The 266,638-nt window shown below is 39.4% G+C and overlaps 1 protein-coding gene, 1 long non-coding RNA gene and 1 pseudogene across 3 annotated transcripts; 2 read left to right on the forward strand and 1 right to left on the reverse strand.

Moving 5' to 3' along the window:
- The first annotated feature begins 1,144 nt into the window (after positions 1-1,144).
- Positions 1,145-64,498, forward strand: LOC133084486 (uncharacterized). The gene is made up of 3 exons (XR_009699447.1): positions 1,145-1,195; positions 3,939-4,026; positions 64,265-64,498. It is a non-coding gene; the product is annotated as an uncharacterized LOC133084486 (long non-coding RNA).
- Positions 32,255-221,258, reverse strand: RPS6KA5 (ribosomal protein S6 kinase A5). Of its 2 annotated transcripts, XM_061181169.1 has the most exons (17): positions 220,937-221,258; positions 157,773-157,844; positions 140,365-140,583; positions 111,325-111,440; positions 108,198-108,305; positions 76,179-76,262; positions 73,442-73,545; positions 56,098-56,248; positions 52,730-52,891; positions 50,909-51,034; positions 50,395-50,528; positions 49,634-49,727; positions 45,643-45,813; positions 42,077-42,268; positions 36,745-36,904; positions 35,196-35,359; positions 32,255-33,571 (listed from the first exon to the last, which is right to left on the reverse strand). In XM_061181169.1, exons 1-17 carry the CDS (start codon positions 221,040-221,042, stop codon positions 33,332-33,334), a joined length of 2,403 nt encoding a protein of 800 aa, XP_061037152.1. In that variant the 5' UTR covers positions 221,043-221,258; the 3' UTR covers positions 32,255-33,331. The 2 variants fall into 2 exon arrangements, with proteins under 2 accessions (XP_061037152.1, XP_061037153.1); XM_061181170.1 differs by lacking the exon at positions 157,773-157,844.
- Positions 88,556-88,962, forward strand: LOC133084485 (protein FAM136A-like; annotated as a pseudogene).
- Positions 221,259-266,638: the final 45,380 nt, after the last annotated feature.

Raw genomic sequence — 266,638 nt, forward strand, 5'->3', positions numbered from 1 at the left:
TGCCGCAGACAGACAGTTCCTTCCAGCTTCCTGAGTGTGGCCCCTGGGACAAAGCTGGATGCTGGTGACATGCAGTGGGGAGCTGACAACTTAATGGGGAAGAGACACATTCATTCGATGGGTATGTGGTCATTTACTCATAACTGCTAGTTATATTAGGAAGGTGTGTGGGATGCTGAACTGGGCTCTTCAACCTAGCGAGGCGTCCGAGAAGGATCTGTGAAGGCGGCTAGTGATCTGAAGGCCCTGGGCTGAGGGCGGGGAGAAGCAGCCGGGCAGATGAAGGGCAGTGAAAGTCTGTCAGGAAGGGCTTGGGGAGTGCTAGGGAGAGAGCAGGAAGGCAGGGAGCACAGCGGGCCAGGGCCTGGTCTGCTGTGTGGTGGAGAGGGGGGCAGCGCCCCATGGAGCTCTGGGGCGTCTTCCAGGGAGCAGTTGGGAGACACAGACGAATTTCACTGGGAATGTGACATGATCAGATTGGAATTTTCAGATGGTCGTTGAGGGGACGTCCTCCTCTAAAATCTCTGACCGTGGACCCCACTGGAGCCCAGGCCCTCACCCAGGAGCTGACACCACCCAGGAGGACCTCTGGGGAGGCTGGCCGGCCACCCCCTCCACAAGCAGATCCGTGTCCCTGGTGTAGAAACCAAAGCTCAGGCTTCTCTCATTCGCTTAAGAGGGGTAACACTTAAGCCTACTCTTCCTACTCCTTGAGCTTCAGGGAGTTTCCTCAGCTCCCAGAGACACCCTGGTCTGGCTGGAGACCCAAGACACCAGAGCACACGGGGGCATTTCTGGGCTGGCTGGCCCCTCACTTGTGCCTGGGAGGCAGAAGTACCATTTTCTCTCAGGCCTTCTTTCCACCTGTCCGAAATCTCAGGAAAGCTACAGAGCCACCTTCTGACAAGGGTGGAGCACTCCAGCCAGCGTGATCCAGCCGCAAGGGCAGAAGGATGCTGTTTAACAGACAAAATCAGCTCTGGGACCCGTCCCTTTGTCAAGAAGCTGGGTCCTAAATCACCCACGCTCCTCCTCTGTGGCCTATTCATTTGGGGTATCTGTATCCAAGTCTGGGAATGATGTCTGTCTGTCTTTCTCTCTCTCTCTCAGGAAAATTTCTAAACAAACAAACAAAACAAACAAACATGATTTCCAGGGTGGAGCTATCTCTGAGGGTCTTTCTACCAGACTATGGGTAAGTCAATTAATCTTTCTGAGCCTCACTTTTCTTGTAAATATTTCTTGACCCCAAAGTATCTCAGAGCAGGAGTGTCTGGACGCCCCATCCTGGTCAGCAGCCAATTGTACAGAGTCCAGAAACTCAACTGCATTGAGGCCCTGGGCCTCCCAGGTCATCCAGTAGGTTTCACCGGGAGGGTTTCCCTTGCATGCAGAGGAATGGGCCCTGAGCTTCAGAGGGGGCTGTCCGTCTCCGTGACGTCACAGAGCAGCTCAGAGCCCAGCCTGAAACCTCAGGAAACATTCATGTATCAAAGGACAGTCATCAGGGAATAGGGTATTGTTTGCTTGTTTGAAGTCTTTTTTCAAAGTGCCTTTGGAAAGAAAACTATAAAACTGCGTGACACCTCAGGAGTTTGCCAGTTATTCGTTCATGCTCCTGGCAATAGTCTGAGTCTGATCTTTAGCTATTTAACACGTAAGAAGCAGACGGTGTTTGTAAGTCCAAACAGTGGTCTTGAGAGAAAGGAGGAAAGCTTGTTATTTCACACGTGGCCCGTGATGCGCAGATCAGCTCGCTCCCTTGAGGGCTGGGTCGCCCCGATGAAGATTCCTCAGGGAGAATGTATGGCCCCTAATTACAGTGGCTACACAATCACTTCTCCAAAAGGAAGGTGCGCTACGGTCGGGAGAACGGATGCAACCTTTGACTGAGACAGTGAGTCATATTCTTTCAAGCTGGGAAGGGAAAGACCGTGGGCTCGAGCGTCAATAGACTGATGAATCAACACAACTTTGCTGCAGTTTGCATTCCTTTCTTTCTCAAGGATGGAAATTAATATCTGGCATCCGTTGAGCCTTTTTTTCAAACTTTATCTCAGAATAAAACCCTCATTGTTGGATGCAGTGTCTTGACAGTAAATGGCAAAATTATTCCATTATTCTGCACCACCATAGATAATCGCCCCACCCGGGGCAGGAGGTGAAGGTGCGGGGAATGAAAAGGAGCTTCCGGGATCAAGTGGCCTTAAAAGCACAAAGCCAGTTTGATATGCTTAATCCTTGCCACTTTCCCTCAGAGTACAAAAATGTTTTGAACTGCCAGAAGGCACTTTGCAAGGATCTGCATTTCCATTTTTCTTCTTGATTTTATTGAATTCAAGTCCATGAGTAGTTATTAAGCAGCTGCTGAGTATTCAGGATGCTGCTGAATCCCTTCGCTCCCTCCGCCCTGCTTTTCACCCCACCTCCTACACATTAGTAAAGGATGCCCCGCACGGTGGGGCTCACTGATGGATTCAGTTCCACAGGTCACTCGTTCTGCAGGTCCACGAACCCCAAAGGCCTGATGGCTTGCATGAGTGAGCGCACACAGCTCCTTGAACTGAACTTTGTACTGTATACTCACTCACCCTCGGGATCATCTGGCTTAAAATTTTAATCCCTGGGTGGCCTCCTCTCACCATCCATTGTGCTCAGGGCGGACTGTCTCCCATACCAGCTGTTCAGGGAATGTTTTGAAACTAGTTCTAACAAGGTACTGGCGTGCCAGTCTGCTGCGCGTGGCGCTCCCTCTTGCTGCAGCTCTGTTCCTCTCTGCCGGGTTTTGTCATCAAGAACAGACTGCTGGGAGGGATAAATTGGGAGATTGGGATTGACATATACACACTACTGTATATCAAATAGATAACTAATAAGGACCTACTGTATAGCACAAGGAACTCAGTTCTCTGTAATGACCTACATGGGAAAAGAATCTAAAAAAGAGTGGGTATATGTATACATATAACTGATCCACTTTGCTGCACAGCAGAAACTAATACAACACTTTAAATCAATTATACTCCAATGAAAATTAAAAACAAACAAACAAAAAGCAAATAAGATGCAGGCAACTCTGCAGTACAGATGTATCTTTGGGAAAGCAAAGGCCACTCAGAATAAAATTTACAGCCTGTCATTAGAGCCAAAAAAAAAATGCACTGCTCTTTGCTGGTGGGACGAGGCCTACATTTTCCTTTAAAAAGTCATGAGGAAGTATTTCTGATATGCAGAAAGGCGTAGGAAATGCTATAGTTAACACCTGTGTGCTGCCACTAAGCTCAAGAAAGAAAACATCAGAAATACAACCGCAGCCTCCTGCTTAAAGAGCCCCAAACACTAAAGTAGAGCTTGGCAACTTGCTCATATGCTTGGGATCAACAGCAATTCATTGGGCCACAGTGAAACATAGCTTCTGTGTCTGATCTGGTAAGACACTGCAGAGTCGTTATGGGCCTAGGAAATTGCTAACAATTATTATCCCTATCATTGCATCTTTCTGCATCCAAAATGGGTCCCCAGTTGCAAGATCAACGTGGGCAGGCCAGTGTGTGGAGTTGGAATTTTGACTTCAGCCCACTGAGCCCCCTTCTCATCCTAATGATAACCACACTGTCAAGGTGAGGGGTGTTGTCAGGCCCAAATTATGAAGTAATGCCCAGGCCCACGACCTTCCCCTGTGCCCAGACCTCCTGCAGGGCCACTGTGCCCAACTTCTTCAGGTCGTGCTGGCTCTTCCTACTGTAGGTGCCCTCTTCAAGCTGCGTGGTATATTACTGACCTTAGACCCTCCCTCAATATTTGTGATTAATCAATAACTACTAAAATTTTTGAGCATCCCAAATGTATCAGACATTTTATATAGGTATTACAGCATAAAGAATTACCGCAGTCTTCTGTGATGAAAGGATAACAATAACGTTATACCTATTTTGCAGGTGAGGAAACTGAGGCCCAGATGGGTTGGATCCTCCAGTGGATGAAACACAGGCAGTACCGAAGGGTTGTACCAAACTTGCTGAGAAGGTAGGATTTTGAGGCATAGGTCTTCCCCAGACCTTCCACCACAGGCTGACTCTGTTTTCTTGCTAGGCTGGTCTATCCATTTATTTGGTTGTCTTTTAGCCACTCGTGGTCACACCACATTGTTCAGTGGAGGGACCCAGCATGGCCTTCATCTGGGTTTCCTGTGAGTTCCACTTCAGCACCAGCTGCAGCCTCAAACTACCACAAGGTGCAGTCTGGAAGAACTGACTACTGCTTTTGCTGAGCTGTATCACCTGCGACTATGAAAGTCTGGTAGAATAAACACATAATATTTACTAGAAACATCCATGGATGCTTTGCATATATTATTATCTTACAAACATGAGATTCTTGACTCAGTCCATGCATGTGGCTCAGCATCATTTGCAGCTGAACCTTCTGGAAAGTAAGCATGCAGACAGGGGCAGCAGCAAGCCAGAGCCACCATCTGGGTCATCAGGTGGCCCAAGGTTATCCCCTTCACCCCACACCTCTGCCTGGAGGCTTAGTCCCCAGCCTTTGGCGTCACCTGGGGATTACTTCTTCTTTGTCTTATAAATAGTCAAACACATGCCTAGGTTAGCTATTAATCCCGGGGGCTTGCTCTGAGATTTCAGAATCATATCTTCCTCAGACTGAGGGCACAGCACACAAAGCAGAGCTGACCAGAGTTAAAGGAAAAAAAAAAAAAAACCCACAGAATGCCAAGCACAAGTCCAGTTTTGAGAGTGTGGCTGGATTTGAGAATTGATCAAAGAGGGAAGTGTGCTAAGAACAGCCCTCACCACGCAATCCTGTTTACATTATCCCATATAATAGAAACCTGTTTATATTACCCCTCCTGCCGTGGAAGACTCCACCACTCTCTGCTCTCTAGTAATTCTTTGTGGCGAAAGGAAACTTCTTCCATCTGGTCAGGAGGTTTCAGGGCCCAGAGAAAGGGAGGAGAAGGGGATAGGAATAGAGAACAAGGGATCCAGGGCAGGAGGATGGGCTATAATTTATTTCCAAGAAATAAAAAAGGATTAAGAGTACAGAAAGAGCTGTGCCACAGAGTCGGGAACACTGACGAACAGCCTTCCTTCTCAGCAAATTAAATTTCTATTGCTCTTTTTTATTTTTTATGCATCCAGTTTAAAACAAAGGCTTAGAAAAAAATGTCCTGCAGTTTTCAACTTGATGCAAAATATAAACAAACACTGTACTGGACACAGCCCAGCTGCAGGGAATCCAAAAGGCAACCACCAACAAATGAAGCTTTACTCTTGGGCCTAATAAGGACCCAAGCTTCTAAGTTGAGGACACATTTATTTCACTCGCAAATTTTGGTTTTAGCTTGTTGAGCTCAAGAGCAAAATGTCTTGAGAAAAGCCCTCAGGGGCATTGATCCCAAGCAGGGCCACTCCTGGAGGTTGGTGGGAACAGGGAGAGCTTTGCTCGTTTCTGGGAGCTCTGCACTGTTTTGTCCCTGGTTTTTAAAAAGAGTCTCCTATGTGTTGTGTTCATTGGTGCAAAGTAAAGCTTGTCTCACCCAAGGTAAGTAAAAAATACATCCGCCCCCAACCCAGATGCTATGCACCACCAAGGAGGAAGAAAGCAAGTGCTGGGAGAGTATGTGCTCAGTAGGGAGACCAAGCAGTGGGGTCATGGCCAAACGCATGGTGGCTAGAGGTGGGCATGGGGTGTATGTTTCCTATTGCTGCTGTAATAGCTATCATGGGCGTAGTGGCTTAAAACAACACAAGTTTAATTTTTATTGGTTCTTTTTAAAAACAGATTTATCGAGATATAATTCACACACTATACAATTCACCCCTTGAAGGCATACAATTCAGACGTTTTCAGTATATTCACAGATATGGACAACCATCACCATAGCCAGTTATAGAACATTGTCATTGCCTCAAAAAGAAACCCAGTACCCTTTAGCTTTCACTCCCTTATACCCCTAAACCGCCTGGTCCTAGGCAACCACGAATCTAGTTTCTGTCTGGGGCTGGGGACAATGGCGTGCTTCCCTCTAAGTGATGCCCCTGCTTTAGAGCTGAGCGTTTGGTGGGGCTGGGGGTGGGCAGTAGCCTCAGGTCTCCTAGGCTTGCCTCTCTCAGCATGGAACTCTGCCGCAGGAGTCCGGCAAGGCAATCAGGCCCTGATGCTCTCGATGCACCATGCCAGGGGTAGAGCCCCCATCCCACAGGTGTGGGCCAGGCAGAGGAACGAGGCCCCAGCTCCCATCTGCATGTCCCCCCAGAACTTGGCCTTGGCAACAGGAAGCTGGGGCAGGTTTAGAAATGCTGACATCTTGCCTCTCCTGGGAAGACAGCCCTCCGTCCAGGAGCTGGGGGAGAGGGAGCCCTGTGTTCTTGACTTCACCATTCTGGAGTGGAGTTTCCATCATGCTGAGCTGGAGGTCCAAAGTCCAAAATCAGTCTCACTGGTCTAAGTCAAAGTGTCAGCAGGGTCAGCACTTCTTGGAGGCTCTTGGGAGAATCCATTTCCTTGCCATTTTAGATACCACCTATATCCTTAGGCTTGTGGGCCCTTTCTCCATCTTCAAAGCCTGCAGCGTAGCATCTTCTCTGCTCTCTGACCTCCTGCCTCTCTTATAAGGAACCTTGTGTTACATCGGGCCCACCTGATAATCCAGGTTAATCTCCATCTCAAGACCAGGAAGTTGAGATTGGTTCAAGATGGAGGAGTAGAAGGATATGTGCTCACTCCTTCATGCGAGAACACCGGAATCACAACTAACTGCTGAACAATCATCGACCGGAAGACACTGGAACTCACCAAAAAAGATACCCCACATCCAAAGACAAAGGAGAAGCCTCAATGAGATGGTAGGAGGGGGTGCAATCACAATAAAATCAAATCTCATAACCGCTGGGTGGGTGACTCACAAACTGGAGAACAATTATACCACAGAAGTCCACACACTGTAGTGAAGGTTCTGAGTCCCACATCAGGCTTCCCAACCTGGGGGTCTGGCAATGGGAGGGGGAATTCCCAGAGAATCAGACTTTGAAGGCTAGCAGGATTTGATTGCAGGACTTTGACAGGACTGGGGGAAACAGAGACTGAACTCTTGGAGGGCACACACAAAGTTGTGTGCGCATCAGGACCCAGGGGGAAGGAGCAGTGACCCCCATAGGAGACTGAACCAGACCTACCTGCTAGTGTTGGAGGGTCTCCTGCAGAGGCGGGGGTGGCTGTGGCTCACCGTGGGGACAAGGACACTGGCAGCAGAAGTTCTGGGAAGTACTCCTTGGCGTGAGCCCTCCTAGAGTACACCATTAGCCCCAACAAAGAGCCTGTAGCCTCCAGTGCTGGGTCGCCTCAGGCCAAACAACCAACAGTGGGGAAGTCAGCCCCACCCAACAGCAGACAAGCAGATTAAAGTTTTACTGAGCTCTGCTCACCAGAGCAACACCCAGCTCTACCCACCACCAGTCCCTTCCATCAGGAAGCTTGCACAAGCCTCTTAGATAGCCTCATCCAACAGAGGGCAGACAGCAGAAGCAAGAAGAACTACAATCCTGCAGCCTGTGGAACAAAAACCACATTCACAGAAAGACAGACAAGATGAAAAGGCAGAGAACTATGTACCAGATGAAGGAACAAGATAGATAAAACCCCAGAAAAACAACTAAATGAAATGGAGATAGGCAATCTTCCAGAAAAAGAATTCAGAATAATGATAGTGAAGATGATCCAGGACCTCGGAAAAAGAATGGAGGCAAAGATCGAGAAGATGCAAGAAATGTTTAACAAAGACCTAGAAGAATTAAAGAACAAACAAATAGAGATGAACAATACAGTAACTGAAATGAGAAATACACTAGAAAGAATCAATAGCAGAATAACTGAAGCAGAAGAACGGATAAGTGACCTGGAAGACAGAATGGTGGAATTCACTGCTGTGGAACAGAATAAAGAAAAGAGAATGAAAAGAAATGAAGACAGCCTAAGAGACCTCTGGGATAATATTAAACACACCAACATTCACATTATAGGGGTCCCAGAAGGAGAAGAGAGAGAGAAAGGACCTGAGAAAATATTTGAAGAGATTATAGTCGAAAACTTCCCTAACATGGGAAAGGAAATAGCCACCCAAGTCCAGGAAGCGCAGAGTCCCAGGCAGGATAAACCCAAGGAGAAACATGCCAAGACACATAATAATCAAATTGACAAAAATTAAAGACAAAGAAAAATTATTAAAAGCAACAAGGGAAAAACAACAAATAACATACAAGGGAACTCCCATAAGGTTAACAGCTGATTTCTCAGCAGAAACTCTACAAGCCAGAAGGGAGTGGCATGATATATTTAAAGTGATGAAAACAAAGAACCTACAACCAAGATTACTCTACCTGGCAAGGATCTCGTTCAGATTCGATGGAGAAATCAAAAGCTTTACAGACAAGCAAAAGCTAAGAGAATTCAGCACCACCAAACCAGCTCTACAACAAATGCTAAAGGAACTTCTCTAAGCAGGAAACACAAGAGAAGAAAAGGACCTACAAAAACAAACCCAAAACAATTAAGAAAATGGTAATAGGAAGATACATATTGATAATTACCTTAAATGTGAATGGATTAAATGCTCCAACCAAAAGACACAGGCTCGCTGAATGGATACAGAAACAAGACCTATATATATGCTGTCTACAAGACACCCACTTCAGACCTAGGGACACGTACAGACTGAAAGTGAGGGGATGGAAAAAGATATTCCATGCAAATGGAAATCAAAAGAAAGCTGGAGTAGCAATACTCATATCAGATAAAATAGACTTTAAAATAGAATGTTTAAAAGAATGTTACAAGAGACAAGGAAGGATACTACATAATGATCAACCGATCAATCCAAGAAGAAGATATAACAATTATAAATATAAATGCACCCAACATAGTAGTACCTAAATACATAAGGCAAATGCTAACAGCTATAAAAGAGGAAATCAACAGTAACACAATAGTAGTGGGGGACTTTAACACCTCACTTACACCAATGGACAGATCGTCCAGACAGAAAATAAGGAAACAGAAGCTTTAAATGACACAATAGACCAGATAGATTTAATTGATATTTATAGGACATTCCATCCGAAAACAGCAGATTTACACTTTTTTCTCAAGTGCACACGGAACATTCTCCAGAATAGATCACATCTTGGGTCACAAATCAAGCCTCAGTAAATTTAAGAATATTGAAATCATAACAAGCATCTTTTCTGACCACAACGCTATGAGATTAGAAGTAAATTACAGGGAAAAAAACATAAAAAACACAAACACATCAAGGTTAAACAGTACGCTACTAACTAACCAAGAGATCACTGAAGAAATCAAAGAGGAAATAAAAAAATACTTAGAGACAAATGACAACAAATACACTATGATCCAAAACCTATGGGATGCAGCAAAAGCAGTTCTAAGAGGGAAGTTTATAGCAATACAATCCTACCTCAAGAAGCAAGAGAAATCTCAAATAAACAACCTAACCTTACACCTAAAGCAATTAGAGAAAGAAGAACAAACAAAACCCAAAGTTAGTAGAAGGAAAGAAATCATAAAGATCAGAGCAGAAATAAATGAAATAGAAACAAAGAAAACAGTAGCAAAGATCAATAAAACTAAAAGCTGGTTCTTTGAGAACATAAACAAAAGTGATAAACCTTTAGCCAGACTCATCAAGAAAAAGAGGGAGAGGACTCAAATCAATAAAATTAGAAATGAAAAAGAAGTTACAACAGACACTGCAGAAATACAAAGCATCATAAGAGACTACTATAAGCAACTCTATGCCAATAAAATGCACAACCTGGAAGAAATGGACAAATTCTTAGAAGGTATAACCTTCCAAGACTGAACCAGGAAGAAAAAGAAACTATGAACAGACCAATCACAAGTAATGAAATTGAAACTGTGATTAAAAATCTCCCAACAAACAAAAGTCCAGGACCAGATGGCTTCACAGGTGAATTCTATCAAACATTTAGAGAAGAGCTAACACCCATCCTTCTCAAACTCTTCCAAAAAATTGCAGAGGAAGGAGCACTCCCAAACTCTTTCTATGAGGCCACCATCACCCTGATACCAAAACCAGACAAAGATACTATTAAAAAAGAAAATTACAGGCCAATATCACTGATGAATATAGATGCAGAAATCCTCAACAAAATACTAGCAAACAGAATCCAACAATACATTAAAAGGATCATATACCATGATCAAGTGGGACTTATCCCAGGGATGCAAGGATTCTTCAATATACACAAATCAATCAGTGTGATACACCATATTAACAAATTGAAGAATAAAAACCATATGATCAACTCAATAGATGCAGAAAAAGCTTTTGAATTCAACACCCATTTATGATAAAAACTCTTCAGAAAGTGGGCATAGAGGGAACCTACCTCAACATAATAAAGGCCATATACAACAAACCCACAGCAAACATCATTCTCAATGGTGAAAAACTGAAAGCATTTCCTCTAAGATCAGGAACAAGACAAGGATGTCCACTCTTGCCACTATTACTCAACATAGCGTTGGAAGTCCTAGCCATGCAATCAGAGAAGAAAAAGAAATAAAAGGAATGCAAATTGGAAAAGAAGAAGTAAAACTGTCACTGTATGCAGATGACATGATACTATACATAGAGAATACTAAAGATGCCACCAGAAAACTACTAGAGCTAATGAATGAATTTGGTAAAGTTGCAGGATACAAAATTAATGCACAGAAATCTCTGGCATTCCTATACACTAACAATGAAAGATCAGAAAGAGAAATTAAGGAAACAATCCCATTCACCATTGCAACAAAAAGAATAAAATACCTAGGAACAAACCTACCTAAGGAGGTAAAAGACCTGTACTCAGAAAACTCGAAGACACTGATGGAAGAAATCAAAGATGACACAAACAGATGGAGAGATATACCATGTTCTTGGATTGGAAGAATCAACATTGTGAAAATGACTATACTACCCAAAGCAATCTACAGATTCGGTGCAATCCCTATCAAATTACCAATGGCATTTTTTACCGAACTAGAACAAAAAATCTTAAAATTTGTATGGAGACACAAAAGACCCTGAGTAGCCAAAGCAATATTGAGAAAGAAAAACGGAGCTGGAGGAATCAGGCTCCTGGACTTCAGAGTATACTACAAAGCTACAGTAATCAAGACAGTATGGTACTGGCACAAAAACAGAAATATAGATCAATGGAACAAGATAGAAAGCCCAGAGATAAACCCACGCACCTATGGTCAACTAATCTATGACAAAGGAGGCAAGGATATACAATGGAGAAAAGACAGTCTCTTCAATAAGTGGTGCTGGGAAAACTGGACAGCTACATGTAAAACAATGAAATTAGAACACTCCCTAACATCATACACAAAAATAAACTACAAATGGATTAAAGACCTAAATGTAAGACCGGACGCTATAAAACTCTTAGAGGAAAACATAGGAAGAACACTCTTTGACATAAATTACAGCAAGATCTTTTTTGACCCACCTCGTAGAGTAATGGAGATAAAAACAAAAAATAAACAAATGGGACCTAATGAAACTTAAAAGCTTTTGCACGTCAAAGGAAACTATAAACAAGATGAAAAGACAACCCTCAGAATGGGAGAAAATATTTGCAAACGAATCAACAGACAAAGGATTAATCTCCAAAATATATAAACAGCTCATGCAGCTCAATATCAAAAAAACAAACAACCCAATCCAAAAATGGGCAGAAGACCTAAATAGACATTTCTCCAAAGAGGACAAACAGATGGCCAAGAAGCACATGAAAAGCTGCTCAACATCACTAATTATTAGAGAAATACAAATCAAAACTACAGTGAGGTATCACCTCACACCAGTTAGAATGCGCATCATCAGAAAATCTACAAACAACAAATGCTGGAGAGGGTGTGGAGAAAAGGGAACCCTCTTGCACTGTTGGTGGGAATGTAAATTGATACAGCCACTATGGAGAACAGTATGGAGGTTCCTTAAAAAACTGAAAATCGAATTACCATATGACCCAGCAATCCCACCACTGGGCATATACCCAGAGAAAACCATAATTCAAAAAGACACATGCACCCCAATGTTCACTGCAGCACTGTTTACAATAGCCAGGTCATGGAAGCAACCTAAATGCCCATCGACAGATGAATGGATAAAGAAGATGTGGTAAATATATACAATGGAATATTACTCAGCCATAAAAAAGAACAAAATTGGGTCATTTGTAGAGACGTGGATGGACCTAGAGTCTGTCATACAGAGTGAAGTAAGTCAGAAAGAAAAAAAACAAATATCGTATATTAACGCATATATGTGGAATCTAGAAGAATGGTACAGATGAACCGGTTTGCAAGGCAGAAATAGAGACACAGATGTAGAGAACAAATGTATGGACACCAAGGGGGGAAAGTGGCGGGGGGGTGGGTGGGTGGGGTGAGATGAATTGGGAGATTGGGATTGACATATATACACTAACATGTATAAAATAGATAACTAATAAGAACCTGCTGTATTAAAAAATAAAATAAAATTCAAAAAGAAAAAAAAGACCAGGAAGTTTCCTTTTGTGGCATAAGGCACCATATTCTGGATTAGGACACAGCCATTGTTTTGTCTATTGCAGGGTGAGAAGTAGGAGAAAGACAAAGTGGTGGCTTCCAGCTCAGAAGCTGGCACTTTTACACTAAGCTAGCTTGGCTCCTTCACTGACCTAGCTGGGAGAAGCCCCCCGTACTGTGGGACTGTCTGGGGAGTGTCTTTCCCAAACACCATCATGCTGGGGTTCCATCTTCACCTGGGCAGTCAGCAGAGTCCAACCTTGGTCTTCTTCCCAAGCCCAGATAACAATAACTACCATTCATTGAACACCTACTGGGCCTCAGGCTTGGTCTGAATCCATATGACTTCCCTTTGAGGAGATAGCGTTTTACTCATTTTAGAGATGAAGAAATTAAGGCTTGGGAGTGTAACTCATCCAATACCACATAGTAAAATGCGGGAGTAAGGATTTACATGTGTGGCGATTTTAAAATATGTCCACAGGTTCTTTAATACTCCTCCCTTCAAAAGGGGAGCCTAACTCTCATCCCCTTAAGAGTGGCTGTACCTGGTTGCTGGCTTCTAGAGAATGTAATGTCTGTGACATCTGAGACTAGGACAGCAAAGGAACTGTCGCTCCCTCCTTGCTTTCTCATAGGTACTTAGCTTAGGGGAAGCCAGTTGTCATATTGTAAGGACACTCAAGCAGCCCTTTTGAGAGCCTGGGTGAACCATCCTGGGAGAGATCAGCCAGCCCCAGTCAAGTGTTCAAATGATGGCAATCCAGCCACCATCTTCATCCTGACTGCATGAGAAACTCTGGTCTGAGTCAGAACCATCCAGCTAAGCTGCTCCTGAATTCCTGACCCACAGGAACTGGGAAATAATAATAAATGGTGGTTGTTTGATGCCACTGGGTTTTGGGGTTATTTGTTATGCTAGCTGACACAGCAGCTGAGCCTCTGATCATTCCATCAACTGCTCCTGTCTCCAAAAATAATCCAGTTAAGGAACTATTTCTTTGGAAGACTGAGAGAAGCTGGCCTTGAGGGGTAGAAGGTGGGTGAATTTCAGAGGATAAAAGCGAGGGATCAGTGCCCAAGGGAGCAGGGGAGAGAGTCACAGAAGATTGGGTGGGAGGCGGCCAAGGAGACGGGGAACCAGCTGCCAAGAGCTGTGGTAACGAAGCCCCAGGCATTCCCTCCCTTATGATCTATCAGGGGCCAGTTTCTTCTAGAGCCTTCGGGTTCTGACAGGGGTTCTTTCAAGAAGAGCAATGAATGGGCAACTAGAGCACCAGACCTTTAGAGAACTCGGTGCAAGGGAAGCTTCCTCTACTTTCAAGGCAGTGCAAAGCAGAGCAGACAAGTGCAGCTAAGAGAACAACAGAAAACTGCATTCAGTTACCTACATGCAATTTTAGCACAAGCAAGTTAATTTGAGTCATTCCTCTAAGACATAAAATTACTGGTATCTACTGTTGTGTTACTTTAATAATCTTACTTAATTCCAAAAAACAACATACTATAAACAGCTCTCTCTGCCCCAAACCACCTCCCCCCAGATCCAAATCAGATATCAGGTGTTTGTACACTGACAGGTTAATTTTTTTCTTAAAGCTTGAACAAATACATCTTTACACACACAAGTTGGTAGAAAGTAAGCCCTTACTGCTTTGTTAAAAATAAAACCCATACATAAAAACTGTCTGGTCAGACTTCCAAGGCAAGAAAACATCATGTTTCTACAATATATCTACCTTTTGATACATGTGTGTTTTCCAGTGATACAACTCATTCAAACCTGCCTGAACAAAGGGAACACTAAATTTGAGACCAGGAAGGGAAAAAAACACATTCCTCTTATAAGTTTTAAAGACAAGCAGCTATGGGATTCTGAAAATTCTCAATAAATAGTATATCGTATACAAATTTTTAACTCCATATATTTTACCTTTAATCAATGGCAATACCAATTATCACTGTAATAAAACATTCAAATAACTTTCAAATGACTATGTATATTTATAGCAACAAAAGAAACATGTAATGTTTAGCTCTTCTAATAATCCCAGAAGAGGAAAAGTTCATTATAAATTAATACTTGAAGATTCTAGCACAACTAGGCTTAATCAATTTCAAAAAAAAAAAAAAAAAAAATCCTACCCTAAAGTATTATAAATATGGGATTCAGGAAAGCAGCTAAAGAAAAGCTTCTACCTACTTAAGTGGGAGGCATCAAGCCACTCCCTTTGGGGAGAATTAATACTAGATTAATACTAATAAAAACAATGGAAGATGGCATAAAGGCAGATATAAAGTAAAATTGATCCTTGATGTGAGAATAATTTTATTTCTTGCATTGTCAAAATGTCTTAACATTCTTCTAGAGTGACTTAGAAAAAAAAGTCATGCAAATAAAATTGTAATTGCATGCCAGTTCAGTGACTCTGTCAGAGGTTTGCCCCAGAAGGGCTTTTTCAAAGAGTTTAAAAACCCGTTCTAATCGCCATCCAAATTGAGGTTTACAACCGGAAGAAGAAGAAATCATCTATTCCCAAAGCAAATCCTATCTATAGACTTCACTTAAAAGGATTTTTTGCTTCTTTCTCAAATAAAAAGGAATTTTCCATATTGGAAAATTGGGAGTAAGGTGAAAGAGAGAGACAGATATGCAGGTAAAGAACCTCATTAAGGCAGGCAGAACATGACAAAGATCAACAGAAGAAAAATAGAATCAAATATCTGCAAATAGAATAGTTCCCTCCTTTGATGACAAATGAGTACCTGATCCTAGCTGGGGGGACCTGCATAGGCTGCCTGGGAGTCTGAATATAACAGCTGCTCCTCTGGTATTTAGGGAATGATGAATTAGCTACTGCCTATCAGGCAACTAACAGAGCCAGCAACAAAAGGGTTGCAAAGACACCTTCAGAAACAGCCCTTTTGAGACTGGAAACAAAGTTTTGGCCAGAGAGGAACACGCACCCATATGTCTGAAAAGAGAAGCTTTTCAAAGGGGATCACTAACTACAGGTCATTTATTTTAGAAACGTATCCACTCTGGTTGGTGATTCTTCTGCCTGAAAGGCCACCTTGGACTGCTAGACAGCTGATGTGACTGGACAGCAAATAGCTGTTTAAAACTGTCTAAAATAGTTAATTTGGTGGCTACCCACAGATAATCCCTGCTACAGGGTTTAGAGTCTAAGGCTGGTTCATTTAATATGGTGACATGGTGACCTGGATTCCAGCAAGAACAAGCACAGCTTCCTTTAAAAAGGTGGGAGAAAGCAGAAGGAATGCCATGGGGGAGAGAGACTGAGTGAGAAAGAGAGAAACAGAGAAGTGAAAACCAAATGAAAAGATGCAATTAAAGTGATTTACTTTGTTGATGCACATCTGGGCCAGTTAGCAAAACCAAGGTACTCTCATTTCCCAAAGATGGAACAAAGGGTGGATTTAAATATCAAAGCTACATATGTCCCTAAACCTGACCTGCTAAAGCAAAATGGACACATTGTTTCAAGACTGTCTTAGCTGGCAGCTGGCGCTACACTAGAATGCCATGTCTCTGCCGTGTCTCTCCTGGCTCTTGGAAGCATGCTCCTTAGAAGGAAATACAGTTTCGGGACATTTGGACCCTCTTCTCTACTCTGGGGTCCTCTCAGCTTCCCCTTCCCCAGAGTTCCTGACATCACTTCTCAGGCATTGCCCTGAAAGGAATGGCTTCTAGTTTTGAAGGACCTTTAAATAAGAGACGGTCATCAATCCAGTTGCCATAGTAAGACAAAACAGAAGTTATGATTTCAGCCCATTGAAAAAATAGACATCCCTCCCCTCCTTGCTACCATAAATGCTAAGTGGAAGAAGATACAAATAAAAAGGGAAGAAAATATTGTCAAATTATTAAGAAAATGGAGAAAACAACCCAATCAATGGGGAAAACCATGTCGAAAACATAAAACAAACCCCAGAAAATAATACAAACCTAGGCCCTTTAAATAAGGATGGTGTTCAATACAAAATTTTAAATGCTTGCATCTTCTCATGTAACACATGACTAGTTCCAAGTTTTAGGAAATTCTTGAACAAAAGGTACACATCAAAGCTGTGAGGTAGCAGCACACTCCTTCCCCAAAAAGTTTTCAGGAAGAGGCTGCGTAAGCGCCTGTCAGTGACGTCACCAGGAAGGAACCTGGTTTCCTGCAGGAAATTGCCCTGGGTGAGCTCCAAGGCTCCTAAACTCTAAGATTCTGGGATATGCTAAAAATACTGCTATGACTACAGTTTGATCTGATTAACTCTGCAGCCCTCTGAAATAACCAAGTCAACTCAAATAGCAAAGACATTCTACAAATTAGCTGAGTGTAGTGATATGTTTTTAACCCACACTCAGATCTATAACATACACTATAAATTTTTACCAATATTATTTGATGACCTTAAGTATTAAAAATCTATATAATTAAAAAACTCCCTATTATCAGTTTCTACTTCAAAATGCTAGTTGATATTCACTATACAGTACCAGGCAAAGATACAATGAAATTGCTATATAGCAAAGCTGTCATGATTAAATAACAGCTACATCTATGTTCTGTCCATCTTTTGGATCAGTGCATCTTAGAGATTTTTTTCCTCTACTTTAATTGATCTTTCAGTATGCTGCTGAGGTAGGGGGAGGACAGGTATAATTATTTTCATTTTACAGATGAAGAAACAGAGGCACAGAGATGCTGAGTGTCTGGCCAGTCTGGAAATCCAGTACTAAACTGCCTTCCCACCTCCTTTTTGCAAAATCATCAGCAATACTCATGGAGAGGCATACATAATACATTTCACTCTTCAATTAAAGCCAAGGGTTCAGGGAAGAGAGAAGGAATAAAGTGAGCTTTTTATAATTATTAAAAACTGAACACTGAGAAACAAAGCTGGGGCACTGACTAAGCTACATATGAATGACGGGCTTTATGCTTCATTACTCATAGCTTCCTGAGCCTTCGGTTCTCCCAAGAGGTTCACTGTACAATAGTCAACTTTGCATCCAACTTCAGCACACAGTGTTCCCAATCATCTCAGAGCTCTTTTGAGCAAAAAGAGCTAATTTAATAATATGTTGGTCGATATTAAGAAATAAATAGTATTATTTGTTAACAGTCCTAGAATATAGAAACATAGCATTATGCCCAACCGATCCATCTACAAAAAGGTTAAGAAATGGAAATTTCATTTCAAATGGCTCCTCAAATCTATGGCTCATAAGCAAGCCATTAATTTCCAATGTCTAAATACCTTCAAAGGAGTAAATATTTATGTATTAGTCCAGTCATGTGAAATCTACCCAAATAAGATCTGATTTGAAAACTTTCAATGTAAAGTGCAAAGTTTAATGAAAAACAGTATATCTGCATGCTGTTAGTATGGTTGGTATCTAATGCTGTGATGGAGTAATGCTAATTTAGAGTTTGCCATATGAGAGGCATATGTGCAGCTTTTATTTTTTCCATATTAAAAATATTTCTTTAAACAAAAATAAATTCCAGTCAGCCTCTTATCAGGAAGGAACATTATTAAGTCTGCAAAACAGTCACATGAAAAGAAGCCCAGAATATTAGCAAAAACTGCTAAATATGCTTGTCATTCTATACATAAGCTGAATTCACTATGATGCTTTGCTTAATTTGCCTACATCCCAACACAGGCTTTGAAAAACTCCTCTAAATGCCACAACTTTGTAAGGAACATATATGGTTTCATGATATTTCTGCTGCAGAAACTTCTTAGGTTATCACCTCTCCCACAAAAAAACCCCCAAAACCAACCAAACAAAAAAATTCAAATACCCAAAACCCAGCAGAGAGAGTTGACTAATCAAACTAAAATTTCCTATGAAGGCACCAACTATGAAGTAGCTTGGAAAAAAAAAATCACATTTATAAAGTCTAGATAAAATCAACCAAATAAACATAATGCATTCCTTACTTAATCTTCAAAAAACAAATACCTACTATCTCTGGATGTTTTAAATAACCAAGTTTAGGACTCCGAAGTCTTTGTATGAAATCAAAATCTAACCATCTTTAAAGCTACCTTAAAATAATCATGGAACTCGGTAATGTTACCACCTCTTATAGCTATATTAGTTCTTAGGAAACCAATCTGGTATTACTAGTTTGAACTGTTTGTATCCATATATTTCACTTAGAAAGAAACAAATACAGATATCTCATACCCTATGGTTGACTGATCATTCATACCAGAGAGTACTTCAGTATAGGTGAGGATCACAGCAGGGTAGATAGTGAATTTAAGGAATGGATCTTATTAACCATTTATACACAGATACACACACACACACAGAGGTACATTTCACTGAACTATTAAGTAACTAGTGACAATTAAGTGAATTGTTAAGTAACTAGAAAATAGAATAGTATTTTTTCCTCCAAACTAAGGTATCTATTTAGGCTATTAATGCAGACTAATTTTAAGTAATTATAATGCAAGTATGAAGATTTGAAATTGTAATTTATAATTTAATGATTCCTAAATATGCTACCAGATTTAAAACAAAACCCTTTACTATAACCACCATAATCTGCTAACATTTGAAAAACTTAACATGAAACCACTGTAGAAACTAACTTAAAAATAAAAAGTCTAAATAATGAAGATTATACATTAAGGACAATAGTAACAAATACTTATCTTTTTCGCTTTCATAACACACATATGGCTCAAATGAATCAATTTAAACTCTAATTAGAATTTTAAGCGACTCGAGTTTTTCACTGAATGTATTTATCATTAGAAAAAATTTCTGAATTTTTCAGTTAGTAGGATTTATTCTGACATTAGAAAGCCAACACTAGGCTCAAAAGCAAGGACACTGAAATTAAATACAAAAAAAATCTGGATTACTTTGTCAGTAGACTTTACTCAAATATCTAAAAGATAGAATCACTCAGTAAAATAATAGTGTACTTATTACAAATTAATCTTTATCTTCCCAGCCCATTCTTGTTTTAAAACATACATACAATGAGACTAATGATACAACAAAATACTTACACTACTTCATCCATTTTAGGTGTGATTTATTCTAAATATTTTAAGAAAAAAAATTTTAATAGTTACTATTAAAAAATACCTTCAAAACATTTACCATTCAAAATTTATAAAAAGTACTGATTTTATTGTGCTGAAATATATATTCTTCCCATAAAGATTTTATGTAAAACAACTTGTGGTTTGAAACAACTTTATCTGCATTTTCTATAAAAGCATTTTGACACTTTTAAAGTCTAATTAATTTTCTTCAAAATAGTTCATCTTTGCTAGGACAAAAGAAAAGTTTCATGTGATGTCTCAATCGGTGAATAAAAAAGGTTTATAACTTCACTCTCATGTTGATAAAACCTTTGCATTCGCTGAGTAGAAATAAATTATTGAGGATAAAATTATTTTAAATGTATACAGTGGAGTTAAGAGAGACAATATAACCTCTGATCACAGTAGACCCTTTGAACAACATGGGGGTTAGGGGTGACGACCCTCTATGTGGTCAAAAATCTGTATATAACTTGTGGTTGGCCCTCCTTATATGAGGGTCCTCCGTATCTGCTGATTTAAGCAACCGGGAATTGTGTAATACTGTAGCATTTACTATTGAAAAAAATCCATGTATAAGTGGACCCAAGCAGTTCAAACCAGTGTTGTTCAAGGGTCAACTGTACTTTTAGTAAAATGGCAAAGTCATGAGTAGCATAATTTTCTGGTATTTCAATGGTATGGTGTTTGAGAAAAAGATAACTGCTCCAAATGACTTCATGATTAAATAAAATACTTCACTGCACAAATGAATCTGCTTCTGAGAGAAAGTTAACATAGGCAGGATTAGAGAGATTTGAGAAAAGCATTCACCAAAGAAAATCATATGTAAAACAAGAGGCTTGTGGTCCCATTATGACAACAAGGCCAAAAGCGAGAGCAGAGATAAAAGTACAGTAATGAGAAGCTGGATGTAATCACCATTAAAACATAGAGCACATTTAATAGCTATCCAAACATTACCCTACGCTGGAAAAAATATGGTTCAAAGGAGGTGCCCTCTCTCTGTTAGGCTGGGTCTTTCTTTGATGCTGTCTGCAAGAAACACTTTCACTTTGTCCCCAAGAACTCAATTTGTGTGTGTAAGAGAAGATTTTCCAAACATAATGTCAACTGTGCTTCAGAGTTGCTGCTGAAGTAACTGGGAACAGTATTCTCTGAATAGCAAGGTGTTAGGACTGACTTCCTCAAAATAACTATTTGCTCTCTAGCTGGTAGTTCTTTTATATGTGTGATTTTTTTAAAAATTAAGGTAACTTTGGACTTCCCTGGCCGTCCAGTGGTTAAGACTCCTCGCTTCCACTGCAGGTGACACGAGTTCAATCCCTGGTCAGGGAACTAAGATTCCGCATGCTGCATGGTGTGGCCAAAATAATTTTAAAAATTTAGGATAACATTCACATAACATAAAATTCACCATTTTAAGTGTACAATTCAGTGGTTTTTAGTATATTCACAATGGTGTGCAACCATTACCACTATCTAATTCCAGTACATTTCATCATCCCCAAACCTCATCACCCATACACATTAAGTAGTCACTCCCCCATTTCCCCCTCCCACCATCCCCTGGAAACCACTGATCTACTTTCTGTTTGTATGGATATGCCTATTTTGAACATTTCATGTAAATGGAATTATACAATATGTGGCCTTTTGTGCCTGGCTTCTTCCACTTTTAACTGCCTGTTCTTTTTTTTTTTTAATTTTTATTTATTTATTTATTTATTTATTTATTTATGGCTGTGTTGGGTCTTCGTTTCTGTGCGAGGGCTTTCTCTAGTTACAGCAAGTGGGGGCCACTCTTCATCGCAGTGCGCGGGCCTCTCACTATCGCGGCCTCTCTTGTTGCGGAGCACAGGCTCCAGACGCGCAGGCTCAGTAGTTGTGGCTCACGGGCCCAGTTGCTCCGCGGCATGTGGGATCTTCCCAGACCAGGGCTCGAACCCGTGTCCCCTGCATTAGCAGGCAGATTCTCAACCACTGCGCCACCAGGGAAGCCCTAACTGCCTGTTCCTAGACCACTCCAAAAGGGCCATAATTCCAAGTACACTAAACCACAGGTGCTGAAGATTCTTGATCTGTCCTCTGAGTGCACTTTAGTTTCTACAGACCTCCTATGTATCATGATGTTCTAGTTCTTTGACTGCCTTTTGATCACATGAAAATGGACTGTAATGGGAAATACAAATTATCATCTCTGGAATATGTCTTTGGAATAGAAAATAACCCATTGGATGGAGTTTCTGAAGTGGGAAAGAATAGCAAAGAACAGAGGAGTAAAATTTTTGATTTGACCATAATATCTTAACAGTGACATGTACCCAGGTTATATTTTTCTCAGTGACATTTAAGCTGTTCTGGAAGACTGAGAACACCAAGCCATTTTTTAGTATCTCAGAGCATTTAGTAAGTGCTCTGTAGCATGTGAAAACTGAAGTTAAAGTGAGAAGCCACAGTAGGCTGATTCTTTATCAGACTCTTGTTGACACTCATGGAGAGATTTAATCTCAGAGTTAAATTTGTTCTCCATAAGTTAGTTCCTGGAGCTTCAACTCAAGTTGTCATATAATTGTGCTTCAAAGTGAGTTTTTCATATGTTTATCTTGTCTGTATGATGTAGAAACTCATAGATAAGGAATTAAGCATAATGTCTTAGCTTTCCAAAGGTGGAAAAAATATTGGTGTATTGTGTGTGAACTGTGAACTGGGTTAATCTCTGCAGAACTTTATAAAAGGCTAAAAATATTTGTATAAAATAGGAAGGTGTTGTCATCCCCAAAACCTTAGTCTCAGTCTGTCTTTCTCTCACCCACACATAAGAAAAGTCTTTAATTAGTACAAGCACGACAGAAACCATTTAGTAGCCTTTCTTTAAAACAAGAGGCAGAGATCTTATCTAACTTACTGTTATATTACCTGTGTCTAGAATAGTACCTGGCTTGAAGCAGGAGCTCAAAAAATGTTCAGTGCATGAAGGAACAAATTTATAAATGTGAACCTGTGACAACCAAGTTCTCACTGCCAGAAGGTACTGTGGGGAAATAGCAACGGTGATTAAAAATGATGACTACCAGATTTCTGCTTGGGCCATAGTAGAATAGCTTGTGATTGGAACTAACTCTCCCAGTGAAAACAACAATGAAAGCTAAATAAAATACATAACATCTGCTTATGGACATCAGGGAGCAAACCGATGTAGGCAGAACCTAAGGAACTGTAGTCCTGAAAGAAGGAAAGCACGCTGGGGTGAGCTCCACATTCATTCTGCCTTCTCTGGAAGCACTGAAAATTTACACAAGGAAATAAAGCCTAGCATAAAGCAGCAATTCCAGTTGGTTGAAGAAACAAAGGTTGGGGCTTCCCTGGTGGCGCAGTGGTTAAGAATCCGCCTGCCAATGCAGGGGACACGGGTTCGAGCCCTGGTCTGGGAAGATTCCACATGCCGCAGAGCAACTAAGCCCGTGCGCTACAACTACTGAGCCTGTGCTCTAGAGCCCGCAAGCCACAACTACTGAGCCCACTTGCCACAACTACTGAAGCCCACATGCCTAGAGCCTGTGCTCCACAATAAGAGAAGCCACCACAATGAGAAGCCTGCGCACCGCAATGAAGAGTAGCCCCTGCTCGCCACAACTAGAGAAAGCCTGCGCGCAGCAACAAAGACCCAATGCAGCCAAAAATAAATAAATAAAAATAATTTAAAAGAAAAGAAACAAAGGTTGGAGTTTGGGCTACCAAAGTAGCTAGGACATGAGGGACAAAGTCCCAGAGAGTAGAAAAGCTCAGGAAAGTGAGCCTGAAATACTTCCTCTTGAAGTGTTTGCCAATCCTAAACCATGTGCACAAGGTGAGACCTTCAGAAACCCAGCAAACAGCAGCGACTGGGAGGCTAAGGAGGCGAGCAAAACTCTTGGTGCTGAGGAGAGAGAGGCTGGAGTTCAAGGCCACCAAGGTGAAGTGGCCCCAATAAACACCCCAGCTTTTCAACTGAGAACCCAGAGAGTCCATGTGCCAGGAATAAGGGAAAAACTGAAACCAGTCCTAACAAAATCTAAAATCAACCCTCAGTGGGGTTATGGTGATCTGCCTATACTCTACCTACTTGCTGGAAGAAAACAGAACCATTTTAGGAGGAAGATATCATTCAGGGCCTCCACAAGTTTTAATATGCAATGTATGGTATTCAGCTAAACTTACTAGGCATCCTAAAAAACAGAACCAAATGACTGAAAAACAAGAGGAAATATACATGGACAGTAGAAACAACCAATAGCTAGTAATTCAGACACTGGATTTATCAGACAAGAACTTTAAAATTACTTTGATTAAGAAATTCAAGAATATAGAGGAAAAGATTAAGAATTTCAGCAGAGACCTAGAGTCTATAAGAGAGTCAATGCATATTTTAGATCCCAAAATACAATATGTGACATTAAAATTAATATTCATTAGATCCAGCAGAACAAAAGATAACTGAATTGGAAGACAGGTCAGTGAATATTACACAGATTGAAGTAGAGGGAGAAACAAAGATGGAAAACACAGAAAAGACTGTAAGATATATATGGAACATGGTGGAAAGGTTTAGAAGATTCCTAGAAAAGAGGAAACAGAGAATGGATTGGAAATAATTATTCGAAGAATGATTGGTTAAGAATTTCCAACATTTAGGAAGAACATCAACAGATTCTACAAAAATATCCTTCAAAAATAAAGGCAACATTGAGCTGTACACTTTTAATGGGTGAATAGTATGTTATATGAATTTTATCTCAATATATGTGGTACAAAAGGAAATAAAGGCAAAAGAAAGTTTCAAAAAACAAAAACTAAGATAATTCATTGATAGCAGACTTGGCACTAAAGTAAATCCTAAATAGAGTTCTCCAGGCAGAAGGAAAATAATCCCAGATTGAAGTAAGTCTAAGGCAACTGCTAAATGAATTTTTAAAAAATCTCCAACAAACTAAAATACTAGAGAAAAAAAGGGTAACAGAGAATACTTGGTTTATTCAAAAGAAAGCAGAACAAGAGAAATAGAGGAACAAAGAGGAAATGGGACAAGTAAAAAACAAACTGAGGTGGTAGATTTAAAACCAGGAATCAGTAATCACATTAACTGTAAATGGACTAGCTACCCCAAATAAAAGACAACTCAAAAATCTTAGGCAAGGGCTTCCCTGGTGGCACAGTGGTTGAGAATCTGCCTGCCAATGCAGGGGACACGGGTTCGAGCCCTGGTCTGGGAAGATCCCACATGCCGCGGAGCAACTGGGCCCGTGAGCCACAACTACTGAGCTTGCGCGTCTGGAGCCTGTGCTCCGCAACAACAGAGGCCGCGATAGTGAGAGGCCCGCGCACCGCGATGAAGAGTGGCCCCTGCTCGCCACAACTAGAGAAAGCCCTCGCACAGAAACGAAGACCCAACACAGCAAAAATAAATAAATAAATAAATTTGTTAAAAAAAAAAAAAAATCTTAGGCAAAATATTAGCACACTGAATCCAATGATATATGAAATGAATAATACACCACGACAAAATGTGGTTTATTCCAGGAATGCAACATTTGAAAATCAATTAGTGTAATTTATCACTATAAGAGGATAAAGGAGAAAAGTCACATGGTCATCTTAATAGAAATACTATTTAATAAAAACTCTCCGAAAGCTAGGAGTAAAACATTTTGGGTAAATGGTATCTATTTTAAAATTTATATCAAACATCATATTGAATGGTGAAATACTGAATTCTTATTCTGAGCTCAGGAACAAGTCAAAGAGGTCCATTGTTACCACTTCTATTCAACATTTTGCTAGAAGTTCTAGTGAACTCAATAAGGTAAGAAAAGAAAAACTGGGAAGGGAGAAATGAAACTATCATTATTTACAGAAGATACGGTTGTATATATAAATGAAGAGACACAAAAGAATCTACAGAATTATAATAATTGAAGTGAATTTAGTAAGGTTGCTAGATGCAAAGGCAATATAAAAAATCAATTATATTTCTATCTACTAACAAAAAAGAATTAGCTAATAAAATATAAACATCAAAAATCCAGAAATAAATTTAATCACTACATGTAAATCTTAAAACATTGCTGAGACAAATTCAAGAGGACTAAGTAAGTAGAGGGATATACCACATCTATGATTGCAAAACCCAAAATTGAGGAGATATAAGTTCTCCTGAAATTGATGTATATTTTCAATGCAATACCAGTTAAACCCTAATGGATATCTGCACCCACCCCCAAGGAAACTGACAAGCTGTTTCTAAAATGTGTATGAAAATGCAAAGGGTCAAGAAGAGCCAAGACTATCTGGAAGACGATCAAAGTTAGAAGTCTTTCATTATCAGGTATGAAGACTTTGTAAAAGTTCCAACTGCAATGCACTGAGCTTTTCAATACACTGGCCTGGGTCAAGTGGATACTCTTACAGAAATAAATGAACTTTGGCTACTGTCTCACACCATATACAAATATCAGCGCTAGATGGATTGTATGCCTAATGTGAATGGTAAAACAAGGCTTTTAGAAGAATTTAAGAATATCTTCATAATATTGGGGCAAAGATTTATTAAACTGGACACAAAAATCATTAACAATAAAAGAAAAGATTGGTATATTGGACTTCATAAAAATTAGTGCTTTCTGATCATCAAAGGTCACCATTTGGAAAGTGGAAAAGCAAACCAAAGAGAAGATGTTTATAATAATACATCAGACCAAAAACTCATATCATTAAAATATAAAGAACCCCAGCAAATCAGTAGGAAAAAGACAGATAACCCAATAAATATGAACAAGTGACTTGAACAGGCACTTAACAAGTGAAAATTTCCAAATGGCTAATAAAGATATAAAAAGGTATTCCACATATCATTACTTCTCAGAGAGATGCATATTAAAACCACAACAAAATACACACTTACCATAATGGATAAAACCACAAAGAAATACACACTTGCCAGAATGGCTAAAACTAATAAGGCTGATGGTACCAAGTGCTGCTGAGGACATAGAGCAACTGGAACTCTCATACATTGTTGGTGGGAGTTTAAATTAGTACAAACACTATTGAAAACTATTTGGCAATATCTTCTACAGCTAAATATACATCCATCCTATGATTTAGTAGTTTTATTCTTATGTATAAACCCAAGAGAAATGAGTGCATGTGTGCACTAAAAGATATGTACAGGAATGTTCATGGCATCTTTAGACATAAAAGCCAAAAATTATACGCAACCCACATGTCCACCAACGGTAGAATGGATCAATTACAATATACTTATTTGATGGAATACTACAGAGTAATAAAAAAGAGCAAACTATTGTTATTGCTACATGCAACAACATACGTGAATTTCACAGACATTATGATATGATCAAATAAAACCAGACACGAAGACTACAGACTGTATAATTCCATTTACAGGAAGGTCAAGAACAGGCAAAACTATTCTATGGTGACAGAAGTCAGAACAGTGGCTACGTTTGAGTATGGACTGGGAGCCTCATCTTGATCCAGGTGATGGTTATATGGGTGCATATGTATGTAAAAATTCATTGAGCTGTCACTTAAGATCTGTGCACTTTATACATCATACTGCATTAAAAATGTTAAAAATATGATCACTACTTATGTAGTGTTAGTCCTCCATTTTGACTGGTCTCTTTGGCCATAGAATGTCAGGGGTCTGGGTGGAAGGCAGTAGGAAAAGTTTGGGAGGAGGTAGGGAAACAGAGAGGAAAATGTTATCAAATGGGCCTCCCAGAAGAAAATCACCACCTTACATTACAAAGCTTGTGTATAACATGTTGAGTAAGTTCATTTATCCACACAATAGACAAATTAAAAGATATTTATCTATAGGCCATTGAAATAGCATTTTTGTAAAGTAGCCCTCTCCATGTTCATACCAAATGTTTGTATCTCAGAGTGGTAAGGTTGCTCACTTTCTCACATAGCATCATTATTTTCTTATTCCTAAATAACTTTCATCCCCAAATTTATCTTTCTCTGTCCCAATCGAGTCTTTATCTCTCTGATCTTAATTACAACCTATAAATGTTAGTCAATACGTATTAAGAAGTAGTGAGTGAAACACCAGTGTAGGGATACATTAATGTGTGTGGTCATACAACTGGAAAACATAAAAACAAGAAAAGTACAAGTGCTGCAGTGAATGAAGTCAACACAGACGGCAGTGGATAGGAATGGCTTTCCTTTGAGTTGTGGCTTGACCATACTTTTACTCTTAATTGTCCACATAGAACAGAGGAAAAACTATGTTTTTCATCTTTTTATCTTCCATTTACTTTCTAGAAAGACAAAGCCTTATCTTTATGCAAAGCCGTGGAAGAATTTACATAGTTACGTAGATTACTGCAGCTTAGATGATTTTCAACAAGTTTTCAGTTCCACACCCAAGGATACATTACCATTTTAGACAGAAGTATACAAGCTATAAATTAAAATGCCAGTCTTTTCAAAATTCTTCCAAGTATGTGTATATGTGGTTTCCTTTTCCTTTTTAAAATTCATGCAGTAAAGTTTTAGCGGTATTTTTCAAAATTTTAGTACTAAAGTATTAACTTTATATGTGATGTAGCACCTTTACATTCCCCTTCTTATCCATCAAAAGAAAGAGAATTATTGTACATTTAATCTCTCCTTTTACCAGTATTTATGACTTGAGCGAATAGGAGAGCACTACAGTACCTAAAATAAACTGTTATGAAGAATCAAATGTCTACCACGGCAACAGGTCTTTTAGGAGGATTATCATCGCACATCCATTTCAACACAACAGTGCACATTTACACGACCAGCCTCTCACAAAGTTAAAAATAAAACTGCAGTAAAGAATGTCAAGTTCCTCAACCTTACTGAATTCTAGAACAAATAAAACAAGAGAAACAGTGATTTTCCAATCTATCTACAAGCAGAAATGCCAGGAAATAAACCTGTAGTATTCTGCTCATACAACTTAAATTTCCTTTTCTAAGTCATGACATTTTGGGGGGTTATTCTTTCTGTTTTATTCTTCTTTTTCAACATAGGAGGACTTCAAAACATAAATTAAAAGATCAAAACTGCTCCCTATGGGAAGGAACAAGAATTAAAATGGATTTTTTTTTTTTAAGAGAAGAGACAAATTTTACATAACTGTACAAATTAAAAATGTTATGCAATGGAGAAGATTAAATGGAAACCACATCATGTTAAGTATTATCCCCGTTTCCTGTGCTCTGGAGAAACATTGCTGTATTGAATACCACTTGACCGATCTGAAGTATTCAACTCCTTATGACAACCTAAGCAGTATTCTAAGTAGAAAAATATTACAAAATGTCCTTCCACCTATTCCAGCAGAAATACACCAGGAAAATTAAGCCTGAAGAATAACTACCAAGAATCCTGTCTGTTAATTCAAGTCTCCTTCTAAATACAAAATATCACGCTTTTTACCATGTGCTCAAAGGAATAATGGAAAGGAGATGGCTGGCAATAAGCAGTACCTATTTTGCACTAATATGAAGAAGCCAAGACAGATATATTTGGGAGCTACTTTAATGTCTTACTCCTTTTTGGTGTAATAGTAGGTAAATATAAAATACTGGCACCTGCTTAGTTCACAAATTCATGAACTAAAAAGTGGACAACTGCCTTGGGGAAGGGAAGCATCAATTACCTAATTACATAACAGGGAGCTGGGCATACAAAGAAAAGGGCTCAGAAGAAATATCTTGAAATCTCAAAGGTAAGAAATGCTGAAGATGAGGACTGAAATGAGACTAACCAAATGTTTCTAAGATGAAAAATGTTGCCTCCTTGAAAATATACTTTTGCCCCATATAAACAAAATTTAAATAACTACCCTTACGGGAAACATTCTCTCTAAGGAATATCACAATTTGGAGTTACTTAACAAGACAGCAAATAAAACCTTTATGCAGCTGTAGCAGCTATTTTCTTTGGATGGTTTATACTTAAACTATTTATTTGATGCATCTGTTATCTTATGACTACTTTTCCATTCCTTGAGTTTTATAATAACTTGAATTTAAATTCTGAATTTTATTAGAGCCTGCTACATTCATTTTAGTGCCAGATAAAGGTATCAAATAAAGGGGGACTCTTGTGTGGGGTAAATAAATTAATTAAAGGCCAGAAATTGGGGTGTTATAGTGTAAGACATTTGAGGGTCCAAAAGTCATACAATTGAAAGATATTTCATTATATTACAATAATTCATCTATAATTATATTGTTATGGTGTAGGTAGCATATCAGTATTTAACTTATTTACTTACATCTTAAGAATATCAGAAATGTGATCATACAATCACCCAGATCATGTTATTGATCATTGGGAGAACACCCAAAGTAATAATGTGGTCTAACACACATATAGGGCCAATAACGTAGACATTTTCACCATTTTGAGGTACCCTGTTCTTAATAAATATGACAATAACAGGTGCTTGAAATGTGGGCAAGGTGAATAAGTAGACTTTAAATTGTATACTTTTATAAAGTATTTGAGAACATACTCCAAAAATTGAGATACAAAAGGAATTCCCTTATTAAAAAAAATAGTCACAGCTATCCTAGTAGGTTTCTTTAAAATAATTTACCTTATACAAAGCCATTTTAGTTATTTAGTTATCAGTAATAGTTATTTATCAGCATATCATAGTTATTTAAGAAATCAGCAGTAATATAAAAAAATAAATAAAAGGCAGTTTTTCAAGGGTAAATGAATCCATAATTCCAAGATGGACCAGAATATTGAAATTAACTTAGAAGACTTGATTTTCTGTTCCAGTGGTTCAGTGGTTTATTGTTTTATAGAGGTTTGGAAGAATTAATGAATTTCAAAACAGCTAATTTAATTCATTCAACCATAGGATCTGGCACAGTAATTAGAAGAAACTGGTCTTTTAAAATGTCTTTCCTCTATTACTTTCCTTTTCTTATTCTTGCCTCTCGATTAGCCATATATAGTTACAAAATATATGAGTCAGGATTTATGATGATATGAAAATTACATACACTATAATCAATAAAGGAAGAAGGGAATGGATGATTTGGCTCTATCTCCAAAACTGTTACAAAGAGAATTTAGTGTATGTATTTGTTTCTCTTAAACCTACTTCTGTTTTTCTCCTAATACCAAAAAGAGTCCTTTCATTTAACATTTTCCTATGAATTATTTTTCAGTTTATTTTTGATGTGACTAAACAAAAGCTTTGTGAATTTTAAAGTGCAATTCACTAACAGCCTGCATGTACCATAACTGCTGCAAACTCAGCATCTTTCTGGTATTTATAAGTAGAGTGAGGATGAAGATATTCTATAAGTGGGCACTACTCTGAGTGTTTTCTGACCTCTTCTCAAAAGCCCATTCTAGATTATTCAAGGAGGCTCACCAGTTGATAAATTAGCCTTCTCTTTCCTTCCTTTTACTCTGCCTGCCATTTTACCATTTCATTTTCTGTCAAGTCCTCCAGAAGAAGAGGCAATGAAAATAAATGAAAGTGAAACCCACTGATTTCCAATATTCACAATGCATCAATTACACCAGCAATCATTAGGGTATACCAACCATTCTTCTGGATCATTTCCCCTTAGCAACAAAGTCCCTTTGGTTTATACTTTACTAGTATCTTCTACTAGAATGCACAGTTTTAAAAATGTCTTAAAGAGCTAACTAACACATTTCTAGATATAGTCAACCTTACTATAGATATAAATGGACATTTTCTTGATTATTGTAACCCTGTGCCTGATGGGGTCACATTCTGTGAATTAGCTACAGAGTTTGGTAATAATGCACCTAAGATTTCCCGTCATTACTAAGAACGACCATAAGCTAGCAGTACAAAATTTTCCTTGACTCAGTGAGAATTAGGTAGCCATTTGGGCCACTGAAAAGTATAAAAAGTTATTTCCGATAATCATTGTGGACAAAAATGTGAACAGGATAATACATTTTGAAAATAGTTTAATATTTGCCATTTTTGTTGCCTGTGCTATTAATATATACATTGGTTCAGTAATAAATATACTATTACATAGAGTGCAATATTTTTAGTATTCATAACTGGTTGAAATTAATGCTGCTATTATCTCAAGAAAGGAATAAATAAATATCATGCCCAATTCCAAACTAATGCTCAAGAGGTTATCATTAACAAAAACTACAAAATAAACATGTTGGGCCTTTTTAAGCATGATTCCTGTAAACATCGCAAAAAATCGCTTTTCTCAGTCCTGACATTTCGTGTGATGGCTTTAAAAGAAAATACAACATACAAATCCTATCACTTCTTTTTTTGCATAGGGGATGAATTAATCATATTTTAAAATGCAGCAATCATTCAGTGAAATGTCTTCAGCACACAGCACTTGTTTTCGGTATGAATTCAGAACTTTTGAGCAATAAAAGTGCTCTGCATAAGTTTATAAAATATGCTTTCTGGATTTAAATTTAACAGAAAAATTTCAAAACAAGTCATAGTTATAATTCTAAAGTATTATGTACATAATATCTGACTACAGGAGGAAAAGCCTCACTGCAGCACAGCACAGTGTACAAATAAGCACAGTGTTTAATAGAATTTCCCTTTAGGTGTTCCTCACATCAGTGCCTCTGGGGCTAATGATTACGTTATACAAGGCCCCTTCTACTTGTTGCATCCAAAGTGGAAGGGGGATGTGAGGGCAAATTTAAAGTAGATAATGGGGGGGAAAAAAAGGCAAAAATACAGTACATATGCTTTAAAGAGTGCACTTTATGAAATAGCTTGCTTTATTCATATTCTTTTATAAAGTGCAACATTACTCAAAACAGAGACATGTACCTTAATATTTTGCAATAACCATTAAAACAAATTGCCAGGAAAGAGCAGTGCAAAATTAAAAACATACGTAGCTTAGCATGCATCTCAGATGGGTCCCCGATATAGAGCGTGGGACCTGAAGTTCTTATATCCTTTTTTTTTTACTTTTTAGAAAAAGATTAATAATAGCAGGTTATCGTCATAGGTAACCATAAAATAAAAACAATAAGTTAAAATCCTCTCTGAAGAAATAAGTATATGCCACACATAAAATTCATTACAGACTCTTTTTCAAAACAGACCTTTTTTGCTGATAAATCACTGTTCAAAGGGTGCAAGTCTCTTAAAAGCCCACGATGCCCACAAGGCGAAGCAAAAGGTATCATCACAGTACGAGGAACTCTTGCTGGCACACATCTGAAGAACCTGTGACTTACTTTGTCAGCAGCTCAAATCTCACCAGTCCCTAATTAAATTGACAGACATCTTTGCTCTTTCAGAAACAGTCCTGTTGGCACCATGCTAGGTCACTAAACAGTATGACATGTGGTATATTCACAGTAACATTCTCTGTCCAGTGCTTTTGGATGAGGATAACCAATTGGGTTTTCCTGAAAAAATTCCCTGCGAGGCAGATTCCAAGGAGACCAATGGGACACGTTTTTCAAAGCACAGAACCTAGCCGCAGGCGCACGATGAGGGAGCTGAAGGGACAATGGATCATCCGTTATGCTGCTACCGTTCCTATGCTACTCAGTCTGAGAACTGGAAGAGGGTCTCTGGGTTATTGCTGTCGGCAGGATTGCTGGGCTGCAATGTCTTTGTGGGTGTCCTTTTGCCATGAGAATGGGAGGAAGAAGAGTGAGAGCTTTCACTGGAGCTGCTGCGCGTCTCGGTACTGGTGCTGGTCTTCTTCATTTTCCTTCTCTTCGCCAAAGGGGCCTTATCAACATTCTGAAGGCAAAACCCCTCTCTCTTGTATTTGTTAAAGGCCTAGGGGAGAAAACAAGGGGAGCCCCCGTGAAGGTAAAAGGATTGAAGTCTTTCTGGCAGTCATGACTTACAGAGAACTTGCGTTTGGCAAGCTTGGCAACCACAGCTTCAAGTTGTTCTGGGAACATGGTCCTTAAAACCACCGTATCCAAAACTCCGGGCAGGGTACAGAAGCTCATGGGAAAGGGTTTCTGAGGACTCTGTTTAAATCCACATGTTAGGGCGTCCAGGAGTCACAATTCTAATAAATCTTTTGAAGAGGGCAGGGCTACCTCTCAATTACAAAACCACTGACGGACTGGAAATTCTTGAAGAACATCAGCAATCTAACTCACCTCTCTCCATTACTTTCACTAGTTCTGTGTCTGAGATTTAAAATTCCAACCACAAAGTCCCAACACAGAGCCCCTGATCTCCACTCCCACGTCAATGCAATTTGGGTACATCTTGGACACAATATATGCAGAGAAGATTAGCTCTATAAACCTCAGCCTGGCTTCCTCCTCACAGCAGCCTGTCTTTACTTTTCTTAGCTTCAAGCTTAGGCATTGCTGAAGTGACAACCTTACATCATATGTCACTGAGAAGGTTTGGATCACCTGCCTCAAATGCTTGCAGTTCATCTCTTCACACCTCACCAGATCCCAGTTCATTAATATTTTAATCCATTTCTGCAGCTGAAGAGGAAGTGCTATCCTGTCTCCTTTCTCAAGATAATCCTTTCAGAAGTAATTTTATTTCTCTCTAACTCATTGGCTCCTTATCCTTAATGTATTTGCATCTGCTTGGCACGAATGTGCAGAATCTACAGTTATTGCTATGCAGTCTCAGCCTTTCAAGTATACAGTCTTTACTTAATACCAATTAATTTACTTCTTATCCCTCACAGTCTCTAGAACATATTATGCATAAAATGATTTTTGAATGAATGGACCTTCACATGTGCCTTAATTCCTAATGTCCATTTATAGTTTTTACAGACAGTCATTTAGCTTATTTGAGAGAAAAAGTGTTCTAATACAGACTTGTGGTTGCCAAGGGGGAAAAGGGGTGGGGGAGGGATGTATGGGGAGTTTGGGATTAACAGATGCAAACTATTATATATAGAATGGATAAACAACAAGGTCCTACTGTATAGCACAGGGAACTAGATTCAATATCCTGTAATAAACCATAATTGAAAAGAATATGAAAACGAATGTGTATATATATGTATAACTGAATAGCTTTGCTGTACAGAAGAAATTAACACAACATTGTAAATCAACTATACTTCAATAAAACAAAAATGTTTTAAAAGTTCTAATAGTGTGCATATTGTTTTCCTTACCGAGTCAAAAATTTCAACTATTCAAATATCAGACTACTGCCTCCTCTCACAAACTCATTCTAAATGTCAAATAAATATTTTGTGGGTTAGCGGTGACTCTGGTCCCCATGCACTTTCTGTTTATGAATGTGTTTATATCATGAAGGGATTTATAAAAGCATATCTAAAATTAAAAGAACCCATTTTAAAAACTGTATTGCTAAGAGGGTGTCTCTTAGCAATAGATTATAGAGTAAGAACATCTATCTGATCCCTTTCCAAACCGCCCTACAAGTGCAGAGCCCAGAGCCTTACATGGAAGGTTGCTTTCACACAGGTGTGCACAGCAGCTCCCGAAGACCCTAGAATGTCTGGAGTCATCAGAGGATTTGAGGATAGCTGACTGCCATCTTGAAGCCATTCATTGTATCTCAAGCCAGACATTTTAAGCCTTTTATTTGGATCGACTGTGAGAAGTCCTGTGGGAATAAATAAGATATTTTTATTTTATGATTTGTCATTTCAAACATAGTTTAAAATCAACCTCAGACATAGATCTCAATTATGTTCACAAGACATGATGGTTTCTGTAAGGCGTCAACCTCCTACAAAGATAATTACGTACATTTTCATGTACATTTAAATCCCCTAGTGAATACCAGATGCTAATAATAAAGCCCACAGTAGCCTATATCTGGAGGCTGGAGGCTAGCTGGCTTTCCAATCAGGAGAAAATAACCACCTAAAACAAGGACTCCCACTGGTGACCAGGCAAACTCCCCCAAAACAAAGAGTACCGAGATTTACTTCATTCATGTACAAACATCTTCTACAAGTTAGGGAGTGTGGAGGTATGCAGATGGACACTCAGAGAAGAGCTGCGGGGAGGCACACAGACAAAACCCAGGTCTCATCACATTACAGGACAAGTGCTGTAGCACGAGCCACGCGCACGGCAGGCCCAGGGGAAAGGCTCAGCCTAGGGAGTGCGGGCACCCTGGAAGGCTCCCAGGGGACGAGTCCTGGGGGATGAGCCGTAGTGGGTTTGATGAAGAAGGGTGCCCTTCTTCAGGGATTAGGAATAGCACGTGTAAAGGCGAGCAGAATCCGAGCGCTCAGCACATTTGAGGAATTCAAGTGTTCGAGAATGGTGGAGCGAAGGTGACAGGAAGCAGAGGCAGGCAGGGCCAGGCTGTGAAGGGCTTTGAATTGTGAAGGCTGCACTCTGGAGTTTGACCTGAAGCTCACAGGGATTCTCTGAAGGATTTTTAACAGAAAAGAGGCATGATTGCATTTGGCTATTAGGAAGGTCACTGTGCCGATGGATGACAACCACGTAAAGTGAGAGGAAGTGAGACAAGTTGAAAGCATGTTGTGGATTTTAGGAGAGAGACGATGACAAGAACTAAGGTGACAGCCATGTGAATGGGGAGGAGGGGTGGCTGGGAGGGATGCTGCGCCCGCAGGACTGGGTGCCTGGCTGCGGAAGGCGAGGGGGGTTGCGGGGATCTAGGGTGATGCTGGGTCCTGTCCTGGTGATCTGGCTTCGTGGCCATGTAAAAAGAGGGGGAAAGGAGGAGGCACATGCTTGGGGGAAAGGAGAGTAAAAAGTAAGAGGTTCATTTTGAAGGTGTGAGACTGAGATGCTGGTGGATCCAGGTGCTGGTTCACGTAGTGAATGTGGATAAGATTACTGAGGGAGAGTGTTCTGAGAAGAAAATAAGGCTGAATAGAGTAGCCTGAAACCTTTTAGAACACATAGGGATTCCTTGAGTAATTCACAAACAAATATATGTCATGGGTATGATTCCACTTCAGTCACTACACATCATATAAAACACGAAATTTTTCATTAGATTCTTACCTTGGATCAAATCTTTAGCCTCTTGGGATACATTCTTCCAGGCTTCTCCTTCAAAGGAGAAATCTCCCTTTTTAATTTTCTTCATGATTTCCACCGCACTGGTGCACGTCAAACTTTTGTCATGAGATTGGAATGGAACTTGCCCTGACAACATTGTATACTATCAAGAAAAAAAAGGAGCAAAACAGAATGTCTGCCAAAATCACCATTAAAGCCACTCTGGTAATTTCATTACCAACTTAGCGTAATTTCCTAGATATTACACTTAGCATTACTACGTTTAAAAGATTACATGACTTCAGTCACTGAAACAACCAACCCATTTCAGACTTGTATATAAAGAGGAATGGCTTAGTATGATATCAAGATTTAAAACCATTTTGATAACTGTATTCAGACAAGAAGAATAAAAAAGGGATACTCTAACCAACTCAAAAGATGGTATTAATGTTGACAGGGGGGTGTGTACATGCCAAAGGAATTACAGGCCCTGGCTAAAATGGCCCAGCAGGGATCAGGGGACACAAATGAGAATGGATCTTGAAGACGCTGAGCTGGAGTGGGTGTGTGGAACATAAGACCTGACTGACGGAGAAGAAATTATTGCCATGGAAACACTTGTCTGAGACTCAGGATTCAACATCCTGGCAGGGATACCTGGAGCCAGTACGAGTAGTCAGCTGAAATGGCTCCTTGAAGCTCGAACAAAACTGTGTACTGGGATCAGCAGATGCACTGATTCGTAAAGCTGCAGCAGCAGTCGCTGTACTATGGACACGGCACACGCAGAATCAGCCCGAGGAGGTCCAGAAGGCACAGCAAATTACATGCATAGGTGCACATCACCTCTCTCTGTTGCACCAATGCTTCTTCCTTAACTCACTACCTATGGCCTCACTGAGGGGGGCTCCTGATGATCAACTGATGAAGGAAGAAAGGAAATTGGGCCTACTTGTCAGGTGGGTTGGCATTCTTTCACTTGGGTGCAGCTGGCCTGTTAGAACGTGAAAAGCTCAGTGAAGACACCAGCTCAGGACAATACCCTGTGGGGTTGGGGTGCTGTCCTTTAGGACTGTGCTGAACCAATGGCTGATCCATTGTTGCTGGGTCCCCCATATGTAGATTCTATGGGTGCACGACCCACTTATAGAATTCACGTTTCCTGTTCCTGCAGCCTTAGGGTCTGCTCAGTTAGAGGTCTTGGTTCCGTGAACTCAAGTGATCAGCTCCACTAGGTAACAGTAGGTGGCAACTCAGTGGGGCACCCTCTGCTCTCCCTCTTTCCCTGCCTCCCTGGGATTATGGTCCTTAGGTACATGATGAAACATAAGCTTTAACTTCAGGTTCTGCTTTCTGGGGAACCCAGACTAAAATATCTTTCTATTGTTGATGAAGATTTTTGACCTGTTTCCAGTTTGGGGCATTTTGAAACATGCTGCTATATATCTTCTTGTACGTGTCTTTTGGTACATAAAAATACACATTTCTGTTGGCTATATCCCTGAAATTGGAACTGCTGGGTCATTTGGTCTGTGTATGTTTGGTAGATACTGCCAAGTAGTTTTCCAAAATCTGCTCGGCTTCTTATCTTACCCCACTTCCTAACAGATACATTTGTGGCTAAGTACAAGAAAATATCCTTCATATTACAGTTTTTTTGCTCTCATGTGTAATAATTCAACAGGCTGTTGCGTGGAAAAATTAACTCTCCGTCTTTGGAAATCTTTAAAGGAGACTAGTGACGGGGACTTTGTAGAAAGGATCCCTTTTCTGGAAGAGTTAGAATTAAACAAACTTTAGGGCTCCTCTCAACTCCAAGATCTTACAATTTAGTTGATTATCCAGGAATCAACTTCTGTTAAGAATAATTCTGTGTCTGCAAACTGTTTGCAAATGGTGTGATAAGAAAGTATCTGTATACATAAAGATATACATCTCTCTCTATATATGTGTATATATATGTATGTATACACACACAAGAGGGAATTAGGGAGAAAGGAAAAGTAAATGTGGCAACATGTTTAAATGTTCACAGTGTTATTCTCCCAAATTTTCTCTAGGTCTGAAATTTTCACAATAAAATTTTGGGAAGAAAGTGAAAAAATAAGAAATCCTGAATAAAACACTTGGAAGAAATATGTTTTAAATATTATATTCCATCCTGTGGGTATGCTATATATTCCTATGGGATAGCATGTAATCCTATCCTACATTTTCTAAATACTGTCTGTTAAGCTCTGAATCATTGTGTGCCTTAAAATTCATATGCCAAAGAGCCAACCCCCAATGTGAGTGTATTTGCAGGTAGGACCTTTATGGAGGTAAAGGTAATGAGGTCATGAGGGTGGGGTCCTCATCCAATAGGATTAGTGTCCTTACAAAAAGAGACACCAGGGAGCTGGCTCTCTCTCTCTCTCTCTCTAAGCGCATGCACTGAAGAAAGGCCATGTGAGGACACAGTGAACAGATGGCTGTTTGCAACCAAAGGGGAAAGCCCTCACCAGATACCAACCTTCTGGCACCTTGATATTGGACCTCCCAGCCTCCAGACTGTGAAATAAATTTCTGTTGTTTAATTCACCCAGTCTGCAGTATTTCATTATGGTGGCCCCGAGCAGACTTAAGACACTGTGTAAACTCTATTTTAATTAAAGTCCTGTGAATTTTCAGTGAACTGCACATGCATGAGGTAGACTGAGTTGTAATCAAAGCTGCATGATATGACGTGATGCATCTTCCTGAAGTATTTGTTTTTACCCAGTGGGGGTAACATAAATTATTTTCATATTAAAGTGTCCATATTCATGTGTATTAGATGCAACATGTAAAAGGGCCATAGATTTCTAAGGCAAACCAGACAACCCCCCCCCCCAAAAATTTTGTGCTTACTATGGGATAGCTCAGGCTTTGTATCTAGATCCTCTGGAGATATGCACTCATTTATATGGAAAAGTTTGCAAAGCATTCCTATTTTTTTTTTTTTTTGGACAGTTTAATGCAGGTGCTAACTATGCTTTTCATCTGTATTTCGTGTCTCTAAAAGCAAGGATTTTTAAAAACCACAACCACAACCTATTATCACACCTAAAACAATTAGCAGTAATTCCTTTGTATCATCCAATATCCAGTCAATATTCAAATTTCTCCAATTGTGTTATATACATTGTATAAATATATCTGTATGACTTAGATTTAGAGTTTGAATTTAATAAATAGATTTGAAATTAGAATTTGTTTGAATCAGAATCCAAGTAAGATGCAAGCATTGTTTCTTAAGTGTCTTTTAATCTATAGGTTCCCAGGCTATTTTATTCTCATAATTTATTTGCTGGAGAAACTCGGTTGTTTGTCCTGTAGAACTTCCCGCAGTTTGGACGTTGTGATTGTACTCTTGTGGTATCATTTAATCTGTTCTTTGTCCCCTGTTCCCGTTTAAAACTTGACAATTAGATCTAGAGAGAAGCCTGGCTTCTCTCCATGCCATTATACAAAGTTATTTCCATAGACACGGCATTTGGAGGCTCTAAAATACCTGTCTGCATGTCTAAGACTGTCTTTTAAAACCTTAAAAAGCATGGTAATTATATTTGGCCTGTATTTAAGTAAGGGCTCTTTTACAAGGGGTAAACATATTATTGCTAAAAAAGAAGGGCTCTTTTTTATTTAGACAAATTTTTTAGGAGAGTGCTACTGTAATCAGTTTAAGTCAAACAAAACTCTCAAATCTACAGAAATTAGTTTTTTATTTTAACTTAAAAATCATATTCATAAATATGTAATTTCAGTTTGAAAATTATAAATAATGACTTAAAACTGCTGAAATAAAAACCATATAAAGCTTAAAAATAAAAGAACCATCCTGCAAGGACAACTGGCTGCCATTGGGGGAAAACAAACTGACACCAAAATAAATCCCAGATGGAGTGCATAAGTATAAAAATAAAACATAATTCTAAAGGAAAATTTAAGAGAATATTTTTATAATCTTGGGTTGGGGTGGAGTGACAATCTGACATCAAAGCCAGATACCATAAAGGAAAAGACTAACATATCTTACAACATAAAAATAAAAAAACTTCTCTATTTAAGCCTCTCAAAAAACAAAATTAAAACCCCATATTACTACAAACAAAGTTTTCAAAGACATGAAAAACCAGAAAAAACATTTCCAATATCCATGGCAGACAAAGGATTAAAATCCTTAATAGACCTTTAAGTTTCCATAAGAAAAATTTCCCCATAGGAAAGTGGGCAAAGCTCATAAACAGCAATTCATAATAGAGAAAATAAAAATGTTCAAATACATGAAAAGATGCTCAAACTGAATACTCATCAAGGAAATGCATGCAAATTATAACAACAGTAGGAAATAATTTAAAATTGAAATTGATAGTATCCTATGTATTCACATACAGTTGATGAGAACATGATCTGATAAACCTTCTAGAAGGAAATATATGTCAAAATAAAGATCTATATATCCTTCTCCTAGGAATCTATTCTAAGGAAATAACGAGACATCAAACTACATATATAACATAATCTCATTTGTTAAAAAAACCTGAATATATATACAAATATATAGAGAAATCTGTAGAAAGATATAAAGCATACATAATAGGGGGTAGGGATGGGAGGAGAGTAAGAGCTTACACAATATTATCTCTGTATGATGAGATTACGAGTGATCTCACTTTGTTCCTTATATCTTTCTCTGTTGTCTGAAAACTTCTCCCTATGATTATGCATTACAGATTATATGCAGAAAAAGTAAAGCTATTTTAAGAAAAAAACATGCCGAGATTTTTCTAGCTTAATGTTCTGTTTCTGATCCCGGCATCCAAGGAGATTTTGTGAAAAGCATGCTCACCACGATTACTATAAGTTACTATAAATATTTTTAATTTTTTCTATTAATTTGTTAACTTACCCTAAGTGATATTCCTTAATTACCTTTTAGCCTGAAAACCTCAGAGAATATATTTTAAAATATTTTTCTATTAATGAGTCACTTAGCTATTTTCACATTATATCTAACATGCATATCTTATGAAAATATACGACTGCTTCTTTAAAAATACATATATACATAACTGTAATTCACATTAAACACAGTTGCCTTAAATATTCCAAAATAAACCAAAATAAAAATTCCTACATTTTCTCCAATGTAAATTTTAAGAAAGGGAAATAGTCTTCAGTCAGGCCTTTTACTGAAAAGAAAAACCAATTTGCCAATTTTCTCACAAATTTAAGAAAAACAGCAAAGAGAGAGATATACAGAGGACATCAGAGAACTGACTGGGTTTAACGGCCTGACATATGAACTCACCAAAATGACACCCAAGCTCCAGAGGTCACAGGACTCATCGTAGCCATTGTGATTCAAGAGCTCTGGGGCGGCGTAGTGAAGAGTGAAGCACGGCGTCTTCAGAGGCTGATTATCGGGTGGCTTTAAGCGTGCAAACCCGAAATCAATTACTTTAATTTCCAAATTGTCATTTTCATCAGTGAACAATAAATTCTGCAAGATACAAACACTTCATTAGTTTCTCATTAAAATGTCATGGGACTTGGTGATGCATTTATGCAATATTACCTTTCTATCTATTTACATTGGATTCAGATACAGAAAGGTCTGACGGGGTGGGTCTGGGACCTGGATGTCAGCGTACTGTTGCTCTCTGCTTTATACTTTTCTGTATCACATCAATTTGTACAAGGTCATGTGGAACATTTTCAATGGGACCATGCCTCTTCTTTGTCTATGCTTTCCCTTCTGCTTGTGTCTGTCTTTGACCTCCTCCACCAACCTCCCTTCCAACCTGGCTCTCAGGCATCTAATCCTCATTTAGAGATGCCACCAAACAGAAGATGGAAATTATTATATTTTCTTCTAGCATCTACTTTTCTTTCCTGGCACTTATCAGCTCTGCAATATTAGTTCAATGTCTTCACCCACATTAGACCATGATTCCATGAGGCCAGCAACTGTGCGTCTACCTTATTCATGACTCTCTCATGTAGTAGATGCTTTGGTAAATATTTGTCCATTGAATGAAGTCATAAATAAAATAGTTATACATAATATCTAGTAAAGCCTATTAAAGAATACATAGTGGAGATGTACATTTCAGAAATATTTTTTCCAAAACAGTTAATACTTGAACATTTTTGATGCTTATGGATATTACCCCTCTATTATTCAGAAAACATTGTTATTTTGAATCATTTGCCAAGCCGTGTCAATCACTAAGGTTTTACTGATTACTTTTGTATTTACCACTTGTTTAAAAAAATCTAACTGTACTGATGGGCAAATCACCATTTTTATTAGTACATCAAGCTAGTACCCACAGTAATTGAATCTGATTATGTTGTCTTTAGACATCCTAACAAAATCTGTTATGCCTTTTTGATCATTAAATTATTCCCCAGTTCTGGAACACCATTTGCTTTTTAATATTATTTGAAGTGAAATAATATACATCATAGAATGCTTCACTGATACAAAGAAGAAAAATCTTCTAGGCCCCCATTCAAAAGTTAAAAATGAATGAAGTGGTAGGAAAGAAGCAAAATAATTAACTGAAAGTTTTCTTAAATTTTCTATTATACAACATGCCTAATCCTGAATTTGTGATGGAATTAAAATGTGAATATAATTCAATGTAAGGCTTCACCACAACTGAAGTCATAGCTGGGGTTCATGGACCGGGTACTTGGGAGAAGTCTCAGCAAATGACCCCTGAACTCTTCCACAGCACAAGGCACTGTGCTACATACAGAGCAGTGGATGAAGCACACCTGGCCTGTCCTCCCAGAGCCTACAAGACTTTGGAAATGACTTCAGTGTCTTCTATACTAAGACCGGCTAAGGACTTCCTTGTTCTTAGATTTTGAAATGGAGGAGACGTGGCACACCCCTCTTCACTCCTCTCCCAATTCTCAAAGTGTAGTTGGGTGTGCATGGTCAGAAGTGGCAGGAATTAGTCATTCAAACCACATTTATCCTTGTCTCAAGTTCTGCCAGAAACTAATTTGATAAAATTTCTCATCTTTCAAGAATATGGGGACCAGTTTGAAAAATACAAAGCAGCTTACTAAGAATGTCAGCCAGCTTCTAAATTTGTTTGATTCTCACCTAGAAATTATCTTGCCTTTGCAGAATATGAATACCACATAAATATCTACCAAAAGATATATAGTCAGATCTTAAAATGCTACATCAATGCGAAAGGGATTAAACTTTTAGCTTGAAAATAATATACTCTGCCACTTAAAAGTCAAAGTGAAAGCTATTTTATTATGAAAATGTTAGTACAAAGGCACATTTTCATGTCTCCAAAGTATATGTTGATTTAGGACTATAATGGTAGTAGAATGTCCTTAATAATCAGACAATTCTTCTTTTCAAATGACTATTTGAAAGAAAAGCTTTATGACAGATAAGAATTAAGCTATGTGAGTATCTTTTTACTCAGTAAAATAGGAAGGCAAATTTCAATTCCGCTGGAGAGGACAGTTGCATCATTTGAGACTCATGAGGTGACAGATGGCCAGTTATCAAAGAATAAAACATGTGAAAATGAATTCTAGACAGTCATGGAACAGATCTTTTCAATTAAAAAAATTACATGCTTGTTCCTTGTCTATCAAAAAAAACATTTAAGTGGTATGCTTTCACATTTAAAAATAGACAGCTAATCTCCAATGTACAGAGCACCATATTTTTAGTGGGCGTTGTGTGGGAGAGTGAGAATTGTGATGAAGGAAGCAGAGGGGTAGCTATCATAGTTGCAAGTTCATAAAACACAATTCACTTTTGATTAATTACGAGTAATATGAATAACAGTAATAGAAAGTACATAGAAGCTTAAATACTTTGGGACTCAGTCAATTATATCCGAAGGCACAGAATTCCATTTTAAAAACATCCTCTTCCTACCAATAATCCAAGGTACTTAAATAAAAGGCAAAAATGGTGCTTTTTGAGAAATATTCTTTTGTAATCTAATACAAAAATAAACACCAAATTATTATTTTAAACATACTTAAAAATGCATTATAATCACATGGTAGTTAAAATTGAAATTCTATTTTAGATAGTAAATATATATAATTTTGTGTAGGGTAGAGGATGATTCATTGTTATTCTTTTATAAATTATTGGGTTTTGTTTTTCAATTTTCATTATTCTTTTGATGATTTTCTAAAAGGGAGGAATTTTCATATTTTTGATACTAAAAAGGGATCATTCTAGAGTTAGAACCTTCTTTCTTAACCTTTTGAAAGAAGAAATATATAAAAAGCTGCTACTTCTACATTGCTACACAGTTCTATAAATATTATAGTACATGAGCAAAGAAAAGCACATGTAAGGATGGCATAACTCATTAAACAAAGACAATGCTTTATATTTAAAAATTTAGAACAGAACAACATACATTGCTATTCATGAGCTAATCAATTTGATTACAAAAGTGAAAGATAAGCTTTCAAAATACACGGTTAAAACCCCTCTAAAATGGTATACATATAGGAGGGGCATTATTTTCTGCGACAAAAATTTCCATTGCTATTTTTAGTCCACAATTGTTGCATAAAGTATTTCTTCCATAAAAGGCTCTCACACTTACAAATATAACCTCAAGATGATCAGCTGGCAAAAAAAAAAAAAAAAAAAAAGAAAGAACGAAAAGACAAATTTATTTTAGACTGAAATAGAAAAGAGAAAAAAATGCAAGAAACGTGATATTTGCAAGTATCTATTTAGCAGAAAGCCCTGAAAATAAAAAACCAAAACAACCCCCCCCCAAAATAAAGCCCACACGTATCTGGGGGATATTTAATAATGATGCTAGATTGCATTATATGAGAAAACATGTAATTTTATACCTCGGGTTTCAAATCTCTATGTACCACTCCAACATCGTGCATATGGCTTACAGCTGAAACAAGCTTCCGCATGATGTAGCTGGCTTCTGTCTCACTGAAGTGTTTCTTTCTCTTAATGCGTTCAAATAGCTCTCCCCCGTTCAGAAGTTCCATCACTAGAAATGTGTGAAGCTAGAAAAGAAAGAAGAATAATGTGGAGGGCCTTAATGAAGAGGAGTAGAAGCTTATCAACGTATAAAACATTTCCTGACTATGAACTATAACCGATAAATTTAAATAGTCCCTTATTAAAATAGTCAACGGTGATCCTTGTATTTTGGAGGAAAGAGTTGAAGGATAATGTGGCTTTTTTAGAGTTCTATTTCGGTAATGGAAAATTTCAAGTACTGCAGTGAAATCTTTGTATATCCTTTCCTTGACTAATTCTTCATTTGAATTCCATTCCAACCCTCTCTATCGAGTGTACATATCTTTCTTCTTAAAGTGTAACCTAGTACAGATAATAATGTGAAATTGGCTGCTTTAAATAATATAGATTACTGATGGAATATGGGCAACTACCCCCAGGAGGCCTGACACACACATTTAATGGCAAATTTACCTTTTAAAAAAGGCACGGTTGGATGATGTCACTTTAAATCTTCTGTTCGGGCTCAACAGATTAGTTTCAGTGTTCCTGTTAATTCCCATGCCAAATACCCATAACTCACTTCGGGCTTTTTTTTTTTTAAATAGTTGCTTTTGATCCCAAGGCATTATCTTAATTAAACAGTATTAAAAGTCATGTATTTACTATGTTTTGCATACATTCCCATAAAGAAAATAATGTAGGAGCTACTGAAAAGCAAGGGAATTACATCAGCTCTCCAATGAACACAAATGGTTTAAAAAAGATACAAATCAATATTCAGATTCAAGTGCTATGCCTTATAGCACCAATGTTACTCAACAAACAAAACAAAGTATGCTTTCCTTTGAATTAGCAAAGTCCAGGAAAATTGCTTCATTAAAAAGATGATTATAAATACATTATCCTGCACATAATGGGCAAATTCTAGAAGGTGAATAACGCTTTTATTAAGAGAATTGCTCCCAGGCTATTAGAGACCATGCTAATTTGAGTTTCTACATCAGACAAATTAAGATCAGATCTAAAGGTCTGCTACAAGTATATGCCAGCAAGCTTTAAAAAAATGAGGGGCAAGACCTATAGTGGTTTAAGAGATAGGTTTTAGAGTCAAACCTGCCTCTGAATGCCAGTTCTGCTACTTACTTATGACCTTGGGGATGTTACTTTACCTCTATGAACTTTAGCACCCTTACCAATAAAATGTAGGTAACAGTGAAAAAATGTATATAGAGTAGCTTGAATAACGGCCCTCCGAAGATGTCCATATCCTAATCCCCAGAACCTATGGATGTTACCTTATACGGTAAAGGGGTTTTTCAGAAGTGATTAAGGATCTTGAGATGGGAAGGGTATCTTAATTATCCACCAGAGTCAACAGTATAAGATGGGACTATGGAAACAAAAGACTGGAATGAAACATGGAAGGGTCACAAGTCAAGAATGTGGGCAGTTTCCAGAGCTAAAAAAGACAAGTAAATAAACTGTCCCTTAGAACCTCCAGAAGGAACCAGCCCTGCTGACACCTTGACTTTACAGCAGTGAGGCTGATTTTGAATATCTGACCTCCAGACCGTAAGATAATACCTCTGTATTGTTTTAGGTTTGTGGTAATTTGTAACAGCAGCAATAGGAAACTAATAGAGTAGTAAAGCACAAATCATGGTACGCAAACTACACTGCTGTACAGTCAAAGGCTGGAGACACACCCTCAATCAATTTCACCCATCAGTTGAAAAGAGGACTATGGTGGATTCGGGCATGATCTAGGCAACTGTGTCACCATCATGGAAAAAACAACCCAAACTATCAACAACTTATATTAGAATGATAATATATTCATACTGGTATACATAGGATTACATCATGAGATGGTTTCTATTCTAGTAACTCTTGAATATAAAAATAGCAAATAATAAAGTTAATTTGTCACATAAATAAAATATTAGGGAGGTAGTTCCTGAGATCTGACAGTGGCCTGACGGTCAGAGATGGAAAGTCTTTCGGGGGAAACAGCGAGGGGCACAGCTGCAAAACCGAGGGGTGTGTCGAAGGTCATCCACCAAGCCCTTGATGGATGTGTGGATCGCCTTCAACAGGAGACTGCCTAGGCTTCTCGTAAGCACCCCCAGTGGGCAGGGGACTCTACCTGCACTGTAGCTGAGTGGCCCGGTGAGGTGGAGGCAGCAGAGGAGCAGGGAGAAGAGTTCCCCCCGAGTCCTTGCTTCAAATAGCTTCCTTTCCTGACTATAAGCACCAAGGATGCAAGTAGATGATGTCATTTTTGGGTGCTCACTCACCTGATGTGAAAACCAGGCTTTGTGTCTGCCTCCTCTAAGGCAGTAGAACAAAGTAATTAAGTGCTTGTTTTGAGGTTGGACTGCATGGGTTCAGATTCCAGCAGTACCACTTACAAACTGGGAGACCCGGTTACTTAATTTCTGGGAGTTTGATGATACATGTAGAATGAGTGCTACAATACCTGTACCACGTAACGTATGTGAAAATAAATAGCAGCAGTTATTATAGTTACGATGCTCCTGATGCTGCCGCCTGGTTTCCCCACCATGTGTCATTCTTGGCCACGGCCCTCTGGGAAAATTCAATGTGGTAGAGAACTGGGCCACAGCTCTCCTAGGACGTGGATGTCACGGTACCACACTGGAGAGAGCCCAGAACCGGAAACCAAGTTTTCCTACTAGATTTTCACTGACCTGCTATGTGACCTTGGTTGGACGAGTCTCATGATGCCCTCCCCCCCTTTTTTTTTCCTGTGGGAAAACACTCATGACCCTTCTGAACCTCAGTTTCTTCTTTGGTAAAGTTAGGGCCAACCACATCCAGGATTGGTTTTAGCTCTTGTGCGTAGCATGCTGTCTTGCCATCCCGCCCAGTCCCAGGAGGAAAGATGACTGTAATGGAGAGATTTCTGCAGGGAAGGAGACATGGACCTGACAAAACAGTGTTCCTCCTGTCTCCAAAGTTATATAACCCTGTGTGAGGGCACTGCTGGAAAGTGGGACTGGGGGTAGAAGGCGGGTAGCATGACCTGGCCTGTGGCCTGAGCAGAATCTGTCACCTGGAATAAGAAGATGGAAAGAGGGCTTCCCTGGTGGCGCAGTGGTTGAGAATCTGCCTGCCAATGCAGGGGACACGGGTTCGAGTCCTGGTCTGGGAAGATCCCACATGCCGCGGAGCAACTAGGCCCGTGAGCCACAATTACTGAGCCTGCGCGTCTGGAGCCTGTGCTCCGCAACAAGAGAGGCCGCGATAGTGAGAGGCCCGCACACCGTGATGAAGAGTGGCCCCTGCTTGCCGCAACTGGAGAAAGCCCTCGCACAGAAACAAAGACCCAACACAGCCATAAATAAATAAATAAATAAATAAAAATTAAAAAATGACTAATACTCTTAAAAAAAAAAAAAAGAAAAAAGATGGAAAAAGAGTATCTTTGCCCTCTGCTTCCTATTTGCTCTTTAGTTTGCACTATTGAGGCTTTAGGCTAAGTTCTACTCTTGAAGTTAAAGGATTAAGTTGAAGGCTGACAATGACTGAGTACTGAGAGGTACGCGGAGATGAAGCGTACGCGTGGTGGTAGCTGAATTGGCAATAAGCACAATGAGCTGGGCTTTAGCCCCCCGTCCTCCTTCCGGGTCCTACACGACCACTACTGAGTGAGAGAAGCAGAAGTGAGAGGAAGCATTGATTTGGGGGTGGGTGAGAGTGTGTGTGGAGTGGCTTCTCACCCTCTCACGTGGCTCGGTCATGTCCCATAGCCCTGACTTTGACCCAGCACCAACACAACTGATGAAAAGTAGAACCTTGTATATGAATTAGTATCCACAGAAAAAAAAAGTGGACTACCTGATCATGAAAAACTTCATGTAATTTCACGATATTGGGGTGTCCTTCACAGAGTTTCAGAGCTGTTATTTCTTTCTGAGTATTGGCTTCCAACCTGCAAGATGAAACAGTTAGTCTCTTCATCCCTCTTCACCAAGTTTTTGGAAGCATTGCCCCAATCCTAATTTTGTTTTTATTTACAGTATATTCAGAATGTAAGTGTCAAAATATCAGAATGAGGCTTCCCTGCAAGTAGTGAGTCATACACCCACCAGAACAAGTAAAGCATTATTCTTGAGAAAAATGATCATTTCTGAGTCAGGAAAGAGCTAATCACATGAAGAAATGGATGCTCTACTTGCCTGACAATTTGGTAATAAGAATATACAATCATGGAGGTAATAATCAGTTACCAAAACAACTAGCTGGCTCTCAAACTACCCATAGGTCACTAAATAATTGCAGAACAAAATATTTCAAATATACAACTAATAGGAATGGCAAAAGCTGCTGAACTCACTAAGCGAGTCTGATTAAATAACACCGCCACAAGAAAGCCTTCTCATAATAACCGCAAAAGCATATCATACTATGATTTATGTCTAAAATGGATTACATTCTCAGAGGTAGAAGTATAATGGATCAACTGATGAGCTGAATGGCTAAAACCTTGGTTAAAAACCTTATAATATACCATTATTCGCCTTTTAAATAAAAATCTTAATTTATAGAATCCATTGACTAGGACGAATACATAAGAGAGACTGCTGGAAATGTGATACCTTTTGCTGATTATTTTGACTGCAAATGCTTGGTTACTTTTTTTGTGTATGCACTTTCGACAGATTGAAAAACTTCCTTCTCCCAGTGGTTTGTCCTTCAGATCTAGGTCATAGTATTGATAGAATGGAGAGTCCTGACAAGAAACCAACATCATTTCACTTAAGAAAATATTAGTAATACACAGGGATGATAAAATTGTTGACTAACAGAACATTATTAATGTTAATAAATAGGAGTGGAATACATTTATAATCTCTAAAAATTCATCATTAGCTCATTTCTATCATGTATATCACTTATTTAAAATATATTACTTTCTATCGTAAGAAAGGAGCTCATTCAAATGGATGTTAATAATTCTCTAGGGCAAATCTTACTATTTCCATTTATTCATTTTTTAAAATTACGTTTTAGTCAAATGGAAAGTCTATTAAATTTACTTGACTTGAGAAAGTCAATTAGTGTTGGTATTTAAACCATGAATATGTCATTTAATTAACCACATGGCTACACCTTCATCATTGCACTCCTTGCCACATTCGTCACTCCGGGACGATCGACTCCCATGTGAAACTGAAGAGGGTCTATGACGGCTGCATTACGCTTGAAGAGAATAGAAGGAGCAACAAAGGAATAGCCCTAAAAAAAAAAAAGAAAGGTAAAAAAATAAGGATTTGCAATTTTCCAGTTTAGCACAGACTAGATTGTAATCATTTTTTTCTTCTTTGACTCCGTGCTTTCACCGCTGAGGGCGTGGGTTCGATCCCTCATCGGGGAACTAAGATCCCGCAAGCCACATGGCGAGGCCAAAAAAATAAAATAAAATAAAAAGCTCAAATATTTGTTAAGATGAATCTAAAATGCAAGGTTATTTCAAATCAATAGAATAATGCTTTTCAGAAGGAGATCACGCCATCTTCTGGTAGAACTAAACCGATTCAAAATTAAAGGCAGAAAAATACTTCCTTCCTATCCCACCCCCCGTATCTGACTCATAGATATAATTCTTTTGAATTGCTGATAAAAGTTTGCTTATAAACAAACACAACTAACTTCTCAAAAAAGGTACAGTTAAGGAACTAAAAAGTGGTCCAAATGCTACTGGTTTTCAAACTAGATAAATAGCAAGTTTCATTCCAGTCAGTTTCTAATTCAGCAATTATTTGACTCATTATATTTCCTTAGGTTAAATTTAAAATTGAGTTTTAGAAAAGGAGTCAAATCAAACGGCAGAATGATGTGCTGAACCAAAAGTGGTACAGATCTTCCTTGACTTACAATGGGGTTACGTCCTGATAGACCCACCATAAATTGAAAATATCCTAAGTTGAAAATGCATTTAACACACCTAACCTACCAGACGCCACAGCTTAGCCTGGCCTACCTTAAACGTGCTCAGAGCACTTACATTAGCCTACAGATGAGTAAAATCATCTAACACAAAGCCTATTTAATAATAAAGTGTTGGATATCTCATGTCATTCACTGACTACTGTACTGAAAGTGAAAAACAATGGTTGTTTGGGTTCCGATTGGTTGTAAGTGTATCAGCTATTTACCCTCGTGATCGAGTGGCTGACTGGGAGCCGGGGCTCACTGCTGCTGCCCAGCATCGTGAGAGGATCGTACTGCACATCACCATCCTGGGAAAGATCAAAACTCTAAGTATGGTTTCCGTGGAATGCGTATCACTTTTGCACCACCATAAAGTCAAAAAATCCTAAGTTGAACCATCGTAAATTGGGGACCATCTGTATAATGATGGATGATTAATCTGTTTAAGCTAGAACATTCACTAATTCGAGGAACATTTTTTTCAACATCTGCTTTGTCCCAGCCAAGTGCTAGCCACTAGTGTCACCTATGTCCAGAGACAATGTCTGGACAGCCAGATTAAACCAAACTACTGGGATGCTAATGGGAGTCAAAGAAGTGAAGCTATGATGCCATTTAATAGAATATTTTATCTTAAGGCTGAGAAAAGATCCTTTCCTAAGTGTAAAATCCTTTCTAAATATTTTTTACGAGTTGAGAAACAGTTCTGATTAGTCACTGAAGATAAAGAATCAGATAACACTGTTTATGAATTAAGGAATATTTTGTATGATTAAAAGTAAAGTAGTATTATATTTTCTATAAAAGAGCTTGAACAGAAGTAAAATTTCAGGTGTAAATTCAACACATATTTATTTGCAATATCTCTGTATTTAATAATTTTGAAGAGATTAGACAGTCCTGTTTTTCAAGATGCCAAAAAGCTTTCACATGGGAAAATTAATCTTTTCTTTCAAAGCATACATGGCCAACAAACACGTGTGGGCTCTTGGAGATTACCTGAAACAGCCTCTCGGAGCTCTGGGGCAGTGCTGCGGGAGAGTAGGTGGGGTCCATTTCTGTGAACTCTTCTGCAAAGTTACTCACATCTAATTCATCTCGGATGACTGGCTTAAAGGGCGCGGGCACTTTTTTGGCAGCTAAATCATCCCAATTTATTTTCTAAAACAGAGAAAGAAAATTGGTACAAAGTAGAAATCAACAAAGTTGAAATATATTTTTGAAAAATAACAAAGATAATGATTTTAATTGAACAACAGAGAGAAGCACATTTTTTTTTTAATATTTATTTTATTTATTTCTTTTTGGCTGCATTGGGTCTTCGTTGCTGTGTGTGGGCTTTCTCTAGTTGCAGCGAGCAGGGACTACTCTTTGTTGTGGTGCACGGGCTTCTCATTGCGGTGGCTTCTCTCGTTGCGGAGCACAGGCTCTAGGCGTGTGGGCTTCAGTAGTTGTGGCATGCAGGCTCAGTAGTTGTGGCTCGCGGGCTTCAGTAGTTGTAGTTCGCGGGCTCTAGAGTGCAGGCTCAGTAGTTGTGGTGCACGGGCTTAGTTGCTTCACGGCATGTGGGATCTTCCCGGACCAGGGCTCGAACCCGTGTCCCCTGCACTGGCAGGCAGATTCTTAATCACTGCGCCACCAGGGAAGCGCGAGAAGCACATATTTCAAACCAATGATTTTAAAAAATATTTTTTACAAGCAGGAGCACATTTTTTGACCACAGCTTATAGCTCACCAAAGCTGTGACTGAGATGAGACTTTCTCCACCACTGTGGAATCTCGTCCTGGCCACTGGGGGGCACCAGGACACCCTAGTTCACCCTTAGGGATAACAAAAATTATTTTGTCATGAGTCCCCTGAGACAGGCGTTAAGCCAAACCAAAACCAAACCAAACCTAAACTAAACTATAATAAAGGGCTTTAAAATGGATATGAATATTAACTCTAAAGAAACATCCCTATTTTTTAGAGGCAGTGTTAACTAGCTTTCCTTCTGTACTTGCTTTTCCTCCTGGCCATCTGGACAAATTAGAAAATAAACAAACTCACTCTAATTCATGCATTGGTTTATGTCTATAAATCTAAATGATACTGTGATAGTATGAACTGACGTAACCATTCTTTTCTCATTCAACTGTATTCAAGCTATTCAACATTGCCTCTTCTCTCCCCCATGGGATAATCCAGGCCCCCTTTCTACCCATGTCAGTCACTGTCTGATAAACTGCCATGTCTTATATTATTCAAATTCAACCCTCTGTTCCGTTTTCTTTATTCTCCTTCTGCCACGAAAAACAACCTCAGATAATACTTACTGAATTGAATCCCACAGATACCCTATTAATATATTTCTCTTATAATCTAAGATGTCATCCTTGATAGTAAGATACACACTTATTTTATGTACCATTAAGAAAGAAAAAGCATTACCAATTAGAATAGTAAAATGTTGTCCACTGTAAGCTGCATACTGATTTCAGAGATGGTAAAATGTGAAACTTGCACTTCTCGGTTGATGACATTCAGTAAGTATAATCAACTAAGATAAAATGTTTTTATTATGCCCTCTTGTGGAGGCAATGGAGGTAAAATCATTAAATTACAGACCTTCAAAGATTTCAGCTAAAATGGGTTTTAGAGATCATTTAGTTCATCCTCTTTATTTGATCCAGATGGAAATCGAAGCCCGGAAATCAGAACTAACCTTTTCACTTAAACATTTGGGAGGGTCAGTTTCTTGACTTTCTAGTTCATGTTCTTTCCTAGCGTATGATTACATTACAAGCATATGATTACAAACGTATGATTTGTGCTTGGCTCTTGTACATACGTTAAGAGAAACTTCTAGAGTAAAGGGGTAATTTAAAGAAATATACTGTTAGCAGGAGAACGTTTAGTATGGAGAAAATTGAATGCTCTTACAATCCTCTCCACCTCCACCCCATTTGGGTCTTTACAAGTAGAATTTTGGTCTTTCCTGAAGTGTCCCTGTCATTTAAAAAGTCAAGGCAATTAAATAACCTAAAATTACTATTCTAAGCTATAGAAAAGAGAAATTTCTCTAATATGAAAGCCATTTTGCAATATTCACAAGAACAGGGAAACGTGGAGAAAAAGATCCTACGAAAATATGATTTGGGGTATTTTGCTTGAGTACGTTCTTGAATTTTACCTTATTGTTAATTTTTGAGCCGAACTTCTGAACAAGGTATATGAAATAGTTTGTTCAAATGTTAACCTTTCCAAGCCATATTAATCTATGAAATGCACATGCTGAGAAATTAATTTTATTCTAAAGAGACTTCTCACTATGTTACTGAACTTCTGTAAGATGTACAGTAGTGATTTTCTAAATGGTTACACCAAGAGACTGAAATAAATGTGCCCTTTTTTGAGTGTGTAAGTACAGACAGAGAATTCTTATTCTCAATCACTATTTGTTTTCCTATATTAAAAACACAATAAATTATTTTAAAAACACAATAAATAACAACATGAAAGCTTACTCTACAGCAGAGTTTTTTTCTTTGTTTTGGTGTGATATTTTCATTAATTTTGCTGATAACAATGTAAAAGCTCAGTCTGCAAAGTAAAAATAAAACCTTGATGGTCCCTTTTGAGCATAAATATTTAGGTCATGCTTGCTGATACGATGAAATTATTTAAAAGTCGTAAGCTCAGAGTTTTAGAAATTGAGGTCATGGTATCCCAGGTTGACCACTTAGATTGAAATAACTAGCCAACTCAGTCTATTTAACTTTTTTTCCCAGTTATGTAAACTTTTGGTAATCTTTTGGACAACACTTAGCATACTAGGTTGAGTAGGTGTGCTGGTGCGCTGCAGAATGGTCTTCTTAGGCTTTTGCAGAATAAGAAAGGCACTGTTTCAAGTACAAAGAAAATAAATAATTATATATTATAATACGTAACTGAGAAAGAGGCTGATTTTGAATTTTCTAAGATTTCTTCTGGGAAAAGAAGAGATGAAATCACTACCTAAAAAGTATAACACACAGTGGCAGTAATAGCTCGTGAACTGAGAAGTAAAAAATATAATAAAAGTCTCCTTAGTCTACATGCCTAAATCTTGAGATCACAAATGGAAATCAATACTCAGAAGCTCTTACCAATAAGTATGTAGAAAATCAAATGTTATTATAATCCTCCCCTCTCTCCCTTCATATAGGGAGGAAAAGACCATTTAGGTCCCTACAAGTAGAATTCTGATTCTTCTTAAAGGGTCCCTGTCATTTAAAAATTGGGAGAAAATGACTCCGAAACAGCCCAAGTTCACTCATTTCACCAAGAACGCCAAGTACCCTGAAAACAGCAGGGCATATAAGACCATCTGTTCAATACGTTTCACCTGAAAAAAGAGATGTTCTTTGATTTCATCTGCATCACGTGGACCACATCCCAGTCTTTTCTTGGGATCTTTCATCAAGAGACGCTGAATTAGGTCTTTGGCTACAGCACTCATTTCTTGGGGATACGGAGGCTCGCTTTTTAATATTCTCCTGTAGGCAGATAAAACTTGCTGTTAAAACAACCATAGGATGAAGTTATAGTGACCATATTCTTCGCAGAAAACAAGTATGGCGCAACACACTCTGAAATCGAACTATATGTGAAAAACGGAGATAAAAATATGAGATACCATGAAATCAAATTTCTCAAACTTAAGCAGAAACAAAAAGCATTGATCATTTTCCAGTATAAGTCAATCCTCATCGGAAACTAACATCCCAAATATTTAATTAGAAAAAAAAAGCCTTGGGATTGGATTAGATCTCCTATCTATGGACTAGACTCTATGAGTAAAACTTTTACAATGGAAACAACTTTAATAAACTCAGAGAAGAGAATTCAGCACTCAGATTTGGAAGGACAAAAGAAATCCCAACTCTACCTGCCTAGCTTCTCTTGCCCTGTGTGCCAGTGAACATAAGGCGCCAGCGGGAATGGAGAGGGAAGGAAGCCCCAGAAAGGGAGAGTCAGAACCCGTTGGATGTGGCTCAAGTCTTGATACCAGAGCTGGGGGCTCTTCATGGGATGAAAGCATCTGCTTATTTATCTGCGACGCTAAAACAGACTGGCAAGCCTTAGAAGGCAAGTGGTGCTCAAAGATGGAGTAAATGCTACTATTTATTACAGGAAGTAAAAAAATTAAGATAATCAGGTTTCTTGATGAAATATTTTAAATTATTCTAAGGTCACAGATGAAATCGATCCAATCCAAATGTACCTTTGCCCCTCTTAAAAGCCAGAGCAATAGTTTAATGAGAAAGAAATAATGGAAGGGGCTGATGGAAATTAAGAAGCTTAACATAGTACACATGGAGATAAACAGTTTCTCAATTATTTGGTTTGCAAAAAGACCCCCTGTTGTGCATTAAAATAGTAATAACTGTTGTGGAACAAAAAATAGATAATAAGTTAATAAGAGATAGTACAGTGCAGTTAAGAACAGGAATTTGGAGCCTTTTGGGATCAAGTTCAAGCACTGACTCTGCCGCTTATTGGCTGTGTGACCTTAAAATAGTTAATTAATGCCTTTGTACCACAGTTTCCTCAACCGCTTTCTCAACCACAGTACCTGCCTAAAATGGGTATTATGCCTCTTAAATGAGTGAAGACGTGATGTACGGTGCTTGGCACCGCCCCTGAAACACAGCAAACGCTTGATCAATATGAGCTACTCACTGTCCTGCTCCCTCATTTAGGGCAACCACAAAGAAAAGAGACAGACAGCCTGGAGCAAGGAGCACTGAGCATCAGGGAAATGACGGTGGGATGGTAACTTCTGACTGAACATTCCAGCCGTGTTGTTCATTTCAAAGCGGATTCTACTTCTAGCACTCCATCCTGGGAACCTAAGAAAATGCTGAAAGAACAAGCAAAAAAAAAAAAAAAGCAGCAGAACCCTCTTTTCTTTCTGATTCTTTAATGTTTTCCCATGGCTCACTGCCCATCAGGGTTGCAGCATTAGAGAGAATCCTCTCCTGATATAAGGTGCGGGCGCCCTGTTTCTCAGGGAAAAGCAAGTATAGCCTGTTCCATTTCTCCATCTTTAATGTCCTTTCTGCAGGCAAGGGTTTCTTGTGTAAAAGGACCAGGTTCTAGATTCACTGCTGCTGAACCATGTGTAGAAAGAAGCACTTTGGCTGACTTCATCTGAGGGTACCGACTCTGTACTGTTACTCTTACACCTAAGTCAGTGACGTTTACTGGCAGTCTGCTCCGTACCAAGCACTGGGGGAAGGAATGGTCAGTCTTGTTGACTGTGGTGGGTTCGTGGAGAAGGAGGGCCAGCGAGAGAGCCATGAGCACCTGAAGAGAGGCACGGCGCCACCGAAATGCCCAGACTGGAAGCAGGCACAGGAGACTCCGTGCACACGTCAGGGCAGTAGTCTGGACACACAAACAACAGCATCGGTGTGCCACCGAGGTGTGCGTCAGGTCCACATGCAAGGGAACGAGAGGTTCAGATTCGGGTGAGGCAGGGATCAGATCGGGAAGAAACTGAGTAGAAATCTACAGGAATTCCTGCTGAAAACAGTGCTGATGAGGGAACATGCAGAACAGCGATGGCCCCAAACCCTCCCCTTTCCTGAGTGAGAATAATAGGGCCAGAAGCAGCGGAAGCAGACCCGCACAGAGCATGCTGAACACCCACCCGACGTAGAGGAGTGACAGCAGGAGCCTTGCTGGAGACTCACGGAAGGGCCACTGCTGTTGTCATATAAGCAGAGTGAGACAGGGTTTCCTTAGCAATGTGGAGAGGCTCTGAAGCCCAGGAAGAAGACCAGAAATTGGGGATGGGGTGGTAAGGAGATAGTAGGCTCAACCCTTTCCTCCACGGGAAGATGATCCCGGATTTACCTTCTTCTTATACTGTTTCCCTGAAACGCACCGGGTCAAGATGGATGTGAAGCGTCAGGTGTGTGGTCATTCTGAAGTTACCCCTGAGAAGTGAACCGCGCCTGGCCAGACAGGTGTGAACAGGCACGTAGGTCCTGGGGGTCGTCTTGTCCAGGACTATTTAAAACATATTCACGAGCTTCTGTGTGTTCTCTCTTATTCCCAAGGGTGTCCTTGTGGGGGCTTGGAAGCTGTGTTCGTGGGAGTTAGAAGACAGAGTTCCTGCTCTGAGTTTCCTCTGCTGGGTGGTCCATGCCCGCCCACTAGGTCCCATCACTAATGGCTAAGCGTGTCCCTTCTGGTCTGGGAAGTCAGGCCTAGGTGGTTGGAAGGACCTCTGATGAGATGTGTTTGATGTTGTCATGCCGATACACTATGCTTCCTGACCTGTATCCTTCCAGAAAGCTAAGTAAAACTGGTGCCAGATTCCAGCCTATTGTGCCCTGTGAGTATGAATGTCAGTCTGAGGGCCAGCCCACCGTGGCTGTGCAGGGTGGGCGCTGAGAAATGCGGGTGCAGGTGGAGGGTTTCTGTGGGATGCCCACTTGTAACAATACCAGGGCATCTTGCAACAAGGGCTGGGAGACATTTCTTGGGTGTTGCTGCCACTTTACCTCTTCCAATGTGCTTGATTTCTGAACTGGTAATAACCCAGAGCTATTTTTTCTTGCTTCCAAATGAATCTTAGAGCCCTCTGTAAAATCAGAACAAGCTCTGAATTAACATATCACGTTGAACACTTCACGTGTATATTATCATTCAATCCATACAAAAATCCTATCAAAAAGCTATTATTATCCCTGTCTTACAGATGAGGAAAGATTCCTTTCAAAAAAAAGCAAGAAATATACATATGAATTAAAATTTCAACCAGATATTTTAGAACCTGGATAATATTAATATTTATTTGCAAGAATTAGTGATAACACAGCTTAGAAAATTTTGAAAAAGAAAATAACTGGGGAGAATTTGCCTAACTACATAGTAAAATGTATTATAAAACAAAACTGTGAAAGTGAAGTGGTAGTAAAATAAATTAACAGCCATATCAAGTGAATAGAAGAGACAACTTGAAAAATAATCAGGCATATACAAAAACTTACATTGTTTTTAAAAAGTGACCAGCCAACGTAGGAAAGACCGCATTGTTTGACAAATGTGTTGGGTAAACCAGCTATGTGGGAAAGAAACAAACAAGGCAAGACCCTTGCCTTATACCGTAAGCCCAAATAAACTCTGAATGGATTGAGGAATTACATGTAAAATGCAAAATGAAATAAAATTAAAATCTATAATAATATATAAATGAATATAAAATTTCTTCCTATTCATGGATGGAAGTTTCTGAAAACCCCTGTGGTAAAAGAAATGCACAACTGATTAGCTTAAGAATTTATGGAGTAAAGGGTGAGGACATCAAGATTAAAATTAAACCTATGATGGAGAGAGAGGTAGGTAGATACAAAATAAGCAAGGATGGTAAAATATTCACGGTAGAATCACGGCAGTGAGTATGTAGGTGTCCACCGTAACAAATATTTGCAACTTTTCATAATAAAATGTGGCGGAAAGAGTGAACCTATGAAACTTGGCACATGTGTTTGGTATGTTCACTAAAACGTAACAACAAAGAACTGTCCCAATAAAAAGTTATCAGTGACCTTTAGGACAGTGGTTTATGCTCACCTCATCCCTCCACATCACCCACCCACATCACCTACATCCTACAAAACTGCCGTTTCCCCCACTCTTTAACCTTTTCCTTCATTTTTCTTCACAGAATTTATAGACTATTATATATTTATTTGTCTATTATTTATCTCTCCCAACTAAAATATAAGCTCAGTGGGAGTAGGGATTCTTTTTTTTTTTTTTTTTTAAAAAAAGCAGTCTTGTTCACTGCTTTATTCCCTGGGGCCTAGAACACTGCTTTAGCCTACAGCAAGTCCTCAACAAATATTTACAAAATCAATACATGTCTAATTGTTCTCCATTTACTATATGAGGAGCTTTCCTCCTCAGTTTCCATAGATGCCTGCAGATAACTTTTTCACTTTTTTGCAGATAGCAAAAGATGAGTTGATTATTTCTATTTGTCCTCCATTTATAAGTTCACAATCTTCCCCATTTCATTGTGGACGCTCACTTCCTGGTTCCCCAGTGGTCCCCAAATCACAGAATCACATACGTGCTTGCCTGAGTTAGAACGATTTTTCACTGAACTACTGACTCTTAATTTTTGTGCAACACAAGGGGGATAATAAAGCATATCATGGTGTTATCTACTCAGTGGTATACAACACAGCCATTACAAAAGAATGTTTATGAAGAGTTTGTAATGAGAGAATGCTTATAAATTTACACAAAAACTGCAAAATATGAAGTTAATTTCTAGTATGAGCACAACATTATTCAGGTAAAGAAGACTAATGGGAAATAGTAGCAGTGTTCATCTCTGGGTGTTATTACTGCTGTTTTCCTCCTATGCACGCTTTAAACTATAGTGAACATTACTTTTAAGAATAGGAATGCTAAAATGAACTTCATTTACAAGATCACGGACCCGCTGAGAGCACTGCCCAGACTGGAGAGGACTCCAGGGAGTCTGCAGGCCCCTGTGCGTGTTTCCCCACCGTCTGAAAGGCATTTCCTTCTACCCTCCGCCTTTGCAAACCTCATCGGCGCTCTCAGCCCAGCCCATGCTGTCTCTCCATCAGGAGGGCGTCCCTGACGCTCTCAAGCCCCACGGGACTGTGCCGCCTCTGTACTTCCACAGCATTCATCTTACCACTCAAACATGTGTCAACACTCCCTCTTATGATGAATTGTCATCTATTTATTCCATATCTTCCCAAACAGTATGTAAGTTTTCTTAGGGCAAGAACTGTGTGCTTCTATTTGTCTTCCTCCTAGGAGTTAAATATCACTCAACAAATACTCAAGTGATTAATGAAATCAATCCCTCTGTTGTCTCTGGACCAGTCCTTCCCAATCCTTTACCTGAAATAAGCATCTGCCTCACCAGCAAACAGCCACACGGAACCAAGCGTTACCCAGGAAAGACCATGAAGCAACTTTCCAGCCACTCTGCCCTTGACCCCGGCCCCGCCTCCCTGTAGCTCCGAGTCTTTAGGTAACTGAAGCTTAGCTTCCTTGTCTGGAGGACAGCACATGCTGCTACCTCATTTTCAGCGTTGTAAGGATTCAAGGCCATGACGTGGGTGACTCTGGGCACCACAGAGGTTGGCGCACAGGGGGGCCCTCAGCCTGGCTACTCCACAGGAGCGCCCCTTCTCTGAGCCACGAGACTGGCTGCCCAGAGAGGACGGTCCCATGCGGTCACTTCCCTCTGCATGTCACTGAGCTCTTTCTCGATCCAGATCCACCTAACCTGTGCTTCCTGAGGCCACATCCACTGGGTGATTAAGAATAATGAGATGAGATTCTTTGGCTGGTACCCTTGCTGGCTTTTGCAGAACGTGCGACTCCACTCAAAGTCTCATCCAGTAATTCCTGGGAGTCCCCAGGGCATGTCTTCTGTGAGCTATGAATACTCCTCTTCACTCTCTCCTAAAGCATCTCGTTTCGTCTTTCACCCAGTTCCCTAACAAGGCCTCTGACCCCCACTGCCTGAGAAGCCACCCGACGGCTCCCATTCCTGCTGCTGCTTCTGGAGCCGAAGGGAGAAAATACCTGTTTCTCATGAGGTTAGAGGAACCAAAGATGTGTGCGTGATCTTGTAAAGATTTGGGCTAAATTCCTTTTCTTTTCAACTTACAGCATCTTCTCCCTAAAAGTGACAGATGAAACCTAGAATTGTCCTTCCTCGCTCAATGGCTAAGGCCTTTGTGAACCCAGCTGGTCTGCCTGGGCTCCTCTCCCTTCGACTCCCGCACAGTTAGATTACTGATGGGTCTACTAGACCGGCTTATCAGATGTGCCTGAACGCGTCTTAATCTCAGAGGTGGGCCCGGCTTAGGCTAAAGCTGGGATCCCATTTCACTCACCAGGGCTTTACCGGCAGACCTCTTCCCAGGCCCTCCTCCTTACTACACTCTTTTCTGTGCCCCAGACGATGCTCTCCAAGCTGGTACTTCTCCACCCACTCCATTATCTGTGTTAGAGTGCCCTTCCTAACAGGGCAAGATGACAGGGATAGGAGAGGGCCTTGGGGGTTCCTGCGGACCAAGTGGCTGCATGTGACAGCAAACTAAGGCCGTGTTGCGGGTCAAGAGCAGAGTGGAACACATGGAATTTCAAAGAGATTGCTGAATGGAAAGGAGCCCAGGCAGAGAACAAGAGCCAGAGTACAGAGCCAAGATGCTCATCCAAAAGGATGGGGCCCTCCCGGGAGGCCCTGGAGAACCACGGCACGTAAGGAACAGCAGATCATGCCGCAGACCAAAATAGACGGTGGATTTGTGAATGCAGAGGCTAACTCTTCTTTCCACGGCCTTTTCCAGTAGCTGTGAGGCTGACCTTTGAGGCTCCAGGTGGATGGGAGCAGTGGAGAACTGGCTGGGGCAGAAATCAGAGGTGGCAGCGAAGCAGGAGGTGGAGGGGAAGCTCAGGAAATGGCAACCACTCTGATGGCGTCTCTGAGGGGCCCTCTCCACGGCGGGAATGATCAGCCCTATGTTTTATGAAGGGCTCCAAACCCTATCCCCACCCAGGGAGTGCTTCAGAGGCAAATTAGTAATTCAGTACCATTTGGCCCTCGCCCCCATGTGTTATGCAAGGGAAGCAGGAGTGAAAAGATCTGAAGGATAAGAGGGAAGATGGAAAGCTGAGGATTATGGTGCCAAGGGAAGGGTCATTTTCACCCTGCTCCTCTCCCATCGCTGGACTCTGGTCTGAAGCTGCTGTAATTGCATCCTGTTAAATAACAGGTAGAGGAATAGCTCTTGTGACAAACATTAATAGATTTGGGGTAACGAGTCAAAAAACACCTGGGAAATATATAGATACTGCTATTGGATACAAAAATACCTAGAGAGAAGAAAAGAAAAAAACAAATTGCATATGGGGAATTAAGAAGGCTTTATAAAATATGCTGACAAAAAAATTTCATCATAAAGACATAAGAAGAATAAGAAAGCCAAGGAAAAAAATTAATTTGATCTCTTCTTAGCGTAAGAAATAATGATACTTGTTGTTATTCTATACATAACTCTGAAAGCAAGACATCAATAAACAGAAAATGTAAAATGATACAAATGGGCTAATTCAATATGTTACTGAATAATTAACATGGATAAAACAGAAAAATACAACAGAATTACTGTTTTTTGATTTTAACATTTAGAAGACTAGCACATCACACAAAATCAATGTTTTAAAATAATTACTTAAAGAGAAACACTCGTTGCGAGGACAAATAAATTCTTACCTAAACCAGGGGTCGGCAAACTTTTTTGTAAAAGGCCCATGGTAGGCAGATTTCTAACATGCCCAATGATCACTGTCTCCTTGTATTCACAGCCTCGTGTTGCCTGGACCTAGTGACTTTCTTATAACCAATATTATTCAGCAAAGATGAGAGAATGCCACTTTCATGATTAGGTTACAAAACATTCCATCTTCCTAGCAGACTCTCTCTATTGCCTTCCCAGCTTGCATGCTTCGATGAAGAAGCTGCCATGTTGGAAAGGCCCACACAGCAAGGAAGTGAGGGTGGTCTTCAGCCAACAGCCAGCAAGGAACTGAGGCTCTCAGTCCAACAACCCAGAGGAACTGAATCCTGCCAACAACCACATGCGCTTGGAAGCAGATCCTTTCCCAGTTGATCCTTGAGATACTGAAAGCCCAGCCAACACCTTGATTGCAGCCTGTGAGTGACCTTGAAGTGGAGGACTTAGCTAAGCTGTGCCCAGATTCCTGATCTACAGAAACGCTGAGATAATAAATGTATGTTGTCTTAGGCCACTAAGTTTTGAGCTCATTTGTTACTGAGCAATGGATAATGGGTAACTAATACAAGGCCAGACAATACATTCTTCAGGCTTTGGAAGCTATATGGTCTCTGGGGCAACTATTCAATGCTGCTGCTGCAGCATGAAAGCAGCCAGACATGATACGTAAATGGATGAGTACTCTGTGTTCTAATAAAACTTAACTGATGGACACCGAAATTTAAATTTCATCTAATTTTCACATGTCACAAAATATTGTTCACCTTTTGAGTTTTTCAACCACTTAAGAATGTAAAAACCATTCTTAGCTCACAGGCTACACACAAACAGGCAGCAGAATGGATTTGGCCATAGTTTGCCAACCCCCTACCTAAACAACACCTACAGCTCTGTTTAAACCATTATTTTTATAACACTTAGACCTGAATTTATACAACATTATGCTTAGGATAGCACTATGAAACACATTAGTAAAGTATACTTTATTGATGGATAATGAAATACCAAATAAACATCTCTTGGCAAGTATTTTGTAAATTTCCAAGGCAGAGAAAGTGAGACAGAAACAACCCTGCCGGAGATGATGGAGGAGCTGCAATCAGAACCTCTACGTCCTGATGCCCAGGTAAGGGTAAATCTAATTATCCTGGTTTACACAGCCCCAGGCAAGAAAAAGCTTCCTTCTTGAAGGGGAGGCAGAAAAACTGCTAGCAATACCAGTGGCTGAGGGGACACCTTCCTGTGTGGCAGTAACACATACCCTGAAAGAGGAAGCTCTACACAGAGGCAGTAAAAGCTAGTGGGAAACATACGTGTATGAAAAGCACATGCTACATACATGAAATAAAAATAAGAAACAGATTCACAGAAAAGCTAAAGAGCTATCATTCAAATCTATAATGTTGACAATTTGATGTTTGTTCAGAATGGTACCGAGGAATGACGAATCTAGAAATCATTTCACATGAACAGTTAAGAGAACTAGAAAGGTTTACCCTAGATAAAACTATCTTCAGACACCTAAAGCAATGTCTGGAAGAAACCACAGAACTACTCTGTTCTTTAGAGGACAGGACCAGGACCAGGACCAGAACTGACTTGCAGAGGTTAGAGGAAACTAATTTCAGCTTGTTTTAAGGGAGGAGAAATTCTGATGGAAGGGGCTTCCTTGAAAATACCTTACACAACAGTGTTATCTGTTCACTGATGGCACTCAGACAGAAAGGAGAGGACCGTCAGGGACACTGATAAAGGGATTCTTACACCATGGAGAAAGTTCTCATCTCATCCTAAATTCTTATCATATTTTAAAATTTGATAACCAGAGAAAACATATTTGTCCTGATTTTAGGCTACCTGTAGACAACAACAGGCAAACATAACTTGGATAATATATTATTCTGATGCATCTCAAATAAACTCTATAGAAAGTATGCAGAGTTCAGGGGAGATCACAATAATTAAGGAATGGAAGAATTCAATGATCAGAAAAAGCCCTGGCTATTTAAGACATCTGGGGACAAGGTAATGATATATTTATCTGAATGGTGCATATTTTATAAAGAACAGACTATAAAAGATTTTACACCAGGAAAGACAATCAGAATGATTATCTTGAAAGGCAAAAGTAATGTGGGATAATTCAGCTATTACACTGTTAGTAAATTTCAAGAAAACAAAACAAAAAAACCATGGGATCATAGGTTAACACCAAGCTTTAAACAAAATTATTAACAACATGACAAAGTGAATAATTAATTGATTAAAGGGAAAGAATCCTATTTAAATTCTTGAGAAATCTGCTCAGTTTTAAGATTTTAGACAATCTGATTCAGGCTCTCTTTCTCTTGCTAAAACCAGAATGCCAACTAATTGATCTAAAGGCAATAAAAGCAATTTAAATTTAAACATCTTTTGGTTCAGAATTTTCCTGCCATTATGATCAGCAATATACTGTCTCTCTACAGGCAGACCTGTGGTGGAATGGAAAACTGTAAAAAGAAGATTGCTTGTGTATGTGGAATCAGAAAGAGGGAATTAGAGGAGCCACTATTTAATGTTGTCAGGTTAAGTCTGCCCTTTCATTTGTCACCAAGACAGGTGTGACCCTGCAAGGGGACCCGAATTCTCAAGACTATGGGCAAGGTTTCCTACAATTCTGAGGCATTTCAAAACTGTCAAAAAGCACATTTAAAATAAGCAAAGTCATGTTTAGAATTTTAATAATAGGCATGATTTAAATTTGATTTTAACAAGAAATATTTCTGATCACTTAGCTTCAAAATTAAATAAGCTGTAATAGTGGGAAATTATTTACTTCCTAATATGTCCTGTAAAAGGTACATTCTAAAAAAATTTAGCAGTTTTATTGAAGTAAAATTGATGTATTATACAATAAACTCACCATATAAAGTGTACAACTTGATAAATTCTGACATATATATATACACCTGTGAAACCATCCCCACAATCAAGATAATGGACATACCCAATGCCCTCCAAAGTTCCACTGTGTCCCTTTGTCATCTTTCCTGCCCTCCCCCCAATCAACTGTCCCTCAGTCAATTCCCACACTTGAGCCAGTTTATATACCCACAACCTCTTGAATAAAGGGGATGGTGGGTCACCTTGAGGAAGGACCCTGAGAATTTGTACTGTTAATCTTCCTCCCAGCCTTCCCCAAAGGGACCCACGGCCTTTTACCAGAGTAACTGTACACTGGGGAAAGGAAATCATCAGACCTTTCGGGGACTACTGGTCACTGGTTCTGAATTGACACTAATTCCAGGAGACCCAAAACATTACTGTGGCCCATCAGCCAGAGTAGGGGCTTACGGAGGTCCAGTAATTAATGGAGTTTTAGCTCAGGTCCATCTCACAGTGGATTCGGTGGGTCCCTGACCCCATCCTGTGGTCAGCGTCCCTGGTCAAGAATGCATAATTGGAACAGAGATACCTGGCAGCTGGCAGAATCCCCACATTGGTTCCCTGACCTGTGGAGTGTGGGCAATTCTGGTGGGAAAGGGCAAGTGGAAGCCATTAGAACTGCCTCTACCTAGGAAAATAGTAAATCAAAAAGCAAGACCGCATTCCTGGGGGATTGCCGAGATTAGTGCCACCAGCAAGGACTTGAAAGATGCAGGATTGGTGATTCCCACCACATCCCCATTGAACTCGCCTACCTGGCCTGTGCAGAAGATGGACGGCTCTTGAAGAATGACAGTGCATTATTGTAAATTTAACCAGGTGGTGACTCCAATTACAGCTGCCGTACCAGTTGTGGTTTCATTGCTTAAGCAAATTAATACAAGCTCTGGTACCTGGAATGCAGCCATTGATCTGGCAAATGCCTTTTTCTCCAGCCCTGTCCATAAGGCCCACCAAAAAGAGTTCCTTTCAGCTAGCAAGGCCAGCAATGTACCCTCACTGTCCTACCTCAGGGGTTATCTGTTCTCCAGCCCTGTGTCATTGTTCAGTTCACAAAGCTCTTGGTCGCCTTTCTTCTTCATAGATAATCACGCTGGTCCATTACATTGATGACTTTATGCTGATTGGACCTGGTGGGCAAGAAGTAGCAACTACTCTAGACTTATTGGTAAGACATTTGTGTGTCAGAGGGTGGGAAATAAATCTGACTAAAATTCAGGGGCCTCTAGTGGATTTCTAGGAGTCCAGTGGTATAGGGCATATCAAGGTATCTCTTCCAAGGTGACAGATAAGCTGTTGCAGCTGGCGCCTCCTACCGAGGCACAGTGCCCAGCGGGCCTCGGGATTTGAGAGGCAACATATTCCTGATTTGGGTGTGTTACTCCGACCCATTTACCAAGTGACCCGAAAAGCTGCTGTTGAGTGGGGTCCAGAACAAGAGAAGGTTCTGTACCAGGTCCAGGCTGCTGTGCAAGCTGCTCTGCCACTTGGTTCCTCTGATCCAGCAGATCAGCGGTGCTGGAAGTGGCAGACAGGGACGCTGTTTGGAGACTCTGGCAGCTCATAGAGGTGAACTGAAGCACAGGCCCTTGGGATTTTGGAGCGAAACCCTGCCATCTTCTGAGGATAACGACTCCCCTTGTGAGAAACAGCTCTTCGTCTGCTACGTGGCCTTAGCAAAGACCGAACATTTAACGATGGGCCCCCAAGTTACACGCAACCTGAGATGCCCATTTATCTGATCCATCAAGCCGTAGAGCTGGGAGTGCACAGCAACGCTCCATCATCAAATGCAAGTGACATACACAAGACTGGGCTGAGCAGGTGCTGAAGGCACAAATATGTACGTGAAGAAGTGGCCTAAATGCCCACGTCCCCGCTCCTGCCACACCGCCTTCTGTCTCCCAGCCGGCATCTGTGGCCTCACGGGGAGTCCCCTACCTTAGCTGATAGAGGAAGAGGAGGCTCAGGCTTGGTTTACAGACGGTTTTGCATGATATGCAAAGGTGCAAGCAAATCTTCCCGGTGGGCAGAACTTTGAGCAGTGCACCTAGTTGTTCACTTTGCTTGGAACACGCTATTTTATACTAATTAATGGGCTGTGGCCAATGGTTTGGCTGGATGGTCAGGGATTTGGAAGGAACATGATTGGAAAGCTGCTGACAAGGAAGTCTGGTTGACAAAGATATTTGGGGACGAGGGATGTGGACAGACCTCTCTGAAAGGGCAAAAATGTGAAGACATTTGTGTCCTATGTGAATGCTCACCAAAGGGTGACCTGAGCAGAGGAGGATTTTAATAGTCAAATGGAAAGGCTGATCTGTTTCGTGGATACCAATCCGCCTCTCTCCATTCACCCCTGTCATCACCCAGTGGGCTCATGAGCAAGGTGGCCATGGAGGCAGGGATGGAGCTTACGCATGGACTCAGCAACATGGATTTCTACTCACCAAGGTTGACCTGGCTTCAGCCACCACTGAGTGCCCAATCTGCCAGCACTGGAGACCAATACTGAGTGCCCAATATGGCACCAATTCCCAGGGTGATCAGCCAGCTACTGGTGGCAGGTTGATTACAATGGATTGTTTACATTATAGAAGGGACAGAGTTTCACTCTAATTGGAAAAGACACTTACTATGGATATGGATTGCTTTTCCTACATGCAATATTTCTGCCAAAACTGCCAAAATTCCTTACGCACTGTCATGGTATTCCACACAGCACTGTTTCTGATCAAGGAACTCACTTCACAGCAAAAGAAATGCAGCAATGGACCATGCTCATGGAATTCACTGGTCTTACCATGTTCCCCACCATTCTGAAGCTGGCTTGATATCATGGTGGAATGGTCTTTCGAAGACTCAGTTACAGTGCAAGCTAGGGCGGCAAGGTTCTCCAGAAGGCTGAAACGCTCTGAATCAACATCCAATATATGGTGCTGTTTCTCCCATAGCCAGGATTCACGGGTCCAGAAATCAAGGGTAGACATGGGAGTGGCACCACTTACTACTATCCATAGTGACCCACTAGCAAAATTTTTGCTTTCTGTTTGCATGACTTTATGCTCTGCTAGCCTAAAGGTCTTAGTTCCAGGGGGAATAATGCTTCCTCCAAGACACGAAACAGTGATTCCATTGAACTGGAAATTCAGATTGCCACCCAGCCACTTTGGGTTGCTCAGGCCTCTGAATCAACAGGCAAAAGGAGTTGCGACACTGGCTGGGGTGAATGATCCTTACTATCAAGGGAAGTTGGACTACTATTCCACAATGGAAGTAAGGAAGACTATGTCTGGAGTACAGGAGATGCCTTAGAGGGTCTATGAACATTACTAGAACCTGTGATGAAGGTCAATTGAAAACTACAACTCAATCTAGTCGGGACTATTAATGGCCCACATTCTTTGGGAATGAAGGTTTGGATCACCCCACGAGCTGAGGTACTTGTTGAGGGCAAAGGGAATACAAAGTGGGTAGTGGAAGAAGGCAGTTACAAAGACCAGCTATGACCCCGTAACCAGTTATAGAAATGAGGACGGTAACTGCCATGTGTATTTCCTCCTTATTTTGCTATGAATAAGTGTGTGTATAAATTATATATTTGTTTCCTTTCCTCCCTTATTCCTTCATCATATTAGATAAGATGTGTTGACTTTATACCATGGTATTTAAGTATTTTAAATTTATACCATAGTCTTTAAGTTATGGGATTTCAAGGAGAAGAGCGGATATCACTACACCACTCAAGGACTTTACGTCCTCTTCTGGGGAAGGGGTTAGTGTGTTGTTGGGACAGCTGTATCGTGTTAGGTGGAATGACCACCTTATTGTCTTTATTTGGAGATCAAGTACAGTTTAAGGAGATGCAAATGGCTGCCAAGGTGACAGGGGCTGGATTTGTAATGGTTAACTTCAAGTGTCACGTGACTGGGCCACAGGCTGAGATTAAACATTATTTCTGGGTGTGTCTGTGAGGGTGTTTCTGGATGAGATTAGCATTTGAATCCCCTCCCCAAAGTGGGTGGGCACCAGCCAATCCCTTGGGGGCCTGAATAGAAAGAGAAGCAGAGGAAGGGAGGGTTCAGTCCCTTAACTGCCTGCCTGCTCAACCTGCAACACTGGTCTTCTCCCCTTGGGCTGGGATTTGCACCGTGGGCTCCTCTGGTTCGGAGGCCTTCGGACTTGGACTGGAATTGCACCACGGCTTCCCTGGGTCTCCAGCTTGCAGACGGCAGATCGTGGGACTTCTTAGCTGTCATAATTGTGTAAGCTGATTCCTTATAATAAATCTCCTTTTATATATATGTGTGTATATATCCTATTGGTTCTGTTTCCCTGGAGAACCCTAATATAGTCAGTCACTTTATTTTTAGCCATTCCAGGGAGTATATAGTGCTATCTCATTGTTGTTTGATTTGCATTTCCCTAAAGACTAATGATGTTGATCATCTTTTTATGTGCTCATTTGCCACCCACAGATCTTCTTTGGTGAACTGTCTGTTCAAATCTTTTGCCCCTTTTAAAAAATGGAGAGTTTTTTTTTTTCCTTCAGTTTTGAGAGTTCTTTATATATTCTGGATACCAGTCCTTTATCAGACATAATTTATAATTTTACCCCAGTCTGTGCCTTGTCTTTCCATTCTCTTAAAAGTTTCTTTCGAAGAGCAGAAGTATTTAATTTGGATGAAGTTCAATTTATCAATGTTTGCTTTTACAGATTGCACTTTTTGTGTCTTATCTAAGACATTTTTGCCTAACCCAAGGTCACAAAGATTTTCCTTTATGTTTTCTTCCAGAAATTTTATAATTTTAGGTTTTACATTTAGCTCTGTGATCCACTTAAAATTTTTCTATAGAGTGAAGTATTTATTGAAGTTCATTTTTTTCCATATGATAGCCAATGGTTCCAGAATGATTTGTTGAAAAACTATCTTTCCTCCACCAAACTGACTCTGCACCTTTGTGTAAAAAAGAAAAAAAAAAATCAGTTACCTATATCTGTGTGGTTCTATTTCTGGGCTCTCTATTCTATTTCACTGATGATTTGTCTATTTTGATACAAACACCACAGTGTCTTAATTGTTGCAGCTTGTAAGTCTTCAAATCAACTTTGGTCTACTTTTTCAAAGGTGATTTGGCTATTCTATGCATTTAGACCCAGGTCCTACGCATTTAGACCCAGGGAGTCAATTTCTACTAAAAAAAAAAAAAAAAAAGCCTGCTGGGATTCTAATTGGGCTGAATCTATAGATCAATTTGGAGAGAAATAGCATCTTAACTATACTGAGTAGTTCCCTCACACATGGCGCTTATTACTACTTAACTGAATAGTATTTGAGGGGGTACCTTCGGCAAAGCTCTGAACTTCACTCTCTCTGCAGCTTTCTCCTCTCCAGCACTCTGCCCTCCAAACTCCAGCTTCCCTGGCTTTCCTGGACTGTCATTTCCATCTCAGCTCCACTTGTGTTTCCCCTCCCTGCATTGCAGCCTGGATACTCTCTCAAGGCAGTAAGCTGGGCAATCATAGAGCTCACCTCGTTTATTTCCCGTTTCTCAGGGTTCACTGTGCTTCACTGCTAGATGTTCAATGTCTTCCATACTGTGGTTTCATATATTTTGCCCACTTAAAAAATTGTTTCAGGCAGGAAAGTAAATCCGGTCCCTGTTATTCCATCTTGGTAAGAAGTGGAAGTCTCAATTTTTAATTTTTAATGTCAAATCTGTTCTCAAAGTTATAAAATTCAAGTAAAAACAGGACAAAAACATAACTAGTAATTAGTACAATGTTTTATCACACTTCATTTATTTGTTCATTAACTCATTTCATTCCAAGAACATTCATTGAATTCTGCATGGTAAGCACTGTGCTGGCATCTAAGCATACAATGCTGAGGATCAAAGGCAGACAGGCCCCTGGCTCTCACAGAGCTTACAATCTAGTGGGACAGACAGACATTAATCAAATAATTACAAACAAAAATGTAACACTGCTATTGTGATAACTGCTATGAAGGAACAAAACAATGTTATGATAACCTACAAGAGGGTGATTTTATGGTATTTGTTTCTGTTGAGCCTATATCCATGATTTGAAAAATATCACTACTGTTTCTTTATGTTAAAGTCACAAAGAAATTCCATTATGTATACAGTGGGGAAAAAGTATCCATCAAATAAACATTAGGTTAAGACGATATGCTAAGTACTTTGGAGCACACAAAAATTACGACACTATCTATGAAAATTAAGATCTAATTGGGCATATAAAATATAAAGAAATATAAAGGTTATATATCTATATCCTACAGGAATATAATTGGAAATTTACCACTTACACATCGTTTTTGTCTACCCCATTAAAAAAATTATTTTTTCTATCAGCCCAATTGCAGAAGTTTGATCAGTTCCTTTGAGAAAACAATACACTTATTTTATTTTGTTAGGTCTTACCTAGATATCTCAGCTTGGGAATTCTTCTCTCCATCAACAGTGAAAGGAGATGCTCCAGTTAGTAATTCATACATTAGAACACCTAAACTCCACCAGTCAACTGCCTATAAAACAACAGTAATTTCATTTTCTAGAATATTAACTAATTGTATTTTATAAAAAAGAAAACTGAACAAAATAAATCTATATATTTGACAATATTTTGACAAAAAGATTTTGTACACAGCTTCCTGTGCAAGGAGTATTAAATTAGCACATGCAAAAAAGACACTGAGAGGACAAATATTCAGGTATCCTCAGAACAGAATTTAAACATAGAGAAGTCAATCAAGTGTTTCTATTGCTAAAAGTATTTCAATTATTTCCTAAACTAGTAATGGTTTTACTTTGGTTAGTTAAAAAAAAATTTTTTTTAAATTAAAGTATGGTTGACTTACAATGTTATGTTAATTTCTGCTATACAGCAAAGTGATTCAGAGATATATATATATATAATTTTTTAATATTCTTTTCCATTTGGTTTATCACAGGATATTAAATATAGTTCCCTGTGCTATACAGTAGGACCTTGTTGTTTATCCATTCTATATATAACAATTTGCATCTGCTAACCCCAAACTCCCAATCCATCCCTCCCTACCCCCCAAAAAAATTTTTAAATTTTAAATAAATTTTTAAAATTTTAAGTAAGGAAAATCTTTGGACTTATGATAGGGGGAAAAACGTACCAATCAGCATTTTTATTAACTATTCAGCTCCAATAAATATGAAATTTCTTAAAGCCAAAGAATGAAAATGAAAAAAATCCCATCAAAAGATGTTATTTTTTCATAACCACCTATATCAATTCCTCTTATGGAACCAATCACATAAATCTAGCAGTCTTCACTTTCTGGGAGGTATGGAAAGACTGAAAATAATATAAAATAAAATGTGATCTACGTTGGAAAACAATTTATAAAAGCAGTTACCTGAACTGAAAGCATAGCAAATTATACAGAATTTAAAGAATCTTGATATATTGAAAATTAGTTCCTTTACAATTAGGCAAATCAAGATTTCAGTAATTGTTGGATATATGAGCGTACACCAACGAGAAATTAACTGGTGCTAAAATTTTAAACTCTCTGCTTCCAAATTTCAGAGCCAAGATTTCAGAGAGATGATGTAAAGTTTGTGAGCCTAGAGTTATTTTAAAGAAAATACGTAACAATAACATATAAACTAAATCAGTAATTCAATTCTTTTATTTATACAAGCAGCTTTACTGCCATCTGAGTCAGGACCCTTACAACGTTGGATGTGAACCATGCTCGTAAATTAATACAGATCTATAATCAGATTCCTAGTCACGGACTGAAACCAATACCACACAAACTTGAAGAACTCCTAAGGGCTCATAAATGCACGATTAGTCGTTAGCAAGGAGACCACCGATTCTCCACTGTTAAGATGTTCCTACTGGGGACTTCCCTGGTGGTCCAGTGGTGAAGAATCCGCCTTCCAATGCAGGGGACGCGGGTTCAATCCCTGGTCGGGGAACTAAGATCCCACATGCCACAGGGCAACTAAGCCCACGTGCCACAACTACTGAGCTCGCGTGCTGCAAACTACAGAGCCCATGCGCTCTGGAGCCTGCGCCACAACTGATCCCACATGCCTCAGCGAAGATCCCGCATGCCACAACTAAGACCCGACGCAGCCAAAAAAAAAAGATATTCCTACTGTATATGTGAGATTTTGAAAGGGGATGAGGAAGATGGGGAGATGAGGAGCAAAATAATAGTCAGAATTCCTTATTTGGAGAACGTTATTAATAAAGCAAAAGTGTTAAGAAAGAACTGAACAAATCTGTACCCTTTAATACAGGAAGAAAAAATATGTGACCTAGATTTTATAACTACTTAGAAAGCCTCATCTACAATCTTCATTTTGCACATACAAAGGGAAGTGAGGAGGGAAAAAACTGAGTTTTTTAGAAGGCTTAGGAAAACAAGCCTAGACTATCTTGAATGCAGAATTGTTTTCTTTCTCCAAGGATTGTCACAATGGTTTTTTCTGTTGAAGAGGTAATTAACAAAGTTTCCAATATCACTACAAAGTTAAAAGCAGAAATTGAGAATAAGAAAATATGAGAGACTCCCTTTTTAAGGATCTCTTACAAAGCAAATTATCGACTGAAGGTGAAATAGTTTCCATATGTTTTTCTAGCAAAAATCAATAATGCCAATAAACACTGTCCATAGTCATTCAGCATGACTCCAATGGGGACAATGTGCACTGTTTATGCATTCATGACACCTCTGCATTGTACTGTGGCCCAGGTGTGTCCTAAAAGGCCAGGTCACATGCAACAGACAAAGGGTGATTTCTGTTTTAAACAGGGTCACAACGGATGCTTTGCTCAAGACATGATACTTTTAACAGAAATAAAATAAAAATTATTATTTGAAGAATTAGTTGATTTTGAGATTTCCTTTAACAAGAGTATTATTCTATAAAACAAAATGTTATCCTCATCAACAAAACCTGAAAAAAGGGAAATCTAGAATGTCCTAACCTTTCCATTATCTTTTTCCTCCAAAACACTAGATATCATAATATGTTTGTGTATACAAAGCAAAGGAAAGGTAAAAAAAATGAAGATAACACCAAAAAGAGGGCCTAAGTTATTAACTAGGATTCTTAATATACATTTTATAGAGATATATCAGGAAGTGTCAAAAATAGAACATACCTTGTCATGTCCTGAATCTCCCCCTCTGACAATATCTGGTGCCATGTATTCAATAGTTCCACAAAAGGAATATGCTCTTTCAGCCTTAAACAAACAATCAAACAAAGAAAAAGGGATTTGATTTTAAGCTCGTATGACAAGTGACAAGAAAAGAGAGTTAATACTACACGGCAGTGTTGAGATACACCACAGTAGCAAAGTAGTGGTAGAAGCTACTTGACAGACCTTCTTCTCACCAGGACAGACCTATATATACACACCTATACAGTATGAGGTAAATGGGTAAACTCTTTAAGCCCTGAAACTCTACTATCATCCATCCGTCCGTCCGTCCAACCATCCGTCCAACCATCCATCCATCCATTAATGAATCCACTCATTCGCTCTTCTTTTTTTCTGTGTGTGTATATATTTCAATCACTGACTTTTTAAACTGTTCTTGTAAGTGCAAATAGTCCTAGTAGTGTGAATGACTTTATTTCCAGATCGGCAAGATTGGGAAAACATTGGGAAACCTGAAGGAGAAAGGAAGATCAAATACTAAGAAGGGAAACAGGGAACCCAAAGATGAAAAAGGATGAAAAGAATTTTTCCAATCTTACCATCATGTTTAAGTTTGGCACTGCCGATGGTGGGTTTAAGTGATGATGAGCAGAACTGTCTTTTAAAAAAAATACTGCCTCTTAAAGACAGTTGTTTCTCTTTTGTAGAACTTTAAAAAGGGCTAATTTAATATATCAGCCTAAAAATTAATCTTAAAAAATTAAGTAATTAAAAAAATGACCAATTGTGTCATATCTCAATGTAATAAGGAGAAAAAAATATATGAATTGTTATGCAGATATATTAATAGGGGAAAAATAATTCTTCTTTAACAATGTACATTCATATGGCTATATCTAAAATTTTAAAGGCACTTTGGTGCCATTAAAATATTTTACAAAACTATTTTAGAGGAAGCTTTTCAATTTACACTTTATTCTTCTTCTCCCAGCAAGGTTTCAAGAAAAATAAGCATTCTTTTTATTTACCAGGTTTAAACATAAAGAACACTACCCTAGCAATGTTATAGAAGTGGTAGAAGTCCCTAGTTTTATTGGCTGAAAGTTCAGCCCAAAGATAATGAATGTAATGAATTTATTTAAACCCTGTGATAACAAATGTATTAAAACTACTTAATTATGATATATACAGCTCAATAATTTTATATAAATAAATATATAATCTTATATAAAGAAAAATAAAATTAATATGGTTTATGACTCACTTCTTTCTTTTTATGTACTATATATATATTGAAAGATTACTATTCCCCTAGAAACTAAAAGAAATAATCCAGTTATGCTTAGATCTGCAGAAAATTTTCTTTCTTGTTATCTGGCAGAATAATCTCATTGAACAGCTATGATAAACCATATATCAAATGTCATTATCTCTCTGCTTCATCACTTCAGTACCAAATGCTAATTTTGTATCAAACTACTGGAACGATTAAGGCTAAATAAAATTGATTTCATATAAATTTGCATATAAAAAGTAACGAATAATTTAAAACATTTCGTTAGACATGTTTCGATTGAAAAAAATGTGTGAATTCTTAGGAAGCATTCATTTCTTCACTGAATTATTAAAAAAGAAATACTCCAAAATTACTTTTTAGTGGGATGGGGGGAGTGGGAGGGAGGCTCCAGAGGGAGGGGATGTATGTATACATATAGCTGATTCACTTTGTTCTACAGCAGAAACTAACACAAATTGTAAAGCAATTATACTCCAATAAAAAAAAAAGTATATATATCAAAAACAAAACAAAACAAACAAAAAAGAATGTGTATGAAGTAAAGCCTGGTCATAGTTTGAAAAGCTAAAAAAAAAAAATTCCCAAGCTTCATAAAACTAAATATGTAGTGTTTTTAGTTAATACACTATTTATTATGCAATAGCCCTCTATAGGATATTAAGCAAAAATCATTATATAGCTGACATAAAGAAACACATAAAAATTGCTAAGTCATAGTATTTATCATTTGATCTCATCTTTCTTTGTGAATTCCAGTCAACTGTTTTAGTTAAAATTAATTAATTTATTGAAGTATAGTTGATTCACAATGTTTCAGGTATACAGCAAAGTGGTTTGGTTATACATATATACATATGTATATTCTTTTTTAGTTTCTTTTCCATTATAATGGTTATTACAAGATATTGAATATAGATCCCTGTGCTATATAGTAGGTCCTTGTAGTTTATCTATTTTACGTACAGTAGTATGTATCTGTTAACCCCAACTTCCAAATTTATCCCTCCTCCCCCTTTCTCCTTTGGTAACCATAAGTTTCTTTTCTATGTCTGTGTCATTTGATCTCATCTTAAAAGATATCTTTAAAACATATCCTAAATCAAGTTTAGATATATTGAAAGAAAATAAAAATAATTCTCCAAAATGGTTTATGAGTAAAAAGATAACAAGTTTTGATTTATTGCTTCTCTAGATTTTTATTTATTTAGAAAACTAGACTTTTTAGTACATATAAATTTTCATTTCTATTTATAGGCACATCTGTGTTACAAGCCACTTTGGAATAATGCATATTTTCTTTTAAGTATGCGACAATGATTAAATTTTACAACTTGAAAGTCATGAAAATCCACATTCTCTTCTTCAAAATACTAGATATTCATAAGTTTAGTGTAAAACCAGTAAGAAACATATGGATCTTATTGATTACTGTGGGAAAGATCTGATAGTCACCACCACTTTCCATGTCTCTTTTTCTTCTTTATCTGACAATGAGAATTATGCAACGATGTAGTTCAGTTCTCCATTGTCTTAACATACAGGAAGCTCAGAACCACATTAAGTCCTCAAGGATATTTCTTCTACCTTCTCCGTGTGATTTCTGAGCTTTTTAAAAATTCACTTTAGCTTCTCTGTTTTTTGCGGGGGAGGAGGGAGGGACATAGGTAGTGTCTACATTAATAAATAATTAAGAGATAATTATTTATTTTATAAAAATTCCAAGAGACAGCAAAATTAAGCTTAAGTGTTGGGAAGTTCCAATCCCTGAGGAATAACAGTAAACAAAGACAAAGTATTTCTTAAGTCTCTCTGTTATTTTAAAACATTGCCATTTTAGCCTCTTGCAATTCTGTATCTGCTTCCTCTTCCTCTGCCCCAAATGGAAGTGTTACTCCCTCCGAATTCTAACTTTTAGTGTGTCAGTCTCAATTTCCTAAGAGTTTATCTTCTATTGTAAAAAATAGCCCCAATTTTAACTTTTGAATTTGTGTTTATCTGCCTAGGAAGATGCATGTTATCCAGAGCAGCGGTCCCCAACCTTTTCGGCACCAGGGACCGATTTTGTGGAAGACAATTTTTCCATGGACCAGGGGAAGGGGGGGAATGGGGGGATGGTTTAGGCAGCAATGCAAGCAATGGGGAGCGATGGGGAGCGGCAGATGAAGTTTTGCTCACTCACCACTCAGCTCCTGCCATGTGGCCCAATTCCTAATGGGCAGCAGACAGGTACCCGTCAGCGGCCCAGGGGTTGGGGACCACTGATGTAGAATGTATGCAGAATGCCTTTCAAATAATTGTACCCAGAAGACAAACTGATGAAGTATGATAGGGGAAGGTCTCTGGTGGGGACAAAAAAGATTTCAAGGTAATATGTTATGAACTATGATATAAAAAGGCTAGGATAGCATAGCTAAACTCTATTATGATTATTGTCTATTTATTAAAAATTAATATTTTTCTCAAGGAGACAGGCAATCAGCCAATTTTGCAGTTAAGTCCATACTATTTTATAAGCAACATTACTTATTAAACACTACAGTGTTAAAAGATTGTGAAGGAGAATTTAATTGAATGTGAAAATAGTAAAAGCAGTGTGTGCACCATCCTGGCACATAACACGGAGTATTCTTGTGTTGTTTAAGTATCAGCTGATCAAGGAGGCTTCACTGTGCCTTAGAGAGAAAGATCAGGTAACACTGGACAAAAAACTGGTTTCCTTCTAAGGAAGAATCCAAATAGGAACTCAACTGCCAAACCCTCAGGCATTTCTCAATAAACACGAGACTAAATCATGCCTAGCTTTTATTTGCCAATGTTTTATCTTGATCTTATCTGCTTATGATATATATAGAAAAATTTGTAAGTTAAATGTAAAAGTACCAAAGAAATTTTTATTCCCCCATTCTGTATTTTTTCCCATCTCAATTTTGATAAATCTCACAACAAATACCCAAATGTTGGATTTTTAAGAAGAAATATTGCATTGCTAATCATCCAAGTCTATGCTCACAAGACAGAAAGGGGAATCCCTAGGTGCCAGCCACAAAGAGGATGCTGAAAACCAGAGGTACCCATAGGACCTGGGCCGCGGCAGCACAAAGGAAAGGAAGGGAAGTTGTTTCAGATCCTAGTAATCCAGAAGCTTGAATTTCAATACTTTTATAAGGACAAAAGATGAGGCCCTCGGCTCTAAAGAGGTGGACTGGAATTACTACTCTTGTGTAAACCTTGGAATCTAAGAAAGCTGAACCCTCAGTGAAAGCAAAGTCTAGAAAAAATAAATTCACCCAGTAGCCCAGGTTTGTTTCTGTCTGAGCCCTAGATTTAAAAACAAACAAATAAATGTTCCTCTTGTGGAATCAAATCCCTAGGCTTGTGGCTCTTGTAGATTTGGGACCTAAATTTACTCTTTCCTCCATAGTATGGGAAAGTGAGAAAATCTGGTCCAACACGGTGACACTCTGGAACGTATGACAGAACCAGAGGAATTCCCACTACTTAGCTGCCTCAGGATTCACACAGATAAAGCACTGAAGTCTCAAAATTACAAATTAGTGAACTATACTGTGCAAACAAAACAGAAGAATTACTTGAAATACTATAAGAGCAATCTAGAAAAGGCCTAGTATGTTGTAAAAGATGAAAGACATAAAGAAAGGAAAATATCCATAAAACAATATAGCAGCATAGAAAAGACTAGAATGATATGAAAAAGAATACAATAGAACTGTATAAATGAAAAATACAATAAAAATAGGCAGACTAAACAGATTAGACACAACTAAAGAGAATCTGTGAAGTATAAGACATATTTGAGAAAATTATCCTGAATGTTGCGAGAGTCCCAAGCAGACTAAATAAAAATATATCCATGGGTAGCAAATTTCTATTTTTTAACTTGAGTGGTGGTTATAAGAGTGTTTGCTTTATAGTAATAACTCACTAAGCCATATTTTCATTTTGTTTTTGTGTTTTATTTTACAATAAAAAGATACCAAAGACAAAAACCTAATCCATTCCTAGGTATGTTCATATCCAGCTAAATTATCACTGAATATGCAAGGCAAAATAAAGGCATTTTAAGACAAAGATAGAGTTTACTATTCATTGATCCTTGTTTAAAAAGACATCTAGGGGCTTCCCTGGTGGCGCAGTGGTTGAGAATCTGCCTGCCAATGCAGGGGACACAGGTTCGAGCCCTGGTCTGGGAAGATCCCACATGCCGCGGAGCAGCTGGGCCCGTGAGCCACAATTACTGAGCCTGCGCATCTGGAGCCTGTGCTCCGCAACAAGAGAGGCCGCGATAGTGAGAGGCCCGCACACCGCGATGAAGAGTGGCCCCTGCTTGCCACAACTAGGGAAAGCCCTCGCACAGAAACGAAGACCCAACACAGCCATAAATAAATAAATAAAATAAATTAAAAAAAGAAAAATTCATTGTTAAAAAAAAAAAAAGACATATAAAGGATGCACTTCAGAAATAAACTGAACTCACAAGAAAAGAGTAAGATGTAAAAAGCAGTAGTGAGCAGAGAAAACAGGTAAACATGTGAGAAAATCTAAACAAGGTTTGAATTTATAAAATGAAAATAATAATTACACAATAATCAATCTGGGAAATATAACACAAGATGGGACTAAAATAATAAGTAACAGTAACATATAAAACGAGATGGATAACTGAAGCTAAAACATTCTAATGTTCTTGTAGTGGTCATGACAATCATAGACATAATTGTTAATTTTAGACTCTTGTTAAGTCGGTATACAGGCACACCTCGTTTTATTGTGCTTTGCTTTTTTTTTTTTTAATTTATTTATTTATGGCTGTGTTGGGTCTTCGTTTCTGTGCGAGGGCTTTCTCTAGTTGTGGCAAGCGGGGGCCACTCTTCATCGCAGTGCGCAGGCCTCTCACTGTCGTGGCCTCTCTTGTTGCGGAGCATAGGCTCCAGACGCGCAGGCTCAGTAATTGTGGCTCACGGGCCCAGCTGCTCCGCGGCATGTGGGATCTTCCCAGACCAGGGCTCGAACCCGTGTCCCCTGCATTGGCAGGCAGATTCTCAACCACTGTGCCACCAGGGAAGCCCTGTGCTTTGCTTTATTCTGTGTTTATCTGTGTTTCGCAGATATTGTGCTTTTCACAAATTGAAGATTGTGGCAACCCTGTGACGAGCAAGTCTATTGGCACCATTTTTTCCAACAGCATTTGCTCACTTCTTGTCTCTGTGTAATAGTTTGGTAATTCTCGCAATATTTCCAACTTTTTCATTATTATTATATTTGTTGTGCTAACCTGTGATCAGTAATCTTTGATGTTACTATTGTAATTGTTTTGGGGTGCCATGAACTGGGCCCATATAAGACAGCAAACTTAAATCGATAAATGTTGTATGTGATCTGACACCAAGGCTGGCTGTTCCCCCATCTCTCTCCCTTTCCTCGGGCTCCCTATTCCCTGAGACACAACAATATTGAAATTAGGCCAATTAATAACCCTACAATGACCCTTAAGTGTTCAAGTGAAAGGAAGAGTCACACAGCTCTCACTTTAAATCAAAAACTAAAAATGACTAAGCTTAGAGAGGAAGGCATGTCAAAAGCCAAGAAGGCCAAAAGGTAGGTCTCTTGCACCAAACAGTTAGCCAAATTGTGAATGCAAAGGAAAAGTTCTTGAAGAAAATTAAAAGTGCTGCTCCAGTGAACACATGAATGATAAGAAAGCGAGATAGCCTTATTGCTGATATGGAGAAAGTTTTAGTAGTCTGGATAGATCAAACCAGCTACAACGTTCTCTCAGGTCAAAGCCTAATCCAGAGCAAGGCCCTAACTCTCTTCAATTCTATGAAGTCCTGAAAGAGACGAGGAAGCTGCAAAAGTGAAGCTAGCAAAGGTTGGCTCAGGAGGTTTAAGGAAAGCTGTCTCCATAACATAAAAGTGCAAGGTGAAGCAGCAAGTGCTGACATAAAAGTTGCAGCAAGGTATCCAGAAGATCTAGCTAAGATAATTAATGAAGGTGGCTACACTAAACAACAGACTTTCAGTGTAGACAAAACAGCCTTCTATTGGAAGAAGATGCCACCTAGGACTTTCCTAGCTGGAGGGGAGAAGTCAGTGCCTGGCATCAAAGCTTCAAAGGATAGGCTGACTCTCTTGTTAGGGGCTAATGCATTCGATGACTTTAAGTTGAAGCCAGTGCTCATTTACCATTCTGAAAATCCTAGGACCATTAAGTATTATGCTAAATCTACTCTGCCTGTGCTCTTTAAATGAAACAACAAAGCCTAGATGACAGCACATCTGCTTATAACATGGTTTATAGAGTATTTTAAGCCTACTGTTTTAAGATCTACTGCTCAGAAAATAAGATTCCTTTCAAAATATTACTGCTCATTGACCATGCACCTTGTCACCCAACAGCTCTGATGGAGATGTACAATGAGATTAATGTTATTTTCATGCCTGCTAACACAGCATACATTCTGCAGCCCATGGATCAAGGAGTAATTTCAACTTTGAAGTCTTATTATTTAAGAAATACATTTAAGGCTATAGGTGCCATAGACAAGTGATTTCTTTGATGGATCTGGGCAAAGTAAACTGAAAATTTTCTGGAAAGGATCCACCATTCTAGATGCCATTGAGAACATCTGTGATTCATGGGAAGCGGTTAAAATACCAACATTAACAGGAGTTTGAAAAAAGTTGATTCCAACTCTCCTGGGGGACTTTGAGGGGTTCAAGACTTCAGTGGAGGAAGTATCTGCAGATACGGTAGAAAAAGTAAAAGAATTGGAATTAGAAGTGGAGCCTGAAGATGTAACTGAATTGCTGCAATCTTATGATAATATTTTAACAGATGGTGAGCTGCTTCTTAGGGATGAGCAAAGAAAGTGGTTTCTTGAGATGAAATCTACTCTTGGTGAAGATGCTGTGAATATTGTTGAAATGACAATAAAGGGTTTAGAATGTTACATAAATTTAGTTTATCAAGCAGTGTCAGGATTTAAGAGGTTTCCAGTTTTGAAAGTTCTATTCTGGGTAAAATGCTACCAGACAGCATTGCATGCTACAGAGAAATCATCTGTAAAAGGAAGAGTCAACTGATGAGACAAACTTCACTGCTGTCTTATTTTAAGACATGGCCACAGTGAGGCCAGCGTTCAGCAGCCACCACACTGATCAGTCAGCAGCCACCAACATCGAGGCAAGATCCTCCACCAGCGAAAAGATTATGATTCACTGAAGGCTCAGGTGGTGGTTAGGATTTTTAGCAATAAAGTATTTTAAAATTAAGGTATGTACTTTTTTAAAGACATGATGCTATTTATAGCATACTTAACAGACTGCAGTTTAGCATAGACATAACCTTTATATGCACTGCGAAACCAAAAAGTTCATGTGACTTGCTTTATTGTGGTGGTCTGAAACTGAACCCACAATAACTCCAAGGTATGCCTGCATAAGTTAAAAATTTCAGGGTAATAACCACTCAAAGAACAGATATAGAATATATATAACTTCTAGACAACTGGGAAAATGAAATAAAGAAATCTTAATCATTTAAATAGAAGAGAGGAAAGAAGGGGAAAAAAGCAAAGAGAAATTATGATAAAGAGAAACACACAGCAAGATAAGAGAAATAAATAAAACTATATCAGCAGTCATAATATACAGATTTAACTCACCAGTTAAAAGATAGAAACTCTCTGGATCAAAAACAAAATCCAGTTATATGTTATTTACAAAAGGCACACCTAAAACATAATGACAAAGAAATACTGAAAGTAAAGAGATGGAAAAAGATATATCAGACCAGCATTAACCAACAGAAAGCTGGAATATCTTTATTAATAGCAGGAAAATGAACTTTAAGGCAAAAAAAAATTATTAAAATTAGGCAGGGTCACTACATAATAATAAAAGGAACATTTCACTAGAAAATAACACTATTCCAAGACTAACACAATCAAAAATTTTTGAAGAGCCTTAAACCACATAAAGCAAAAATGGTGAGATTTCCAAGAAGAAACGGACAAATCCGCAATCATAGTGGGCACTTTAACATATCTCTTTTATAACTGACTGATCAAGCAGGAAAATAACTGGTGAAGCTATGGAAGATATGCATGATGTTCACGAAAATATATAAAATTTGATATCTAACAGTTAGAGAATGACTATACAGTCTTTTCAAGTATTCATGGCACATTTACAAAAATTAACCAAATAATAGGTCACAAAGCAAATCTCAAAAACCACAGAAATAAAACCATATATGTTTTCTTGTCCAAACAGTAAAACTAAAACTCATTTACAAAAAGATAGCTCAAAAATCCTATATACATGAAAACTTAAGAACCCATTTCTAAATAATTCATGACCCAAGGTAAAAAACCACAATAAATAACAGTAAAAATGCTATATATTATAACTTGCGAGATACATCTAAAGCTGTTCTTAGAAATTCAGTTTTATTAAAAAAAGAGTGATTAAATATTAGTGAGCTGGATGTCCAACTCAAAAGTTTAATAAAAGAATACAAAAGAAACTAACAGAAAGTAAAAGGAATGAAGTAATAAAGGAAGATCATCAAAGAAATAGAAAAATTGAGAGGCTTGATAAAAGCTGTTTCTGGAAAAAGACTAATAAAATGGACAAATCTCTAGCAAATTGAGCAAGAAAAGAGGAGGAAAGTTACAAATCAGTAATATTAGTCATTTAAAAGGAAATATTACTACAGTTACAATACAGATTAAAAACTAAAGCACTTCTATGAATAATATGATGCCAAAGAATTTAAAAACAAAAATATAACATTTTCTATAAAAACATAACTTACCAACATTGACTCAAGAAAAAATTGAAAACCTGAATATAACTGTAAATATTTTTAAAAAATTAAATCAGTATTTGAAAAGCCACTCATATGCACCTAGAAGGGGAAAAAAAGAAAAAAATACACCCTCATAGCTAGAAGTGCATTCAGAGGAAACCTTCAGAGGAACTGTCTATCTTATATAAACTATTCCAAATTACTTTCATGATGTTAGTATAATCATGATGTCAAAATCAGACAAATACAATATTAGAAAGGAAAATTACAGGTCAACTTAGACAATAAAATCTTAAATAAAATATTAGCAAACAAAATCCAGCAACATATTAAAAATATATGTCACAGAAAGTAAAGTTTATTCCAAGAATTGAAAGATGGTTTAACATTGAAAAAGAAAAAAACCTATTAATGTAACTCACACCACTAGGTGATTAAAGAAAAAACCGTAAGAATTTCCTTATATCAATATACTAAGAATATAATTTATCTATCAAAAACCTAGAGCAGATACCATACTAAATGGTTAAAACCTAAAACACATGGCCTTAAAGTAAAAAGCAAGGATATATACATATAAAACTTAGTAGACAGAGCAACAAAACCAAACCAAACCACACATCCCCAAACACACACAAAATAAAAAGCATGAGAATCAAAAAGATACAAAGCCATCATTACTTACAAATAGTAGTTCTGATTTTTCTTTTAATATAGTAATCTACATAAAAAATCCAAGTGAATCTGCAAATTAGTGGAACTAATATGAATTCACCAATATTGCTATGTACAAGATCAACAACATTCCTATGCTTTGCCAAGAAAAACAGATATTCTAATTTTTGTCAATAGGAACAAAATAAGTTAATAGAAATAAATCTAATAATATATGTATAAATCATTACAAAAATTAGAAAATATTATTGAAAGACATAAAAGACAAGGAAATAAATGGGAAAATATGAATATTTATGCAAATTTGTGTTGTTAGATTCAATACCCAAAGATCACAGTTTTCTCCAAATTAATTTATAAATTCAATACACACTGAGGAACAAAAGACCAAGAATAGCAAAGACAGTGAAGAGGCAGGAGGAAGGTCAGGGGAAATAAGGAGAGAATGACAGGATAAGAGTGAAGAGGGGAAAGATCTCACCTTTCCAGATTAAAGACATACCGTAAAGCTATGGCCCTTCAGATTTTTCAGTTTTGACTCAGGGAGAGGCAAGCAGACAAACGGAATTGAATGAAGAGCCTAGAAATAGACGCACAAGCATGCATAGGAATTTGGCATATGACAAAGCTGCTTTTCAAGTCAGTAGGGAAGGGATTAACGGACTATTCAATGAATAGTTCAGTCAACTGGGTTATCTATATAAAAAGAGAATAAAATAAGATCCCCACCTCGCACATATATATAAATTAATTCCTAATAAATTAAAGATTTCAATATGCTAATTTCAAAAAGAAAAGAAAAGAGAATATCTTAGTTCATTGAGACAGGAATGGATTTCATTTTAAAAGATTCAAAGAAATCAACAACTTAACTTTACACCTCAAGGAACTAGAAAAAGAAGAATAAACTAAACCAAAAGTTAGCAGAAGGAAAGAAATGATAAAGATCGAAGCAGAAATAAATGAAACAGAAAACAGAAGAACAACAGAAAAAAATTAGCAAAACTTAGAGTTTTGAAAAGATAAACAAAACTGACAAACTCTTGGCTAGATTAAGAAAAAGAGAGAGAAGATTCAACTAAAATCAGAAATTAAAGAGAAGACCTTACAAGAAACTAAATTATACCCCAACAAATTGAATAATTTAGAATGGATAAATTCCTAGAAACATACAATCTACCAGGACTGAATCATGAATAGAAAATTTGAACAGACCCATAATCAGTAAGGACACTTATTAGTAATCAAAAATCTCCCAACAAAGAAAAGGCCAGGACCAGATGGCTTACTGGACATTCTTAAAAAACATTTAAAGAAGTAGTAGGACCATTCCTCCTCAAACTTTCCCTAAAAAACTGAAGAGAACACTTCCAAACTAATTTTATGAGACCAACATTACCCTGATACCAAAGCCAGGGAAAGATACTACAAGAAAAGAAAATTACAGCCCAATATTCTTGATGAAAACTGATGTAAAAGTCCTCAGCAAAATGCTAGCAAACTGGGGGCGGGCTCCAGCGCGGGAGTCCATGTGGGCGCCGGCGCCGTGGGGAGCAGCACGGGGGGGCCATGGAGGAGCTGCAGCAGCTCCGGGTGTAGGAGGCGGTGGACTCTATGGTGAAGAGTCTGGAGAGAGAACATCTGGAAGATTCAGGGCCTCATGTTCCGGTGCAGCGCCGGCTGTTGTGAGGACAGTCAGGCGTCCATGCAGCAAGTGCATTGAGCACTGCCATGCACCTCTGGCTCAAGCCCAGGCCCCGGTGACCAGTGAGCTGGAGAAGTTCCAGGACCGCCTGGCCGGGTGCACTATGCATGGCAACGACAAAGCCAAAGATTCAATGGATGCGGGGAGTAAAGAGCTTCAGGTGAAGCGGCAGCTGGAGAGTTGCGTGACCAAGTGTGTGGATGACCACATGAACCTCACCCCAACCATGACCAAGAAGATGAAGGAGTCTCTCTCATCCACTGGGAAATAGATGTCTGCTATTGCCCACCGGGGCTGAAGGCAGGAATGTATTTAAAAAGAGGAATGGGGATTTGGGTTTTCTAAGGAAAGTTTATGAATGAGGAAATTAAGGATGGCAGCAAGTTTAAGGCCTATGTCACTTGCCTCTGGACACTGGTTCCTTTGTGTTTGAATCCTAGAAAATGAAAAAACCTGGTGCTAAAATTTGGGTCAGAGATAGCACAGGAGAGTTTTTGTGAGCCTGAATTTCATGTGGCCAGGGCTTATCCTGGAAACAGGGAGTCTCCCTTGTACCAAACCAGAGCCCTCCAAGGTACCAGATTCTCTTAGTACACAGATACCAACAGGCTGGCAGGTTCATCTGACCTGCTTATGATCTGGTGGAGTGTGAGGAGAGGTGTTTCTATTTGTTGCCAACCTCCTGTTTGCCAGAAGGATCACTACAACATTTTCCATAAACTGGAAATAAAACAAAATCCAGGAGGTCACTAATTTAGAAGGGGAAAGGGGGCTTCTGGGGATTTGTTTTGCTTGGTTTTGTTTTATATACAAGGGCATGAAGTTACTTTAAAGATGTAGAGTTGGGAGAGGTAGTTTGGATAAAAACTTTGAATGGGTCCTTTCTGGCCATCAAGATGTGGAAGCGCATTTCTTAAAATTCTCACACATTACATCTTTCAGCCTGGAGACTCTGCAAAAATATAAGAAGCGCTATCACACTGGTAGGGGAACCAAACCTTCCCTCTAACTGGCAGCCATGATGAGCCCCGAGGCTGTCTGCAGCAGAGTCAGCCAAGTGACAAGACAATCTTGCAGTAACACTCACCCTTGAAGGGAAAGGGGATTTTGACTGTGCTATATGCTAGTATTCAGGAATGAACAGCGAAAGGGAATGTTAGCTGCTTAATTAAGAGAGTTATGAAATACTGGCTGTGGAAAAATCTGGTTTTCATAAAACAAAATAGAACGAAAGCCTAAACCCAGTATTGCTTACTTTGCCCCCTGTAATAACAGAGCTCTGTTGAAACAATCCCTTGGCAACACGAAGGTCAGAGGAGAAAAAGAAAGCAACTCAGGGGCAAGCTGTGACTCCTTTAGAGCAAAAAACGGGACAGCCCTTCGTTACCAAATACCACTTTTGCAACATGCGTTGTTCTTGCCCCAGTTCTGGCACCTTATCGTTTTATCAAGGACCTCATTGTGTTTTTACCAACTTATTACTTGAAATGATAATATAGCTTGTCTGTTTGCTATTTCAAGACTGTGATATATTTTCCTCGTGGTTTGGTTTTAAACATAAATAAGACTTAATTTTTCTTCCAAAAAGAAAAAATGCTAGCAAACTGAATTCAAGAGCACATAAAGAGGATTATACACCATGACCAAGTGAGATCTTGGAATGAAAGAACGGTTCAAGATTCAAAAAATCAATCAATGTAATACACCACATTAACAGAACGAAGGACAAAAACCACATGATCATCTCAACTGATACAGAAAAAGCATTTGACAAAATTCAATACCTTTTCATGATAAAAAAAAAAAAAACACTTAACAACAAGCTAGGAATAGAATGAAACTACCTCAACATAACAAAACCATGTATGAAAAGCCCACAGCAAACATCATACTCAATGGTGAAAAACTGAAAGCCTTCCTCTCAGATGAGTAACAAGGTAAGGATGCTCCCTCTCACCATTTCTATTCAACATAGCACTGAATGTCTTACCCAGAGCAGTTAGGCAAGAAAAAGAAATAAAAGACATCCAAATAGGAAAGGAAGAAGTAAAATTATGTCTGCTTGCAGATAATATGATCTTATATGTAAAAAACCCTAAAGATTTCACACACAAAAAACCCGTTAGAACTAATAAGAGAACCAGCAATATTACAGGATACAAAATCAACATACAAAAATTAGTTATGGGACTTCCCTGGTGGCGCGGTGGTTAAGAATCTGCCTGCCAATGCAGGGGACATGGGTTCGAGCCCTGGTCCAGGAGGATCCCACATGCCGCGGAGCAACTAAGCCCATGCGCCACAACTACTGAACCTGCGCTCTAGAGCCCTCGAGCCACAGCTACTGAGTCCGCGTGCCACAACTACTGAAGCCTGCATGCCTAGAGCCCATGCTCTGCAACAAGAGAAGCCACCACAATGAGAAGCACGTGCACCACAACGAAGAGTAGCCCCCGCTCACCGCAACTAGAGAAAGCCCGTGCGCAGCAATGAAGACCCAACGCAGCCAAAAATAAATAAATAAAATAAATTAATTTTAAAAAAATTAGTTATGTTTCTATACACTAACAATGAACAATACCAAAAGGAAATTAAGGGGGAAAATCCCATTTAAAATAAGCATCAAAAATAATAAAATACTTATAAGTTAACTTGACCAAGGGGTCAAAAGACTTGGACAATTAAAATTACAAAATACTGTGAAAGAAATTTAAAAAGACACAAAATAAATGGAAAGACACCCCATGCTCATGGACTGGAAGACAGTATTGTTAAAACGTCCACACTACCCAAAGTGATGTAGAGAGTCAACATAATCCCTATCAAAATCCCAATAACTTTTTGCAGAAATAGAAAAAAAGATCTTAAAATTCATATGGAATCTCAAAGTATTTGAGATTAATAGCCAAAACAATCTTGAAAAAGAAGAACAAAGTTGGAGGTCTCACACTTCCTGATTTCAAAACATATTACAAAACTACAGCAATCAAAACATTTTTGACTTAAATAAAGACAAACATACAGACCAATGGAACAGAATAAAGAGCCCAGAAATAAATCTTTATGCACATGGTCAAATGATCTTTGACAAGGGTGCCAATGGGGAAAGGATAGGCTCTTCAACAAATGATGCTGGGAAAACTGAATATTCATACACACAAAAAAATAAAGTTGGATCTTACCTTACCCCAAATACAAAAATTAACTCAAAATGAACTGAAGATCTAAATGTAAAACCTAAAACTATAAAACTACTAGAAGAAAACATAGGGGGAAAGCTTCATGACGTTGGATTTGGCAGTGATTTCTTCGGTCTGACGCCAGAAGCACAGCACCAAAAGCAAAAATAGACAAATGGGTCGACATTAAAATTTAAAACTTCCTTGCATCAAAGGAAACAAGCAAAGTAAAAAGACAACCTAAAGAATGGGAGAAAAAGTTTGCAAACCATATATCTGATAGGGGGTTAATAACCAGAATATATAAAGAACTCCTACAACTCAACAACAAAAGAGCAAATAAATTTAGTTAAAAAATAGGCAAAAGACTCCCTCTTGCGAGAGCACCAGAATCACAACTGGCTGCTGGACAATCATCGACAGGAAGACACTGGACTTCAACAAGGAGGATACCCCACGTCCAAGGACATAGGAGAAGCCACAGTGAGACGGTAGGAGGGGCGCAATCAGAGTAAAATCAAATCCTATAACTGCTGGGTGGGTGACTCACAGACTGGTGAGCACTTATACCACAGAAGTCCACCCACTGGAGTGAACGTTCTGAGCCCCACGTCAGGCTTCCCAACCTGGTGGTCCGGCAACGGGAGGAGGAATTCCTAGAGAATCAGACTTTGAAGCCTAGTGGGAATTGATTGCAGGACTTCGACAGGACTGGGGGAAACAGAGACCCCACTCTTGGAGGGAGCACACAAAATAGTGTGTGCATCGGGACCCAGGGGAAGGAGCAGTGACCCTGGGGGAGACTGAACCAGACATAACTGCTGGTGTTGGGGGGTCTCCTGCAGAGGCGGGGGCTGGCTCTGTTTCACCATGGGGACAAGGACACTGGCAGTGGAGGTTCTGGGAAGTACTCCTTGGCGTGAGCCCTCCCAGAGTCTGCCATTAGCCCCACCAAAGAGCCCGGGTAGGCTCCAGTGTTGGGTTGCCTCAGGCAAAACAACCAACAGGGAGGGAACCCAGCCCCACCCATCAACAGTCAAGTGGATTAAAGTTTTACGGAGCTCTGACCGCCACAGCAACAGTCAGCTCTACCCACCTCCAGAGCCTCCCTTCAAGCCTCTTAGATAGCCTCAACCACCAGAGGGCAGACAGCAGAAGCAAGAAAAACTACAGTCCTGCAGCCTGTGGAACAGAAACCACATTTACAGAAAGACAGACAAGATGAAAAGGCAGAGGGCTATATACCAGATGAAGGAACAAGAAAAAACGCCAGAAAAACAACTAAATGAAGTGGAGATAGGCAACCTTCCAGAAAAAGAATTCAGAATAATGATAGTGAAGATGATCCAGGACCTTGGAATAAGAATGGAGGCAAAGATTGAGAAGATGCAAGAAATGATTAACAAAGACCTAGAAGAATTAAAGAACAAACAAACAGAGATGACCAATACAATAACTGAAATGAAAACTACACTAGAAGGAATCAATAGTAGAATAACTGAGGCAGAAGAACGGATAAGTGACCTGGAAGACAGAATGGTGGAATTCACTGCTGCGGAACAGACTAAAGAAAAAAGAATGAAAAGAAATGAAGACAGCCTAAGAGACCTCTGGGACAACATTAAACGCAACAATATTCGCATTATAGGGGTCCCAGAAGGAGAAGAGAGAGAGAAAGGACCAGAGAAAATATTTGAAGAGATTATAGTCGAAAACTTCCCTAACATGGGAAAGGAAATAGCCACCCAAGTCCAGGAAGCGCAGAGAGTCCCATACAGGATAAACCCGAGGAGAAGCACGCCGAGACACATAGTAATCAAAGTGGCAAAAATTAAAGACAAAGAAAAATTATTGAAAGCAGCAAGGGAAAAACGACAAATAACATACAAGGGAACTCCCATAAGGTTAACAGCTGATTTCTCAGCAGAAACTCTACAAGCCAGAAGGGAGTGGCATGATATACTTAAAGTGATGAAAGGGAAGAACCTACAACCAAGATTACTCTACCCGGCAAGGATCTCATTTAGATCTGATGGAGAAATCAAAAGCTTTACAGACAAGCAAAAGCTAAGAGAATTAAGCACCACCAAACCAGCTCTACAACAAATGTTAAAGGAACTTCTCTAAGTGGGAAACACAAGAGAAGAAAAGGACCTACAAAAACAAACCCAAAACAATTAAGAAAATGGTCATAGGAACATACATATCGATAATTACCTTAAACGTGAATGGATTAAATGCTCCAGCCAAAAGACACAGGCTTGCTGAATGGATACAAAAACAAGACCCATACATATGCTGTCCACAAGAGACCCACTTTAGACCTAGGGACACATACAGACTGAAAGTGAGGGGATGGAAAAAGATATTCCATGCAAATGGAAATCAAAAGAAAGCTGGAGTAGCTATACTCATATCAGATAAAATAGACTTTAAAATAAAGAATGTTACAAGAGACAAGGAAGGACACTACATAATGATCAAGGGATCAATCCAAGAAGAAGATATAACAATTATAAATATATATGCACCCAACATAGGAGCACCTCATTACATAAGGCAACTGCTAACAGCTATAAAAGAGGAAATTGACAGTAACACAATAATAGTGGGGGACTTTAACACCTCACTTACACCAATGGACAGATCATCCAAAATGAAAATAAATAAGGAAACAGAAGCTTTAAATGACACAATAGACCAGATAGATTTAATTGATATTTATAGGACATTCCATCCAAAAACAGCAGATTACACGTTCTTCTCAAGTGCGCACGGAACATTCTCCAGGATAGATCACATCTTGGGTCACAAATCAAGCCTCAGTGAATTTAAGAAAATTGAAATCATATCAAGCATCTTTTCTGACCACAACGCTATGAGATTAGAAATGAATTACAGGGGAAAAAACGTAAAAAACACAAACACATGGAGGCTAAATAATACGTTACTAAATAACCAAGAGATCACTGAAGAAATCAAAGAGGAAATCAAAAAATACCTAGAGACAAATGACAATGAAAACACGACAACCCAAAACCTATGGGATGCAGCAAAAGCAGTTCTAAGAGGGAAGTTTATAGCTATACAAGCCTACCTAAAGAAACAAGAAAAATCTCAAGTAAACAATCTAACCTTACACCTAAAGAAACTAGAGAAAGAAGAACAAACAAAACCCAAAGTTAGCAGAAGGAAAGAAATCATAAAGATCAGAGTGGAAATACATGAAATAGAAACAAAGAAAACAATAGCAAAGATCAATAAAACTAAAAGCTGGTTCTTTGAGAAGATAAACAAAATTGATAAGCCATTAGCCAGACTCATCAAGAAAAAGAGGGAGAGGACTCAAATCAATAAAATCAGAAATGAAAAAGGAGAAGTTACAACAGACACCGCAGAAATACAAAGCATCCTAAGAGACTACTACAAGCAACTTTATGCCAATAAAATGGACAACCTGGAAGAAATGGACAAATTCTTAGAAAGGTAATAACCTTCCAAGACTGAACCAGGAAGAAGCAGAAAATATGAACAGACCAATCACAAGTAATGAAATTGAAACTGTGATTAAAAATCTTCCAACAAACAAAAGTCCAGGACCAGATGGCTTCACAGGTGAATTCTATCAAACATTTAGAGAAGAGCTAACACCTATCCTTCTCAAACTCTTCCAAAAAATTGCAGAGGAAGGAACACTCCCAAACTCATTCTATGAGGCCACCATCACCCTGATACCAAAACCAGACAAAGACAGTACAAAAAAAGAAAATTACAGACCAATATCACTGATGAATATAGATGCAAAAATCCTCAACAAAATACTAGCAAACAGAATCCAACAACACATTAAAAGGATCATACACCACGATCAAGTGGGATTTATCCCAGGGATGCAAGGATTCTTCAATATATGCAACTCAATCAGTGTGATACACCATATTAACAAATTGAAGAATAAAAACCATATGATCATCTCAATAGATGCAGAAAAAGCTTTTGACAAAATTCAACACCCATTTATGATAAAAACTCTCCAGAAAGTGGGCATAGAGGGAACCTACCTCAACATAATAAAGGCCATATATGACAAACCCACAGCAAACATCATTCTCAACGGTGAAAAACTGAAAGCATTTCCTCTAAGATCAGGAACGAGACAAGGATGTCCACTCTCGCCACTATTATTCAACAAAGTTCTGGAAGTCCTAGCCACGGCAATCAGAGAAGAAAAAGAAATAAAAGGAATACAAATTGGAAAAGAAGAAGTAAAACTGTCACTGTTTGCAGATGACATGATACTATACATAGAGAATCCTAAAACTGCCACCAGAAAATTGCTAGAGCTAATTAATGAATATGGTAAAGTTGCAGGATACAAAATTAATGCACAGAAATCTCTTGCATTCCTATACACTAATGATGAAAAATCTGAAAGAGAAATTATGGAAACACTCCCATTTACCATTGCAACAAAAAGAATAAAATACCTAGGAATAAACCTACCTAGGGAGACAAAAGACCTGTATGCAGAAAACTATAAGACACTGATGAAAGAAATTAAAGATGATACCAACAGATGGAGAGATATGCCATGTTCTTGGATTGGAAGAATCAACATTGTGAAAATGACTATACTACCCAAAGCAATCTACAGATTCAATGCAATCCCTATCAAATTACCAATGGCATTTTTTACAGAACTAGAACAAATCATCTTAAAATTTGTATGGAGACACAAAAGACCCCGAATAGCCAAAGCAGTCTTGAGGGAAAAAAACGGAGCTGGAGGAATCAGACTCCCTGACTTCAGACTATACTACAAAGCTACAGTAATCAAGACAATATGGTACTGGCACAAAAACAGAAACATAGATCAATGGAACAAGATAGAAAGCCCAGAGATAAACCCACGCACCTATGGTCAACTAATCTATGACAAAGGAGGCAAAGATATACAATGGAGAAAAGACAGTCTCTTCAATAAGTGGTGCTGGGAAAACTGGACAGCTACATGTAAAAGAATGAAATTAGAATACTCCTTAACACCATACACAAAAATAAACTCAAAATGGATTAGAGACCTAAATGTAAGACCGGACACTATAAAACTCTTAGAGGAAAACATAGGAAGAACACTCTTTGACATAAATCACAGCAAGATCTTTTTTGATCCACCTCCTAGAGTAATGGAAATAAAAACAAAAATAAACACATGGGACCTAATGAAACTTCAAAGCTTTTGCACAGCAAAGGAAACCATAAACAAGACGAAAAGACAACCCTCAGAATGGGAGAAAATATTTGCAAACGAATCAACGGACAAAGGATTAATCTCCAAAATATATAAACAGCTCATTCAGCTCAATATTAAAGAAACAAACACCCCAATCCAAAAATGGGCAGAAGACCTAAATAGACATTTCTCCAAAGAAGACATACAGACGGCCAAGAAGCACATGAAAAGATGCTCAACATCACTAATTATTAGAGAAATGCAAATCAAAACTACAATGAGGTATCACCTCACACCAGTTAGAATGGGCATCATCAGAAAATCTACAAACAACAAATGCTGGAGAGGGTGTGGAGAAAAGGGAACCCTCTTGCACTGTTGGTGGGAATGTAAATTGATACAGCCACTATGGAGAACAATATGGAGGTTCCTTAAAAAACTAAAAATAGAATTACCATATGACCCAGCAATCCCACTACTGGGCATATACCCAGAGAAAACTGTAATTCAAAAAGACACATGCACCCGAATGTTCATTGCAGCACTATTTACAATAGCCAGGTCATGGAAGCAACCTAAATGCCCATCAACACACGAATGGATAAAGAAGTTGTGGTACATATATACAATGGAATATTACTCAGCCATAAAAAGGAACGAAATTGAGTCATTTGTTGAGACGTGGATGGATCTAGAGACTGTCATACAGAGTGAAGTAAGTCAGAAAGAGAAAAACAAATATCGTATATTAACGCATGTATGTGGAACCTAGAAAAATGGTACAGATGAGCCAGTTTGCAGGGCAGAAGTGGAGACACAGATGTAGAGAGCAGACATATGGACACCAAGGGGGGAAAGCCGCGGTGGGGTGGGGATGGTGGTGTGCTGAATTGGGCGATTGGGATTGACATGTATACACTGATGTGTATAAAATTGATGACTAATAAGAACCTGCAGTATAAACAAACAAACAAAACAACGAATACTAAACTTTCATTGGGTTATTTGTATGGAAATATGTTAATATAAATGTTTCAGACATTACATGAAATTTCTAAAAATCTTATATGTTCTGGTATAATGTTATAAGTCATAATCCTAGTTATTATTTTAAAATGTATATCTCAGAAATAACTAATTTTCTTGTCAACTGCATTATTATGAACTTTCATCAAATCTTTAACCGTGGTCATTTTTAAGTCTTTTGTCATTTACAGACAGTTCTGGGTGTACTCTGATGCTTTTGTAAATATGTTCCTATAAAAGGGTTTCATCTTCAGGAAATTAATGGAAAAGACTCTGACAAGTACAGGTTTCTGGTACCTGACTGTACTGCTGAACTGAATGAATAAGCATTTTCAGAACTCTAATGAAAAACTGATGAGCTCATAAAAGTGCTAACAAAAGATCAAGATGAAAAAAAAAATTAATTACATGGGACTGAGTTAACTGATGAGGATGAGTATAATTTTTGTGACTTTCTGTTTGAATTTAAAAAAAGAAAAAATCCCACAAGGACTCAGAGGCAAAGAATATACAAATCAATTTTCACTGCAAAGTAAAGGAGCTGTTACAGTGGAGGATTACTGGACTGAATGTCAATATTATGACATAGTATGAGTGTGTTTCATGTTTGGTAATTGCAATCATTGTTGCTTTTGTTGTGGTCATCCATGTACAATGCTTGGTGTCAGTCTATTTATCTCTTGTAAAAATAAAATACAGTGTGTGTGAAAAAAAAAAAAATAGGCAAAGGACTTCAATAAACATTCGTCCAAAGATGGTATACAAATGGCTAATAAGCATATAAAAAGATGACTCAACATCACTAATCATTACAGAAATGCAAATTAAAACTATGAGATATCACTTCATGCTCATTAGGAGGGCCACAATCAAAAAAGCAGAAATAACAAGTATAGGTGAGGATGTGGAGAAATTGGAACACTTGTGCTCTGTTAATGGGAATGTAAAATGGTGTAACTTCTATGGAAAACAGTATGAAGTTTCCTCAAAAAATTAAAAATAGAATTGTCACATGATCCAGCAATTCCACTTCTGGGCATATATGCAAAAGAATTGAAAGAATGATCTCAAAGAGATATTTGTACACTCATGTTCATTGAAGCATTATTTACAACAGCCAATAAGTGAAAGCAACTCAAGTGTCCATCAGTGGATGAATGGATAAACAAAATGTGGTATATACATACAATGAAATATTATTCAGTCTTAAAAAAAGATGGAAATCCTGTCACATGCCACAACATGGATAAACACTGAGGACATTATCCTAACTGAAGTAAGCTAGTCACAGAAAGATAAATCCTGCATGATTCCACTTATATTAGGTATCTAAAATCGTCAAACTCATAGAAACAGAAAGAGGAATGGTGGTTGCCAGGGGCTAGGAGGAGGGGAAAATGGGGAGTTGTTGTTCAATGGGTACAGAGTTTAGTTTTGCAAGATGAAAAAGTTCTAGAGATCTGTTGCATAAAAAATGTGAATATAGTTAACACTACTGAACTGTACACTTAAAAACGATTAAGATGATAATTTTTACATTATGTGTATTTTGCAACAATTTAAAATTTTTTTAAAGATTCAAAGAACATAAATCTTAAGAGATTGGTAAATTTGATTACATTAAAATGTCAAATCTGATAATGGCAAAAACACCATTAGTCACAGTTAAAGACAAGTAAAAGATCTGAAAAACAAATTCACAAAATGCATAATTATCAAGGATGGGTAGCTGGAATATTTAAAGAACTCCAACAAACCAATAACATCAGAAAAAAATTGCAACACTGTGATAGAGAAAGCACAGAAACATAAATGTACCTCAGAAGCAGAATGGATAAATAAACTAGATAATTCATATAAAAGAATATTATAGAGCAGCTAAAATGAATTAAACAGATTCCTATTTATCAGCTTGAATAAATTTCAAAAATAAGTCAAATAAAAAACAATCTGTAATATAATATGCCATTTATGTACATTTTAGAAACATAAGCTAACAGTATATATTGTTTATGGATATAATATATAAAGTAAGGATACTAAAACAAGATTAAATTCAATCCACCATCCACTCTTTGCCTGCACCTGTGCTGCTAAATGTAGTTTTAAGAAAACCATTTTTTCTATATTTGTGGCTGACAATATATCTATCCCCAGTCTCTCTCTTCTTAGGTTTAAATTGAGCCAATGCTCAATTTTCAGTCCGTGTCTTACTTGACCTAACAACAGTATTTGATATGGTTGATCATTTATCATCCCTGAAACACTTCTTCACTTAGCTTCCAGGGACAACACACTTGCCTGTTTTCTTCCCAATCTCCTCATCCCTTTTTCTCAGTCTCCTTTGCTGGTTTATCTTCCTCTCTTGACTCTCTTAATGTTGGAATAACTAGAGTTTATACCTTTGTCATTTTTTCTTTTCTATCTATACTTACTCTGTTGGTATTCTCATTCATTTCCGTGATTTTAAATACTACTTATATATTGGCAAATTCCAAATTCCTATCTCCAGATGAGACTTCTCTCCCAAATTCCAGATTCATATACCCTACTGCCTATTAAACATCTCTGTACGTCTAACAGACATCTCAGACTCAACTGGTTCAACTGCACTCCTCCACCCACCCAAAACCTCCCCATCGGCATATTAGTTGACAGCAACTTCATCCTTCCAGCTGCTCTGGCCCCAAACCTTGGAGCTACCGTTGATTCCTTTTGTTCTCTCACACCCCATATTCAAGCCATCAGGAAATTTCATTAGCGCTAATGTCAAAATATATCTAAAATCCGACTATGTCTTCCAACCTACTCTGCTACCCCATGGTCTAAATCAATGCCATCTCTTGCTGGGGTTAATGCAACAGCTTCCTAACTGGTCTCCAAGTTTCCAGATTTGTCCCACTACAGGACCATCGTGCTTGGCAAACAGTATCTTCTTAGATAACTCAGGCCTTGTCATCTTCTACGCAAAGCTCTCCAGTGGCTCCCGTTTCACACGGAGGACCCATAGTCCTTACAATGGTCTCCCATGCTCTGCACGATCTGCACAGTCCTTCCTCCAGATGACCACCTCCACGTCCTTCTTTCCCACTACTCTATCCTCACTCACTCTACACACCCACACTTACCTCCTTTTTGTTCACAAACAGCCCAGGCATATTCCCACCCGAGGGCCTCAACACTGGCTGATCCCTCGACCTAGAAATCTCTTTCCTGGATATTGATACGGCTCATGCTCTCTCACTTCCTTCAAGTCTTGACTCAACTGTCACCTTCTTAGTGAAGCCTTTCCTGATCACCTGATTTAAAAGTCCAAGCTGCTCTCACCCTGCTACTTCCTATCTCTCTTTCCTACTGTACTTGTCTTTGTGTCAATTACCATTATCTAACATATTCCATACATATTTTACTGTTTATTTGTTATTATCTGGCTCGGGGGGGAAATTTTTGTCTGTTTTGTTAATTGCTGGATTCCAACACCTAGACAGAACAGTGCCTGGATCACAGTAGATGTTCTCTCAATATTTGCTGAATGAATGGGAAAAAAACCACAAATTGTCCATAACTGTATATGTGAATAGTGGGTGCACAGATTCTGCTATATCATTTGCTGTATTTTTATTACATTTGAAATATTTTATAATATAAAACATTTAAAAAGAAATTTGGAAAATATAAACATTTATTAATCACATTTATGCAATGTTAGTATTCCAGGGTGTCTCTTGCTAAATTTCCCTTATGGGTTTGAAAGTCCCTGACACTTAGAAAATAGATTAAAATAATCTATTTATAGGTTTATATATTCTGTTTATAGATTAATATATCCTATATTAATATAGAATATGACTGTTAAATATAGTTTTCAAGTAAATTAAAAGTATATTTAACATAATTTGAACAAATGGAATCTACAGTAGAAGTTTCTCTGAAAAGAATCTCAATTCAAAAGTTGTCCCTGCTAGCCCTGTGATGTAATTTACATAAAACCTGCCCATTGAACTTGTGCACTGAGCCTGCCTTAAGATAAGAAATAGTATATGAATAAATCTTACCTGAGCCAATAATTTCTCCCGTAAGAAAAGTTATAAAGGGATCTGTGAGGCAGACACCTGAGGACAAAGCCATCTCTGCCGCCCTCCCCCTCCTCCTGTCCAAGGGCAGGGGATCTGCTCTGATATCTGGTGGAAAAAACCTTTACAAATGGCTAAAGCGTTATGTATTAGTATCTGAATATTGTGTAATATTGTTTGAGTAGAGGAAAAACAGGGGCCACAGAAGAACCCTCTGACTGGTTTCTAGGTCTCCTACTTTCCCAGCACTTCCATCTCAATATTTACCTTAAAATAACTAGAATTAACCCAGAGTCATGATTTTGGCAAATGACTGATAGGACTTATTGACAGAGACTTAACAGGCTCTTCAGGAGCACATGCAAATGAACAGAATCGTGAATAGATGTCAGTCACTACGGATCCATCAGGAAGGGAGATGGACGAAACTAAAAAGCTGCCTTAGAGAGTTGGCTTGTCTGATTCCTCATGCAAACACGCTCTTTATGGATCCTGAACCTCACCTAGGCATCCTGAGACATGCACATTGTAACAGCAGAATCCTGCGAATGACGTTATAAACTAGGCATTTATTAGACAAAGGTGTAATTTACAACTTTCCTACAAATAAGAAACTTATGGGAGAATAGTTTAAGATTCTCATTTGTATGTTTTAATTTTACTCATAGTAATCTGAAATCTGAATAGTACCTCTTTAAGTGGAAACTGATATTTTGTTGTGTTTTACACTTTAAAAAAGTACTTTCATGAGCATTAAATCATTGCATCCATATGAAAATTGTACAAATTAGATATGACAAATATTATTTTACAGATGAAGAAACCAAGACTGAGAGGGGTTAATGACTAAGTGACTTGCCCAGTGTCACACAGCCAGGAAGTGGAGAACCGAAAAAGATCCTCTAACTTCAATATGTGTTCTTTCCACTACACTAAAATGCCTCTTCTATGTTCAAAGAATTAATTAATGAATAACATTATCTGAACGGAGCGAAGATTGCATTTTTCTATTTTCTGGAAAGAAAAATCCACAGGCCTTTTCCTTTTAAGTACAGCTACCATGGCAGTGAGTTATAATTAACTTAGCTACCTCTGTTTTAAGTGTTGGGATGTTATTTTTCTTCTAGTTTTATTTACCTACCTGAGGATTCATGTTAATAACCTGTTGTGAATTTTTTCAAATGCTCAATGTTAAATTATGAAAACATAGAATGCATATACCATAGTTAAGTATAGGGGAATTAATAACACATGAATGTATCACTTTGACATTATTTTCTTATAAATAAGAACAGATGCCCTTTTTAGAAAAATGCCTTTAAAGTCTTCAATGTTAAAATCATATATCCAATACCTAGCAGACTCACAGTAAGAACTCAACAAATGTTTGCTGAACTGTATTCTCAAAAAATCTTATGAAAAACATATATCAGTGTGCAGATATTTAGAAATGTCTTCTTTTATTCTCAGAATTACAAGCGATTTGTGAAATTATGTGGTCGAGAAAAGAACATATCAGTAAAAGTATCGAATTTCTATAGTGTTCATTATCATATAAAAGATTGTTAAGGCTTCTAAAATAAATCAATTTTATCCAGTATACAATTTAGTTTAGCAAATTACAATCTAGAAATAATTATATGAGGTAATGATGAATACTTCTAAAATCTAGGCTCATGAGGGCAAGGAATTTGTTTCTTTCACCACTATATTTCTAGGGTCTAGTACAATACCTGGCACATAGTAGGTACTCAAGAAATATTTGTTGAATTATTAAATTAACAAATATACAGAGAGATGAGTAGTACACCATGAGTAGAAACTTCAAACATGTCTAAAAAGTAATTCCTGAAAATTAAATAGAAATATTTCCCAGATCAAATGAGAGCAGAATTTGTAATACACAAAACTGTGATAAACTGAAAAAGAAGCAGATTTGGGTGGGGGAATATTAACTCAGGTTTGGAAATGCTGGGCTTGTGTGATCTATGAGAGAGTCAAGGGGAGACACACTAGGGGCATGTTTGGGTCTGGAGCCCAGTAGAGCGGTCAGGGTTGGCCATGTATATTTGGGAATCACCAGCATACAGGGAGAGAGTGCAAGCATAAAAAGAGAAGAGTACCTAGGACTGAACTGTGAGGAGCCCTCAGGTAGAAGAGAAAGAGCCTACAAAAGACAGCAAGAGAGAGAAGGAAAGGCAGGGGAGCACGGCGTCACAGAAGCCAGGGTGAGACGCAATTTCCAGTTCAACACTACTAGGTAGTCAAGTAAGGTGAGGACTCAAAGATACTTAAAATGTGGGCTTCCCTGGTGGCGCAGTGGTTGAGAATCTGCCTGCCAATGCAGGGGACACGGGTTCGAGCCCTGGTCTGGGAAGATCCCACATGCCGCGGAGCAACTGGGCCCGTGAGCCACAATTACTGAGCCTGCGCGTCTGGAGCCTGTGCTCTGCAACAAGAGAGGCCCGATAGCGAGAGGCCCGCGCACCGCGATGAAGAGTGGCCCCCACTCACCGCAACTAGAGAAAGCCCTCGCACAGAAACGAAGACCCAACACAGCCAAAAAAATAATAATAATAAATAAATAAAAGCATTAATTTAAAAAAAAAAAAACTTAAAATGGAGGTCAATAGTGGCCTTGGCAAGAACAGGTTCAGTCAATTGGTAGGAGGTGCAAGCCAAACTGGAGTAGATTGAGGGGTGAGTGACCTGTGGGTAACAGACTGCACAGACAAATACTGACAAAGGAGAACATAGGGCAACAACTGGAAGGGAATAGGGGATTCTGAGATAGTTTGCTGTTCATCAGTCAGTCCATTCATCCATTCATCTCTCCATTTTTAAACATTTAAGATGGGAGAGACTAGGCTTGCTTAAATGGTGACAGAAAGGGTCCAAGCAGAAGAAGAAGACGTAGAAAAGAAGAGGGGTCAGTTACAGATAGAGGTAGATATGTATAATCTCTCTATATAAACTGGAAACCAGGGAGGAAACTCCTCAAAGTGAAGTTTAAGCTGAAAACCAAGGAGGTAGCGTAGGAATAGACAAAAAAGAAGCTCATTCCAAGAAATGATATTTTGATGTAAGTCAGGCTGACATGGGAAACCAAAAAGGAATGCTAGCTAATCAAAATAGAAATTGTTGGATGGGAATATTTTTGAGGTGCAATAGGTCTAGGCAGGGACACTTGCTAAGTGGATGCCAGGTGGAATAAGGGGGGAGGAAAGGACCATTAGATCAAGTTTTAGGGGACTCAGAAAAGGAGAGTCCCTACTTGAGCCCTAAGAGTTAAACCTGAAGCCTAGCAAGACAGTATGTCCTCTTCAGCTAAGAGGAAGAATGAGCTGGTAGTCTGAGGGGAGAAGACAGATGAAACCATAAGGCTTAATAACACATGACTATAACACATAACTACATGAAATGCAGCTAGGTTGCATTGTGAATAAGGGAATCTATAAATTACTTCTCCACTTCAGATTGAATCCCATTGTTTCATTTTTGCACCTAAATAACCAAGTGCTCAAAAACTGTGGCATCCAACAAGAATTCCCTTCATTCCCTTGAGGAATAGTTGTTGAATTGACCAGCAGAAAACACAAGTCTCTCTTGTGAGAAGTGACGAAGCTGATTCAGTCACCCAGCAGTTCTGACTAATTTGTATTACTGTATTAAAACCCAACAATTCTGATCATGTTTGATTTTTGTTTACCTCTTGCTTTGGTTTCAAACATTTTGCTCTTCCTCAGTGCCAAAGTCTGTTTCTGCCTATTGCCAAATGATCAGCCACACATGTCCAGAAATACAGGATTCACGCATCGATTCTTTCATTGTAGTATCACCAGAACCTAGCCTAATGTCTAGCAGATAGAAGTCTCTCAACAAATACTGATGAAGTGAATGAGTAAATGTACGTGCGGTTCCACGGGGAGAGGAAAAAGTTATCACCAACTCTCTCTATGCGGGGGGAGTCCTCCATCTTTACATGCCAAGGGTCCTTTGACAGTCTGTTGAAGCTGACAGACCCCTTCTCAGCATAATGCTTTTACATATATTGTAGGACAGAGCAGACTAATGATATTGAAATACAATGAAATCAAAATATAAAGAGAAATTGTGACATCATCACAAAGGTGCTTCTGCGGCGTGGGCTGGGCTTGCTAAGCTGCAGGCCTCACTGTAGGGAGATCTGGCTGGGCCAGTTCACTGGCAAAACCACTAGCCGACAGCATGTGTAGATTTCTGTTCTCAGATCTCAGAGAGGAATCCTCCCAACTCTTGCCTAGGAAGCCACCGTTCTCACAAGGAAGGGGAAGCAAGAGGCCATGACAGTTCCACAGCGCAGTGTGGCAATCTTCACGCCACCCCCTAGCTTTGACGGTGTCCTCTCCCTCAACTGTGCCCCTTGTCCCTGAATCCACAGTTTTGTCTATTTAACCTTGTCAGTGTTCCATGAGGGTCAGAAAGGCAAGGTTTCCTACGGGGATAGTGTAGATCTGCGATCGGGGGGGGTACCTGTTTCTTATATAGACTTCCAACTAATCCTCTTGTGTCCTGCACTCTTGCTTTGAGCGATGCCTGGTGCCCCCAATTCCTGAGCCTTTCTGGGGGTCAGAGGTGCAAATTAGCCTGCTTTGGGGATTCTCATATTACTGGCTTAGGATTCGGCTGTTTCAGGCATGCTAAATCGGTTACAACTAGTATTTCTGCTGTCCATCTTGCAGAATCTGGTTGCTGTTTTCCTCTCTCCCTTTTGAGTATATGCCTATTTTACGCCTTTACTTTTACTTGTAGTAGGGTTTAGTGAGGAAACAACCATGAACATATTTCATCTGTCACATTTTTCAAGTTGCCACTAAAATTTTTAACAAAGTTTGAAAAATCAAACTTTGAAGAAAAATCCTTAAAAACTCATCTCATCGTTTTCATAACTATGATTTTTCTATCAAAGATAATCAACATATTGTTATACCCTCAGGTTCACGAAGGCAGAGACCATTTCCCTTTTGTCATTGTATTATCCAATACCTAGCATAGTAGAGGTGGTCAATAAATATTTATTGATAAGTGATTGAATGAATATAGATATGATAAAAAATTAGGATCCTTTGTTTTCATAATTTTAGTACTTATCTAACTCACCTAGGACTGCTTTGGCAATATTCTAAAAAGCAAACAATCAGAAATAGATACACCTAATTTGGAACCCAAATTACAATAACAAAGTCCTTTATTACAAAAATTTAACTATGATTCTGTATACTATAACAATAATTTATTGGATAGAAAGGAACTGGCATTCAAATTACTTAGTTGTCTTGAAAAACTAGTAGTGTAAAAATGTACTTTTTATTACAACTGCTACATAAATAGTATTTAATTACAACTAATAAATGTACAATTTTAAATATTATTAAATAAATCTTTAATAATAAATTTTAATCAATGCTGAAAATGCAAAGTCCTTCATATTTAAAATCTGTACATTAGCGACTACATTTTAGTTTGTATGGGCAAAAAACCAGCAAGTTTATTAAAAAATTAGGTCTAGTAGATCCTTGCTATTCTTGTCAAGTGAGTTCAAAGAGCCATCATGACATGTCCTACTTTGTAATTATAATGTAAACTGTATGTGCTTTGTTTTGTAATTCTTTATTGGCTATTATCTAAGCCACGATTTTCCTAAAAGGCCCAAAGCATTATTTTAAAATTTCAGTTATATTTTATGGAGAAAGTTAAATGCATAATTTTGCTTTGTTTTTAACTGGGGAATTCTGATATATCCGTAAAAGGATTACTGGAATTCTAGCAGGATGGTTCCATGGTAATTTTAAACAAAAAACTTTACAGTTATCCATGTCAAAATATTCCTCTGGGAAAACTTGTACAAAAATCCATAATCTGTTTAGTATTATCCCATTAAATGCTCATTCTATAGCTAATTTTTCATCATTGTTTACATTGTTTTACTAACTTCAAATTAAAATATGATACTCACTTCATCAGCCACAAACTCCTTACTCAGACCAAAATCTGTCAGCACCACATGGCCATTAGAATCAAGTAGAATATTCTCAAGCTTAATGTCACGGTATATAATCCCCAACTGTAAAAACAAACAAATATGCATATTAAAATAACAATTTCCAAAAAATAAATTAGCAAAGTCTTTCTTATCTACCTTAAAAACAAACCAAAAAAAAGGCATTCTCCTGCTCAGGGTGCTATGACGGCTCTTAGTCACAGGTCAGGGCAAATCTAAATTCCTCCATCTCAGGGTTTATCTGCTGGGTTCCCTCTGCAACCATGTCTTCATGCTCCATATAATGAGGGTACATTCCTGTCGGACTAGCTTCTGTTGGGTCTACTTTGACTACTGCTTCTTCCTGGGTTACTGTTCTTGATGGATTTCATCCTCACTCCAGATGATCTTCAGGTGCTTTCTTAGCCAATTCATGTCCATCACTTCTAATGGCTGCAGAAGGCTTTCCTGACTAACCACTTCCCACACTGGTCATTTCTTTGTTTTTATTCCTATAGCATCTACATTTACATTGTACTTACCTAAAAGTAATTGATATTTTCTAGGTACTTCCTGCTTTTCTTGATATAACCATATCCAAACTCTGTTTTTTCACTTTTTATGCATTTACCTAGTATCTAGCACAGTGTCATATGTCAGATAGGTAATTAATAAAGGGTTGTTGAATAATACGCTCCTAAACACGAAGGTTGAAGATCACAGGTTAATTTTAGTTGATCTTTAGTTCTAAATAAGCAACGTAAATCAATTAGATATTTAAATATCCTTCTATTTTGTTTTGTATGTAAGTTTTATAGTAAAACACTTCAGCTATATAACATAAATGAATCTACCCAAGTTATATAAGAAGTACTTGATATGCATGAATTCCACATTTCATGTTATGTCAGCCCGAATTAAATGTTTTTAAACTTAGAAACACTGCTTTCCTCAACACTAAGTATATGAAAAATAAGACTCTTGATACTTTCTTAAAATTGAAACAAAAAATTACACAAGGAAAAACACTAGGCAATTTTCTTCCAAGAACCTCAGTGGGGTTTTTTTTTTCATATTTTAAAACATTATTATATATTGTAAATGCACAGTCTGTTAAACAGACATTTGACTTGAAGCCTTACAAGCACCTAACAACCAGTATGACTTTTTTTTTAACAACCTCTTTGGAAAAGATTTTAGGAATAAGTCATTTACTACCTGCTTTACCTCATCACTTCCAAGTAAACTCCCCATTTTTGTCTCTTCCTGAGAAACTCAGTGTTAGTAGCTATATCAAGATTATCATTATTAGCTTTGTGTTATATCTCTTTGTATTTATCTTTTTAGGTAGTCAGATTAAGAGAAATTTAGCTAAGACCTAATCTGCTATATACTTTCCCTCTATATCAATTACATTTATATCTTGTACTCATCATGTTCTCTACCTCTGTGTTTCTGATTACCCTGTTTTAATAATAATGAATGTTCATGGATTTTCCCTTTAAGAAACAGAATTAACAGTTTTCATACTAACTAAAAACTGAACTTACTACCTTACCTGTCAGAGCTTTGTATTTTGTTTGTGTTTACTCTGGTATTTATGGTGATTTCCACCATCGTTTTTATATTATAAAAATTACATCTGATTCCCCTAAGCATAAAACAAAGCTTTTCAGCCTATTCCCTGGCCCAATTTGGCTCATGTATAAAAATGTCCTAACTACTTTATACCCCACAAAAGTAACCATAGGCATAAAGCTCATCCCCACACCACCAATTCTATCATAAGGAATACAGATGCCTGTTCCTATCACTTCAGTTCAGCTCCCACCTTACACTCCCCTTCCTTTCACTCCATGGCACTGCAGCCCTGAGCCCCAGAGCCTTCTCTACTTCCCTCCTGTTCTTAGACATTTTTTCATTCATTCTCCTTAGAATTCCTATTCTGAACCCTGTCTCCTTCTACCTGCCCAGTTGTGTTCCTGTTCTGGGCTAGATCTACCCATTTCTTGATCCCTTCCTTCTTATATCTTCTCATCATCTTTTCTCACAGCCTCTCCCACCCATTACCTCCATCCTGCAATTCTAATCTTCCTGCCTCTTTAAAAATTTCATCCTTCGTCCTTGCCTTTTTCCTTCATTTCTCTCCATTCTTTTTATGCTCCATAATCAGCACTTCAATCTTTTTTTAATCTGTAATCTAGTGTAGCATCTGAATATATAACAAAGAAAAACAGCGGCTTTATGATGTACCCGTATCATCCGAATTTCGCAACTCACGTCATCCTCCTATGGTCTCACACAACTTTGATAAAAATTATTCTAGTACTTTCTATTTCTTGGAAATACACACAAGCCTAGGCTACATAATGACTGTTTGCTTCTACAATAATGCTTCCTCATTAAAAAAATATTTTTAGTCAAAATTTCTTGGATTAAGATTAATAGTATCTGAAATAATATTTTTTAAAAGGTTAAACCGATTTTATAGAGTTCAAACAGCATCACATACATATATGAATTCCACTGAAAAATTTGAGTAACTGAGTTCATGCCACATGAAGGCAATGGAGCAGGAAGGAGTGGGGGAGCAAGAGAGGACCTTAGGAGTGAACCAAATGGAAAAGAAAGCGAGAGTGGGAGAGGGGGATAGCTGGGTAGCATAGGTAAGTGCTTCTTTCAAATATTCCAAGCTAATTGGGAAACATACTCTGAAGATGCACAGGCAGAGTCTGCAATGGAGTAAGTCACAATTAAGGAGATACATATTATGACTTGTGGGTTCACCTTAAAGATTTTTTTAAGAATGAAAATCTTTTATTCTAATGATACTTTGTAATAAGCATCAGAATTTTTCATGAACAAATCCAAAAAAATGCTCAGGTTCTACCTTTTTAATCTGCATCCCAGGAACTATAAAAGGAAAGTAGACTTTTACAAAGGGAATGATGAAATTGAAAAAATTGGTAGTGGTCTATGAGTGTGCTTCCACAATCTCCACGAAGACAATGACATGTAAACGCATTAGCTCTTTTAGCTCCATCATTACTTTAGTTACTAGATTTTCTAAAAAAGGAAATCCCAAAGGTTAAGCATCTCTTACCTTGTGGAGATGTTCGAGGGCAAGCACGATCTCTCCAACATAGATCTGCACCTCGTGCTCTGTGAAACGCTCTCTTTGAGAAAGATGAGTAAAAAGTTCTCCACCATTTATATAATCTAAAAATGAAATATATTTTTTCTGTCTTTGACTTGTATTCATAAACTAAAGGAAATATTTCCTTTTAACCACTTTGGATTAACCATAAGGCATTGATTTTAATACATTATTTTTGTACAATTCTTAGTATATAGTTTCATATAGAATATATTACTAAATTCATATAAATACAGTTTCATAAGTTAATGACTACCCTAAACCACAAATGAATTTGCATAGAGTATTGCTATTAAAACTATTACATGAAATCTGCATATATTTAAATAATTTTCCCAAATCCAGCATATCAGAAACCTCTGCCATCACCATACAATTCTTAACTTGCTGTAGAGTACCAAAACATCAACCACTACAATAACTAAAATAAAAAATGAAAAAAACAAAACAAAACTCCCAGCCTTTCCTTTGTAGTAGTGGCTGGTCACTATTTTTAAGCAGATTCCCTATTTTCCAGAATTGTCTATGGAGACCCCTTCCAAAAATGTATATTAGGTAGCAGGTAGCCTTCTTATGGCTCCACATAACTCAAAAGTAAAAGTAGCACAACATGGGTGAATCAGAACACCTGAAACTAAACGATTCCCGTTTCCCTTTCAATTTGCCCATTTTATTCCAAGAGGAATAATGAAATAAGAGAGAAAAAAGCTACAGTGAGACATAAATTAGGAGCTGAATAGTAATAAGCCACAACTGTGTTCATAATAGGCTCTAAGAAGACATTTATTGATAAACTGATATTAGTTTCATCAGAAACTAACCATTACTATCTTACACAACATTTGTGTGTGAGAAACAATGTACACCTAGAAAACAGTCACAGATATAGATTAAAGCTTTTCTCCTAAAAAAAAATCTGAAAAGCATGTATCCCAAGTATATTCATTTGTCAAGTTTACCACAATTTGATAAAAGACCAAAGCAGAATCTTCATTAACTCACAAATTTTTATCTTGCCTGTTTAACTTCAAATTCCAAACAGCTGATGCAACAGAATGAAAGAACTCTAAAAGCTGGTTGTTTTGCAATGTATTTAACAAAGCACATGCCAGCACAAAGTACTGCCCTTTTAAGACTTTTGTATTTTGCCAAGAGGTTTTAATTATATCTTAACACAAAGCTAATTATTAAAAAGGTGTAAAGGAACATAGCATTCCTGCAAACTAACAGTGAATTTTTTCTACCTTTAAGTAGTTACTTATTTAAATCTAATACTGATGTTTATGCATATGGTTTCCATAGTTAGTCATGGTACAGATATAGGCATTCATAGGTCAGTTGACCAACTGACAAACTCCTATACACCCTTGAATGTCCTACTTAATTATCTCATCTTCAATAACCACTCCAGCAGAGTTGATCACTCCCTTTTATGTTACCCCCTGTGTTTATTAAAGACTTATACCACGCAATTATCTTGCTGCACTGAAAATGTTTATTTGCATACTTCCTTTCTCTGCTAAACTGAGCTTTTTAAAGTCACGATCAATGTATTCATCTTTAAAAAAAAAAACACTCTGAAACTCAAGGGCAAGTGAGTTGTAAAAAAAAAAAAAACAAAAACCCAATGTACTCCTGTCTTTGAGGCAATTTGATATAATCCAAAGAACCTGGGCTTTATAATCAATAAACCTGAACTAGACAATGGCTCTACTGTGTCCTGTCTTGAGCAAATAAAATCTCTCTCAGTGTCAGTTCTTTATCTATAAAATGGGAATCAGAACTACTATAGATTCTTGTTTCTTGGAACATAGAAAGTGTTTTATTTTCATTTACTGGGGAGACTAAGAAAAATTAACTATAAATCTAAGAAGACAAACCTAAAACAACATCAAGTCACCTACTTCCTACTTGTAGAATAGACCAACAGCCCAAGGTGAAGACTTGACATTCATAAAATAAATATGCTTTATTTGTAGGTACAGAGTTGCACACTTTATAAGCTGAACAGCCAACTCTATCCAGTGGTCCAAGCTGTCAACATTGGTAAGGCAGATACATAGGCTGCCAAAGGACTGTAACAGCAGGAGCTGCGATACCTGGAGTGGTGTTACAGGGTAAGTGCTATCAATAGCAGGGATATGAGGTTAGTGGGAATCTCTGTAAGATAAGTACCTAGTACCCTCAGTTGTTATAATTCTAGTTGTTTTGTTTGGTATGTAGTGGTATCTCGTTATGGTTTTAATTTGCATTTTCCTGAATAATAATGATATTTAGTATCTTTCCATGCCTTATCGGACATTTCTATACCTTCTTTTGTGAAACGTCTATTAAGGGTTTTTGGTGGTTTTTTTTGCCCCTCTTGGTTTTTTCTTTTTTATTTGAAATATAATTCACATACCATGAAATTCACCAATTTGAAGTGTAAAATTCAATGGTTTTTAGTATATTCAGAGTTGTGCAGCCATCACCACATTCAATTTTAAAATATTTTCACACACTCCCTCCCCAGAAATCCCAATTCATCTGTTTCTCCTTTAGTTGCTTGTGCTTTTTTTTTTAAATTAATTTATTTATTCATTTATTTAGATTTTGGCTGAGTTGGGTCTTTGTTGCTGCCCACAGGCTTTCTCTAGTTGTGGTGAGCAGGGGCTACTCTTCGTTGCGGTGCACAGGCTTCTCACTGCGGTGGCTTCTCTTGTTGTGGAGCACAGGCTCTAAGCGTGCAGGCTTCAGTAGTTGTGGCTCATGGGCTCTAGAGTGCAGGCTCAGTAGTTGTGGCACACGGGCTTAGCTGCTCCGTGGCAATGTGGGATCTTGCCGGACCAGGGCTCGATCCAGTGTCCCCTGCATTGGCAGGCGGATTCTTAACCACTGCGCCACCAGGGAAGACCAGTTGCTTGTGCTTTTGATGTCACATTTAAGAAATCACTGCCAAAACCAAGGTCACAAAAATTTACCCCTATGTTTTCTTCTAAGAGATTTATAGGTTTAGTTCTTACTTTTCATCTTTGATCCACTGAGTTAAGTTTTGTATATGTTGTGAGTTATGGGCCCAATTTCATACTTTTGCATATGGTTATCCAGCTGTTCCAGCACCATTAGTTAAAAAGACTGTTCTTTCCTCATTGGCACCCTTGTCAAAAAATCAATTGACAGTAAATGTGAGGGTTTATTTCTGGACTCTCAATTCTAATCTATTATCTATATGTCTGTCTTTATTCCAGTGCCACACTTTCTTGATTATTGTAGCTTTGTAGTAAGTTTTAAAAGTGTGAGTCTTCCAACTTAATTCTTCCTTTTCAAAATTGTTTTAGCTATTCTAAGGTTCCTTGATTTTTCCATACAATTTTAGGATGACTTTGTCAATTTCCATAAAAAAATAAGCTGGGATTTTGAGAGAGGTCTGTTAAATCTATAGATCAATTTGGGGAGTATTGCCATCTTTATAAAGGCTTTCAATCCATAAACATAGAATCTTTTACCATCATGAAGTATCCCTTTTTATCTCTAGTATACTTTTTTGTTAAGTATATTTTGTCTGATATTAGTATAGCCACTCCTGCTTTCTTGTGGTTGCTGTTTGCATGATTTATCTTTTCCTATCCTTTTTCTTTTTAACCTATTTGTACCTTTGAATATACAGTGTATCTCCTGTAAACAGTATATAGTTGAATCTTTCCCCTCGTCTGACAATCTCTGTCTTTTGATTGTACTGATTAATCCATTCACATTTAATGTTATTATTGATATAGTTGGACTTATGTCTTGCTATTTTACTTTTTTGTTTTCTACATATTTCATATCTTTATTTGTTCCTCTATTCCTCCTTACTTCTTTCTTTTTCATTAAGTAAATATTTTCTAGTGTGACATTTTAGTTTCTCTAATGAATTTCACTTTTTTTAGTTATTTTCTTAGTGGTTGCTCTATGGCTTACCATACACACATTATCACAAACAGTTTCAGATTTATACCAACTTAATTCCAGTGATATATAGAAACATTTCTCCTACATAGCTCTATTCTTTCTTCCTCCCTTTTGAGCTATTATTGTTATACATAGTATAACTATATATGTTACGAACCCAACAATACATTATAATTATTACCTTATATAGTTTTATGTCTTTCAAAGAGGCTGAAAGAAAAGAGAGCAAGTACATATTTAGAGTTTGTCATATTAGCCTTCCTATTTACCATTTTTGGTTCTCTTTATTTTTTCTTGTGGCCCCTGGAGCTGGACAGCACAGAGGTTTCTGGCCATTGTAAGGATTTCATATTTTACTCTGAATGAAATAAGAAGCCTCTGGAAGATTGAGTACAACAGTGGTATGATAAGACTTCCATTTTAACAGGATCAATGACTCTGGCTGCTGTGTTGAGAACTTTCAAGAGGGAAAGTAGGGAGATCACTTGCAGTAAACAAGAAGAGATGATGGAGCCTAGGAGAAAGGTGACAGCTTGGTGGTGGTAAGGATCCAGCCCTACTTGAGCACATGAAGAGATGGAACTGGTGGTACCTGAGATGGGGAAGGCTGCAGGAAGGACAGATTTGGAAGGGATGACCCAGAGTTCACCTTTGGAAATGAGGAATGCACAGTGTCTAACAAATAGTAAAAGCTCAATAAATGGTAGTTATCATCATCACCATCACCATCTTGAATTATATATTCTAAGACTGTTAAAAGGTACAAAAGAGCCCTTCTGGAATCCTTTTAGGAAAAGGAAGATAAATTTCTTACGGCCAGTTAGATCATTAAGAGGAGGGTGCATGTAAATTCCTTGAAATTATGCACAATTTTTTCAAGTATATGTAAGCATGTGTGCATTCTACTGAGAAGAGAGGGTCCACAGCTTTTATCAGATTTTCCAAGGAGTTACAAGCCAAAAAAGTTTTCAGAACATCACTCAAAAGACAGCATTAAAAATTTGAATGGAAAAGTGCCTATGAAGTTTATTTACAAACAAACCAATGAATGCAGACTGCCAGCACATGGGAAACATCTGAGAGTAGCGTCTTACAGCTCGCCAGCACCATAAACTTCATCATCACAGCGCAAGCACCCAGCGCCATTTATCCTGAGCATTTAGATCGCTTCTCCCTGACTTCTGGCCTTGCTTGGCATAGCTGTCCTGGAGCTTACTGTATTTAGAACTGGACTACTGAGGTTCAGAGCTTTAAAAAGTGAAATGGAGCATGAGGTTTTCATTGTCAACAAGATCTCTGCCTACTGAGGATGTGCTGGAACTGCATTTCTGGTCTCTTTACACCTCTGTGTTTATCCAGAGAGCTAGCAACTCTGTTAGGGGAAGGTTAGGGCTTGGCCTTGAAACTAAAAACAACTTAGCCAGGCAGTGACACAACAAATAAAACAAAATTTAGAAAAGACTACAGGGATATTATTCAATTTGAGTTGAATTATTGATATAAAATGTTTACTCTCTTGAAAGAGAACACTGGAATCAAGAATGCAGGCAGATTCTGGGATAGAGTTAGCAGTGGCATGAATATGGTCAAAGACATCAATGAAAACCCAGATCATTACTAACATCTGAGAGGAAGAGTCTTCTCAGCTTTATAACTCATGGAACATCCACTTTCCCCTACCCCCTATCCCAACCCTTTCCCACTGGGCATAAATTACATTTCTCCATAAAAAAGACTTATTTAAAAGCTCAGATGGAATAAAGCACGTGAGTGGAAACTGTCTACTACTAGAATTATTTAAGATCTACTCTGCCTGGTGGGCCTTGGTCCATGCCAACTCATCTACCCTGAATACTTTCCTGTCAAAATTATGGATTCATTAGAATTCTAGAAATTAGATTTCTCAGGTCTCTGCCAATTTCTTTCTCAACAAACTGCAAGCATGAGGGTTTTTTTTTAAGCCAATGCCAACGGTTTTTATTCTCTTCATGATAAGAAACAGCATGAGAGTGTCCAGTTTTTATTGATATTCCTGAGGCTTTTTGCCTCTGTGGACATACAACGAAAATGGACTAAGTGGTGTTGGCTCAGTTTACACTCCTGGCTACTGCCGTTTGTGTAGAAGCAGCATCTTAGTAACCCCGGTTAGTCACGGTAAGTGGGAAAGGGCTCCTGGCAGATAAGAACTAAGCGATGTAAAACAGGGTTTTGGCTGCCTTCCTTTAAAATCTGTATCTCATCACAGCTCACTGCTTTTGAGACTAGACAAAGAAATAATAACAACTAGAGATACTGGGCACTTTCTATGTGCCTGTTCTATTTGAATATGATAACAAATTTGATCCTGATAAACAATGCTACGAAGTTGGTGCTATTAAAATAATAGTATAATCCCCAGAGAAAATAGGTAATCTCTAGAAAATATTGAAACCCAGAGAGGTTAAAAAAATTATCCAGAGTTGCATATCTGTTAAGTGAGAGAATAAGGATTATGAACATGGGCAGTCTAACTCTAAAACAGTGATTTTTTTAAATGCTATATAAGTTGCCCTTTTTCCCCTACTGATATAGTTTTTACTATCATTTATCAGGAGCAGCCCCACTGGGCAACTGGTATTGCTAATTACTGTCAGAAAAACTGTCTTAAAATCAACTATCCTGTCCTTCAAATATCTGAAAGGCTTAGAGCCAATAATTCTATATATTTGGTCATAAAGTTTCTCTATTTTACATGCTTTTCTTAATCAGGTTTTGGAGGGCTCATAAGAATGTCACAGTACTCAGAAAGAGACATTCCTAGGGGGCTGTACTAAGATTTCTTTTTAATGTCCACAGTAAACAATAAGTCTCCATCTTTTTTGAGAATGTGCCAACCTAAGATTGACATACTTCTGACATAGAACTTAAGAAAGTCAATTTATATCTTGTAGGAGAGGGCCCAGGACTGTTTTCTCCAAAAAAGTACTTGGCCTTGCCCTGCAGTTCTCATCTTAACCCACCTGCCTGTTAAAGCAGATGGCTCTGAATTTGACCACAAAGAGCTACATTCTAGGTTCTTGTCAGAGAGTAGAACCTCAAATTGCCTGCAGTCCAAATCTCATCATATGTTCAGTTGTGAGAAATAATACATACAGGACAATAAATGTAATCTTTACATCTTTCTCATTATTTACTATAATGACTTCAGACAAAGCTACAAACTTGGATAACACTGTTTTGGAAAAATTATACTCTAACTTTGTTCCATAGGCTTACATTATAAGGGACAGTGGCATAAAACTTGGAATTATATCCTTAGTCAAGGAAGGCTGGTGAAAATTGTCCATTATATCTGGGCCCTATTTAAAAAGCTTTTCCTAGATCATAATGCCTTACCTATGGGTTTGTTTTTTTTTTTAATATCTTGATACAATTTCAAACTTACAAAAAGTATTTGCAAGAACAGCACAAGTAATCCCCATATAACCAGCATGCAAATTCACCAATTGTTTATATTTTGCTTCATTGGCTTTAGTATTCTCTGTGTAATTCCCCTGAGCCAATTGAGAATAAGTTGGAGACATCAAGCTCCTATGTCCTTCAGTGTGCAAATACTAAAAAAAGAATGCCCTTTCATATAACCACAGTACAATTATCAATATCAGAAACTTTATGATAAAAATACTATTATCTAATCTATACTCTCTATTCAAAGTTTGTCATTTGCCCCACTAATGCTCTTTGTAGCTACTCTTCCCCAGCCAAGGATCTGGTTTATGATCACATATGCATCGGATATCATGGCTCTTCAGACTCTGACCCTAAGTCACAACATACGTACATATTAATTTTATTAATTGCTGCCAATGTTTACAGGTACCTTCCTCCAAAAGGTCATTTATATTCCCCACTAACAGTGAATGGATGCCTTAGAAAACAAAGTTCTCACCAACTCTTGCTATTATCATTATCTTTAATTTCTACCAATTTGATAGGCATTTCAAATTGGACACAGAAATTTTGAAGGTGCAGAAGAAAGAAGAGGGGAAGAAAATCTGAGAGTTTGCAGCAGCCGGACTTGATAGATTTTCAGTGGCAGTAGGACAAGTGGGCACCTCAGACAGGGAAGACGACATTGATAAGGCTGCAGGGCTGAGAAGTAGTAAGAGGTTAGCAAAAGTCACATGCCACTCAGGAGAGAGGAGTAAAATGTCTGCTAACCTCTGTGAAATTCTGTTGAGACTATCAGCATGAATTTCAGGCCAGACCCAGCTGACACATTTTGGAGACATATGAGGAAAGCTTAGAAAGGTGGTACTGGAAAAAAAGTTTAGAGAGTAATCAAAGCAACTGCCATGTCAGGCGAGGAGGAAGGTTAACAGGGCAAGTGGTTCTCATGTGCCAGACCAGGCAGATGCCAGGCCAGTAAAGAGGCACGTGCAACCCAAAGATGGTGCAGGGAAAGGGGCAGGAAAGACTCGAGGGAAGGCAGCATCAATGAGGATTGAAGAACAGGCCCAGGGAGTGTGAGAAAGGAGAAAAAGAGAAGATTACGGTCAAAGAAGAAACCTGATTAGAGGTCTTAGACGTGCGACTGGTTTTAGTGACAAGGCCCAATGTGTGACTAGGCTTATGAATGGCTACAGTGAAGTAAAGGTTAAAACATCACATGTGAAGGTGGCTTGGCATGGTGTTGAACTAGTTATCAATACGGCTGCTAAAATTGCGGAAGGGGATGGAAGGAAACTGGAGGAAAGGGAAGCTAGGCCTGAATAAGTCACTGGAAAAGGTGAGCACGTGTCCCAGGAGTCAGTTAAGTACAGGACTGAGGTTAGGGAGTTGGAAAAAAGCGCCTTCACAAATGAAGCTCTGACTTTTAAATGACGTTTAACTACCATTACTTTGTTGAGCATAAGGGGCCCCTCTGTAAAAGGGGCTGCTGGATAGGTACCATCCTCCAAGGACAGGAGGTTTTACTTAAGATAAATAAGGCACACTCGGTTAAGATTTAGGGTGCTTGTGCACATGGGGTTATCCACCGAGCACAATGGAAGGGGTTAGAAGAGGAAGATAAGGGAAAGAATGAGGTTTAAGCAGGGGAAGAATAATTTTAGAATTCCTAAAGACATTTTTTTAAAAAACCTCCAAAGCTTCTAAAATAGTAGACACAAAGATAAGCTTTACAGAGTATAGTTCACAAATAGATTCATACTTTTCTAATGACATGTTTTACCTTTTAGTCTAAAAGCTTATTTAAATGTATGCTGTCAGAAAGCAAAGTTGAAATGTGGCACCAATGAGGCAGATGAAAGTCCCAGGGCAATTTTCTCTCTGCCAGGCACAGGGTCTGACACTAGCAAATATAAAGCATCCACTAATATCAGTTGCATGAATTGAATAAACATGCAATACTCTGCTTACTGGCTGCTGTAGCCATATAGGAGAACTAGGGCAGATTTTTTATCTCAAGTTTATTAACAGTAAAAGTAGAAAGAAATAGTTAAATATTATAATAGCTAAAAACTGCTATTCAGATAGACCAATGGGCAGCAAAAAAGACGGGGAAAAGTAGAAGGAAACGGGTAATAACATAGCAAGAACACATTTCCTGATGAACATATCTCTTAAATTCTGATCTCTTCCCCTCCTAGAAAGGTTCGGAATAAGTCTTAAGATTCATTCTGTTCATAACTGAAGAAGAGAAGGAGACCATCAATAGTACACCTTTGTGACAATAATTATAAATAAACAAGTGAATAAATATGATATGTTCTCAGGAGCTGTGAGGCACATTTCATCAATGTGACTCTTACGAAAAAACATTTATCAACTTAAAATTATACTGAGATTTATTTACAGTCCATAAAATGGAATACCTCATATGATGCTTGTATAGACTACTGGTTCCTTGATTAAACCTAGAAGGAACTTCCTATATGAAAAAGATTATACCTCAATTCATTTGTAGTTGCTAGATGATCTTCTTTATATGTAGAATGGCTTATACTCTATATCCATAAAATAGGAATATAAATAATGCCAACTCGCACATAAGATTGTCATGGTGATTAAATGAGCTATTGAGAGTTAAACTTGGGCCAAACATGCAGTAAGCATTTATTTAAAAATGACTATTGACTACTGTTATTATTTACAGACATCAGTTACAATTTATAGAACTGAAAAATAATGACATGTTTAATTATAATGATTTTAAAATAAAATTCAAATTTATGGTGTCCTGACTTACCTATTCTCTCAATGTAAGCATACTTTCAAAGCTTATAAATGTTTAATATATATTTCTACAAAGTACTACAGGGTCTAATTAGTTTTAGTTGGTATTAAGCAAAAGAGAAATTTTCTTAAATAACTGAAATTTTAGTGCAATCCTCATGTTTTAAAATTGCAGAGATATCTGGTTTTTATTCAAATGCAAATAAATTGCTTTTAAAGATTTTTATGTGACAGTAGTTGGAGTGCCAGATGAAGCACTCTGATGTTGTGTTTCTAAGAAGCATAAAAATAACACAGAAATCACACAAATAATGTGAAAATTCAAAGTCACAAAATCTCTCCCACTTTAAAACACGACCATCCTCCCTAAATCCCGTATGTCCCATCTTCTCTTCTCTTCTTCCTTTCATGGCAAAAGTTCTTTAAAGAGTGCTCTACAGGGCTTCCCTGGTGGCGCAGTGGTTGAGAATCTGCCTGCCGATGCAGGAGACGCGGGTTCGAGCCCCGGTCTGGGAAGATCCCACATGCCGCAGAGCGGCTAGGCCCGTGAGCCACAACTACTGAGCCTGCGCATCTGGAGCCTGTGCTCCGCAACAAGAGGCCACGACAGTGAGAGGCCCGTGCACCTCGATGAAGAGTGGCCCCCACTTGCCACAACTAGAGAAAGCCCTCGCACAGAAACGAAGACCCAACACAGCCAAAAATAAAAATAAATTTAAAAAAAATAAAAAAAAAAAGAATAAGAGTGCTCTACATGTCTGATCTGACTCTCCTTACTTACTCTCTGTTCACTTCCTATTGCTGCTGTAACAAATTACTACAGATTTGGTGGCTTAAAACAAGACACGTTTATTATTTTATGTTGTAGATTAGAAGTCTGGTGTGGGTGTCACTGGGCTAAAATCAAGGTGTCAGCAGAGCTGCACTTATTCTGGAAGTTTTAAGGGAAAGTCTGTTTCCTGCCTTTTCCAGCTTCAAGAGGCTGCCCACATTCCTTGGCTCATGGCCTCTTCCTCCATCTTCTAAGCCAGCAGTGGCAGCTGAGTCACTTCCCACACTGCATCACTCTAACCTCTTCTGTAGGCATATCTCCATCTGACTCTCCTCTTCTGCCTTCCTCTTCCACTTTTATGGGCCCCCCCCCAGGGAATCCAGGATAATCTCCCTATTTTAAGGTCAGCTGACTAACAACTTTAATTCCATCTGCAACCTTAATTCCCTTAATTTGTTTGTCATGTAACCCAACATGCTCACAAGTTCTGAGGATGAGAATGTCAGCATCCTTGGGTGGCTGTTATTCTGCCTACCACAGCCTCTATTCACTCCTAAACACAGGGCTGTTCCACTTCCACCCCCATAACACCAGTATAGTCTAAGGTTTAAAACAACCTCATGTTACTAAAGTAAATGGATACTTTGCAGTCCTCATGTTTCTTGACTTTTCAACTGCACTTTGCAAACCAAGAGAAAGAATATTTCAGGAAGAGCACAGCACAAGAATCATCCCTGTGGGTCCAGCCCAAAGTGAGTCTCCCCCAATGGTTGTGTTAAAGCCACTTAATTTGGGATAGTTTATTATGCAGAAAAGGCTAATGGATACACTAATAACTTGTAGATCATGCTTGTAACCAAATAATTTGCTCAAGATCACACAGTTATTAAGTGATGAAGCTGGAATTTAAATCCAAGTTCATTTGACTCTCAAATCTAAAGGCCCTGCATGGCCCGCCTTTACTACACTATATTCACATTTACCTTCCTGTCTTTAGGCTATCACAGACGCTGGGTGAAGCCTTGTGTCTGTAATGTTCATCCCTATCCTCTCCTGTTGCTCCTCTAATTTCTATTTCTCCTCTTAAGTTACACTTTAAATGTCACTTCTCTGGACGGTCTTCCCTAATAACCCAGAATAGACTTATGTCTTTTCACTAGTAACCTCTGCATTTCCTTCCAACTACTTATTTCAAGGGTTATTACTTAATTGTGTACTAATTTGTTTAATGTCTGTTCCCCTTTTAGATGATAAGGCCCGGAGGACAAGAATCTTGTCTAGGTTGTTTGTTACTCTTATCCAAGCACCTGGCACATAGCAAACAGGCAAGAATTTGTAGCATGAATAAAGAGTTCTACAACTGACAATACCTTGATGCAGTTCACTTGTTGTATCAAAGGGTCAATATCCCAAGAGTCCTCCAAGAAACCTACACAATGAACTTGAAGAATCTGAAGCCATATATTATCTCTTAGGTGAGCCATCATTTATTCCTCTCCTTTCAAGTTCTGCAAGACTCCTATGCTTCTAAGTGGCTCAGTATTAGGCCCATGGACTGTGGGAAAAAGGCTCACCAAAAGTTTGGCTGAAGTTTATGTCTAGAGAAGTAACAAGTTAGAATGCTCAAGACTTCTACCAATGTGCAATAATTCTAGTACTTTGACACATTAATATGTCCTTTAGAAAATAATTTAAAATTACACTGTTAAAATGCCAGATTCTTTACTGTTCCCTTTTGAAAAAAGTTCTTTTTCTCTATTTTACTAGAATGACATTAATTTAGGTCAAACTTTTTTCATATTAGGGACGTAATTTATGTCTCATTTCAATGACACTTAATTGACACAGATACTTAACAACAGCAAGTAGATTTTGTTTTGTTGTTGTAAGGTTACCCCACCCTCAATAACATTTCTTCTTGGATATAGGATAGCATACGTATGTGTGTGTGTGTGTATGTGTGTGTGTGTCTGTCTGTCTGTCTGTCTCTCTGTGTGTATAGGAAGATGGGTGGAAACTGGAGGAGAGAGAAGTAGCCTTTGAACTAGTAAATTTATTTTTTTAAACAATGAATTAACTTTAAGAACTTGAACTGAAGATCTCCACAAAATTTCCAGGATTCTAGCAACTCCCTAAGACAAAACTTTTAATATAGTTGTGACAATATCTCATGGGGCTATCATTAATGATACTGTATTATGAAAGCTGCTAAGAGAATAGATCTTAAAAGTTCTCATCACAAGAAAAAAAATGTAACTGTGAGGTGAGGGATGTTAACTTATTGCAGTGATCATTCCACAATATATACATATATCAAATCATTATGTTGGGTACCTTAAACAAATATAATGTTACATGTCAATTATATCTCAATAAGACTAGAAAAAATGTATCTCATGAGATTAACATTAGGGCAAACAGCATCTGCTTTCAATCAAAATTATTACTTTTAAAGTACATATTATTTAATTTACATTTCAAAACAAAAAAAAATTAGGTGTTCAAAGTCACCTGTAAGTATTTGCAACAATTTTTTCTATTCACACTATTAACATCACTGTTAAGAAGCCACGCTATTAGAGCATTAAGAACACGGAAAGAATTCACTTTGTCGAGAAGAAACATACATTGTTAGTTGGTAGAGGACAGTTTCAGCTGCTCAAGACCTCTACACATTTGACTTGACTTAATGTTGAACCCAGAAACCTCTCTACTGTTTGTAGTTTACGTGCTTCTATTAACAGACGGAGAAACTGAAATCCACTGGAGATACTGAGTTGCATAAGCCTTAGAGTATTACTGAGAACTACAGAAACTTCCTGATAGCTCTATTTTCCATTGAGGATGCAAAAGGATAACCATGTAAGGATCTGGCCAACTTTTTAGGCTATGTCTTGTTCATGCAATCTCACGGAAATCTGCTGGTAGGAGAGGAAGTAGCTGAGTTAACTGACAGAAAGAAGGGCTAAAACCTACATCTCCTACTTTCAAAGAAAGAGTCTCTGTTCCGCTTTCACTCTCCAAACACCTACTTCTATCTGGTAATGTTCTGACTGACCTCTCGTCCTCTAGTCTTTTTATCTCAAATTCTCTTTAGAACTTCTCTGTTTCATATTTCTTCTTACAGTGGCAGCTTCCAAAGAGCTAACTGCCATTATCCCATATTTCCCCCATCTTTCAGTACCCACCCATCCCCAACCATGCCCTGTTCCTTGGTCTTTTTTTTTTTTTCTACAAAATTTTCTGTTCCTTTGGAGACACTTCATGTACATCAATCCCACACATTCTGGTCCTCACTTCCACCTACTCTTCCTCCTCCAGACCACCTAAATCGTGCTTGATTCCTCCCTGTCTGGTGTCTCAAGTGCAGTCTTAATGTGATGGACCACACATACCTGAAAGTAATTTCTTTTTAATGTCATGCCAGAGTCATCTCACTTTTTTTTCTGGTTTTAGCTCAACATTCGAATGGCACCTCTTGCGAATGCATTCCAGGGCATCAAAATCATTACAAAGTTCTGACAAAGACATATCTATTTATCAGTGCTGTGAATTAGTCATATTTACTTCAAAGTGAGGAAGCTCCTTCAGTCACTGTCTGTTTTGCTCTATGCTGTAGAATGCAATGGATCATGAACGATTCTAATTGTTACCATCTCAGCAAGTATCCTCACCCCTGCAATTTCTGAGATGAAATTAATACTTGAAAGTGAAACTTTAATGTCTTAAATACCTTTTAGCTCATGTTGAAAGGATGACTCATGATGACAGAACTATCTACAAGGCAGGGGTGGCATTCATTATTGAGAATGCTCCTTGGCATCACCTTTATAAATACCTTTGTGATTTGGTTCTTTAGTGTCTTGTGAATTCTGATTAATCTAACAGTTTACACAGTCATAGATCAGCTGGTGTTTTGACAAAATTACTACTAACAGACATCAGAGGACACCAAAAGAAAAATTGTTTTTTATGGATTATTTTCTACATAGCATTCCTTCCCACTGACAGTTGAAATGAATACGAGTTTTAAGAGCGAGAGAGAGAATAGATGAAAATATTTGTATATTTCTTGTTGTAAGCACGCAGAGAGAGGTACAGAAAAAGTGATAGAAAGAGGTATGGTCTCCATGTTATAATATTTGGAAAGGCTAAAACAATATAAAGGAGAAAACCCATCAAATCTATATGATGCCATTAGATATAAATTAAAACAAAGCCTAAAAAGATATTAATAATGTAGAATTAGAAAAAAAAAACATAGATGTGACTTATAACAGATGAATTTACTTCAGGGGTCAACAAATTACAGTCCAGAGACAAAATCTAGTCCACTGCCGCTGACCCCTGATTTAGAGGATAGCAGAAACAATACAAATGGGTGGAAGGCAATTACACCTAAACAAAGAATACTGTGGGAAACAATCATCCGTACTCAGTGCTGAGAGAAATGCTATGTTCCGTATCTGGCAAATGTCAAAGGTAGGCATCTGTCAAAGTAATACCAACACTACAATGATCTTATCGTGTGGAGAAGCCTGTGCTAAGGAAGCAGTTTATACCAAAGGAGCAGCCTGGTGAAGAAATCCCCAGTGAGCCACGAATCCTGGTAGCAGCGTGATGGCAGCCTAGACCTGCATCTCCAAGTCTACTCCCGAAGCATCTTAAAGAACAGCAAGAATGACTGTAAACCTCCACAACCTACTCCTTCAGCAAAACTTAGAGCCTAAGAAAACCCATACCCACCAAACAGCATGCGGTGAGCAGGCTGAGAAAGAACAGGGCAGGACACAAGCACTCGCGGGAAGGTAGGAAAATGCAGTAAGACAGCAAGAGATAAATGAATGTACAAAAATTAACAGCTCTCCACTGGAAGATATGGTTGGAAAGAAGACCCTACTAACAACAGTGACAGATGATTGAATATCTAAGATTAACTTAAGAAATGTGTGTAGGAGGAAAATGATTTAAAAAACTCCTGAAGGTCTCAGAGGAAGAGTTCAACATATGAGAAGACATACCATGTTCTTGAACAGGAATAACCCAAATCATAAAAATGTCAATTCTCCCTACATTTTTTAAAAAATATAAAACAATTGCACTAAAAACACCCTAACAAGTTTCCCCCCCAAAAACCAGGCAATTTGATTCTAAAGTTCATGTTGAAAATAAACCAACATGATGGGCCCCAAAAAAGCTCTGAAAAATAAGAGAAATGAAAGATAAAAGGGGTGTAGCCTGCCCAGGCATTAAAACTTATTGTAAAACTTTGATAAACTAAAACAGTATGGTAATGGCATATGGTTCAACCAAACAAACAGGTCAGTCAGTCAGTCAGTAAGCAGACCTGAACATATTTGAGAATTTAAAATATGAAAAAGGCAGCACCTCAAGTCAGTGTAAACTTGGACTTTTTACTCCATGGTGTTGGGAGGAGTAAACATCCACATAGATGTTCTCCATGCAAAAAATAAAACCATCCAAGTACTGAAAAACACATCAGTGAACTCCTTTATAACCACAGGAGTTGAGGAGATCTTTCTAACTATGACTTAAAATCCATAAGCCATAAAGATAGTTTTTAAATAAATTCCACTATACATACATTTAAAATTTTTACATGGTAAAAACATCATAAAGTCAGGACAAATGGAAAATGGAAATATTTACTATGTATATCACAAATGTTTAATCTCTCAAAGAGCTCCTAGAAAATTGAGAAGAAAAAATGGGCAAAGGGTACAAACAGACAATTCTCAGAAAAAGACAAATGACCCCCTTAAACATATGAAAAGATGTTCAACCTCACTTAAAAAATGCAGATTAACTCTACACTGAGACACCACCTCATCTACGAGACAGGCAAATATCCAGAAGCTTGAGAATATGCTCTGTGGAGAAACAGATACTCTAATATAATGCTGGTGGGAGTGTAAAATGGTACAACCCCTATGGAAAAGTATATGCAAAATTACAGATGGCAAAAATATACATCGAGCAATCTCCTTCCAGGAATCAAGCCTACAGTTTTTCCCTATGCAAGTGGGAAATGACATGTACAAGTTGTACCCTGAATCATCAAAATAAAAGACTGGAAACAACCCAAGGATCCAGTCCTAGAGAACTGGTTAAGTATGCCATGGAATGGAATGGAATGCAGGGATAAAGATCTTCCCCATTCTTTTTTATGCAGGGATAAAAAAGAATGGGGAAGATCTTTATGAACTGTTACAGAGTAAATGCTAGGATACACTGCTAAGTGAAAAAAAGAAAGGTCAGAATAGTATCAATACCTAGAGCAGGCTACCTCTGGTTATGACTGAAGACAGCTGATTATCAGGGACCCTGAAATACAGCACCATTTGAGTTTGCTCTTTAACTTCTAACTTTGAATATTGACAATTAAAGGGACTGCGTCTTGCCTTTCCATCAGAAACTGCATCTCAGGGAAACCAAAACATTACAGTGGATGAGAGAAAACCACACTCTTCAGAAGAATGACAACTAATAAATATAGAAGAAATGACAGATTTAGAAAAATCACCATTTTGCAACTCATGATGAAACAGTTGATTTAAACAAAGAATTATGAAGTGTTAAATGTTAAAACCATAAAGTGTCAAAACATCACAGAGATTATTTTCACTTCTAAGGAAAAAAACATAACTCCATTATAAATGGATCAGACTGTCATCTCTGTAATTGCCTTAGCATTACTAACAACCAGTTAATAGGTTCCTCTTGATGTGATATAATATGAAATATGCAACATCACCTATGGTGTGTTCTAGCTAAAATATTTAATGTCAATCTGTCAAGACTTTAGCTCTAATTTCCCAAATACTGGAATTTAGCAGAGGAATAACCTAAAGATACTACAAGATATTTTTTCAGACCGATAAACCAAGGATATAAAAAAGGGAATGTTCCAGATTAAGAGACTTCAAGGACATAACAACCAAGTGAGTGTTCCTGGTTTGGACAAATCAGCTGTAAAGGATATTACGTGACAATGAGTGAAATGTCAATATGAACTTGTATGGTAGATGGCCACAAATTCTTTGCAGTCGCCTCATTAAGAAGTGAAGTCTATCGAGGGTGTGGAGAAAAGAGAACCCTTGGCACTGTTGGTGGGAATGTAAACTGGTGCAGCCCCTATGGAAAACAGTATGGAGCTTCCTCAAAAAATTAAAAATAGAGCGACCATATAATCCAGAAATTCCACTCCTGGGTATTTATCTGAAGAAAACAAAAATACTAACTTGAAAAATTATATGCATCCCCATGTTCACTGCAGCATATAATAGGCAAAATATGGAAACAACCTAAGTGTCCATTAATGAATGAATGACTGAATAAAGAAAATGCTGTGTGTGTGCACGTGTGTATTTCTATATATATGTAAAATGGAATATCATTCAGCCATAAAGTAGAATGAAATCTTGCCATTTATGACACTATGGATGAACCTTGAGGGCATTATGCTAAGTGAGATAAGTCAGACAGAGAAAGACAAATACCATATGATCTCATTTTACGTGGAATCTAAAACAAAGAAACAAACAAATCAAGCTCATAGCTAGAGAATAGATTGGTGGCTGACAGAGGTGAGGGGTTGGGGGGATGGGCAAAACGGGTGCAGGGAGTCAAAAGGTATAAACTTCTATCTCTAAAATAAATAAGTTATGGGGATGTAATGTACAGCATGGCGACCACAGTTAATACTACTCGACTGCATATGTGAGAGGCCCTAAGAGAGTAAACCTTCAAAGTTCTCATCACAACCAAAAAAGTTCTGTAACTGTGTGTGATGGATGTTAATGAGACTTACTGTGGGGCTCATTCTGCAATATATACAGGTATCAATTCATTACGTTGTTCACCTGAAACTAATATAATGTTGTATGTCCATTATACTTCAATTAAGAAAATCTTAGGGGCTTCCCTGGTGACTCAGTGGTTAAGAATCCACCTGCCAATGCAGGGGACACAGGTTTGAGCCCTGGTCCGGGAAGATCCCACATGCCGCGGAGCAACTAAGCCCGTGCGCCACAACTACTGAGCCTGCGCTCTAGAGCCCACAAGGCATGACTACTGAGCCTGTGTGCCACAACTACTGAAGCCCGCACGCCTAGAGCCCATGTGCCACAACTACTGAAGCCTGCATGCCACAACTACTGAAGCCCGTGTGCCTAGAGCCCATGCTCCACAACAAGAGAAGCCACCGCAATGAGAAGCCTGTGCACCGCAATGAAGAGGGGCCCCTGCTCACTGCAACTAGAGAAAGCCCGTGTGCAGCAACGAAGACCCAATGCAGCCAAAAATAAATAAATAAAATAAATAAATTCATTTTTAAAAAATCTTTAAAAAAAACGTGAAAAGAAGCGAAGTCTATTTCCCTAGTCACTAAATCTGGGTTGGTCTCATGTTAGAAGTGAGGCTCATAGGGGCTTTTGGCAGTACCTGTTAGGCTGAGCCCTGGCTCACGAGCTTCCAGGGAAACAGCACAGGTTAATGTGTCTCTATAGAGCTCATGAAGTCGGTTTAATTCATGCATGAACATGAGTTCATTTTTCATACAGCTTTTTTAGAGACACAAGCCATTGTGCATAATTGAGCCAAATCCTTCAGTTCTTGTGTTTAGAAAGGTAATCAGTGTGTGTTTTCTCCTCTTAATCTAGTGTGTGCAGTTACACATCTGTCTGTGGATAAACTCATAATGTTCATTGCTTAGCATCTCCTATGAACTGATTCCCAGGGAGGAAAACCAAAAGGGAAACCTCCGATTCCTCTCCTTTCAGCAGATGTGGGGGAGATGGTTGGAGGCTATGGGCTCACCCGTGAAGTTCAGCTGTGTGTGGTGAATTGTTAGCAGTCATGTTCTGACTTGATGTGAGGAGGCTCCACATCCACCCCTCTGTGGGGACAAGTGACTTGTGAGATTAACCCTGGGAGGCAGGTGGGTCAGCGTGGAGAACGAGAGAGGCCCTGCCTGGCTGGGGAAGAGGAATCGGTGGTACCAAGAGAGGAGTGGCAGCCCTCCTCCCCTTCCACCTTGAGGAGGAGGTGCCAGGAAGTTGCCCCCTTACCTGAGCTCCAGCTCAGGTGGAATTGCTTTGGGGCCTCTGACACAGAAGCTGGAGCCCTGCCTCTCCACTGCTAAGTGGAATCTGGAATCTCTCATCTACCTCTTAGTCAATCAGTTTCTACATGTGAGAAGCAAGCCTGTGGGCCAGTGTCCTCATACATGCTGTGGCCTTAAAAAATAATTCAGAGGTTCCCTGGAAAACCAGTCCCAGGGTTCCTACAATTGGTAGTTTCTACCTGAATTTTAACTGGTATTGCGTACCTGGATTTTGATCAGTTAGCCTTAATTATACCTTGGCATAATCATTTCTGGTGACCAAATCATAAAGTTCTATCAGGGCACCTGTGTCAGTGGTGCTATGCTGGTCAAAATTTGAGACTTTGAAATAAAAAATTTGTCATATTCATGCCTCAAAAAAAAAAAAAAAAAAAAAGAAGTGAAGCTATGTAAGTTCCAGAGCCTGGCCTCGTAAGGCCTTGCAGCCTCTATGTTTGCCTTCCTGGCTGTCTTCATGAGCTGCCCTGAGACTGCCATGATATGAAGAAGCTGATCTACTACTGCACTGGGAGGATGAGAGGCCACGTGAAGAAGAAAAGAGGTGCCCCAACCAACAGCAGCACCAACTTTCAGACACAAGAATGAAACCACATTAGCTCTCAAGCCCAGCCAGCTCTCCAGCTTATAGCCACATGAGCAAGCCAGCCAACCCATAGAACCATGAGAGATCTGCCCAGCCAACCCAGAGAATCATGAGAAAATAAATCACTGTTTAAGCAATGAAATTTTAGAGTGGTTCATTATGCAGCAGTAAATGTGTATCACCGAATATTAAATGAAATGAAAATTTATTAACCAGGAAAGGTGGACATCATTAACTGAAAGAAAACAGCAAAAAAAGCTGGTTACAGAGAAGCAAGAAGAACTACAATCCTGCAGCCTGTGGAACAAAAACCACATTCACAGAAAGACAGACAAGATGAAAAGGCAGAGGGCTATGTACCACATGAAGGAACAAGATAAAACCCCAGAAAAACAACTAAATGAAGTGGAGATAGGCAACCTTCCAGAAAAAGAATTCAGAATAATGAGAGCGAAGATGATCCAGGACCTCGGAAAAAGAATGGAGGCAAAGATTCAGAAGATGCAAGAAATGTTTAACAAAGATCTAGAAGAATTAAAGAACAAACAAACAGAGATGAACAACACAATAACTGAAATGAAAAATACACTAAAAGGAATCAATAGCAGAATAACTGAGGCAGAAGAACGGATAAGTGACCTGGAAGACAGAATGGTGGAATTCACTGCTGCGGAACAGAATAAAGAAAAAAGAATGAAAAGAAATGAAGACAGCCTAACAGACCTCTGGGACAACATTAAATGCAACAACATTCACATTATAGGGGTCCCAGAAGGAGAAGAGAGAGAGAAAGGACCAGAGAAAATATTTGAAGAGATTATAGTCGAAAACTTCCCTAACATGGGAAAGGAAATAGCCACCCAAGTCCAGGAAGTGCAGAGAGTCCCATACAGGATAAACCCGAGGAGAAACATGCCGAGACACATAGTAATCAAATTGGCAAAAATTAAAGACAAAGAAAAATTATTGAAAGCAGGAAGGGAAAAACGACAAATAACATACAAGGGAACGCCCAAAAGGTTAACAGCTGATTGCTCAGCAGAAACTCTACAAGCCAGAAGGGAGTGGCATGATATACTTAAAGTGATGAAAGGGAAGAATCTACAACCAAGATTACTCTACCTGGCAAGGATCTCATTCAGATTCGATGGAGAAATCAAAAGCTTTACAGACAAGCAAAAGCTAAGAGAACTCAGCACCACCAAACCAGCTCTACAACAAGTGCTAAAGGAACTTCTCTAAGTGGGAAACACAAGAGAAGAAAAGGACCTACAAAAACAAACCCGAAACAATTAAGAAAATGGTAACAGGAGCATGCATATCGATAATTACCTTAAACGTGAATGGATTAAATGCTCCAACCAAAAGACACAGGCTTGCTGAATGGATACAAAAACAAGACCCATATGTATGCTGTCTACAAGAGACCCACTTCAGACCTAGGGACACATTCAGACTGAAAGTGAGGGGATGGAAAAAGATATTCCATGCAAATGGAAATCAAAAGAAAGCTGGAGTAGTAATACTCATATCAGATAAAATAGACTTTAAAATAAAGAATGTTACAAGAGACAAGGAAGGACACTACATAATGATCAAGGGATCAATCCAAGAAGAAGATATAACAATTATAAATATATGTGCACCCAACATAGGAGCACCTCAATACATAAGGCAACTGCTAACAGCTATAAAAGAGGAAATCGACAGTAACACAATAATATTGGGGGACCTTAACACCTCACTTACACCGATGGACAGATCATTCAAACAGAAAATTAACAAGGAAACACAAGCTTTAAATGACACAATAGACCAGATAGATTTAATTCATATTTATAGGACATTCCATCCAAAAACAGCAGATTACACGTTCTTCTCAAGTGCGCACAGAACATTCTCCAGGATAGATCACATCTTGGGTCACAAATCAAGCCTCAGTAAATTTAAGAAAATTGAAATCATATCAAGCATCTTTTCTGACCACAATGCTATGAGATTAGAAATCAATTACAGGGAAAAAAATGTAAAAAACACAAACACATGGAGGCTAAACAATACGTTACTAAATAACCAAGAGATCACTGAAGAAATCAAAGACGAAATCAAAAATTACCTAGAGACAAATGACAATGAAAACACGATGATCCAAAACCTATGGGATGCAGCAAAAGCAGTTCTAAGAGGGAAGTTTACAGCTATACAAGTCTACCTCAAGAAACAAGAGAAATTTCAAATAAACAATCTAACCTTACACCTAAAGGAACTAGAGAAAGAAGAGCAAACAAAACCCAAAGTTAGCAGAAGGAAAGAAATCATAAAGATCAGAGCAGAAATAAATGAAATAGAAACAAAGAAAACAATAGCAAAGATCAATAAAACTAAACGCTGGTTCTTTGAGAAGATAAACAAAGTTGATAAACCATTAGCCATACTTATCAAGAAAAAGAGGGAGAAGACACAAATCAATAAAATTAGAAATGAAAAAGGAGAAGTTACAACAGACACCGCAGAAATACAAAGCATCCTGAGAGACTACTACAAGCAACGCTATGCCAATAAAATGGACAACCTGGAAGAAACGGACAAATTCTTGGAAAGGTATAACCTTCCAAGACTGAACCAGGAAGAAATAGAAAATATGAACAGACCAATCACAAGGAATGAAATTGAAACTGTGATTAAAAATCTTCCAACGAACAATAGTCCAGGACCAGATGGCTTCACAGGTGAATTCTATCAAACATTTAGAGAAGAGCTAACACCCATCCTTCTCAAACTCTTCCAAAAAATTGCAGAGGAAGGAACACTCCCATACTCATTCTATGAGGCCACCATGACCCTGATACCAAAACCAGACAAAGATACTACAAAAAAAGAAAATTACAGACCAATATCACTGATGAATATGGATGCAAAAATCCTCAACAAAATACTAGCAAACAGAATCCAACAACACATTAAAAGGATGATACACTATGATCAAGTGGGATTTGTCCCAGGGATGCAAGGATTCTTCAATATACGCAAATCAATCAATGTGATACACCATATTAACAAACTGAAGAATAAAAACCATATGATCATCTCGTTTTAGATGCAGAAAAAGCTTTTGACAAAATTCAACACCCATTTATGATAAAAGCTCGCCAGAAAGTGGGCATGGAGGGAAACTACCTCAACATAATAAAGGCCATATATGACAAACCCACAGCAAACATCATTCTCAATGGTGAAAAACTGAAAGCATTTCCTCTAAGATCGGGAACAAGACAAGGATGTCCACTCTTGCCACTATTATTCAACATAGTTTTGGAAGTCCTAGCCATGGCAATCAGAGAAGAAAAAGAAATAAAAGGAATACAGATTGGAAAAGAAGAAGTAAAACTGTCACTGTTTGCAGATGACATGATACTATACATAGAGAATCCTAAAGATGCTACCAGAAAACTGCTAGAGCTAATCAATGAATTTGGTAAAGTTGCAGGATACAAAATTAATGCACAGAAATCTCTTGCATTCCTACACACTAATGATGAAAAATCTAAAAGAGAAATTAAGGAAACACTCTCATTTACCACTGCAACAAAAAAGAATAAAATACCTAGGAATAAACCTACCTAGGGAGACAAAAGACCTGTATGCAGAAAACTATAAGACACTGATGAAAGAAATTAAAGATGATACCAACAGATGGAGAGATATACCATGTTCTTGGATTGGAAGAATCAATACTGTGAAAATGACTATACTACCCAAAGCAATCTACAGATTCAATGCAATCCCTATCAAATTACCAATGGCATTTTTTACAGAACTAGAACAAAAAATCTTAAAATTTGTATGGAGACACAAAAGACCCCAAATAGCCAAAGCAGACTTGAGGGGAAAAAACGGAGCTGGAAGAATCAGACTCCCTGACTTCAGACTATACTACAAAGCTACAGTAATCAAGACAATATGGCACTGGCACAGAAACAGACATATAGATCAATGGAACAGGATAGAAAGCCCAGAGATAAACCCACACACCTATGGTCAACTAATCTATGACAAAGGAGGCAAGGATATACAATGGAGAAAAGACAGTCTCTTCAATAAGTGGTGCTGGGAAAACTGGACAGCTACATGTAAAAGAATGAAATTAGAACACTCCCTAACACCATACACAAAAATAAACTCAAAATGGATTAGAGACCTAAATGTAAGACCAGACGCTATAAAACTCTTAGAGGAAAACATTGGAAGAACACTCTTTGACATAAATCACAGAAAGATCTTTTTTGATCCACCTCCTAGAGTAATGGAAATAAAAACAAAAATAAACAAATAGGATCTAATGAAACTTCAAAGCTTTTGCAAAGCAAAGGAAACTAGAAACAAGACTAAGACAGCTCTCAGAATCGGAAAAAATATTTGCAAACGAATCAACGGACAAAGGATTAATATCTAAAATATATAAACAGCTCATGCAGCTCAATATTAAAAAAACAAACACCCCAATCCAAAAATGGGCAGAAGACCTAAATAGACATTTCTCCAAAGAGGACATACAGATGGCCAAGAAGCACATGAAAAGCTACTCAACATCACTAATTATTAGAGAAATGCGAATCAAAACTACAATGAGGTATCACCTCACACCAGTTAGAATGGGTATCATCGGAAAATCTACAAACAACAAATGCTGGAGAGGGTGTGGAGAAAAGGGAACACTCTTGCACTGTTGGTGGGAATGTAAATTGATACAGCCACTATGGAGAACAGTATGGAGGTTCCTTAAAAAACTAAAAATAGAATTACCATATGATCCAGCAATCCCACTACTGGGCATATACCCTACCCAGAGAAAACCATAATTCAGAAAGACACATGCACCCCAATGTTCACTGCTGCGCTATTTACAATAGCCAGGTCACGGAAGCAACCTAAATGCGCATTGACAGACAAATGGATAAAGAAGATGTGGTACATATATACAATGGTATATTACTCAGCCATAAAAAGGAACGAAATTGGGTCATTTGTAGAGACGTGGATGAATCTAGAGACTGTCATACAGAGTGAAGTAAGGCAGAAAGAGAAAAACAAATATCGTATATTAACACATATATGTGGAACCTAGAAAAATGGTACAGATGAACTGGTTTGCAGGGCAGAAATAGAGACACAGATGTAGAGAACAAATGTATGGACACCAAGGGGGGAAAGTGGCGGGTGGTGCGGGTGGTGGTGTGATGAATTGGGCGATTGGGATTGACATGTATACACTGATGTGTATAAAATGGATGACTAATAAGAACCTACTGTATAAAAAAATAAATAAAATAAAATTCAAAAAAATAAAGCTGGTTACAAATCCTATGTACAGGACAATTTCACTTTGATAAAACATACATGCATGCAGACACACAGTCAAAAAGATCTAGAAGGATATACTAGGTAATAACAGAGAAATATATGTATAATGAGGTAAACTCTGGGTAGTGAAAATATATGTTTTCTCTTCTTATTTTTGTTTTCCTATAGCTTCTATATGCATATATATGCTTTTGTAGTAATAAGGCAGTTGTTAAAAATATTGTTTTTTAAAAGGTCTATAGTGTTTACTTATTCATCAGAGCAGAAGGTCAGCTGGACCCCTGAAAAGCTTGACTTGTAAATTCTTGCTATTAACCTCTAACAGTACCCAAAAACTAGATAAAGTAAGTTAATCAATAAGCTTTTAAAGACAGTTATGGGCTGAAACTGTCTCCCCCAAATTCATATATTGAAATCTTAACCCCCAACACCTCAGAATGTGACTGTATTTGGAGTCAAGGCCTTTGAAGAGCTAATTAAGTTATTAAAATGAGGCCATTAGGATAGGCTCTAATCCAATCTGATTCCTGTCCTTACAAGAGAAAATTTGAACACAAAAAGGGACACCAGGGGTGTGAATGTACAGAGGGAGGACCATGTGAAAAGGCAGCAAGTGGGGGGCCCTCTGCAAGCAGAGGAGAGAGGCCTGGGACAGACCTTTTCCTTATGGCCCTCAGAGGAAACCAACCCTGCTGGCACCTTGATTTTGGACTTCCAGGTGCCAGAACTGAGAAAAAAGAAACTTCTGTTGTTTAAGCCACCCAGTCTGTGATATTTTGTTATGGCGGCCCTAGCAGACTGAGACAGTACTTGGAGAACTGACCTAGCGTGAGTTCTAAGCACTGCAAACAAATAATGGAACCATAAAAACAGTTTATAATAATGTCCTGTTCAAGATTTCTGAAAAGTTTTGTCTTTAAAGTCAAATAGGGACTTCCCTGGCGGTCCAGTGGTGGTTAAGACTCTGCGCTTCCACTGCGGAGAGCACGGGTTCAATCCCTGGTCGGGGAACTAAGATTCCACATGCCATGCGGTACGGCCCAAAAAAAAAAAAAAAAAAAGTCAAATAACAACTACAAACATGCACAAAGAGAATGACAGTAAACATATCCACGAGGAGAGGAGGTAGAGGGCATGCTTTCAAAATGCACTGCCATATGATGGAACGAGTTCACTGTCTACATTCTACTCGTGAGCTGGCACAAGAGATGGGTTTTCTTATCTTGGTTTGTATTTATTTATTTGTGGGCCACTGACAAAGAGCAAAAGTAATGAAGAGCCAACAACAAAAAAAGCAACATTATCAAGGACTATCTGTTTTTTAATCAGATCCAACATATTTCACTCATCTACTTTTAAGTTAAAAATATCAGGCTGGCCAAAAGGCTCCTTCAGTTTTTAAGTAAAAATGAAAGACACATTTTTTATTTTCACCAAGAACTTTACTGAACAATGTATTCACCGAACCTTTTGGCCAACCCAATATCATTTATAAACTATACTATTACAATAAACAATTTTTAAAAGATTGAATCCAGTTATGGTCAGAGAACAGAAAAAAGAGAGAAGAGAGAGAAGCTGTGGTGTGGTGATGCAGAGGCCAGGAGTTTGGGTTCTTACTGCTTCTGGCTACTACGATCTTATGTCCCCTACAACCTACTGGGTAAAAATACAGAAGGAATTATATTTAAAAATCAGTAAATAACATAGCTGAGCAGATACACACGGGGGCAGAATGAAGGCCTGAAACAACAGGCAGATGATAACATTAGTGGAGACTCTGACAGGACGGGAGAGACTGTGGCCTATGTGTATGAAAGATTTGGGATGGTTAGTTGACGGTAAGCACTGCAAGATAGGCCTGAAGTGTAACTTCATGACTCAAAAAGTGAATGCAATTTTAGGCATCACTAATAAAAGTATAAATTTCAAACTGAGAGCATTCGCTAAAGTTGCCAAATACCACTAGTAATCAAAGAAAACAGGAGCACTGTTGGGCAGACTTTGAAATGAGTCAGATCTGAGTTCCAATCTTTATTCTCAAGCTTATACAAGATACGTGACTGCAGGAAATGCAGCTTCCAGAACCTTCAACATCTCTAATGAGAGGACTCTGGCAGTGTTGTAGGGGTCAGTGATACTGTGGGTAACACCTAGTGTGGTGCTGGCACACTGAAGGCACTCAAGAAATAGCTAATGCTTACAGAGCACTATGTGAAATTCTACCTCATCTAATCCACAGAAGAGATCAATAACAGGGGATTATAATACATAAGTGCAAATTCTCAAAAGAATAGGACTAAAACTATAACAGAAGAAATATTCTATGATGGAAGAGTATAATACTAGAAATACTGCCATGTAGGAACAGAAAATGGTACAACTTTTCTGCAAAGAAATCTGGCAATATGCACAGAGGACATTTCCAAAGTCCGTATACAACGGTCCAACTCTGGGAAAGGAAAGGATTCAGAAAGTGTCTGTGGGTAGAAACGGGAGTGAGCAAAGGGTTGACTGATTAGTGGGTATCTCCATGAAAAGCAGGTTTATCACCAGAAAGGCAAAGCATCTCTAAGAATAGAAATCTTTTCTTTTTTCTTTTTCGTAATTCCTGATTTCCATAAATATCCCCTTGTTGGCCCAAACTTGTACATTCCTAAGAATTGTGGCCCACTTTCCCACTCAGCTCAGCACATTTGAATGGAAGACACCACCCAGGGAAGCAGCCACCCAAATGACTCAAGTGTTTTAAGATTAATAAAGGAGCGTGGAAGAGAAGTACACAAATTCCTTCAGGATGGGAGGTCCCAAATCCAGAGCAATTCATGATGTTCAAGGAAATGCCACCGCTGAGAGAGGAATGAAAGTCAAAAGATTTCATTTCTTCTAAGTCTGAAGTATGCTGCCTTTTGAGTGCATTACGGCACAAGACCCAAGTTTTCGTAAAAAGTCAAAAGTCTGATGACAACTGACACTTACCTAAAATGAGATGAAGTTTGGTTTCTGTCTGGAAAGCGTAGTGCAATGTCACCAAAAATGGCGACTGCCTGATGTGCTCCAGGACCTGTCGTTCTGTCCTCGTGTGCTCGGTGGTTTTGGCCTTTTGAACTATTGTTGCCTTTTTCAAAACTTTCATGGCATACAGCTTTCCAGCATCATGACCACTTATTTTACGAACTAGAAACACTTTTCCATAAGCTGAAAATGAAAAGAAAAAAGAAAAAGTTAAAAGGCTACACAGGCAGAGTGGTAATTTAGTGCAAGTTGAAAGTTACAATGCACAAAAGAACACTCTTTGAATGAAAAAGTATCCTTAGTGCTGTTTCCAATAGTTCTTTGATATATTTCTTCAATTTTATGTCAGACATATTTCTAGGTCTAGCCCTCAATATTTACATATCTAATCACTGCTGACAAAGTTATGCTTTCACTCTTTTACTGTTATTCTCTCCTCAGTATTTTTAGCTGTAGGAAACTAGCTGTTATTATGGTCAATTAACCACAATCCAATTCTGGAGCAACTAGGACATTTTAGACATCAGATAAAACCTCTAGGTTTTACTGCTGTTGTAAACAAATGAAAATAGTTCTTAAGAATCTCAAAAAACAAAAAATCTCATACACACATATAAATCAAGTACCTCAAGTACTCCTCTATACTTATTTAAAAAGTCTAAAGCAACATAAGCTGACATTATATAAACAAAAGAGATCTCCAGATGTGAAAGACATTAAAAGACCCTAAATTGCAAGCAGTACCAACAGAAGCCCCTTTACATCTCTGGGCAGTAACTCACAAGTTAGTGGGTCAACCTCGCCACATTCTCCCTACGTGAGGGCTCAGTTGGGCAAATCCTGTGTGTAGTGCCACTGCCCTAGGTGAGGCATTGGGGCCATATGGATACTGTGCCCAGAGCAGGTATCCGTGTTTATTTCCCTAGGGAAGTGGGGAGAGGGCACAAAGAGGTGGGACGAAGGAGGAAGGGGAAGGCAGGCAAAAACACTGAGAGGGAAGGGGTAGGCCCCCAATTCATCCCTACGAGGTATAAAGGCTCTTCTCTTCTCAAAATGCAAACACCTCCTGGGATGGCTGAGCCCAGTCCCACTTTTGAAGTTAATCAGACCATCTGCATTCATCAGACCATTCTGGAGTTGGTCTGAGTTCTGACCCAGACTGGTGCTTCCGTAGACCCTGCCCACACCTCGACAGTATTTAGCACAAAATCCTATTCTAATCCAGCCACTAGACCAAGAGAGCTTTAAAGGAAGGTCTCTTGTATCTTAGCTGTTATTCAGTTTAGTACTTCAGGAAGTAAATGAGTGCCGACCCAGGATGTACAATGGACAAAGAACGGCGGTGGTACTCCTGAGGAGGGAGAGAAACAACATTCCTCAAGGACTTGGCGATGCAGTCTCCGTGCTAAACATATCCATACAGTGATTCACTCACTCCTCAGAACAGCCAGTGAAGTTGGTACTTTCAGTAATTCCATTCTGCAGATGAGGAAACAGATTCAGAATACTTAAGCAAGTGGCCAGAAGACTTGGGTAAAAAGTGGCAGAGCTGATTCAGATGAAAGCAGTGTGATTCCAGGGACCACACGCTTAACCATAAATGAATTTTTTCTTTAAATAAGAGAGATTCTTCTTCAGTACTAGAAATCGGATGTTCTGGATTTTAATAAAACCAACACCATAAACATGCTGAACACATTCTGGGATACAGAAAAAGTTCATAAAAGGTTTGTGTCTTATCTCGTAAATAAAACAATTATAGATTGAGAGCTTAGTAAGGCAGAAGTGAACCAAAAAAGAAAATGACAACTTTTAGAACCTAACAAATTAACCTAAAGTATACAAATGAAAAAAGTTAATCTGTTCAAAAGCAGTGAAATGAAGCTAGAGAATATTCTAAAGAAGAGTACTATACCTTCCATGGAGTAAGGCACTATATAAACCCAGAAGAAAGTCAAGTCCTCTCTAAGTACGGGGCTTTTGTGTTCCCTACACACACGGCACCTGCTCTAGATTCCTGTTCTGAGATTCCTATCTCCAGAGTGCTGTGGTCCTTAGAAATTATGTTATCCATCTATCTTCTCCAACAAAGAAAATCTTTCTACAACATCACGGAAAGATGGCTATGAGCTTCTTCCCAGCGCTCACGTGTGTCTTTCAGTCCAGGTGCTGACCAATGTGGCAGATGGACCACAGGGTGTTAGCATCTAACAGCTGAGTACCTGTCAGGCACTTTAGAGTTGGATTACTTCATTTGATTCTTCTCACATCCCTACGAGGAGGTGAGGAGGATGATCTCCACTTTACAGATGAAGGAACTGGAGCGTAAAGGAGCTGGGTCCCTTGCCCAAGGTCATACTTGCCCATGTGGCCTGACTCCTGAGCCCACACTCGGAGCAGTGCTCCAGCTAGCTGCCTTCCTAAGGTGAATGACCTCATAGGCAAAGAAATTAGGAACCAGACATTAAAAAGAAGTCACAATACAGGTTAGGTAGGTGTTCTAATGGTGGAATAGACACATTTCTACTACTTCCAACTAGAGGAGGTTTCATAAAGTCACCCATTTTATTGATGGGGCGATCTAAATATTCAAAAAATATGCCTTACCTTGAGTGGAAACAGGCCTTTCTACAATATTCATCCGTTAGCCCTTCTATACCTTCTGGACTTACAAAAAATAATATTACTCTTCTTTTCTAAGATAATTTTTAAAATATTTAAAAATACTATTATGCCATCTCATCCAAGCAAAATGTTCTTATTCCCTAAACCAATCTAAAAGTAAATGACTTTAAGACTTTGTACCACTAGGAGGTGCCCTATATGTGTTCCGTGAGTTTGTAAATACTTTTTCTTTGATTTCTTTCCTATTACCTTAAAAATGTCATATATCACTCCAAATAAATGTGAGGTAGCAAAGGACACTAATGTATGTGGGCAAATAATATAAAATCATCCTTAATGCCACGTTATACACTGTAAGGTCAAATAATAAACAGTCATCCTCCTGCCATGTGATGATATCCAGAAGTTTTCCAATAATATGAGCTAAAGACTACATATCCTGCCTTTACCATTATTTTTATCTATCAGTAAAATGTCGGGGGGAAAAGTATGATGAAGCTCACAAATCTTTTGATTTTACTTTTATAATTTCCATGATTAACTAAAGCTATGGTACTTCTATCACATGGTACATGCCAATAGATGCTTACGACAATAAACTTCAAGGAGTGCCTCACAATGTTCCAAGCAACAGATATTTCAGATAAGCAGGATCTTACTTACAAGTAGGCTGCTTAATGAAACAGAGTTTGCCTCCAAACAGCGTTGTTTTTTGAAGCACCCATAAGGCTGCTTATCACATTGCAAAAGGGGAAGAAAACACATTCACTGCTGGAGAGACCTTGAAGAAGCCACCTTCTCTGACTGAGCTGGTTTGCAGATTAGTACAGAGGGAGAAAGTGAAGGAGTCCTTCTGTTGAAGAGTGCCAGCCAGTCCAGAACCGCCTACATGTTTTCCAGTATTTTAAGAGGGGCCACTGCAACTGAACTTGGTGGCAATATTATTTCCTTTTAGTCTGTAATGAGATGAATGACTACCTTGTTGTGAAGCCAACTCCTGGCTTCCGTTCACTGTGCGCTGATGTTGTTAAAGAATTCCTATTTTGAACGCATCTTTTGGAAACTGCAAAAGCTACCAATGGTGGAAACTCTTTTGGCCGAAAAAGGTAAACAATAGTACTTCCTGCTCAGATGGAGCCCCTAAGATGGATGTTTAGCAACAGAGCTGGGATTTGCTGCTTACCCAGCAATCTTCACAGGAGCGTTGTGTACTGCTCTGATCTTATCAATTTCTCCAGAGCCAGGGCCTTTCCAAGATACTCTGTCAAGAAATGTGAGCAGAAGAGGGCATGGAGTTCACTGGTTTCCCAGAGGACAAGGCTAGCAGCGCTTGATGGGACTTGAGGTAGACGTTCTACTTATTAGATTGAGGGAAAGTAAACTCTAAAAATAAATGACAAGAAGGATTAATTCCTGACTTAGCTTGACAGACACCTACGACCATATGAATGAGGTAAATCTTTCAATTCAAGGCCCGACAGACACTGTTCTGGATGTTACCGATAACCTGTGTGCTCTTACAGCTGCAGGTTATAGCAGCTGTTTCAAAGAGAGGACTGGATCCAGACAACCATGTAAGCTTTTCCAAAGCTGGGGGAAGAATTCCATAGGTTGGGGGCAAACTACAGATACCTTACGAAGGTCATTTCTATTCAAACTGAAATGTGGATTTAGAATCCTAGTCTACCTGACACAGCACAATGTTGCCAATGGTCTCAGTGGTTTGATGATCAAGGAAATCATGTAAAATGAACTAAACGCAGTGTCAAGGGGAAATGTCTAGTTCCTTGGACTAGGTCTCAGTTTGCTTTTCCACAGGTGTGACTCCTATTCCATTGGCCACAATGATCATTATGAATCAGGTTTTTAAGCACGTGTTGTCATAACAGAAAAATTAAAACGGACTGATGGTTTTAAAACAAGATGACACTCATGCTGTCACATCATAAGCCACTGCACAATATCAACTACTTTTTCAAGCTAAACAAAAGCAGCCTTCTTGCTTAAACTTATTTTGAGCATAATTAAACTGATTTTTTTCACTTTATTTGTAAAGTCTGAATTCATTAAAAAAAATTTTAGGAAGTAGCCTTTATCTTGGCATGAAAATGATGAGATCAATTTGTTAAAAAAGTATTTTTACAGTCTGTCTATAAAAGCAATCAATTTACAATGCCATATAATTAAATGCAAGGAAAATCTGTCTATGTTTACATGCATTATTCTGGAGAAAGGGGTTAAGAACTAGAAGGCCTCTGGATTAATTCCTTCAGTAGAGCGCTTATCCGGGACACGCTGCTCCCATCGGGATCCAAATGCTCCACCACTGTGAGATCACTGTCTTCTGTCACTCAAACTTTTATTAATGCTGCTCACAACTCTATACATTGTACACTCTGCTTAACCAGCCATGCCACACTTTGGGTTCATTCCAACCTTGCAGCATAAACTACTGTACTCAAACTACTGCTTTAAAAATAGGATGGCAGAAGCTCTCTTGGCGACTTCCACTTAGACAACTCCCAACACTAACTGGTACCCCCCGTCCAGTTGTGCACTGCACACTGATGCCTATAACCAGTTCACACGTGCACTGCTGTCCCCACGCCGTTCAGCTGTCTGCTTCACACCAGTCACTGATACTCGTTGCCTCACTTGTGTGTGCCTGTTGTAGACGTTATTCTTATATAATTTAACTACATATTACATAAGCCACTGAAATGTAAATGTGAAAGAAAAGAGAAAAATGAGGTTAAAAGCTTTGAAAGAACTACATAAAAGCAAGACACTTAAGAAAAAAGAACTGCTGAAAAATCAGGTGTGGGTGAAACAACTATAAAAGGCTAGGGGAAAAAATTGTGAAAATCTAAAAGGATTCTGTATCCAGATCACTTCAAATGTGTCTGGTTCTCACTCCACTTTAAAGAATTGGAAACTTAATTTTAGATGATGCATTACAAGTGCGGCTTATGCAAAACAAACCATTGTTTAAGAACTTACTCTCAAAGAGTCTTGTGCCTACACACAAAGTGAATATATATTTATATATTTTAAGTGAAAAGTAGTATGCCCAAAGTACATTTATATATCCTTTTAAAATGATATTCCACTTTAACCAACTTTTTCTGATTAGCCACAAGTACCAGTCATGTCATATGAGGGAGACTCCACTAACTAAAGGATCATATTCAATGCTGCTGGAATTCATCCCTCTCTCACCCTTCCAGAATAAGGGAATTTTTTTCTTTAACTTTTTATTTTATATTGGGGTAGAGTTGATTAACAATAGTTTCAGGTGTATAGCAAAGTCATTCAGTTATCCATATACATGTATCTATTGTTTTTCGAATTCTTTTCCCATTTAGGTTGTTACATAATATTGAGCAGAGTTCTCTGTGCTATACAGTAGGTCCTTGTCGGTTATCCATTTGAAATATAGCAGTGTGTACATCTTAATCCCAAACCCCCTAACTATCCCTTCCCCCAACCCTTCCCCTGGTAACCATAAGTTCGTTTTCTAAATCTGTGAGTCTGTTTCTGTTTTGTAAATAAGTTCATCTGTATCATTTCTTTTTAGATTCCGCATATAAGCAATATCATACGATATTTCCCTTTCTCTGTCTGACTTGTTAAATCAGAATCTTATTAAAGAGTGACTTGACCACCAACCATACTAGCTCTGCCTCTCAGCTTGCTTTCATCCTCAATCTGGTAAACATAACTTTTGTGTTGTCATCTAAATTGTTGATAAAAATATAACCCCTCTGGCTCAAAATACTTGATTTCCCATTACTCTTAAGATAAAGAGAATCCTTAATATAACCTAAATTATCTGGCTTCTACCTACCTCTCTCCACCTTCTCACCATCTCATTTTCTCACTCCTTCAGACATACAGCCTTTCCTGACTTCCCAGACTAGCACAGTTCCTCTAATTTTATACTCTCATAACACCCTGTCATAGAAATTGTCAGAAACATGAGTTTTCATTTATTTGTGTGATTGCCTCATTGTGTAGCTTCCACAGGACTGTAAATTCCACAAAACCAGGGACTATGTCCAGTTTTACTCACTTTGTATCATTAGCAAATTCTAGAGCTGGCACACTGTAGAAACTCAAATAATGTTGAATGCATAAAAAAATAAACAAGATAGCAAACAAAGAAAGAGCTCTGTAGCATATAGCCAAATACCCTCTTCTCAGTTGACAATTCTGATCTAAAGTTGAAGGTGGGTCTTTAGGAAAAGAAACTAACAGTGCAAATCCGCAGTACAGAGCTATATAGCTCACCCACTCTTTCCCTTTGGAGAAGGAACAATGGGCTTTCATGAAGTAATCACCTTTAATTTGGGTATTAAATATGATTCCTGACAACACTCCCTGGTGAAAGTGAGCTCAGGAAACTTAGCTGCCACCACTGTAGAAAAGGAAAATGTCTTAACATGGTGACATCTGTAACTGGCCACTGCTTTGTGACCTGCCACAACTACATAAGAACTGATGGCCAGTGCCTGGCCACATCCCTCTCTCATAGACAATTTAACTTGAGGAAAGATTTCTACCTTTCCACATGTGACATGGACACTGACAACCAACCCACCTGCCTTCCCCTCCACCTTGCCCTGTAGAACTTCATTCACCCCAAGTCAGCAGGGTCAGAAATGGAACCAAACAAGAAAGACTCTCTTGGAACTCCACATTTCACTTGTCCTGCCCTTGGAAATTGGTACCCTTGTTAATAGGCCAGCCAAACGTACATGGTAAGTAATGCTAGGGCAGTATATGTCAAGCCCCAGGAAAACCACCATCACTGAAAGGGTTCTCAGAAGAGCAGCTTCATTTCAGTGTTAGCACAGCACAAACAGTACACAAAAAGCAAACACTCAAGGGGTTCAATGGTGAAACCTGACTGACCATAATTTGGTACTTCTAAAGACTCATCTGAAATATCTGATTAATTAGACCTCAGAGCTGAAAAGAAACATTACTGTCCATCCCAGTAATTCTCTAAAATCTACCCTGTGTTAAGATAGATGGACAGAAATCACCTCACTTGGACCAAAGTAGTAGATAAGTTCTACTCAGACACACACTTTAGTGAATTGAGGTTTAATCTTCTGTGTGCCACTTTTTAAAGAGACTATATACAATAAAATTATGCTTTTTTCAATAATATCTTCATATCCTTTATCAAAGATGCTAGTCTCATGATCTTATTTACTGACCACAATAAAGGAGTCATTTGATAACTTCAGCACTTGTTAAAAGTCTCTCTAGACCAGTTTTTTTTCAAACCATGGGCTGTGACCCACTAGTGGATGATAATATCAATTTAGTGGGTCCAACCAGCATTTTGAAACTAAAATACTAAAAAAGAACTGAATATACTAAATGTGTTTCATGAAACTTCTGTCTCCCCTTTATACACACACACATGTGTAGGTATATGTCAATGTAAACAAGTCTAAGCACATGAGAGAGGAAAAAAAGAGGGCAGTACAGAACAATGGCTAAGAACATAGACTCTGGTGCCTGACTGCCTGGCTTTGAATCCTAGATACGCTATTTAGTAACTGTGTAACCCTGGGCAAAACAGGAAACACAACTGTGTCTCAATTTCCTCATTAGGGATAGTAATAGTTCTTAACATCATACAGTTTGGGGATTAAATAAATTAATGTAAGGATCCAGAGGAGGGCCTGGCAGATAACAAACACTACAGAAATGTTAGTGGAAAAAAAGTGTGTGTATGTGACTGCACGTCTATACACATACATAAATACACATACTGAAAAGCAATATAAAAATGTACCTATTTTGTCCTATGGGTAATAGTCAAAAAAGCTTGAAAGCTACTGCTCTATATGAATTTATATGCCTTTCCTTTAAAAAAAAAAATACAAATTATGTAGGCCAAAGAACTTTCCCTTTATACCTACCTCCTAGTAAACTCAGGGTTAAATTTAAGACTCAATTGCAGTGAATATGTCAGCCCAGATGTCTATAACATCTATTTCACTTTCCTATTATCTGGCTTTTGCTCTGTTTTCATCTGTTTTTGTTTTCTCTTTTGTTTTTTTTTTTGATTCCTTATCTTTTTTTCTATCTTTGAAAATGCCCTTAAATCTCTTTTCGAAAGTCGGCAAATTTTAAACGTTGAAAGTAAAATGCACTTGATTTTACATATTTATCAAACAGAAGCACTGATTCCTAAATTCTTTTATAGAATAGATAATTGCACACTAAATTCCAAATACTAAAAAAAAACCCCACATAACTATAAAACTAAGTATTTCAACATAATTTTAAAATAAAAAGTGAGAGAGTGGCATGGACATATATACACTACCAAATGTAAAATAGATAGCTAGTGGGAAGCAGCCACATAGCACAGGGAGATCAGCTCGGTGCTTTGTGTCCACCTAGAGGGGTGGGATAGGTAGGGTGGGAGGGAGACACAAGAGGGAGGAGATATGGGGATATATGTATACATATAGCTGATTCACTTTGCTACACAGCAGCAACTAACACAACATTGTAAAGCAATTATACTCCAATAAAGATGTTAAAAAAATTTTTTTAATAAATAAATAAAGTAAAATAAAAACAGAATTTGAGCCATTTAATACAACCATTTTTAAAATTAGCCCCTGTTGCCAGGATTTGTAACATCATAAAAACAAAATGTCTAAGATTAAGAAAGGTAGACTGATTAAAATAGACTATTCTTCTAACATACAAGGAAAAGCTGTGAACCCAAAACATGCTTGATTAAATACACAGATGCTAAAGGCAAACAAGAAACACAGTAAAAGCACATGAAATCATAGGCGGTAATTTTTATGAAAGAGACTGAGGTAGGCCATTTGTTTTAGGTATAAAGTTATATCCTCTCTAGAAGATATAGAACACCGAGGATCTGGAAGAGACTTAATAAAAGTGCCAGGATTCCAGACGTAATCCAGTTTAAGTTTTTAAACTAACCAGGGCCATTTAACTCATTTTCTTAATTACTTTGAATGGTCAAAAACAGTTGCACAGCTGAAATTAGGACCACGAAACCAGTGCATTTTCTCATGGATGGTGTTAGCATCTAAAAAAAGGACTTAATATGCGAGAAGGTTGAAAATAAAAAATAGTTACAGGAATGATTATCTATGGATTCCATTTATGCATACTGTATTAGCTTGAATAATTAAAGACTAATTGTATAATATCTTCTAGATCAGCACTTCTTAATTTCAGAGAAAGCACTAAGACAGTACATGCATTAGTCCAGCTAATAACTGCATGCATGTATGTGGCCGTGGCCAACTGCTGACTATCTCCACATGGATGACCCACATAATCCATATGGCATTTCTTATCCCTGGTCCCAGATGACTTGAAAACCAGAGATTCTGGTCCATCAGGCAAGAAGAAAAAGCCACAAAGGAAACCATGTCCCGCTGTGAGGTCTAGACTTGAATTGACTACCCATGGAATGTGATTACCAGAGGACCTTACTAAAAGGAAAATACAGGAAAACAAGGAAATAAGGACCAAGAAGCACATGCATAATCATTCTGTTTATATCTCAACAAACAAGCTATTTGAGTACAAAAGGCTTGCCTCCTCACTCTTGCTCCAAAACTTCCCAGGGTTCAGGCTGAACCGAAACCCCAGCTTAGACCACATGCTGCTTAGGCTCTTCCTCTGCCCTTGCTACTCCCCTCACTCTCTCCTGAGAGCATTCCTGCAATAAATCAAGTGTGCCCAAATCCTTGTCCCAGGCTCTGCTTCTAGCAAATGTGACCTACAACAGCATCAGGAATAAGTCAAATTGTATTTATACTAGGGAGACAATGTCAACTAACATGTTCAAATGGAATCATCTTTTGTGGTATAAAACATCACAAACATTTGACCTCTAAGATTTCCTTAAACACTGTAGGCTTACACTGAAGCACAAGGTATAGTGGGTACACACAGATGCAAAATTATAAACTTTTTTGAATGACGATTTTGACAATTTAATGAATACAGGCTTTTAAAAGTACTATTTTAATAGGGATACGTGCCGAACACCTAAGCGAATTAAATGACAAACGATGACTAAGTCATAATACTTTTTAAAACAGTCTTTATATGCCTCAACCAAAGTTTTTTTCCCTTTGATCATATGGCCAAAAAGTAGCTGTGTCTTTAAGTTGCCTAGTGCAATTCCTAGCATCATCTAGTGGCAAATTACCCAGAAAAAGAAACGTGTCTTATTTAACAAATAAGATGTGTTTCTGAAAAGTCTGTGGTAAAAAAATACATACGTATATATTTTAAAAGGCTGTCTTGTTGGGGATGATTTTCACAGAGTCTGGGACCAAGGAGCAAAGAACTATCAGAGTTAACATTTCAAGGATGGCACTTAGGCTGGGGTACACAACCCAACAATAATCTCTCCTACTTGACAGTATTTCCACAGAACAGCTTGCAGCATCTCCCGCTGATTACATGACCAACCCCCGACCCCCAGCCAAAAATAAAAACAAAAAAATAAAAATCCACAGGATAAAGAAAAAGTAACCTTCTTACGAGGGCACCAGGCACTGAGGAAAACACAAATGGTTGCTGCTCAACAGACATTATGGGAGGCAAGGCCTTTTGAATCTCTCTACTCTGCCAGCACTCATTTGAAGATTTCATAAACCCAGAAATAAACATTAAATGAAGGCCATATTATTCAATTTTCAAGTTTGTATGTAATATATCCTTTTTTTAAATGCTCACTACTCTTCCCCCAGCACCCAAACAGTACTTGCCTCTTAATAAAACATGTGAATGAATGAATCCCAAGAGTAATGGGAATGAAGTGAAAGGTTTTAAATAGAGAAGTGACATGATCAAACTTATACTTAAGAAAGGTCACTCTGGTTGTAGTATGGAGAACAGCTTAGGAAGGAACAGCCTGAAACCCAGAAGATCTTTTGGTAGTTGCATGTCCCTATTTATTGTTGGACATATTTTAGGCTTTACAATAAAATATTTGTTAAGAAATGACTATCACTTATGTATCAAGCTAATCTGAGACATTGGTAATGCATTATACTAGCTCTTTTAGAAGCTGGGCTTCTTTCCCTTTCAGATATATAAATAGATAAAATTTATATAGCATTTACTATATGTCAGGCAATCTAAATGTTTTATTACTCATTTTATGCATATTTTAGCATAAGACTGTTAACCTAACATACAAAAGGTTGTTCAGAACCTAAAATGTTTGAGTAGTTAAGAGAAGAAAACAAAGAAAGAAACACAGTCTTCATTTGACATGTTATTTTGAAGGTAATATACAAATCAACTTTTTAGAAATGCTAATAAAATTTCAACTAACATCACTTATGAAATATTTGTTAGATTTTTATTATTAGAAATATAACTTTAATTGAAATTTCTCCCAGATATGCTAACAAAGTGACTACATGAAAGAACTAATAATCTATCCTTATGAATAAGTCCTAAATAATTTTGTTTTTCTAATTTAGGGCGCAGCTTTAAAGTGGAGTTCCCTGTTGAATAAATAACCGCAACTGATGGTTATCTAGCAATTGGCAATTCATATTGATTATCTCACTGATATTATCACAACATTGTGAGATAGATACTATTAACTTAGGCCAATAGAGACTTAGGCTCACAGAGTTCATGCGATTTACCCAAGGAACACCAGTAGGCAATGATAATGTCAAGATTCAAACCTGAGTCTTCTAAGTCATCCTTGATATCCAAGTACTTCACAACTATGAATGCACCAAAATTTGAAGAGAAAAATCAACTCAGCTGCACCCTTTACAGTTACAGGACAAAATTTATCTTTTTTGCCATAATGACAAAAAATCTCTGAAGTACAGATCTAGTATGATGAATAAAGAAAATTCAAAGAGAATACATGTTTCACTTCATTAAGCATCAGAATTACTAGTAATGCACACAATGGATACGTTTAAAGACTTTCTTCTCTACTTAGACAGATGTCGCAAAGAAAGCAAAATCGTTAAAAGGAAGGCAGCAGAAAAGGAGAGAAATTAGAAAGAATCATTACTCCCACAAACAATCCAAAATTTCATCATGAAACAAAATAATTCTAAAAGATGAACCAAAGATACTTCCTGAATTTGGGAGTATCAACCTCGAGAACAACGCTAGAGACAAAGGCATGAATTATATACTTGTTAGACTATTATTATACTTCATACTGTTATGGGCTATGGGGAGGGAGGAGGGAAATAGGGTTGGAAACATATATAAGGATGATCTTAAGAGTTCACAATCTAGAGGAAAAATATAGCAGATGTGAAGGAAGATTCAGAGAACCACTCACTGCCATTTCTCTACCAAGGACTTTCAGTGCCACAATTCAGAGAATGAAGCAATTGGGAAGGATTCGGACAGGTGGAAAAGGGAAGGAGCACTAAGGTAGGGGAACAAGATAAGGCAGGGCCTCAGAGGATGGGAAAGTACACATAATTGTAGGGGAGTAAAAAAAATCAACCAGACTAGTAAGTAGGTGGAATATTGGGGTAACTGGAGAAAAAATACAGAGCTAAGCCTGAAAGCAAGGCAAGAGTTTGGACTTGAATAATAACTAGGAAAAAAGCACTATAAGTTCTGAAACAGGAGAATAGCATGATAATGTTGAATTTTAATGAGGCTGCATATTATTTATAACAGAATATGTATAAAATGCATAAAATGGAAGAGAGAACTTGCAGAAAGACCAATTTAAAAAACCTTAACAACAATCCATGTATAAGGTAATATGAGCCATGGCACTAAGAACAGAAAAGGTAAATCCAAGGGTCATTTTGAAAGAAAAATTATAGGATTTTGTGAGAAACAAGAAATAAAAAAGTCAAAATAGAGAAGGATCAAAAATTATTTCCAAGTTTCTAGCTCAGGAAACTGATCAACAAGATTAGCAATAGATCAAAAGAAACAAGATAGCTGAAAAGATATAAATCAATACTCTGAGTAAAAGAGAGATTTTTTTCATGAATATTACATGTATTTAAGTATGAGGTCAAAAAGTAAATCTTTCATTTTCCAATATTCCACAAAGTCTTCAAGATATTGGATGAATAACATTTTTTCTGGTTCAAAATACATAAAACTTAAATCATCAGAAGAGTTCTCAGTTTCACTTCCAAAGAAAGCCTGACATGACACATAAAGACATCTGATGAGGCTTTTCTATTATCCTAAGTAGTTCTGGAAAAAATTAGCTTAAAAAGGTAATGAAACTGAAAGATTAGTGGTGAAATTTTTGAATAAAAATTGAGATTTTATTATATTCATAATAAAAGTTTCCACCTACTCCATTTAGTCATCAAAATTGTGATTTTAAATACAGAAACACCTACAATGACACTTCTTAGTTATTCCATCTTCTCATAAGAGCAAGATACTGTTAGCTGATGAAAAGGAAAAGCAGTATCCATGGCTAACAAGAGACCAGTTTCAGGAAGAAGCATGAAATGAAAACGCAAGTAAAGCATTACTGGTAAACTCTTTTCTCACGTTTGCAGAATTATCTTTAAGATCTGCCTATGATAGATCCACTCAAAAAGTTGAGGTAAATAATGAGACAAAGTGTTATATATGTTGAAAGAAAACACATACAAGGTTTGTCTTTTTTTTTTTTAATTATTAGCACCTTTAATTATTATTTATTTATTGATTGATTTATTTGGCTGTGTTGGGTCTTCGCTTCCATGCGAGGGCTTCCTCTAGCCGCGGCAAGCGGGGGCCACTCTTCATTGCGGTGCGTGGGCCTCTCACTATCGTGGCCTCTCTTGTGGAGCACAGGCTCCAGACGCGCAGGCTCAGTAGTTGTGGCTCACGGGCCCAGTTGCTCTGCAGCATGTGGGATCCTCCCAGACCAGGGCTCGAACCCGTGTGCCCTGCATTAGCAGGCAGATTCTCAACCACTGCACCACCAGGGAAGCCCACAAGGTTTGTCTTATAAATCTGACATTAAATTAAAAAATTTTTTTAATTAAAAGAATTTCTAACTGACCTGTAATTTTTCTTCCTCATACTCTGTGTGTTTTTGGAATCAAGGTTATACTAGCCTTATACAATGAGTTGGAAGAAATAATTCCACTTTTTCTGTCCTCTGAAAGAATTTGTGGAAGATTAGAATTATCTATGCCTTGAATGTTTGGCAAAACTCATTTTTGAAACTGTACCAAGTGTTTTCCTAGCAGGAAGATTTTTACTTACCAATTTCTTTAAGAATTATAGGACTGGGCTTCCCTGGTGGTGCAATGGTTAAGAATCCGCCTGCCAATGCAGGGGACACAGGTTTGAGCCCTAGTCCGGGAAGATCCCACATGCCGTGGAGCAACTGAGCCCGTGCACCACAACTACTGAGCCTGCGCTCAAGAGCCCGCGAGCCACAACTACTGAGCCCACGAGCCACAAGTACTGAGCCCATGTGCTGCAACTACTGAAGCCCGTGTGCCTAGAGACCGTGCTCCACAACAAGAGAAGCCACTGCAATGAGAAGCCCACACAGCGCAACGAAGAGTAGCCCCTGCTCGCCGCAACCAGAGAAAAGGCAGCACGCAGCAACGAAGACCCAACGCAGCCAAAAATAAATCAATTAATTAAAAAAAGAAAAAAAAGAATTACAGGACTATTCAGGTTTTCTATTCTTTTTTCAATCAATTTGGTCTTTTACACATTTCAAGATTCATGTGCATGTTAAAATTTGAGGAACACTACCTCAGACCACTAAATTCCTATCAACTCCCAAATTATGTGCTATTTTTGTCCAATATTTCAATTTTCTTTTTTTAACCCCACAAATTAGACATTTCGACTATGGTTTTACACAGTCAATATTGTTTAGATCTTCTTTATTCACCAACACTTTTTCATCCCAGAATCTCTCCTGAGATCACTTTCCTTCTCCCTAAAATTATATCCTTTAGAAATTCTTTTAGTGAGGATGTACTGGTGGAAAACACACTCAGTTTTTGTGTGTCTGAAAATGTCTATTTTGCCCTCACTTTTGGAAAATAGTTTTGCTGGGTTTGCAATTCTAAATTGACAGTTATTTTTTCTGGGCATTTTGTAGATATTCTTCCACTCTCCTATGGTGTTCATGGTTGCTGTTGAAAAATCATTTGTTAATCTACTCATTATTCCTCTATAAATATGCTTTTTCTCTCTGGTTGTTTTTAGGGTATTTCTCTGTCTCTGATGTTCATCAGTTTCTCTGATGTATCTAGGTAATAATTTCTTTATACTTGTCTGCTTGGGATTTTCTGTTTCCTAGATCTGCAAATTTATATGCTTAATCAATCCTAGAAAATTCTCAGCTATTATCTCTTTGGATAGGACTTCTCCCCACTCTATTGGCTCTTTCTGGGATTCTGACTAGACAAATTTATATGCTGACAAGACCAGCCACATAATTGGCAGGCTCAGTGCAAAATGAAAATGTGGGGTGCCTTGTTCATGAATTATTTAAAATTTCAGAACAGTGAAAGCAGAGCATTAAACCAAACGTGAGGCTCTTCTAGTGCAGGGATCTCTGCACCTGCACAAGTCATATGCCCATGAGTCCCTGACTTTAGAGCAGTGAGAACAGTGATAGCAAACATTCAGAAGGCACAAGGAAGTATAAAGCAGAATATCAAGATCATCTAACATCTCACCACCCAGGGACAGCCACACTGTTATCATTTTGGTGCATAGATCAGAGATTTTTCTATATATTTACATGTAGACATTTATTCACACAATTTTTATACTATGGAAATGGTATATTGTACATTCTCTTCTATAGTCTTTTCTCAAATTTATTACATTATGGAGATCTTTCAAAAATGTTAGTAAGGGCTTCCCTGGTGGCGCAGTGGTTGAGAATCTGCCTGCCAATGCAGGGGACACGGGTTCGAGCCCTGGTCTGGGAAGATCCCACATGCCACGGAGCAACTAGGCCCGTGAGCCACAACTACTGAGCCTGCGTGTCTGGAGCCTGTGCTCCGCAACAAGAGAGGCCGTGATAGTGAGAGGCCCGCGCACCGCGATGAAGAGTGGCCCCCACTTGCTGCAACTAGAGAAAGCCCTCGCACAGAAACGAAGACCCAACACAGCCAAAAATAAAAATAAAATAAATAAATAAATTTAAAAAAATTTTTTAAAAAGGCCAACTAATAATAACAGTAACAGCTAACATTTAAAAAAAAAGTTAGTAAATACAGATCATTTCAATCCTATTGTACAGATAATAGAACATATAGATGCATGTTCATTTAACCAAATTCATGTCATTAGGTTTCCAAGAGTCTTGAATTTTTCATTATTAAAAATGATGAGCATGGACTATCAATAAAATTGAGCAAGGACTGACTGAATCAATCAGTATAAAGCACTTCACAGAGTAGTTGGCAAGTAACAAGCTCTCCATAAATGTTAGTGGTTTTTTAAAAATACTGTGTCCTGTGTAAAAACTGAATTAATTTACATTCCCAACAGCAGGGTAAGAGAGATTGGTTTTTCTTGATCCTTACCAATTCCTTTAAATTTTGCCTTTTGTATTTCTTCTATGAATGCTTTGTTCACATTCTTAGTTCTCCTATTGGATTCCTTATGCTTTTTAAAGATTAATTGATTTCTGTATTGGGGCTATCAATCCTTTGTCATAAGGATATCAAGTACTTTTTTTTTCCTGAAAAAAAAAAAAAAAAAGAATTAAGACTTACCTCCAGTTCCTAGGACCTTTAGGAGCTCGAAATTTTCAATCCCCACCTTCTCTGCATGTCCTGTTAAATTAGCTAAAAAAGAAAGAGAAAAAATAAATAATTAAGGGGATCAGCAATAGGAGGGGGCCCACATGGGCTTCTGAGGTACCAGCAGTATTTTATTTCTTGAGTTGGGTGGTTAAACCAGGATTCACTTTATAATTATTCGTTAAAATGTACAGCTATGTTTTGTGTAATTTTCTGTATGTTACATACTACGATAAAACCTTTTTTATTTAAATGTTTTTTAAAATTACTGATTTGTTTTTTGTTTTTGTGGGGTTTTTAAAAAAATTTTTTGGGGGGGCTGCACCGGGTCTTAGTTGCAGCATGTGGGATCTTCGTTGCAGCATGTGGACTCTTAGCTGTGGCATGCAGAGTTCTTAGTTGCGGCATGCAGACTTCTTAGTTGCGGCATGCGAACTCTTAGTTGCGGCATGCATGCGGGATCTAGTTCCCTGACCAGGGATCGAACCCGAGCCCCCTGCATTGGCAGCGCAGAGTCTTACCCACTGGGCCACCAGGGAAGTCCCACAATAAAACTTTTTTTTAGAATTTAGTAACTATATAACATTTGTACCAAAGGTTAACATAAAAATAAAGTGCTCTACTTTATTAAAATAAAGACTCTCTAAAAGTCTAAGAGTCTAAAGTCTTTAAAAATAAAGACTCTCTACTGACCAGATAATCTGAAAATGAACACAAATTCTAACATGCAGATAGATATGTAGTAGACAGAAAATTGGACAGATTTAGAAGATGCATTCATTTATTCAACAAATATTTACTGACTATAGATGCCATTCCCAGGTTCTAGGCTGGGCTCCACTCCCATTTCTGTCACTGAGCACTTGAACAGGATGTAGCCTGCACTGGTTACCTGACCACCCTGCCTCTCAGTTCCCTCATCTTTGAGGTGAAAGCACTGGTCTCAGTGAATGCTTAGATCTCTGCCAGCTCTAAAATTCGAGGACTATGTTTAAAAATATAAACTCTTCAAAGACATATTCTGTAGTAAATAAACAAAATTAGGATACTTCATAAATGAGCATTTTCCAGAGCATATTCCAATGAATTCTGATCCTATCCTATGAGATGTTAATAGATGTTATGTTTGGGGGGAAGGTGGGGAAAGAGTGCTCTGGCTGAATAAATTTGGAAATAGTTAGCTTAAACAAGGTTTAACAAGTTTCTTTAACGCTGAACCTCACAGATCCTGCACCATAAAAATATGCATGTGGATCTTCAAGATTGCGATACTTATATTTGACAAATTTATTGGACCATGAATTACTTTTTATGGTAATAACCTATTCATATTGTGTGAACCAGCATTCTGTGATAAGAAAGACATGATTAAGAAAGGCTTGGTCCAAATCCTAGCTCTACCACTTAAAAGCTCTGTGACCTTGAATAAATTACTTAACTTCTCTGTGTTTCATATCCCTGTAGTGTAAAATGGGGATAATAAAAATTCCTACCCTCAAAGCATATTGGTGTCTACAATTTACTTTGAAATGTATTTTTATTGGGTTGGCCGAAAGGTTCGTTCGTTTTTTTCCGTAAGATGGCTCTAGTAGCACTTAGTTCTGTTTAACTTCATTCAAAACAGTTTGTTAGATTGTACGTGACAGCTGTCATATCAGCGTGCATTTAAAAAAAGACATCAAAATTGGTGAATTTTTGTGTAGCCATTTTAATATTGAAGATGGAAGAAAAAAGCAACATTTTCAGCATATTATGCTTTATTATTTCAAGAAAGGTAAAAACGCAACTGAAACACAAAAAAAAGATTTGTGCAGTGTATGGAAAAGGTGCTGTGACTGGTCAAACGTGTCAAAAATTGTTTGTGAAGTTTCGTGCTGGAGATTTCTCGCTGGATGATGCTCCATGGTTGGGTAGATTAGTTGAAGTTGGTAACGATCAAATTGAGACATTGACTGAGAGCAGTCAACATTATAGCATGTGGGAGATAGCCAACATACTCAAAATATCCAAACTGAGCACTGAAAATCATTTGCACCAGCTTGGTTATATTCATCGCTTTGATGTTTGGGTTCCACATAAGTTAAGCGAAAAAAACCTTCTTGACCGTATTTCCACATGCAATTCTCTACTTAAATGTAATGAAAACGTTCTGCTTTTAAAACAATTGTGATGGGCAATGAAAAGTGGATACTGTACAATAATGTGGAACGGAACAGATCGTGGGGCAAGAGAAATGAACCACAACAAACCACACCAAAGGCCGGTCTTCATCCAAAGAAGGTGATGTTGTGTATATGGTGGGATTGGAAGGGAGTCCTCTATTATGAGCTCCTTCTGGAAAACCAAACGATTAATTCCAACAAGTACTGCTCCCAATTAGACCAACTGAAAGTGGCACTCGACAAAAAGCATCCAGAATTAGTCAACAGAAAACGCATAATCTTCCATCAGGATAATGCAAGACCATGTGTTTCTTTGATGACCAGGCAAAAACTGTTACAGCTTGGCTGGGAAGTTCTGATTCATCCATCGTATTCACCAGACATTGCACCTTCGGATTTCCATTTATTTTGGTCTTTACAAAATTATCTTAATGGGAAAAATTTCAATTCCCTGGAAGACTGTAAAAAGCATCTAGAACAGTTCCTTGCTCAAAAAGATAAAAAGTTTTGGGAAGATGGAATTATGAAGTTGCCTGAAAAATGGCAGAAGGTAGTGGAACAAGAGGGTGAATATGTTGTTCAATAAAGTTCTTGACGAAAATGAAAAAAGTGTCTTTTATTTTTGCTTAAAAACCGAAGGCATCTTTTGGCCAACCAAATAAAAAGATGGATTGATGGACACATATAGGTATGGACAGATATGTGATAAAGAAAATACAACAAAATGTTAACTGCAGAATCTAGATAGTGAGTGTAAGGATATTCAGCATACAACTCTTTCAAATTCTCTGTATTACATTTGAAAATGTTCATAATAAAATGGCACATAATAAAATAATACCTACCTCATTGGGTTGTGATGAGGATTATATGAGCTTAATTCACACAGTGTTTGCTGTGTTCCAATAATATTATTAGTGTTTGTAAATAAATTAATGCTTTGGGACTACAATTTTAAGAAAATTAGACCCAACTAAGGACTTCTAGAATTAAAAGTTTCAGGGGGATAAGTAATTTCAGTGTCTTTCTGAAGTTTAACTAAACATAACTTTAAAAAATATTTTTAATTGTGGTTAAAAACACATAACACAAAATTTACCATCTTAACCATTTTTAAGCATCAATACAGTAGTGTTAACTATAGGTACCTTGTTTACAACAGATCTCTAGAATTTTTTCACCTTGCAAAACAAACTCCATTGAACAATTCCTCTTTTCCCTCTCTTCCAAGCTCCTGAGAACCACCATGCTACTTTCAGTTCCTAAGAGTTTGACTATTCATGCATAATTTCATAGTGGGAACAAATCAGTGTACATGGCCCATGCCTCAAGCTCACACTGGCTTCGATATAAATCTAAAACAAATACCAAAAACATAGGTAGTATCTTAAAGTAAACACACAATAGCATATCCTCCTGTAGTATGTCAAGCAGGTTATAGTAAAAGTGAAGCTCACAGGAAACCATCACTTTTGAAATAATGATTTGGCTCTAACTGAATGTTAAATTCTGTTATTTTACGGTGCAAGATTTTTGAAGTTTAAGACATTATTAAAGAGTCACATGTTAAAAATGATCAATCCTGTTTCTCGCTGTTAGGAGTCATCTTTTATTTACTATGAGATGTGTATAGGCCCAGCTTTCCAAAAGCATTGTCCAAATACTATTTCTCCCATATCTATATTTGCAGCTGGACTAGGAAGATAAGAAACTATCTTTTGATACACAGCCACTTCAGCCTTTCTACACTAACCATAGAATTATTCTCATAGGAAATTAAAAGAGGCCACAGATTAATTATACTTGGTTCTACAAAGCATACCATCCCGGAAAGCCTGATCATTCACTAAGATTGTTCAGATAATCTGTGAAGGCCTGCTTTTGTTCATAATCTACTACCTCTATTATTTGGTTTCTGACATAAATTAACACTTTGTCTGCAAAGGGAGCTCAAGCCTTCCCCAACCTCCAATCCTGGGGAGAAGGAATTGACAGAGCTCAAGAAGAACAGCACTGATGCCTTCGGTATTTGGGGGAGGAGTGGTCACAGTGGTAAAGGTTCCCCCAGGAGGAAGAGGTTAGCTCTGCTTTCTTCAAGGTATGTACTCTTTGGAATCTCCTCTCTTGGCCTTAGCTGTGGACAAGTTTATTTATTCTTTGTATTGCTTTTCTATCAAGATTGTTACCAGGTGGCTGGTGAGTTAAGGTGGAGCTTGGGAGAGGGTCTTCACTCCCTCATACCTCAAGCCCCAGGTCCTAGGGATTCCGGGCTTGAAAAGAATTTAGCCCTAGGCTTATAAAAACACACTTTATCCACCTCGAGTTTCTCCAAGAATTTATCTTTCCTGGCCTTTCCTTGATTAAGAATGGTTAGATTCCAGTGAACAAGCTTACAGGGTAGTATCTGCTTAGGGCAAAGGGCCCCTGTGGCCCAGTGCAGCTCACCCAGGTCAATGATTCACTTTGGGGTAAGGGACCAAAGATGAAGCTTGACAAAATGTACTCTTTTGGTTTACCCTGTCTTGTCTTAACCTCAGTTGGGGCCCAAGCAGATGCAATAGGGTTTTTTACCCAAAGTTCATAGCTTACATTAGGGTTCACTCTTGGTGTTGTACATTCTATGGGTTTGGACAAATGAGTCCACCATTGTAGTATTTATATCATTCAGAGTAGTTACTGCCCTAAAAACCCTCTGTGCAGGTTTTTGTGTGGACACGAGTCTTCAACTCCTTTGGGTAAATATCAAAGAACACAACTGCTGGGTCATATTGTAAGAGTACGTTTAGTTTTATAAGTAACTACCAAACCGTGTTCCAAAGTGGCTGTATCAACTCTGCGTTTACACCAACAGTAAATGAGAGTTCCTGTTGCTCTACATCCTCACTAACATTTGGTTTTATCAGCGTTCTGAATTTTGGCCATTCTAATAGTTGTGTAATGGTATCCCACTGTTGTTTTAATTGGCATTTCCTTGACAACATATGATGTGGAATATCTTTTCATATGCTCATTTGCCATCTGTGTATTTTTGTTGGTGAGGTGTCTGCCAAAGTTATTGGCCCATTTTTTTAAATCAAGTTGTTTATTTTCTTATTGTTGAGTTCTAAGAGGTCTTTGTATATTCTGGACAAGTCATTTATCAGATAATGTCTTTTGTAAATATTTTCTTCCAGTATGTGACTTGTCTTCTCAGTCTCTTGACATTGTCTTTTGCAGAGCAGAAGTTTTGAATTTTAGTAATTTTTTTTTTTTTTTATGGACATGGATGTGGATGTAGATACAGAGACACGCTCACACATGCCAGGTCTTGTCTTGTGACCTCTTGGGGATAATGTTATTTTCACAATGCCATTCAAACCTTCTAACACACCATTTTTAGAGGGTCGTTGATCTTGAATCAGTTTACTGTTTTGTTTTCTTTTTTTAATATAAATTTATTTATTTATTTATTTATTTTTGCTGTGTTGGGTCTTCGTTTCTGTGCGAGGGCTTTCTCTAGTTGCGGTGAGCGGGGGCCACTCTTCATCGCGGTGCGCGGGCCTCTCACTATCGCGGCCTCTCTTGTTGCGGAGCACAGGCTCCAGACGCGCAGGCTCAGTAGTTGTGGCTCACGGGCCCAGTTGCTCCGCGGCATGTGGGATCTTCCCAGACCAGGGCTCGAACCCGTGTCCCCTGCATTGGCAGGCAGATTCTCAACCACTGCGCCACCAGGGAAGCCCGAATTTTAGTAATTTTGATAAAGTACAGCTTATCAATTCTTTCTTTCATGGATCATGCCTCTGGTGGTGTACCTAAAAAGTCATCACCATACCCAAGGTCATCTAGGCTTTCTCTATGTTATCTTCTAGGACTTATAGTTTTATGTTTTACATTTAGGTCTGTAATATACTTTGAGTTAACTTTTGTGAAGGATGTAAGGTCTGTTCCTAGATTCAATATTTTGCATGTAGATGTCCAGTTGTGCCAGCATCATTTGTTGAAAAGACTATCTTTGTTCCACTATATTCTTTGTTCCTTTGTCAAAAATCACTTGACTATATTTATGTAGGTCTATTTCTGGGCTCTCCAGCCTGTTCCTGTCTATTCTGTCCTCAATAACACACTTTCTTAATTACTATAGCTTGATAGTAAGTCTTACAGTAGTGGGTAGTGTCAGTCTCCTGACGATTCTTCTCCTTTAATATTGTGTTGGCTATTCTGGGTCTTCTGCCTAACCATGTAAACTTTAGAATCAGTTTATTGATCCTCACAAAATAATGTACTTGGATTGGATTGGGACTGCACTGAATCTGTAGATCAAATCTGTAGACCAAGTTGGGAAGAACTGACATCTCAACAATATTGAGTCTTTCTATCCATGAACATGGAATATCTCTCCATTTATTTAGTTCTTCTTTAGTATCCTTCAACAGAGTTTTGTAGTTTCCTCATATAGATCTTGTACATATTTTGTTAGATTTATACCTAAGTATTGCATTTGGGGGGGGATGTGCAAATTTAAATGGCACTGTGTTTTTAATTTCAAATTCCACTTGTTCATTGCTGGTAGGTAGGGAAGCGATTGACTTTTGGTTATCAATCTTGTGTCTTAAAACTGTAATAAAGCTGTAATCTCTTATTAGTTTCAGGAGGGGTTTTGTTGTTGTTGTTGATTCAAATTTTCTACATTCTCAACGTGCTTTTAATTTGCATTTTCTTGATGACGTGTTGAACATCTTTTCATGGGTCTAATAGTCATTCGTATTTTTGTGTGTGTGGGAATTGTCTGTTCAAATCTTTTGTCCATTTTTTATAGCGTTGTTTGTGTCTTAACTGCTGAGTTGTAAGAGTTCTTCACATATTTTAAATAAAAGTACTTTGGCAGACATATGTTTTGCAAATGTATTCTCCATTCTATAGCTTGGCTTTTTATTTTCTTAATTTTGTCTTTTTAAAAGCAAATTTTAAAAATTTTGATGAAGTCCATTATTTTTTTTTTACAGTCTATGCTTTTTGGATTCTAAGAAATCATTGGCTACCCAAAGTCACAAAGATATTTTCTAAAATGTTCTTCTAGAAATTTAATAGTTTTAGTTCTTACATTTAAGTCTATGATCCAATTTGAGTTAACTTTCTTGTATAATGTGAGGTAAGGATCAAGGTTCTTTTTTTTCTCGTACAGGTATCTAGTTGTTCCAATACCATTTAACGAAAAAAAAAAAAAAAAGAAACCCTCTATTTTTTTTACCATTGATTTATGTTAGCTCATTTGTCAAAAATCAATTGACCATATAAGTATGGGTTTATTTCAGAACTCTCTTTTCTGTACCAATGGTCTATGTGTAGCCTTATGCCAGTAGCTCACTGCCTTGGTTATCATAAGTCTTGAAATCAGGTAATATAAATCCTCCCATCTTGATCTTCTTTTTCAAGATTGTCTTATGTTTTGTTATAAATTTTAGAATTAGGTTTTCAATTTCTACACAAGAAACCTGCTAGGATTTTTGTCTAGAGTGTTTAATTATAAACATTTATTTTCATCTAAACTACTAGATTAATAGTTTAACCTATTAACAATCTAATATAATTATTGGTATGGTTGGATTTGGGTCTACCATTTCTGTTGTTTGGTCCCATGTTCCTACTTTCCTGACTTCTGAAAAAAATACTTGAATGCTTTTTAGAATTTAATTTCAATTTTCACACTCATAATTTAGCTCTACTTCTCTGCATTATTTGTGTAGTTGTTGCTCTAAGGAGTACAATATACATCTCTAGTCACAGTCCTCTTACAGTTAAAAAAGTACCATTTCACATAAAATATAGAAACCTTGCAATCATCCTTCCTGGTATAGCCATCATACATTATATGGGGTTTATAACATCTTCTATATATGTTATAAACTTCACAGACAATATTATGAGTTTTGCTTATATGATACATTTTATAAAGAAATAAAGAAGAAAGAGAGAGACAGACTTTTGCACTTCTCCAGATATTTATCATTTCTGATGACCTTTCTTTTCCAAGGATCCAAAATTCTATCTGGTATCACTTTTCTTCAACCTTGAAGAATATCCTTTGACATTTCTGTAGTACGGGTGATGAATTTAATGAGTTTTATCTGAAAGAGTCATTCTTTTACCTTTATCTAAATTTTTTATTGAGATATAATTAACATACCATAAATTCATCCTTTTAAAGTATATAATTCAATGTTTTTTAGTATGTTCACAAGGTTGTGCCATCGTCACCACTGTCTAATTCCAGAATCATCTTCACTCTTGAAGGATATTTTCCTTTGATATAGAATCAAAGGAAAATATCCAGGCTTTTTTTTCTCCTTTCTTCCAGCACTTTAAATTTATTTATTTATTTATTATTTTTGTCTGTGTTGGGTCTTCGTTTCTGTGCGAGGGCTTTCTCTAGTTGCGGCAAGTGGGGGCCACTCTTCATCGCGGTGCGTGGGCCTTTCACTATCGCGGCCTCTCTTGTTGCGGAGCACAGGCTCCAGACGCGCAGGCTCAGTAGTTGCGGTGCACGGGCCCAGTTGCTCCACGGCATGTGGGATCTTCCCAGACCAGGGCTTGAACCCGTGTCCCCTGCATTGGCAGGCAGAGTCTCAACCACTGCGCCACCAGGGAAGCCCCTTCCAGCACTTTAAACATGTCTTTCCACCCTCTTGGTTTATGACATAAGGTCAGTCATTACGTGGATTATTGCTCTTCTGTCTGAAATGTGTTATTTTTCTCTTACTGCTTTCAACATTGCTCTTTATCTTTGGCTTTCAACGGTTTTGCCATGACGTGTCTTTTTTTTTTTTCTTTTTAAAATTCTTTTTGGAGTATAGTTGATTTACAATGTTGTGTTACTTTTTGCTGTACCTCAAAGTGAATCAGTTATACATATACACATATCCACTCTTTTTTAGATTCTTTTCCCATATAGGTCATTACCAAGTATTGAGTAGAGTTCCCTGTGCTACATACAGTAGGTCCTTATTAGTTATCTATTTTATGTATAGTAGTGTGTATATGTCAATCCCAATCTTCCATTTTTATCCCTCCTCCCTTCCCCCCTGATAACCATAAGATTGTTTTCTACATCTGTAACTCTATTTGTGTTTTGTAAATAAGTTCATTTATACCGTTTTTTAAGATTCCACATATAAGTGATATCATATGATATTTGTCCCTCTGTCTCACTTACTTCACTCAGTATGACTATCTAGAGGTCCATCATGTTACTGCAAATGGCATTATTTCATTCTTTTTTATGGCGGAGTAATACTCCATTGTATATATGTACCACATCTTCTTTATCCATTCCTCTGTCAATGGACATTTAGGTTGCTTCCAGCCATGATGTGTCTTGATGTGGACTTCTTTGGGTTCATTCAGCCTGGCATTCACTGAGTATCTTATATCTGTAAATTTCTGTTTTTCATCAAATTTGGGGGATTTTTGCCTTAATTTTTCAAATATTTGTTCTATCCCATTCTCTCTCCTCACCTTCTTAGATTCCAATTGCATGTATGTTGGATTGTTTGATACTACCTAAGAGGTCCCTGATACCCTATTCATTTTTTTCTAATATGTTTTCTCTCTGTTCTTCACATTAGTTGATTTCCATTGTTCCATCTTCAAGTTCACTTACTTTTCCTTCTGGCATCTCTATTCAATTGTTAAATCCGTCCAGTGGATTTTTAAATTTCAAATATTGTATTTTTCATTTCTAGAACTTCCATGTGGTTCTTTTTCACTGTTTCTATTTATCTGATAAGATTTCTTATTTTTTCATTCACTGAAAGCATGTCGTTTTGTTTCATTGAGGATACTGTAAGAGCTGCTTTAAAATTCTTGTCTGCTATTGCCAATATCTCATTCATCTCAGGCTAGGATTCAGTTGTTTTTATTTCCTCCTGGGATATATTACATTTTCTTGATTCTTCATACTTAGGGTAATTTTGAATCATACCCTTAACATTAACCCTTAAATGTTAATTGTGAAAATTCTAGATTGTTATTCTTTCTCCAACAAGAGTTGTTTCTTTTGTTTTAGCAGGCAAATATCTTGGCTTGGCCTGGCTTGACTTGAATTACAAATCTGTTTCTTAGAAGGCAGCTCTAGGCCAGTTCAGATTTCTTTTGTATTTAGCTGAGTTCTGAGTCTGTTGTTCTCATGCATGGTTCAGAAGTCAGTCAGAGGTGTATGTACAAATTTTGTACACAAAATTTGAGGACTCTCCCTCTTCTAAGGCTCTTCTCCTTCTGTAATTCCTTCACTATCTTCAGTAGCCAAGGTTCTATGAGTTTAGTTTTCCAGTTTCTCTGACCAGGGAGACTATTGTTTTTTTACCAGAGTCCAAAGAATATGGCCTGTACTTAACCAGAAACTAAAATTAGTGAAAAGGCAATGATTCCTTCCTCCCCTCCTCCAACTGTGTACTCCCCATAAGAGTCTATCTGCTTCTGTTCACTCTCAAGTGCCTTAAACATTGCTTTTTCTATTAAGTTCAGTTTTTATAGTTGTTTTCTGCAAAGTAATTCTCCAGTAGGGGGTCTAATTCTGACATTACAGGAAGCAAAAGTCTTCCTACAGTCAACATTATAATAGTAGTTTCTGCTTTTCACTTCAACTACTGCCCTAGGAAGTTAACTTCAAAGAGCAAATAAAATTTTAAAGGTGATATGACATAGGCCCATCTCAAGGATCTTGAACTTAATAGCCATATGATTCTTTCTTTTACATAATATCTGTTAGACAAAGTTAAGTGATCACACATATTGAAGCAAATCTTTAGGAAGCTCTATCATATTTAGGCATGGGAGAGTATTTGTTAATTAAAAGATTTTTTTCATTGTGTTAATGAAAAGACACATTTAAGCACATGGTAAATACGATGTTATACAGAATCCAAGCAATGACAAACATATATTCAAGCATGTGAGTCTAGGAGTCGAAATGGTTCTAATTTCTCTATTATTATCTTTCATTGTAATTAGAAGTCTTTGAGCATGAAAGTCTAAAAATAAACTACATTTCTCTTAATTAAATTGTTAACCTAAGAGCAAGAGCTCAAACTTCCCAGCAACACTACTAACATTTATTGGAACAAGACTTAAAATATTTACACACTTTATTTCATCCTAGAAGTGCAATAAACATCAGCCACTTACAGAAAGCTGTATTTCTGAGTCATTCACATGCCTTGGTAAAGTCCAAAATGATATTGATCAGATGGTTTGGAGCTACCTGGATGCCTGGGACCAGACTGTACCAGAAATAGGCCTGGGGCTTCCCTGGTGGCGCAGTGGTTAAGAATCCGCCTGCCAATGCAGGGGACACGGGTTCGAGCCCTGGTCCGGGAAGATCCCACATGCCGCGGAGCAACTAAGCCCATGTGCCACAACTACTGAGCCTACGCACCACGACTACTGAAGCCTGCGTGCTTAGAGCCCGTGCTCTGCAACAAAAGAAGCCACCGCAATGAAAAGCCCACGCACTGCAACGAAGAGTAGCCCCCACTCGCCGCAACTAGAGAAAGCCCGCGCGCAGCAATGAAGACCCAATGCAGCCAAAAATAAATAAATTTAAAAAAAATTTTTTTTAATTAAAAAAAAAGAAAAGAAAAAGAAATAGGCCTGTACTCATGAGAGAGAGAGAACTGTCCATTGCCTTTCCTCATACACGAAAGGCGATGGTACTTACTGTAGCTGTAGAAGCTCTTTTTCCTTTGTCAGGCATGCTTCTGCCCAACCCCCTGTCTAGTTCTTCCCAAAGATAAAAAGAGGTTACTAACCTAATTATTCAAGAGTCCAAAATTCTGATTGGAGACAGACAGTAGTAAGTAGAGTCTCTGTGTTAAGAACAGTCTCCACCCAAGGTCTTATGTTTTGCCTCAAATTTCTGGCCTGGCCTGATCCCCTGAGAGCAAATGGCCATTCTTTTGCATGCCTCCCTTCACTATATATAGTGGTTTGGAGGTTCTCTTGGGACCTGGTGTTCACTCACTAGTTTCCTCTCCCCTCTAAACCTTCTAATTCACACACCTCAACATGCTGGTCCCAAGATTATGATTAGATGGGGTTGGGAGTGAAGTAGGAGATCTCACTTAGGCCTTAAACCTGAACTGCATGCACCAATGTGGCTTTTAAGAAGCAGGTTTTGGGGTTTTGTTAAAATTTTTATTGGAGTATAGTTGATTTACAATGTTTTGTTAGTTTCAGGTGTACAGCAAAGTGAATCAATTATACATATACATATATCTACTCTTTTTTACATTCTATTCCCAGATAGGTCATTACAGAGTATTGAGTAGAGTTCCCTGCGCTATACAGTAGGTCCTTATTAGTTATCTATTTTATATATAGTAGTGTGTGTATGTCAATCCCAATCTCCCAATTTATCCCTCCCCACACTTATCCCCTGGTAACCATAAGTTTGTTTTATACATCTGTGACTCTACTTCTGTTTTGTAAATAAGTTCATTTGTACCCTTTTTTTAGATTCCACATATAAGCGATATCATATGATATTTGTCTTTCTCTGTCTGACTTACTAAGAAGCAGGTATTTTCTAACCTAGTGTTTCCAACTTCTCCTTCCTGTCCCTTATAACATTACTGTCAGCCACTTAACCATATGCTATAATCACCCAATACTTTGTTACTATTATTAATTTGGACAAACTGTTGTCTATTAGATCAATTAAGAATAATACAAAAAAATTTAAAAATTTTTTAAAAATTTAAAAAAAGGAATAGTACAAATAAATATTTATTTTACCTTAAAAAAAAAAAAAGAAGCATTCCACACTGGTGTGTTGGAAGCTTACTCAGCTTTTACCAGCATGGTACTGAGTCCCACCGGCTACTGTTCCTTGAAGACCATTCCCCCGTGACTCCTGAGGGATAAGAGTAATTTTGACTGCACAGAGTTTGGGCATTTCTGGATTTTTGGCTGTACTAGCTTAATGGCACCAAAACCCCATACTCAGTCCCTAAATCCTAACTAAAGAATTAACTTCTTCCCACAGAAACAGTGCCTATGAAAACTCTTCACAAATATATAAAATAACAAAGAATATCGACAAACTTTAAAAATGCAGACTACAGCTACTTAGCTGGTACATAGTATGACCATATCAGTTGTTTATATCTGGCATCTATTTTGATGCCCACATCATATGAGTTATTAAATATTAGTAAAGTTGGACTAAAACAATAAACATTTTTAAACTTTTCAAGGTCTACTTTAGGCCTATCTCTATTATTAATCAGCTTAGACAGTCTCCTCTCATCAAAAGCATTTAAAGATTTTTTACACTAATACAATACTAAGTTTAATCACTTAGAAAGGATAGGTATGAACAGTTTTGATGCTTTCAGAAAGCAATTTTAACCAGTTTTTTTCTTATTAAAATATTAGGACAAACAGATGGAGAGATATACCATGTTCTTGGACTGGAAGAATCAATATTGTGAAAATGACTATACTACCCAAAGCAATCTACAGATTCAATGCAATCCCTATCAAATTACCAATGGCATTTTTTACAGAACTAGAACAAAAAATCTTAAAATTTTTTGTGGAGACACAAAAGATCCCGAATAGCCAAAGCAATCTTGAGAAATAAAAATGGAGCTGGAGGAATCAGGCTCCCTGACTTCAGACTATACCACAAAGCTACAGTAATCAAGACAGTATGGTAATGGCACAAAAACAGAAATATAGATCAATGGAGAACAGGATAGAAAGCCCAGAGATAAACCCATACACCTATGGTCAACTAATCTATGACAAAGGAGGCAAGGATATACAATGGAGTAAAGACAGTCTCTTCAATAAGTGGTGCTGGGAAAACTGGACAGCTACATATAACAGAATGAAATTAGAACACTTCCTAACACCATACACAAAAATGAACTCAAATGGATTAAAGACCTAAATGTAAGACCAGACGCTATAAAACTCTTAGAGGAAAACATAGGAAGAACACTCTTTGACATATATCACAGCAAGATCTTTTTTGACCCACCTCCTAGAGAAATAGAAATAAAAACAAAAATAAACAAATGGGACCTAATGAAACTTAAAAGCTTTTGCACAGCAAAGGAAACCATAAACAAGATGAAAAGACAACCCGCAGAATGGGAGAAAATACTTACACAAGGGATTCATCTCTAAAATATACAAACAGCTCATGCAGCTCAATATCAAAAAAACAAACAACCCAATCCAAAAATGGGCAGAAGACCTAAATAGACATTTCTCCAAAGAAGACATACCGATGGCCAAGAAGCACATGAAAAGATGCTCAACATTACTATTAGAGAAATGCAAATCAAAACTACAATGAAGTATCACCTCACACCAGTCAGAATGGCCATCATTAAAAAATCTACAAACAATAAATGCCGGAGAGGGTGTGGAGAAAAGGGAACCTTCTTGCACTGTTGGTGGGAATGTAAACTGATACAGCCACTATGGAGAACAATATGGAGGTTCCTTAAAAAACTAAAAATAGATTTACCATATGGCCCAGCAATCCCACTACTGGGCATATACCCAGAGAAAGACCATAATTCAAAAAGACACATGCACCCCAATGTTCACTGCAGCACTATTTACAATAGCCAGGTCATGGAAGCAACCTAAATGCCCATCGACAGACGAATGGATAAAGAAGATGTGGTACATATATACAATGGAATATTAGTCAGCCATAAAAAGGAACAAAACTGGGTCATTTGTAGAGACATGGTGGATCTCGAAACTGTCAATACAGAGTGAAGTAAGTCAGAAAGAGAAAAACAATTATTGTATATTAACACATATATGTGGAATCTAGAAAAATGGTACAGATGAACCAGTTTGCAAGGCAGAAAGAGACACAGATGTAGAGAACAAACGTATGGACACCAAGGGGGGAAAGGTGGGGTGAGATGAATTGGGAGATTGGGACTGACATATATACACTGATATGTATAAAATAGATAACTAATGAGAACCTGCTGTACAGCACAGGGAACTCTACTTAGTGCTCTGTGATGACCTAAATGGGAAGGAATCCAAAAAAGAGGGGATATATGTATACATATGGCTGATTCACTTCGCTGTACAGTAGAAACTAACACAACATTGTAAAACAACTATACCCAAATTAAAAAAAATATTAGGAACTATCCCATTGAAAATCCTTCCCTTCTGGATTAGTGTTATTATCTTATAATGTATACTCCCTAGTTAGGAAATCACTTTTAAGACTGAGTTTAACTAAGCCCTTTACAAGAAGTCAAAGGATTTCAAAAAATATGTTTGCCAAAACTCTAATAAATTCCAATATTTAAATGACTCCCTTTAGAAAACAGTTGGATTAACAGTTCTTAAAGGAAAAATCTATATTATACAACGAATATAAAATACTTGGTTCTTTACACTATAACTGGATTCCTTCAGCTCCTCCTATAATATTAATATGGTTATGTGCACTGTGGGAAACTATGACGGACATAGCTTTTAAAATAATAAATTTAGACAAAAAAGATAACTGTCTTTTCTCCCAAATTTAAATAGCTTTTCTGTTGTTTTTTATCATAAAATGATCCAGGGTCACAGTTTAAGAAGATAGACAATATAAATAGGCCTAAAGTAGACCCTGAAAATCTCCCATAGTCCCACCACTGAAAGATAACTCTTGTTAATCCTTGGCATATTTTTCTAAGATCTTAGCCATAAACATATGATTACTAAATGGCTTCTTATCCCAACTTTCTAGGTAATTCTATTACCAAACATAATTTGTAACACACATTATCTATAATTTTTTTTTAGGTTGTGAGATATTTAACTTGGAACTTCCCACTCTTACGGAGGAAAACAATCAGTAACAACACATTTTTTATTCTGTTGCCATAGTTTCTGCTAAGCTGTACAAATGTAATTGCACAGAGCATGTGCTGAAATCATTTCATTAGATCCAATGATTCACTTATGTTAAAGCTAAGAAAAGGCTTAATTTAAAAGCTCTTAAGTAGAAATAAAAAGAATAATGCTTCTGAAGCCATTTCAAGTAGGTTTCTTGGTATATGACTAAGGCACTCATATACCAGATTTTATTCAATGAATTAACTACTTATTAAATTTGCAATAAGCTGTGAAAAAGTAATTTAATAGAAAAAATTATGGAGTCTGTGGACATTAAGGGGAATATCATTATCATGTGAAGTTATCAGACAACCTCATTGAGAATACTGGTCCTCATTCACTCATTTAAGAAACATCTACCAGTGCCTACTAACACCTGAACTAAGTGTTAGGTCTTCTGCTAACAAGCACAGGATTGGAACTGGCAAAGATGACAGAATGGCTGGGAAATTCTGGACCAGAAGAAGAGGTGGAGCAAAAGCAAAGTAGGAATAAGTATTTTGCTAGCAGAGAATACGTGGACTGTTCTCTTTAGCTATAAGAAAAATGTGGGCAAAACAGTAAAAATATTACATAAAATAGGTACATGAAATGAGATGATTCCAAACCTGGACTGCCAGGCTAATTAGTTTTAATTGAATCCATAAGCAATAATGGCTCTTGACAAGATGAAGGTAAGGTTTCAGGAAAATTACCCTGGCAGTAGTGTGCCATGCAGATAGAAGCAAGGAAAGACTAATACTAAAAGCTGGTGAGGTTATTGCCATAAACTAGATGTGCGCTAATGAGGATCTGGTCCAAGTAGAAACTAGAAGGAAGAGAAAATAATGAACTTAAGAATCACTGAAATACTCAGTTCAAGAAACATTCGCTGAACACCTGACTTGGATGCTGAGACTGCAAAGGCAAACAGGACAGGGTCCCCACTTCCAAAGATAAACTAACTGAACTTCCGTTCCATTTTCCCCCACTGACCCCATATCTGAAGTACAAGAAATGAAAGTCTGGTGAATGGTAGTGTTACTGACAGAATTTTGTTGAAAGGGGAAGTTAAAAGGGAAAGTTGAAAGGGGAAGTTTTGGGGTTTCAACACTGATTTTGAAGCGATGGCATGACATCCCCAAAGGGCTGTAGTGTGGGCAGTTCTAGAGAAGGAACTAAAGTTCTGCGGAGATAGCACGCTGATGGGGATCAGGACATGCTACCCCAAAATATAGTACCTTGGTATACTGAATATTTTAAGCTGAAGGAACTTGAGAAACAGCACATGCAAGAAGGACTTTCTGACCTTCCCCTGAAGCATGTCACAAAACCCTCATGTGCAAGGGGCCCTCCCTATATTCAGAGGAAAGGAGGATCCTTATTTTTGAAGACAGGGGACACAGAGAGGAATCTGAACAAACAGGACTTGCTAAGTTTCCCCCAGTTTACTACCCATACCCTCTTCCCATGACGCTCCATTCTTCACCAAACCTAATATTAAAAAGCTCGGGTTTAACCATTACTCCAGGTCTTTATTTCCTTATGAAGCCTCCCATGTAACATAAAACTTACATGAAATAAATTTATATACTTTTCTCTCATTAATCTGTCTTTTGTCATAGGGATCCAAGTTGAGAATTTAGAAGGGTAGAGAAAAAAGTATTTTTTTTCCTCCCCTACAATGCACAAGGTTATTAGAAGGGGCAATGGCTAAAGCTTTCAGAAGAAAACCCTTCAGGAGACCACAAAAAGAAGGGCAAGTCTTGATGATGACCAGCAGTTAGGATGCAAGAAGAAGAGCCAGAGAAATGGTTAGAAAACTAACAATGTATAGAATACAAGGAAAGACAGAATGTCAATAAAAAATTGATCATCAATGAAGTCACACTGCATACAATGATAAATATATATATTTGGTCTCAGTCCTAAAAGCTTAGGAATCTCCAGAGTGTTAAGAGTTTCTTGTAAGCTAATGAGATGACTGGTGGCTGCGGGCCGCTAGACAGCTTCAGGATGGGGGCTGGTTGCTACAAACCAAGGACTTTCAGCCCCACCCTCTTGCCCTCCTTCCTCCCACCTCTGGGGAGGGAAGAGGGGTTGGAGATTGAGTTAATCACCAGTGGTCATTATTCAATCTATCATGCCTCGTAAAGAAACCTCCATAAAAACCCCTAAACAACAGGACTTGGGGTTCAGAGAGGTTCTGGGCTGGCGCACACATAGAGGTGCTGGGATCGTGGTGCTCCCTAAGAGGTTAAGAAAGTTCCACAGTTCTCACCGCCTCCCTCACTCCAAATACCCAGCCCTACGAATCCCTTCCATTTGGCTGTTCCTGAATTGTAGTTGTATGGATACACAAAACCCGAGCCTCAATTCTACACAGTGACATCAGGGTGCGAAGGTGGGGATGGAGAAACAAAATAATATCCTTAAAAGCAATGGATACAGATAATTTTGTTCAAGAAATGGGCATGTAAAGGGAAGGAATAGAGGAAATGGGGAAGAATCATATGAAACTTTTTTCCAACTTAGAAGGCAGATGAGTGAGATGAACAAAGGGAATAAGGGAAAGGCTGGAAAGAGTGGAGGTGGGAGGGATGGTTTCTAAGGAAGCAGATCCTTCAGAAAGTGATAAATAATAGGATCTTGGACAAAAGGATTAAAGGACAGAGAGAAGGATAAGGGTATGTCAAGGCGTTAAGGTTGAAAAAAAAGATTATATATAGCCTTTCTAATGGACACAAATGGTCTCCAAAGGGACTGCCAGAGAAGCAGTGCATTGAAACAAGAGTTAAATGCCTCACAAATCAGCCTGGCTAAAATATACAACAGAGGCTGAAGTGAGGTCTAAGAAAAATCACCGTAAGCCGGGTAGAAGGATTTGAAATATCCTAATCAAAAGAACTAAAATATTTAAAGAATGCACAACAAAAGACAGACTGGACAAAATGAAAACTAAAAAATAGAATGCCAAATTGGGCAGTGTGTTTCTAGCACTTTCCTGGGAATAACCTAATCAACAGCTTCAAACACCAGGTTCCCTAGGTAGGAACACCCCTATCCTGGAGATGGCTGTATCATGCTCCTGAGCCTTTCTGTCTTTAGCTATTAGAATACACAACCAACTCCCTTTTTTTTCTAACTCCATGCTTACCAAGCAACCCAATTTTCACTTGATAGCCTTACCCAAAAAGAAAAATGCACTAATCAAGCAAACACAGATGTTTCATGTACTTGTTGATTTGCATTGCCCATTGTAAGCTGGTAACGTGTCATTGGGGTTTACATCAGTCTTTTGTGATTATAAGTAGAACTATATGCATGAAATCACAGCATGAAGAGAAAACACAAATAGCATAATGATCCAACATTGAATCCTATTTGCCACCAACAAGGAACACTTAATTAACAGCAATACATACAAGACACAGCAGTAGTATACTGTGACCCTGTCAATGGTTTTCTGACTTTTTTTCGTTTCAGAAGAAAAGAACAATTATAAAAAGCAACATTGTGAGATTTAGTTGTGAATGCAATAGGAAGTAGAGAATCTTATAGCCTGCTGCAGCTGAAACTGATATAATGAAGCCATAATTTATTATAAATCTATGATCTACAGAATACTATCAACTGCTAAAACTTAAACAATGTCTACACAAAACCTTGCCAATTTGCAGGTACTTAACTGATTTTTTTTCCCCTTTGAGACATTAACTCATCAATTTGAAAAAGAAGAGAGAGAGAAACAAAGCCTCACGAGTTAATGAAAAAGTTCCTGTTTTTGGTAAAGGAAGTTTTAGTCCTGGCCCAAATTCCCAATTTCTCAATAATTAGTTTCACCTTCCCCTTTCCAGCACCTTCAATAGTAAAGAAATCAACATTAACCTCTAATTTCCAAGTGCCAGTGTGAAAAAGATCACATCATGACATTGTGGACATTTTCCTCTTTTTAAAACTTTTATCATGACCTGTAACAGAGCAAGTCTCAGGGATGGGGTCAACTGTAACCCCACCATCCTAATACTAGCTACTCTCATTTTGTGTTCATTTCCAGTCTTTTCCTGTTGTGGATGTATCCTAGTTATCAGCTGGGTCTTGCCAGCTCCTTAGAATCCAGACTGATGGACTCAAATACTGCAGAGACAAGGCCTGTGCAAGTCAAAAGCCTCTCCTCTCCCAAGGTTTCCATCAAGTCCTAAGTGGTAATCCTCAGCTCCCTCTGAGGTACTCAGGATCATCTCTGTTCTGTGCTGCACCCACCCAAACAAGACTTGGGTCCTTCTCTGAGTTCTACAAAAGACAAAGGCAAAACCCAAACACATGCAAAAAGCATTCCTTAGCGCAAGAGATTTGAGTGAAGATTTCTGGAGAAAGGCAGAGGGGCAGCAAGCATGGCAACACTATAAAGGAAACTAGAAGTGGGAACATCTTTAATCTTTCTCCATCCTCCATCCTCAGGGGAGGTCTTTATCTCACCTATTACCTGGCCTCACATCCTTTTTCTGACTTTTTTCCTCTTTTCTCTCTCCTTCCTCATTAGGAACAAAACCAACAAATCTGTCCCCTTGTTTCCTGCCAAGCAACTTCCTCCACTTTGTTTTGTTGTTGTTGTTGGTTTTTAATTTATTTATTTATTTATTTTTGGCTGCATTGGGTCTTTCTTGCTGCGCGTGGGCTTTCTCTAGTTGCGGCGAGCAGGGGCTACTCTTCGTTGCGGTGCACGGGCTTCTCATTGCAGTGGCTTCTCTTGTTGCAGAGCACGGGCTCTAGGTGCACGGGCTTCAGTAGTTGTGGCACGTGGGCTCAGTAGTTGTGGCTCACGGGCTCTAGAGCGCAGGCTCAGTAGTTGTGGCGCACGGGCTTAGTTGCTCCGCGGCATGTGGGATCTTCCCGGACCAGGGCTCGAACCCATGTCCCCTGCATTGGCAGGCGGATTCTTAACCACTGTGCCACCAGGGAAGTCCAGCTTCCTCCACTTTGGACCTCTCAGTCCCAGCTAACATTCGGACTCACAACCCTAACACAGCCTGACAACAACGCGATGCCTCCACGGCAGATACCGCCATACAAGGAATTCTGGTGCCCACTGCAGTGATAATACATTTTTCTTCTCCTTACTTATTTTGTAGGTTTTATGTAGTCATCATACTCTACATATATTGATACATATATAGTCCACTAACTGAAGAAACATTCTGAATGCTTACTTGTAGACAATACTGTGCAAAAGCCCTGGCAAGCAGACATACTCTCTGATGTCAAGCAGCACAGGGTCCAGAGGAGGCACTCAGGCAGGTGAAGCAGCCCAGGGTGCCAGCACTAGCAGAGTGGTAAGAGGTAGGAAGGGTACCAGAAGAGCACGCGAGAGCATCTCCCCTCAACTGAAGGTTTGGGGAAGTCGGACACTGACAGACAGCACACAGAAGCTTACCAAGAAGACAGAGAACATGGCATATCTGGGAATCTGCAAAGAGAACAGATGGGCAAATGCAGGCAAAGGAAGGAGAAAGAAGGCCCATTAAGACACAAGGCAGGAACCAATTCATGGAAGACTCTGATTTTAAAAAGCATGTATTTTGTTATAAAGGCGATGGGGAGCCAATGAAAGATTTTAAGCAGAAGATTAAGATACAGTTCCGTACCTTAGAAAGCCCAGCAGCAGCAGCAGTGGGTAAGATGAATTAGAAAGGAATCCCATGGAAGGCGGCAAAACCAACACACAGATTGATGCAGTAGTCAAGGACAGAAACGTAAAGGCTACACTAAGGCACTGGAACTAGGGGAAGAGGGGAAAAAGTAAATTCCTCAATATGTTATTCACCAATACTACTAAGCACAAAGTGAAAACATTGAAATTACTAAAATAGCTATTGTGCAATCTTTAAAATTCAAATTGATAATCCTTAAGTGACCATGAGATCATAAAGCACTCGGAGTAAAACACAAGTTAAGATCAATTTTCGGGACTTCCCTGGTGGCGCAGTGGTTGGGAATCCGCCTGCCAATGCAGGGGACACGGGTTCGATCCCTGGTCCCGGGAGGATCCCACATGCCGCGGAGCAACTGAGGCCCGTGCGCCACAACTACTGAGCCTTGCTCTGGAGCCCGTGAGCCACAACTACTGAGCCCTCGTGCCACAACTGCTGAGGCCCGTGCACCTGGAGCCCGTGCTCCGCAAGGGGAAAGGCCACCGCAATGAGAGGCACACGCACCGCAACGAAGAGTAGCCCCTGCTCGCCGCAACTGGAGAAAGCCCATGCGCAGCAGCTAAGACCCAACACAGCCAAAAATAAATAAATAAAATAAATAAATTAAAAAGATCAATTTTCAAAATGGTGCATATGAACCATATTCATTTGTCAAAACCCAGAACTGTATACCAAGAAGAGCAAATTTTATTGTACGTAAATTATACCTCAATTAAAAAAAATTAGGGCCATAAAGTAAGAATCATGAAAATATGTTTAAACATGAATATTATAAAGAAGAAACTTTCAGATTCAACATGGATTTTCTTAATGCTTTTTTGGTTATTGTTTTGCACAAATGTATTTACTTATCAGAGTTAATGCTTACTTTTTAGAAAAGCCCCATATTTCTAAACAGCAATATAAAGCTTCTAAGGCACTTTTCAAAATGCACACATTTTTGATACATCTTATACTACATCATCTAAGCACCTTGTTCTTAAATATCATAGAAATAGACTATTTGTTTATGAATGCATTATTCTTAAGTGTTAGAAGTTTTTCTGTCCTTGCTGGAAGAGCATGTGATTTAACCGCACATCACTACTTAACATGCAGCTTTGTGAGTGTGGGTATGTCTAAGTTTGGTTAACATAAATTTTATGAATTAAAAAATAAGTATGTGAAATGTCTGTGGAGTTTCCAAATGAAGATGGCCAATGGACAATAAAAATTTTACTGTAGTCAGATTATTAAAAAAATTCACAATCATTTTAGAAGATACAGCTTTAAAAGAACAGTCAATTCAATACTTCATCTCCTGGCCATGTCACGTGACTGAACTTAACACGCACAAAAAGGTGAAGTAACAGATAATTTAGAGAACAATATAGTACATCAAAATGACTGCACAGAAACTTTTAGAAGACTTGTTTTCAAAAGCTAGTTCCCTTAGTGTTAGTTTATAAATCATTGACTGTCTGACAGTTTAAAGACAATCATGCTTCGAACCTAAATCTAGATTAGACAAATAGAACCTCGTTATTTACACTCAGCAGGCTTTCCTTATTCTTAAGTTTCGCTCTACCTTCATTTACCATAGGAGACATGCTTCAGTATTCTGGCAAGCAAAAAACTAGATATCTTATAAATGACAAAAACTTAAACCATTACAGCAAGGCAAACACTCCAGCTTCCAAAGTGCTACCAAAATTATTTTGGTATTTGTTGATATATTTTAAGTTATATCTTCCATGCAAGATATAACATAGTTTTTAATAGTCACAAGTAATATTCCCAAGGATCAGATTTCAATTTGATGTAAGAAAATACAGCCGCACTTTGTTCCTCCTAAGTCATAACCTCACTTTTCCACTGCAGTTCTATTGTCACCTCTACAATTAATTCTACTGTGAGAAAGTACTTTATCAACACCCTTTCCTTCTTCTATTTTCCAGGCTACATGCTGCTCATAGTGTCAATTTGGTTTCTATCAGCACTTAAATGTAGCAGCCTTGAATCAAATATCGGTTTGCAATAACTTGTGCTTACAGCTATAAACTTTCACAGGGCTGCTGCAGAACTTGTTTTTCAAGAAAAATCCCACTTTTAAAAAATGTTAATTTTAATTCATGATGAACTACCTAATTTAATGCCATGAACACTGGAAACCAAAGAAACTCAGTTCATCCTGTCTTGGCCCATCCTTCCTCTATTTCAGTTTCAACTGTGTTTTCTTCAACACAGCCATGCTCCAACCCCAATTCTGTGATTTAGAAGAAAGAGGTCCAGGAGTGCTCCGGAGGGACTTACAGGCACTAGAACTCCATAGCAATATGCTCCCCTGTGACCCTTCCTTTTCTTATTTCAAAGGTGAAGTGTGTAACCCATTCCCCTGAAGCCAAGTTGAGCAATCATGACAAGGGTATGAGCAAAATTATGTTGCCATGTAAAAAAGTACAGATCATTTGTGCCTCTTAAACATAATTGTTTTTATAATGCTCCCTGAACATTTAAATTTTTTATTTTATTTTAAAATTATTTCAAAATCCAAAGCTGCAAAAACAATAGACAACTCTCATATTCATAATCACTAATTTTTAATTCTGCCGCATTTGTTTCCTGTCTTATTCATACACTCATACACACACACGTTACTTATTTTTTTCTGATCTAATTCAGAGTAGTTCGCACATATCACGCGTCCTTACACCTTAGTATTTCAGTGTGTTTTTCCTAAAAATTCTCTTAAGTAACCTCAGTATAGGTATCAAATTCAGAAAGTTCAATATTGATAAAATACTGTAATCTATGGTCCCTATTCTGATTTGTCAGTTGTTTGATGTACTTTGTGATGGCTAATTTTATGTGTCAACTTGGCTGGACCACAGAGCGCCCAGATATTTGGTCAAACACTATTTTGAGTATTTCTATGATGGTGTTACGGGGTAAGATTCATACTTAAGTTGGTGTACTTTGCCCTCCATAAAGGTGAATGCACAGCAACACTCCATCATCAAACGGAAGTGACGTACATGAGACTGGGACTGAGCAGGTGGTGAGGGCACAAATATGTTCCCTGAAGAAGTGGCCCAAATGCCTGCAGTCCCCACTCCTGCTACACCGCCTTCTCTCTCCCAGCCTGCATCTGTGGCCTCATGGGGAGTTCCCTAAGATCAGTAGACAGAAAAGACAAGACTCAGGCCTGGTTTACGGATGGTTCTGCCCAATACGGATAGTTACAACACTATAGCTCTTTTCTGGGACATTCCTGAAGGTCAGTGGTGAACAGACCATGTGACCAGCTATAGCCATGAAGACTGTAATTGTCATGAGAATTTCTCCCTTGTTATCTTATTAGTAATATGTTTGTGTGTGTGTGTGTGTGTGTGTGTATAAAACAAGTATCTTTATTCTCTTCCCTCTCTTATCCCCTTATCATGTAACATATAATGTATTAAATTTATTTCATAGTATTTAAGTTACTGGATATCAAGGAGAAGAGTAAACATCACTCAAGGACTTTGAAGCCTCTTCTGAGGAGAGGGTTATTGTGTTTTCCATTGTACACAAGATAGTTGTAAAATGTTAGCTGGAAGTATGACCTTATTATCGTCTTTATTTGGAGATTAAGTAAGGTTTAAGGAGATGCATATATGTGGCCAGATATCTGATCATTCAAACATTATTCTGGGTGTTTCTATGATGATGTTTTGGATTAACATTTAAATCTATGGACTTTGAGTAAAGCAGATTGTCCTCCATAATGTGGGTGGGCCTTATTCAATCAGTTGAAAGCCTGAATAGAACAAAAGACCAGCCTCCCACAAGGAAGAGAGAATTCTCCAGCACACTGCCTTCGGCTGGAATTGGAACACTGGCTCTTCTGGGTTTCAAGCCTGTCGGCCTACCCGGTAGATTTTAGATTTGCTAGCCTCCACATCATATGAGCCAACTCCTTACGCTAAATCTCTTTCTATATTTATATACATCCTATTGGTTCTGTTTTTTTTTGGAGAACCCTGACTAATACATCTTTTAATAGCATTTTTTTTTCTTGCATACAAAGTCCAGTATAGAATCACATATTGCATTTATTTTATGTCTCCTTAATCTTGTTTAATCTCGAAGACATCCTCAACCTTTGTCTTTTATAACTGACTTTCTTTGAAGAATAGATGTGTTTGTTTAAGTAGAATTTTCAGTTTGACTGAAATTTCCTCATGATTCAAGTTATGCATGACCAGCTAGAATACTACTCAAATTATGTGTGCTTCTCAGGGTATCACAACCAGAAGCATACAATGTCAGTGTGTTCCTCATTGGTGACATTCTTTTTTGATCACTTAGTCAAGGTGCTGTCCAGTTTCTCCTTTATATAGGTACTAATCAGGGCCATTAAAGTACCCTATTCCTCATCAAACTCCCGCACCTAAATTTAGCATCCATTGATGAGTCTTGCCTGAACCAATCTTTACTATAATGATTACAAAATAATAATTTTCCAACTTTTCCACTCCTTCCATGTTTATCAGTCAGCACTGTACTGAGAAGAATCCTCCCTTCTTCCTATCTATCACCAAACCATTCATAGATTACTATTTTTCCAATGACTTAAAATTCATTCTTGCCCTTAATTATTTTGATGCACAAATTGACCCATATTTGGTCAGTGAAAGCAGCTTCAAGCTGGCTTCTCTGTCCTTCTGACATGACTCCTTCATTTTCTTTTCTTTCTTTTTTAAGCACTTCCTTGCTTTCTCTTAAGTAGCCTTGATTCCTTTTAATGGGAAACGATATTAGAAACCAAGATCTGGGTGCCAGGTGTGTTCATTGTTACTGGAATGTCTTACCTTCTAGGCTCTTTCATGAACAGAGCTAGGAAATGCATGTTTATATAATTTTATATATATTAAATCTGCTATACAAATACTTATGCTGTGTATGGACTTAACACTGTATACAAGGCTTATGTTGTACACATGTTATATGTGTCTTTCAAAATATCATAAGGGATTCTTCATTCAGCTGGTGTATAACCATTTGCTTACAATTTCCTAATGAAAGAATTATTTGTATGTGAAATTATTTGACCTTATTTCTTATTTACTGGTTTAAGTCACCATAAATAAACCAAAAAGCACATGGTCAACTCACCCAGAAAAATAAGAATATGACAAGTACAACAGTAATGATCTAACTATGAATGATGAAACCCAAATATTACAATGTTGAACCAATGGAATGTGAAGTACATCAATAACCTCCATGTCTCTAGATAATCTGCCATGCTATCACTAAGCCACCTCTCATCAAACAACCTGTGTGCTCACCTCCCTGTGTCTACCCAAGAAACATCAGAATGTCAGCAACTAAAGGATACCTGGTAGCAGCTGAAGCAGAAAAAGAGGCTGAGCAATTTGAGGAGTCAGGTCCCATACCTCTTTCCCACCACCTTTTATGCTTGGAAATAAATGCTTGGATTTGAAAATGTTTACATGGCGTGTGTTGTTTCTTAGTTCTGCTACTGCATGCTACATCTCAAAGAACAAGATTTTTGCTGTGACCTCAAGTAAAATTGAAAATAAATCTAAAATTGGGAACAAACATGTACACACACTTATGGTCTAAGCCTACTTATGCAATACAAATTACAAATAGTTATATCAACAATATAATTTAAGGCTTACAAAAGGTTCCTCTATCTGTGGCCCCCATCTTTGTTTCAGTATCAGCTCTCTAACTAAATACTAAGTGTTCATCATCAGCGCTTTTCCCCAGTATGTTTGGATGAAACTCATTGTCCAGCATATTCCTCAGGAAGACTACTTGTGTAAGGTATTCTCTGAGTTCTTGAATACTTAAAACTTTTCTATAGCTTTAATCTTGAAGCCGAATATAATTCTTGATGTGCACTTTCTTTCCTTATGCTTCTTTTTTTTTTTAAAAGTTGCTCCAGTGTTGCCTTGATGTCACTTTTGAGAAGTTTGATGTCAGCTAATTGTCCTACTATTGTGCAATTTATTTCATATTTGGCCTGAAGCTCTGAGAATGTATCTTTAAAGTCTAATAGTATCACTGGGATATGTCTCAGAGCTGATCATTATATCATTATCAATTTTTCCCAGTACCCAGTGGCCATTTCAATGTGCAGACTCAAGTCTTTTTATTTTTGGAATTACGTTCCTTAGATAGTTTATTTTCCTTCTTTAAGAAATCCAGTTACACATGTTACAACTTTGTCTGTCTTGCACTTCAACTACTTTCTCTCTGGCCTCTTTTTCTTTCTGTATCTAACTTTAAAAATTTTGTTTCCCTGGTTTTCTTTAATGCCTCTTATTAAATTTTCACTTGACTCTAGTCTTCCTTGAGGACTTTGTTATTTAGTCTTCATTTCTGATATGATTGTCTTTTCCTTCATTTTTTTCCCCCTGAGTTCAATCAACTCTCACTGCATTTCCTTCTTGGTTTTTTGTCCATTTCTTTCTTAGTTTTTGAATCTCTGATTCAAGTGTGTTTTTTTCAACATCACCTACTGCTTTTCTAAAGATATTTATTCGGTTGGAAGTATTGCATTCCTGCTTTTCTTCTGCATAACTTAGGGGAGACTTTGCACCACCTGGAATGTTTGATTTGTATTTTGTTTTCTTTTTACAGCAGTTTTATATTACATTTTTTTTCCTATTTCTAGGTATTTCGGATACAAGCTTCCTAGTATAAGAGGGTCCTATCAGTTTAGTGAGGTTCACTTTGTTTCATGGATGATGGGCCAGGACTGTGGGTAACTTTTATTTCTGCAAGGTCTGTAATTTTCTCCTTGTCTTTTTTTCTCTTCACTGGCCACATTCCCAAGGTGCCCACCCCTTCCATATTATTCTCCTCTAGAAGTGATGCTTCTTTAACGCTGCCACTTCTGATCCTGCTCCCTTTCAAGCCCTTTTCCTTAGCCAAAGCTGGGAGCTACCAAGTCCCAGGATGGGAATCAGTATTTTGGCACATGCTGTTGACACGTTCTCTTTTGAGGCTGACTTTGGCCTGTGTTTTGTCTAAGTTTTCTGTGCCTCTCTCTTATTTTTTCAAGAGTCTCTTAAGACTGCCCGCTCCCTCTCTACGCCCCCACAGGATTGCTGCAACAGGAGCTCCACTGGAACTTGCTGCTCTTTTCCTTCCCCACTTAGACGTCACCTGAAGATTATGGTGTTCTCCATCTCTCAGCAAAGCTGAAGTTATGGGTCACAGGTGGTTTGATTTGAGCTCATTGATATGGGGTTTTTTGGGGGGTAGGGGTGGGGGGAGTGTATATGGAGATTTGGAATCAGGCCAACTGTCATTACCAGACCTGGAATGTGTATCCTTGTTCATTGTTAAAGTATCATTTCTGGAGTTTCAAAAAAACAACAAAAAATCCTCAAGGCAAACAAAGTTTCAAGCTAGGTCTGTGAGTCTCTTAGAGCAGGGGTCCCCAACCCCTGGGCCACAGACCAGTAGTGGTCCGTGGCCTGTTCGGAACTAGGCCGCGCAGCAGGAGGTGAGCGGCGGGCCAGCGAGCGAAGCTTCATCTGCCGCTCCCCATCGCGCACATGACCACCTGAACCATCCCCCCTGCCCATCCACGGAAAAATTGTCTTCCACGAAACCGGTCCCTGGTGCCAAAAAGGTTGGGGACCGCTGTCTTAGAGGATGTCACAAAAGTTTAAAACCCTCCAATCTCATCTCTGCCTGATCCTTAATGGAAAGCTAAATGCCACTACCCTTTTCTCTTAAAAAATCGTGGATTATTTGCAGCTTCATAGTCTTAAAAATTTCTGAGAGGCCTCATACAAGGCTTTCCCTACAGTAAGTTTTATTGCTCAGAATCATCTAAATTATATTGCAGCAACATATTACCCCAGTGGCTTAAAACAACCACTTATTTCTCACTTATTCTACATGTCCATCGCGGGTTACCTAAGGTTCTGTTCCATGTCTTCTTTACTATGATACCCAGGATCACAGAGAAGCCACCATCTAGAGTACTGAGAGATGATGAAGCAGTGGGAATAAAATCTTTGAAGGGTGTCACACTGGCAATTAAACGCACCAGCCCTGAAGTCTTACACGTAAACTGTGATCAATTTCGTTGGCCAGAACTAGTCAAATGGCTCTACCCAAGCACAAATGGACCTACCTTGTGCCACAGGAGAACCAGAAATCTGTATAATAGAAGCTTCATCTTAAACCTGAAATATTCCTAAATATTTCCGTTAACTGTAATAAGGAAATGTACTTCTTAGCATGTGAAAACTATTTAGATTGTATTAAAATCAAAGAAATCATGTTCTAATGAAATTTAAATGACATGTAGTAAATCCAATAAGACTCGTCAAATATATGTAATATTTTAGTTGGCCAAGTGACGGAAACTAAAATGCTTTAATTAGAGTTCCCAGAAAACAAATTTAGCTGTGGCCAAAGCAAGCTATTGCCAACTTTAAATTATGGAAGATGACCGTATCCATAATACCCTAATGAACAGAATTTGCATGGATTTTAATAAAGGGAACAACGAACATATGCACAAATAGGCTTATGTTTATATACTCAGATGTTTATGTAAATATATATTTAGATGTTATTAATTATCTGCTTACTTAGCACAAATACATCAGCATATCTGAAGGGGTAGTAAACACAAAGTAAAGTATTTATTTAATTTGTATTTATCATCGTTCTCTAATTTGGGCTATACACCTGCAAGGTAAAAAGGCAAGTTTTAAAGTAGCTATAGTATCTGAACAATAGTACATTGATAAGCATAACCATTAAAAAAAAATTCAAGGACATCCATAGTGAAAGATTAACCACAGAAAAGACTTATTCGCTCTTTGTTGTATGTCTGTAAAAGGGAATTTTAAAGGAATATTACAAGAATAAAAAATTGAACACTCATAGGTTCCTCATGGGAAATGACATAAAAAATTCAATTTTGCTTTCCCATTATTTGCTTTATTATTGCCTTCCATTTTCTATAACTATTAAAATGTGGATGAAAACATACTAGCTTTTAAAAAGTAGCTTTCTACTTTACTAACCTAGCTTCATTTATGATATTGAAATTGACTCTGAAAATAATGGGAGAATAAAAAATATTAAGATTTCACAAAGGAAAGGATAGAAGTAGTCAACAGCTAAGCCAAAAAGTATATCTATAAGAATGCCATCTTAATTAAAAAAATAAAACCCAGAGTATACTTTAAAATGTTTATTCTACAAATATCTAACCAGTTCTAATTACATATAGGCACTGCATAGAGCTCTCTAGAACAGCAGTGGCCTAGAATTTCACTGTGTAGGTTAGAATCCAGGCACCATTTACTAGCTGTGCATTCTCAGACAAGCTGCCTAACTCCTCTCTCTGTACCTCTGTACCTTCATCTGTAAAGTGAGGGTATTAATAGTACTGGCCTTATAGGATTCGCTGTGGGGATACAAAGAGTTAAAATATTAAAAATTCTTAGGAAAGGCAGTGTTTGACCCAAACCAGATATTGTACAGATTAAATAAGATAATGAATACTACATCACTTAGAATGATGCCACATAGATAGTAAGTGCACAATATACATTTACTGTTGCTGTAATTCACTGAACAGAAATCATTTATTGACTTCCAATTTCAAGATGGTAAAGACCTTCCTATATCCTAGTCTTCCAAAAAAAAAAATTCTCCCAACCAATAAGGTAAACAAGAAACCTATCACACATATGAGAACATAATCAAGACATTTTAAGATCCAAAAAATCTTTAAGAAAAAGCCACAAGATCTAGAAAAACGGATTAAGCACATCATGCTCAAGACGATAGTGAAGGAAAGTTCCATGAAGACAAGTACAGAGTAGCTGAGAGTAAACAATCCAGATGGAAGAGGACAGAGGGTTCCAGAAGGAATGTCTTCTGGAAAAAAGTAGAGCTCATAGGTTATCTCAACTACAGAAAACCATACAGAAAAGTAATTAACAGAGCTGCTAAAACAAGTGGGAACACTTAGAGACTCAAAGAAAAGTAAATAAATGGAGAGATTGGGGTAATTTAACTCCAGGAAAAACAAAAAATTTATACAGGGAAGGAAACAAAAACATAATATACTTGGCTCAGCTATGGATGTTTACATAGCCATTAAAGATTGAATATGGATTCAACCAGAATTGTAATACAACTTCATTAAAATAGATGAGCAAAGAAATAAAGGAGGTCTAAAATTGATGACTCAAGAGCTGTAAAATGTCATTTTAAATTGGTATACAATATTAGAAGAAAGCAGAAACCAGAAATGGAATGGCAGATAAGGGTCAGTGGCTGCTGATTTTGTTTTATAGTGCTATTTGACTAAGTATCTACATGGATTATTTTTGATAAAAATTTTAAAATACAGAATATTCGTGGAGTCCTCTCTGTGGCAGATACTATATGCTGGTCCACATACCACCACTCTCAACCACCATTTTCCTTGTCTTGAGAGGTTGGGAATAAATATTCAATTTCACAGCCTCCCTTGCAGAAGGATGGCCACATGCCACCGTATGGCCAAAACCAAAACATACAAAAAAGAAGAGGATTTCAAATCCTACATAGGAAGAAAACACCTCACAAACAGAAAGTGTTTTCCTCTTGCCCCATATTCCTATCTGAATGTGGATAGTCAACATCAGTAGTCAACACTGAGGACAAAAGTCACATACTGAGGTCAGCAGAGCAGAAAGACAGAAAGAGCCTGGATTCTTGGCATGGGCTACCTGACTCCAGACTCCTTGTTATGTAGGGTTTTTTAAAATTTAAATCCTATTTATTTAAACCACTGCAGTTGAGTCTTCTCTTACCAGTTATTATAATAGGCCCTGGGAACCAGTTTTCTCATGCCAATTATTATTATGATAGGCACTGGGGAACAAAGATGAAGAAAACAGCTCCCCAAAAGCTTACTATCTAATAGAGTAAACATTACCAATAAACAACTATAATACCAAATAAAATGCACTACTGCCAAAATGTGGAGAAGCCAGAGCAAGGAGAGATCATATCCAGCTGCAACATGAGGGAAGGCTTCTCCTGACTTCTATGGGCCCTGCAGAACTGAGGGAGTTTTAACAAAAATGTACATTCCATATTAAAGAAATACCACACAAAAAAAACAACAACCCAGAAACAGACTCACAGATATAGAAAACAAACTTGTGGTTACCTAAGGAGAGAGGGAAGGGAGAAGGGACAAATTAAGGGTGGGTATGGGATTAATAGATAAAAACTACTATGTATAAAATAGATAAGCAACAAGGATATACCTTAGAGCACAGGGAATTATACCCACCATCTTGTAGTAACCTATAATGGAATATAATCTGCAAAAATTACTGAATCACTATGCTGTACACCTGAAACTAACACAGTATTGTAAATCAACTATACTTCAATTTAAAAAAAAAAAGATAAGAAAAGAAAAGACACAGCACAGCAAATGTGCAGGGAAGGTACAGAGAATTTTCAAGGAAAGCAAGTGCTTCTGTGCTCAAAGACCTAGTTTCAAATCTCAACCACATAATTTACCAGGTTTGCCACCTTGGAGACCATATTGTATTTGTTATATATATTTATGTATATATAAATTATATATATTTATGTAAATATAAATATATATATATAACTAGCAAAGGATTACTCTCCAGAATTCATATTCATAAAGAACTCCTACATAAAAGTAAAGAAAGGTAAAGTACCCAACAGAAAATCAGGCAAAAGACACAAACAAGCACTTCATAGAAAAAGAAATCTAAAAAGCCAATAAACTTATGAAAAATTTTCAACCTCATTAGTAATGAGGGAAATGTAAATTTAAAACCACAATAAGACCACAGTAAGATTCACACTTCCCATACTGGCAAAGATTTTTTTTTAAAATCTGACAAAAACTGCTGGGCAGAATGAAGAACAAACAGATTACTTATACATTGCTGATAAGAGTATAAATTAATACAACAATTTTGAAAAAAAATCAGTATTATAGTATTTGACTTCCAGGTATATAGGTTAAAGAAACTCTTATACATATGTACCAGGAAAAATGTAACAAAAAAATGCTCATAGCAATAATGCTTTTAATAGGAAAAAGAAATCAACTCAAGTGTTCATTGACAGTAGAATGAATAATTGTATTCTTTATACATGCAACAGTTTAAAGCCATAAAAATGAATGAAATATACCTACATGCAATAACATAGATCAATTCAAGAACAAAAGGCCAGGTGAAAACACTCAAGTTGCAGAGGAATGCATATAGCAGGATTTTATGTTTACATTGTTTAGAGATCTACATATATGATAAAACCACAGAAAGCAAGAGAATGATTAACACAAAAATCAAGATAATGATTACCCCTCTTAAAAGGAAAGGTGGAATTGGGGAATAGTCTCTAAGGTACTTCAAAAGGAATATTCTTTTTCATAAACTAGGTGATAGATTCTTGGACAATTGTTGTAGCATTATTCATGGTACTTTACATATATTTTATATATTTTTTTAGTCTATTCCATAGTTTAAATCATTTTTTTAACTACATCGAATACACTTTGGACCAGACTCATCCTTAACCACAGTAAACAAAACAGAAAAGACAGAAAATGATGCAGATAATTGGAGATAGAAAGAAAGTGATTGAAACAAATATAAATCTTTTAAGTCAACTAAGTCCGGTTTTGTTACAAAAAATAAGGAAGGTGGAATTCACTTCATTGTACATGCTCTCAAATATCGGAGTATCTGTCATGTTCCAGAAACTATTCTGGGTGATTAGATGCAAATGTGAAGAAAAGACAGAATCCCTGTCCCCACAGAACTTTAATGCCAATGAGAAGTCCAGAGCAATAGGGGAATAAAAACGTTTCAGATCAGCCAACGGGAAGATAAAAACTCAACAAGCAATGTTAAGCAGAGTAGAGGCCCAACCCAACACAGAAACATCAGAAAGATTTCAATTCTGCTCTAACAACACTCAGAAACCCAAAAGAGAAGAAAATTTACTTTGGAAAGTTCTAATTTGGAATTCTAAAAGATAATTTTCATGTTGACTTACAATAATACATGCTGGTCTCGAAAGCTTATCATCACTTCTGATAGGGTACAGCAATGCTCACACTAATCTAGAGGCCACTGTTCAGGAAATACAGCCACCCAGAGTTCAAATACAAGCCCCCAGCTGGAACAGACCTCATAGAGCCCTCCCAGATTTGAGGAAAGTAGCTCATCACAGCACCTTCACTTCCCGAAAGACAACATAATTCTCAGAGCCTCAACCAGATAATTTTAACTAAAATCAGACAGCAGAAAAGCAATGAAATGCATTGAAAGCATCAAGAAGGGAAACAAGAGAAGAAAAGAAACATGGGAAGAAAAAGAAAGTACTATAAAAGTAAACAGTAACTATAAAAGGCACAGCAGTCTAAGGCATTGAGTATGAGAACACCAATAGTCTCACATACCTTCAGCACTGCTGTCAAAACACAGCACAATAAATGTTGTTCACGGTCATTTTAAAAAAGGTTAAATTATAACCAAAATATTCTGTTTAAGAAGTTAGGGACACAGGGCATGTAATCACAAAAAATGCAGCATAAAGCACTCCTTTTAAACAGAGAAAAACAATCCAATTTTTAAAAAAAACAATTTTTAAGTAAGGGGGCAAATGATAGGACAGACAATTTCACAAAAGAGGGAAACTAAATGGTCAAGAAATCTAATTTTTGGGGGTTTTGCCTCATTTTTATTTATTTTTTTCAAGAATTCTATTAAACCTATCAGCATTCAGGGAAATGATAATCCAAAAAGAGAGATTACTTTACCCCATCAAATCAGTTTAAAAATTTAAAACCAAGAGTTGACAAAGTAAAATGAACCCTCGTGTCCTGTCAGTGGGAATATGAACCGGCACAATCAATTTGGAAAGCAGCTTGACAATACTGAATAAAATTAAAGCTGTGCATACCCACAACTCAGTGATTCTATTCCTAGGTACACACTATAGAGCAGGGGTCCCCACCTCCCGGGCCGCGGCCTGGTAGGAACCGGGTGGCACAGCAGGAGGTGAGCGGCGGGCAAGCGAGCGAAGCTTCATCTGCCGCCCCCCATTGCTCCCCATTGCTCGCATTGCCGCCCGAACCGTCCCCGCCCCCGACCGTGCAAAAACTGTCTTCCACGAAACCAGTCCCTGGTGCCAAAAAGGTTGGGGACCGCTGCTATGGAGAAACTCTTGCACATATGTATGTGGACACATAAACAATGCCACAGTAAACATGACAGTAAAAAATTAAAACCCTAAATGTCCATTAACAGGACAATGAATAAAGAAAGTATGATATGATCATACAATGGAATACCATAGAGCAATCAAAATAAATTAATAAAAGTTACAGATGTCCACACAAACAACTCTCACTTGTAATGGTAGCTACGAAGAATATATATAATACGGATAATAAGGATCTGTATATGTTTACTAAAGATGTGTATATCATGTGATATCATTTATGTAAAGAGAAACACATGCAAAATATTATTATGTACTGTAATTTATGTACATATACTTACGTTGTAAAAGTATAAAAACATAATTGCGATGCAAAAACTACATTCAGGGTAATGGTTACTTTTGGAAAGAAAGACAAAGGGGAGATGACATCAAGAAGGATACATGAGGCTTCAACTGAATTAGTAACAATTTCTTGGAAAACAGATATGAACCCAAGATCACAAAATGTTAAGATTAGATAGCAGGAGTTGGTAGGTTAATGGGTGTCTGTTCTCTACACATATCCGAAAAGATCCATGCTTTTAAAAATGACCTCTTTAAAAACAAAAAACTAAAGTAACTGACAATTCCTAAAAAAAACCCCAAAAACGTTCGCTTCTTTTCCTTGGCTCGCCACGCTCGTTCCTCACCACCCTTGTCCTTACACCACCCCCGATGTGAAATACATAAATGAATAAATCAAGGTATGTTCTTCTCAGGCAGGGTGAAAAATCAGTCGTGAAAAAAGTATTAGGCCGGGCACAGTTTCTGCAGTGCAAATATCTAGGTTCACACCCAGTTTTGCCACTTGCAAGATGTGTGAACTAGAGCAAAGCCTTTAACCTTGGTCTCCTCGCCTGTGACACAAAGACAGTAACAGCACTACTGTACAGGGTAGTTGATGATTTAATGAGAATGCACAGGTAAAGCACCGCCTGAATTATACTACGACTAATAGTAATCATAACTGAGTATAAGTATAGTAAGTCTCAGGCTCTGCCTCAGAAGATCAGAGTGGTTTGTTCACAATCTTTTGAATGGCTTACAGGGACATTGCTAAAAAGAGCAGGGTCAAATGTCTTCTTCCAATGTCCACCTGAAACTAAAATGTTTCCAAAGAAATTACTCCACAGTTCTAGATCCATGTGGCTTGCTTAGCATTCCTTTTGAAAAGAGCAAATATATAGTCAAAATATAGACTAGTACAGGTAAAAAATTATCACACAGTAGAACTAAAGAAAATGATCTTTCAATTAAAACATTATTGAAAAGAATGCCTATTCCTTATGGCACATAAATATCAGATGACTATCCATCCTGTTCCCTTTGTCTTTTTCCTTTTTAGTTTCAGAATATAAAAAACTAACAAATCTATTTTCTGAACAAATTCATTTGCAGAGACAAATTTCCCTTCTGACCTGTACATTAGTGAACTGATGCGGTACTATGTTGACTAATGCCTGCTGCTTATAACAGTATCTTTCTACAGGGAATTCTGGATGAAATCTTTCTTTTTGTGAATCTACACTGAAGTCCTATAGATCTCTTATTTAATCTTTAAAACCTTATTTGATTTTTGCATCTAATAATCATGGCCCACAATACCAAATGTAGTATTATAAATAACAAATGGGTTAAATGGATCCCTTGGTCTGAGAAGGAACAGCCCTCACTTTAAAAATGTTTATGTTCTGAAAAGTTAGGCAGGAAAAAAGAACAAATTTTTATCAATAGAATACTTAATAATTATCATGTAAAGGGTCTTCATTTTCACATACCCAGTTTCCTTAAGGATATACACCCATACTGTCAAATTCTTTATTTCAAAACCAGGTACAAAACAAAGCACAATCCAGATATTTGCAGGGTGCTAAAAAGTAGCAACAACTGAGCAGAAGATGGCTTTTGACACTCCTGTTCCCAAAATCAATCAGGTTAATTCAGTACTGTACATTTAAGAATCAAATTTGTCTTTTCCATAGGTATGCGGAATTTTAGCCACACGGCACATAAAATACATCTTGTATAGCAAAAAGGTAGAAAGTCACTTATACATTAAAATGATCCATTAAAAAAAATTTTGCAGAATCTTTTCACAGATACTCTCTTAAAAAAAGAAACCATGAATCATTTCAGATTCCAGACTTTTAACTATTCAGCAATATTAGAAAAACTATTTATGAAAGACATAACAATTTTCAAAAATCCATCAACATTATAAGCTCTGTGGGAGAAAGTGGTAACCTTATTACCTTAAACTTTAGTATTATTGTAATATAAACCTGATCATTATTCGAATTTTCTACTTACTTATCTTCTTTTAAAACTGAAGATCAATATGATCCAAAAGTATGCACATTATTCATAGTGGATAGAGGTGACATTCATCTACTGACTGTGTTTCTATTCTAAGTAAATTAATCCAATTAGTGGGTACCACTATGTATTACAAAAAAGAAATATGTGGTTTGCTGGAGACAGTCACAATTTGATGGGGAGACAAACAAGTATATAACTACAATGCAATATAACACATGTAATTACAGAGAGGTAAAAGGAGTTAGGAACACAAGGAAGTAGCAAATATCTGAGCACGGAAACTGGAAAACTATCAGGGAAGACTTCAAAGAAGAGAAGATGGTAAGTTTGAGCTGAGTCTTTAAAAGTACAGAGAAACTTCTGGGCTGGGGGGATAATAATAGCTGCCGGATTTCAAATCTCATTCACCCTCAAAAACAAACAAACAAACAAAAAACACAACACCATAAAACCAACAAAGAGGATTTAAAACCACATATGACCCATGCCTTCAGCAGCACCAGGGGACAAAGAATACTACAACCTTTAAAAGAACTGTAATTGAAAAACAGACCAAATTCGACAGAGTTCCCACCAACCCCACAGCAAGTCTGCAGGTTTAGAGACAGGGAGGGACACATAAGAGCCACTGAAAAAGAGTACAGGGGTACCCAGGGCTTAGACAAAGCAAGACAAAAGTCATCCCCAGAGAGGGTCCAACAATAAAAGCCAAAATACTACACGCAGGTCAGGACTTGGTACTTTAAAGAGCTGGCTAGGAAAGAGGCTTGAGAGTCAGTGGGATCCGACAGAAATCAGGGAAGCACAGCTTCTGAGGGCAAACCAGACAGAGAAGGGGAGGCACCCTTGGAAACAGGGCAGTGAAGGGAAAGGGGACAAGAGGGGGAAAATTAAGGATGCCACAGAAACAAAAGAGAAACAAGAGCTATCCCACCCCCTCCCCTAACACCATCCAAAAAGCACAGAGGAAGGTGCCATGGAATTCTCTAAGAAGGGAATGAACAGATGCAAGAAAGCAAAAAGCAGGCCACAGACACAGAAAACTACTGTTAAAAAAAAAACAGAAAATGCTAATAAAAGCATTTCAGCTGATAAACCCATCCCCTTCCAAAAGAAAAGCCACAAAGCTGAAGAAAACAGTAACACAACACTCCGAACTGAATTAAAATCTTCACACAAGCATTTGAAATACGGAAACAAAACAAAACAAAACAAAACAAAACAGTCCTGAGGCAGAAATACAAAAACTAAGAACAGAAATGAGCAAACAAACAACCAAAAAAGGAAGAAAGGAAACAAGAGTTGACTGAACTCAGAAAAGAAACAGAAACGAAAGTACACAGACATTTTTCAAATAGACTGTGAGGGGTGCATCCCCCAACAATGAATCCCAGGAAAAGGAGAGGAACTTATTGGCAAAGGGATGGGTACATTCATGGCACAACTTGTAGACTAGAGAACTCTCAACAACCCCTACGGGCTGGCAGGTAGGGCCAGCTCACTGAGGACTTTGACAGACAAGCTACCTAAGGCCTATTGATTTCACCTTCAAAGGTGGAGAGGCAGTATAATCAAGGAAGAAGAGAACCTGTTTTGGATTCAGATGAACTCAGTTTAGAACTCAAGTTTTACCATTTACTAAAGCTGTGGTGAGCAATTATTTTTAACACCCTAAGCCCCTTATTTGTAATCTGTGATTGGGTGGGTGGGTGGGTGGATGGATGCATGAACAGTAGGTAGGCAGATGGATGGATGGATGGACAGACACATACACACACAACAACAACAACAATTGTACCTGTCTGAGCCTGAGTTCCTCCCAAAAGCAGAGAATCAGAAAAGGACCTGTAAATAGGTAATTTCATTGGAAAGAGAAGGACCAAGGAGGCTGAAACCAGAAAGGAGCAGGAGTCAATAAAAGTGTACCTTATTGAGATGCTCACTGCTCTGGGCAACTGGAGCTCAATCTTGCCAAGACTCTCTGAGGAATGATTGGAAAGCTCTTAGAACTGTCTGTGCAAAGACAGGGAAAAGCATTTCTCCACTGGCTCCTGCCCCATCTGGTTAAGGGCTGCCCTAGGGGGAGCATTAACTTCCAGGCACTTCCAGGCTGAACAAGCCTCTGTGCCCTCCTACCTGTATCTCCTGCTGGGTGGACCTTGGAGAAGCCCTGGAGCAGAAAGGTAAAGATGTATACTTGAGGAAAAGTGAGTACACTTGAGGTAAGACACTGTCGGGGCAAAGTGAGTCAAGGCCTGCACAGAAGAGTATGAAGATGATGTGAGGTGGTGCTTCAGAGGCAACTGATAAGAGTGCAGCTCAGATCCCCTCCTGCTTCCATTAAATGTAAATCAGTCATTGAATATACATGTATCAAATCATCACTGTACACCTTAAACTTACACAATGTTATATGTCAGTATATCTCAATAAAGCTGGAAAATAAATAAATCGGTCATTGAGTCTTTTTTTTTACTTTGTTATTTTATTTTATTTTTTTATACAGCAGGTTCTTATTAGTTATGTATTTTATACATATTAGTGTATATATGTCAACCGCAATCTCCCAATTGGTCATTGAGTCTTAAAGGATGAACTAATGTTGCTACTACTTAATAGTGACAGGGAGGAGCTTATCTTGAACTCAAGGGCTTTACTAGGATTTTTCTTGTTACTTCCGACCTAGTGAACAATGCTCAAGAGGCATCCGCAGCAACGATAGTCCAACAAAGGCAAGGCAACTGAAGGCGAAGATCCATCAGACATTAAGGTCTAAATCATACAAGACAAGTAACATCCTGGTTGGTGGTCCATCTTTCTGGCCCCATGACCTATTAGCCATCACCCCAGAGCTCGGTGGGTCAGGGCACCCTGAATGCCACTCTGGCCCATGATGGTAATGACATCCACCTTGCCCCTGATGGTAAGTAACACGATGTGGCCTCTGTTATTCCACAACCCCATAATTTCTATGGATACTAGGGAACCCAGTTCCATGAAAGCATTTCCTATCAACCTCGGCCAGTTTCCCTTCAACAGTGCATTCTGTATTACCTTAGAGAATGAGACGTTTTCTTTGGACCCTCCTAAGGAACATGGTCTGAAAGTGTGTTCTCCAGTCTCACATGATAAATCCGCTCTAATATCCTCTTGAGATTTCTGACCTAAATACTCTGCCAAAGCAGTTCTTGCATATTTATCTACTTTATTGTAGGTCATATTCATGTCCAAGCTTCAAGAAACCATCCCAGCAGTATATTAGGAGGAGGTTACCAGGGTATTAAATCCTGAGTTATGAATACTGGTCCTATATTAATAAATTCTCCCCTATCCAGTCTTATTATTCTGCCACTCCTGTTCCAAAACCTTCAAGATCCACACCCCCCCCCAACCCCCTGCATGCTCCTCCTGTTCCTATCAGTACATATTAGCCAGGACCTGGAATTATATGCCTGAGTATTTTCTCCCTGATTAGATTATGCTGAGATTGCGTCTAGTTATTGTTCTGGAGGGAACAGGGATAAGGGATGGGACATACTCTAAGGAGAACGTGCATCATCTTGAGAGGCATCCACCTCAATGGGATCTGTGCATGGTCTCCAAACAAGAGAAGGCTGTTCTCTTCTAACAAGGCATTGACTCTGCCTGTCCAGAGGATTCAGGGAAATTCAGGGGTTCAAGATTCTCAGGCTTATCCACCCAGATGTTCCCACATGAGATCTTAGGGTCCTACTCATTGGGGCACTGACTTTGGCCCTGAATACCTATCAAGAGTGTATAGGAGAGGCAGAACCACTATGAACCATGCGTAACTTATATAGTGGTTTGACCTCACACAGGTATGGGAGGTAAACAGTCTATGTAAGACTGTTGCTTCTGCGTCTAGAGCTGAGCCTGAAGACATCAGGGCAGGCAGTTGGAAAGGAAAGATGGATATGAGGTGGAATGGAGCAAAGAGAAACTGGAATCCCAAAGACAAGCTGGAACCCATGAAACCAAATAAGAACCCATGTCTGTCTCTCACTACCTATGTGCCTCCAACTTTGATGATGCAGGTAACTGCAGAAAAGCACCACACACTGGCCCAGGATTCTAAGAAGCTGATGGAGGTGATCCAACAGGAGCTAAAGGAGCTGCAAGCCTGGCTAGAGCTGCATGCCTGGCTAAAGCTCTACGCCAACAATATGACACAGCAGATCAACAACAGTGTGTGGGAGTCTAGTACCAACCTTCACATGTAAAAGAAATATGGCTGCTGCTTTGCTTCCGCCTTTAAATCTCCCTCAAAATGTCCAGAGCCCAGAAGGGAGTTCAGGGAAATGGAACTCCAGTGTAGCTCAACTGACACAGTATAAACAAACCCAAAGAAGGTATAGAGCTCTACCGCCCTTAGGACAAAATCCTGGGCCTGCTTCTTTAGCATCATCTGTCCTATGGCTGCAGGCGATGAGGAGCTTCTCAAATGCTGCCACAGAGGCCCTCTTCTCCCAGCGTGCCCTGCAATGATGACTAGCTGACCTAAGTCTGCCATTTTCTTGTTTTCAAGGTTTCCAAAGGTAAAATAGGTCAGTCAACTTCAGTCTTTCCAATTACCAGTCCCCATACCACTCAAGTCCCAGAGCCATGGCATAACCCAACACTTACCTTCCATACGGTGCTAGTCCAAATTCCAATGCCCTGCAGTGGGGGTCTTAGTAACTGTTCTGTCACACATGCCGAGGTTCTCACCCCCCACTACCGCCAGCAATGTGTCTTTGTTGCAGTCTCATCCGTAGGTGATCCACTCCAATGTCCCGTCCAAGGTATGCTTTCTAGAGCCACTTTAGATACTGCCTTAGCCGGGACTCACGTGCAAGCGGTTCATTTGGAAGGTAATCTCAGTGAGATGGAGTGAGGAAGAACTCAGGAGAGTGACAGAGAGAAAAAGAAAAAGCCAATACAAGGATGCATTATCAACTCAATCTAATGTGGACCTTTTGAGGAACTTATGGGATGCCTCTCAGAATTCTCCACTTTAGGATCAATACAGAGAAGCATTTAGAGTCATCCCTTGGTGTTCACAGGGGAATTGGTTCCAGGAGCCATCTCCTCCACCAAAATCATCTGAGGATGCTCAAGCCCCTTACATAAAATGGTGTAGTATTTGCATATAACCTACACAATCCTCCCGTATACTTTTTTTTTAACATCTTTATTGGAGTATAATTGCTTTACAATGTTGTGTTAGTTTCTGCTGTATAACAAAGTGAATCAGCTATATGCATACATATATCCCTATATCCCCTCCCTCTTGCGTCTCCCTCCCACCCTCCCTATCCCACCCCTCTAGGTGGTCACAAAGCACTGGCTGATCTCCCTGTGCTAGGCGGCTGCTTCCCACTAGCTATCTGTTTTACATTTGGTAGTGTGTATATGTCAATGCTACTCTCACTTTGTCCCAGCTTATACTTCCCCCTCCACGTGTCCTCAAGCCCGTTCTCTACGTCTGCATCTTTATTCCTGTCCTGCCCTTAGGTTCATCAGAACCATTTTTTTTTTTTGATTCCATATATATGTGTTAGCATACGGTATTTGTTTTTCTTTCTGACTTACTTCACTCTGTATGACAGCTCACTACAAATAACTCAATTTCGTTTCTTTTTATGGCTGAATAATATTCCATTGTATATATGTGCCACATCTTCTTTACCCATTCATCTGTCAATTGACATTTAGGTTGCTTCCATGTCTTGGTTATTGTAAATAGTGCTGCAATGAACGCTGTGGTACATGACTCTTTTTGAATTACGGTTTTCTCAGGGTATATGCCCAGTAGTGGGATTGCTGGGTCATATGTTAGTTCTATATTTAGTTTTTTAAAGAACCTCCCTACTGTTCTCCATAGTGGCTGTATCAATTTACATTCCCACAAAGAGTGCAAGAGGGTTCCCTTTTCTCCACACCCTCTCCAGCATTTATCGTTTGTAGATTTTTTGATGATGGCCTTTCTGACCGGTGTGAGGGGATACCTCATTGTAGTTTTGATTTGCATTTCTCTAATGATTAGTGATGTTGAGCATCCTTTCATGTGTTTGTTGGCAATCTGTATATCTTCTTTGGAGAAATGTTTATTTAGGTCTTCTGCCCATTTTTGGATTGCGTTGTTTTTTTTTTTTGATATTCAGCTGCATTAGCTGCTTGTATATTTTGGAGATTAATCCTTTGTCAGTTGCTTTGTTTGCAAATATTTTCTCCCATTCTGAGGGCTGTCTTTTCGTCTTGTTTATGGTTTCCTTTGCTGTGCAAAAGCTTTTAAGTTTCATTAGGTCCCATTTGTTTATTTTTGTTTTTATTTCCATTTCTCTAGGAGGTGGGTCAAAAAGGATCTTGCTGTGATTTATGTCAGAGTGTTCTGCCTATGTTTTCCTCTAAGAGTTTTATAGTGTCTGGCCTTACATTTAGGTCTTTAATCCATTTTGAGTTTATTTTTGTGTATGGTGTTAGGAAGTGTTCTAATTTCATTCTTTTACATGTAGCTGTACAGTTTTCCCAGCACCACTTATTGAAGTGGATGTCTTTTATCCATTGTATACGCTTGCCTCCTTTATCAAAGATAAGGTGACCATATGTGCGTGGGTTTATCTCTGGGCTTTCTATCCTGTTCCATTGATCTATATTTCTGTTTTTGTGCCAGTACCATACTGTCTTGATTACTGTAGCTTTGTAGTATAGTCTGAAGTCTGGAAGCCTGATTCCTCCAGCTCCATTTTTCTTTCTCAAGATTGCTTTGGCTATTCGGGGTCTTTTGTGTTTACACACAAATTGTGAAATTTTTTGTTCTAGTTCTGTGAAAAATGCAATTGGTAGTTTGATAGGGATTGCATTGAATCTGTAGATTGCTTTGGGTAGTAGAGTCATTTTCACAATGTTAATTCTTCCAATCCAAGAACATGGTATATCTCTCCATCTGTTTGTATCGTCTTTAATTTCTTTCATCAGTGTCTTATAGTTTTCTGTATACAGGTCTTCTGTCTCCGTAGGTAGGTTTATTCCTAGGTATTTTATTCTTTTTGTTGCAATGGTGAATGGGAGTGTTTCCTTAATTTCTCTTTCAGATTTTTCATCATTAGTGTATAGGAATGCAAGAGATTTCTGTACATTAATTTTGCATCCTGCTACTCTACCAAATTCTTGATTAGTTCTAGTAGTTTTCTGGTAGCATCTTTAGGATTCTCTATGTATACTATCATGTCATCTGCAAACAGTAACAGTTTTACTTCTCCTTTTCTGATTTGGATTCCTTTTATTTCTTTTTCTTCTCTGATTGCCGTGGCTAAAACTTCCAAAACTATGTTGAATAACAGTGGTGAGAGTGGGCAACCTTGTCTTGTTCCTGATGTTAGAGGAAATGGTTTCAGTTTTTCACCACTGAGAACAATGTTGGCTGTGGGTTTGTCATATATGGCCTTTATTATGTTGAGGTAGGTTCCCTCTATGCCCACTTTCTGGAGAGTTTTTACCATAAATGGGTGTTGAATTTTGTCAAAAGCTTTTTCTGCATCTATTGAGATTATCATATGGTTTTTATCCTTCAATTTGTTAATATGGTGTATCACATTGATTGATTTGCATATGTTGAAGAATCCTTGCATTCCTGGGATAAACCCCACTTGATCATGGTGTATGATCCCTTTAATGTGCTGTTGGATTCTGTTTGCTAGTATTTTGTCGAGGATTTCTGCATCTATGTTTATCAGTGATACTGGCCTGTAGTTTTTTTTTTGTGCATGTGACATCTTTGTCTGGTTTTGGTATCATGGTGATGGTGGCCTCGTGGAATGAGTTTGGGAGTGTTCCTCCCTCTGCTATATTTTGGAAGAGTTTGAGAAGGATAGGTGTTAACTCTTCTCTAAATGCTTGATAGAATTTGCCTGTGAAGCCATCTGGTCCTGGGCTTTTGTTTGTTGGAAGATTTTTAATCACAGTTTCAATTTCAGTGTTTGTGATTGGTCTGTTTATATTTTCTATTTCTTCCTAGTTCAGTCTCAGAAGGTTGTGCTTTTCTAATAATTTGTCCATTTCTTCCAGGTTGTCCATTTTATTGGCATATAGCTGCTTGTAGTAATCTCTCATGATCCTTTGTATTTCTGCAGTGTCAGTGGTTACTTCTCCTTTTTCATTTCTAATTCTGTTGATCTGAGTCTTCTCCCTTTTTTTCTTGATGAGTCTGGCTAATGGTTTATCAATTTTGTTTTTCTTCTCAAAGAACCTGCTTTTAGTTTTATTGATCTTTGCTATTGTTTCCTTCATTTCTTTTTCATTTATTTCTGATCTGATCTTTATGATTTCTTTCCTTCTGCTAACTCTGGGGTTTTTTTGTTCTTCTTTCTCTAATTGCTTTAGGTGTAAGGTTAGGCTGTTTATTTGAGATTTTTCTTGTTTCTTGAGGTAGGATTGTATTGCTATAAAGTTCCCTCTTAGAACTGCTTTTGCGGCATCCCGTAGCTTTTGGGTCATTGTGTTTTCATTGTCTTTTGTTTCTAGGTATTTTTTGATTTCCTCTTTGATCTCTTGGTTATTTAGTAGTGTACTGTTTAGCCTCCATGTGTTTGTATTTTTTACAGTTTTTTTCCCTGTAATTGGTATCTAGTCTCATAGCGTTGTGGTCAGAAAAGATACTTGATACGATTTCAATTTTCTTAAATTTACCAAGGCTTGATTTGTGACCCAAGATATGGTCTATCCTGGAGAATGTTCCATAAGCACTTGAGAAGAAAGTGTGTTCTGTTGTTTTTGGATGGAATGTCCTATAAATATCAATTAAGTCCATCCTGTTTAATGTATCATTTAAAGCTTGTGTTTCCTTATTTATATTCATTTTGGATGATCTGTCCATTGGTGAAAGTGGGGTGTTAAAGTCCCCTACTATTATTGTGTTACTGTCAATTTCCCCTTTTATGGCTGTTAGCATTTGCCTTATGTATTGAGGTGCTCCTATGTTGGGTGCATAAATATTTACCATTGTTATATCTTCTTCTTAGATCGATCCCTTGATCATTATGTAGTGTCCTCCTTTGTCTCTTGTAATAGTCTTTATTTTAAAGTCTATTTTGTCTGATATGAGAATTGCTACTCCAGCTTTCTTTTGATTTCCATTGGCATGGAATATCTTTTTCCATCCCCTCACTTTCAGTCTGTATGTGTCCCTAGGTCTGAAGTGGGTCTCTTGTAGACAGCATATATATGGGTCTTGTTTCTATACCAATTCAGCTAGTCTTTGTCTTTTGGTTGGAGCATTTAATCCATTTACATTTAAGGTAATTATCATTATGTATGTTCCTATTACCATTTTCTTAATTGTTTTGGGTTTGTTTTTGTAGGTCTTTTCCTTCTCTTGTGTTTCCTGCCTAGAGAAGTTCCTTTAGCATTTGTTGTAAAGCTGGTTTGGTGGTGCTGAATTCTCTTAACTTTTGCTGGTCTGTAAAGGTTTTAATCTCTCCATCGAATCTGAATGAGATCCTTGCTGGGTAGAGTAATCTTGGTTGTAGGTTTTTCCCTTTCATCACTTTAAATATGTCCTGCCACTCCCTTCTGGCTTGCAGAGTTTCTGCTGAAACATCAGCTGTTATCCTTATGGAGATTCCCTTGTATGTTATTTGTTGCTTTTCCCTTACTGCTTTTAATATTTTTTCTTTGTGTTTGATTTTTGATAGTTTTATTAGTATGTGTCTCGGCATGTTTCTCTTTGGGTTTATCCTGTATGGGACTCTCTGCACTTCCTGGACTTGATTGACTATTTCCTTTTCCATGTTAGGGAAGTTTTCAACTATAATCCCTTCAAATATTTTCTCAGACCCTTTCTTTTTCTCTTCTTCTTCTGGAACCCCTATAATTCGAATGTTGGTGCCTTTAATATTGTCCCAGAGGTCTCTGAGACTGTCCTCAATTCTTTTCATTCTTTTTTCTTTATCCTGCTCCCTGGCAGTTATTTCTACCATTTTATCTTCCAGCTCACTTATCCATTCTTCTGCCTCAGTGATTCTGCTATTGATTCCTTCTAGATTATTTTTAATTTCAGTTATTCTGTTGTTCATAACTGTTTGTTTGCTCTTTAGTTCTCCTAGATCCTTGTTAAATGTTTCTTGTATATTCTCTATTCTGTTTCCAAGATTATGGATCATCTTTACTATCATTACTCTGAATTCTTTTTCAGGTAGGTTGCCTATTTCGTCTTCATTTATTTGGTCTTGTAGGTTTTTACCTTGCTCCTTTGTCTGTAACATATTTTTTTGTCGTTTCTTTTTTTTTTTTTTTTTTTCTCTTGATGGGTGGGGCTGTAGTCCTGTCTTACTGGTTGTTTGGCCTGAGGCGTCCAGCACTGGAGTTTGCAGGCAGTTGGATAGAGCCAGGTCTTGGTGCTGAAATTAGGGCCTCTGGGAGGCCTCACTCCAATTAACAGTTCCTGGGGTCTGAGGTTCTCTCTTAGTCCAGCGGTTTGGACTCAGAGTTCCCACCACAGGAGCTCGGGCCTGACCTCCGGCCTGGGAACCAAGATCCCGCAAGCTGGTCACGGTAGCTAGGGTCTTGGCAGGATTAAAACCTGCAAAGTTAGAGGAAAAAGCACCCTTCAACATGAGAGTATGTGGCTCCTGAGGGCTACCCAGAAGTCTTACGTTCAGTAGGCAGTTGGGCGTAACTGATAAGGAACTCAAGAAAGAGACGTAAGCTGAAAATAGAGACTTGGATGGTAGTTCAAGCCATGATATTTGATTTCCCAGGAAGAGTATATGCAGAGGTAGAGGAAAAGAGGGCTGACAACAGATTACCAATATGTAAGAGACAAGCAGAGGGATGGAGGCCAGTGAAAGAGGGAGATGGGGCAATCAGCGACAGAGCAGAGCCAGGAGGAGGAGCACAGTATCACTGGGTAAGGGAAGGGCAGAGCCCATGCTCAAGCGCCAACCACTCTAAAGTGGTTAAGTAAGATTAAGCAGAGACATTTCCACCAGATTATGAGAACCGGGAGACATTAGTAACTTTAGAGAGAACACTTTTGGCGGGGAGATTGAGTTGGAAGCCTGATGGTACAGCACATCAAAGAGTGAACGGAAGATAAAGAAGCAGAAACAGCTGGTATAAACTGCTCTCTCAACATCTGGTGGGAAAGGGAATGATAGCAAAAACTAGAGAGCCACGGAGGATTTTTTTTTTTTTTTTAACAAGATGGTTCAACTGTGTTTGTGGGAAGAGGAGCCTGAGGATCAGGGAAAGAGGGGAAAAAATAGAGTGAGTTCTCTGAAGATTTCAAAAAGAGGTGTGAGAGCACAATATGACTCAATCATCTTCATTTAACATGCCTGGATTTGTTCTTCACATACCAACTAGGAAATACGTAGTTAGCATCTAATTTACTGGGACCAAACCAATGAAGTTGTAAAATAACTTTTCTTGTAAAACCTTGCCTTTTCTTATTCAACGTTGCAAAAACATAAGCATCTTGGACTAATTTAGTTTCAGTCAAAAGGTGACAATTGTATGCAGTGAGAAAAAAATCTTTCTCTGCTATTTCAGCTCTTTTTTCCCTTTTTGTCAGGGAGAAATAATTTATAAAACACTTTACCAGATAAACTCTCATTTGGGGGTGTCCAGCATTGTACTGACAGCACATACACAACTCTGAAATCTAAAATCTTTAACCCCTGTCTGCAGGGTCCAGTTAGCCCCATAATGAGGACTACGTGAGACCTTGAAACTAAGCTAAGTAGCTAGCACATTAGGTTCCTTTTAACTGCCCTGTGGTAAGCTATTCTGAAGCTGTTTAGATTTGTGGTTGGGCCTCAAACCATGTCTCTGGACAACATTCTGCTGGAGGCAGAACAAAGTTATATTTAATATCCGTGTACTTTAAAACAATGCTGCCCACTTTTTCTCTTATTGCTGGGGTCACTTGCCCTTAAGACTCACTGTACTTTCGGTGTATAAAACAGCAGTGTTTACTTATCCAATTGATTCTGCAATTACATGATTGAGTCAATATGAAAACTGAGTCAATAAGAAAAGAAATGCTTATAAAGCAGTAACAAACAGCCTTTTTTTCCAATACATGTACCAAATAAATTTAACTAGGAAGAAGAACTGAACTAAATATAAAACACTTCAAAAAGAAGAAAAAGAACATTATGCTTACTAAGAATTTTGGCATGATCCAGAGAACATGTTCAGGGAATGACCTCTGTGGAAAGCACGGAAGCATTTCAATGGCTATGCCTGAAAACCTCTTTCTGTACGTTGTTCTACAACATTCTACCATAAACTTTCATCTTATAGTACGTGAATTCTGTGTCGGGACTTCCCTGGTGGTCCAGTGGGTAAGACTCCGTGCTCCCAATGCAGGAGGCCGGGGTTGGATCCCTGGTCGGGGAACTAGATCCCGCATGCATGCCACAACAAAGATCCCGCGTGCTGCAACTAAGACCCGGTGCAGCCAAAATTAATTAATTAATTAATTATTGAATTCTGTCAATTTTTTGTGTTTTTCTGTATCTAAAAAAATTTTAAAGACCAGAATAACACTTTTTTAAAACAATGAAGCTATTTTTCTCTTCTTGAATAAAGAATTGCCTTTCTTCACAATTCAGAGAAGAAACAAAAAATCCATGTGCTCAAAACTCCCGTATCTTCCTGCCACCAAATCTACAAATGCACCTGTATCCGCCCTCTCTTCCCTATCCTAATAGAAGCAATGGGCCTTCTCCTAGCAGAGGCCAATTGCTCCCCTCCGATCCCCATGTCCCCCCTTCTCAGGGACCTTGGTGCCCTCAGCTATCCCCCCTTGTTTTGTATTTTCAGTATCTCTCTTTCTGTTTCTCCCTCTCTCTCTTTCTCTGTAATGGATTCACACTAAATGTGTTCTAGCATCACTCATCTTAAAATAACAAAAAATAACCCTCCCCCTGAACCACACATTCCCCTCTGGCTAAGTCTCTCTCTTTAATCCCCTCCGGAACCAAGCCTCTCAAAAGTTTTCACTTGCATCCACTCCTCAACCCATTCCAATCTGGCCTCTCTCACCAAATCTCCACTAAAATTGCTCTTGATAAGGTCATTAGCTGCTCAGTCAGATCTGACACATACCCCTTGAAGCACTTTTTCCTCCTTGCCTTCCCCAACACCACAACTTTCCTAGGTTTTCTTCTGTTTTTTTTTTTTTCTGGCTGTTCCTCCTCTGTATTCTTTCTCAGCAACTCCTTTCCAATCCGTCCTCTACATTTTGGAGTTTTCAGGACCCAGTTCTGAGTCCTCTTCCTTTTTCCATTTGACAATTTCTCCTAAGATGATCTCTCTACACCTGGGCTTTAAAAGTCATCTAAATGCCAGTGATGCTAGAATTTTTACCTGCAGCCCAGACATCTTTTCTGAGCTCCAGACCCATGTCCCACTGATGAATGAAAGCACAATAGTTTAGATGAGCCGGGGGGCCAGACCACTTGGGCTTCAAAACTAGTCCTTCTACTTACTTCCGGGGTAATCCTGTGCAAGTTGGTGACCTTTACAGTTTCCCCATCTGTAAAATTGGAATAATAATAACAGTACTTACTTCATAAGTTATTGTGTGGATTAAGTGAGTTGATAAAAGCACCTATTGATTCTTTGTAGCACATAGCAAGGTTTCATTACCATGATTACTATTACCATATGTGTCCATTAGAAGATGTCAAAGGTATCTCAAAACTTGACCTGTATACAACTGGGTCCTATCTTTTCTGCCCACTCCAAATGCAACTCCCCTGGTTCACCACCTGTGAGTTCTAAGGCAGAATTCTAAGATGACCCCAATGACCCTTTGCATGACCTCCTTCCCTTGAGTGACTGAATAGGATGAAATATCACTCTTAGGATAAAGGGATTTTGTTGTAGATGTAATTAAGGTCCCAACTCAGTTGACCTCATGATGGGAAGATTGTCTAGGTAGTCTGACCTAATCACATGAAGCCCAGAGAAGATCTGGAAGTCAGAGAGTCAAAGCACGGGAAGCATGTGACACACCTTTGATGCCTGAAGACGGAGGGGCCAAATGAGAAAGAATGCAGATGGCCTCTACCAGCCGACAGAGGCCCCCGGACGACAGCCATCGAGGAAACTGAGACCTCAGACCAATGACTACAGGAACGCAAATCTGGCAACTACAGCAATGAGCTTAGAAGTGGACTTTCACCCAGAGCCTCCAGACAAGCACTCTGTCTGGCTACCATCTTAATTTCAGCCATGCCATGGAAAATTTTAACTTACCAAATTGTGAGCTGATAAATGGGTGCTATTACAAGCCACTAAGTTTGTGGTGATTTGTTATGCGGCCATTGAAAATTAATACACCATTTGAACAAATGGTACCTTCAAACATATGTTTGTTCCAACTCGAAAATCCCATATCACTACCACACCAAGTTCTGCTGATTCTATCTCCTAAATATATCTCAAACATATTCATGATTCTTAATCTCTAATTGTTACCCAAACTTGTATATTCCATCTGAACTTCAGCAATAGCCTCCTAACTGGTCTCCCTTCAGACAATCTTCCTTCCATCCTCCTCACAGCAAGGGAGTCATTTTTTACAGTACAAAACTAATCTCTGAAAAATCCTTCAACAGCTTCACACTGCACTCAGGATAATGCCTGAATGCCTTATTATCACCTACAGAACCCTGCACGAACAGCCCTGGCTACCTTCTCAGCCCCATTTCCTGTGACTTTCCTGCTTGGACACGATGCTCAAGCCACAAAGGCCTTTCTTCCAGTAACCCCAGTGTGCAAAGCCATTTCCCACTTCAGGGCCATCTGTGTTACTTCCTTTGTCAGAAATGCTTAACTGTCCCTCCTACTCTTCACCCCATGATAGCCAGGGCCTCAGCTTGAACATTCCCACTTCCCTCACCCCTCCCCTGAGGCCTGGCCACCCTGTTAGACTCTCTCATAGAACCTGTACTTCTTCACCATTTATCACAATTGCAATCATATGGTTAGTTGCATGATTATGTATTTAAGGTCTTTCTCTTAGGTATAGTTCAATGAAGGTAGAAGCCATGTCTAACTTGTTCCCTGCTAAAACCCAGCATCTGCTATGGTGCCAGGCACACAGTGTCAACAAATCCTTAATGGATGAATAAAACCGTGGCTGTTTTGCCCAACTTATATATGACAAAATTACGTCAAAGTTACAAGTTTGATTTGTGTGTGCCCATTAGATTTGTCCTACTCTAGCCCTAATTATGATGTTTCCTTACAAACAAAGGACAGTGGTATAAAGGAAAAATGGGCAACTTCATGGGAAAGGGTTAATGCAAATCTACTGCTAAGTGTTCATGCCCTCTTAATGCAACACCATTCATTTAGATATGAAGGTCAACATTATCCTTATTACATATTTTAAATAGTTTTTCCTTTAGGAAAAATATGTAATTCCACTCCAGTATTGAAGTGGTTTGAGGACAGAGTACTTCAGTTGACTGAATTTTCCTATTAATGATGGGATATTCCACTAATGTAGAAAACTGCCTGGTACAAAGACAGCCCTGTGTATGACTTCCACCATCTTGCCAATAAAATTTCTTTTTAAAAGTATGCCTTGACTTTATTGATTTCTCCTTATGTATTTTTTAAAAACTCTAAAATGGTATTAATCGGAGACCTCACTTTTTTTTCTTTTTAGAAGAAATATAAAAATAGCACGAACATCACGACAAAGAGTTTATTTAAGAAGCAAAATACTGGGTACAAATCAAATATCTTTCCATATTGTCCATCTTACTCATGGTTTGTATCTATGTGTTTGTATATAAATGCATTTAATTATATATTTACCTAATTCCTGTCTTGGCCCAGAAAAGACTTAAGGCAAAATAACTAAAGCATAAGAAAAGAAGAAAGAAAAATAAGAAGAAAGATTAGGGACAGAAAATGACACCAGGAAGAGGCTCAAGATGCATGCCAGACCACAATTTTATGTGGCGTAGGCTTGAGATGTGAAGCATTCTAGCCACCAACTTGATAAAAGAGGTCTGCTCCAGGGATCCACTTCACAGCATTCCTATGAAAAACAGAACAGCTGGTCAAAGCAGCTCAGCTAGACTTGGTACTAAGATCGGAAAGGAATGTCTTCTTGGGGATTCCCTAGAGACGACATCATTCTACTTCTACTAAGAATGACATTTGTTACCATTTTCTACTAAATAGTTGTTTAAATGACTAACTGCTTCACATTGTTATCCTATTCAGTTACCCAAGCCTGGGGCAAAATTATCTCCTGGTTCATCAAATCTTAAGCAAGATGTGTTAGTTCCCTATTGCTGCTGTAAAAAACTACATAAACTTCATGGTTTATGAACAACATAAATCTGTCTTATTATAGTTCTAGAGATCAGAAGTCTCAAACCAGGTCTTAAGGAGCTAAAATCAAGTGACAGTAGAGCTGCATTCCTTTTGGACACTCCAGGGGACTATCTGTTCTTCACCGTCTAGAGCCTGCTCACATGCCTTGGCTCATGGCCCCCTTCCAGCAATGGCTTCAGTCCTATCTCTGATGCCACTGTTGCATCTTCTCTCCCTCTATTTCCATTCTCACAACACTTTCTCTCTGACCTGCTTACCTCCCTCTCATAAGGACCCTGTGATTACATTGGACCCACCTGGATAACTCCCCATCCTTAATCACATCTGCAAGGTCTCTTTGCCATGTACAGAAACATTTACAGGTTAGGACATGGACATCCTGGGGGGAGGAGGTGTATTTTTCAGCCTACCACACAAGACTCTATTTACCTGTTTGCAGCTACCTGCAATTTACAAATTGTAATGACGTGTCAGAAAAATAACAATGTAAGGCCAAATTTACATAATAACAGTAAAGCCACAAATGGAAAACTTAATCAAAAGTTTTTTTATTTCAAGAGTTAATCATAGAATTCTTTTAAGTACCAAGTTTACCTTCTTTATTCCAAATAATTTGATATACAAAAATATTATTTACACAATGTTTTGTCAGGAACACACTAGTTATATAAAAAGCACACCGCCACAAAAACTTGAGTGTGAAATAAATACAACTGCAATACCGAGTACTGTGCCCAAAATCGGGAACTTTAACTCCCTATTCTCCCTGCAGTCACAGGGCAGGGTGCCTACTGAATACTAAAGAAAAAAAAAAGTGAACTAGCCAGCTCACTCACAACTTCAGGAAGGTATAAAGTCCAGAGAACTTCCTTGATTTTTTGGAGGAACAGATATAGTTGAACCCACGGGGGCACTGCTAGAGACAAACATAATGAGGGCAAGATTCTATTTTAGACCCTATTCATCTTCCCTGAAAAACAAGAGGAATGTAGGCGTGCTCATACCATTGAGGTGCACCAAGATCTGTAAATCATTACGGGAGCTCAAAGGAGAAAACTGTGACAACCCCTCCCGCCCACAGCATTTTGGGATTGACATCTCTCAACAGTGTATTTAATTGTGAAGCTTCAGTCAACACATGATGCTATTATGCTAGATTTTCCCTAGAGGAATTTTCACCAAGCATTAGCTTCTTTTTCAGAGGAAGAATTCAATCCTGCCCATCAGATCACTTATGTCTCCAGGAAGCTGAGGTTTCATGATTTTTTCTTGCTTTGCAGTAGAGGTTAACGTTGGGTCTGATACAACAGTTGACTTGTCACCTGAGAAGCTTCCCCCCACCAACCCCCACCCCTGTTATAGACTGCAAACACAAAATATTCTTGAATCCCCCTTGATTTAAGGGCTGAGATGCCACCTACTTTGCCCAAATAGATAATTTTCTTTTCTTTTTTTAATTAATTAATTTATTTATTTTTTGGCTGCGTTGGGTCTTTCTTGCTGCACGTGGGCTTTCTCTAGTTGCGACAAGCGGGGGCTACTCTTCATTACATTGGCGGGCTTCTCATTGCAGTAGCTTCTCTTGTTGCGGAGCACGGGCTCTAGGCACATGGGCTTCAGTAGTTGTGTCACGTGGGCTCAGTAGTTGTGGCTCGCAGGCTCTAGAGCACAGGCTCAGTAGTTGTGGCGCACGGGCTTAGTTGCTCCGCAGCATGTGGGATCTTCCCAGACCAGGGCTCGAACCTGTGTCCCCTGCATGGGCAGGCAGATTCTTAACCACTGCGTCACCAGGGAAGTCCTAGATCATTTTCTTAATCTCTAAAACTCATGGTAGAAAGAAGGGATTTTCTTATAAGTCTAGGCTCTAGGGAATTAAGATAGGGTACTATCAAAAGCCTATTTATATTTTGACCATCCAATGTATCCTATAAAGCTAAAGATAGAGCACAAGTTCTGCCTACTCTTCTCAAGGTGAGGAAAGTGTGAAAAAAAGGGAAAAGTACACACACAAACACAATATATATTTATAAACGTATAATATAAAAAAGGAGAGCTGCATTGTTCTCACAGATAACTAAGATTGTCACTGAAATTTTTCAAAGTGTCTTTTTCTAGATAATCATTATGTTCCTAAAAAGCTAAGTATAAATAAAATCATTATAAATGGAATCATATTCAAAGAGCATCAGGGAATTATTTTTCAATGGGATTCAATCAGGAATCCTTTGGCAAAACAGAATTATCTTTTAAAGTAAATCAGCACTTCTGACTTTTGTTTATACCAAGATTTCCATAGAAATTCCATTGAAGACCAACTTAATGCTGGTAAGTACTTTGGATATAACTCAGTCCAACACCTTTACTTTATGGATCAGTAAACTTAGGCTCAGAAAGGCGAAATGATTTATCTCAAGTCACACAGCAAGTTTGGGGCAGAGCTAGAAATATAATCCACCCTCAACCTCTGTTAGCCTTTACTTAGAAGACCCTAAGTATGGATGACAGCAATCAAATATGTACGATCTTTAATTGGAGGCAAAAATCAATCAAGCATATTTTGGGGAAACCAGACAGAGACATCACAGAAAAACAAAACTAGAGACAAATACCTCTTATGAATATAGACACAAAAATCCTCTACAAAACACTAGCAAACTGAATCCAGCGTGGTGTATAAAAAGAATTATACACATTACCAAGAGGGATTTATCCCAGGAATACAAGGTTGGCTTAATACTCCAAGATTAATTAATGTAATACACCTTATCAATAAAAACAAACAAAAAAACCACGTGATCATCTCCGTAAATGCAAAAAAAAATTCAACGCCTTTTCATGATTAAAAACACCCAAACAAATTAGGAAAAGAAGAGAATTTCCTCAATCTAATAAAGAGTATCTATGAAAAACCCACAGCTAACTTCATACTTAATGGTGAAAGACTAAAGCTTTCCCCCTAAGATCAGGAATAAGAAAAGGATGTGTGCTTTCACCAATTCTATTGAATACTGTGCTGAAGGTTCTAGCCAAGACAATTAAGCAAGAAAACTAAATAAAAGTCATACACATTGGAAAGGAAGAAGTAAAACTATCTCTATTTGCAGATGATGTGATCTTGTAAGACATCCAATAAAAAAACATTAGAACTAATATACTAGTTCAGCAAGGTTGCAGGATACAAGATTAATATATAAAAATAAGTTGTATCTCTATATACTTTTAGTGAACGATCCAAAAATTAAACTAAGAAAATAATTATTTTACAATAGCAGCAAAAAGAATAAAATATTTAGGAATAAATTTAACAAAAGAAGTGTTAACATATAGTCTGAAAACTACAAAATGTTGAAAGAAATGAAAGAAGATCTAAATTAATGGAAAAACATTCCATGTTCATAAATCACAAGATTTAATATGCTAAGATGGCAACACTCCCAAAATTGATCTACAGATTTAATGCAATCCCTACCAGAATCACAGCTGGCTACTTTGCAGAAATATTGACAAGCTAATTCTAAAATTCATATGGAAATTCAAGGGATCCAAAATAGCCAAAACAATTTTGAAAAAGAAGAACAAGGCTGGAAGACTCACAATTCCCAATTTCAAAACTTACTAAAAAGTTACAGTAGTCAAGACAGTGTGGTGATGGCATAAGGACAGATACAAAAATCAGTGGAATTGAATTGAGAGTCCAAAACTAAATCCATACATCTATAGTCAATTGATTTTTGACAAGAGTGCTGAAAAAATAAAATGGGAAAAGAACAGCCTTTCAACAAACGAGGCAAAAACCTAAATGTAACAGCTAAAATCATACAACCCTTAGAAGGAAACAGATATAAAATCTTTGTGACTTTGAATTAGTCAATGATTTCTTAGATACAATACCAAAAGCAAGAGAAAGAAAAGAAAAAAGAAATAAATTGGACTTCATCAAATTAAAGACTATAGTGCTTCTAAGGTTATCACTGAAAAAAAAAAAGATAATCTACTTTATGGGATAAAATATTTGTAAACCATATATCTAATAAGGGATCTGTATCTACAATACATAATAATAATAAAAAAGACAAATTAACCAATTAAAAAATGGGCAAAGGATCTGGATAGACATTTCTCCAAATATATACAAATGGCCCATGAGTACATGAAAAGATGCCCAACATCATTAGTCATTAGGAAACAAATCAAAACTACAGTGAGATACCACTTCATACTCACTAGGATGGCTATAAGCAAAAAGACCTACAATAACAAGTGATGGCGAGGATGTGGAGAAACTGGAGCCCTTGCTAGTGGAACTGTAAAGCAGTGCAGTCACTTTGGAAAACTTAAGTTAAACACAGACCTACCACGTGATCCAATAATTTTACTCTTAATATGTACCCAAGAAAAATGAAAACATAGGTCCATGCAGAAACTTGTACACAAATGTACATAGCAGCATTATTCACAACAGCCAAAAGGTTGAAACAAACCAAATGTCAATCAAATGATGAATGGATAAAATACAGTACATCCACACAATGAAATATTATGTCAATTTAAAAAATGAAGTGCTGACACACGTTACAAATGGATGAATCTTGAAAATACTATGTTTAGTAAAAGAAGCCAGTGATAAAAGATCACATATTATAAAGTTCCATAATAAGAAATGTCCCTAGGCAAATACACAGAAAGCAGAATTAGCAGTTGCCTAGGGTTGGGGATGGGTTGTGGGAATGTGGAGTGACCGATATAAACGGGTAAGACGTTTCTTTTTAGGGTGATGGAAAGTTCTAAAATTAGATTGTGGTGATGGTTGTGTAACTATAAAATTTATTGAATTGTACACTTAAAACAAGTGGATTTTATGGTATGTAAATTGTATCTCAAAAAAGCTGTTTAACAAAAAAAGACATTGCAGCTTCCACATTCAATCACTTGTTCTGGGGGAGCCAGCTGTCATGTCATGAGGACATTCAAGCAGCCCTATGGAGAGGTCCACATAGCAAGGAACTGAAGCATCTTGCCAACAACATGTGAGTGAGCTGTCTTGGAAGGGAACCTCCTGCCCCAGACAAGTCTTCAGGTGAATGCAGTCGTCGCCAACATCGTGACTAAAACCTCATGAGAGACCCTGAGTCAGAACCATCAGGCTAAGCAACTCCTGAATTCCTGACCCACAGAAATCATGTTGCTTTAGGCCACTACGTTTTGGCATAATTTGTTGCACAGCAATGGGTAACTAATACCCCTTCCTTGACCCTCTCCTCAGTGTTAGGCTCTCTCTCCTAATGACGGACACCTAAGGAAATGTCTTCCCAGCCACCCTTCCTCTTCTAAGAGTTTAGTTTCCACCCCCCCATCCATATGTTCACCGTAGTAGCTGTCATGTTAGTAGAACATGATCCCATTCCCTGGCCTTAGTTGAACAATCCAAAAGTAGGCACCTTACCAAAGCCAGGCTAATAAAGTCCTTCGTTAATATTTTTGTACCTGAAGCTGATAAAAAGGCAGTGTCTCTCTGGTACCGAGAGCTGTAAGATATAAAACTTGGGGTCTGTCAGCAGCCATGTTCCTTCCCATGTGGAAAAAGGTGAACAGCAGTGGAGAAGAATGAAGCCATCACATAGAGACAAGCAAAGATTCAAGATGGAGAGAGTACAGACAGCATCAGTCTCTGGTTCCAGGGATTCCTGATGCAACTCAGTCCTTTCAGTGGGAAGACCACATGTGTCTTGTAACCCCAGCATATAAAACAGAACTCAGTACATAAGAGGTAATGAAATACTTATTGAATAAATGAATAAGATAACCCTTCCAATAGTACCCCCTCTTTTTTGTTGCTGTGGTTCAACAGAGTTAGATTTGAAACCTAGAAGTCCTAAACCTCTTCTTTGCTAACTTTATACTCTGTATATCCTTCTATTATTACATTATGACAATATATCCTAATTACTGGTTTACATGGCCTCCTCCCCTACCATCAGAGGGCAAGAAATTTTCTCAGTCATTTTTTGTACCATCAGTACTATTTAGCCTAGAAAACAGAAAGTGTCAAGAAATGTTTAACTGATCTAATCAATCCTTTACTCTTGTGATCTTCAGATTTACATGCAACCAACGTCTCCTGAGCGCCTAATCTGTGCCAACCAAACCAACAGTCTCATTCAATTTTCACATTCGGTAGATGAGAGAAGTGAGTGTGAAAGAGTTGAATTGACTTGCCCAAGTCTACATAGCTAGTAACTGGCAGAGCTGGGATTTGGAACTAAGTCTTCCAATTCCATGTCCAGGGATGCCATGCTACTTGGTCTACACTATTGGAACACTTTCCATGTCCTTACATGTAACTTGTTGCCTTTTCACTCATCCTACAGCAGACAATACAATGTTGAGCACAAACGGGCAATCGCCAGCTGCTGACTTGATATGACTATATGCTTGTCCACATTTTGAGAAGCAAGGGACCACATCAGATCAAATTACTTTGGTGCCTATTATAGCATCATGTGCTGACAGGGGCCCAGTTGGCTGAAGATGAGAGAATCTTTCAAGCTATATTTTAACAGTGTTTTTGACCACTATATCCGGTCAGTTGTTCCAGTGTTCAGCAATAAATCAAAGCGACTGTTCATTTCCTTTGACAGTTAACAGTACTAATGAATTCAGTATAATCTCACCATCCATCAGAAAAATTTCTAAAATGCAAACTTGAAGCTGATGATTCACACAGTAGAGAAGGGGAAATAAAGCAGTTCTCATTGTTTTCTACAAAACTAGCATTGTAAAAAAATTTTTTAAAACTAGCATTGTTTGCCAAATCCAGAAACTAAGCAGTTGGATGACTACTAATAAAGTAGGTTGCTCCTTGGTCATTTAGCAAAAAGCTGCTTGTTGCACCACTGTCAATGGCTGAGGAGCATATGATTTCAAGTAGCTTTTGCTGTACAGAATGAGTCTACATACATAAATCAGTGAATCGTTACGTAAGAAAAGAAAAATTCAAAATTTCCACACCAGAAAACACCTGACACTGAGCCTGGCACAAATCAGATATTAATACTGAATAAATGTTTACTGAATAAATTATTGAATAGCCCTTTGAAAACATCAGTTGTCTATTAAATTGAGAGAGAAAAATCAAACGAGCCAAACATACACAGGTTACGTTAGGAACTCCAAAAAATTATGGAGTAACTGGTTCAAGATACATAACAAATTCACAATGACCAAAAAAAAAAGATTTTAAGCCAATGTTTAAAAATGTTGAAATAAGTAAGCATGCATTTGACATCCCTCTTAAATTAAGTCACCACACTGGAGCTCAGTGTAACGCTAAGCAGTAAAAACAAAAAAATAAAAGAACGGGTGACAGATCTAACTTTGCAATCTGTTCAAAACAGTAACAAGGTGTACTAGGCACGCACTTGAAACCTGCTATTTAAGCTCTGTGTCTACACAATAAAAGAATATCCCAATATGCCAAAGAAGCTGAATCAAAAGCCTTAATAAACACAAGAACATTTAATAGTAATAATGAACAATTCATTAAAATGTAGTATCTGTTCAGAAGTGCAAAAGGATCTCTAATAGGAGACTGGGCTCCACAAATATAAACCCAACCTATACTGATTAGTCCGAATAAGCATTTTCCAAAATGAACAACCCATAACGAATAACGTAACAAGTATAAAGCCTGGGACGACTCTAGTGATCGCAAACATCAGAACGTGAGCGCTTAAGCTGGCTAGTTAGCCGCTTTTACCTAGAGCTTCAAATTTACTGAGCCTTCTTCTCAAGAGACCTTTGAAAGAAATTTAAGGCCAAGTATAGTATTTCATGATGATTGCAAATAAAGGCACTCAGTCCCTGGAGCCCGCGATCCCTCTTTATGTCACTAGAGACTGGACTCCTGAAAAGGCCGGGGGAAAGCCACCCTTTCATCTTGCACAGGACCGCAGTACCTTAGGGACCCCTCTAGGGAAGCAGAGGAGCGGAGAAGTGAGTCATGCTCCAAAACTAAGCGTCGTTCACCCTACACTGAGGAAGGCGCACCTTTCACCCTAGACAGGATGCAGTAACAGATGTGGCACCTGTGCGGGAAGGGGGCGCAAAGACATCCTCAGAGTCAGTGCCAAGAGGCAGCTGTCGGCTGCTCCGCGGGCCCCAACGCCCCGCGCCCGCCGCTCATTCCCGGGCTGGGGAAAACTTTCCGCCAGCTCCCCTCGGGCGCGCCCCCACCTCCCGGGACCCCCGGGCTCCCGCCCCGTCCGAGAGGCCCCGCCCAGGGCCCGCCCCCCGCGCCCACGGCCCGGCCCCGTGCCCCCAGCCCGAGCAGACCCCTGCGTGCCCTCGGGGCGCGCCCCAGCGCCCAGCCCGGCCGGCAGAGGGCGGGGTCGCTCACCCGTCCGCAGCTCGTGCTTGACAGTGAGGAGCTGCTCTCCCCCGGCGCCGCCGTCCCTGCTGGTCCCTGTGGCGCCGCCACCGCCGCTGCCGCCCTCCTCCTCCATCTTCTCCCTTTCCCGATCCCGCGGGGTCCTCCGAGGGGACCCGGGAGACAGCGGACGCCCGGGCCCTCACAGCTCCCGCTGCAGCCCCAGGAGCCGGGGTGCGGCGGCTCCAGAACTCGGACGCCGAGACGAGTAGCTTTCCCGCTCTGGCCGCACGGCTAGCTCCTCCGCCTCCTCCCCCTTCGGCGGGCACCGCTAGTACCGCGCAACCAAACCGCCCCCTGCTCCGCCGCCTCCTCCGTCAAGCTGCTCCGCCCACAGCCAGCAAGGTAGAGGAGCCATTCGAGCCGCCATCGCTTATTGGGCACAGGGTGCGCGCATCTTTCAGCGCCGGCTCCCATTGGACAGTCCTCTCTGACGCGTCACGAACCGCCCCGCCCCGCTCCTCGAGTTGTTGTTGCTTGGCGGGGTGGCAGGAGAGGGAGGAGCGCGACCGCTCCGATTGGTGAGACCGGAGTTCTGCCCCGCCCATCTCCGCTGGTGCGCACGCGCAGTCAGAACCTTCCTTTCCCTGACATTCCCAGAACGGTCACACCCCTCATTCCCCAGCTTCGATCTGTTAGTAAACAGTGTCTAGTAGTCAGGAGGCGCTCGGGGTCTGTGATTGGCTATTGCCGAAAGAGGCGGGGAGGGCTGATTGGAACGTTTGGTCCGCCAGTCACCGTGGACAGAGGAGGAGCTTAGAAGAAAGCGCTTCTCACGCACGTGTTTGCAGACGTACCTGATGGTCCCAGGCAGCGATCCACAGGTGTGTGACCAGCTGGACGACAGCGCGTCTTAAAAAGGTGTTACTCGCCCTAGTGAGTCCTAAACAAAGTTAAGTGGAGTTCGTGCTTAAGTACAGGTAGTTCTTAGACGTTTCAAAAATCCCGGCTCTCCATGAGGACTTTTGCAAAGGATAAACATTTCCATTTTGTACAAGACGCATCCTAGGCACCAAAAGGCTACAGAGATTAATAAAATAGAATACAATCCCTGCCCCTAAGCAACTTTCAATAGAACACGAGAAACAGACGATCTGTGAAATACATAGGAAACTGTAAAGCAGAATTCGAAATAATACAGTCGTACAAACTGTTAAGAGAACTGTGCAGATGGCAATAATTATTCTCAGTAGAGGAGCTGGGGAAGGCTTTTAGGGCAAGGAGGCATTTGAGATAACCAGCTTAAAAGGATGGGTGAGATAGAAATACCAAGCAACAGATACAGAGATAGTAACTGTGAGCTAGGCCTGGAAGTGGAGAAGGCAAGGGTAGGTTAAGTGATTGATAAGGCTGGATGGAAGTATGACGTAAGAGACACAGCTAAAAAGGTAAGATTCCATAAGATAATGAAGAACCTGACCACAATGCTAAGCAGTGCAGATTTTATTTAGTACAGGATGGGGAGCCTCAAAGAGTAGCTACGATATCAAAGCTGTTCTCTTGGAAGTTAGCTTCGGTTATAGTGAGAAGATGGACTGAAGGGAAGAGGGGAAAGATGGCACAGCAAGAATACTTTTGCAAGGATAGAACTTATGGGAGTTTCCCATGAGAATGGGAAAAGGAGGGGATTAAAGATGGACACTTAGATATAATTCACATAGAAGTGAACTTTTAAACCAAGCGGGGATTAGATCAGGAGGTCAGCAAACTTTTTTTCAAAGAGCCACATAGTAAATAGTTATTTTAGGCTTTGCAGGCCATGTGGTCTCTTTCACAACTATTCACCTCTGCTATTGCAGTGTGAAAGCAGCCCTAAACAATAAGTAAACTAACCGATATGGCTGTGTTCCAATAAAACTTTATTTATGGACATTGTAATTAAATTTAACACAAGTTTCACGTGATGATATATTCTTTTAATTCTTTTCAAACATTTAAAAATATAAAAACGATTCTTAGCTCTTGGGCCATTAAAAAAACAGGCAGGAAATCAGATTTGGCCTGCAGGCCATAGTTTGCAGACTCCTGGGTTAGACTGCCATGGAAAACAAAGCAGAGAAACCTCAGCAGCTGCTTCAGGCTGCTTCAGCTCCCTGGGCTTACCTGCCTGGAATATTCATCCCACTAAACCATGACTGCCTACTTGTCTTTCTCCTCCACAAGTAGTGTGCTATTTGGAGCCAGGAAATGACTGTGTGCAATGTTCATTTGTTCACTCAACAACTTTTATGCCAGTTATGAACCAAGTACTATGATGGATACTAGAGACACAGGGGGAGCAATACAGATGCAATCCTTGCTCTTATAGAGCATACAGTCTTGAAATGGAAATCAGTATTAAATAATCACATAAAGGAATGTAAACTTTCCATTGTGATCATGCTGTAAAGGAAAATTATAGGGTGCTGCAATAGAATATATCAGGGAGGCCTAATTTAGGTTGGAGGAGCTTGAAGGCCTTTATAAGGAAGTCTTATTTAAGGTAATTCTTTAAAGATGAGTAGATTTTAACCAGGATGTGGCAGAGACTGGCCTGATGCTCACCAATCTCATTTCCTCTTCCTGGACACACAGGAAAAGTACATTTTTTTTTCCTTTGCAGTTAGGCCAGGGTCATGTGACTGATCTGGCCAACAGGGTGTGGGCACATGCAATGTGTGCCATTTCCAGGCCTGGCCGCATGCATATCACTCACGCTCTCTTCTCTTTCCACAGCACCTACAAAGGCCACATGTTGAATGTGGGCATGCCACAATTTTAGATGCACCCTGAAACCCTGCGTCTCCACTTGAAGAAGAGCCACCCTGACCTCCTTCAGACTGAGATGTGAGCAATAAATAAATCTTTTTAGGCATAAGCTACAGACATGTTGGGGTTGTTTGCTACCAAAGCAGAATCCAGTCTACCCTGACAATTTCACAAGTGAATTGCTGGGGCGAGAAAATTCTAGGAAGATGCAGATGCAAAGTCCTGAGACAGGCAAAGAGCCTATTGTATGTTAGGGACTGAGAGAAAGCAAATGGGGCCATAACACAGTAAGCAAGAGATGAGGTGAGGGAGGCAGACAGAGACCCAGTCGTGCAGTTTGTGGTAAGCCTATTAGTAACTCGGGAGTTTTTCCTGTGTGAAGTCAGAAGCAATGGAAGGAATTTAGATGGGAGAATGATAGAATCGGGGTAGTATTTTCAAAAGGTACTGTGGTTAGTGTTTGGAGACTGGGCTGGAGGGAGCAAGAAGGGATACAGGGAGACCAGTTAGGAGGTTATCACAGCAGTTTGGGCAAAAGATGATAGCAGGCGTTGTAGATATGGAAAAGAAAAGGATGGTGTCTAGATATATATTTTGGACTTCATGAAGGATTGATTTCATGGGCAAGGATAAAAGGGGTGTCTGGAACAACACCAAAGTTTCTAGCAGGTGCAACTGTGTGGATGAAAGAGGAAGGTGGTACTGTGTAATGAGGGGCTGAATTAAAGGAAGAGCACATAGAGAGAATATCATGAGTTTAATTTTGAGACATTCAATGCCAATATTAAGTAGCTATGTGGTTATATGAGTCTGGAACTCTGCAGAGAGGTCTAGGGTAGAGATATAAATTTAGGAATCACTGGCACATAGACAGTATTTGAGGCCAGAGTTATGAATAAGATTACCGGGGGAGAGAATGTGCAGAAGGAAGAGAAGAGGAGCCCAGGACTGCACTCTAGGAATTTCAACATTGAGATGCTGGAATGAGAAGGGGGAGCTGGAAGCGCAGGAGGAAAACCCAGAGAGTTTTGTATCTTGGAAGCCAAAGTGTTTCAAGAAGGAGGGAGTGGTCAGCTGGGTTACATGCCCTGAGAGGTCACATGAGATGAAATCTGGGAAAGTTCCCATAAATTTGCCAACTTGGGTGCCACTGGTGACAATTTCCTAGGCAATTTTGGTAGAGCAAATGAGAGGTGAAGGAGTAGAAACAGTGTGCATGGACATGTTTTTCAAGGAGTTAGCCTCTGAATGAAAATAAAGAAATGCCCTAGCTGAAGGGATCCAGGAAGGTTTTTTTTTTTTTCTACTTTTTACTTTCAGATAATTTTTAAATTGCAGATAAGTTGCAAAAACAGTACAGAGTTTCCACACACCCTCCACCCAGCTTTTCCTGAGGTTAATATGTTACATACCAAGTTCAATCATCAAAACTGAGAAATTAACATTGGTACAATATTATTAAATAAACGACAGACTCTACAGATTTCGCCACTGGTTTCATAAAAATGGTCTCTATATTTTTAAATGGTTGAAAGAGAATTAGAAGAAGAGTATACCGTGACACATGAAGATTATGTGAGATTTCAATTTCTATGTGCCAGAATCCAATCCATTTTCCTACATTACATTTAGTGGTCATGGCTCTTCAGTCTTCTCCAATCTGTAGCAGTTCCTTAGTCTTTCCTTGCCTTTCATGACCTTAACTCTTTTGAAAAGTACTGGTCAAGTATTTTTGTAGAATACCCTTTGATTTGGGTTCATCTGATGTTTTGTTTATGATTAAATTGAGGTTACACATTTTGGGGCAAGAGTATCATAGAGGTGACATGCTCTGTCAATTCATCGTATCGGGGTACAAGAAGTTTATATTCTTATTACTTGTGATGTCTACCTTGAACACTTGGTTAAGGTGGTGTTTGCCAGGTTTCTCTAAAATTATTTTCCCACTGTAATTAATAAGTATTGGGAGGGTGTGTGAGATACTTTTAGACTATGCAAATATTCAGTTTCTCTTTAAACTTCCGCCACTGGTTTTAGCATCATTTTGTGGATCTTGCCTACAGCAGTTATGACTGTGGTATTCTAACGGTAATTTTCTATTCAGTTGTTTTTTAAGATGACAAGTACTGGAACTTGTTTGGGTGGTGATGGGATGGTGATGGGGGAGAGGTTGGAGAACCAATGAAGACAATCTGTGAAAAAGTGGGCGGGGCTGGGAGCCTGAGCTCTCTGTGAGGTTTGCCTTTGGTGGGAAGAGTCCCCAAGTCCTTCACTGTGGCAGGAGAGTGGGAAGAGGGGCTGGTGGCAGGTATGGACCAGCTTGTAGACTTGAGGGTATGTTGGTTATCTCATGTCAGTATCCCTGGCATCTAGCATTGGCTCTAGCCCAGAATGGGCTTTCAGTAAATGTTTGTTGAATGAATGAAAAGTGAATGAGAGAAAGTAGGAAACTTACACTTAAAGAGTAGGTATAAAAAGACTAGCTAATTGTGGGTATATCTCAGTAAAGCAGGAATAGGCCCTATGAGCTGATGCCACTTGTAGATAGTTAAAAACCACACAGTTGTGCACACATGTAGCAAAGAGTTTATTTCAGAGATTCAAGCTCTGTGCTGAGGGACAAAGGAGCTGGGATGAGATGGATTTGGGATCTGAGGATAGTGGAAACAGTTTGGAACAGTCACTGTGGAAAATAGATATTGTGTATTGTGAGCCAGCTTGGATGATTGCTGACTAGCACTGGGGGCTCAGGTAGAGTCTGAAAGCCTGAATCAGGATTGTTAAACGTCTTTTCTCTAACAATTTACACTCCCCCTCAGGTTTGGAGGTTAGCAGTTGGGCAACAACCTGGTTGAAATCAGTGACCCTGGGGCCCAAGCAGGGTGAGAGGGCAGTGAAGCCAGCAATAAACTGCTGGCCTAGGAGAACAGGGTGGAGTCCAGGAGCTGGAGCTCACATAGATGAGTAGAACAGCGCTTCTCAACCTTGGCTGCACATTAGAATCACCTGGAATACTTAAAAGATAAATATTTCCATCTCTGAAAAGTATGAATTAATTGGTCTGAGGCAGGGCCTTGACTTCAGGATTTTTTTTTTTTATAACTCCCCAGGTGATTATAATGTGGAACCACTTTTGCAGTGTGCAACTCTAACGTACAACCATTGGAGTAGAGGATGGTAAGTAAGAGCAAGTTGGAGTTTTGAAACAACGGCAACTTTTCAAAGGTGGTGATGATGCTGGATAGGGTAGGAAGGAAAATTATAAATCAGTGGCTGAAAATGCCAAATCAAATGGGTGGGCGGGGCTTAACTGATTAGGCAGCGACACTAGAGGATGGCTTGGAGTCAAAGGAGGAGCCGTGTTGAAGAGGAGCGAGATAGTGGACAGGGCTCTGTGGGTAGCTGCTGGAATCGAGGGAAACATCCCTGCTCCCTCCTGCCCTGAGAGATGGACAAGTAGGGAGGGTGGGCCTGTCCTTGACAGGGCTGGGAAGGGGAAGGTATCCAGGAGGAAGCCAGGTTTCTGCTAAGGCTGGGAAGAGTAATAGAGGAAAAAGCTTGAAAATAGGTTTGTTCCCCTTAGGAACGGCCTTTCACCAGACTTGCTGGTACCTGGTGCCAGAATGGAGCTCCCTGCTCACCCCATTATCTTGTGGGCCGGTGTCCATGGCACCATGCTACGTGGTCTTCTTATCCTTAGCGTCGGGGTCTGGAGCAAAGTGGCAGGCGGAGGGCCTTGCTCGGTGTGAGCCCTCAGGACTTAATGATCCCATTATTCACGCACTGTGAGCTGGAATCTCCTCACCTTTGGATTTGTAAGAATTGGGAAACTCCAGAGGCTCAGCACCTCACACTCCCCTTTAATGGGCTGTATCAGAACACTCAGATGTACACTCAGAGAAGAAAGAATTTCTTTCAAAAAGTCAAAAATGACATTACCTGGGCTTCCCTGGTGGTGCAATGGTTAGGAATCCGCCTGCCGGTGCAGCGGACATTGGTTCGAGCCCTGGTCCAGGAAGATCCCATATGCCATGGAGCAGCTAGGCCCGTGTGCCACAACTGCTGAGCCCGTGTGCCACAACTACTGAAGCCCATGCTCCGCAACGGGAGAAGCCACCACAGTGAGGAGCCCGCACACAGCAACAAAGACCCAACACAGCCAAAAATAAATAAATGAATTTATATTAAAAAAAAAAAAATGACATTACCAACATCTTGATTCTGTTTTTGACCCTGTCAGAACCTTCATGTGTGATATAGATCCAGGAAATTTAAGGGGCTCTCTGTAGCTGCAGAGACCAACAGACTCACAGAGTGTGAAGTTCATACTCTCAGAAGGCAGCCATCCATGGCCGAAGTGGATGTATTGCCACTGTTCTCAAGAAGGATGTTGGGAAGGCACACACACACCCCTTGAGTTCACAATTGGGAAGGAAATTCTGTGAGGGGGGAGCAGCATTTAGACAGTTTTCTCACTCTACTTTCTGGTATCCCATATTGAACCTGCAAAGCTTAGAAACCCTCCAAATGTGGCAGATATGAAGCACTTGACTGAATCTGAGGATACGGTCTGAGATCTGGCTAGGTGGACCTGTGCCGACCGGTGCACAGCTGGGGGAGACTGTAGAGGCATGCACATCACAAATATATCCAAGTAAAGATAGCAAAGACATTTTTACTCCCTTCCTTCTCACTCATACCCCCCCAAATCTTCCGGAAGCAACAAAAAGCAAAACAAAGCAAAAACACAGAAAAAGCCCCATTTTTAATGAAACAAGGAAACTCTCAAAACCTCAAACCACAAACCGTGAAGTATGCCTGCCAAATACTGTAAAAATATGTACTGAAATTGGTGAAATGCTGAGAGCCAACATACACTGCCTCCAGGCTTGAGCCGGAAACACGTTTTCTTAGATGTTGGTGTCGTACTCCCAAGGGACCGAACCATTGATCCTTGGATTAGAGTGGGGTTTCCCAAAGGCAAGGGGGATCTTATATTACTGGGGGAACAGGAGATAAATTTAGGTGGTACACGGACAGTCATTTAATTATATCAACTAGCATAATGAAAAAGTGATTCATGTAGAGCTTGCTTTCATTTGTGATTACATCAAGAAGAAAGTCTTGGTTTGGTACCAATGGCCTTTAACTTATTTCTAATTTGTACTAAACTCTCTTTCTAACCAGAAAAATATAGACCTCAGACAACTGTATCTAGCTAGAACTTACTATCTTTGTTGTGTTTTCATTGTATTTATTTTAATAGTTACTTCCTATTTATGGCAAGTGATACTGGCTTTTCATTTATAATAGTGATATGCCTCCATTTTAAATAAGTAAAAATTGGGAATTGATTCAAAGAGGAATGTTGGTTATACCAGAGGGGACATGCAGATGAGGCAAAAATTGAGAAGTGGTACCCAAATGACTGAAATTTAGATTTGAATAATAAGATCCAAGGACCCCAGAGGAGAAACAGGTAGTGTTCTTACAACAAAAAACAAACAGGATGATGGCAGGAAGGTCAACATTAAGGAGAAAGCAGGCTGATGTTTATTTATTTCTATTGTATATGACCTGGCCTCCAAACCAAAGAAGTCTCCTGGAGATGAGAGGGTGAAGGGGATGGAGAGAAAATGGCTAGATTATTGCCCAGAGAACCTAGACTGAGAGGGCCCTGCTGAGGCCCTCAGGAAGCTCTTCAGCACCCAAACTGAGTATCTAAGAGACATTCTTTATGGAGAGGAAATTAACAGATTTGGAATCACACTAAAGTAAAGCTACCAAGTGCCTCTGTGCCCTTCTTCCACCCCTTCCCATGCTATTCTTTAGCAAGTAATTCTCCACCTCATTGGAGAAATTATAAAAATTTTTTTAGAAATCTCAAAGAGGAGGTTCAGGGGTACAAATAAGGAATTACATAGCAACAAAAGAGGATAAAACTGAGCGGCAGAACTCAAGAAGGCAAAGAGTGGAAAGCCACTTTAGAATCATCCAAAAATAAAATGAACACAAGTAAAAACACAATGGAACAATATGAAAAAGGACAAAGAAACGTTTTAAATTATTTAAAAACTTTATAGTTACAGAAAATAAACAGTGGAGATCCAATATATGAATAATTGGCATTCCTGAAGAAGTGCCCAGAATAAATGGAGCAATAGAAGAAACTTAACTGAAAAGAAGACTTGAGTCAACAAGTAGAAAGCACACACTGTGTCAAGGGAAAATCAGTACCAAGTGATCAGTGATAAAACATACCAGAGAGAAAAGATGCTCAACATCACTAATCATTAGGGAAATGCAAATCAAAACCACAATGAGGTATCACCTCACACTGGTCAGAATGACCATCATCAAAAAATCTAGAAACAATAAATGCTGGAGAGGGTGTGGAGAAAAGGGAACCCTCTTGCACTGTTGGTGGGAATATAAATTGATACAGCCACTGTGGAGAACAGTATGGAGGTTCCTTAAAAAGCTAAAAATAGAACTACCATATGACCCAGCAATCCCACTACAGGGCATATACTCTGAGAAAACCATAATTCCAAAAGAGTCATGTACCACAATGTTCATTGCAGCACTATTTACAATAGCCAAGACATGGAAGCAACCTAAGTGTCCATCATCGGATGAATGGATAAAGAAGATGTGGCACATATATACAATGGAATATTACTCAGCCATAAAAAGGAACGAAATTGAGTTATTTGTAGTGAGGTGGATGGACCTAGAGTCTGTCATACAGAGTGAAGTAAGTCAGAAAGAGAAAAACAAATACCGTATGCAAATGCATATATATGGAATCTAAAAAACGGTACTGATGAACCTAGTGGCAGGGCAGGAATAAAGACACAGGCGTAGAGAATGGACTTGAGGACACGGGGTGCCGGGGGGAAGGGGAAGCTGGGATGAAGTGAGAGAGTGGCATGGACATATATACACTACCAAATGTAAAATGGATGGCTAGTGGGAAGCTGCTGCATAGCACAGGGAGATCAGCTCGGTGCTTTGTGACCACCTAGAGGGGTGGGATAGGGAGGGTGGGAGGGAGGCTCAAGAGGGAGGGGATATGGGGATATAGGTATACATATAGCTGATTCACTTTGTTGTACAGCAGAAACTAACACACCATTGTAAAGCAATTATACTCCAATAAAGATGTGAAAAAAAAACCATACCAGATAAAAAATCAAAAGCAACACCTAATATTAAATGACAATGAAGCAAGTCTACAGAAGTCAAGAGCATAAAATTACGACTCATGAATTTTATTTTCTGCCAAGTTGTCCTTTAAGTATAAAGGCTATTGGCAGTTATTCTTGAGCATAAAAAAACTAAGGGTTTGCATGTTCTTGAAAAAAGTTCTTTATACTTAAATTCAGTCAACCAAAAAAATGAATCAAAACAAATCAAGAGAAGAATTGAGGACAGAAAAACTGCTGAAGATGAGTTTTGAAAGGTTTTAAATGCAGAGTTAAGAGTAAACAGCTGTGGGATTGACGGTTAAAGAGCAAAATGTAAACATTGCAAACTCTTAACGCTGTAAAATAATTATATACCTAAGAAAAATTGGGATGGGGAAAAGGCAGTGGGAGAACTTGTAAGCATATAAATTTACTCATCTGTAATGACACGGAAATAATCACTCTAAAAAATGGAATGCATGAACTGCAGCTGTTTAAGCAAGCATGATTCCAACTTCTTGATGATTTTTATATTCATTTTTCTTAACGGATACTTCAAGAATGTTTGTGGTACAGAAACATTTAGCTGAAGTTCAGCAATTCCTTCAATTTCATTTCAGTTTCTTTTTCTATAAAATTAATATAATCATTTTACTTAAAACTAATTTGCAGAATAAGATCCCAGTGTTGTCTGTTGATCTTTCGGCTCTGTTTCTGAGCACAGGGGCCCATTGAGATAATATGTTCCAAATGTCAATGGCTGTTTCTAGGAAGTGAGATTTGCGGCATGTTTTTTAAAAACCTCCTCTTTGTACTTTTGTGTTATTTTTATCTTAAAAATACCATGTATAAAAATAATAGTCACTTTCTGAGTAGTGTGGTAGAACAGTAAAATTGCCCCCATGACCTTTGTCCTCAGGTGTGACTCCTATGATTATGGTATGTTACATAGCAAAAAAGGATTTCACAGATGCAATTAAGGTTACTAATTAGTTGACTTTAACATTGGGAGGTGATCAGGGTGGGCCTAACCTAATCACATGAGGAGGGTGTTCTCTAGCTAGTAGCAGAAATCACAAGATTCAAAGCATGACAAGGCTTCAATGCAAATAGGCATACTGATGCTGGCTTATGAGATGCAGGGGGGCCACACGAAAAGGCCCTGAGTGCAGCCTCTGGGAGCTGATAGCAACCCCTTGACAACAACCAACAAGAAAACCAGGCCCTCAGCCCTAGAACTGCAAGGACCCGAATCCTGCCAATGGCCTGAATGAACTAGGAAGTAGATGCTTTGCCAGAGCCCCCAGATAGAAGCCCAGCCTGGCTTGCACCTTGATTTCGGCCTTGTGAGACCCTAAGCAGGGGAACCCATTTGATCTGGCAAGTTCTGATCTACAGAACCGTGGGATAATAACTGCTGCTGAAGTTTGTGGTCATTTGTTACACAGTAATAAAAAACCAGTACAAGTAGTCAACATTTTTCTCCATGCCAGACATACAGAATCAGAGTCCTCATCATAAACATCAGCATCCCCACGCCATCCTCACCCTTCTTCTGCATTTGCAGAGCTCAGGGTATCTCCAGAAGCCCCGAATGATCTGTGAGAAAAGGGACCACTTTGTATAATGACTGGAAGACTCCAGTTTGGGATTAGATGTTTGTGGAGGTGTTGACTCAGATTATGCCTTTTGCACCAGTTGACTTTTTAAACAACAATGAAAACATTGGTTTTAAATGGATAAATAGACAAGCTGGGGACAGGAAGCTGGAGGTGAAGGGGAGGAGGTTAGGAATGGGCAGGGTAGGAAGGCAACCTGGTGGGAGGCCCAGTAGACAAGAGCAGTGAAAATACCTCTGTCGCACCTCATCTTTTTCTCCCAGTTCCATTCCTCAGAAACAATAATTTTAGCTTTTTAGATATTTCTTCTGGTGTTATCTATCTGTAAATACTATGCTTCTATCACTATTGATTGATTTGTTTTATGCATTATTTTTTCCTTACATGATAAATAAGGATTTAGGTCATTTCACCAGTACCCCGACCCCTTCTCTTTATATAATTACAAAACTTCTTTGTTTTTCTATAGGTTACCTGTGTTGCGCTGATACACCTTTATTTCTTGTTCCATCAGCTAAGGGTAGTGTCTCTCTTTTTCTTTTTAATTTTTATTGGAATATAGTTGATTTACAATGTCGTGTTAGGTTCAGGTGTACAACAAAGTGAATCAGTTATACATATATCCACTCTTTTTTAGATTCCTTTCCCATATAGGCCATTACAGAGTATTGAGTAGAGTTCCCTGTGCTACACAGTAGGCCCTTATTAGTTATTTATTTTATATATAGTAGTGTGTATATGTCATAAGGGCAGTATCTGTTGACTGTTCACTTTCTAAGATGAAGGTAGCGGCAGCCCTACACTTCTCTTCCATATCTACCTCCCAACTTCTGCCATTTACAATTTTAAGGATAAGAACATTTACATTCTACTCTTAATCATTAACTCTCCCACAGACTGATCCTAAAAAATGAAAATCATGTAAATAGCATTTACATTGTTGCGACTCTGTAAATATTGTTCTCTGAAGAAGCAAAATGTTTATGAAGATTGCTCTTCCTTTTATGGTACAGTTTTTTCCCTTGGATTTTCTACTTGCCTCTCTTTTATCTTGTTACATTTTTCTTTATCATGGCTCATTTTCCCCCAGCTTCTTCATCCAATCAGGGATTCTGATGAGTTTTTAAGCCCTCCCCTCTGAGGCCCAACATCCTCCTGCTGCATAGCAGATGTGATGGGATTTTCCTTCATGGGTTTCCTGGGTCAATTCCAGGCTTTCCAAGATCTACATCTCCCCACTTCTTAAATGATACCTTTCTTTTCCTGCAGTGCATTTTCGTGTACCTTCCTAAGAAATGGTGTGTGAGAGGTCATTTTCTGGGCCCTGTTTGTCCCAAAAGATATTCTACATGCACACGTGGATGATAGTTTGGCTGAGGACAACACTATAGGTTGAAAATCATTTTCTTACAGATTACTGAAGGCATCACACTATTGCCTTCTTTTTTTTTTTTTCCTCACCACATGGCTTGCAGGATCTTAGTTCCCTGACCAGGGATCGAATTGGGGCCCTTAGCAGTGAAAGCTCGGAGTCCTAACCACTGGACCGCCAGGGAATTCCCCACACTGTTGCCTTCTAGCATTCAGTGCTGCCGATGGGAAGTCTGTTTTATTTTCATTATTATTTTCATTCCTCTATAGATGACTTTCTTTTTAATTGCAAGTTTTAAAAATTGTTGTCTTTATCTTTGGTATTTAAAATCAGATTATATGACTAGGTGGGTCTTTTTTCCAAATTCTGTATTTACCCCTCAGTGGACTCTTACTCTCTAGAGCTGTGTGACCTTCAGTGCTGGAAAACTGTCGTGGTATTTCTTTTATTTATTTATTTGGCTGTGCCGGGTCTTAGTTGCGGCACGTGGGATCGTTAGTTGCGGCACGTGGGATCTTTTTAGTTGGCGGCATGCGAACTCTTAGTTGTGGCATGTGGGATCTAGTTCCCTGGCCAGGGATCAAACCTGGGCCTCCTGCATTGGGAGCGCAGAAACCCAGCCACTGGACCACGGGGGAAGTCCCTCGTGGCATTTCTTTGATACTGTCCTCTCCTTTGATCTTCTTTGCTCTCTCTCTATATATCTACTATTAATTGGATGTTAGAACTTCTCTATATTTTCTACATGTTATTTCTTAACTTTTTAAAAAGGGTCTAGTTTCAGAGAGAGTACTGTAATTTTATCTGCCAAACTTTCCATTGATTCTTTTATAACTTTAACTGTCATATTCTTAATTTAGGAGAGCTCATCTTGTGTGTCCTTTGTCAGAGCATCCTATTCTTCTTGTATAGATGAAATCGCTGCATGAGTCTTTCTGAGTATATTAATTAGAGCTTTTTCATTTAGTTTGCTTTTGCTTTGGGTTCTCTTCCTCAAAATAACTACTTCCTCCAGGGTGGGTTTTTTTTCCCCTGTTTATTTTAGTCCCTCTTGAAGTCTTCTCTTGAAGTGCCCAGAGACTCCTCATTGCCCATCTTTAATTAAAAGTGAAGCCCTAAAAGCTAATTAGGAGTGCTGTGTGCTTGGGCTTATTGACTGGTAGGAAGGCTTCAAGTGCCTGGGAGTCCTGAATAGTAGATTGTGCTGATTTCCCCACTCTGTAGATATTCCTTTTTTTTTTTTTTTTTTTTAAAGAGTGCAGTCTGGGAGTTCCCTGGCAGTCCAGTGGTTAGGACTCCGCACTTTCACTGCCGAGGGCCTGGGTTCAATCCCCGGTCGGATCCCACAAGCCGCATGTCGTGGCCAAATAAAAAAATAGTGGAGTCTGACAGTACCTTTCCTGGGTGATAGAGACCTTGCTTTAGAGATAGGGGTGAGATGGGGAGGACTAAGTGTTTCCATATGCAGACTTTCAATTAATTCCCCTGTTTTCAGCCCTGTGTCTCACATCCTCTGCCACATGTGGTGGTGTCCCATCCTGAGCTTCTCTGAGATTCAGCTGGGAAGATCAGCCTCCTCCCACCTACATCCCTCTGTGCGCACTCCAGAGAGTGGGGCCCCAAACCTCCTGCCATTCTATGGTTTGTTGCACCCCACTGGGGAAACCACCCATCTAGACCATGACTTCTTCTTCCCTGATGTCACAGAGCCAATGAATGCCAGAGCCTGAACTCAAACCCACTCTCGAATTCCAAAGCCAAGGTCCCTGCGCTCACCACAGCATCCTAGCAACTGCATGGTTAAGGTCTGATCGAAAAGGATGAGAAACTTGGGCCTATTTTTCAACAGACATGATAGATTTGTTCGCTTTTAAGTGCTTATAGTGCCTTAGGATCACATTCTTTCCTTCGAAAGTTTCCCACTCAAATAGTTAATGTCGGCTCCAGCGATAAAGTGAAGCAGCCAGGGAGAGACCCGAGCGGGGAACACACACCGCGCTTAAAGTGGCAGTCACTCCTCAGCTGTGGCCAGTTGCTGCCACACAGGAATGCTGGCCAACCTTAGCCTCATCTCCTGATTTTTCAAGAAACATCAAAATTCAGATTATTAAGTAATAGGTATCATTGGGTAATGATGTAAAATGTCGGCAAATAATTCACGTTCAACTGTGGCTGTAGACAAGCTGTGGTGACTAGTTTGCTGCCTCTAGACACTGCGCTTGGGAGAGAAAACCTGAAATGAGATTGTGGGGGGAACAGAAAGTGAAAGCCGTGGCAGGACCCCTGGCCAATCACAGAAGTCCGGTTAAGACAGACCCAGGCAGTGTGTCTTCTCTGAGCCCCAGATGCTCCGGGAGGTGGGTCTGGTGATCATTTCATACTCCTCTCAACATTCACAACCCCACTGCCTGTCTTAGCTCCTAAGCCAGCTAGTCTCTCCCCTTTTCTTCTCTCAAGTCATTTTGCTCAGAGAAATCTTCCTCCTTTTGGATGACAGAGCCCATAGCACAGCAAAAGGATTCATGAATACTAAATACAGGTATTGACGAGGGTGAGGAGGGAGGCGGAGATCAGAAACCCCGAGGACTGGTGACAAGGGGCAGTTTTTAGCCAGAGGCCTGTCTGGAGCCTGGGAAGTGGACCAGAAACCATTTAACATCATTGAGCCAGAGCTTCTGCCTCTATAAAACTGAGATGATAAAAATAGCTGTTTGTACTTCATAGTATTGTTCCGGGAATCGAATGAGGTAATGTGCCAGGGGGTGGCATTGTGATTGCAAATAAACCATCGTCTCTATTGGAGAAATTAAGGGTGCATTTGAATTGTACAAGGTGGGGCAGGACATAAACCTTAGAAATACCCCAAGGTTACTCTGTGATGAAATTGCCAGTCATTTCAGGGTTGATGTCATTCCGTCTGATGCAATGGACTGCAGTTTATTTCATTTCATTAAACCTATGTAAATAACAAGACACCTAAAATAACAAGGAACAATAGGAAAGGAGGTGAGCCTGTTTTCGAAAGTCCTTGGAATGTGCTGACTCCTGTATTCACATGACGACTTGGGAAGGGCAATTCCGGAAGACCACGGATCCTCCTTAGTTTTCAGGAACTCCACTTAAATGCTGGTCAGAAAATGCCCTTTAGGCCTTACAATCTTTGGGGAAACTGATAGAGAACTGTGGTGTCGAGGCCACACCAAGTTCTAATTCAACTCAGCTGTCAGAAGAGCAGGAACCTCTAAATTTCCTTTGGCTGGGAGATTATGACCTCCTACCCAGGCAATGTCTGCTTTGTCATTCAGTTTCATCATTATTGTGTACATTTCATATTGAATGGCACAAAGATTGCTGTACAAATATGTTCACAGAAGCAATCTTTATATGAGCAAAGCATTTGAAAATGACATATTTGCTTATCAATTAAATAAATCATATTTTTATGATGTAGGATTATGCAGCCGTTAAAAGGGTATTTGCACAGTGGTTCGCACTGGGGAATGGTAACAGCACAGATGTAGTTGTGCTGGACTGGACCAAGGCAGAACAGTCACATCCCCTTCTGCGCAGTACAAGCCAGCTGAAACCACACGGAAGCATGACTTTAAATAATGCAGCACAGCTGTGCCGGGCTGGTGAACATCTGCGACCTGCGGACAGGTGAGGTCTGCAGCTGTCCGAGGTGGGGCTGTTCATAGCAGGCAGACACATCTGGCAACCTTCGAGGGGAAATGGATGCCACAGACACTGCCAAATCCTCGCACACTCATACTTGGGAAAACCCCAGAAACCATCAGTGCATATTTTCTGAGACGGCTGCATATGCGGACACTGCCCTCATTAGTGATTATCATCCCGAGTGAGAAGAACCTGGTCACCTGGACATGGAATGAAAGATCTAGGAGGAACTCAGCTATATGTGTCAGTGGAAGCAGAGCTCTGTAAGCTTGTTTAAGCTGTTATTTAATGCAAAAGAAAGTTGCAGTTGAGTCATTGCTTTTATTCTTGACCCTGGGACTTGTAATGGGGCGGGAAGAGGGTCTTACCTCAAATCCAAGTTAATGAACTGGATAATCTCAACAGAGGACTGTTTTCAGGGGGGATCAAGAACCTTCTGTAGTGAATATCCCAGGAGAAGAAGCAGTCCAATCAGGCACAAAGAGATTTCCCTGATAAGAATGTCATGGTCATCCAAGAAGCAAGGCAGTTCTGACGATAGTCTCCTGGCTGGGACTTTAAGGGTTTTCCTGGCTCAAACCCTAGTGATCTCCTCTCTGAATTCTGTGGGGTGGGGCTGACATGGGAAGGATTCGTTTTACCAGAAACTCTCTAAAATACTGGGCCGTAAGTAGTATGGCTTTGGTGCTTCTCTAACAATGAAGTGTAGACAGGACAAGGCGTCTCCCTCCCAAGTCATCCCCCTCCCAAGTCATCCCAGCTGACTGACCAAACCACTCTGGTGTCATGGATGGGATCTGGACCCAGGGCATCGGTGAGACTCCATGGGGCCTGGCTAGACGATGGTGGTGCCCAGCTAGATGATGGCGGTGCCCAGCTAGACGATGGCGGTGCCCAGCATGAATGGGCTTGTACAGGAGGGTGGAGGGGTGGACAGAAGCCAGTGAGGGAGGCTTTGACAGGGACCAAGGTCCCTATTTGAGAAGGTGGAGACAAACACCAGGGAAACTGGTGACTCCATCTTTGCCCCTAGTGTGTTGAGGCTTGAAAACCAGGTTACATCCAGATGGGAAAACTGAGGCACAGAGCGATTAATCACTTGCCCCAAAGCATACAGCTGTAAAGTGAAAGAATTCAGATTTGAAACCAGATCTTCTGGATTTCTGCTTGTTCTATTGTTCATGAGGCCTTTCGGGAGAAACCAAAGGATGTCCAAGGAATACTGGTAATACAGTTGGATGGAAAATAAAATTCATCAGGGGAATGGCAACGATCAAAGCTAGAAAGATACTTGGGCTTTATTGTGGAGTTTGCACTAATTTGGGCAATAATGGCATAGTCCGGGGGTCAGCAAACTGTGATCTGCAGATCAAATCTGCTCACTATCTGTTCTGGGGGCCATGAGTTAACAATGGTTTTTACAGATGAACGCTCACAGTTGATCTAGTGATAGGGATCACTAAATTTGAACCCCACTTAAGTGAAATATTAGCCCGTAGAAAAGGATTCCATTCTTCTCATTAGTATCCCGATATGACAAAATATTATATTCAATTATTATTATATTTTTATTTCATCAATAAATATTAGTGAAAAGATATTTTCTCTCTTGGTATATGAGTATTTATATAATATCCTTGATTTTGTCTCTTGGCCTGCAAAGCCTAAAATATTTATTATCTGGCCCTTTACAGAAAAATTTTGCCGAGCCCTGGCATGGTCAGTGATTGAAGAAAGTCATGGAATGTATGTCATTTTTTAATTGCATACTCTCACCAATAAAAGGTTGGGCATGAATGTCCTATTTACACAAATTATTTAATATATTTTGTGCACTACACTACTCATTGCAACATTGGTAGGGCTATGGACGAGAGTTAGAACTGTGAAGTAAGACTGCCTGGGTTCAAATCCCAGAGCTGCTACTTACTAGCTATATGACATTGGAGAAATTTCCTCACCCCTCTGCCCCAGTTTTGTCATCTGAAAAGTGGGGATAATAGTATCTATTTTATTGGATTGTTGTGAGAATTAAATTGACAAATATATGTAACGTGCTCAGAACAGTCTCTAAAATAGAGTAAGTGCTAAATGAGAGTTAGTAATACTGGTATGAACATTATAATTCATGCCCCAAAATAAGAATTTAAAACAGGGAGATGACAGTGAAACATCCTAAACTTCTCTTTTGGCATGCCCATATGGTACCTCTCATCACCCTTGTGCACAGGACAGACCATGTGTGATTAGGGTGACTTGTCAGGGTACAGAGGCAGGTGGCAGAGGGACGAATTCAGAGGCAAATCATTGATTTTTGGAAATAGGATGGCCTGACTTTGGAGCTGGCTGACTGCGGGAATGGGGAAGAGGAAATGGAGTGAGGGCTTGCCTTTTACTCCTGTCCCAATGCGTCTTATCCTCTTTTAAGTCAATTCTTGCTACCGCCAAAGAAGTCATTGCCAGATGGTTAGTTTTCTCGTTTATTCAGCAGTCTTCCTGAGCTCTTTTGGTGTGCCAGCATTACAGGGGTTATAAAGACAAATCACATACAGGCCTGCACTTAAGAAGCTCCTGGCTAGGCAAGAGGAGACAGACATGAAAACAATTGTGTGTGGTAGTGTCTTGGGGGTTCTGATAGGAGCCTGTTTATTTTATTTATTTTTTAAATTTTTTTGGCAGCGCCGCTGCGTGGCATGTGGGATCTTAGTTTCCTGACCAGGGATCCAGGGATCCAACCCAGGACCCCTGCAGTGGAAGTGCTGAGTCCTAACCACTGGACCGCCAGGGAAGTCCCTTTTTGTTTCTTTTTTTTTTTTTTTTTTTTTCTTTTTTTTAGATAAGAGCCTCTTTAGAACCTGGTGGAAGTGAAAAGGGGTGAGTGTTCAAACCCAGTGAGAGGAGAGAAAAGCTCCACAGGGATGGCAATTCTTGGGTTAAGTATTGAAAGATGAGTGGGCAAGCAATGGAGGAAGCATTCCAGGGAAAGGCAACAGTGAGGGCAAAAACAAAAAGAGACAAGGCAGCAGCCTGGGGGTTTTGCAAATGCCCAGAGCCCCAAAGTAGCGCACAGGGAGGAAGTCATATGGCAGGCCGCAGGACCAGGGTGACCCCGCAGGAGCTGGGAAATCACAGATGGCAGAGTAAAATAAATTTCTTTTTCATAACATCCTGCAAAACAGACCCTGCTTATAGTGTCTTTCTGGTACAGTAAACACTGGCGGGCCTTAAAAAACTAAGCTATTTTGTTTTAATTAATTTTAAAGGTAATAACAGTGTCAATAAAAGCTACTTTGGGGACTTCCCTGGAGGCACAGTGGTTAAGAATCTGCCTGCCAATGCAGGGGACACGGGTTCGATCCCTGGTCGGGGAAGATCCCACATGCCGCGGAGCAGCCAAGCCCGTGTGCCACAACTACTGAGCCCTCATGCTGCAACTATTGAAGCCTGCACGCCTAGAGCCCGTGCTCTCCAACAAGGGAAGCCCACGCACTGCAACAAGGAGTAGCCCCCGCTCGCCACAATTAGAGAAAGCCCGTGCACAGCAACGAAGACCCAACGCAGCCAAAAAGAAAAAGCAAAACAAAAAAAAGCTACTTTTTAAAAAAAATTTATTTATTTTATTTATTTATTTTTGGCCGCATCGTGTCTTTGTTGCTGCACGTGGGCTTTCTCTAGTTGCGGCCAGCGGGGGCTGCTCTTTGTTGTGGTGCGCGGGCTTCTCATTGCGGTGGCTTCTCTTGTTGCGGAGCACAAGCTCTAGGCGCGCGGGCTTCAGTAGCTGTGGCTCGCGGGCTCTAGAGCGCAGGCTCAGTAGTTGTGGCGCACGGGCTTAGTTGCTCTGCCGCATGTGGGATCTTCCCGGACCAGGGCACGAACCTGTGTCCCCTGCATTGGCAGGCGGATTCTTAACCACTGCGCCACCAGGGAAGCCCGAAAAAGCTACTTTGAAGGGTATGCTAATGAGCAATTAAATTCAGTTCCCCTCGAAAACTGAATTTAATAACGTTGACCTACATTTACTTTCAAAAGACTTGGTTGTCTGCTTTTATCCTGAACATGAAAACAAGTGTTTTAGGACCCAATTTTTTTATGGTGAGGCGACAGTGGGGAGAATGAAACAGTACCTGCCCCCCTCCCACCCCCACCCCCACCCCCTGTGGATCTCTTCCTTTGAGTCCTTTTCTCTGTCTATCCTTTCATCCATTCAGTCACTGAATTGGTCAGTCTGCCTTTCTGCCAAGAAGCAGATACCTCTTTTTGAAAACACTAGGTTGACCTCAACAACGACGAGTCAAGTAGCAGTTGTTAGAAAAGGACATAGCCTATACCCTGGAGGATGTGGCAGCCCCAAGTAAGCAAGAACTATGCCACGCTGAAGTTTTGGGGTTTTAGACATTTTGGGGTTTTGGTTTTTAGTCTTCAAAGTAATACACGTTCTCTGAAGAAAACTGGAGAGTACAGGGAAGTAATAAAGAAATGGGAGAAGATAACCTTTCATCCAGCCATCCAGGGGCAACCTCTGCTACTATTTTGGAATATTTTCTTCTAGTATTTTTTTCTATGTTTTTTAATTTTAACATGCCTGGGGGAGCCCAGTGAAGTTCACGTTTGGCATAGGTTTCATCGTCCCCAACACAGGCCTTCGGTTCACTTGGTTAGAGGTATGGGTTGTGCTCATTCAGAAAGATCTGTAGGCATTGCATGCCTCACCCGCACTTTCAACCCCCAGCCTCCCTGTTGGGAACAGAATCGGGAAGAGAGCCTTCTTTGGGAGCCCGCTCCGAGACATTTACCCCTTCACCACAGTGAGGCTTGTGGTCTGCTTCACACTTAGAGAACAAAGAGAAAGACCCGGAAAAGAGTGAACCTCCAGGCCCCGACCCAGATGTCTGACTGTGGGCAAGCAAGAGTAAAAGGAGCAAGACAGTATGCTCCTTGAAGTTCCTCCGGGGGGGTGGAGATGTCTCCTTGCTTTTATGTCATCTTGAGAGTAGGGATGCCAGCAATGGTTTTTTTTATATGTGTTCCTGCCTTGGGGCCGTGGGTGCTCTGCCTCCAGATCTCCCTGTGGCTTGCTGCTGAAGCATCGTTCAGGGTTCAGCTCAGCTGTCACTTCTTAGAGTCACTTCCGTGACCCCCAAGTCTTCTTCCACCCACCCCACCCCCGTCATTCTCCACCTCCTCACCTCACTTTATCGTCCTCCTAGCAGGAACCACTATCTAACGTGATCATGTTCATCTATTTATTTGCTTGTTTGCTGCCCATCTTCCCCCTTCTAGAATGCAAGTTCCATGGCAGTAGGGGGCTTCCCTGTGCTGTTCTGTGCTGTATCCCCAGTGCTTAGCATCGTCTGTGGCACACGGTAGAACTAGTGATACATATTGTTGAATGAGTGAGTGCCCTGAGCTCCTGCATGCCCCATATCCACTCAATGCCAAGCCTGAACCGTCCTCCCCTCCATCATATGTCTATAACCCATCTCTTCCTCTCCATCCTCCCTAACCCCCAGCAGTAATGTTCAGCTCCTAAGACAATTACAATAGTCACAACTGCTCTGTCCACCCCAGTCTGCATCCCACCCTGCCACCAAGTGTTCCTCCTGCATCTCACCCTGCTGCTTCCCCGTTTATAAGTCTACCTTCATGCCCCTCCATGCAAACCAACTGGCTGATTTCCAGTATGGTGGCAGAGAGGGGGCATGCCTTGGGGATACATTGGAATTGAGGGTGAGAATAAGGATGTACAGATTGAAAGCAAAGCAATGCTTTTCCCACTAGCTTTGCTCTGTTCTGTACTCACAATATTTAATTTTTTTGTATCAAATATTGGGTAGGGAGGGCCTGAGATTCTGTGTTTATCAAGGAGGTGAAGGTGTGGTTTTTAAAAGTTAAGAGAGGTGTCAGTTGCCCCTTCTCTTAAATTGGTCATGAAATCTCACCCCTTTGTGCCTTCCCCCATGCGGGCACCCCTTGATCTCCTGCTCCTCTTTACGGGCCAGTTCAAAGGCCACTCCTGCAATGCCTACCCACCTCTTTTTCCTCTTCCCCATAGAGCTAACTGCCCACCCCCTAAGCCCCATAGCGTGTGTCCACAGCTCTGATGGGTCATTACTTTGTACTTGTTCAGATTCCCCATCAGATTGGGTGGCCCATGAGGGCAAGGCACTCAGTATCCTAGTCAGCCCAGGCTGCCATAACAAGATACCATAGACTAGATGGCTTAAACAATACACATTTATTTCCTCACAGTTCTGAAGCTGGAAGTCTGAGATCAGGGTGTCAGCATGTTTGGGTTTGGGTGAGGGCTCTCCTCCTGACTTGTAGTGGCCACCTTCTGATGTGTCCCCACATGGTGGAGAGAGAGAGCAAGCTCTCTTCTTGGAAGGACACTAATCCCATCAGACCAGGGCCCTACCCACATGAGCTCCTCTAAACCTAATTATTTCCCCAAAGCCCCATCTCCAGCATATGAATTTGGGGGTGGGGTGGGGCACAAACATTCAGCCCATGAAACTCAGTAAACATTTTTTAAGCAAGTAAAGAACCTAGGCTTTCTTAAATTCCCCCTTGACCAAGGGCAGGGTTGATCCCAGGGTCCAGAGCAGGGCTGTACCTAAAAGGAGCTGCAGTTCCTGGGACCCACCTTTGAAAGTCAGAGGCCCAGAGGGGCTCCAGCAATTTGCTACAATGTTGATGCAAGCCGATCTTGTCACCTGGTCTCCTTGTCAGGGATCAAGAAAGTCAAGCCCCAAAGAAGTTCAAGGGACTTGGTCAATGTCTTATTCATCTGATCTGTGCCTAGAACATTGCTTACAAAATCATCTTCGTCTATAAAATCATGTAAAAGTGTTAAACTATATTGAGAAAAAAAAATCATCTTCGTCCATTCAGAAAGCATTTATTGATCACCTACTGTGTGCCAGGAATTGCGCTGGCCTCCAGAAGCCCCCTGCGCAGTGAGGGGAGAGAGACCTATCATCAGCCACAACATGGCAGTGTGGTCTGTGCCTTCAGACAGCCCAGGGGAGGAGCCTCTGACCCAGCCCGCTGCTCAGAGGGGGCGTCATGGAGAGAGGACAGCTGAGTGGTCTCCAAGGACGAGGAGGAATTAGGTAGGCAAAGGGCCAGAGGAAGATGTTCCAGGCAGAGAAGGCGAGCCGGAAGCCAGGGAGAACAGGGCCCCACTGGGGACTGCAAGTAATTACTGAGAATTTGTGCCAAGTGCTGTTCCCAGCTCTGGGGTTACAACCAAGTAGAAAACAAGGACCCTGCCCTTAAGGAATTTACAGTAAAAGATACATGAGAAGTGAAAAAAACAACAATTTGAGCATTATGTTCTGATTTACCTTGCGGGGGGGGGACTTAATAAGATGACACTTTGAATCTGCTTCTGAGCCCCCAGCCCACTGCTTTTAGGACGCATTTCTTCCCTTTGGGGGCATCTCCTTCCATAGTAAGTCCACAACCCCAGGGACCCTTGTGGGTCCATGAGAGTCCTGGTGACTGCCTCTCACAAAGAAAACCAGAAAAACCGGAGCTCCCGGAGAGTTGTGTTCTCGGCTGTTATTGTTGCCGAAGCTGTAGCAGCACCTCTGCTGACACATGGGAGCCTGGGGCAGAGCTTATCCAAGGAAGAAAGTGCTTCCAGCACAGAGGTGTGGGCTGTGTCAGGAAGAGCGAGAAGGAAGAAGCCTCTCTTCCACAGGGTCACCCTCGGTGGGGGACGCGGCGGTCACAGTGGACCTCAGCGCCCAGCGCTCCAGGCCCCGTGAACACAGACATGCACACATGCACACACAAGCACGCCCCAGGTGGGGTTGCTCCCAATCTAAAGCCACATGCATTCTGGGAACCGGCGTCTTTCCTCGGGAGCCCCGCCCTCCGAAGCAAGGAAACCCCTCCCTCTCCCGCTCCAAGGCCAGCTCCATCTCCCACCCCAGGATGAATGACATCACACTGCAGGAATTGAGAGGGATATGACTCTTCTCTGGGACAACAGATATAACCTGGGGATTCTGTTCACCCTCCTTATAACCCATGAATACAAGGAGGATGGAAATCAATCTGCCCAACATCGAGGTGCAGCAGGTGGGGCTGTGAAGATGGAGGGAATACCTGATGGTGGAAGTATTTTCCTGGTAGCTTTTCCTCCCACCCCCTGCTTGACCACGCTTTCACTACACCTTAGAGGGGAAAGCCCCTGTTCCCAGCTTGTTCCAAAATTGCTTGTCGGCGAGAGGGGGGGTTCCTCACAGACTGGGAACTAGACTGGTTCCGTCCTAGCCATGGATCCTGGTAAGGACCACTTACTCTCTCTGGACCTCGGTTTCCTCAATCAGAAAAGCAGAGGGGGGACTTCCCTGGTGGCGCAGTGGTTAAGAATCCGCCTGCCAATGCAGGGGACACTGGATCGAGCCCTGGTCCGCGAAGATCCCACATGCCGTGGAGCAACTAAGCCTGTGAGCCACAACTACTGAGCCTGCGCTCTAGAGCCCACAAGCCCTAACTGCTGGGGCCGGTGCACCCTGGAGCCCTGCTCCGCAACAGGAGAGGCCACCGTGATGGGAGGCCTGCGCTCCGTGGCAGTGAGTGGCCTCCGCTTGCCGCAGCTGGAGAGGGCCTGCATGCAGCCACAAGGACCCAACGCAGCCAAAAATAAATTAAAAAAAAAAATCAGAGGGGGAGGGGGGCTGCTGAATGACAGCAATGTCGTCCTCACATGCTCTGCCCTCCTGTTTCAGATGCTGCTGCCCCCTGAGCTACCACCTGTGACTTTTTAGAAACCTTCCCTCCCATGTTCCTTTGACCATAAGCATCGCTTCTCTTCTGAGCTGAGGGCGACAAGGAGTTCCTGAATGTTGGGGAGTGGCTCCTGCCTAGGCTCTGGGGGAGGCCTGTCCTAATTAGGAAACTAGGAGCCACTGGGAGGAGCTTGTTGGTGTCCAGAAAGAGAGTCCACTGGTGGCCGTGGGGTGCACGACTCAGCCCTTGCGACCATATGTGGTGCCACTTGCGGAATCACACAGGTCAGCTCTCCGGGGCAGCTGGGAAGAGGCAGATCCTGGCAGCGATGCCCGTCCCCTTCTTGTGGAGCCAGGCTGTCCTCACCAGAACCCCAGGAAGTGTACATGTTGAGGGTGGGGATGGCCCCATCCTCCAGGGTCATGGAGGGTGAGCTGTCAGGGACTATTCAAGGTGACCCCGGGGGGCTGCGTCCTCAGGTGTAATTCTACCAATTACTCTGGCTTCTCTAAGCATGCCGGCCTCTTCTACCCTTTGCCCTCAACAAGCCTGGGAGGAAGGTGCGGCCAGTGTGGACTTTACCATGTGAAGGGCTGTTGCTTTAAGGAGTGTTGATGTGGGAAGACATCTGTTAAACCAGCTTGGTAAGTTTCAGTCCGCTTGTCCATTTCCAGAGGGCATAGGCCTTTTCCTGAACCTGGAAACGATGCAAAAAGTTCTGGCAACTTGGCAAAGGTCCATAGCCTGCCTGGGCAATTCAGATTTGCATTTCTGGGGCAGAAGATAAAGACACCCAGGTTCTGTCATGAGAGACCACTCTCAGCTTAGACCCCTGTTCCATCCCAGGTGGGAATGACTGCAGCATGGAATAAATGCCCTCAGGTCCCCCTGGCTCCAGGCTCTCCTGCCTCGGCCAGGCTGAGTTTCCTGGGACACGGCTTTCATTCAACCCTCTTCTGCTCTAAAACTTGAGTGGCTTTTGGCTGTCCATCAGTCACTCCTGCAACTCTGGTGCTCTGTCCTCTGACCTCCTACCCATGGAAATTGACCATGTCTCCCAGATCAAACCCTGGACTCCAGCCAGGCAGGTTGATAGCCATCCTCCTATTCTCCTTACTCATTCCTGTCTCTGCGTGCCTGGAGCCCCCTGCCCCTTTCTAACATTGCTATCCTTCAAGCCAGACTCTTCCTTGAAGCCTCTCCTGAGAATTTCCGCCCACACTGATTTCATTTATCATCCATATGACTAGTTCAACAGTCGGTCTCATGCGGACACATTCTTTACTATTACACTGGCCTGTGGATCTGATCTGCTCAGTTACAGTGTGTGCAGGACAGAAACTGCCTTCTGTGTTTTCATATCCCCACTCTCGCATCGTGGTGCTTAGGATAGTACCAAACTCATAGTACGTGTTCAATAAACTCTTGTTAGTGGTTTGATTTTCATACTGAGTTGAAATGCTTTGGCTTCTGTTAGTTTTGCTGTGTGCTGGTAGTTTCTAATCTTTTCAAATATAAAGACCACATGAAGTGAGTGGTATGCTGACTACTGCTAGATCAAGAAGGCATGTGATGATAAAAGGCTTTTGCATGACTTATCTTTTGTTCATTCCAGTGGCGACTACGCACATTTGAGAAATAGCCATGCCTGCATGTTCGCGAGAGTAAGAGTAGCCACTGAGTGCTGGAGAATGCTTGCTGCTGATACAGCTCAGGAGCTCCTTGCTGTAACTGTATAGCAGAGACCCCATGGCTTCTGGGTGCCCAGATTGGGAACCACTGGCGTATGCATTCAGTACAGTCCTTGCAACTACCTAATCCAGGCATCTTCTCTGTGCTGCTATGAGATGCTGATTGCATTTAAGGTATTTTGTAAAACAAATGGATGGATACAACAGAAAAGGGATTAGAGGAATTCATATACTCATGATGATAATAATATATTATTGAGCACTACTTGCTGGGTGCTTTTGGTCACTTTATCTATTGTGCATGATTTAACACTCACAGAATCCTGTGAAACATCATTATTCTCATGAGGAGACTGTGAGTGTGGTCGTGTGGAAATGAAGGAAGAGGCCAAGCTTTGTATTTGGGTAGATGAGATACAAAACAGCAACTACAGATAAACAAAATGTGGTCTATCCGTGCGATGGAATATTACTCAGCCATAAAAAGGAATGAAGGACTGAGACATGCTACAACCTAGATGAACCTTGAAGTATGATGCTAAGTGAAAGAAGCCAGACACAAAAGGCCCCATGTTGTATGATTCTATTTATATGAAATAGCCAGAAGAGGCAAATCAATAGAGACAGAAAGCAGACTAGTGTGTGTCAGGTGCTGTGAGGAGGGCGGAACAGGGAGCGTTTCCTAATAACTATGAAGTTTTTGTTTGGAGTGATGACAAATTCCGGACCTAGATAGTGCTGGTGGTTGTACAACATTGTTCATATACTTAAATGCCACTGAAGTTATAAACTTTAAGAGTGGTAAATTTTATGTTATGAATACTTTACCACAATTTAAAAAAAAAAAGAGTGACAACAGCCCTTGCGGAAGCAGGATCCCAGAGGTGGGGGTGACCATTTGAAAACAGCCCTCTGGAATCCTGTAGATACAGGTGGGAATCTCTTCAGGCCTGGAATGAGAGTTCAAGCCGTGAACTCACGAGACTGGGCTGTCATCTGGGCATCAATATAAAGAAGATATAATTTTGTGAAAGGATCCACCCAAAGTGAATGAAGCCCTCTCACTTTGAGCCTCGGGCACAGGGGTGTAAGGCACCAGCCGAACTCCTGTCCCCAGTCACCTCTCCTTGGCTCACAAAGCTCAAGCCATCTTCTCTCCTCCCTGATGGCACCATGAGATATCTCCCTCCAGTTCTTTCACAATTGCCTTGGCCCTGAAAGCACAGAGGATACATGCTCACTCTTCTCAGCAACCACAGAACAGATGTCATTCCTCTGTGGTCCTGCCTTTCAGTGATTATTGCTAAGCAATTGGTCCACCCCTGCCCAAAGAGCCTCCAAGAGACATGGTCGGGAAATGCTGTTTCCTGGGGGAGGGGGGGGTGGGCATGAGGAGGGAGGAGGGTGAGGGCTGCCTCTCAGGATCCTCCAGGGCAAAGCTCTACTCCAGCCTGCACTTAATCTCACCTCCGGCCACAACAAGGCAAGTGGCCTTAAGAGTGGGCTCACCACTACCTCTTTCCGCATGAAGGAAAGTGACTATTAGATGCACTCCACATTCTTCCTTTTTCAAGGGAGTGGTTTTTTTTTTTTCTAATGAAATCAAGCGTCTCTTAAAAAGTACACACAGTTCAATTTTCTTTTGTGGATTTCAAAAGAGAGGCTTTATTCAGTTCAGAAATAAGGCAACAGCTGGAGAACGAAGGCAAAGAACAAAGACTTGCAATTATTTGTAGTGTGGGATGAGAGGAGAGAGAGAAGACTGTGCAAATGCTGGGGGGAAAAATGGTGGCTGAAGGGACCAGATCGGAGCAAATGCCCCCGATTTTTCCTCCAATGTTGGGGACCTTTCGTTTCTACATCTCAGTGGGACTCTCCGTTGGTTCACCCCGCCCTCCCCAGCTTCTCATCTGGGCCCACGTTTCCCCCAGACACACCCTCTTATCTTAATAACCTAGAACTGTCACTACTGCCCCAATCCAAATCTCACATCTCAATGTCCCACGGAAGCAGGATGCAGTCCCTGCCTCCCAAGGTAAAATCTTGCTGGCCTGAGACTTTGACTTGGGCCGCTATATCTATAGGCGCTGGTGCCCTTCCACTCCACTCAGGCCCTCCTCACAAGAGTCTCCCCTGTGGCGTCTGGAGATACTGTCGTAACTCAGAGAAATGATGGAGATTTCAGGTGCTTGATGGGCTGTTGGGGGGCACATTTTGAGATAGCTGGAGTCTTCATCATGCCTTCAAGTTAAATTGTGTAAGGGGCCAACTGAACCAGTGGAACAATGCATTGTTGAAAATTGGGGAGTGAGACCCTCTCTCCACTCCTCCTGGGGCCACCAAGTCAGTGGAGCAGTTTGTACAGCCATCAGGACTCTGGGCTTTCTCAGAAATGCTTGGGGACTGACCACGGCACAGTTCTCCTGAGAGGCTTGTCTGCCTTTGGGATGCTCTGGGTCCACACCCACACTCGGGGCACTGCTGAGGTGGACACCCCCTCTGGCTTGTTTCTGTGAATTCCTCAACCACCAGGATCTTAGCTTACAACTTCAGCCTGGGGCCAGCTCTCATGACAACTCCACTTACTCACATGGAATTTCCCTCCTTGCTTTTTCCCAGGGAAACCAGTTGGCCCACTGGGAAGGGATGGATAGGTTATGTCAAGAGACTATTTTACTGAGCTTACCCTGGGAAAATTGGATAAATTGCTGGACTTGCACAGAGCATGCCACCCATGAAAACACTCTCCAAGATTAACTCGTACAATTTCTGGTTTCTGTGTCAACTGAAAAAAAAAAAAAACAGCCTTAAATCTGTAGATGTTTTCATCATAAAATGATTAGGAAGTGAAGAGTTTTGAGTGTGAACCACCTTTGTCTTTTTTTTTTTTTTTTTAAACATCTTTATTGAAGTATAATTGCTTTACAATGGTGTGTTAGCTTCTGCTTTATAACAAAGTGAATCAGTTATACATATACATATGTTCCCATATCTCTTCCCTGTTGCATCTCCCTCCCTCCCACCCTCCCTATCCCACCCCTCTAGGTGGTCACAAAGCACCAAGCTGATCTCCCTGTGCTATGCGGCTGCTTCCCACTAGCTATCTATTTTACATTTGGTAGTGTATATATGTCCATGACACTCTCTCACCCTGTCACATCTCACCCCTCCCCCTCCCCATATCCTCAAGTCCATTCTCTAGTAGGTCTGTGTCTTTATTCCCATCTTGCCACTAGATTCTTCATGACCTTTTTTTTTTTCCTTAGATTCCATATATATGGGTTAGCATACTGTATTTCTTTTTCTGACTTACTTCACTCTGTATGACAGACTCTAACTCCATCCACCTCATTACAAACACCTCCATTTCATTTCTTTTTATGGCTGAGTAATATTCCATTGTATATATGTGCCACATCTTCTTTATCCATTCATCCGATGATGGACACCTAGGTTGCTTCCATGTCCTGGCTATTGTAAACAGAGCTGCAATGAATATTTTGGTACATGACTCTTTCTGAATTATGGTTTTCTCAGGGTATATGCCCAGTAGTGGGATTGCTGGGTCGTATGGTAGTTCTATTTTTAGTTTTTTAAGGAACCTCCATACTGTTCTCCATAGTGGCTGTATCAATTTACATTCCCACCAACAGTGCAAGAGTGTTCCCTTTTCTCCACACCCTCTCCAGCATTTATTGTTTCTAGATTTTTTGATGATGGCCATTCTGACCGGTGTGAGATGATACCTCATTGTAGTTTTAATTTGCATTTCTCTAATGATTAATGATGTTGAGCATTCTTTCATGTGTCTGTTGGCAATCTGTATATCTTCTTTGGAGAAATGTCTATTTAGGTCTTCTGCCCATTTTTGGATTGGGTTGTTTGTTTTTTTGTTATTGAGCTGCATGAGCTGCTTGTAAATCTTGGAGATTAATCCTTTGTCAGTTGCTTCATTTGCAAATATTTTCTCCCATTCTGAGGGTTGTCTTTTGGTCTTGTTTATGGTTTCCTTTGCTGTGCAAAAGCTTTTAAGTTTCATTAGGTCCCATTTGTTTATTTGTGTTTTTATTTCCATTTCTCTAGGAGCTGGGTCAAAAAGGATCTTGCTGTGATTTATGTCATAGAGTGTTCTGCCTATGTTTTCCTCTAAGAGTTTGATAGTGTCTGGCCTTACACTTAGGTCTTTAATCCATTTTGAGTTTATTTTTGTGTATGGTGTCAGGGAGTGTTCTAATTTCATACTTTTACATGTACCTGTCCAATTTTCCCAGCACCACTTATTGAAGAGGCTGTCTTTTCTCCACTGTATATGCTTGCCTCCTTTATCAAAGATAAGGTGACCATATGTGCGTGGGCTTATCTCTGGGCTTTCTATCCTGTTCCATTGATCTATATTTCTGTTTTTGTGCCAGTACCAAACTGTCTTGATTACTGTAGCTTTGTAATATAGTCTGAAGTCAGGGAGCCTGATTCCTCCAGCTCCATTTTTCGTTCTCAAGATTGCTTTGGCTATTCGGGGTCTTTTGTGTTTCCATACAAATTGTGAAATTTTTTGTTCTAGTTCTGTGAAAAATGCCAGTGGTAGTTTGATAGGGATTGCATTGAATCTGTAGATTGCTTTGGGTAGCAGAGTCATTTTCACAATGTTGATTCTTCCAATCCAAGAACATGGTATATCTCTCCATCTATTTGTATCATCTTTAATTTCTTTCATCAGTGTCCTATAATTTTCTGCATACAGGTCTTTTGTCTCCTTAGGTAGGTTTATTCCTAGATATTTTATTCTTTTTGTTGCAATGGTAAACGGGAGTGTTTTCTTAATTTCACTTTCAGATTTTTCATCATTAGTATACAGGAATGCAAGAGATTTCTGTGCATTAATTTTGTATCCTGCTACTTTACCAAATTCATTGATTAGCTCTAGTAGTTTTCTGGTAGCATCTTTTGGATTCTCTATGTATAGTATCATGTCATCTGCAAACAGTGACAGCTTTACTTCTTCTTTTCCGATTTGGATTCCTTTTATTTCTTTTTCTTCTCTGATTGCTGTGGCTAACACTTCCAAAACTATGTTGAATAATAGTGGTGAGAGTGGGCAACCTTGTCTTGTTCCTGATCTTAGTGGAAATGGTTTCAGTTTTTCACCATTGAGGACAATGTTGGCTGTGGGTTTGTCATATATGGCCTTTATTATGTTGAGGAAAGTTCCCTCTATGCCTACTTTCTGCAGGACTTTTATCATAAATGGGTGTTGAATTTTGTTGAAAGCTTTCTCTGCATCTATTGAGATGATCATATGGTTTTTCTCCTTCAATTTGTTAATATGATGTATCACGTTGATTGATTTGCGTATATTGAAGAATCCTTGCATTCCAGGAATAAACCCTACTTGATCATGGTGTATAATCCTTTTAATGTGCTGTTGGATTCTGTTTGCTAGTATTTTGTTGAGGATTTTTGCATCTATGTTCATCAGTGATATTGGCCTGTAGTTTTCTTTCTTTGTGACATCTTTGTCTGGTTTTGGTATCAGGGTGATGGTGGCCTCGTAGAATGAGTTGGGGAGTGTTCCTCCCTCTGCAATATTTTGGAAGAGTTTGAGAAGGATAGGTGTTAGCTCTTCTCTAAATGTTTGATAGAATTCGCCTGTGAAGCCATCTGGTCCTGGGCTTTTGTGTGTTGGAAGATTTTTAATCACAGTTTCAATTTCAGTGCTTGTGATTGGTCTGTTCATATTTTCTATTTCTTCCTGGTTCAGTCTTGGCAGGTTGTGCATTTCTAAGAATCTGTCCATTTCTTCCAGGTTGTCCATTTTATTGGCATAGAGTTGCTTGTAGTAATCTCTCATGATCGTTTGTATTTCTGCAGTGTCAGTGGTTACTTCTCCTTTTTCATTTCTAATTCTATTAATTTGAGTCTTCTCCCTTTTTCTCTTGATGAGTCTGGCTAATGATTTATCAATTTTGTTTATCTTCTCAAAGAACCAGCTTTTAGTTTCATTGATTTTTGCTATTGTTTCCTTCATTTCTTTTTCATTTATTTCTGATCTGATCTTTATGATTTCTTTCCTTCTGCTAGCTTTGGGGTTTTTTTGTTCTTCTTTCTCTAATTGCTTTAGGTGCAAGGTTAGGTTGTTTATTCGAGATGTTTCCTGTTTCTTGATGTAGGCTTGTATTGCTATAAACTTCCCTCTTAGAACTGCTTTTGCTGCATCCCATAGGTTTTGGATCGTCGTGTCTCCATTGTCATTTGTTTCTAGGTATTTTTTGATTTCCCCTTTGATTTCTTCAGTGATCACTTCGTTATTAAGTAGTGTATTGTGTAGCCTCCATGTGTTTGTATTTTTTACAGATCTTTTCCTGTAATTGATATCTAGTCTCATAGCGTTGTGGTCGGAAAAGATACTTGATACGATTTCAATTTTTTTAAATTTACCAAGGCTTGATTTGTGACCCAAGATATGATCTATCCTGGAGAATGTTCCATGAGCACTTGAGAAAAATGTGTATTCTGTTGTTTTTGGGTGGAATGTCCTATAAATATCAATTAAGTCCATCTTGTTTAATGTATCATTTAAAGCTTGTGTTTCCTTATTTATCTTCATTTTGGATGATCTGTCCATTGGTGAAAGTGGGGTGTTAAAGTCCCCTACTATGATTGTGTTACTGTTGATTTCCCCTTTTATGGCTGTTAGTATTTGCCTTATGTATTGAGGTGCTCCTATGTTGGGTGCATAAATATTTACAATTGTTATACCTTCCTCTTGGATCGATCCTTTGATCATTATATAGTGTCCTTCTTTGTCTCTTGTAATAGTCTTTATTTTAAAGTCTATTTTGTCTGATATGAGAATTGCTACTCCAGCTTTCTTTTGATTTCCATTTGCATGGAATATCTTTTTCCATCCCCTCACTTTACCACCTTTGTCTTTGATGTAATTTATTTAATTGTAAGTTTATATAACTTAATTTTTAATAATGGCTGTGTTTAACCACTGGCTCACAAAAATCCCTGAAAATCAATCAGTCAGCTCCTATAAGCTCGAGTGAGCCAGCTCCAGCCTGTCTCATCCTGTCTATGCCTGTCCTCTTGCCGAAAAGACATAATTTCTTAGAAGGCAGCTTGGACGTTCTACAAGGGCAGGGAGAGTGCCCACCAGCGTGGTCACTGAAACACCTGTGTGGCCCAGAGGTCAGCAGGTACTAGGTGTGCTCAGTGCGTGCTCGCATAACAAAGGGCCATCTTTGTAACCACTGGCAGCAGTGAAAGAATGCTTGGCAAATAATAGGCTCCTGAAAATACTGGCTGTTTGGGATAAGAGAAAATGGAATAAGAGAAAATTTAATGCAAATAGGTTTTTCCGCTTATTCATCTTTATTAGTTTAATAAAAGTAAAAGTTGTCTGTTCTGTCCTGGGCCCAGAACAAGCGTTCTCTGCATGTGGGCTGTGACGTGAGAGGAGAATGAAAGAAAATGGAGAGTAGAAGGGAGGCTGCTTGAAGCAGGAAGTAGTTTTAGAAGAATTAAGGCAAAGAAACTGATCTACCTTCTGACCTACAAAAGAGAAAAACGAATTAAGAAGGGAGGTGACAGGGTGCGGGGTCAGTGTTTGCAAACTCATTTTAGCACACGTCCTTCACTGATAAGCATAAGAATCTCCCTTCTTTTGTAGAGATTCTGATTTGTCCCCCTTGGCAGGTAACCATTGCCTTAGGATGAGAATCATCCATACGCAGAAGTTCTGGGTCACCACACCAGCCCAAGGGACTTGCAGTTTTAATTATGAAAGCATAACGTCTTTGGTCAGTTGAGCTGTTTTTACAGTGATCTCCTCCCCCCCTCATCTCCCAGGCAGAGGTTCAGGATGTGAGAGACTGAGCCCAGGGCTGGCAGGCAGCACACCTGGCCTCCAGGTCTGCACCTGCCATTTGACTTGCTCTGCCATCTTTGGCAAATCGCCACCCCTCTCTAAAGGGTCTTAGGTTCCTCCCCTTTAACTTCCTCACCTTTAACAAGAAAGTGAGATGGTTTTGAAGTTTCCTCTCAGCTCTAACATTCTGTCAGCCCAAGTTCATTTCTCATCCTGACCTAGATTTTAAAGATAATGTACTTAAAATATTACAAAATTTGAAAGTGATCACTTATCTCCTCCGCTTGGAAATGTCATCCCTGGCAGTGCATTGGTGGGCGTTGGGGGCTATTTTGGCGCTTGGATGTTCAGAAGAAGAGGAAGAGAGGGTGGAGAGATTACCAATTCAGTAACCTCCTCTCGACTTCTGAGGCCGAGTAGATGCTTGTCTTGAATGCCTAATCCAAATAGCTATGAGTTGTGGAGGTGTGAAAAATAGCTGCCACTTTCTTTTCCCAAGTGCCTACTTGGAGCCTTGGACTTGACATGAAATCTCTCTGATTTTCAAAACAAGCTCTCAACGTGTGCAAGATGATTCCCATTTTATAAGTGAGCAGTGAGGTGACTTGCCCAGGCTTCCAAAGCCTGATGGAGCCAGGATTCAAACTTTAATCTGATACCAACACCTGTCTTCTTCCACTAGGCCAGTGGGTAAAAAGTGGGGTCCTGGGGCAGCGGCATCAGCATCCCCTGGGAGCTTAGAAATGCAAATTCCCTAGGCCTGTGGAATCAAGAACTCTGGAGGTGTGCCCAGCAATCTGCGTTTTAACAAGCCCTCCTGGAGATTCTGATGCACACTCACATCTGAAAACCCCCTTAGATGGTAGGCTGCCCCTTGGCAGTAGCGTGGTCAGCTGTCACACTGGGAAACCCAGAAAGCCAATATTTCTGATGTTCTCACAATGATATGACACTTCCACTGGGATGTTGAAGACCACCCATCCTAAACCTAAAGGGGGTAACATCCTAAAACCTTAGGGAGGTTCCAAATGCCACACAAATCATAAAGTTAGCTTCTTGAAGCATTCTTGAGTCAAGTCAAAATAAACCACCAGAAATTGTCTTTCTAATTTGACTTTCTGGCTCCAATAAATTGATCAGTACTCCAGACTTCTGGGTGTTTCCCTTATTCTTTTTTTTTTTTTTTTTTTAGTATTTATTTATTTGGCTGCTCCGGGTCTTAGTTGCGGCATGTGGGATCTTTAGTTGTGGCATGCAAACTCTTAGTTGCAGCATGTGGGATCTAGTTCCCTGACCAGGGATCCCCTGCGTTGGGAGCACGGAGTCTTAGCCACTGGACCACCAGGGAAGTCCCCTGTTTCCCTTATTCTTACTGAAGTTTTCTGGATTCCAGAAGGAGGTGTTGGGGTGAGTTGAAATTCCTCTCATTAAAATTTCCATCTCATATCTAGTAGAGGACTTGCCTCATTTTAATATGAGCAGATCATAATGTCTGGAATTTTGAATGTTGCTTCCTACCTGGAATCATTTCTCATACTTGCTGCCCTCTCTCTGGACTGGGGACAGGAGCCAAAAGGAAGGTGTTACTGGGAATGGAAGGTAGGCATGACTTGCAGAGGAGCAGGGGCATCCACTGGCGAAATGTGGAGGGTTAGTGGGCCTTGGTTACAGCTTGGTGGGGTAGAGCAGGGGCTCACAGGCACGACACAGAGAGCATGGACTTGGGGGATTGGGCGTGGTCTGGGAGACTTGTGCGTCTGCTCTTGGGCATGAGAAGCTGCTGTGCCCTGCCCCTAGTTCCTTTTTTTTTTTCTTTATTGGAGTATAATTGCTTTACAATGTTGTGTTAGTTTCTGCTGTATAACAAAGTGAATCAGCTATACATATACATATATCCCCATATCTCCTCCCTCTTGCATCTCCCTCCCACCCTCCCCATCCCACCCCTCTAGGTGGTCACAAAGCACCAAGCTGATCTCCCTGTGCTATGCGGCTGCTTCCCACTAGCTATCTGTTTTACATTTGGTTGTGTATATATGTCCATGCCACTCTCTCACTTCGTCCCAGCTTACCCTTCCCCCTCCCTGTGTCCTCAAGTCCATTCTCTATGTCTGCGTCTTTTGTCCTGCCCCTAGGTTCTTCAGAACCTTTTTTTTTTTTTTTTTAGATTCCATATATATGTGTTAGCATATGGTATTTGTTTTTCTCTTTCTGACTTACTTCACTCTGTATGACAGACTCTAGGTCCCTCCACCTCACTACAAATAACTCAATTTCGTTTCATTTTATGGCTGAGTAATATTCCATTGTATATATGTGCCACATCTTCTTTATCCATTCATCTGTCGATGGACACTTAGGTTGCTTCCATGTCCTGGCTATTGTAAATAGTGCTGCAATGAACATTGTGGTACATGACTCTTTTTGAATTATGGTTTTCTCAGGGTATATGCCCAGTAGTGGGATTGCTGGATCATATGGTAGCTCTATTTTTAGTTTTTTTAAGGAACCTCCATATTGTTCTCCATAGTGGCTGTATCAATTTACATTCCAACCAACAGTGCAGGAGGGTTCCCTTTTCTCCACACCCTCTCCAGCATTTACTGTTTGTAGATTTTTTGATGATCTCCCCCTAGTTCTTGATCTCGAAGGTGCACAGATACCTCCGGGTTTCCCTCTGGATGGAGGATGAACAACCCAACGCTGGGGCTCCATTCCTGCCAGCTGCCTGGGGAGCTTCCGCCAGTCACCAAGCCTCCACCCACCTGTCCTTGCTGTCCCCAGCGCCGATGAAGTTGCTGCAGAAAATCCTCACACCATGTAGGCTGGCTTCATTTCAAATTCCTGGCCTCAGGCTGCAAATGGGCTATGATACCGCCTAGGAATCCTACCCTCTCCTCCTTTTAGCTTGCTTTGCCCCAGCACAGTATTGTGCCTTTTCCTCCCTCGTCCTCCTTGCTCTCCATCCCAGCTCTGCTGCTGGCCCAGCCACAGGCTTGACTGGGAAAACAGAAGCCAACAGATGGAAGCCCCTCCTCTTGCCACCACTGAATGTACACACCTTCCTACGTCTACCCTGACAGCAGGCCTCTCTTTCTACTCTTATGCTGGAGTAAGTGTCTCTACTCCTTTCATAGGCAAATCCTTCAACTTGTGATCTGGATCCTATTCCTTTTTTTGCCTATCCCCAAAAATCACACCTACTGTTTCTCTCTCTGTCTCTCCTTCATCAACAAATTTTCACTCTCCTGGATCAATGTCATCAACCTGTAAGCCTTCTCTGCTGTTTCATATATATGTGTGTATGTGTATATGTATATATATATATATATACATATACACATACATACATAGATATATAATGAGAGTTTTAAAACTTTCATATATATGTGTATGTGAATGTATATTTATATACATATACATACCTATATATAACTCATATATATATATGTGAGTTTTAAAAACAACCACAAAGGGACTTCCCTGGTGGTCCAGTGGCTAAGGCTCCACGCTCCCAGTGCAGGGGGCCCGGGTTCGATCCCTGGTCAGGGAACTAGATTCCACATGCCGCAACTGAAAAAAAAAATTTCCCACAGGCTGCAACTAAAGATCCCGCACGCAGCAAGGAAGGTCCCACGTGCCGCAACTAAGACCCAGCGCAGCCAAATGAACAATGAATATTTAAAAACAACAACAACAACAACAACAAAGATGTCCCTTGGCCCTGCCTGCCACCTCCAGCCCCACCTCATTTCTGGCTTTCTCCTCTCCCTCACCTCCCCTTCTCTCCTCTACTTATTCCAGGTTAGCTTCGGCCCCCACCACTCTCAAAGCAGGAGTTCTCAACCAGGAGCACTTTTGTCCCCCAGGAGACTTCCGGTAACGTCTGGAAACAGTTTTGGTTGTTACTACTCGGGGAGGGGTGCTACTGGCATCCAGCAGGTGGGGACCAGGACTGCTACAGAACATTCTGCGGTGCACAGGCCAGCCCCCTGCAACACAGAATTCTGTGGCCACAGATGACAATAGTGCAGCAGTTGAGAAACCCTGATAAAGAGACTCCTCTTGTCAGAGTCACTAAGAGCTTCCATGACGCCAAGTCTGAGAAACTCTCTTATGTGCTTATCACACGCAGTCCTGCTCTCTTGGGTTCCATGACTCCTCTCTCTCTCTCGGTTTTCCACCTATACTTTGGGCCACTCATGTGCACAATCCTCTTCTACCTGACTCAGTCCTGGGCTTTCGTCTCTCCTGCTAATTGGTCCATCCAGTGGCTTCATATCATTTCCAGGCTGACTCTGGAGCCTGACTGTCTGAGTCCTAGCTCTCAGCTTCCCAACTATGTGTCCATAGTAACAGTTTCTTCTCTGTTACTTGGCAGCCTCAGTTTCTTCTTCAGTAAAATGGGGCTGATGATAATAGCACTGTAGTGCACAGAATAACTGAAGGAGGAAATCCAAATAAATGTACAGCAGAGAGTTTAATTCATGCTAGCTATTGTTATTTTTACTTATGACTCTAAGACATAAAAATTGCATATTTTTTACTTTTCACCAGAGAGCTCAGGAACAGATACTGAAGACTCACCAGATCAAACTGAGACAGGTGTTAAGTTCAATCAAATTAAAAACAAAAACGAAAACTGCCTGAGGATGAGCCGTGTGCCAGGCACAGTACTAAGACTGGGGATTTATGGTGCAAGGCAGGATTGTCTCCTGGAGAACTTATCTGCAGTGAGTACACTGGAGAGAAACATAGAAGAATACATGGAGGCGTTGGGCAGCATACGACAGGTGCCCAGTTATTGAGAGACAGTAGTTTTCAAAGAGGATTTCATGAAACCAACTCCTTAGAGATGCTTCAACAGGGTCCTCAAACTTTTGAATACAAATTTCCTTTTTTAAAAATTGAGGCATAACTGACGTATAACATTATGTTAGTTTCCGGTATACAATGTAATGATTCAGTAGTCAAATTTCTATTTTAAAGTGTATTTTAAATTGTTTTAAGTTGTAATAAAAATTTTAAAATGGTAATAATACATTAAGCTTTAGTTTGGGTCAATAGATTTTGTCCAGGCCATAATGAAGGGTCTCTTTCCATTTCTTTTCAATAAAAGAAAATCTCCGTTTATCTAAATAAGAGTTGCAAGAAGAAATATTTTATTTTGGTTTGTTTAACAGCTTTACTGGAGATATCATTCACCCATTTAAAGTTTTGGTTGTTTTTTTTTTTAACAGTTACAGATTGCAACTGCTTATCTTATCTTAATGAATCCATATTCTCTTGAGTTTGTGCAGTCATAGAAAATGCAAATATAAAGTGAAATGAAGATACTGCAAGGTGGTACCTGATGCCCACAAGTGTCCATAATATCAATTTTCAAATTTTTATGTTCAAGCAAACCAAAATATTTCCTTTGGCTGCCTTTCTAAGTAATTATATAAATTTGAATGTATATAATGTATATTTCATACTAACTAAAAAACTTCATTTATCTGCTTTATATACTGAGGGTGTACATAAGAGCTAGACTGAAGAGATTCAATTTTACCAATGCTAGTTGAGTATGTGCCACATACCAGGCCCCGTTCTAGGCTCTGGAACTCGGCCATGAACAAACAGACATCAGGCCCTTCTCTCATGAAGCTTAGATTGTAGTGCAATAACTGGAGAGAAATAAATGAATGGAACATCAGATGGCGATACCTGCTGTGAAAAACCAAAGCAGGCTGAGAGGGGTCAGGAGCTGGGTGGGGAAGGGGCAAGAGACAGCCAACAGGCCAGTGAGGTGAGCACGGAAGTGCAGGTGAAATTTTGGTAATTTGCTCATCGTGGATTTTTTGCATTAATTTTTTTTTTTTTTAATCAGTACTTATCTCGGTTACTGAGTTATTTGGTGCCCTTTTACCTTTTGTACTAGTTTCACCCTGGTTTCAGCCCCGTAAGCGGTGTGTAAATGGAGTCGCAGTCACTAGAGGAGGGCCTCAGATGCCTGACTAAGTCTTCAGACTTTACTCTGTGGTCTCTGGAAAGGCCACTGAAGGGTCTGGAGCAAATAGATGATGTGACCAAAATACCACCTGGGGACTGTTGGTCTGGAAGCGTGTGGAGAACGGCGGGGGCAAGAAGAGACCAGAGCACCGGGACCAGTCGGGAAATTTATTGTGATGGTCTGGGCCCGGGTGTTGGAACAGAAGGCAGTGGAAAGAAAAGCTGGTGGCCCCGCACCTTTCATGTGCCTTTGCCTGCCTTAAACCATCCCCAGAAGCCAACATTTCCCGAACAACTGCAGACGTAACGAGTGGCAGCCTCTTGCCTCTTTCTGTTTTTAATGTGGTTGATTTGTGCAAAACAGGAAGGGCTACCGTGACAATGACATTATTTGTGGCTGAGAAATGTTCTTTTGAAAACTATGAAAACCACTGGTCCCTTGTGCTGAAGCTCAGCTGTGCTTGAGGAGTCTCCCATTGGCTGGGCCCTATTCCAACAGGCGCCATGATTTCCCTCTGCTCTGCCAGCAGAATGGACTCAAGAGCTGCTCTGTTCCTAGGACAAGGGACAAGGTTGCTTACTTAGCCTTTCAGGAACTTCCAGCGGTGTGGGGCCCTGGCACTGCAGAGAGCGAGGCTGGCTGAGTGCCCACCAGGCCCTGTGAAAGCAGAGAGATTTACAAGGAGGTCACAGGAAACCCTCCCCTGCCCCAGGGTTTGGTCCTACACAAACATTTCAGTTTGAGGTAGTGGCTGCAGGATGGGGGATCTCAGAGGAAAGGTAGTTTCCTGAGACAGAGGCAGACGAGAATGTGCAGCAGACACCGAGCTAGAGTTGGGGGACCAGCCCCTTAAGCAGGAAATTCTAGTCTTCTGTTCAGTTGAATCTGGATTTCTCGTTTTGATTCACCCTGCTGGCCTCACTCATCTGAACTTCTCTAATCATTTTCTAAAAATCACATTTCGTTAAGCCATGAAGGCATTCTTGTAGAGAGTGGTCTTTTGGAATGGTTTGAAGCCTGGTTTGAAGCCTGACTCCATGGCTTCCTAGCTGTGTAACTTCATGCAGGTTGTTTAACCTCTCTGAGCCTCAGTTCCCTCATGGAATTTCCATGAGGATGAAATGCAATTACGTATATAAAGGACCCAGCAATAGTCAAATCCCTGCTCCACCACTTGCTATCTGTATGGCCCCGGGCAAGACACTTAGCCAACCCCTCAGAGCTTCAGTTTTCTCATCCTTGGTATGGGAATAATAATAGTGTCTGCTTCAGAGCATAGCTGTCTGGATCAAATGAGACTAACCCCTAAATTAGATAAACCATGGACATGGCATATAATAGGAACTCAGTAAATGGTTACTATAATTACTAGTATGGTTGGAAATGGTAGCTATTATTAATGTAACTGTGGGATAACATGGAAAAAACACAGGAGCAAGTTTAATTTTCAGGACCTCAATGAAATATTTCAGAACTCCCTTTCCATCTCCTCTGGTTCCCTTGATTCATTCATTCAGCAAGTGTTTATTGAGCATCTACTATGTGCCGGTCACTTTGCTAGGCACAGGGGACACGGCAGCCAGCAAAACAGGCATATTTCCTGCTCTCATGCAACCTAATGTCTAGTGGAAGAGTCAGACAATCAAATAATTTTATGGGTTTAGAATTCCTTAAAGTAATGAGTGCTTTGAAGGAAAAGTTTGGCAGCTTTGAGAGTTTATAACAGGAGGTGCTGCCTTGGTCTGGTGGGTCAGGGTGACTTCTAGAGGAAGTAAAGCACTGAAGATGAGGGAAGTGACTAAGCCTGTCCCGCTGTCCCTCCCTGGACCTGTGGGGCCTCTGAGGCCTGGCTGTCTTTATGCCCTGGCTGCCCTAGACTCTGGGCGCCTCATCCCACAGGTGTAAGTTTCAGACTGTAGTACTCAGCCATCTGCCTCCGTCCCTCTCCCTTGGAGAGCTGGAGCAGTTACTTGGAGGAGATCAGCGGTGCAAAAGCCCTTTGTAGAAAGGGAAAGGTGTGTAATACCTGAGAAAGTGGAGACCCAGATGGAGACAGCCTGAACAGGAAACCAGAAGCCAAGTCCTTCCCAGCTACCTTTGTGGACCCAGTGTCGTGGTCCGAAAACGGGTTGGAAGAGAATTTCCAGACACAAGGCAGAATGTAAAGAAGACAGAATTTATCAGAGGGAAGTGTTGCTGCCAGAACAGCGGGCAGACTTCCTAGTAGTCTGGGAGGGTCGAGCCCGAACATGTGCTATTGATCAGTTTTTATAGCCAGAAAACAAAGGACTAGTCCGAGGTGAAAATTTCATTTACTGATTGGTTGAGGCACATATACCTTCCTTCTATAGCGTGGGAGTGGGACCGGGCAGATGCCTTTCCTTATTTGGAACGGGTCCTCTTGCCCAGGTGGGCGTCACCCAGGTAGGCTCAGGAATTTTGTAACCATCGCAACATTGTGGGGAGGGCGATTAAGAGTCCCCGTAGGGGGTGTAACGCTGACAATTTTACAGGCAGGGTGGACCTTTGTCCTTGAAGCACCATTGTCCTTGGAGCACCAACCCAGCACACACGGGAACTTGCATTTTTCCCGCCCTAACTTAGATTTCCTGGGGCTGACTTAAAAAAACAAGGTGCTGAGGGTGCTGGCTGCCCGATGCCGGTTTCTCCTGGGGGTTTCGGGGCGGGGCCGGGATACTCCAGCTCAGTGGAGCCAAAGCAGGAAATGGACTTTGATCTCTCTTCAAAGGTTTGCAGAAATCTTGATTCCAACCAGAGGCCTAATCCCTCAGCCTTGCCTTTGTCGGAGATGACCGTTTCTGGAAGCTTCACATCTAGTTCAGGTTGAGGTGTCTCTTTAGGAAAAGTATCTTGAATTCCAATTTCTGTCACCCACTGAATCCCTTCAATTGCCTTCCCTCTCTTTAACTTTTAAATAGCTACAATTACCTGGCATACGATAGCTACCTGGGTTTAAATTTTTTTTTTTGAGGAGGCCTCATTTTAGCTAAGCAATTGCAAACAATAGCTGATTATACTTCTAAATTCTTTTGACACAAGCAATTGCTTCTTTTGCAAAGCGGGCTCTGACGCTATCTGAATACTGTAATATTTCTCTCCCTTAGCAGTTTTGCCTGGATCTCACCCACTGAAAAACCAACTATAAATATTTGACATTCCTTGCCCCTCTGGTCATCCACACAGTTTAACCTTCTGGGGCTCTGCATTTCAGCTTTAAGCCTCAAGGAAAATGGAAAGGCTGGGGCATGTTTCTGGCTCTGAAGCTCTGCTTCTTTATAAACAGTCATCCCCTGAGGGGTGCAGGTTAGGGTGTTGCCACAAAGTTTCTAATAGTTTCTGTGTGTGAGAGAAAATATACGTAACATAACACTTACCATTTCAGACATTTTTAAGTGTAAAATTCAATGGCATTAAGTATATTCACAATGTTGTGCAACCTTCACCCCTGTCCATTTCCAAAACGTTTTCATCATCCCCTATAGAAGCTCTGTACCCACTGAACAGTAACTCCCCATTATTCTCTCCCCCAGCCCCTGGTACCCACCATTCTATTGATACTTTCTATCTCTATGAATTTGCCAATTCTAGGTGTCTCATATAAGTAGAATTAGACAATATCTGTCCTTCTGTGACTGGCTTATTTCACTTAGCATAATGCCTTCAAGCTTCATCCATATTGTAGCCCGAATCAGAATTTTTTCGTGGCTGAATAGAGTTCTATTGTACGTTTATGCCACTTGTTGTGTATCCATTCATCTGTCGATGGACTCGGGTTGTTTCCATTGGCTGTTGTCTAATAACCTTTAACGTAATAGGTGGGCTCTGGCTCCTCTGTGACCTAGGACTGAAGCAGGAGATAGATGGGCTCCAGGTTACACATTTAAAATCAGCCTCCTGGGACTTCCCTGGTGGTGCAGTGGTTAAGAATCCGCCTGCCAATGCAGGGGACATGGGTTCGAGCCCTGGTCCGGGAAGATCCCACATGCCGCGGAGCAAGTAAGCCCGTGCGCCACAACTACTGAGCCTGCGCTCTGGAGCTGGAGAGCCACAACTACTGAGCCCACGCGCCTAGAGCCTGTGCTCCACAACAAGAGAAGCCACCGCAATGAGAAGCCCGCGCACCGCAACAAAGAGTAGCCCCCGCTCGCCGCAACTAGAGAAAGCCCGCACGCAGCAACGAAGACCCAACACAGCCAAAAATAAATAAATAAATAAATAAATAAATTTATTTAAAAAAAAAAAATCAGCTCCCTGTTTCCTCTCCGAAATGGAAGTAACAACAGAAACAGGGTAAATAGCCAGGCTTTGTCTCCTGTGGACGCCTTAAGATAACAGTCACGGCAGGGACAGAGCGGGGCTAAACCCTGTCTGAGAAAAAGATCAAGAGGTCACATATTTCCTATCCTTGGGGCAAGGGAAACACTACACATGCGCAGAAAGGCTCCTTGGGGGTCAAAAAGGAGGGGGCACCACCCCATAATATGTGATGCTAAGGCCGTCCCATAGGCCTCTTGGCTGAAACCCATCTTGGAAAAAAGTTGTGCACACATGTTGGGGAGAGTCCTAGGGCAGGTCAGGTGTGGAAAAAGAAACCAGGTAATTGGCCAAGGTAAAAAAGACCTGGAAGAACTGCCCTATATGCATGACTTAACCGCCTCTTTACTGCACTCCTCCTCGTTGGGGAGGATTCCCACACCCTTGCTCTCTGGGTGTGCATCTCTGCCTTGCTTCTGTCTTAACTAAACA

Source organism: Eubalaena glacialis, chromosome 2, assembly GCF_028564815.1.
Source record: "Eubalaena glacialis isolate mEubGla1 chromosome 2, mEubGla1.1.hap2.+ XY, whole genome shotgun sequence".
In the NCBI taxonomy this organism is placed as follows: Eukaryota; Metazoa; Chordata; class Mammalia; order Artiodactyla; family Balaenidae; genus Eubalaena; species Eubalaena glacialis.

What these genes read in the sequence shown, in the direction of transcription:
- RPS6KA5 (XM_061181169.1), bottom strand. Translation starts at nt 221,042, where the DNA reads ATGGAGGAGGAGGGCGGCAGCGGCGGTGGCGGCGCCACAGGGACCAGC. An exon ending in GTCAAAATAATCAGCAAAAG is followed by an intron (nt 49,728 to 50,394) that starts GTATCACATTTC and finishes TTCATCTTGCAG; the next exon opens with GTTGGAAGCCAATACTCAGA. An exon ending in GGCTAAAGATTTGATCCAAG is followed by an intron (nt 35,360 to 36,744) that starts GTAAGAATCTAA and finishes TTATTCCCACAG; the next exon opens with GACTTCTCACAGTCGATCCA.